General features: G+C 36.7%; 5 protein-coding genes, 2 long non-coding RNA genes and 1 other non-coding gene across 8 annotated transcripts; 7 read left to right on the top strand and 1 right to left on the bottom strand.

Annotated features, from left to right (window-relative positions):
• The first annotated feature begins 53,296 nt into the window (after positions 1-53,296).
• Positions 53,297-56,750, top strand: LOC134656053 (esterase E4-like). The gene is made up of 3 exons (XM_063511570.1): positions 53,297-53,525; positions 53,989-55,265; positions 56,327-56,750. Exons 1-3 carry the CDS (start codon positions 53,349-53,351, stop codon positions 56,748-56,750), a joined length of 1,878 nt encoding a protein of 625 aa, XP_063367640.1. The 5' UTR covers positions 53,297-53,348.
• A 21,813-nt stretch (positions 56,751-78,563) lies between these two features.
• Positions 78,564-84,167, top strand: LOC134655727 (uncharacterized). The gene is made up of 6 exons (XM_063511190.1): positions 78,564-78,686; positions 79,150-79,273; positions 80,212-80,362; positions 81,608-81,727; positions 83,727-83,849; positions 84,027-84,167. The coding sequence occupies exons 1-6, from the start codon at positions 78,614-78,616 to the stop codon at positions 84,150-84,152; spliced, it is 717 nt and encodes a 238-aa protein (XP_063367260.1). The 5' UTR covers positions 78,564-78,613; the 3' UTR covers positions 84,153-84,167.
• Positions 84,168-86,177: 2,010 nt separating this feature from the next.
• LOC134656052 (uncharacterized) lies at positions 86,178-93,194 on the top strand. Its single transcript, XM_063511569.1, has 6 exons — positions 86,178-86,308; positions 86,726-86,849; positions 87,732-87,909; positions 90,204-90,296; positions 91,126-91,248; positions 93,065-93,194. Exons 1-6 carry the CDS (start codon positions 86,248-86,250, stop codon positions 93,185-93,187), a joined length of 702 nt encoding a protein of 233 aa, XP_063367639.1. The 5' UTR covers positions 86,178-86,247; the 3' UTR covers positions 93,188-93,194.
• A 1,282-nt stretch (positions 93,195-94,476) lies between these two features.
• On the bottom strand, positions 94,477-94,595 carry LOC134656180 (5S ribosomal RNA). Its single transcript, XR_010097495.1, has one exon. It is a non-coding gene; the product is annotated as a 5S ribosomal RNA (ribosomal RNA).
• A 2,202-nt stretch (positions 94,596-96,797) lies between these two features.
• On the top strand, positions 96,798-97,667 carry LOC134655789 (uncharacterized). The gene is made up of 2 exons (XR_010097465.1): positions 96,798-97,375; positions 97,459-97,667. It is a non-coding gene; the product is annotated as an uncharacterized LOC134655789 (long non-coding RNA).
• A 2,274-nt stretch (positions 97,668-99,941) lies between these two features.
• LOC134655895 (uncharacterized) lies at positions 99,942-102,525 on the top strand. Its single transcript, XR_010097472.1, has 2 exons — positions 99,942-102,233; positions 102,317-102,525. It is a non-coding gene; the product is annotated as an uncharacterized LOC134655895 (long non-coding RNA).
• An 8,943-nt stretch (positions 102,526-111,468) lies between these two features.
• On the top strand, positions 111,469-218,055 carry LOC134655750 (hypoxia-inducible factor 1-alpha-like). The gene is made up of 12 exons (XM_063511215.1): positions 111,469-111,902; positions 138,461-138,648; positions 141,064-141,236; positions 143,731-143,907; positions 148,061-148,272; positions 149,465-149,571; positions 186,451-186,595; positions 207,993-208,201; positions 208,310-208,524; positions 208,607-208,922; positions 209,002-209,159; positions 217,229-218,055. The coding sequence occupies exons 1-12, from the start codon at positions 111,523-111,525 to the stop codon at positions 217,874-217,876; spliced, it is 2,928 nt and encodes a 975-aa protein (XP_063367285.1). The 5' UTR covers positions 111,469-111,522; the 3' UTR covers positions 217,877-218,055.
• A 3,831-nt stretch (positions 218,056-221,886) lies between these two features.
• On the top strand, positions 221,887-255,222 carry LOC134655710 (uncharacterized). Its single transcript, XM_063511170.1, has 7 exons — positions 221,887-222,816; positions 224,455-224,529; positions 238,076-238,200; positions 245,194-245,250; positions 252,102-252,196; positions 252,875-253,000; positions 254,737-255,222. Exons 1-7 carry the CDS (start codon positions 222,063-222,065, stop codon positions 254,903-254,905), a joined length of 1,401 nt encoding a protein of 466 aa, XP_063367240.1. The 5' UTR covers positions 221,887-222,062; the 3' UTR covers positions 254,906-255,222.
• Positions 255,223-288,358: the final 33,136 nt, after the last annotated feature.

Below are 288,358 nucleotides of genomic sequence, written 5' to 3'. Positions count from 1 at the left end.
CTCTCATTTCGTGCAAATCGGTGAGATTCTCTCGATTTGTAATTTTTTTTTTAAATGGTAAACTTTTGAGTTTCGTCAATTTGTGGATTCATTTATTAACATTTTTCTGCTAAAGGCACCTTTGTAACGTTATTACTTTTCATTTAATAAGGCTACTGGTAATGAACTACGCGCTGGTAATGAATTCGGCCGAGATGGTAATTTTATCAGTGGACGGTAATGAAACAAACTTATGAAAACGAACATAAAAAAACTGTATTTCAAGAAAATTAACACCAATTAAAATCAACAATATTAAAAACATGTGTCTTAAGCACTGCGGAGATGATCAAACCGACTTGACATACACTTGGGGTTGACAATCTCAACTTATAATGTTCAAGCTAGATGGTACATTTACCATTTACTTATCATCATTATAAGTCGAGATTGTCAACCCCAAGTGTTTGTTAAGTCGGTTTGATCATCTGCGCACCATATCACATAAAACATAGTTTTCAAATTTTTAAAAATTAGCATAGACAAAATATATTTAAATCATTCGCGTTTTGTACCTATGTAAATTTTTTTTTTATCGTTTTAACCCTATAGTGTGGGGTGTCGTTGGATAGGTCTTTAAAAATAAATAGGAGTTTGCAAACAACATTTTTTGATAAAGTGAACCATTTCGGAAATAATAATTTAGAAAGAACAAAAAACGGTTATTCCTTCTAACTTTTGAAAAATCGATCCAAAAAATATGAAAAAAATCATAAAAATAGTGCTTAATAAACTAATTCAAACAAAATTAAAGCAAACTTGATAAGTTAAGCCGTTTATGAGTTATCGCTAAAAGTCTTCCCTTTTTATTTTATTTAAAAGCCTGGCAACCCTTATTTGTGACCGGATTTTCGCAAGCAACCCTATAACCACATAATAGTGACCGGAAAAAGGTAGGCAACCTAGTTGATTTATATTGTACAAGTTGTATACTTTCCATTGGAACTTATTTCGTTTGTCAGACAAATCGGTAAAATTTGAAGAAAAAAATGTTTTTTTTTCAAAAAATAATTAAAAATAGTCTTGACAATATTTCTTTAAGCAACCCTATTTATTTATGTTCAGGAACATATTTTCTTTCATAATATGTAAGTTTCATCCGTCAGACATATCGGTGAAGGTCGACCATCTTAGACTACAAAGGCTCCCCGGTTGGGCTCCCCTATTATCATATACAGTTTTAAATGTTTATAACAACGTAATATTTATAATAACTAAGCCTCTTTCCATTAAATGCACTGCCTCGAATATATTATCATTACCTTCTTAAGTCATTCATTACCTTCCCCAGTAAAATTGGAAGGAAAAGAAGTGAATGAAACCGATATGAATGAAGTTTTGGAAGTTTTTGTCGCCTACATCAGTTGGCATCAGACCTTAATTTTGCAGAATAAACCATCTGAAAGGCGACACTAAAACACTTCATTACGTATAATTATAATAATGTACACTTGCTACTTACTGTATAAATCACGCGATGGCGATGAAGACTAACGAGAACCACACTCCTTCCCGACCCGAGAGATCGTATATATTTTCGCTAACAGCGGCACACGGGCGTCCGCTACGAGATCACGCGGCCAACTGACTGACGAACAATGTGTTGCATCGGCGGTAGGCGCTATATACCCTCGCTATATAGCAAAATATAGCTAATCTATTTCTCGCGTCGGTAATGAAGAAATTACTTGAACCATACACTTATAAGGCTGTATAATTTTTATTATTTATTTCTAGCTTCTAATATTATACGATTTAAAACATAACTAAATAAGTCATTCATTAAACAAACAACGAATTTTCTATTTGTAGTATCTTAAGGTTAAAATGTAGGTCAAAGTTATATCTTCACGCGTTACATGTAGAGATGAATGAAAAAATTGGGTGTTAATTGTACATATAAAGAAAATACATACCTTTTTAGAATTGTTCATTGGAGAGACATATACTTTAGGCCCTATGTTACAACCTTGCATTAACAGATATTTGAAAACGCCACCACATTTTTGGTAAATTTCCGAAAACACCGATTTGCACGAAATGCGAGAACGACCCAAGATCAAGTAAGGGTGAGAAAAATGGAGCTACTACTAAACTGGAGCAATAAAAACACTTATAATTATGGGCTTGTCATACTGTTTTTCTTACCCTGGCTACAATAAAGTTGTGATGATAGATGTTTTTTTTTAAACAATAAACAACACTTAAATAATAAAGCTATAAATAAAAAAGCGGCCAAGTGCGAGTCGGACTCGCCCATGAAGGGTTCCGTATTTAGGCGATTTATGACGTATTAAAAAAAAACTACTTACTAGATCTCGTTCAAACCAATTTTCGGTGGAAGTTTACACGGTAATGTACATCATATATTTTTTTTAGTTTTATCATTCTGTTATTTTAGAAGTTACAGGGGGGGGGGGCACACATTTTACCACTTTGGAAGTGTCTCTCGCGCAAACTATTCAGTTTAGAAAAAAATGATATTAGAAACCTCAATATCATTTTTGAAGACCTATCCATAGATACCCCACACGTATAGGTTTTATGAAAAAAAAAATTTTTGAGTTTCAGTTCTAAGTATAGGGAACCCGAAAAATTTATTGTTTTATTTTCTAATTTTGTGTGAAAATCTTAATGCGGTTCACAGAATACATCTACTTACCACGTTTCAACAGTATAGTTCTTATAGTTTCGGAGAAAAGTGACTGTGACATACACGGACAGACGGACAGACAGACAGACAGACAGACATGACGAATCTATAAGGGTTCCGTTTTTTGCCATTTGGCTACGGAACCCTAAAAAAATGGCCTAAGTCGTAGTCGCTCGGTAGGGTGCCCAGAAGGCTGGCCGCATTGCTCCGCTGGATGGCAATGCTGATCCACTGGGCAACATATTGGCCAGCCCTTTGGTCTCTATAGCAGCCTCTATAAGGCGCTTTGACAACTCCTTTTAGAGGCTACGCGCGCTAAGTCCCCACAGCCTCAGGGTTTCCACCCCAAACGCCGCAAATATGTAGCTACTACCTAGTGTCGCATATTTGCGACGTTTGAGAGTGAACTGATGATAATTCATGGTTCTCATTGACAGACCAAAATATCACTGTCCTGTTTTGAAGAAGCGTTCATATTCCTTAAACTTATAAAAATTGTCGCCCACTATTATGGTTTTAGAAGAATTTCCTCCAGTGATCACTGTCGAAGTTTGAGTGACAACATTATTGACTCTGAAGGTGCTCATTAGGGTTTGGCATAACGCATACCGGAAGTAGCAAGTGTGAAAATCATGAGTAATCTTTTTTACTAAACAATCATTTTCATCAGTAACGTCCATAGCAAAATGCAGCGACAGGCGAAAATAGTTGATATGAAATCCAATACAATTTTCCGATGAATTAAACAGGAGGCTTAGCGGATTTGTGTTATGAGAAAAACACAAATAACACAACAGATAGTGATTCTATCGGAAAAAGCGGCGTCCGTAAATCCGGATCCGATTTATTTATCAATTTATGGACTAGCGATTTAGTTTTTTTTTAGGTCTTTATGGCTTTATAAGTTACGTAAGATCCTATTAAATTTGTATCGATATCGGAGCATTCGATACGATGCCACAGACAAACAGACAGACATACATTCAACGTCTTAGAATTCCTTTGTCTATGATGGCAACGATGCGTACCTAATCGGAAAGGCCTTATATTATTTCAGCCGCTTTCAGTACGTGATTGGAGTGAAATCTCTGGCTTTATATGTCATATTCTGTCCAAATCATACCTATTTTTGAGAATTGTAACAATACCTACTTTATTATACCAGCTGACGCATGAAATTACCCAAACGCGAGAAGGATAAAACTTGTAAAAAAAGAATCCTAATTTGCGTTAGTTGGGACCATATTATGTATTTATTTATTATAAGTATTAGTTATAATCTAAGCCTATCCAAATATAGCTGGTCAAGCAAATCTTGTCAGTAAAAAAAGGCGCGAAATTCAAATTTGCTATGGGACGATATCCCTTCGTGCCTACATTTTTCAAATTTGCCGCCTTTTTCTACTTTATCATGTGTTAAGTACATAGGTACTTAAACAATATTTTAATAAAGCATTGTAAAATTTAAATAATCCCGTCTTCCCTCTGCGTGAACTTCCTTTTATCATCTGAAGTATCTGAACTAATCTTCTTCTATTCACATCGTGAAACGTCCTAATACATTGGCGCATCCTACTCATACCTAGCACTAAATCAGTATGAAACGTCCAATCCTCACGACAGTTCCCAATGAGCAGGGAAATTGTGCTCCACGTTTGGATTATTGTCTCCGACCGGGCAGGCTAATGGAAATTACAAATTGATGTCAACTTGACCCATTTTATTAATTGTGTAATTACAAAATACAATTTTTTTACAGCGCATTTTTTACTGATTATGGCAATACATAAATACCTTACCCAATTTTGATACAATCTTAGTTGTGCCCTTCTTTTTACTGACGGCCAAATATGGAATGTGCCCTTCTTTTTTTCGTAGGTGCGAAACCCAATAGTCCCAAATCTCTCAATCTCGTCTTAGGCCAGAGATACACTTGGAAGTTTTACTTACGTAAGTAGGGACAAAGCTATTTGTTAGAATGAGATAACGATATTCATCTCTCATTCTGTAGTATAGCTGTGTCCCTACTTACGTAAGTAAAAACTTACAAGTGTATCTTGGGCCTATAAATAACTCTATAATCTTCGTTAAGATTCAAATGAATGACGCAGTTCCGAAGCAAAATATTTTCATGAATGGGAGAAAAAATCCAAATGAAACCAAAAAAAATATTTGGCACCTACCATTCCTATTTAATTACGTATTGAACTTGTGTACCATATTGTAGTACTGGTTTCCCGTTTCTCAAAAGCTTGTAACTTGTAATACAAGCGGATGTCACTTTTCGACAGCTTTTGTTAGTAAGTTACAAGCTTTTGAGAAACGGGCCCCTGGACTGACTATATTAAGTTGGGTGGTTTTACGGTAGTCCTAATATGGGAAAGTTTCCAAATCAGAATTTACAAAGGATGATTCCAAAAAGCAGTCGTAACGTAAGCCCCCGGCGCCGTTTCTCGCAGCAGCAAATTTCATAGGTGCACTTTAATGCTGCCGGCCGGCACAAAGCAGTTACTTGAATATTTACGGACGCAATAATCTTGAGTGGTTTTGCGCTGTTATTATTGGGCTTTTGCGGTGTCGTTGTTCTGAAAATGTTAAATTTATATCTAAACAAGAAAAACATTGCAGTGCAATTTATTTTCATATAGAACCTCGTCTTTTTGGAACTCTATAAGAATTCTAGCCAATGGCATCATAAAAACACACATAAGACTGTGCCGTAATTGAATTAAAATTTAGTAAGCAGAATTTATATCTATCTAATCAGATTTGACACCGCACAATAGCCAGCATATTCGAACTTTAAGATATGTCAAATATTAGATATTGAAACGATATGGATTGGATATGTCAGTGTCAAACAAGTGTCAAAAGTGACGTTTTTGTTTGAAGAAACGTTGAAGAAATATTGGCTGCAAGGGTACCTATTTTTGATATTTGGATACTTTGGCACTCTATATTCAGTAGGTACTAAATAGATTAAACTATCTTAGGATTAACCTAAAAGTTACACGTTTTCCAATACTTACTAAATCAAAGCTATCCGCATGTCCTTCCTCTAGAACGGGTATAACTCACGGGCAGACGGCATGCAGATAGCGCGATAAATTCTCGCGATTGTCCCGCCCGTGTCGGTACGTCGCCTATTCTGTGCACGCACGGGACCTTTTTGCTATTGTGAATGTGAGAATTAATTAGGTTTAGAATAAATTGAAAAGTGGAAAAATTACTGTCTTGGGTGAGACTTGAACTCACGGCCTCTGGATCGATACTCCAGCGCTCTGCCATCTGAGCCACCAAGACCTCATCCATAGCCAGCAAAATCTTTCCACCATATGGGTCAAGGGGACCCAAGTGACATGTACCGTAAGAGCGTTACACTTCTTGAACGGCTACCGAAGTTCCGAAATAGGTTTTTCATGAACTGCAAAACACATAGTTAAATCGTCTCGAGTTTTATTTCGGTTTGTTGTTTTAAGTTTAATATCTGGTCTATTGATAGCTTATTACTCGTATGTTATGGTGATAGTATTAAAATGCGTTTAACTTTTCTTTATATAGTCAACACCCGGCAATCCATCGTGGTTTTTTTTATTTAAAGCCTTTACTTACTAAAATCAACTACCGAACAACGTCATGCTCTACGAATACACTTTTGATATTGATGGAAGCCATTTTGTAAAAGACATTTTGAAGCGGCTCCTTTCTATATAATTCTGAACATCACTGTTATATCTCTCCAAATGAACACGTCAAAACAAGCGAATCCCAATCGGCGTCACGGAACCGGCAGCGGCCTGTGGGAATACCCATCACAAGTTGAGACACGAAGCGAACAAAATGGTCGCCGGCGGGAGACCAACTTAGATTAGACTGCGCATGCAATTGCGACGGACGATTGTCTTGTAAACATGGATTACAAGCAACAGACTTCGCTTGAAGCGTTTACAAATTATCATGCTAAATTTGTAGGAAAGCGTAATCTGTGGTGACCTCCATTTCTCTCTTTGAGTGCCTCTCAAACTAATAAAGGTTGACAGTCTGGTCCGCATATTTCTCCCGATCTTTGGCAAGGTTAAAAGCTCATTGGTATTTCCGATCCATTCCCTAATATTATATAGCCACCGATGTCTTTCTATGACCAAAACGTTTTTTTCCAGCCACGTTGCCCGTGGGGTGGATAACTATCTGCTGCAGTTGTTCGTATTTAGAGTACCTAAGAACGTGGGCCAGATAGGTCCATATGTTCCATCTAGTGGCAAGAGATCTGTGCTTGTAAAGCAAGCTACCGCGTTGTACTGTGGTGTTCTACATCCCTGAACGGGTATTCACGACGTTTACTACGCTACAATCAGACCAGTAAGGCATGTTTATATAGGATTTACTGCCGCATTCGATCTAAGGAGGTCTTCACATTGGATCCGAACCCCTAATTTATTTATATAAATTAATAAACCCCTTTACACGCCTAGATTATATACAGGCTCAAAGTTGTAGTGCCGATGACGATGACGTGAAACCACGTATACCTACCTAGAATGATTTCAAATACTATTTTCGTAAACAATTACCACTTATAAACAGCCTTAACTTAACAATAAATAACGCCACTTGATGAGCAGTACATAAGGATGCACAATTGCACTTACCTACATACACTGATGTTCGGTTTCAGGTTGTAATTTAGATTAAGTTCACACGAGGCTTTTGGCGTTTCCTTTGAGATTCGTGTTATCGAATTTACATTGTAAAATACATATATCACTGACATATACATACCTAAGTATATCAATATCAACTCGGCGGTTGCCCGTCAATAACTTTCTATGAGATTTTTGGCATAAAACTTCACATTCGGTAAAAAAACTGTAAATATGAGGTTTCCCTGTGGTCGGCTAAAAATAACTTCCGCCCAACTGGAATACGAATAAACACAATCTCCCTGAAATAGTGAATGCAAAATTCACAGATGATTTACCTAATAGATCGTGCATGTAAGGCGACTAGCGCTTTCCACGCAAGCGAACAAATTAGGTAAGGCATATAAATAAATATTATATTCCACTAGTGTTAAAATATCAATATCGATTGTATTTAATACCTTTAAACAAGCAATTCTTGTTTATTTATTTATATATTTCGGGGATCTCGGAAACGGCCCTAACGATTTCGATGAAATTTTCTATATTGGGGGTTTTCGGGGGCGAAAAATCGATCTAGCTAGGTCTTATCTCTAGGAAAACGCGCATTTTTGAGTTTTTATATGTTTTCCGAGCAAAGCTCGATCTCCCAGATATTTTATAACTAAAATAAAGAAACATCATAGGCCATGAAGGCAGGCGCACAAGAGAGAACATTGCTACCTACGCAATGGTTTGACAGCTGAAGCTTACAAGGCTCTCGACCACGTCATTAGAGAGATCGGACCCTATCATTGGTCACAACCCACAGCCATGAAGACACAACGAAGAAGAAAAAATATACCTAAATTAAATTAGTATGGGATAAAACACGAGTGGTACTGCTCGCGATGTATATATATTTTTTTAATTATAAGAGTGCCTATGTGTGGTGCCTGGTGCCCGTGTGTTCTAGTGGTTTTTATTTCAAACTATCATTTTATAAGAAAGGCCTACGTATGTTTCTGTTGCATGATTCGCAATGTGAAGTGGAGTCTATGACATCCAGTCTATGGTAAATTTTGATCCGTTTAGAACTCCGTGCATGTCCGGAATATTCAGACTGTTCCAGACATTTCCCGACTAACCTCCTCAAATAGTTTAAAATTTTTACAATGCTATAAAACTTCGTAGTTTTACGAGAGATCTCTGGACTCTTGGGGCCGATTCGAATTTAGAAACTGATGTTGATTTGATCTCATTTTGTTTATTTCGCCTGCATGTGCATCTCGCTCATACTTTGTATATCGGTGATGGCTGGATCAAGGGTTAAATATTGTACCTAAAGTATTCCTGGTCACGGCGCGCAAAGACCGGCTCCTCTCTGCGGCCCTGACTACCGGCAGCTTGGGCCTTGCCTTGTTTACTGGCGTCACTTAGATTATATTTTTATAATATTCATCATCATCATCACCGGCCTTTGTGTCTATTGCAGACGATTTATGCATTGCTGTTTAGACAAAGGGTTTGGTGACTGTGGAGGGCGAGTTTATACCTATTATAAATGCGAAAGTACCTAACTCTGCCTGTCTGTTACCTCTTCACGCTTCATCACTGAATCGATTTAGATGAAATTTGGTATGCAGATTTAAGGCCCGAGGAAGGACATAGGATAGTTTTTATAAATCATCATCATCTTAGCAGACGAAGTTGCGGGCAGAAGTTAGTATGTTTATATGTAATAATGTTTGTCTTTTTGTATTATAGCATAACTTAAGAGCGAAAATGAATAAAGATACTAACAAATTAATAACAAATGTTTTTAGTTCGAATTCCGCTTCTGGATTCTGGATTGAAGTGTTCTCTGAAATTTATCTGCAGTGTTATTGAATTTAAAGAGGTTCGCAATAAAACGCTGTATCGGTATGATTGAAGAATATTTGATTTATGACAATGATGAATACGTGGGGCGCTGTTTTGAGACGATATTTACAGACTTTTACAAGGATTTCATGCATTATTTTCTAGTATGTATAACTTCAGTATTTGATCTACTTGTTTGCTTGTCAGAAACATGAAGACTTATAATTTTCTCGAGATAATTTAAAATTGAAAACATGCTTAACATTGTTTTTATATCCTTATTTTAGAAGTACTACGAAGAAAATGAATGTGAAACTTACTTCATTCGATAGCTTTTAAGTAAATCTACATTTTTCCTTCACCTTTTATCGATACGTTAACTTTTTCATTCATAATTTTATGAATTCCTAGTAAACATTGCAACACATTTTGCCTAGTAAATAACACCCTACGCAACGATTGAAACTCTTTAATTTAACGCTAGATAGATTTCTTTTTTAGGGTTCCGCACCCAAAGGGTAAAAAACGGGACCCTATTACTAAGACTTCGCTGTCCGTCCGTCCGTCCGTCCGTCCGTCCGTCCGTCCGTCCGTCCGTCTGTCACCAGGCTGTATCTCATGAACCGCGATAGCTAGACAGTTGAAATTTTCACAAATGATGTATCTCTGTTGCCGCTATAACAAAAAATACTAAAAATAAAATAAAATAAATATTTAAGGGGGGCTCCCATACAACAAACGCGATTTTTCTTGCTCTATTTTTTATTGATGGTGCGGAACCCTCCGTGAGCGAGTCCGACTCGCACTTGGCCGGTTTTTTTTTTCCTTAGCACGAGTCAATTTGTTATATAGGTACTACTATTTGTTTCAAACGAACTTTATATTTTATAATAAACTATATATATGTACAGTCAGTTGCGCAGAAAGTTAATGACCCGCCCCTACAAACAAATTTCTATGCAGGAGGTCAGTCAACTTAATTAATCTGGTTGAATTTTCAAACGTCAGATTTTCGAATTATTAGTATCTAAGATATTTTCAATACATATGGAACACCTTAAAAATCCAACTATAGATATGTAGCAACATTAATATGATTAAAGGTAGATATTATATAAACATACCTACCTACTCTTACCTACAATCGATAGATGTCAAAGATCTTTCTTTAGGCATATTATATGATTGTCAAAAAAGGTATCTACTACCAGTTAGTAAAGATAAACCTTAATTTCGAGAGCGAGAAGAGAGAGAGAAGTTTTTCAAGCAGTATAATTAAGAACACCAATTACAATCTAAACGAATTAAATTATTATGTATATCATAAATCTAAAACGGATTTAATTTAATACCTTCATCGTTTCCTGATCCCTTATTTTTCTTCAATATTTAAATAAAGACCTGTTAACTACAGAACTCAATTACCGAGAGGAACCGATTGACTTAAACGACTTAGCTAGTAAAATAATGAATTTTACCTAAGTAATTAAATGACGACTTTGACGGAATGAATTAATTAAGAATGCAGGCTCTAGCATGATGAACCAATAGGTAGGCTGTAGTACCTAAGTACATGCATTTTAGACTAACACGAAATAACTACGACAAAACCACGAAAAAAAATTTTTTTTTTTAAAGTTTATGCTATTTTGGTTCTACCTACATACCTACAAAGCAACAGAAATACATATCTTTTGAAAATATTAATTATTATCTGCCTATTGAAGTTTATGAAATAGGTACAGTCGACGTCAAAGACATGTTTACTCCTTTGTAATAAGGCGAAAAATGTAAACATATCTTTGACGCCGACACGATCAATATCATAATCATAATCATAATTCTTTATTGCAACCATGGTATTCCAAGGTGTTCTTATGTTAGTTAGTACATTCATGGACCCTACTAGAGCGTGGTAACATTTATAACTATTTAATCTAAGTATAACTAATATATAACATAATATTTCCAACAATACGCATACAAATTAAAACAATTAAATATCGTGACATTCTTACATGAAACCTACTAATACTACCAATTTTTGACCAAGCGGGCTTGAAGCATATATCCGTTCATATGTATCCGTTTCAGCTTTAGCAAAAATGAATTCGTATGTCGCCGTTTTTCGCTATAAGTAGCAAATTTCTCAACCAATTCTCGTGAGATACTTGTCTGTGAACAGGTTCCATAGTTACCTACTTATTCTTTTTTATTTATTTTTTATTTACTTTAAGGCGACGGTAGAGGTGGGTAAATTTTCAAATTCTGTCAATTTACCCCATTTCACACACAAGCGCACTTCACGCACACTACCTCACTTTACTGGGACAGGTCATTGACCCATCAAGTTTTTTTTAAGATAGCGTTTTGAGTTTAGTGGCCTCCTTTTAGGAAAAGCGTTCCATTGAAAGAAGAAAGAGAAACAATACATTTAATCTTGCTTTCCTTGTCTGTTCATGTCACACGTGACGTATTTAAATTCTAATAATTCATTTGGTTGTTGACAATTTTCTACATTATGGCTTTGTCGAGATACGCGTTTTCTAAAGTTAAACCGAATAAAACGATGTCATTAAGTCAGATGTAAAATTGTATTTACTACTCTATACGACTTTTCATAAGGCGCAAAATCAATTCAACGAGAATTTAAATAAATAAAGTTCCGGCAGGGTGCAAAATTTCAATAAGGCGGACAAAATATAATTTGAAAATATATGGAAGCAGTGTTGGCTAATGTACCCCTAATATATTTACCGATTTATTTTTATGTGGTATGCCTTTTGTTTCGCTATTAAATTAATAAAATGAAAATAAAAATATAATGTAGGTGTTGATAGTTACTTACGGCGGTAGGAGCGGCAATGAACCCCGTGCAGAGTAGAACGTGAGGTGCGTTGGGATAAGTGCATATATCTACTTATAATTCTTTGGCTGGTTGGTAACCCTATATCTTTTATTTTTTGTTTTACTGTTATTAGGTTAAGAGAGTTTTAGGGAGTAAAAAAAAGATTTTTCGATTTATGCGCTCGCGTGATTGCCGATCGATTATAATTAGACAAAAGAACTTGTTTTTCACGCATCGAATGTAGATCCCTATGACACTTCCTCCAAGTCTCCTCCAACCTACCTTACCTTATTTACCTTACCTTACCTTTTTTATACCTTATTTTAAATACAATGTACCTACCTTAAATGTTACATTTTTAAATCATTTTTTGTGCTATACATACTTCAAAAAAAAAATCGCTGGAGGCCTAGGAACCACTGGTAGCCTAGCGGTAAGAGCGTGCGAATTGCAATTCGGAGTTTTTCGGATTAAATATCATTTGATATTTATCAGTCGCTTTTCGGTGAAGGAAAACATCGTGAGAAAACCGGACTAATCCTAATAAGAGCCTAGTTTACCCTCTGTGGGTTAGAAGGTCAGATGGCAGTCACTTTCATAAAAACTAGTGCCTGATGATAATGTGACACATACTTCCAAAAAATTCTGCAAATATTTTACGTGACAACAACGTAAATATTATGTCGGTACACTTATAAAGTATAAAGTAGAAAATATCTTATAGGTACATAATATAAAAACCGATCATGTACCTACGAGTAGGATTCACTATGGGTTCCACAGTTACACATTTTTATTGCATATGTTTTGTTTAAGACCAACTCACCTATAGGACATAGGTCTTCCATTAATCTTTTCGCGTTGAACTATTTTTTGTATATGTAATACAAGTCTGAGATAGGTTATGGTACATTTTTGCTTACCTACTTCTAATTTTGTATTATATCTGATATGTCACATGATACCAAAATCGCCGCAAAGTTAAAAAAAGTTCATTTATTTACGTTAGTAGTCCATCTTCGGATCACCGACTTAATTACTACTTCCTTACTTGACATATGTGTACCAATTCAATTGAACGGTAGTTACGGTGAAAATTGGCTTTAACAAAATGGCAGACACAAGAGTGATCTTATAAGGGATATTTTTTTCCTTGAGTGAACGGTATGCACTTATCCCAATGCACTTCACGTTTCACGCGGCGCGGCGTAATCTGGCCCCTATTTCACCACGGTGACAGGTACGACAATTATAAAACATCACTGTTATTGACGCTATAGGCATCCATGGACTACAGTTACCGCTTACCATTTCATTTCATTTCATTTCATTTATTGAATGCCAACCATGGTATTACAAGGTGCTTACATATTATAATAATAACATTATAAAGTACAGCATGGACCCTGCTAGGGCGTGACAAATCTTAAAATATAACTTAACATAGGGAAAAAAAAATTGTTAAATTTACACTTAAAACTAATACATATTTTCCGATCCGTCGTTCATATATTCTTCGAGAGTGTAAAAAGCTTTAGATATTAAATATTTTTTTAGTTTTGTAACAAAAGTATTGTATTTCTCTTCAGCTACTATATGACTAGGTAAGTTGTTGTAGACTTTCATTGACATGGAATGTGGTCCGTTCGAGATCATTTTGAGTTTGGCTATTCCAATTGGCACCAGTTTGTTCCTTGGCCTCAAGTTATGGTTTCCTTTACAAAGGTCTTTAGCTTGGGTATAGAGATAAAAATATTTCCGCACGAATTTACATGACTCGAGAATGTACAAGGATGTCAGTGTTAGTATTTTGAGTTTAATAAAATGGGGTCTACATGATTCTTCCACATATATATTGCTCAAAATTCTAATGCATCTTTTTTGAATTAAGAATAAGTCAGGGGCATTAGTACTATCGCCCCATAAAACCATCGGGCGGGTCGTATTCGTGTTTGCCACCGTCATTGTATTATTTAAAAAACTTTATTTTATCGGATAAAACAGACATTTCTCTTGAGTTTTCAGTAAGTCTTGACAGGAAATGAGTTCTGTGTCGCAATTTCGTGACAATTGTCGTGTTTCTAGTGACAATTGCCACAAAATAAGATTTTTTTAGTGGCAATATAATGGAGTTTATTTATTTATTAAAATGTTGGTGGCAAACAAGCACATCGCCCGTCCGATGGTAAGCGGTTACCGTAGCCTTTGGAGGCCTGTGACGTCAGCAACAGTGATGTCGACAATTGTCGCATCTGTCACCGTGGTCGTGGTGAAATAGGGGCCAGTAAGTACCTAATAATCACAATGGTCTTAAGTGTCACAGACCCTACTGGCGCTTAAGTCCTTTATGACAATTTCTGCCTATTTTAATATGATAGTTATTTAAGTTTTATTTTAAGTTAACCTTAGCTATAAGTTTTAAATTGTTAAGATGTACTAACAAAATATGGACCATGTTTGTCTGAAATAAATGTTTTTTTTTTAATTATTCAAAAAAAAGAAACCGAATAATTATATCGAATTACCCAGTACCGAACCTCCTTACAAATGTTAATCGGAATCAGTTGAGAAATGTGATATGCAAAGGAGAAGAATTCGGATATACGAAAGCATTTTTGCCCAAGTTGAAACGGAGACCTTCGCTAACGCTCGGTCAATGATGGTTTAGGTACAGTCAGCTGCAGAGGAAAGGTATATACCACCCCTGCATACAATCATCTTTGCAAGGGTGGTACCTTTTCTCTGCAGCTGACTGTACACCTATAAAAATGGTTGTCCCTGCTGTAATTTTATATCGGTACCGTACTTTATATTTCAACCGGTATAGTTTTAACTTCAAAACGAACCGGTATTGATAAATAATAACGGTACCATACCGCTTATACCGTAAAGAAAGCATGTCTCTGCTTTGCACAATTATTGTGTGGACAAAATTCTTATAATCACCGAAACATACCTACATACCTACGCACATAATGTCATTGAAATAAAACATTGTTTTTTTATAGTAAATTTATATAATACTCGATATATGCACATAACAATAACCAGGCCGCTGCGATATTGGCCTGCAAGCTTCATCTCGGTCTCCAAATCCGCAAAAACTAGTTAGTACTAAATGCTGGTCTCGCCGTTATTCTTCATTCTTGAAGATTATCAGAACAGCACGTAATCGCATACATATAGACGGAACGAACGGCAACAAAGTAGGTGTAGACACTGTAAGACTTTCAGGTATTAAACGAATTACGCTTCGTATTAATAGGTAAGTAATATTTAAATGAATATATAATTCTCTAACGTAAATACAAGATTACAATTGACATCAAAAGTCATTGACGTACAGAAGTCATATACATTTTTTTAATGACGCAAAATTGATACCAGTGTAATGAAAATCAATCCCAATCAGTAAAACGAGTCTTTAAACTTTTTTCATTTTAAGCGGGTTTAGAAGGAACAAGTTACTTAAATTCGATTTTAATCGTATTTTTTCAGGATAGTTTACTGCTGTTTTCGATCGTTACGACCTGTAAATAACAACATATCAAATTTTAATTATATTTATTTACCCTATTTTTTGAAATACAATTTATCTACTGGTATACATTTTCGTATGCATATATGATGAAATGTCCAGAAATGTCTATAATAATGTCAAAAACGAGCTACGACGACGTACACGTCTGCTTCCATGCAAGCCCAGCGGGCATCTGACTCGAAGAAGAATTTTGAGTGATGTCGTCAATGTATGGAAATTGTACGAAAGTTTACATTTGGGATTGAATTTCTGTGTTGTATTTGTGAGTAAAAATATAAGTAGATAATAATTTGCTAGTTTAGTTATCTAGCTTTCAAAATCACACAACAACTCAATTACTGTCAAAGACAAAACTGTAATGCGTGTTGCTCAAACGGAACTCCATATTTTGATTTTTGGATACATTTAGTGTCGATTTGTAGAGAATTACAGCAAATAAAAAATATTATGGCCTGAAGAGCCGGTACACGGCTTCTTCGTGAACAAATTTACGTATAATTTAATGCAGTTATTAAACATTTCTTGAACAAATTGATTGCACAAAGTGAGCTCTAAATCGAAAACGTCATATACCGTCCCCTTAATGGATTTTTTTCAAAATGGGGGTTTGCGTTGTCTACAGTTTCACAGAGCCACTATAGAATAATCTAGTAATATATTGAATGTCAGTCTAGTTCTGGTGTGTTTAATTAATAAAATCATGCTAGTTATGCGGAAATCTGCTCGTGACAACTTCAGTTTCTCCGTAGCCAATTAGCCACTTCTTACCTTTTCTTTTTGATACTAAGATGCAATCACTGATTTTATACAGACGAAACCCCGCGATTCCGTTCACGTAGGAGTTGTTAAAATTTATCAACACCATTTTTAACTCCTTATTATAAACTTAAAAAAAACATTCATAATACGTGTAGTACTATTTTTTTTTATAAATGAGTATCAGTACAACATAAAAATAAGTTTACTGTAAGAGATAAATAACCATCAGACATTCCATAAAAATATGGTGATTTGCAGAGTAGCTGAACAATACTTAGTTGCCATATGGCCAATCCCAAATTCGCAAAAAATATATATTTGTCCCATAGAATATAAGCAAATAACAAAACAACAGCTGGAATGTATTAAGCAGCTGATGTGTTTAACATATTCACCTCTCAAAAATTGGCAGTATTTAAAGAAAACCCTAAAAACGACCCTGTACCTACCAGGCGCGGCTAGCCTTAAGGAGCGCTTGTGCGGTGCACTCCCATAAATAATCAAAATGTAATTATACCACCTATTTAATATATTACTATTTAAGATCTATCGTAAAAAACTCAATACCAATTAAATAATAACCTTTATTCATTATAAGTCTGTAGACAGCTCACCACTACCTACTTGGCGTAATTTCATAGAAATCAAAGGTAACGCGCGAAGCGGAGCGCTTTGGATTGCGCTCCTATGGAAAAAGATTTAGTACATTCGATCAATAGGAAATTCAATAAGAGCGAAAGAGAAGTTTCGACACAGGTCCGCGCGTGAGACAGAACATTTTCTATGAGGGAACAGGCAAAATCGGTGCGGCGCTCCGAGCCCGGTTGACCTTGCGCGCGCATCCCGCGCGCCATGTTGATGTTGTTGTCACTTGTTTCTAAACACTCTAAACAGACCTTAGTCAATTTTAAAGGCGGGAATGCAATTTTGGCTTTTTTTCATTATAAATAATGAAACAAGAGTTTAAACAGCGAAAGCACATAATTTGTTTGTTGTGAGGTGTTTAAAAATTAATGAATTTAACGTGAGAATGTGAAAAAGTTTACAAAATCGACTCGAGTTCAATTATGGACGACCTTGAACTTTCGTAACAATGTTAGTCAAAAACAAAAACTTATACTTATTTACTATTCAGATCAATATGCAAAAACACCGTGGTTGTGTTGTGTGAATGTGATAAAAGTAACTAGCTTATTATGTTTTTCGTGTTACTTAAAGGTAAGTATATGTTTTGTGTTTGGCTCGGGCGCGGGCGACGTGCGGTGAGTTTGTTTGGAGCGAAATAAGTAAGTAGGTGTGTTAACAATTTAGTACATCTTTCCATAAAATTTAAATAAAAACATTACATCCATTTGTAAAATGAACTGCAGTTGGCGTCTATCGGTCGTCAAGATATTCGTAATACCGAAAATCTATGAGAGAGTTCAATGACCGGGTGGCCGGAAACCGACATCTAGGTACTTTGTACGGTTATTTGAATGTGTAGGTTTAGTTTTTGTTTTTTATTGTGAGTGAACACCCATAATACATAACTACCAGCCGCCGCTGGTACCTACCTATTAACTATTGACCCGCAATCGTCAATTAAGTAACTCAAATCTAAATCTGAATTTACTCTATCACATGTGCAAAATGCACTTGATTTTTTTTAACCTATAGTTCGTTTTTTTAGCATTAAAAAAAGACTACGCGATTATGACATGTATTTTAATTGAAAAACGCTTTTTAAAAATCAGTAATAGTAATTATGAAAGCAAAAGAATGTAAATAATCGTAGGTATATGATTCATAATTGTTAGGTATATATTTGCCGTGACTTATTTTTCAAAAAAGTGTTTTTCAATAAAAATACACGTCAAGATTGTTTACCTTTTTTCTGTTGCTAAAAAACCGAACTATATCCCACTAAAATAAAGATTTTCACCCCCACATGCAATTTCGAAGATTAAGTATGTTAAGGTTAAGGTGAGTTCGACTAAGATCGGACACCGGGTAAGATCGTATGATTTTAATTTCTGCCTGTTGCGGGGCTTTTTTTTAATGCTGGCAAGGTGATGCAATGACCGGGACAAAACAGCGCATTGCATCACCTTGCCAGCATTAAAAAAAAGCCCCGCAACAGGCAGAAATTTGAATCATACGATCTTACCCGGTGTCCGATCTTAGTCGAACTCGCCTTAACGTCGGAGAGCCCAATGCTTATAAATCACTCTCTGACACTCGCGTGACAGTTTCATATTGTCGAACATCGTACCTTGGGATGCGTAGAAATTCTATGAAGATGGAGATAAGTCTTATGCTGCTTGATATCTGATTGGAATATCAGGTTCTGGCTATTCGTATTGGTTGCCTGTATGCGAGCGAGTCGAGTTTTCGAGCCATATCCGTATCTAAAGTGTCATTCTATTCTATGGGCACTATGTAAACAAAAGTCACTGTAAATTCATAATTTCTGACCATTTCAATATGGCGGTTTGTTTACATAGCAAGTTCCATAAAATGACAATTTATGCTTAATACTTTCTTAAATTTTTGAACTCGTACCTATAGTCCGCTTCTCTCATTACTCCTTTTCTATTAACTTATATGCTTAAAAACGTATATGTTAACAATAATTGTCACAAACAACTTTACCAAGTGACAAATTTTGTTTTAAAATATGAGTCGGACGTGTAGGTAGTACGTTTTTAGCACAATATTTGTCCATTGCCCAGCCTAGTGTTAATTTCATTCGATAGCGTGACAAAGAGTTCGCGTTTGCGTTAGATATGTCTATTTTTGTATGAGATTTCGAACAGCGCGCCAAGCGAGATGTTTTGGAAACTTTTGGAAACTCAAAATCTCATACAAACTTACACTTAACGCAAACGCATACGTCACGTCACGCTATCGACTGAAATTAACACTAGGGGTACAGAATATAAAATTTCTAGCCGCTCAATACTGGTCTCTCCAAACTATGAACTCGCGCGCTTGTAGAATGGCACACCCCTGTTCACCACCAATACCCGATTCCATCATTTTGCGTGACAGATGGCTTCCTAGCCACAATCGTTTCCGTTACATAACTATTCACACTTAATCCTTAAGATATATGGTTGAGTTTCCACTGAACTGATGGTAAATGTAAGTTTGTTCTAGTTAGGGTTAGTAACAATGATTGATTCGGTGTAAAACGTTATTGATTGAGTTTTTAGATTCTGGAAACTATTGTATAATTGACAACGCTTACTGAAAGCTTGTAAAATGTATGTTTTATCATTTTCATAACTTAAAATATACGACAGTTGCTTCATGTTAAGGTGTGTGTCCTTTGAACGTCACGCCTATCGTGTGCGGCGAGTCATCTTGAACCTTGTCGGAATGCGCCCTTATTCATAAAACTTTACGGGCTTGATTAAGTTAAATTATGTTTTATCCTTTTCTTACAAATACAGAAATCAAAATGACAGATAAGGACAAACGATTATTAACAAATAGACGTTTGTAGCGCGTTTATAAATAAGGAAATTAGTCGCGCGCGTGACGCGCGTCATATAACGTCTTTGGCGATCAAAAGGTTAGGTACAATTTAGCTTCATAAATAAATTGTATTAGGTACAATTGTATTCATTACATGCGAGGGTTAAAATAAAATGCTTTGTTAACATCCCAATTTCCTTTTATATTGTAATTTTACATCCCGAAGTAAAGTATGTAAATGAGCCCCATAAGAGCAGCGAGGCGTAGGTACTGACTTATCTTCTGTTTTCATTTTGTAGGCATTTCCTTGTGGAGGCTACTGTAGAAATAATGTATCAAGTGAAGCATATAAAAGCGGATGTGGCATAAATACACTCAAGTTATTATCAAGAATTGGCAAGAGTGATAGAGAGAGAGGCAGATAACGAAAGTTCGATTTTTGATTGTCGCGGTAGACCGTCTGCCTACTATGAAAACGATAACTTACGACGACCCTTCCAACCACTAGAGTCTTCTTGTCATATATACTTGGTCAACCAGATCTTGACAGTAGAAAAAGGCGGCAAATTTGAAAAATGTAGGCGCGAAGGGATATCGTCCCATAGAAAATTTGAATTTCGCGCCTTTTTTTACTGACAAGATTTGGTTGACCAGCTATAATTACGTACGCACCAGTTTTTACAGACTAACTGAGCTTCCAGCTTGACTTATCGTAAATAACACACAACACACAGGTTCACAGATAACACAGAGGTTCTACCGCTGTTTTCCTTTAGGTACCTACCTTACCTAAAAAGGAAAGGAAACACTCGGCGACAAATGAGTCAAATTAATAATTTAATTTTGTATACTTAGTAGTTACGTAGTTAATAGATTTTGCTGCCTCCATTTTTCATACCTCCACCTTTTAAGGAACCTTAAAATTCCATGCCTCTTTCTCTCGTATGACGTGCATGTGTAGAACAGGCGTTTCTTCTTTTTTTTTCTTTCTTGTGCAACGTTTAAAGAAACCCGCGAGAATAATTTAGCGTATTTTCTTGCAAAGAAATGCAGTTTTGCTGTTTCCGAGACACTCTGAAAATTGTCATCACTGAGGCGTTTTTACTTTTAAAAAACGACAAAAGCAGGATAAAAGTAGAGTAAACCGCGTATTCATAATACTTAGCAAATCTTACTTAAATTTTGATATTTTCTATCAAACACAATAGAAATAAAGAAATATATAATTCTGGTATTGAGATATCGTAACCATGAGCTCTCATAGTCCTAAACGGTCAGCTTAAAAAATCTCATATATAATAATATGGTACTTTACTGCACAATACCTAGGTCACAGCATTGCGCAACATTGTGCGTTTCCATCATCTGTCAGAAGCTAAGCTATAGACTATCTTCTGTAATACTTGAGCCAGGTGCAGCTAATGGCCTATTATTGTAAGTAGGATGCACCTCCGTTGTCGTTAAAGAAGCGAATTCCCAATACTGTATCAATTTGTGTCGTTTGTTGCTTCCTGTAGGGGTGTGACGCGGTACACGAATTATATAACATTTTGCTCACCTAATAACCTACTCTATTCAAATCATTGATATTGATTCAAATGTATACTTTCTATTTTGGTACTAGTTAAGTTTTTATAAGTGATACTAATCTCAACAGTTTTAATACAGGTTATACAGGTCGGAAATTATAACCATAAATTAGGCTTTGCAAAAGAAAAAACTGCCATCAAAGGGTAATTCTAGGCATTCTAGGTTTCCTCGATAGGCATTCGATATTTCCCTTCGTCTAAAAACAACTGGTAAATATCAACTAAAAAACTGAATGCAATGAGCCACAAGCCAGGGTTTGAATCGACGTTCCGTACTCCAGTTTATAGAAGATAATGTATTAAGATAAGAAATGCTTGTCTTTATTCATAAAAAAACACAGAAGAGAAAATTATTAAAAACATAGTAAAAAAAAGTACCTACGGGTAAGGAGAAAGTGTCACGAAATGCCTCATCTCGGAATGATGCTGGTGATTTCCAGCGCTGATCTTCCAATGAGAACAGATGAAAATGATGATGAAAGAAAGGGTGAATCAATCACCGCATGTAACACAAAAGTAGATACACATATACGCAAGCAGAAGCAACACGCCTTACCACCTAGGCTAAACACTGTACGAAGCTGACTACGCTCAATAAATTACTTTAAGACTGTACGTGCTGAAATGTTGTTACCGGACTTGGTTCCGGGTTGCAGAGGATTATACGCGCGACAGGGGACGCGGTGCAGATATTAAATGCACCTGGCTGGCTGCATACAGCGTAAAGATTTACAGTAGGCTAGCTAGACTTATTACAACATTCATCATCAACTGGTTGGGGTATAGTAGTGAACAAGGATGAACAGAAACGTAGTGTGGGCGTTTTTGTTACCAACTGTTCTTTGCTATTGAATTAGAATACATAATAAAAAGGGTAAATACGGCTTTCTCTGAACCAAAGATTTCCTTTGGCACAATTAATCTTTGACTTCCTAAAATGTCCTTAATAACTGGAGCCACCCAGATTTTTGATGCTGATTTTCAGCTTTGGTGACGACTGACAATAATTGTTTAAGTTTAGGTATTTAGTCAAGTTTGATATCTATTTTTAAAGTCCATCCGCCATACATACTTCGACTCTAAATATCAGTCAATATGTACCTTACATTAGGTCATTGAGGTAAATCTTATTGCACAAAGTAGTTCGACTGTATAGGTAGGTCCATTGCAACAGGGCAGCATCCACCGTCATAATGAGATGAAAAATAATTTGATTCAGCAAGTTTGTAAGGCGGATAAGATTTTACTTTTCATTCATCTTATCTTTTAATTTATTACGCGAGATGATGTCTCTCGACTTTATAGTTTTTAATCTATTCTAACTAGCTATGTAACTTTTAGAAGATTAAGAGAAAATCTGAACTTGATTTGATACGGCCAAGCATGTTTATTCTGTGTTAAAAATAATTTCATATTTTTCGTACCATCCCAACCTATACATTCTCCAAGTCAATGCATTATATCACTTCATACTATCGTTCTCCGTGGAATTCATTATTTTTTAAAATCTAATCTAAACCAGAATGAAATAAAATAATAAAATAATTTGATTTGTTGCATAGGCCAAACAGTCACATAAACCGACGCCGGTAGAATTTCACAAAGAGAAGGTCCAAAACGAATTAACCAACAAAAGACTGTCACAATGTTTCAACCCTTTTATTCAGTCGCTACTAAGGGCAGTATTCTCAACCCCGCGAAACTCTTATCATTCAAATCGACACTTTTTCTCAAGATCCCCCCTCTTTAAAGGACAAAGGTATTAGCTTTATGCTTCTCGTAAACAAGGCGAGATAAAACCCCCTTCTTTCGTGGAACTTTTTGTTTCAAAGCAGTTTAATTATGAGAATAAATTAAATTTCTTGCCTTTTGAGTCTGAACTTAGGTTTGTTTTGGTGTTTTTGTGAGGATTGTTTCATAGTGTACCATATATTATACCTATTATTACCATCATATATAAGATGTTTTTGAATGGTTAGTCATAGTTTGGCTAGCTAATGAATATGAAAGTCATAGTGAGCAACTTTTACTATGGGACCAACGACGAATTAGAAAAAAATAATGTCAGCTTCATACATTTTAGCCGATATTTGAGAGAAGATTTTTTTAAGACGAGTTATTGATCTAAGTATTAAAAAAATCTTCACACGTAAATTAATCATCCTGCAACTAGTAACAAAAATTACATCATTATCAAAATGAAAACTATTCAATCGTAATTAGTAGTTATCTGCTTCCTAAAACGTTTAGTTATTCAAACTCAGAAGTGTCCATTAAGAAATCAACGTAACATTCAGTAACAATTCAGAAGCAATTCCGAGCGTACCCGGCTAGTCCCCTATTAATGAAGTATGGTATTTTATTACAATTTAGTTCGGGTCACGACCGTGGCGGTCACACCTGCGCTAACTTCGTAACGTCCCTACACGCCTGTACTTGCAGTATTGGTGAATCATTTGATACTTTACCGTGTCAAGATATAATTTCTGTTGTTATTTTCACATCTGGAAACCACTCTTTCCTCGACGATTATAAAAGCAAAACAACTGACATTACTGTTAAAGAGGTATTTGAAATCTTTATTCCCCGTAGGTGGATAGGTATAAAAGTTTTCATGGATATGTTAAAAGCTTTTGACAGAATATCACAAGACATGAGTTACATTTCGACAAATCTTATTTACTCAATCTGAATATACCTACCACTGAAACAATTAGCTTGGTTATTGTTCCATCTCTCATTAAAAACAAATAGTTGTAACTCATTTAATATCCACAATTTCCAATATGGGTACCGTAGGGTAGCATCCTGGGTCCTCTTCACTTCCTCGTCTGGATATTGCTGGCTTACTTATAGGGACCATGCGCGTTGGAGGGTCTGCCACCTAGTGGCCTGAATCGGTGTGGCCTGTGCACATGTACATTGCTAAAGCAAGTGCTACCATCTACCGTTCTCGTCGGTATGTTTCCTTTTGCATATTAGATTCTGCCATCTTGTGGGCTACATCGGAAGCATAAACGTCACATTTACGCCTCGCGCCAAAAATCTGACAGCTCCTGTGCTGCTGCCTATACTTAGTTCATGCACGGGGCCTATTATCAAAAAAGCGGCCAAGTGCGAGTCGGACTCGCCCATGAAGGGTTCCGTATTTAGGCGATTTAAGACGTATTAAAAAAAACTACTTACTAGATCTCGTTCAAACCAATTTTCGGTGGAAGTTTACATGGTAATGTACATCATATATTTTTTTTAGTTTTATCATTCTCTTATTTTAGAAGTTACAGGGGGGGGGGGGGGGGGGACACACATTTTACCACTTTGGAAGTGTCTCTCGCGCAAACTATTCAGTTTAGAAAAAAATGATATTAGAAACCTCAATATCATTTTTGAAGACCTATCCATAGATACCCCACACGTATGGGTTTGATGAAAAAAAAATTTTTGAGTTTCAGTTCGAAGTATGGGGAACCCCAAAAATTTATTGGTTTTTTTTCTATTTTTGTGTGAAAATCTTAATGCGGTTCACAGAATACATCTACTTACCAAGTTTCAACAGTATAGTTCTTATAGTTTCGGAGAAAAGTGGCTGTAACATACGGACGGACAGACAGACGGACAGACGGACAGACAGACAGACATGACGAATCTATAAGGGTTCCGTTTTTTGCCATTTGGCTACGGAACCCTAAAAATGTAACATTTTTTTATTTGCCGATTCTTGTTCTGATCGAAACAGGCGAAACCCCTTAAATGAGTTGGAAGAATTAAACGTGGCGTGTAACTACCATTACATAGCTGTAACAATAAAATGTATAAATCGTTCTAAATCTACGCCTACGCCAAGGTCCAGCGTAGCGTCCAAAGAGCTATCCTCACCGAGAGTACCTAATTACAGTAAGCGCGTTGTTTGGAACTAGGCAAACTTTCGTAATTGAAATCCGGTCCACCGGGGCACTTATTGAATAATAACACAACTTCGCCTAATAATGTTACGGTTATAACTTCAATCAAACCTACACTGAGAGACGAAATGCATTTTACCTTTTACATAGAATGTTTGCACTGAGTACGCTGAAATTATTATACACAGCCTATTATTTTTTTAAACTTAGAAATAAATAACAAAATGTATATCCCTTATAAACAGTATTTATTAATTTTGAATAATGACCAAAGCCCAAAGACACCACTATGCCCGCCTACAATGACAGCGGAAGACCTCCCGCAACCGGTTTTCTCGGCGCGCGCGCAGCGTGCGACGCGGCGTGCCGCAGTACGCGATACACGGCCGTCGTGAACGCTGCTCGCACTGTTAGTGCTTGAGAAAGGAGACCTAGGCTCTCCGAAACATGTCGCGCGAGTGACTTAAAACAAGTGAGTCTAAACCGTAAAATTATTCAATGTTAGCATGTCTCACAACAGTTTAAATTCGAGTATTTATTAATATTTGCTGCAGGTATTATTGAAGGACAAAAGAGACGAGAAGGTATAGATTATAATTTCCCAATATATAATTTATAATACCAACTGTATTGTGTTAAGACGCCTCTGCCGAGTTATATAAAATGTTGTTTACCTATATCAATGTTTCATATTTAAAAAATGTGAAATTATTTCGTATACCTATTCAGAACATGAACACTTAACTTTATTATTGGATTCTTATATCCAACAGTGTTAGTAAATTGGCCTTAGGTCCTCGGTCTATGTCCCAGCGGAGCAGGTCTCCTTTTGCCTGTCAGTGTTTGCTAAGTTACCTATTGAACCATGGGCTGAGAACTCTCTATGGAAACTTTCTATCTCTGAATTCAGCCCCACTTGCAAATCTAAAGTTTACATATATGTACTTATATAATATACTAGCGACCCGCCCCGGCTTCGCACGGGTTAACAAATTATTATACATAAACCTTCCTCTAGAACCACTCTATCTATTAAAAAAACCGCATCATAATCCGTTGCGTAAGTTTTAAAGATCTAAGCATATATACAGACAGACAGTGGGAAGCGACTTTGTTTTATACTATGTAGTGATATAGACAGTGTTACAGCTCGGCACAAAGGCACAATATTCCTATTTATTTCCTTTGAGATTTCCCTTGTCCTGAGAGCAAACAGCTCTCTATAAATAATTTGCCGATTTACTCATCTCAAACGGAACATTTCCATAGATTTGTGTTTGCTATCTGTCTGGGGATACCTGCTTATTATTTACTAGTTATTTACTGTAAAGAAATCTGAAAGTCCGAACTTTTTAAGCTTTGGTACCTACTAAAAAGTTGATTAGATGATAGATGTATGTTAGATACAGATATAGAGAAAATGTACACTGTAATTTTACCATAAAACTTGCCAATCTTTTACGTTTGATGGCAAGATGCGCTAATTTTTTTAAACAAATAGGTATAAAAAGCATCATAACCTAACTTAACCTATCCCACCTTAATATTCTAATTTTAATCATGATAGTATTTTAGCTGGCATAGCTGAGTAGTAAGATGCGCAGCATGCAATCCCTAGGTCGTGTACTCGAATCCCGGCTCATACCAAGTATTTGCTATATAGTTCGATGTTGAAGAACATAAACTAAATATAAATTATTTACATAAACACACATTATGTTACCGTTGCATAATAAGTTCGGGTATACTTGCTTAGGTATGTTGTAATTCAAAGTTGCCTATATATGATACTTATCTTATCCCGATAGTCCGTCTCCTCAATATCAAGTAAACAGTTCTTCAAATTCAATTAAACAACTATAGGAAACTATAAGTATTTCGTTTGAAGGAAAGAAATCGTTTAACGCCCGTCTCGACAAATAGTGGGGTTATCGGCAGTTCGACCGACAAAGGATGCAATTTGTCAAATCAAACAACCCCACAGCTTTGTCGACGGAAAAGGCGTAAAGGAGTTGTTAAAAATGTTAAACAAGATGGCGGTGCTAATCTAAAAACCGTACCTATTCAATCTGGTTTAGTCAGTTGTGGCTTAAGATGCGAGTTATATACTCATATTTGTTCCATACAACTGTGAAACATACGAGTATGATAATTATTTATTTTCCAACTGTTCCATGGAATAGTTATTTACGATACAAGTGCGGGAAAGAGGAAATTCGAAACGAGTAGCGAAAAATTAAAACCCGACCGAAGGGAGTGTTTTATATCGACAGGAGTTGCGAATGACCTATTCGCACGTTTGTCGTACAACGTTTTACAGTACTTATGCCCCTTACATTTTTTGACATAGCCACGGAAAGTGCTTATTTCCGCACTAGTGTACTGTAAACAATGATTTATAACTCAAGATAGGTTATAGGCGTTCCAAAATTGATGCGCTTACCTTGTGACAAATTGGACAAGTTGCCTTTAGTCGCGGCTGGACAAGCGAGAAATGTGCACCTGCTAACGAGCTCCCGCACACCGAAAGAGAAAGTGACGACCTTATGTTTAACAACGAGTGTGACAAAGATGGATGGAATGAGAAAATTAATCAAAAATAACAGATTTCTTCGTAGGCACAAAAATAAATATGGAAGTATTTTTTGTGCTCCTCAAGTATGAGTATAACCTATCTATCGATTTTGCTCACTCAGTGATCAAAACGCGATTTAGCTCACTGTTTTTAAGTAGCGAAGTACCCTTGTTCGAGCTGCTGAGGTGAAAACTTAAGTGTTGGTATATCTTAAGAAAACATGAGTGAATGAAGTAAGTGATGAAGAAAGAATACATTTTTCGGGTTCTCTAATATGTTCTCACTGCTGAGGTGAAAAGTTTTGTGAACTACACGAGATCAAAGTTATTTACATCTCGTGCGCTTTTGAGTCCCTTACTACGCTCAAGATTCTAAATTAGATTCACTCGCTACGCTCGTGAATCTAGTATAGAATCTTTCGCTTGCACGGGACTCAAAATAAGCACTCGAAGAAATATCAAACTTTGATCTCTTGTTGTACAAATAACTATTTTTTTTGTTATGTTATGTTCATTTGTTGGATTGCACGTTGCCCTATGGCATTAGATATACAGGCTGGATTTTCTTTTTGGGTCAGTGAGGGCAGCTACCAGATCCCGTGCTGCTACGAGAAAACGGTCTTAGAAGACCTTCCCTCGATTTAAAATTAATGAAGATTGGCTTTTACAGATTTTGAAAAAAACATACAGAGTGCGAGAAAAAGGTCATTTTTGACAAACTTTTTTTTTGATGCCAATCGATCCCATTCCTATTGAGGATCAAAAGCTTGTATGGAACCAAACAAAAATTTCCTGCTAGAAAAGCCACAAATCGAGGAAAACTTTTCCCATACGATTTGTATGAAAATGAAAACTTTTATTTTTCACATGCTATTTTTGTATGCCAATCGATTCCATCCCTATCCAGTATCAATAGTTTCCTAGGAGTCAACTTTCGATAATGTACTAAAAAGCCACAAATTATTAAAAACTTTTTCCATACATTTACTATGGAGAAAACGTGAAATTTTATTCACGATTTTCTATCTCGCCCATCAGTCTTACAGCAATGTCTTCATACAGTATTATGATTCTTAAATGTAACAGGACTGATTGGGCAGATAGAAAAATGTGAATTAAATCTGGGGGCACGGTAGTGCCCCCGCCAAGACGAGCAAAGCGAAGCGCAAGGGCACTACCTACCTTTTCTCGAAGCGCTTCGTCGTTTTTTTGAACCCTCATAACTTGGGTTTGGATTATACCAGATAAACAAAATTCTCGGGATATGATGTCAATAGTGGACTCATTAAACATAAAAAATTTCAATTGCATAGCTCTTATACTTAAGATTTTATTCATATCTAAAAAACCCCAATTTCGTCACTGACTCACTCACTCACTGTTGATCATCAAAACCTCTAGGGTACTTCCTGAAGTCCTAGGAAGCTGAAATTTGGTATGTAAGATAGTATTAGTACACAAACAACAAAATAATTCAAAAACTTGAAATTTTTTGCCCCTAAGGGGGGAAAAAGGGGGGTGGAATTTTGTATGGGAAATCAATAACCGCTGAACCGATTTAGTTGAAATTTGGTATGTAGATAGTTTTTGTAATGGGGAATGGCATTGAATAGTTTTCAACCCCAAAATCACCCCGTAAGGGTGAAAAGGGGGTGGAAAAGGGCGTTAGGGGAAAAGGAGGGTTGAAGTTTGTATGGGGAATCAGTAAAAAGCAGATTGTATAAAAGATGCCCCGAGGTACGTATTTCAGGATTTTTAATAGTACCTTAAATCACACGCGCAACCCTTTAAATTAGGGGATGGAAGCAACTTACAAAAAGAAGTGAAATCCCACCAAAAACATTTTCATGTAAAATGTTGCCAAGACGAAACCATAAGGCTCGCACTGACAAAAAGTTATCAGATCTCTTGTAGAGCCAAGCTTCTAACTTTACAAGCCCTAACTTCACAAACTCTACACCTTAGTCAAAATATCTGGCTTGGCCGTTTCGTTACTCCAAGAACTATTGTATTATAAAAAATAATGAATAGTGAATACATTTTTCACCTTACGTCTATGTGACAGTAGCGAAACGGTCAAGCCACATATTTTGACTAAGGTGTAGAGTTTGTGAAGTTAGGGCTTGTAGAGTTAGAAGCTTGGCTCTACAAGAGATCTGATAACTTTTTGTCAGTGCGAGCCTTATGGTTTCGTCTTGGCAACATTTTACATGAAAATGTTTTTGGTGGGATTTCACGTTTTCTCCATAGTAAATATGTGGAAAAAGTTTTTTTTAATTTGTGGCTTTTTAGTACATTACCGTAAGTTGACCCCAAGGAAACTATTGATACTGGATAGGAATGGAATCGATTGGCATACAAAAATAGCATGTGAAAAATAAAAGTTTTCATTTTCATACAAATTGTATGGGAAAAGTTTTCCTCGATTTGTGGCTTTTCTAGCCGGAATTTTTTTTTTGGTTTCATACAAGCTTTTGATCCTTAACCTGTCGAATCCCACGATATGACGTCACCATAAGCGTTCTGGCTCATATATGAGCCGTGGGAGCTGACAGATTAATAGGAATGGAATCGTTTGGCATCAAAAAAAAATTGTCAAAAATGATCTTTTTCTCGCATCCTGTATGTTTTTTTTTTTAATCTTTAAAAGCCAATCTTCATTAATTTGAAATCGAGGGAAGGTCTTCTAAGACCGTTTTCTCGTAGCAGCACGGGATCTGGTAGCTGCCCTTACTGACCCAAAAAGAAAATCCACCCTGTAGAGGAACAGCAAAGGTGTTCACAAATATGTGAACAAAGCCTTTTCTGATTATGTTGGGCACCTTGGCCACTCCGATATAACTGATGGCGACTGTACTTATATCGCCTTTACTTAGTACTCATGTTATCTTATCAAACTTAAAAAACTAAAAGGATGGCTTTAATTAAAGGATTTTAATTTAACTCAACCCAACGTAGTAGGGTTTCTCTTTAATTTCGTCTATATTTTATCTGATAATAGCTTTAAATGGAAGCGAATAGTTGTTGAATTTAATTACGCGGGATCGTAAATATGTCCGTGTCAACATTCGCAGTCTTAAGTCTAAGGAGTTTCTTCTAGTCTTAAATTTAATAATAAAAAACCTATTTTACACAAGCCGTGCCAAAGTAGATAATTATTTACACAGTACTTTTAATACTGGCATTACTATACCAACATTAAAAATATAAATTCTGTTTCGTATATTAAAAATTCCAGAATAATACCTGTAGGAAATACAAAATTCATTCTCTATAAAACAACCTAATGAATCCCTAATGCCCAAATCAGAATGTTCAACAAGACGTTTCATTCTCGCTATTCAAATTTAGAACGAATGCTTTCGAAATTCAAAATCAGCCAATCACAGCTCACCCTGCAAATACGTCATCAATCATGACCAAGAGGAATCGAAATTTGAAAAATCTTTTATGGCAGGGGGCAATCTGGTAGTGTTTTATCTTTTGAGCCTTTACTTTATTTAAAACAGGAAAGGTCTTTAGTCTATTTTATTTGTGCAATACTGCAAATAATATATTATTATGGATGCATCTTTTTGTTAGCTGTAATGTAACTAATAAAGGGATACAATATCTATTTAGGCAAATACGGCAGCCGGTCCTATGGTATGTATATACATATGTCAAGTAACTTGGAATTTAATGAAAACAAGTTTACCTGTGGCAATGTTCAAAGCTCGTGGAATAAGCACAGGTTATTTACTTATAGGTACATATACTTATATATTTTTCATTTCTTTCTTTTGGGTCACATTAATTAAACAGGTGTAAAAAGAACATGAATAGAATTACGGCTTCGACTTCTGCCTTTTTCTACTGCCTCAGTCAGCTGTTTCTGACTTCAGTTTGAGTTAAATCTACCCAAAAGACCAGCATCTGGCCGTTTCTCACGGCAGCGTTCACTTTTACGGTAGAAAAGGTCAACCATCCATCGGATTACTTGCATTAAGGACTGATGTTTTTGAACGCACCTTTTTAGGCTTTTTATCGTCATCGTTTGTTTTTTACAACTGCCGATTATTTTGACGACAGCCCGTAGAGTGCCAACAAGCGGCTTTTGTCGTAAAAGAAAGGATTTTGGGTGGAAATTTTAGTGGTGTTTGTAAATAAATGGTGAATTTTGTGTTAAGTACCTATATACTTTTATTACACTACCGATATTACCTGTTGTTTTATTTGCCTTCCAACTTTGGCAAAGGAGTATACGAAATTTTAACGTGTTTTTACCGCAGCTTGCAGCAAGTAAGTTAATAGGTACCTAACTATACTTCGTTTAATTAGCATTAGAAATAAGGTAAACAATCTGAAAAACACACATTTTAAAAATAAGTTACGGTAAATATGAAACTATTATGAATCTAATACGATCTATTATAGTCTTCTGCTTTCATAAGTAACAGTTATTGATTTTTAAAAAGTGTTTTCACCTCAGCAGCTCGAACAAGGGTACTTTGATTCTTAAAAACAGTGAGCAAAATGCGATTTTGCTCACTGAGTGAGATAAAATGACATTCAAGTGACCTTTATAGTCAAATGTCATTTCAACATGCGAAGTTCGAAATACTTGGGTTCTGTTATATCTGTCCCTTTCACACAGTTAGCAAAAAGAAACAGACAAAAAAAGTTAAAACGACATTCAACGGTATATTCACGGTTTATAATAGACCCCCGAAAAACTTCAGACCACGTCGTTCCAAACCACGTACGAGTATGAATTCTTAATAATTAATTAATAAAAATAAAGTCTAAGATTCGATAAAAACTGATAAAATACTATATTTTAGGTATTTTATTGTACAATTAAAATAATGAACTCAAAAAATACACAGATCATCACGCAAAATTAATTATTTTACTTTTAAGAATTCTACCACAGTTGACAAATAGTACGTATCCGAAATTCGGACCGTATCTTACAAAGATTTTTTTTACAAAAAAAAGTTGTCGATTGAAGTGTCAGTAAATGTTTGTTATTTCTATATTATTTTACTGGAATTTATTATTACGTTTTGTTTTTGTGTTCCATTGCGGTAATTAAACTTAATTGTTTGTATATCGTAAAACATGAGTGCAGTATTAAGTGATAAAGAAGGATTAAATTTTTCAAGTTGTCTAATAGGTATGTTCTCACTGCTCAGGTGAAAAATGTTGTGTACTACACGAGATCAAAGTTATTTACATCTCGTGCGCTTTTGAGTCCCTTACTACGCTCAAGATTCTAAATTAGATCTATTATAGAATCTTTCGCTTGCTCGCTTGGACTCAAAATAAGCACTCGAAGAAATATCAAACTTTGATCACTTGTTGTACAAATAACTATTTTCAATTAAAAGACATGTCAAAATCGCTTACCTTCTTTCAAGTTCTTTCTAATGCTAAAAAACGAACTATAAGATACGACCATGCATGTTCCTATGCAATTTAATGTAAGTATTTGCCAATACCTACCTAATTTAATAAATCTCTCTGAAAACAATTGTCATTTACAGAGGCAGCTTTCGAACTCTGAAAGTCTGTTATTGTTTTTAGGGTTCCATACCCAAAGGGTAAAAAACGGGACCCTATTACTAAGACTTCGCTGTCCGTACGTCCGTCCGTCTGTCACCAGACTGTATCTCATGAACCGCGATAGCTAGACAGTTGAAATTTTCACAAATTATGTATCTCTGTTGCCGCTCTGATAACAACAAATACTAAAAATAAAATAAAATAAATATTTAAGGGGGGCTCCCATACAACAAACACAATTTTTTTGCTCTATTTTTTGTTGATGGTGCGGAACCCTCCGTGCGCGAGTCCGACTCGCACTTGGCCGATTTTTTTTACTCGCAGTGCATCAATGCACAGACAGTCATGTCAAAATCATATCAAAATGATATCAAAATGACATGATAAATTCTTCGTCCATCCTAGAGTAGGTATTTACATTATTGCAGGCTAATAAGACAAATACCTAACACATAAATAGGTAAGTTGTTTACTGCACCTCTATATTAGTATTTACCTCCGTTACGCTGTGGTTTCCTATTTAGAACACTCGAGTCACGAGCCTGACTGCTACGCGGTACAGATATTATACAATAATGTTTCTCCAATAATTTAACAAAAAGAGATATAATATATCTCTATATGCAAAGGTAGAACAATCAAACTTTGACATAATATACTTTTGAAAGCGGACATTTTCGGAAAAGTATTCCAGGGTGGCATATACCTACTTTTGGCACGTCGTCGTTTCATCCGCTACCCTTAGGGCCACTTGCCCGCCGACCAACTCGGGGTTAACCCGTTAAACCGTTAACCCAGTGTCAAATTGTACTGGTAACTATAGTAACTCCAGGTTTAACCGCTTATCCTCGGTTTAGTGGGATGGTGCAAGTGGCGCTTACTCTACGTACTCTAACTTAATTATATTTTTCATAGAAAAACTAAACACCTCCCTGCTAAACAGCCTCGTGTTAGAACCGTGTCGCACTCGTGTGAGGTCAGAGCAGTGCAAATAGATAGGACGTCGCACCTCTTATTTCCCCCGGGGCGACCACTCATAAGTCGCGTTTTGTTTGCTCCGTCTTTATGCTGTAAGACGGCGAGAAAATGCAACCTCAATCCAAGAAAAATTTGAATGGAAGCATACCTTTATGTGAGAATGTTCTGCGGTGTGGGCTACAAAAATGATTGAAGAAGTGTTTTCTTTAATGGGAAAAATGTTACTTAAATTCAGCAATGAATAATGTAGCAAAACATAGAAGCCTAGACATTCATGCGTCAATGACACACTACTCATTATATTTATTCGAAATTATTATGTATGTGTGAAATAACTTATCTATTCAAACGTGTTGAGGTATCGGGTATAAACATTAGAACTACAGGTAGATTATGAACAGTTCCACGTCGCATGCTCGCATGGCACTTGCAGCAAAAAACCCGCGTGTCATCGGTCCGACTTATTATGAGCGATTACCTGCAGAAATAAGGACGGAAACATCCGATACAACATTCAAGCGACGATTGAGAAACTTTTTACTGGACAATCCATTATATTCAATAAGTGAATTTTTTGACATAACTGTATAATTTATAATCGCGTTCCTATTTTTGACATTGTTTTCGTTTAATTATTGTTATTATTTGACGATCCTTCTCAGGTGAATTTTTTTCATATTATGAATTTATTTGGATTAAGCATCTTGCTATTATTTAAATGTATTTCTGACGATCACAATATAGATTCTTATAAATTGACATTAATGTAATTTGTACTGTAATCATATTATATTGTGAAATAAATAAATCTAAATCTAAATCATAAACACACGTACTTAGTAGTACTAAGTAGGTAGGTAGGTACTTATATCAGTTTAAAAGTGAGATTATAATTATAGTAGTATGTATTATAATTGTAGTTACCTACATTTACGTAATTGTGTCTGTCGGATTTGTCTGGCGGAAAAACCTGTGAACCTGCGAACTTTTGTGTTTTATGGTAGATAAGATAAGATAAAGATAAAAGATAGTTTATTCAAGTAGGCATAATTACAATGCGCTTATGAACGTCAAATAAAGCTAGGTAGACCGGCTCCAACCCTACACCTCTGCCCCGAGAAGATTTAAATCCGTAGACTTACGAAGTCATTCTGCTACCAAAAACTTAGCGTTTTAAAAAGTGTCCGTTTATTTTACCGTTAGGTTGGGAAATCATACGAATAATTTTAATGAGATGCAAAGTGATCATTTGCAAAATGAAATTACGCGAAAAATTGTGATATGACTTTCAGCAATGATTTAAAATTTTAGAGAACCATTCTAACTTATGCCTACCGGACAGAATAAACGTTGACAAGCCAAAACTAAATACCTCAAAAATAAACCAAATTCCGGCTTCGCGCATCAACCATAATAAGGGTAACAACATTTCCAGGTGGAACTCGGGAAGTAGCCGAATTTAATTTGTGTCCGGCCGCGGCCGTCGTGTGGTCACCGCCGCAGAGAGTTGGAGAATACTCTGAAGTTACCACACTTTCACACGCTTGGAATTAATGTCAGGAAAACTCAAAATATCCCGGGAGGTCGGTTTGATATCCGAAAAATTAATTTAAACAACCAAACAGTAAGCAGGTACCTACTTAGTTATCATTAGACTTGTAACCTCCCACTACCTACTTACTTACTTACCATAATATAAACACCCCCTTTAGATTTACCCCTGAAATTTGGCCATGTCATTTAGTCGTGATCGTCTAGTCTAGCGTTAGGACCCCTCGAAATGAACCGCGGTACCCTAGGTTCTTTAATGAGTATCAGCTAAATTTTGGACTCTGATTTTATTTACAATTACCTGGACTTTGGGAAAAATATATTATGAAATTGGAAGCACATTTATTATGATGTTAACGAGTAACTTACTAGAATAATTTATTAAAATACAGAAATAGTACTGAAAGTTACCAGAATTTATTATTGTAATGTAAATGTTATATTTTACTTCAAATAATGTTATTTAGGTAAATGCAGCATATATGATAATATGAATATAAAAGAAATATGTTTGGTAAAATGAGTTTAAAAATGGGGTTGGTAAAAGCCTGCCACAATCTATTAAGCCTCCGGGATAACATATGAGTAGCACTCCTGGGGTAAGCCCATTTACACCCTAACATTTCAAGTTAATATTATTAACTACCAGCTTCTATACGAAATATGCTACCCATACGCTCGATGCAGGATTGGGGGCTCCTAGTCCAATCAGCAAGGTCAATTGGAACTCCTACCCTACTCTTTAGCCAGACGGGCTATGACCAACACTTCGGAACCTATGCGTGCCTAGATGACTATGAAGAGAAGTGTCAAAGTATCCATCAGTCATCAAAATTACTATTCTTTTTTATTTCAAAAACTAGGGATGCGAATCCCATTTCCATTCCCCAGAACTAAAATATAAACTGTATTTCTAGTTTTTTAGAAGTATGAACGAAGTACTAAGTTTATTTGTTAAAAATATACTATATTTTATGAGACTGAAATATCAAGATGAGCATTATTTCACTCAAATCATCCTTTGGATTACTCTTGCCTGCCAAAGGTTCCCTAAAACAGCTAGACGTCGATTTTCTATCTCCGAATAGACTGTGTTCCTAATCCCAACTTGATATTTAAGATTTAATTGTGTAAATACCTTAGAAATATGATTGTAATACTCAGTACCTCGTCTTTACACCAGAAAACCAGAATTTCATAAATAAAAATAGAGATAAGATTTTACATTAATTATTTTCCCCAAATAAATTGAAATATTGGAAGATTTAAGCAATTGAAACCCTATACCTATTTACGCACAATTTTAGTATAGCAAGACCGTAGTTGAAGTCCCTTAAAAAGAGAAATACATCAATTTACAGACCAAGACTAGAACGAACCCTAAATTCCGAATAATTAGTGTGTGAATTTACCCTAAACCTACCCTTGTCCCTACTCTAGTATAACCAAAGTACAGTTCGTACTTACCATCGACCTGGTACTTTGGAATATACGCAAGTGTATCCCTACTAAGAAGCTGTAAGAGTTCGGCGAGCGATTCCGAGAATGCAACCTAACAGCTCGTGGACTTGTCTCCCCCCATGGCGGGTTGCTCAGAGGCAGGGTGGCAACATGGGTAAGACAGGGCCCTATTATGTATATAAGTGGTATAAATAAATATATTTAATATACGAAGCCTCCAAATACTGTAGATTTCAAATGGGCCCAGATTACTCCGGATGATGCGCACGTGACATCCCCATTATTCATCTAACAGCTGGACATTGGAGAGCTAAGGAGGGAGACGTTTTTCACCTTCTATGTTGGTAAAGAGAAGGTGCCAAGATAACCCTCATCTTGGAGCAAAAAGACTCCTAGACAGCTCACATTTAACACCGCAAGGGGTGAGCTGCCCAGCCGGACAAACAGTCAGTCCAAACAATGATCTGGTTTTAAAATATATAGCAAAAGACCCCATAGTAAAACACTAAAATAACTAGGTTCAATTTTACGAACCAAACTACTCACAAACCAAACTAACTAAACACAGAAGTGAAATTCCCTTAAACACCATTATCTAAGTTCAGTTTTATGACGATATTGTCCCCATAAAACCAAACACAGACACGCTTTCTAAGTCCCTGCTATGCAACGATATTGTCCCTGCATAACGTGACGGCACTTAGAAAACACAGTGTAGAAAACTTCACGGATCCGGTCACCTACGGCCACTTCCCTGAACGTCCACCTTCCAAATTCCTTTATGGTCCATTTCCTAGTTCGTCCGTTTCCTTATCCGGCCATTTCCCCGATTGACCACTGTTGGAATTCCTTCTATGTCCAGTTCCCCGAACGGCCGCTGTAAAAATTCCTTTTTTGTCCAATTCCCCGAACGGCCACTACAAAATTTACTTGTTTGTCCAATTCCCCGATTGGCCACTACTACTACACTACTAAATCCTAGTACTTTCGATATCAGTTTACAAGTTTTCTGATATCTGTTATATTTATAGAGTGATCGCCTGGGCTACAATTAACGATTACACCCTGTATAGTTGGGTCCGTAGCATAATTTCGAAAATGAATTTTCCTAAGTGTAGGTACTGTACAATCACGGACTTAATTGAAGAGCCATTTTGGGTTCACTTTATATTGGACATTCATAGAGTACCAATTAAACAGAAGAAAATAAGAGTTTGAATTGAAACGTAAATGGCTGAACAATTTAATGAAATTAAGCGAAAGCCGCGTAAAAATCCTTTCAGTCGTTTTTGAGTTTATCGCGAACATACAGACAGATGAGGTGGGGGACTATGTTTTATACTAGCGATTGTTCAGAACAATTTTACTTCTTTTCGCTTATATTATAAAAAAGGTAAAAAAATCCAAAAGGTTACCTTTAGTTAAACCAGGGCTGACTAAAATTCCCAGGAATCATACAGGTTACCGGTCTTAACCCGTGAACGTCCGATCTTCTCCCGCTAAATAACGACTAAACTCGAAATTTGATCACTTGTAGCGCAAAAATGGATTATTGCTGGACGTTTTAAAAAATATGCGTCGACACTAGTAAATTTCATACTTGTTTAATCTGTCAGCTCCCACGGCTCATTAACATTCATCATATAATCATTAACATTTTAAGAAAACCTTACTAGATTTAAGCAAAAAAATAAACCGTGAAGGCTTTCCAATCAATAGAGAAATAGTCCGATCTTCGCCCACTGCACCTTAATGTTGAAATTGTAAAGGTAACTATTGGAAGATGGGCCTAGCTCCAATATTTTCAATAAAGACGATTTTACCCTCTGGGTTGGAAGTTCCGATGTCAGTTGCTTTCTTAAACTCGCACTCGCCAATTATTGTGATAAGGTTGCCAAGCGGACTCCAGGGTTAAAATGGTGCAGTAGCAATAAGCCGGGACAAACTCTAGAAGAATGTGAATGACCATCATCATTGATATTGTGCTCATTCAAAAGGATGCCTTTACGAGGAAGGTTGTCATATAGAGAAGTTCCCGTTTGAGGAAGTAGCCATAAGAGGAAAAGGCCGTTTGAGGAAGTGGCCATAAGAGGAAAAGGCCGTTTGAGGAAGTGGCCCTAAGGGGAAGAGGCCGTTAGAGGATTGTGGCCTTTCGGGGAATGTTGTTTGTAAGAGGCCCTTAAAGGAAGTAGCCCATCGGGGAAGTGGCCGTTCATAATACTTGGCCTTAGAATTAATGTGGCCGTAAGTGACCGGATCCAACTTCACTATAACAACACACAGTAGCAAAGAATCCCCGCAATAGCCTGAGTTCAGTTTTACGACGATATTGTCCCCGTAAAACCAAACACAAACACGCTCTCCAAGTCCCTGTTATGCAACGATATTGTCCCTGCATAACGTGGCGGCACTTAGAAAAACACTGCGTAGGAAACTTCACTATATTGAAATCCCGTACTCGGTAACAAAGAATCTCCACAAGGATCCGGTCACCTACGGCCACTTTTTGTGACCGGCCACTTCCCGTGACCGGCCATTTCATCTATCGGCCATTTCCTTGAACGGCCACTTGTCTATCGGCTTCCTTGTACGGCCACTTCCCCATATGACCATCCATCGGCCATTTCCTTAAACGGCCACTTGTCTATCGGCTTCCTTGTACACCCACTTCTCCATATGACCACTTTGGATTCGTCAACTACGGCCACTCTACCCCTCTCCCCCTACTCCCACCTTCTCATCCCTCCTTCATTCCTTCTTTGCTTTCCTTTCCTTGAATGCCCACTTTTCTATAGCCTGCACCCACATTCCTTGAAAAGCCTGTCTTCTTCTCATTACCCCTTACCCTCCTACCGTTGCCATCAAGGATGACAAAATTAGGGTGAAGAGTTAAAATATGTATGTATGTACCTTTATTGTTTCTGCCTTAAGGTTTCACTGGAAAATAATACCTTCAGGCATTAGATCTGCCTTTTATGCTTTATGATTTTTCAGAATAAAGATTAAATAAATAAATATTATCAAGCATTATTCACGGTACAGTCAGCAGCAGAAGTAGCTAAGCGGTTCAGGTGCCCGTTTCTCGAAAGCTTGTAACTTGTATTACAAGCGGTAGTCTCTTTCTAACGAATAAAGTTAAAAAGAGACTTCCGCTTGTAATAAAAGTTATAAGCTTTTGAGAAACGGGCCCCAGGTGTGCAAATTGATCTACACGCGTTCTTTTTCTCTAGACAATAAAGGCGTGTTGACTTCATTCTGAACACCTCACCCACTTTTGCTGCTGACTGTACAACTATTAATTACTACCTAATCTACCTATTCGTTGTCGCCTACTTGAATGATGTGATAACTGGCCACTTAGACTTTCTACTTTGGAATTATATGGAAAATTGTCGTTATTTATTTGTTTATTCATTATGTCAAGCAGTAGTAATAAGTAGTGTGAATATTATGATTTAATATGAATAGTGTTTAAATCCGTGAAAGGGACCCGAAAGTACTGAATTAAAATGGACGAACTCCAATTCACTACAAGCCGTAGAGGTAAACCTATAGCGTTTTACAAAGGGTACCGTTATAATTTACGCACGGGTAAGAAAAATAAAAATCATACAACTTTGTGGCGTTGTTCAGACAAAGACAATTGTTATGCTTCTATTTCTATCGATTCTAAAGGAAAAAATGTATTGCGAGAAAATAATAAAAAGCATCAGTGCAGGCCTAATTATGTAAAAAAGGAAATCGAAATGTTATTAGATGACTGTAAGAAGGAGGTATGTACCAACTTCACATCTGTACAACAGATCTATGAAACTCACGTTGAAAGATTGATAAACAAGAAGGGACGAAAGTTCGCAAAACACATTCCCCACTTTTCCTCAATAAAAAACGGATTGTACGCCGCCCGGAAAAGATTTTTACATACGGATCGACTGAGCTTCAGAAAGTTAGAAGACGTTCACATTACAGGTACACTTGCTGACGATTTCTTAGTGTGCGAAGATGGCATTGACGACAAAATATTAATTTTTGCCACTGTCATGTGCAGAGACCTAATAAAAAACCTCGACGGTTCTTATTACGCAGACGGCACATTCCACGCAGCTCCACATCCTTTCTTTCAGTTATTTGCTCTCCACCTAGACAGTAACTCGAGTGAAAATACAGTTAATATAGTTCCTGTGGTCTACGGATTACTACCGAATAAAGAAAAAAAAACATACACCCGATTTTTTCGTTTAGTGCAAGAAAAGCTTTTTGTGAATATAGTCCAATTCAAATGTGACTACGAGTTAGGCATACTGAATAGCGTTCGTGAAGTTTTCCCACACGCATTAATAACAGGCTGTCAATTCCACTACAGCACTGCAGTATGGAAAAAATCCAGGGAACTTAAGCTCAAGAGAACGCCGCATGGACGCACGTTGACCAGAAAAGCTGCTCATTTGGCATATCTGCCGGCAAACAAAATAAAAAAGACGTTGTTGGCCATTATACAAGACCACCCTCAAACGCCGATAGTAAAAAAATTCAAAAAGTACTTTGAAAGTTTCTGGTTCAAAAAAGTTACGATTGACACGTTTTGCTGTTCGACAGATAAGTTTTTTCGCACAAATAATGCCATCGAGGGATGGCATCATCGTCTGAACTCAATGCTACCAAAAACACCCAATATATTTCTGTTTTTGAAATGTTTAAAAAATGAAGCTAGACGAAGCGAAAACAAAATATTGCAACATATATTCCAAAATAAAAAGAATAGAAGGCAAGATATCATTGATTTCGATCGTAAATATAAGAGGCTTCTACAAAAACTGGACAATTCAGAAATTTCTGAAAACTCATTTTTAAATAAAGTCATTTATTGGAGACTGCTTTTAAAGCAAAAGAAAGAATAGACGACCTAGATATAAGCAATTATTCAATTTAAGTGGAACGTGTATTGTAACGAAGTGGAAACTAAAAAGTTAAGTTAATAAGTAGTAACGAGTGTTTTATGTTTTCTGTTCCTTATTTTAATTTTATTTCAATAATAATATATACATTTACTATACCATTTGTATAATTTACTTATACATATTGTAACCCTGATTCATTAGAATACAATAATCACAGTCCACTATGTCAGGGTTTTTGTTGAAACTAGCATTTGCCCGCGGGTTCGTATGGCCTTATTACTAAAAATAAAAATAAATAAATATTGGATGCTTCCATAAAATAAACCTTTTTTTACTGCTTTTTCTTAACCGTGGCTAATGTTGTTGTATAGTCTATGGTGCGGAACCATCCGTGCCCATTTATTTAAGTCTTTATGTAACCAAAAAATTAAGCAAAATCGTTAAAGTGATCGGTTTGTGTTGCAGCCTTTAATATTTTGCATTTTATGGTAAATACTGTCAAATGAAAACTGTTTATGTCATTTGAACCATCTTTCGGGGGCATTCCTAAGGTGTTTTGAATCGAACCACTAAAGTAGGCTGAATTTAGAATACTCCAGGTTTATATTTATATTTTTTTATGTACCGGAAGATTAGTACTTTCATTTTGGTATAACTCTCACCTTGCTACCGGAGATGAGGTAAATCAGACGACCCCTATTTTGGTACCCTTTGATCAGGCCGGATTCCGAAAGCTCCAGGTTTGGCTTATTAGGTTACAAAAAAATAATAACTTATATAGGAGCCGAATCTTGCTACCCGATGAGGTAGTGACTGGTATGCCGGCTCTCCGTCTTATGGTCTTTCGGGGAAACGGCTGAACTAGGAATTTGCACAGTGGTCTTTCGGGGAAATGGCCTTAGTAGGAATCTGCATTGTGGTCCTTTGGGGAAATGGCCTTAGTAGGAATCTGCATTGTGGTCCTTTGGGGAAATGGCCGTAGTAGGAATCTGCATTGTGGTCCTTTGGGGAAATGGCCGTAGTAGGAATCTGCATTGTGGTCCTTTGGGGAAATGACCGTAGTAGGAAAAGACCGAACAGGGATATGGCCGATGTAGAAATTTCCACGATGGCCGTAGAAGGAAGTGGCCGTAGGTGACCGGATCCCTCCACAAAAGTCTAAGATCAGCTTTACGACGATATTGTCCCCGTAAAACCAAACACAGACACCATTTCCACGCTTAAATTCACCAGGATAATTCCAAGCGAAAACAAACATAGTAACAGTAGTAGAGGAACTTTGCTTACCGAATATTAAACGCCCGAGAACCAGAGTCACTGCTAGCCGATGGTTGAAGAATGAATCAATACCGGCGGTCCGCACCTGCCTTTAATACTCTTTTACTGGCGACATAACGGCGACATACTGGCGACATAACGGCGACACAATGGCGACATACTGGCGACATAATGGCGACATAACGGCGACATACTGGCGACTGGCGACATACTGGCGACATACTGGCGACTGGCGACATAATGGCGACACAATGGCGACATAATGGCGACATAATGGCGACATACTGGCGACATACTGGCGACATACTGGCGACACAATGGCGACATAATGGCGACATACTGGCGACATAACGGCGACATAACGGCGACACAATGGCGACATACTGGCGACATACTGGCGACATAATGGCGACATACTGGCGACTGGCGACATACTGGCGACTGGCGACATACTGGCGACATACTGGCGACTGGCGACATAATGGCGACACAATGGCGACATACTGGCGACATACTGGCGACATAACGGCGACATACTGGCGACATAACGGCGACATAATGGCGACATAATGGCGACATACCGGCGACATACTGGCGACATAACGGCGACATACTGACGACATAACGGCGACATAACGGCGACACAATGGCGACATAATGGCGACATAATGGCGACATAATGGCGACACAATGGCGACATAATGGCGACACAATGGCGACATAATGGCGACACAATGGCGACATACCGGCGACATAATGGCGACATACCGGCGACATACTGGCGACACAATGGCGACACACTGGCGACACAACGGCGACATAACGGCGACATAATGGCGACATACTGGCGACATACTGGCGACATAATGGCGACATAACGGCGACATACTGGCGACATAATGGCGACATAACGGCGACATAATGGCGACATAATGGCGACACAATGGCGACATACTGGCGACATACTGGCGACATAACGGCGACATAATGGCGATATAACGGCGACATAATGGCGACATAACGGCGACATAATGGCGACATACTGGCGACATAATGGCGACACAATGGCGACATACTGGCGACACAATGGCGACATACTGGCGACACAATGGCGACATAACGGCGACATAACGGCGACATACTGGGACAAACATTAATCAGAAAGTACCAGGATACCATGACTGAGGAAGAGGTTATTTGCCCCGTACCTATTAGCGATATGCAACCGACGACCAGTGATTTATTAAGACAAATGTTTACCAAAAGTACCAGGCTACCATAACCGAGGAAGAGGTCAAAAGTCGTAAAGTTCGATGCTACCAAGATCTATCCCTTTCACGCTTGCGTCTTAGATAAAGACGGAGATATTCTCAATGACGTCTACGCACACATTCACAGGCAATAGTCGGGTAGTCAGTTTGAGTAGACTAAATTGTAATAAAAGGGAACGCTTTATGGCCCCTCTACACGCACGAACCTGCAAGTGTTATTTTACTTTGAGATACTTTCAGCCTCTTTCCGAAAAACACTCCTGTGTGGAAGTATTTTACGTTCACCAGTAGCAAACATACTCAAAACATAGCGGGAAGTTTAAAATCTTAGGCGTTTTGGACTGTTTGTATTAACTCTGTACTAGGAGTTCAGACTTCAATACGACCGAACGTCACGCTGTCATTTCATTGTCATTCTAATGCCAAAATTCACATATTTAGTTTAGTTTCAACTTGAGATGATTACTTTACGCAATTTATTGATTTAAATAGCGAAAATTTTATAGTGTGTTATATATTTAACGAGACCACAAGTGGCAAAATATGAAAACGTGTGCTTCAAATTGTAATTGTTACACTATTCATTGGAATCATGTATGAAATACGCGACTATAGGGGATTTTAGTATTCAAGGTATTTCTCTCTAGTTTGTGTGTTTTGTAATGAACAAATTAGGTTAATACTAGGTATGTAATAGGCATACGACCAGTCACAGACTAATTAAAAAAATAATTGGTAGTGTGTGTGTTGGTACCTATTGGTGAGCCATATTGATAAGATAATTTATTGACCATGTAATATACATTACATTTAGCACGTCATACATTACAGTTTATTCAAAAATTATATTAATAATATGTCAGACACTTCTTTTTCAACATTAATTCACTAAACTCTTTTATAGAGTAGCTACACAAGGTTTTTTTCTAATAATCTCTTGATTTCTTTCTTAAAGTCCTTCTCTGGTAAAATAGTTATATCTGTAGGTAGTATGTTCAAGTATGTTGTATAGATAAATTTTGATAGAATTTCCTTGCTTGTATAATTTCTTTTTGTTCTCGATTTAGGCACAAGTCTATTGAGTCTATTGAGTTAGTATGAGAAATGTAACAGGTATAACATCCTGATTCATTTTTTAAATCATGATAATTGAAAATGTTGTTTGACCTTGATTATTTAGTACCTAAATTTTAAAATAAAAAAGTAATGAAAAAAAAAATATTTCGTAAATTTGATCTGACGACTACAGTGTAACAACTTAGGGCCAATTGAACCATTCGCACTTGACTGATCAACGTCAGCCGGCGCCCCGCGGCGGTTTACTATGAAACTTTCCATACAATAAAATTTAGCGAACTCTTTAACGATGGCCATAGTTTGGTGCAGCCGACCCTTAATCTTTCTATAGGAAAAGAATTAATAATCTTCTGTATACGCGGTGCGCCAACGCCATATCATTTGTTTCCTTCTAATTTTGGCTTTACGCCCCCTCTTAAAACCGATCATAAAGCAGCTAAGATTGTTATTTGGAATTACATTTATCATGAACAAAAATCCTGGGCAATAATAGCAGTTTACCAGCCAAGCTGCAAACTAAAATAAGTTTTTTTGCAAAAAATTAATTTTTGCTACAAGTTTTTATCGCTGACTGTACTTTTCTTTCCACAGACAACGAATACTCATCGAGAAAATTCTAAAAACCGCAAATAATTAGATTGCGTTGTTTTATGGGGAAATAGCTGCGATATTGATAAAATATTTATTCTGCAAAAAAAATGCATCAGAATTCTAGTAAACATAGATCAAATGGAGTCGTGTAAACCCTACTTTATCAAACATGAAATACTGACCGTTGCATCTATGTACATATTCGAATCTTGTAAATTTGTTAGGAAACACTTAAACTTATATTCACTCAAAGATACAACCCAAATCAAAAGAAATAATCGTAATGTAAATCAACTAAAACTGCCTTTTTCGAAATTAAAACTTGTCACATGTAGCCCCCATTATATGACTATAAAAATCTATAATCACCTTCCAAACTCTATCAAGGATCTGGAAAATCTAAGTCAATTTACAAAACAGCTGAAACTGTTTTTAATTAGTGGATGTTTTTATAATATTAAAGAATTTTTTGATCAAGCCAGTAAATGAAAATATTACCGTGCTTTGTTTATGTAAGAAAATAATGTAATAATGCTATTAAATGATCATGTGTGAATGTATGTATAATATAAATTTAATGAAATGTGTACAAATTGTAATCAAATCACCTACTTGTAGCCCTCTTATATTGCCGTGCCCTTGCAGGGTGTCACATGTATACCTTTATGTTCGATTCCATCCATGTTTGTAATGTGATATGCAATAAAGTATTCTATTCTATTCTTATCACAGAGTCAGATCACTTAGGTACATATTGATGCAAAATTTCAGCTTCATTGGAAGTCGGAAAGTGAGTCAAATTTAGCTTGCAAGATTTGACCCGTAACGTAGTTAACTACATACATACTTATTTACGTAGGTAGGTACATTGCAAGTTAAATAAAAGCTTGTAAAAACTAAATACACATACAACCGTAACAGTTGTGTTTAACCCCCCACAAATTCTCTTTTATTATACTCGGCCTTAGTCGCTAAAACCCAGTAATACCTAGGCAGGTGTAAACACAGAAATGGTTTATGCCTCAGCGCAGAGCGTTCGTGTGTACGAAGTTTATGGTTGGAAAATTGGCTTAAGTCGGCAAACAGGCTTTGTTGTAACTTCGCGAGTGTGTTCATTGCCTTGTTCTATTTATTTACCTGGTAGTTTTTTGGTGACAATGTGCTTTTGCGGAGGTACCTTACTGAAAACAAATAATATCATTAATTATTTAGACATACCAGTGGCGGCGCGTCCATAAAAGCAGACTCCCACTGGCTTGCCTGTTTTTGGACGTTGGAGCAGAGTTGTAAAGGAAATATGTAAGCCAAATTAGCCCCGGCTTGCTTATGGATATGTTTGACGCGCCGCCACTAATACATACATACATATAACCACGCCTATTTTCCGGAGGGGTACACGGATTTCCACTTGCTACGACCCTTTTTCGCTTCCTTCACTTTCATAACATTCCTCATACACGCTCGCCGGTTTAGGGTGCTCTTGACCTGGCCTTTCTTCAGGATTTCCCCGATCTGATCAGAGAAAGTCCACTGTAGTCTACCCCTTTCAACTCCCTCTTCTACTTCTCCATACACTCTCTTTGTTAGCCTTCTTTCACTCATTCTTTCCACGTGTCCAAACCTTCTCAACATATTATTTATGTCCTGTCCATATAACGGCATATATGTATGTAAGCTTAGAATAAATTTAAAAGTGGAAAAATTACTGTCTTTGGTGAGACTTGAACTCACGGCCTCTGGATCGATACTCCAGCGCTCTGCCATCTGAGCCACCAAGACCTCATCCATAGCCAGCAAATCTTTCCACCATAATATGTAGGTCAAGGGGACCCCTTATATATGTATGTAATCAAAATAAAACCCAATAAAATCTTACACAATAATCACGATAAATAATGCATAAGAATTTGTATCTATCGCTGCCCCAATCAAAATGCGGATGAAACCTCAAATTTTAATCCAACAAAACGAATCGGCGAAACAAATCACCGAATAGGTCCAGAGTTACGGCATATAATTAAAAAATATCTGAGTGTTAGCTCACAATTTATTCGAGGTGCCTCTAATTGGTTGAAGCGGTAATTTCCCGTAGGACCGCGGGCGCAAGTTGGGAGATGCAAGTGGAATACATTTTTAAGGAGTGTTTTTAAATGGCAGGGCTGTTCCACAGTTTTTTTATACAGCTCTAGCTCCTGTATTTGCCTAATAAGTGACCTTTTCGTTTTGGAAGAACGTTTTGTAATATTTCTGCGTACGGACGTGCAGAATGTGGAATGAGTTACGGAAAGAGGTATTTTCTTTGCGCTACGAAAAATATAAGCAAAATAAAGTTCTGATTTATATTAATGGTTACAACTTTATGTTCTGGTGAATACATAACGTTTGATTGACGAGATTTCGCCATTACTTACTGGCATTTCAGAGATTCTTCGTTTACAGGTGAAATATTAAATATGGTAACTAACACATTGCGCGTGGGTTTTCGTTGAAATCTTGTTAAAATTTGCACTTGGGTCTCGAATGGGAAGCAACAAACAAACACCGAATTTAAATCCAATCTTGACTTCATAGTTGGGGTAGCTTGTAGGCAACCTTGCCTTACTCTATTTCACGGGAAGTTGTCACCACTGAAGGATTTTAAACAACCACACTGAGTAGCTCATAGGAGTAGGTAATCCAGAATAAGTACCTACCGTTTGTGTCCAATGTAACCTACCCACTGTCTTAATATAAAATGTTTCAAATGTTACCTCCTTAAAGACTAGTGGCGTTATTCATAAACGTCTGCTAACTTAATCAGTTGATGATCGTCGCTTGTTCCTATCTGTCGTTATGCCATAGAGTGGGACGAACGACGATCATCAGCTGATTAATTTAGCAGACGTTTATGAATAACGCCGATATCGTTCTACAATGATTAGAAAAAAAACTCCTAACTTAACCCAACCCCCGTCACCCGATAGTATAATTCTCAAACCGCTTGAATTATTTGCTAATGAGGCTCTCTAATGGGGTTACTTCTGATTACGATTAACCGTTTCTTACGTAATTGGGACTTCTGTTTCTTTGTGAAGATTGGTATAATTTAATAATTGCGTGAGACAGCGGGATTAAATGGGACCGCAATTAAGATATTACTTCGTAATACTTCCCTATAAAGACATAATTAAATGTATTTACTGATTCTTTTGATGCAGCAACGTAGCCTAACTAAATAGTTAACTCTAAAAAATATAGATGGCAGTGTACGCTAGGTTTTTGTAGAAAGTTGTGAATGCGGCGCAGCGCGGGGCGTGCGTCGTCGCTAAAAAAACCCGGACGGTTGAGAGGAAAACAGTCTCGCGGCCCGGACAGTCAAGTGGTTAAAATACGTTACAGCGAAATAGGTAGCAAGTATCTAGAAATTTCTAGAGCCAGATTTTAAATCCGGTTCAACTAGACGATTCTAGAAAAATAATGTGACACCCTAACACCTCGCGGAATTGAATTCCAACTGCCACAATACGTTAGCACGCGAAATATAAATAATATTTGTAACAAGTCGACGGTGAGAAGTAGCGGCGCCATATTTCACGCTGTCCTGACCTGTGTCTACATGGAAACCTACTAAACTGAATATATTCCGCATAAAGAGGCAAGCGGATGCTTTTACATGGTACGATTCGTGGACCTGCAAGTCCTGCAATATGGTTCAGGAGTCGCGTGAACAATTGAACACAGTTGGGTCATATACATTTCATAAAAAGGTCACCTCTGTAGACAAAACAATGGAAAAAAATATTTTATTTTTTTATTTGACATTTAGATTTTATTCTAGAAACATTCTAGGCTAGTATTTTTTATAGATACAATTTTTTTTTCATGTTTGACGATCCTTTTGTGAAATTCTTAGTGTTAAATTTGATTTGTATAATAATCAAATATTATTATGGAATTATAACATCAATAAATTGCTCTGAGAAGCGCCACTTGCACCATTCCACTAACCCGGGGTTAACCGGTTAAACCTGGAGTTACCATGGTTACCAGTACAATTTGACATTGGGTTAACGGTTTAACCGCTTAACCCCGGGTTAGTGGTATGGTGCAAGTGGCCCTTAAGATAATTGACCGAAGCGAAGCGAAGGTCTACGTTTTGACTCGGGCATTTTGCTTTTGTATGTCCGGATGTTCTCCTCTACAGGTCACAATTCTCAACCGATTCTTGTGAAATTTTGTGACCAGATTCTATGAGTAAATTTTTTTTTGTCGATCTCGTTTTTGGAAATTTTCAAAAATGGAGGAGTTGTGATACCTCGCGCTTAAACAAATAGTCGTATCGATATCATAAGAGTATTTTCTTTTTCAGACATATTTACATAGTAAATGGCAAAAAATGCAGAAAAATTGTATTGCTGGTTTAGGCGGTATTTAGATATTTAGTTTGTACTCGAGAATGAGTAGCCGAATTTCGTCATCTTAGCTAATAACTATTATGGCGCGTTTTGTAAACAATCGCTTTTTTTGTTTGCACACAGAAAGTCTGGGTTCGATCCCCAGTAAGACATAACTTTTTGTATTTTTTTTTACTTAAACTTCGTATTTTTTTTAATAAATCAAAATCTTTGTATTGTTGATTGATCAAACCGCTGTGTGGCGCTGTCATCGTGCACGGTCCCAATAAGCTATGCTCGCGAGGTCTACAGCTCACAGAGCCACTAGTATATAATGTTACGATTCATAAGTGCTTGTTGCTAGGCCTACATGAATAAAGTATGTTTTGACTTTGACTTTGACTTTGAAGTTAGTGACCCAAGTATATATAGGTCAGGAGTAGTATGATATCAGGTTTTTCATAGTCTCAAGTACTGAAAAAATGTATCATGCCTTGTGACTTATGTCATGTCAAAATCAGCTAAAGATTCTGTTAAATTTGCGATGTCTACTGGAAAAACGCGAACGAGGTAACCATACAATAAAATATGTATTACCCAGTTAGTCACTGCTGTACAATCGAATTTATGCTCTAATTTTATAACTACATACTGATATAACATAAACCTTGGAATGAACATGTCTCCTCCAAAGAAACGGCATCAAAAACTACCTCTTTTTATGCTATTGCATCTCAGATTAGGTATAGGTCAAACCAATTAGTAAATAAGAACAAAAAAAAACTATACTCATCCTTTTCTTTTGGGTGCTAGTACAATCACCTACAATAATATGTTACTCTTCGGAGGCCGCAAAAATATGTGACGTCTAAAAATAAGCTCGTGTCAGATATTTTCGCGGCCTTCGTTGTGTAACATATTGCAGGTGACTGTACCAGTGTAAGACAAAGTTAGTATGATTCTCTCTGTCTATGTTTGAAATGAGATAGTCCTTTGACAAACTATATATTATATCTTTGATACGGGATTGGGTAACAATGTGTTTAAATATCCACTAATGCGGTCGGAAGCTCTAAAAGCACCCTCGGTCGCCGGACACCAGAAATGTGTCCGCAACGGATTTCTTATGGTAATATATATTTTGCACTCCCTATCTGTGTTATTTCCTCTCCGAGTCCTGTATAATAAAATACGTTTCATATCCATGGTTTTGGGCTCCGCTTTTACCTCCATTATTAATGAATTTCGGATGATTTGCCTTTGAAGCCACGCTGAGAGGCTTTTTAAAACGTGACGAACATTTTGCGATGATACGCGGAAATATGAACGGATTTTCCAACATAATAGGTAGGTATATCTGTATTATTAAGTAGGTAGGTACTTTAATAAAAGTAGAGCGTGATAGTAACAGATAATTACAAGAGAATTCATTAAGGCCTTTTCATCATACTATAAATAATTGATTTAGATTAATGATATCGGGAAATTATGATAAGGTCAAATGTGGCTAATTCGGTCATAGGGCTATTCCTTACACTAGCGTTTTTCTCGAAAAACGAACAAAATTGATAATTTCATCGACAATGCAGCGATTGCTTTTAGTTTCAGCAATCAAAAGCAGATGGGTTTTTCCTGCGATTGAAAATCAAAGAAATGTACGCTCGTAGACGGAATAGTCCCTAGACGGAATTAGCCACATTGACCTTACAGAAATACAGTGATGGTTAACATGTAATAACATGTATTATGGTCTCTTATTATTTGAATTATTTCGCTAGATAATAATAAAGGGCCACTTCCAATTTTCCAAATAGCCTCATAAAACGTGTTACAAGGTTTGTGTATTATTCTAATCGCACTTTATTAAATAATATCAGTAAAACTTCGCTTCGCACCCAATTTCTTCTAAATAGTACCGCTATTATGATACATTCTGATGTTTCCTTTCCAACGAACTAAAATAACTATTTAACTGGAGCTCAAAAATTCGCCCACAGGAATTGTGCCGCGATTGACTCAACTGTACTGCGCGCAAGAGGATTGACATACCTACAGATTTTTATTTTAGCCAATCAAAACTTTTATTGACCAATCGCAACTTTTTTTAATAGTGCGAAATTGTGTACTGGGTAATATTCAAAGCTGTAGGCGGGGTATATTTATGGAGAACGGATAACTTTCAGTTATATGTGTCGGATAAGTATCATTCATATGGACTGTTTTTAAATGTTAAAAACTCTAGAAGACGGAATAGTCCCTATGACGGAATTAGCCACATTGACCTTACCTATAAATTGTGCTTTTGCATCAAAATTTGTGAAGATGACGCAACTAATGGACATTCCATGATTTGGATTAACTTTATCTATGCGGGAGTTCCAAGTGATAAAAAACCTAACACATAATATAATCTCACTATCAGTTAGCAACTGTAATTAGTGATAATAACACTCTAGAATCAGATTTTTAAAAACATGTTACGTTTTATAATAACTAGTTTTTTAGTAACTACTGTATTAGGGAAGACAGAAAAGAAAGTGGTGATTTTAGACGAAGGAGGTGTGGAGGGAGAGAAGTATTGGAACGGTGATTTTTATGAGTTCTATGGAGTACCGTATGCAAGTGTACCGAACGGAAAAAATCGATTCCAGGTTAGTTTGTACTATGTACTAATGTCAAGCTATACGAGTCTATATTACCTTCTGTTGAATCCCTGAATTCGTTCAAAGAACCGTGTTAAACTTCATTGTTGTAAGAGTTAATTATGTATTTAAACGAATACTTACATCAAGGTGCGTAAACAATGCGCAATACTAGAAATATTGCAAAATTGTTAAGGAGAATCAAGTTGAAACCCGAATTCCAATATTAATCAGTAATTTAATCATAACTTTAATCATTTAAGCTAGTTTTTAATTTCTTTTAGTAATACCACTGTATATATCTTGTTTGTAAATAAATGGTTTTATATTTGTACATACTTATCATAACTCATATAAAATATATTTTCATATAAATCATGACTCCAATCGTGGGAACGTATTGGTTTTGCCCTTAATGTCTGCAGACATACCTATCCACATTACTAACTATAAATTTATGTAATTCTTCCAGGCTCCTTTACCACCTGAACCATGGGGGGGAGTAATGACCGCAAAAGTCAGAAGCACAAGATGCTTCCAAACATACCTTACTGGCGGCGATGAAGAACCTATCATCGACGGTGAAGAACAATGTCTTGTTATGAATCTTCTAGTCCCGAAAATTGCCACGGATGATAACTTGGTACCAGTAGTAGTTTATATACACAGCGGAGCATTTTCTGGCGGAAATGGAAACATGGCTCAATTTCATTACCTAGCAAGGCAGGATGTTCTCGTCATCAGTTTCAACTTCAGATTAGGTGTACTAGGATTCGCTTGCCTTGGCAACAAAGAAATACCTGGTAATGCTGGTTTAAAAGATACAGTAGCTGCATTACGGTGGATCAATAAGAACATAGCCAAGTTTGGCGGAGATCCCAAGAAAGTGACTATTGCAGGATTTAGTGTTGGAGCGGCAATGGCAGAACTCGTAGCTCTATCTGATACTACTGATGGTTTAATAGATAAACTTATTCTTGAAAGTGGATCAGCGCTATCTCCTTTTGCTATCAACAGAGATCCAGTTAGCACAGCGAGAAACATGGCGATTGCAGTTGGTTTTAAAGATACAGGAAGTCTAAGAGATTTAACTGAGTTTTATTTAGAAACACCGATCAAGAATTTAACCGCGACTGGTCATAATTTTTTCTTACCCAATAGCACGTTTGGGTTTTCACCTTGCATTGAAAATGTTCACGATGGTATTGAAGCATTCTTAACTGAATCACCATTAGACATTATGAAAAAGGGTAAAAATAAACAGCTGGCCGTTTTGACTGGTTTCGCTAATATGGAAGGACTAAGCAGATCTATTAAATTTGACGAATGGAGCGAGAAAATGAACGAGAAATTCGATGAATTTTTACCCGCCGACTTAGTAATTAACGATAGTAAGCTAAAAGAGAGTTTTATCAAGGAAATAAAAGATAGATATTTCAAAGGCGAAGAAGTATCCCATGATACATTACAAAGTTATGTTGATTACTTTTCTGATTCGATGTTTAAGTATTCAATCTTGAAATCAGCTAAATTACACGCAAAAAGGACAGAGAGGCCTCTGTTTTTATATGAATTTTCATACGTTGGCGATTTGAATGCCAAGCATTTTTTCTGGGACAAAATAACAGGAGCTACTCACAGAGATCAGACGGCATACATTTTGGATTTCTACGGTTTTACGAATAAGGATAGTGACCTCACCACGAGAGACCGGATGACTATGATGTGGGCTGATTTCATTAAATATGAGTAAGTATCCCGTTAAAATTACACTTACTTATTATAAAAATAATCAATTCAGACATCGCGGTTTGTGATAGGTACTTCAAGGAGTTCTTCATGTGGGTGAATGCTAGACTGCTAGTACAGTAAAGTTGGTTAACAGCGACTATGACTGCTAGAGATGATGTTTTCTTACGAATTATAACTGCTGATATATTGCATTTACATCTAGGAAGAGTTCGAGAGACATATGCAGAAACTTGAATAATTTTATTTAAAAAAATTACATAGTTTATATTTTTAATCAGCATTCCAATATTAGGTACCTAACAATTCAGGAATTCCAAAAATGGAATAGGTATTTTTTTTTGTATTTGGCACTATTTTCATAAATTCGTTAAAGTCTTCCACCATGCATCACATTCCGTCCAAGCTTGATTCTTTGCTGTTATTTGATTGACTCAGAAATTTGAATCTACCTACATAAATATTCTACGTCAGTCGGATTCCGGGAAGTCGAATTGAAATTCAAAATTTTCTGGAACACTGCACAGACCAGGAGTACTTTTGTTCACTCACATGGATGCTTCCAGAAAGAGACCATTCAATTGGAAACCTCTGTTTGACCCAAACTGCATAAACGAATTGTCCTGCCCTGTATAGGTTCAGAATTATTGAGATAAGAGGCAAACTCTATTTGTACACATAAATTTATTAGAAAAAAAATACAGCTAAAATATCTAACCGTTAACAATGCCAAAAACGCGTATGACGTACTCGGCCATGTAGCTTCATGTTTTCAAGTGAGGTCTATACTTATTTTTTTATCTATTTTGAATGTTTGATAGAGTTATAATAGTACAGAAGTCATAGGAAAAATATCGGAAAAAACTATCCGTAAATTTAAAATACAAGTTGTGATTTCACTAGGAAATGAAGCTGGTAAACATTTTGTTTGAGAAATACCGGCTGTTTACTAAGATCATTACCGGTGTGCATTCCTTAGTTAACTTTAATTTACCTACTCATAAGTACCTACATGCTAGAGTTTATTGCACCCCTCTCCATACCTTGTTTTATTTTTCCAGGAACCCGACAGCTTATGAAAGTCAATTGATTGAAACCAAATGGAAACCTTACACAAATGACGATCGTAACTATTTAAAAATTGATAACGAACTAGTTATGGAAAAAAACCTTTTTGAAGATGCATTCAATTTCTGGAGCAAGGTTTATGATAAACATTATTGGAACCCTAAAGCACCAAAAATAGTAATCGAAGAACCGAAGCTTGTAAAGAAAACCGAAGATGAAATAAAAGATGATACGACTAAACCGAATAGTGACAAAGTTGCAGAAGTAAAGACATACAAAACTCTTTTACGGGAACCTGTCAAATATGAACCGAAAGTTTCAGATAACGAACAAGAATCAAGTCCACCAGAAGCCGAGTCTGTGTCAAACACTGAAGAACCCGTGCTAGAAAACAAGAATTCTAAAACAGAACTTTAAATAAATACAAACATGTGAAACATGCTCAGTCATTTTTATTGCAATTACACCAAAGGACCAATTGCAATATGTAAGTAGATAACCTCAAAAACCAGCAAACAACTCCGTTATTTATTTAAATCCGTCACAGCTTTTTTTTAAGTATATTACATACTTAACAAGAATAAGTGCATATATGTAAATTGTTATCCATCGTAGATATTTGAAGGGAGCCCCTTGTTTGGAGGTGTCAGTCACACTGCTATACCGATGCCGATCAAGTAACAACTTGTAGCGTTTTATTACATTTTTTTTTACTATTTTTATTGGGAAAATATTAAGCGAATTACCATTACAAAAAATTAACGAAATTATTAAAAAAAAAGGCGTGAACATCAAACAACTAAGTATAAGGTTATAACAGTAACTAAAGACATAAAATTAACTAATTGTACCAAATTTGCAATGATCACTGATTACATCACAGTTTAGAATTCTAACAAAAAAAAAGTTTAGTGCAACACTTGAGTTTTTTTTATAAACATGCCATGTAAAATTTTACTTTTCGTATTTAGCGATTAAATAGAGTTCCTTGAAAAAAAATCGGCATATTAGTTAGGTAGTAAAAGTATCGTGTATTTTGTGCGCATTAATGATTTTTTTTATATTCTTACGTGTTTGCATTTTATTGAGTATGCGTACATGTACTGAATAAAAACAAGGAATGTATATGACACGGCAATGACAACCGAAAAAATAAACAGCTAAATTCTAAAACTAACTTGAAATTACTGAAAACTGCACAAATTATAGAAAAATACCCCGTCCAACGATACCTACAGGGATTTACTTTAGACCACAAAACAACCTAAAGCAACACAAGGGTTAATACAGTACAGAAAGCGGCGTTTTGAATTTTTCAATAAGGAATATCGATCTTGAGGGGAGAGTCAAAATCGACAAGGGGCGGAAAAAATAAATGTGCGATATTTTGCGCTCCAGCGCGTGCCAGTGACTTGTGTTTGTAACGAGGAAGAAACTCATACGACCATGTTTTTAAGCTTTATTGCAATGGTACAAGGCCCACAACAGGTTAACATGACCACAGTAAAAACCCGTTGAAGCGCAAATTATTTCGTAGTGTTCATTCAATTTCTCCGCAGCTGATTGGATAAACAACTATAGAAATTGGAATATCGGAATATCTACAAAGATGCAAAAAGAGAGGTTTTTAGTTGATAGTAGGACACATACAACATTGAATAGACTCATAAAATCAATTCAGAGTTGCCTTAACTAGGTAGGTACTTACTTCAATACTATTTATTCCTGATTTTTGAGGGCAGTATTCTTGTTTTTGTATTACCGCAAATAGCAAGATGTCCACTTTGGCTTTATTTAATGCATTGACAATAGAATATGTTTGCCAGTAACATTACCGCTACACATTTACAACACACGTTAACCATTTACCATACTGCAACCTGTAACAAAAATATAAGACGAAAACCTCTCCTAGTACTTATATCCTTTGCATTGCACACAGTCATTATTGATTTAAATTGAAGTTATAATCCATTCATCTTAAACAATTCAACATAATACATTATCATTATAACAGTTGAGTTCCTTTAACACAATTTCCTGATCGGTAAATATTATATCCACGTCAATCTAAGTCTAAACTTTCCAATGTTCCACCTGAACCAAATCAAATATTTGCACCCTTAATAATACACTTTCCATTCAATCCCAATGTATACAAAACGTCAAATTTAAATGGTGGAAGTGAACCTCTAGACGACCGCTTGACGGATGATCGTTGCAAAATATTGTCCCTATTGAAGGGTTCGACGCAACTCTAGTCTTTATTAACATTTGTTATAAACTACAATGAAACACGAAATCACCAGCTAAGCAAGACCTCTTGATTGCAGCTTTCCTTATACAATTTCCGACGCTCAAATGCCAGATTAGGCTGGACGTCAGATGGTATAGAAGGTTCAGAATGGAGTGAATTAAAGCGTTCCAGATGACGAGAGATTTTGTATAATGTATCCAAGAGGCACAGGTGACAACGTAGATAAACGAAGCCTATTTATAAGTGTCAAAGTCACAACTTGCGCGAAGAAAAATGAAATGTTGTGACAGTCATTATGAGGCTGTGTATTTTGGGGTTTCTAAAGAGTTTTATCTATTCAGTCAAGTTTATTTGCGGGAGGAAATTAAGTAATGGGATCTTAAAGAAGACTGTCTTTGAAAATGCCTTTGAAGTAAATTTACTTAACCAGTGGCCAGTACCTAATCATACAGAGTAGTTACATTAAGTAGACTAACGCTAACCATCCTTAGTAAATTAAGTAATTATCACTACCTCGAATAACCCGAACAGGAATGTTCGGCACTCCATCCACGTTGTCACTCGATCGACGGCATCCGATACTATACAGGATGACTCGAATAGTTCCCATAGTTCACATTTTCGATATCCTATAATTTTGAAGAAGAATTTAGGGGAGACTGAGGTATGTTATGATGATGTGCGGATATTAAGCGTGTGTTGTGAATGTGAAGGTATTAGGACATTTTCGGTCGTAAAGGGGGTTGATGCAATGATATTTAGTTGGAATTTGGGATGGTTCCATTTCCGTCATTAAAGTTTTGGTATTTGAATGTATGACATTTGACAGAATGACCTTTGTACCTAGACTTAGCCTGAAATAGCGAAATCTGGCCCTGACACTGCCATGAGTATGGTTGTCTATTGTTTGTCCGAAAATTGTATGAAATAATACTCATATGCCATAATTTTATTTGCCCGAATTTGCTTTGCCCGAATTGCTTGTTTACCATAACAATGATGTGACATACTCTTTGTTTACCCGATTATTAGATTCCAGAACGTACGAGTGCCATACGTGTTGTTATCCATATTATTAATTGTAATAATACTATTTAACAGAATATTTAAACGCCATACTAAATAATGGTTTTCCCCGAATCAGAACCAGAAAAAAAACGAAAACAAACATTAAATCGTACAAATAAAATCAATGAGATATTATGTAACAAAAACGAATATACAAAAGAAGAATTTTTGCGTGCTTTTTAGCATCGAATTTGTATCTACACTGAGTGGCTGCGTTGTGGCACACTACAATAAATACATTGATTATTATATATTACAATTGTTTTTATTTATAATACCTACCTACCTGTCACTATAATTCTGGCATTTTTACCCTAAGAGCCGGAGCAAGGCGCGCAAAAAAAAAAGACCTAACATCGAAGTCTAAGGCTTAGACTTCTGTACCTAACCTATCCGAGTCGGAGTGCCCCGGAAAGTCTTGCTCGCTCGCTTCGCTCGCTCGCTTGTTCGCAGTTGTAACCTAACCTAACCTACTTTCTGGTAGCCGTTTTATATTGTAGGAGGTCACAGTTCTAACCTAACCTAACCTAAGTAGGTACCTAAGTAACCAGTAACCAGAAAGTTCTGGGAAGCAATTTGAATGGCAAATGTTATTATAGCTAGTGATAATTATGGCTTACAATGATGATGACAAATGATATTATTGAAATTGATTTTATGGGAAACAAAGTTTCTGGCATGTGACTAATATAGTAAGCAATAAGTATTGCATATGTAATTATGGGAAACAATATAATGGCTGTTGACTATTATGGCAAATAAAATTATGGCAAATGAAATTCTGGCAAGTGGGTGTATACCCATGAGTATAAACCTACTTGTATATTATAGGTAATGAATAAGAAAAAGCTGTATGAAGATAGACGCCTGAAACAGGGAATCAAAGTTCAGGCACATGTAAACCATCACTATTTTTAAGTCTTTGTTTTATATGAATGTAACCACGAATTATGTGTTTTTAAATAAATTATGTTTATGTAATGTTATGTTTATTTACTTTTACGATTTGGTTCTGGAGGAGAATGTAATCTATGAACCCTTTGCACTTGTCAAACACGGCGAGATTTTTTTAGGATCAGCCTATATTTGTACCGTTAGCAAATTCCACAATAGCCTTAGCTGGGTAAACCTAGGCGTTTCGGGAACGTGCTCTTGCTTGCCTATTGGTAGCGTTCGCAAATGCCTAGAAATGACGGAAAATGTATGTATCTAAATACGTAAAGCTAAGAAAATGTCTATTAATGCTTATTTTGCCTCCCGTTTTATTATAAATATAACAGTCAATAGTTTAAGCCAGTTGATTAAGCTTACACGACTTCCCCCACATTCTTGAAGCGTTAAAATTTATTTAAAAAACCGCAAAAAATCTTAAAGAAATCGATCTCCTAAATTCCTTCGCGGATGACTGCGCAATTACAAATATCGCTTTAAGCGGTTGTTTCCTTACCGCGCATTTTTTGAGTCTTGGAAGACAATTCAAACATCAATCTTAACATACAAATGATATCTGAATCATGTCACTTCGTTCTCATTCACTTGTGCGTCTCGCTCGTGCCAATACATGTACGAGCGAAGTGTATGCGCAAATGATAACTGAATGACATTATTTAGATATAATTTTTATGTAAAGTGTACATTCGTATTGGCATGAGCGTGCACGCTCTACCATGACGTCAACCGTCATACATTTTACATGGGGTAAAAAATGTATGGCGGCTGGGTTCAGGGGCACGCTCGAAGCGTTCCGTGGCGCTTGGGATTGTCTTTGAGTTAGTGTTGTAAAAAAATGTACGTAATTCTTGTAGCCTGATGATGATAATAAGCAAGACATCAAAATCCAATAAAACAGGCACGTAATGATTCTTTCACGTTTACCATACGAAATAAACCGCACAGATTATCTGAAATGCGACTAACGCAGCGTTAGTCGCACAAACCAACCAGCACCCTTACCATCGCTTTCACCGCGCCGGAAAATTCCTATTCGAGAGCTATAAATCAGTTTTCCGTTTATTAAAACACCCCTGCGGCACCACGACCCCTAAGTCATTGGGGTTGTTACCAGTAAGGACTCCTAATATAACATATAACGGCCTTCCGACTCCGCATTGTCCACCATCGACAGTGGTTTAACTTCAACATTGAACCTAGAGTAGTCGCAATCATGATACGGTTTTAGTCTTTTATTTATGACAAAGGGTGTGGCCGCTACTAACAATGCTTATTTGAGCTCGCTACAATAGGCTACATGACTAATTTTCATTTATGGTATCAATCGATCGGGTTTGTTTTTAGGATCAAATGTCTATATGGGACCCATTGCATTAAAGTAACACAAAAGTCAGAAATTGTACTCAAAGGCCGACAGTCGCACTTCACTCGCGAAACGCCTTGTAAATACAAAATGATTAGGGAACGTGACGTCAAGGTCTCTGGGAGCCCATCTTGTAGTATGGACAAAACAAGAAAATTGCGTTTTTGTCGGTGAAATATTGCGTTTATGTACATAGTTGCTATACAATATTTTTTTGGATGAAATGTAAGGAATCGAATGGTACCCTTACTTTTATCGTTTTTGGAAGTAAAAAAAAAACTTAAATTTTGAAACTTTCAGGTCCTGTATTTTTGTAATTTTTCAATATTTTATTTTAATATTCACATTATTGTGATAAATTGCTCGTTTGCTATCTATTTTAATCGATTTTCCCCCGATCGATCCCTATATCAAGATTTCCTTAAAAGGGGTTCTTAAAACAAATCTTTAATACACAGATGTATAATGGAGTCAAAACTAGCCTCTGCCCGCGTAAGTAGAAGTCGTTATATAAGTACCTACTTATTGTGTGATTGAAAGTTTATACGTACCGAGATATAAACTTTCAATCACATTTTCATCCCTGTATTTGATAGAATCTAAGTAGGTATCGAAAGGTTTATCATATATTTCAAAGTAATCTCCTTATAAGTATTTAAAAATGTAATTTAATTTTTTATTTGCACTTAGATATATTATTTTTGTACTCAGTTTAAACTCTAGCGTTTGCCGAGACTAGTCATAAGGCGTAAATACATGGGGTTTTAAAAAAGCTTTAATTTAATTACCTTTTTTCAATAAACTTCCATTTCACCATCCCTATCCGGAACGCGCCCCCGTCATCCCTGCAGCTGGGGGCGTGTAGTGCTCTTTTTAATCTGTGGCCTTAATCTTCGCCGGAACTGTTCCCGGATAAACGCTGCATTGTCGACCGCAAGGGGACTCAATGTTTGGACGATATATTTTGTGTCTGAAAATAAACAGAAAAATATGTGGCAATAGATTATTTTTTAAGATTTACTGTGTTTGAATAACGCTTTTAAGAAGTTTCCTGGGGGTATATAACATCTGCCTGTAATTTTCAGTAGGTAGTAGGTATTTGGCAATCTTAAAAATATAGTTTTTTGTTATAGGTAGGTACTTAAAAGACAGTTTATTTAGATTTATTTAATGCCTTTTCATATTATTTTTACTGTTCGCGGATAAACGCTGCATTGTCGACCGCAAGGCGACAACAACATTTTGACTAAAATTCCAATATCTGTCTGTCCCCAAGGTTGTCTGGAAGAGATCGCTTTTTAGCGATAAGATATGTTATTACCTATTTCTAATATTCTTCTAAATTGTTGTTGTTGTAGAATAGAATAGAATACCTATGCTTTATTCAAAAAGGCTTAATTTAAACTTAACTAATAACACTGACATAGATTGGTTATAAAGCGTTCCTGAAATGGTCTCCACTCAGCTTCATGTCAAGGAACCTTTGAAGTCCCCAACGGTCTTCCGTAGAAACCTTTTCGAGAGAGCGCAACTATAAGCTATAGAATTTAAATTAAATATAATACTACAGCTATACAAATTAAATTAAATATAATTTTAGTTTATATCATAGTTTGAGCTCATGGACATGTGTATTCTTCCCATCCTAACCTACGGAGCACAGACTTGGTCCTTGACAAAAGTTCAAAAATCCACCCTCAGGGTTTGTCAACGCGCCACGTAGTATTCTCGGCGTGAAGTTAACCCATCGCATCAGAAACACAATACTACGCTCCAAAACCCAAATAGCTGACGTGGCTGAAACAGCCGCCAAGCTGAAGTGGGACTGGGCAGGACACGTTTGCCGTATGCCAGATGACTTGTGGGCTAAATCAACCACCAATTGGGCCCCACAAAATCGAACTCGAGGTCGCGGAAAACCTCGACGGCATTGGCGGGATGACCTCGACGCCTTTGACAGGAACTGGTGGGAGACGGGTCAAGACCGGGATACGTGGAAAGGGAGGAGGGAGGCCTTTGCCCAGCAGTGGGACACTCTAGGCTCATATAAATAAATAATAACAAATAATAATAATAATTTCAGTCGGCTCACAAAAGTCCTTAACAGTCTTTTGTCAGGAGGCAACAAAGTGCGCGCCTTCAACGCCTGGGTAATGCCCCTACTCACATATTCCTTTGGCATACTAAGGTGGACTCAGACCAAGCTGGACGCCCTGGATCGGAGGGTCCGATCACTGCTCACCACACATCGCATGCTACACCCACGCTCGTCAGTTATGAGATTGTACATCCCACGGAAATGTGGTGGCCGAGGCTTCCTAAACGCCAAGGATCTCCACAACCGCGAGGTGTACAATCTCAGGAATTATTTCCTTAACAACGAGTGTGGGATGCATCGTGATGTGGTGGCAGTAGACAGGAACCTCACGCCGCTCTCCTTGGCAAACGAGAACTGGCGCAAACCTGTGGTACTAAGTACTGCGGATCGCAAGGCGGCATGGGAGAGTAAGGTGCTACACGGGCGGTTCTACAAGGCCCTCACGGGACCCGATGTGGACCTGCTCGCGTCGGTGAACTGGTTACGATTCGGGGACCTCTTCGGAGAAACCGAGGGTTTTGCCTGTGCAATTGCGGACGAAGTAATGATGACGAACAACTATCGGAAATATATCCTGAAGGACGGTACGGTCGACATTTGTCGGGCATGCCGCCGTCCCGGAGAGTCACTCAGGCATATCATTTCCGGTTGTTCTCATCTTGCTAACGGCGAGTACTTGCACAGACATAATCTCGTAGCCAGGATTATTCACCAGCAGCTTGCTCTTCTATACGGTCTTGTGGACCGCGAAGTACCGTACTACAAGTATTCACCTGTGCCAGTTCTCGAGAATGGTCGTGCCACGCTCTATTGGGATCGATCTATTATCACTTACAGGACTATTGTAGCCAATAAGCCTGACATTGTGATAATAGATCGAGCGCAACGCCGGGCCGTGCTCGTTGACATCACCATCCCCCATGATCTCGTGAAAGCCGAGAAGGACAAGTCCAGTAAGTACCTAGACTTGGCTCACGAGATAACCGCCGTGTGGGATGTTGATTCGACGATCATTGTCCCGATAGTTGTTTCAGCGAACGGTCTAATAGCGAAGAGTCTCGACCAACATCTTGAGAGACTCTCGCTAGGTGGTTGGATCAAGGGCCAGATGCAGAAGGCGGTGATCTTGGACACGGCGCGGATAGTCCGCCGGTTCCTCTCTCTGCGGCCCTGACCACCGGTAGCTTGGGCCCTGCCTCGCTGCCGGCGGCATCCTAGGTTAGGTTTTTTATAATGTGTTTATATGTATTTTTTATGGTTTTGTAAGTGTTTTTATATTTTACTTTTATACTCATATTATAAATAACCTAACGTAAGAGGAAAAATAAATAAAGGAATAATAATTTTAGTTAAATTTTTTATCTGTTTATATGGTGCCAATTAAAACAATAGCTAATCATCGTGCGCCACAGCAATTTGTCTTATAAATATTTTAAATATCCCTTAGTAATTTACACAGCACCCTAATGGCTCTCAAAAACCGTTCAATTACGACCCTGTCACACACAATGCCTATAAAATGATTGCTTGAGCCTATGCCTCAGTGGCGAGCGGCCAACAAAGAATAAATGATTTGATTGGAAAATTCAACTTATACCGTCCTGTTGTATAAATGTGGTTTGTTCATCAATTTTGCCGTCATCAGAAGTTGGCAGACGCTTTTTTGATGAAAAAACGGACGAATGTTTTGATAGAACACGATATTGTGTTCGGCCAATTTTAGGAAAAAGGTACCTATATGTCTGCGGTTTTGAAATGAAATGAAATCTTTTATTTCAGGCAACTAGTGGCCCATACATAAATACCTTAAAACTAGCATACATAATTACCTATATTATTATAAAAAATTAAAAAAATAAACATTAAAAAATCACATTATGATTGCGATGCATTACGCAACCCCGCAGTGTCAGGGAGGGAGGGAGGGGTTTTATCGATGCTACTCTAAATTAAATGTACGAGTATGTCAAAGAATTGATAAGAGTACTTAGGCGTAGGTTAGACCTAGCTAGATCATTTTTTCGCCCCTCAAAAGCCAATAGCTAATTTCATCGAAATTAATTTAATTTAATTTCGTGAAAGTTTAAATCAGTGTTATTGTTAGAGCCGTTTCCGAGATCCCCGAAATATATATATATATATATATATATATATAAACTAGCGACCCGCCCCGGCTTCGCACGGGTTAACAAAATATACATAAACCTTCCTCTTGAATCACTCTATCTATTAAAAAAAACCGCATCAAAATCCGTTGCGTAGTTTTAAAGATCTAAGCGTACAGACAGACAGGAAAGCGACTTTGTTTTATACTATGTAGTGATAAATAAATATACAAGAATTGCTCGTTTAAAGGTATAAGATAAGTCAATTGTCTTCCTAATTCGGGTCGAGGTTTAGCATTAGCACGTGTATCCTCAACTCGAGGGAAATCAACTGCCAATGCCAGTTGACTCGGCCTGGTTTAACAGGTTAATTAATTGAGATCTAAGGGCCTTAGGGCTCATTAAGTGTTCCTGGAAGTCTTCAAAGAGTCAGACAAGCGTAGGCGTAGCACTAGTAATAGGTACAGATTGCTTCCTAACTAGATTACACATTACACACATATACCCAATTTGTCATACCGTATTCTCGCTGTAGGTCAAACGTCAAACACATTTCATAAAAAGGTGTCCTCTGTGGACAATTCTCAAAAACCTGGGTACACAAGTCCGATATTCTTCATTTTTTGACGATAAGCAATTAAAGTTTGGTTTTAAATGGATTTGTCGTACAATTTCCATTCTGATAGTTAACTCCCCATTCCATAAACGATATTTTTACCTAAATGGTTAATTGAGAGTATTCTCTAGAAATGCTATAAAAATTATACATAGTCATGTTAAAAAAAAACACATGTAAGTATGTTACTTTCCTCGGATTCGAAACGAAAAGTAGAGTGTTTCGGGTGAAAGGCATCATTTCAGCCACGGACTATTGGCGCTCTCACTGCGTTTGAGCGCCCAACTACCTCGGCTGAAATTAGTGCCTTTGATTTGATCCCTTGGTTATCAATCTACCTACTATTTCTTCTTCTTTCCTTTTAGGCCTGCGGCGTCGTGTGCGTATATGCGGAGTCCATCTGGATTAGTCTATGACCAGTAAGATACAAATTAATTAGGAGAATTAAGGGTCTATAAATGAAAAGGGTCTCTTCCCGAGACTATGCTGCTTTTTATTTACTTACCTACTTAATAAGTTATTTATTTAGTTACAAAATATATCAGAAAGTCTAATTGACAAAGGTCGTTTTCTTTGTCAATTAGACTTTCTCTTATTTCAAACTAAATAATTATCTACACTAAAAAACTTCGTACGCTTAAACCGCTCACAATGGTATGTAATACCCAGCTGCAAAAGTGCACTTCATGAATGTCCATGCAATTTTGCAGCTCGTTGTATATAATTAATTTAATATCTGGGATGCCGAGCTTTGCTCGGTAAACATATAGAAACTCAAGAATTAGCGTTTTCCCAGAGATAAGACCTAGCTAGATCGATTTTTTGCCCCCGAAACCCCCCATATACCAAATTTCATCGAAATCGTTAGAGCCGTTTCCGAGATCGCCGAAATATATATACATATAAATATATATATATATATATATATATATATATAAATAAATAAATATACAAGAATTGCTCGTTTAAAGGTATTAGATAGATAGATTATCAATGTACTGTCCTGTTATACCTGTTATCTGTGATGGTGAAACAAACTTGAACCTTTAAACAGGGATCGGATACCGGTATTTTTTGTATGGGAACGGAAACGGTATTTTTTCGTTCTTTGCTAATTACTTCATTTCTAATTGGGCAATCGAATAATACGAAGTCGTTACCTAAACACACAACTGAGTCCTACATTTCGAGTATAAAATAATTCTAAAAATATGGTTATTTTTAAGTCTTTGCAAAAAACCGGTTCCGATCCCTGCCTTTAAATACTTATTAACTTAAATAATTATTCGGTCGAAAAATTTCCAATTAATTTGAATGGCATGCATTTCCTCTCTGTGAAAAAATAATAATTGTTATTTATTATTAGGTAAGTACTTAGGTACCTATATGGGAAAATTAGGACTATTTAAGAAAAAAACAACTCATTAAATTACAACAGCGCCAAGGTGTGGCTGAGTATAAGTTTTAGCTAAGACTAGCTGATACCTATGAAACTTTATTAAATTGAATCCTCACCCTTTAACTTTTTGTTAAAAGGGAAATCCTTTGACACAACATCTTCTTTTATCAAAAAAAAGCGGCCAAGTGCGAGTCGGACTCGCCCATGAAGGGTTCCGTATTTAGGCGATTTATGACGTATTAAAAAAAAACTACTTGCTAGATCTCGTTCAAACCAATTTTCGGTGGAAGTTTACATGGTAATGTACATCATATATTTTTTTTAGTTTTATCATTCTCTTATTTTAGAAGTTACAGGGGGGGACACACACATTTTACCACTTTGGAAGTGTCTCTCGCGCAAACTATTCAGTGTAGAAAAAAATGATATTAGAAACCTCAATATCATTTTTGAAGACCTATCCATAGATACCCCACACGTATGGGTTTGATGAAAAAAAAAATTTTGAGTTTCAGTTCGAAGTATGGGGAACCCCAAAAATTTATTGTTTTTTTTTCTATTTTTGTGTGAAAATCTTAATGCGGTTCACAGAATACATCTACTTACCAAGTTTCAACAGTATAGTTCTTATAGTTTCGGAGAAAAGTGGCTGTGACATACGGACGGACAGACAGACGGACAGACGGACAGACGGACAGACAGACAGACAGACAGACATGACGAATCTATAAGGGTTCCGTTTTTTGCCATTTGGCTACGGAACCCTAAAAACATCTTGGTTAAGTAAATATGGGGAACACCTCTCAAGCTTTTCCAACCATGCCTCGTTAGCCCTCAAAGGAGAGTGCGAATTGCCAACTTAGTTGTGCGGGCGGACAAAAGTTTAACTACCCGCGTTGCGCACTAAAACTGCGACCACTCATAGATGACAGCACCTCTTCTGACCGAATAAATAAGTTTGTATTTTAGCGCCTGGAAACAAAAGAGTTAAGTCGCTATTATGTTTGTCACATTTAGGACTTTAACTGTTTGTGATAAGGTTGTTTTTTGAATGTTTTTGACTTAGAGTTAGTTTAATTTGATAGTGGCGGTTGTAAGTTAAGTGCACGCATGTCACTCAGCTTTCCATGGAAAATGTTTAAATGGATAAAACGGTAATGAAAAGGGGTCTCAGTGGGCATTTTATACGGTTCGTTACTTTCCTTTGCCGCTTTTAGTATTTAAATGGTATTTTAATTCATTATATTCAAGTTGCGCCTTTCCGTTGGTGTTCAGTCTTGTCGCTTAGACTAATGAGTAAAATTATACCTACAGGAACTTTAAAAATAACTATGGAACTACAAACAGTAAAAAAAACCTGCAACATGTCTTTATATAGAATATCGGCCTGATTCGAACTGTAATATACTTACGTCAAATATATGTATGGTCTAGATACGATATGGATCGGATATGTCAGTGTCAGAAGTGACGTTTTTGTTTGATGAAACGTTACTTTTGACTCTTGATATATCCAATCCATATCGTATCTAGGCCTAATATTTGACGTATATTATAGATCGAATCAGGCCGTGAATCTAAGAACTCAAGTTCTCCTGAGCATCGTTTAGAATTCAGAATAAACTATTGCGCAAAGTTGCAGAGCCTTAACGAATGTCAATACTTTAAATATTTATTGTAGAAAAAAATCTAACTAGGTAAGTATAGGTATGCCAAATGGAAGGTTCTGTTCATAGTAATACTTAAAACAACATTGTATTTTCTTATTGTCGTTATCGCACCAATAAAACAAATTCTGTACACCAAATAAATTACAGCTTAGTTTAGTAGGTATAAATAAAACATAGTCCGTTAAAAGCCAGGATCAATAGCCCATCGTCAAAAACGTTTATACGGCTCTAACATTGTAAGCCATGTTTACTGCTTTATTTAACGGCCGTTTCTAAACTCTAAACTCCGTTAAGTCGATCGAAAACCGATTAAGTTGGGAAAATTTTATTTCCCCCCCACTTGTTAAGTGAATTTACGAGTTAAAGAAAATTGCTGTTCTGCCTGTGCAGGTGAGCTATTTTAATGTGTTTAAATTTCTCCCCTTTACAAATGGTGGATTTTTAATGATAAAGTTAAGCTAAAAAAAGCTAAGCTTAAACTTTCTACTTGTCAAATTTTATGGAAATCTGTTCAGCCGTGAAAAAGTTAAGGATAGCCAGAATAAGTAAAAATCTGTCTCGATTTGTCGTAAAAATGCTGCAAGAAATAAACAACTTTCTACACTAAAACTTGTGGAAAGGGACGCTGAAAAGGGATTCAGAACGATAAAGAAGAAAAACTAGAAAGAAACCCCTTTTCGATCTGTTGTAATTGATGTATAAATACCAATATTTCCTCAGTCACCAAATCCAACACAAGGTGCACTCAAAATCATCGTCACGAGAACGGCCGCAAACCTGATTACCGGCGGACAGCCGTACATACATATTCATACGCGATGGTAATGGAACATTTCCGTACGCCTGCTCTTTAATGCTGCATTCTGTTTTGGGGGGATTTTCGCCTTAGTGGTAATACAAGAATCTAGAAATTAGAGCAGGGTGTATAGGGAATTAACATTCGCAACGATGTTTATTATGTAACACTATTCAGTATTCACACTTCCTCATAGCGCACATTCTAGCCTCCTCGGCATTTTTAACGCACAACTCCAGATTATTGAAGACTTAAACAAAACAGAACACTTATTTTAAGACTAAGATTTTTTATAATCAAAAAATAATAAGCGACGTCGACGCATAACTCCAATTTATTGAAGACTTAAACAAAACAGACCACTTATTTTAAGACTAAGATTTCTTATAAGCAATCAAAAACAAAATTTGAATAAGGAACATGAATAGTACTTTGATATAAAATAATAATAATAAAAGAAAAACGTTCTAGGTTTTTTATAATATGTTTATAAGTATTTTGTATTGTTTTTGTAAATGTATTTGTATTTTATTTTTATATCCATATTATAAAAAACCTAACTTAGAGAAGATAAATAAATAAAGAGAATAAAAGAAAAACGTTTATTTACGAATCGTGCTTTACCTACCTTCTAAAAACCTAACTTTGAGTACCTATCACCGGCACTGGTAGAGAACAGAAGCCCGATTCAGATTTAACGACACTTTACGGTTTAGATCTTGTTTCGATACGACCTTGAAGATCGCTCACGTGAAAGTGCGTGAGTGAGATGCACCCCAATGCGGCCCACACCCTACATAGTTGCCACGCACCGCTAATACGGAACGGACGCCACCTCACGCTTGCGCCACCTTGCGGTCATATTTGTCGTAATAGATGCGTTTTGCTAGAGAGTGAACCTTCTGTACCTAGTACTATTATTTATTCTGTGCCTAAAGTCACAAGTGATGTGTCTCATTTGGTACTATGTAGTCCGTAACATAACGCTGACACAGAGGGCTACATGCATTATGCTAAGCACCTTAAAACGACACGTAAAGTGCCAGTTTTGCATCCTGTAGCTCTTAAAAAGGACGTGCGTTTGACGTTTTTCCCCTTTTTGCGCTCGTGATGTGCCACTGTTGGCACTTTAACTTTAAGTGGGGTTGCCTTTGATTTTAGGTCACTAGTACATGCTTTAGGGAAATTTATGGTAAACTAGGCATGATCTTACTGGGTAACTGAACAGTAACTATTAGTACTCGTAAGTTAAACGTATAGTTTAAATATAAATGGTAGGTACCGCATTTGAAAGTAATTAACTGATAGAATTACAATGTTTATTTTATTACAAAATGCAATCAGCAAAAGCATCTAATTGGTTAGCAAAAATTTTAAAACGTTGTAGTTATGTAAAGGTCATTGGGCGTTTTTAACCCGCTTTATGAACTTTCCCGTGCAGAGACCAAGCTAGTTTTAAAATAGAGAATTTAATCTCACTTTTCTATTAAAAGTATTTTTTTTTATGTATCAACCGGCAGAAAAAAGTTATTCAACAGTATGTGTACGAGATAGTGTTATTAATGTTTTTACTTTCAGCATTGTGCAAAAGTGTGGTTCATGCAGCATGATAAAAGTTTTATAGCACAATGGAAGAAGACAAGTTTGACTTACGATTTTTTTTATGAGAATGTTGCCTGATAGGTTTTTTCAATAAATCACACCTATAAATTTCAGTACTTAGTTCTAATCTCACTTACCACCACTGCGCTTTTAATAAGCGTCAGCAAAAAAACTGAATTGATTATAGGAGAAACATGCCAACATGCGAATTACCGTTAACTAATGGAAATTACCACAAGCAGATTCAATCATCGTCAAATCTCAAGAACAAATAAAACCAACGTTCCCGTATTCAAATGTATGCGACAGTTGGTGGGATAATCGGTGGTGCAATTAAAACTCGTGCGATTGGATGTCGCCCGCTGTGAATATTTATCAGTGATACCTACCACAGCGGTTATGAAATTCAATAGTCCGGTTAAGGTAGGTGGACTCAACCTGCAGGCCGCGGAACGTATTGGCTCAGTGTGAAAAGCGTGGTGAAAGAAATACGCACGGGGTGAGAAAAATGTTAACTTTCATGAGTAATAATAGCTCAATCCTTTCATGGGACGATGGGATCAACTGTCAAATAGGTAACTAATGTGTCATAGCGAAATTCCGAGAGAGCGAATGCGCCTGTATGAGAATTTATATGAAACAGATAGATGAGCGGAAAGATATAGTTTGTCAAAGGACTGTCTCATTTCAAACATAAAGAGTCATTTCCTAGTTTGTGCAGAACTTATCCTAAAAAAATATACTTGAGTAGGTATATTAAATTGAACATTTTAGTACAGATTTGGTACAGATACGGACACAGGATACGGAGCTTCGGACGAATGCCATGACAGTAAGGCGAGTACAAAAAACCCGCAGCAGATGTCGCTGCCGTCTAGACGATTTCGTAGGTTATTTTGTGGGGGAGGTTTTTTACTATTTACCATTAATATCTCGCTAGGCGTCAAAAGTTTGGATTGTTTAAAGATAGTTTGGTTGTTAACGGTGCAGTCTGGGAATTCGCGAAAATAGACCTTCACTTGTTTTCTTTATTTAGGTACCCACCTAAAAATATTACGAGTATTACAAATGAACTTCGTACCTACTCAGTCTCATAAAGCCTAAAAAGTGAGTCTTGATAACATGTATTGTAGTGATTTTTTACCATTTCTTTATGGATACCTATGGGTATACTTCGGTATCATTATTTCACTCGATTATTGTAAACCTAAAGAGGTAAAGATTAATAGGTATTTATTAATATTACAAGGCCTTTGCCCAGCAGTGGGACACAGTGGGCTCTGTATAATAATATAATAATAATATTACAAGAACGGTTTACATCAATTACACTTGCAAAACACACTTATACACAAGTAACAGTGTAGAAATTATTCTAATCGTACTTTGGCTTTAATTTTAAACAGGTCGGATATAGGGACTATATTTCTAGGGTTTAATACTCTTAAAGAGATGTATTATTTTGCGTTGGTTACTTACTAAAGATAAAGATAGTTTATTTTTCAAGTAGGCATATATTACAATGCGCTTATGAACATCAAATAAGGCTACACCGGCTCTAATCCTACACCTCTGCCTCGAGAAGATTTAAAGTCCCTCTTCATTTGGAGGGGGTAATATGGGACCGGCAAAAAACTCCGCGGGACACATCTTTTCAAAACATTATATCTTAAAATTAACAGCCATTGTTGCGAACGCAACCTTTATATTTGTATAAAATCTCAATACCTATATTCCTAATGCAGTAGCTAAACGCGGCCGTCGGGCTCGGCTAGTATTCGGAAGAGTTTTCTTAAGCACCAATAGGAGCGCTCCACATACTTTGTATCGCGGCCAATTAGAGGCACCTAAATTTAAACCACCTTTTGTACTGATCAAATATTGCAAATCACTCTCTCATCAGCCTTCATACAATAACTACACCACTTCTACATTTAACCGTTTTGGCAAGAACCCTTGTAAACCAGTACCTTGGAAAATTATATCAGTTCACTAAGAGTTGAAGCTTTTTATTTGAGTCGTCGAGCTCCTGACCTGCACGGCGGCTACAGGCATTAATTAAAAAAATATATAATTTAGGCACGTTATTTACCTACCTGCCAGCCTATTATGGATAGCTTTATCCATCTTTATCCACGTGATAAAATAACTGTCACTGTTTAACACCGTGGGAAAGAAAGTGACGGACACCGTTTTATCACGCTGTCACGTAGACAAGAACGACCATCATATCCGTACTGAACTATGTCGTGTACTATTTTATCAGCAAGCTTAATCTAAGGGCTAATAATTTGCAAATGATCTGCATAATTTCATATTTAAATCCACGAAAGGATTAGTATATTTCAAATGTCTAATCTGACAAGTTAACCCTCAAATTCGGGGGTTAATACAAAAAGTTCATTAGTATTCCGTGGCTCAGGTGTTCATTCTGACAGCCTAAGTCATAAGAGGATACCCTGAAAGTAATGTTTGCATGAATGTAACACAAAATTTGGTTACTACTTACTCAGTGAACGCATATAAACCATGGAAGTATTCTGTCCGCTCAATTATGACCCAACGTAAAGTATTCGATTGTAGGCGGTGCTTACAGACTGTTCGGTTGGCAACTTCAGTGCGGCCGAGATGACAGTCAGTGACCGATGGCTAAATTGGTTTATAAAAACTACGTTTTTTTGTAATTAAAAATGTCTTCATGTGTCGTGAAGTGGTGCAGAAGTTGTTTTAGTTCATATCAAGGACAGTGGAATCACTTTTCACTTGTAGTAAACAGATAACTTCAGTAAAATTTGGAATAAACATGACGACATTTTTTCAATACTACCGTGCTAAGCTAAAACGTAACAACTGCATACGACTTTCATAACAACATACGACTTTTTAAATTGCGAGGATAATAGGGATGGTTTTATGCCAAATGAAGTAGACTATTTTATTAACTTATGGTTTAGGTATTTTCTATATACAGTAGAATCCGCTTATAATGACATTGAAGGGAAGTAACAAACATGTCATGCTAAGCGGATGTCATATAAAGCATAGTTGATAAACTTTTTATTTTATGTTTTCCAAATTAATCTCAAACTATTTTGTGAGAGATGAGTTTTATTAACCACCAATTATCAACTTTCACCGAGAGTAAAAACTAAAAAACGCCACAGACGTCCTCGCAGGGAAAGATGTGGGGCCGGCCACGAAAACCAGCTAATTTGTCAGTATAACCGGACATAATTCTATAAAAATAGTATTTATAGGTCGAAGTCATCTTATCCGACTTTGTCACAAAGAATTTCATATGAAAACCAAACTTCGCACAGTAATTGCGTCATAGTAAGCGGTTGGTCAGTATAAGCGGAGTCATAATAAATAAATAAATAAAAAAAAAACGGATAAACGGATAATAAACGGATTCCACTGTAATTATAAATGTAGTAATAAATTCCTTCTTACAGATTTGTATTTTCCTTTTTTATTTCATGAGATGGAGCTATAAAAAAACTACCTAGTTATTTCAAATTAATAATCAAATTTGGTTTTGTCATTTTACATTACTTTCCATTCAGATTCCCACAAGATGCTATTCGCAGAGAACTATGGAAAAAAGCTGTCCAATTAGAGAGACATGAAATTGAGTGGATGCCTGGCAAGATATCTAATGTTCTATTCATGAGATAACCCGTGAGATAATCATACCCGGTCTCCTATATGTAGATACATTTTTTTCTATCACGCTTTCACTGAATTAATTTAACAAATACACACATTATCTCAAAATGTTGATCATTTTAATCCACCCTCTACTGTCACATATATGTAGGTTCTCTCTCAAGCCATTTCCGTCAGTAGAAAAGAGCGGCGAATTTAGAAAATGTAATACAATTGTGTAATACCTACTATAACCTAGTACCTAAGCAAATCCGTAATATTTTCAATTGTATCTGTTAGGGAGACCTGTTATTGGCTTCGTGATTGTATCCTAGTTATAAGTCTATATAGTTTGTTAAAGCTGTTGGTCTTCTAATAAAATAAAATAAAATAAATAAATAAAATAAAGTAAGCTCGCGAACGGTTATGGTGCCATACAAAATTGTAATTATGCGCCTTTTTCTACTGACAAACTTGCTTGACCGGCTATATACATATAAAATATTTCCATTGGAACTGAAAGTGGGGATTTATTGTGACTCCGCCTGTTCAAATGTTTTTGACCCGATTCGTGTACGCATGTAAATTTTGCAGGCTGTATAGCCTGTCCGATTTCTAAGATCAAGTTCGCCATACATTTACTATGGCGTACTTGATCTTAGAAAAACGGACAGACTATACCAGTACGGCTACCATCAGTTTGGCACTGACAAACGCCGTCGAGAACGTAATTTACTTTCTATACATCTCGCTCGTACTCGCTTATTAGTGCAAACGAAATGTATAGAAAGTAAATTACGTTCTCGATAGCGTAAATGTCAGTTTTGACACTGTCAGTGACTCATGGTACGGGCTCTGAACGTGACTTCGCACTGCCATACAGATTGATAATAAAATATACAAAATACTTATTATAGCGGAATACATTTATACCTACAACAATGAATATTTAATTATGTTGAGTTAGTCTGTCATTTAATTTCATAACAACATTTTAACTAGATATCTTTTAATCTGCATTAAATTATTATACGTGAATTATTTGACTGGTTCTTCAATGTATGGCATAAACCTATCCCTGTCCAAGTCATATTCTAATCAAATATGAACCGCGAACTCTCAGCGGCCAGTACGTACAGTAAGAAGGTTATTAGCGGATTAATGTCGCTGATTGGTAGTTATTGACATTATATGCATTTCATCTACACTTAGCTGTGTACGTTAGTGTAATAGAGACAGGCTCTGTAAACGTATCGTCTTATTTAAATGTAGGCGTAATTGTATATGTGTGCTAATTTGGCCCGAGAATTTGAACGGTAATGTTCCCAAAGGCGGTTTCCAGTTATATGCTTTCACTGTACTTACTTCACTACATAGTATATAAAACTAAGTCGTTTCCTGCTGTCTGTCTGTCCCTATGTACGCTTAGATCTTTAAAACTATGCAACGGATTTTGATGCGGTTTTTTTTAAATAGATAGGTAGAGTGATTCAAGAGGAAGGTTTATGTTTAATTTGTTAACCCGTGCGAAGCCGGGGCGGGTCGCTAGTATACAATAAAACCTTGATTAATTAGTCTTGAACGCGTTTCTATTATATAGTCAACACCCGGCAACCCATCGTGCCTATTTATAAAGTCCAGCTATCACTTTACTTCATTCACATTCGCAACTACCGAACAACGTCATGCAACTAATAACATTGGCGGAATCATGATAAATTGGATGGAAGCTACATATTTTTTAACTCGACACATTAAAGAGAGGTGTCACATATTTGACGCCAATGTCTATCTGTCTGTCTGTCCGTTTGAGGCATAATAGCTCTCCAACGGATGTTCCAATTTCGAAAGCGAGATTTCTTGCGGTGGTTCTTAGCTATGTTTAATAAAAATCGATCCAGCAGTCTGAAGAGTGAAGAGTATCAGCTCTTTTCCAAAATTATGCAAGGCATTTTGGGAATAATATGGATTTTGTTGGCATACAACATAGTGTTTTTTTATTTAAATTTAATAATTATTCAAAGATGTTCCATGTCATAGTCTTGTTATATGTGATGGGCACTAACCCGCTCTGCGCTTGCACCTTAAACCCTTTCTTTAAATCTTCGTGACATGGATCCCGACTTGACAGAGGTCCGCAAATTGACACAGCTTTGACAGCCCTCCTGTCACTTCGATTTAGGCAAACTTGACGGGATAATCTGCTTGGATGAAATGGACCTAATGCGATTTTATGGTAACATCCAAATTTAATGACGATTCAATGTAATTCATATTTGATGATGAATGAAAGTTATAAGATTTCGGACCACCGCCTCACTAAATTAATCACGTGACAAATTGGCATGCTGAAAACAGTTTGAAACTAGTAAAGTAGCGGTAACAATAATAATATATTCCTAAACGTTAATGATAAAATTTTAGTGTTTTCGGACTCAGTGGAATATCACAATGATGATACATCACCAACAGAAGGCATCACTAAGGCAACTAGCTAGAGTTATATATCTACTGTCTCTAGACTCACCTTCATTAATAATGTAAGTAGATAAATAACTAATGAATGATTGCAATTATTATCATAATCTCCCTTCTTGATAACGTCAATTAATAATTCACAAAACCTCTTATTGTCGGAGGCAATCGCAAACAGATACTGACGTCCAATACCCAATACTATCGCGACTTGGGACTGAGTTAGGGCAGTATGGAGAAAGTGCTTATGTGTTGTATTTTATTATTGAACGGGGGGCTGGTTTACTCACAATTGTTGAGTACAGGTAAACTAGTGCATAAGTAATGATTATATTTATTAGGTAGGTAATAAGAAAAAAAAAATCCTAGGTAACTTCTTTCATGCTGATGATGATGGCTGAATATGATGCTTTAGTTACCCGGTCTTAGAACAAGTTTTCACATACGCACTACAGACGTAAGAATATTATTACGTCTGTTTCTCCTCTAATTGAATTAATTTGATACTCTAGTCTTTTTTCGTCATGTCTGTCTGTCTGTCTGTCCGTCCGTATGTCACAGCCATAAATTACGGAACCCTTCATGGGCGAGTCCGACTCGCACTTGGCCGCTTTTTTTATTTTATTTGTCGGAGATGTCCGCAATGGTACGGTTTATCTCTATTACTTATGTATTTTTTACATCTTCTTGCAAATATTGTATTGTAGTGTATTGTATTGTATTGTATTAACTACTATTAATATTTTATTATACGCTTTTTATTTTCAGTTAGTAATGTCCATTTAGTGAACCACATTCCATATATTCTGGAGTTCATGGGAACTGCTATGAAGGATGTCGAGGCTTACGGCTGGTGGAACTTGAAAATACCGGACTATGTGGTTGAAATCGAGTAAGTTGTTTTTATTTTATTTTATATTGGTAGATTCGCCAGTAACTGGCCACTTTTAGTAACTGGCCGCCCTAAACTAAAAGTGAATTCTATTCACCTATAAACAGAATTCATTTTAATAAGGCGGCTATTATAGTTATTGAAGGCTGGCCAGTTATTGAAACCTTATACTAAAATGAATTATGTTTATAGGTGAATAGAATTCATTTGGTGGCCAATTACTAACAGTGGCCAGTTACTGGTAAATTATCCTATGTATATTTAAAATATTTATAAATCTTATTGTCCCAGTGGATATGCGTCGTTTAAGGTGCCGTAGGTTCTGATAGCGGAGTTTAAAAATAAGTAAAGGCTTTACTGGCAATTTGCCCTTCTTTTTCGCTTGATATATGCCTAACAAAGGTACTAGTCCCAAAAGGCAAATTATTTAAGATTTTCAACTGTCTAAATACCTAGATATTTTTTTCGTTTAGGTGCACATTATGCGAGATGCCAGACGAAGATAGGCTATCTCCAATTTTATCTCAAAGTCAATAACTTTCTTTTTATCTTATCAACATTTTGTAATTTAATTTTCGCTAGAAACTGTCAATTAGCCGGAATCAGCGAAATCTGAAAGGGAATTATGAAAAACAAGCCAAGTCTGTATATAGGTACCCGGCAATCCCGGCATCTTGTTATTTTTGCAAAATCTTAAGACATTAAAACAATGGAAAACGTGGGAGGATAAGATAATTTTTCTTCTATTACGTACATTTATTTATTTATAAAAAACCTTGACACCTTATTTGGATATCACCATATTAAAAAGAAGAACATTTTATAGAATCGTCATCGTGTCATACTCACCCATCTCACCTAAACTTTTTACCTGTAATTCTTAGTATAAGTTAGCAATAAATTCTTCATAAGTATATATTGTATTTTTCTCCCAACAGTGAAGATGTATTCGATTGGAAAGTCAAAGGCCACGTTGCCTTCAAAAATGGCTTTGTCACGTCGATCCAGAAACTTGACCTCATTCAGAATACCCTCCAACAGATTTGGCGGTTTGACAACACAGACAATACTACCAGCGTGTTTGCCCAGGTAAACTCCAGTCCAGAACTTTAACTGGACGTCCAGGCTCCCATACCACCACTACCAATTGTCACCCTGACCCTATTGTGACACTGACAATTTCCAATAGATTTTTCGGTCGGTAATAGTAATAATAATGACAGTACAGAATTTACTTGTTGGAACAGTAATGTAAGTTGAATTTGCCAATCTCAGGTGATAATTATCAGTGTGGTGAAGCAGGGGCGGCCAGGACTCCATTTTATAAAAGTCTAAGTAAATATTTTTAGTCTTATATAAAAATCTAATATTTATTTACAAATTGACGACATTTATAAAACTTAAAGTATAAAATCAATTAAAATCCTAACAAACGACCACAAAAATAAATAATTCAAATATTAATAAAAACTATAATATATTATTTAATCTTAATACCATTCCAATTAGCTGACCAAAGGCGGGTTTAAATTCAGCAAGCTGTACCCGCACCTTTTTCATTACTTACACAATTTGTTGCACAATGTTTAGATAAATACTTACCTACTTACTCCGTATACCTAAGATGGACTAATTACCTACCTAACCCTTATATTATACCTAAGAACTGATGTAAAAAGTAATGAAATAAATGCATTTGTATTTGTAATAACTGAATTTTTTGTCGCTATTGGCGAGTTTAAAATATGTCTCACGAAAGTTTAATATCGACCATAATAACTGATTTAACAGGTGTAAATAAAATTGGCAACATTTTTGCAATAATTGACACTTGCTTAACCAATAATGAGTGGGCTTTCGACTGGTGTAGCCGGTTTTTTAGACCTATCATCTTGGGCTTTATCGTAATTTGCACGGAAACACTAAGACCAAAATTTTCTCAGTCGGTACTTAAAAATGTGATTTTGAAGTGAAAACTTCTTTAGCGGCGCTGTGCACTTTTTGTGATGAGGAAAAAATGTTAAACTCGTAACAGCTAGGTGTCACGTGACCGTAAGACGTAAGACGGACACGTGACCTGATCGAAAAACTGTCATTGAGTTTTTCTTTATTGATTTAAATGCCATCTAGTGAGTTTCCCTCTAACTAGTATTAATATAACTCGAGTACTAACAGTGATGTGCTTAGGGGTTTCAAGTAATGCGACGAAATAACGCTAGATGCCGTTAATTCGTCATTTCGTCATTGCCATAGTGCTGCAGACATTTTGCAATGGTGATTGAGTTTTCACTTCTGCCGGCACTTCCTGAGTGCAACCCGTTGTTTTTTTTTCAGGCTACGCTGAGGATGACAGATGTGAGGTTGGGCTACGACGTCGAAGTGACGTTGGAGGATGGCAGCCTCCACCATTTCACAGGGATCTTTAGACACAACCTCGTTCAGTTTCCCTTTGCGGTAATAAGAACGACGAAACGTGCCGAGAAAAGATATGCACTGCCTTTAGCCCTTTGTCTCGTCTAGGCGGAGGCACGGCCGTGCCCCCAGATATTTAATTTCTACGCCCATAAACTAAATAAACAATATCCAAATATTTTATCCGATAGCCTAGTAATAGACTCCAAATAAATTAGTATTTACAGTTTTAAATGATTCACGGTTAGTTTCACTAGACTTAAACAATACTAAAGGTAATCATAATCACGGTTCATATCCCAGTCTGTATAAGGGCCAGTTGCACCAACCACATCAACGACGACTGATCAACGTCAGCCTGCGCGACCCAGCGCTTTACTATGAAACTTTCCATACATATCTGGGGGCACGGCAGTGCCCCTGCCAAGTCGAGCAAAACAAAGAGGCACGGCCGTACCATCCTTTTCTCGAAGCGATTCAGGCCATTTTTGACGTCCTGTAATTTTGTGCTGGCTGAAGCTAGAACCCTGAATTTTCAGTAATATATAGGGCTAAACGTGCTTAAAATATATTCTCAAAAACATTCAATTTGAACTAGTAGTTTAAGAATTATTGTACGTCAAAGTTCCTTATTTTCGCCACTGACACACTCACTCACTCACTCACTCACTCACCTACGATCATCATAATTCTAAGGTACTTCTAGTATACCCACAAGTTTCAAATTTTAAACATAAGTAGTTTTCAGCTAATCAAGCCATAGAAAACCTAAAAATATTGCAATATCAGTCACGTTTTAAAGATCTAAGAACTGCATAAGTAAGTTTGTAATCCCATATAAATATATGCTATTACAAAGTTACTGTTGCAGTTCCTACAAACAGTAGGTAAAGTAAAGGTACTTACACTACGATGTACGATGTGAGTATGAATGAAGATGTGTTTCTTTATGATATGAGCGTTTTCCAAATAAAGTGTACATTTCATTCATGTCTTCAAAATATTGACTTCTTGGGCTCATTTTACTCAAAATCATTTGTACATTGACGCCTCATACATGAAAAAATGTGTCCCAAATGTTTGCATGAAAATTTTTTTTTCCAGTGCGTCACGTTCATACAAATAAAAAAAAAATTCATACAAGAATGTGACGATCTGGAAAGGAATTTTTTGGACACATTTTTTTATGTGTGAGGCGTGAATGTACAAATGATTCTGAGTAAAATGAGCCCAAGAAGTCAATATTTTGAAGACATGAATGAAATGTACACTTTTTTTGGAAAACGCTCATATGTGTATACATAGTATGGGTATGAGTACCCGAAAAGAAGGACTGCCTACAAAAAGAGATAAGATCCCATCAAAAACCTTACATGTAGGGCTTGCAATCCGGATCCGAAATGTATGAAATTATCCGGATCTGGATCCGGATCCGCGGATATTCCCATACATTTCGGATCCGTCGTGCAAACCCTACTTACATGTAAAAAGGTGCAAGTCTCGCAACGCTTCTACTACAAAAAAGTTTTGAGATGTACTTAATGTGAAACCAAGTCGGTTATTTTAATCAGTGCCAGGGGGTGTTAAAACTGTATCAAATATATATCTTTAATTTGTAATAGGTACATATAATGACTTGGCAATCACACATAATGCTTTACTCGTACCGTACTCGTAAATATGTGTAATGCTCGAACTGCAATTAGCGCTAGCGTTATGTTCAATTAGTTTAGTAATATTTTTAATAGGTGACGATGATCCTTATGTCATTTTGCAGCCGTGCGATGGCCAAGTCATTATACGTATTACAAATTAAAGATATATATTTGATACAGTTTTAACACCCCCTGGCACTGTTTAAAATAATCGACTTAGTTTCACATTAAGTACATCTCAAAACTTTTTTGTAGTAGAAGCGTTGCGAGACTTGCACCTTTTTACACGTAATGTTTTTGATGGGTAAATTTAGCGAACTCTTTAACGATACGAACAGTTTGGTGCCATCGACCCTAAGACTAGTGAAATTAGTATAATTTTTCAGGTAATATATAATATGTTTACTGAAGATTATTCCGCGACGGTGACAATGGATACTCTGGCAAGGAGCACGAACAAGATGATTTTCGCTCCTGCTACGGCTCTTACGCAAGTGCTGTCACACTCGGTATGAAGTATAAAATCATAAATAGTTCATTTAAAACTTTTAATTTTATCGTCTTGTAATAAGATAAGTTTCCTGCGTCTTGCGCTCGCCAGCAAAGTTATATTGCGTCTCTTTGCAAGGCCCACGATGCAGTGGATGCATCGTGGGCCTATTTTTTTAATTTCTTTTTTTTTACAGTATGATGTGGCAAGCGCCGCCGATGGCATGGCATCCTGGGCTGCACAAGTTTTTCAACCCATCCTCCTCAACGTGGCTCTCAACAAGGTGGAATTCCCTCAAATCTGTTACAACTGCCCCGCTTAAATATTCGCTTCTCGTAACATAGTTTTGATGAGAGATTAAGTGTTTTTTGTACTACGTAGTCAAGCAAAACTAAGGTTTCTTGATCTGTGGCCGTAGTAAAGATAACAATCGTATCGAGAAACGAAAATTAACCCTTCATAGGGCGCAATCTGTTGTAAGACAAAAATTACTCTATAACATCATCTTGGAAGCGTCTACTTGACAATTTACTTCCCCTTTTTTGGTCTTACCTACACAAGCTATTATATATAATTATGTAAGTATCCCTATTTGTATGTTTTTTCCCGGTTGGCTTACGTCGAACTATAAATATAAATAGGTCCTTATTAAGTAGATAACTTATATATGTATGTTTATTTATATATTGAATTTGTATATATGTAGGTATATTTAAAATGTATATTTGTGTAAGTATAGTATCATAGTAATCTCGTGTCTGTTTTCATATCCACTATTTACAATCCTGCACCAAACAAACTATCTCTGTTTAGCCCAATGGTTGACTGGTAGAATGCCTCAAGGCGTTAAGTCCGCCTTGTACTGTTTTTGTGTAAATTCGTGCAATAAAGTTTAAATAAATAAAATAACTTATTATTTAGGTACCTATAGCATTTGACTAAATCTATTTATTCAAGTAATTTTAATAGGTAGGATATGTTTCCGTAATGACATGAAATTGAAATTTTATGACTTGAATTTAATATAAATTCTTCGACAGCATTTATGAACCAAGCTTACCTACCTCTATAAACATTGTACAAGTATTAAATATACAACACAATAAAGAAATATATTATAATAAAAGGTCTGAAATCCGGCTTTAAACGAAATACACATAATTAAACGCAATGAAGCGGGAAGGGGTATTAATGTGTTATTTATTATAATTTTATATTTTTCTTGTTTTATAAATAAATAAAATATTATAAAATATTTTGATTTTAATTTACACTTACCCCCCTTTATTGTAACATGCCTTCTTCTTTATGTTGTTTTACTAGGTAATAAGCGTAGAGCGGATATCAAAAATCGTAGGTATATTTATTTGAAATCGATCTGGCATTGGCATGATAACCTACTGAGATGAAATCAAGATCAGATTTTTTCATTAAGGCATACGGCATACCTACTTTTTGAAATTCTGCCATCATCTACCGCCATACATAATGTTAGTCAGAATACTCAGAATTAATCACCAATTCGGCATACTAAACTATAGTGATGCAAACAGCTAGTTGGGCTGGCAACGCTCGCTGGTACGTGACTTGGCAGTAATGTTGCCAATTTGTTGGCTGGCGAGCATGTTAAGAAACCTTCTGTTCTTAGCGGTATTTCGATTATTATGTCAAATAAACTAAAAGCTGTGAAATGTAAGTTTTATTATAAGTTTCATTAACTTAAACAAGGCTCACGCTAAAACCAAATTCTTTAATACATTTAATGACTTGGTCATCTCACGGCTGCATAAATCATATACGGATCATCGTAAACTATTAAAAATAATCCTAATTGAACATACGGTAGTAGCCCTAATCACATGCAGGTTGAGCAATACACATACGAGTACCAGTAAAATTACCTGAATGGCTTCGAGAAAAGAGTGGAAAGGCCGTGCGTTTATGTTTTGCTCGACTTGGCGAGGGCACAGCCGTGCCCCAGATCTACGTCGCACAACAGCCGCAACAGCCATCAGAAATGCCATTCAATTGTCAGCCGTATTATTACGCAGTAGATAAATATCAAATTCAAAATTTTCCAGTGGCTGTTACGATTTTTCGGTTGGGCAATAACGTCATTTGATTGATTGAACTGCAAATCCTGCCTAATCAAAATACCTATAATCAAACATTAATAATGAATGATTATCATTATACCTACATTTTTAAGTAGGTAATATATGGATTTTTCCTTACAAAGTAACAAAACTTAATAGAAGATCAAGATAATAAGCATGCATTAATGAAGTGAACAATCTACTTAATACATCCTTTGTATAAAGAGTCACATTGATATTTGACATATCAACAAGTATTAATGCTATTGATTGGCTTTTGTTCAATTAAATTAATTGAATAGTGAGCATTAGTCAGTAAGAATGAAGCTTTGTGCACTTTTTTGTTTTATTTTTGTAACTAATGTGGTTTATGGACAATGGGGTGAGTGTGAGTTGAGTATTAGGTACCTACTGATTAATATACTTCATATAATTACTATTATTTATTTTAAACTGAATTGAACAAAAATAAGTAAAAAGTACAAAAGGCGGGCTTAATGCGGATATAATGTCAGTCCTATACAGTGTATAAATCTGTCTGTCTCTGCATTGCTTTACGACATGTACAGTAATTAAATATAATCTAATTTAAGTATAAGTATGTAGAATATCTAGTTATAATATATTTTTATGCCTGACATGTAAAATTCTGTTATACTTTTACCAATAAAATTCTGATTCTGATTCTGAATATTACAAATTCATCATGCTTAGTCCCAAACTAAACAAACCGATGACTAATGATGATATATCCGCAGAAAGCTTCGTATTCCACAATGTTTATTTAGCTTGTTTTTAGCCAGCCGTGTTTATTTGGAGAAAGCTCAAGATTACTTCCATAATGTGGTGCAGGAAACCGTACTGCGATGGGAGCAGCGGGGTTTTAGCTCTCTTCGACTTGAAGATATAACGCAAACTATAAGGTTTGTGTAGTTCAGATTCTGACAGTTTAGGGGGCATTGCGAGACGACGAGATCCATAATTATTAATCCTATTGATATATCAGTGTTTAAATTTTTTTCGTTCACACCACCAGCTTAGTAACGGCCACCACCACCTTAGTAAGTTTTTTGCAACCACATTCCTCAGTTTCGGTGGGTTTTTTTCCGTTATTAATTATCATCGTGGCTCAATGACGCCCCCGACCCCCAGGCCCCAGGTCGACAACTACAAGTTGAAAAATAAAAACTATTTAGAAATATATTTTTCACCTCAGCAGCTCGAACAAGGGTACTTTGCTACTTAAAAACAGTGAGCAAAATAGCATTTTGCTCACTGAGTGAGACAAAATGAGCAAAATGCGATTTTGCTCACTCATTGAGCAAAATACGATTTTGCTCACTGTTTTTAAGTAGCAAAGTACCCTTGTTCGAGCTGCTGAGGTGAAAACTTAATTGTTGGTATATCTTAAGAAAACATGAGTGAATAGGTAAGTGATGAAGAAGGAATACATTTTTCGGGTTCTCTAATATGTTCTCACTGCTGAGGTGAAAAGTTTTGTGAACAACACGAGATCAAAGTTATTTACATCTCGTGCGCTTTTGAGTCCCTTACTACGCTCAAGATTCTAAATTATTATAGAATCTTTCGCTTGCACGGGACTCAAAATATCAAACTTTGATCTCTTGTTGTACAAATAACTATAGAAGAAGCGCCATAATATTAATTTTGGTCGCTCGCAAATCTTTGTAATGTTTGCTCAAAAATAGGAATAACTTATATAGGCAAGTACTTATGTATAAGTACGTACACTGCTGATCAAATCTTAATTTCAAAATATAGCTAAAACATTCATCCTATTACAGTCAAGAAATGTACAAATGGCTCGTCACGGGTAACGTCACGTACACAAATGGTTTCCTAGTGTCCATACAACAGATGGATGTGACGAACGTCCAACAGCTAACGTCAACAAGCACGGTAGATGGCGTCGTTATAAACTTCGCCTCAGTCCAGGGGCAGTTAAACATCAGGGATATGAAGGTATTTGTATAAACGTTTTCATTTCTCATGCTCTGGAAGAGTGTCATTGTTGTTCTAATAGGTGCGCAGAAAGTGATACGTTTCTGCACTAGGGCATTTAACTTTCCAAGTACGATTTTTTTTTAAAGATAAACTATTGAAATTTGGGTTTAAATGGATTTGTTAATTCCCATTCAGATTTTTAACTCTCCATTCCATAACTACGATTTTTTAACCTAAATTGTTAATTGAAAGTAGGTAGGTACAGGTACCCAGAAACAGTATAAAAATGTATACTCAGTCATGTTTTTAAAAATCACATGCATTTTCTTTTCTTCGTATTCGAAATGAAAAGTAGTGTTTAACTCGGGTGAAAGGCATCATTTCAGCCTCAAACTACCTCGGCAGAAATGAGTGCCTTTCACCCCTTGGTTAACAATCTAGATGTACATAACTCTCTCTGAGTTCTTGTCTAATAACTTATAACAGTGATAACCTACCTATGTCCTGTCGGATAGTTTATTTAATTTCCGGTGAAACTTTCCTGAAATTTTTGAGTAATTTTCCAACTTTTCTTGTAACTTTCCGCAACTTGCACATCAGGTAACAGAACCCTTTTTGGAAGACATTTAAATAGTGGTCCCTATAAAAAAATCAGGCGTGGGACTCTTACAACTCGAGCGTTTCAATCGTATACTTCAACTTCAACTTCAACTTCAACATTTATTCAGCAAATAGGCCACAAGGGCACTTTTACACGTCAACATTGAATTTACATACAAGCAAAATAATTTTTACATCAACAATTATTAAATACAACTACAACTACCAAATCAAACTAACGTAATACAATTACTTAGAGATGTATAAGGTCTCTTAATGTCGAATTACATAAAAAAACTATAATAATAATATTAAAATAAAAACAAAACAGATACATGGAAAAAAATCTAAACGTATTTAGAGGTGTAAATGTCTCTAAGTGTCAGAACTAAAAAATAACATAGTTTATCAAATTATCCTTAGAGATGTATAGGGTCTCCAAGAGTCACAATCCTGTATGATTAACACATTACGAGAAAAAAAAAACAATACGAGAACCGAATGAGGCGTCTCACTGCAATTAAATTAAAAAATAGAGTTACTAAATATATTCGTGTTAGCTTAAACAGACCCGTCTCCACAAACAGCACCCGTTCACGAGTACGACGCGTATCTCAGCCATCGCCTCCATCAACCTTCATTCGGGAAAGTGGCGACCCGATCAACGACGCCACCGTAAGCAAAGACTTTTAAGCGAGCATGACATGTTCAAGCTACCGGCCTATATTAATATTAAAATAGTGATAACACTTAGCTGTGAGACAGCATTTTGTGCTCGTATGTTACATAAAAGACGGTATAGCTTCACATAATTACTAGCCTAAATTGACTTAGAGATGTAAAGGTCTCTAAGTGTCCGAATCATTAAAAATAGAAGTATGTACAATAAAATAAAAATAATAAAATGAATAAATACTTAGGGATGTAAAGGTCTCCAAGTGTCAGAATCATTAAAAATAAAATAAATAATTACTTAGAGATGTATATGGTCTCCAAGTGTCCAAAACTAAAATTAAATTAAACAATATAATCAAGCGAGAACATGATTGTCTCATGTGTCAATTCTACTGGACACTAGCATATTTAATTTACAATGAAAAAACAATATTTATTGAACTCTTATCATACTATCGAAATCAAGCTACAGGCTTAAAGGCATCTCTATCGTGTATAAAATCATTTACAGTGTAGTACGCCTTACTTAACAAGGAGCGCTTAATGTGTGACTTAAATTTGGTAATTGGTAAATTCGCTATGTCAGTAGGGACTTTGTTATAGGTGTAGGTTTTAATTTTTTTTAAGTTCATCTACTTCTATCAGATGACCGGATATCACATCAAAATCTATTGCTTTATGTACTTTCTATATAATATATAGACCTAGGTTGAAATAACATTTTTCCCTCCTAAATATTACTAGACTATATGGTGTCCCATTGCTGGGCAAATGCCTCCTCTTTAGATCTTCATCTGTCTCGGTTTTGAGCAATCCCGCCATCTTCGCCTGGACCTGCCAGGTCCTCGCACATCTTGTGTTACATACCCACACCGTGGCTATTGCCCACCTCTGTGGGTAGAGTATGCGGCAGACATGGCCTAATACCACCAGGAATACTTACTTACTTACTTGATTAGTCTTTCAGCTCCAGCATGTATTATCATGTAGGGACTTATACTTTTTGAGGAATATTTGAACACACACATATGTTTCAGATTGGTTATAATGTGATTGCTGAACTGGAAGAAGATGGCAACCATAGATACACCGGGACTTTCGTTCACACTCTGCTGTGGTATACCTTTCGTGTAAGTTTTAATATGGATATGGATATATGTATTATGAAAAACAAGACCGATAAGTGTTCCTTGAACAAAGTTTTGTACGGAACACTAAAAACGATCGTCGCTATAGGCCGAACACTCCGAACAGTGATGATTTAACTGCATTCTTAACATTAACGAACTATAGTTAATCATTGCTAACTGTTAACACCATGACACGTGACAGAAATGATCATAACGAAAAATATTAAAGTTTTTAGGGTTCCGTAGCCAAATGGCAAAATACGGAACCCTTATAGATTCGTCATGTCTGTCTGTCTGTCTGTCTGTCTGTCCGTCTGTCCGTCCGTATGTCACAGTCACTTTTCTCCGAAACTATAAGAACTATACTGTTGAAACTTGGTAAGTAGATGTATTCTGTGAACCGCATTAAGATTTTCACACAAAAAAAAAATTTTTGGGGTTCCCCATACTTAGAACTGAAACTCAAATTTTTTTTTTCATCAAACCCATACGTGTGGGGTATCTATCTATCTATAGATAGGTCTTCAAAAATGATATTGAGGTTTCTAATATCATTTTTTTTTAAACTGAATAGTTTGCGCGAGAGACACTTCCAAAGTGGTAAAATGTGTGTCCCCCCCCCCCCCCCTCTGTAACTTCTAAAATAACAGAATGATAAAACTAAAAAAAATATATGATGTACATTACCATGTAAACTTCCACCGAATATTGGTTTGAACGAGATCTAGTAAGTAGTTTTTTTTTAATACGTCATAAATCGCCTAAATACGGAACCCTTCATGGGCGAGTCCGACTCGCACTTGGCCGCTTTTTATTCATAACTTTTCAGATATCCAAGAACTTGCACACACAAGAGATATCAGCCACAGTGTCGCTAGCCAGTTTAAGCGGAGGACTACACAGAATGCAATATATGCCCGCAAACAACATAACTGAAGTGATTTCTAGAACTGTAAGTACAAAACAAACTTTATAAACTAGTAGGATATTACCTACTTATAGCAACTCCAGTTAGCAGTTTCGCAGCCAGGACTAGGGCGTGAAGACTAAGGATCGGTTGCACCAAACTGTTAGTCATCGTTAAAGAGCTCGCTAAATTCTATGGTGACGTTGATCAGCCTGTCAAGTGCGGATGGTGCAACTGGCACTAAAGGGGCCCACTGATTAACAGTCCGCCGGACGGTATCGGTCTGTCAGTTGTTCGGAACTGTCAAATTTTAGAACTGACAGGCCGATACCGTCCAGCGGACTGTTAATCAGTGGGCCCCTTAAGAGAGGTGTTGCGGCAAAACGCGTGCACGAGGAGGCACGCCGGGCTCGCTTGTACTCACCGGTTCAGCAAGTAGGCGGAGTTTAACCGCTTTAAGGCTGCCTTTCCACTGAGACGGAGATGAGAGGAGAGGTGCGGGAATCAACCAATTGCATTGGTTGTAATCCAGCGGAGCGAAGAACAGATGTGAATTATATGACATAGCGTCAGAGATGTGAAAAATACTTTATAAAAAGTATTTAAATACAAAATACAAATACTTCCTTGATATACTATTTCAAATGCAAAATACAAAATAGTTTTTGAATTTGTATTTAAAATACAAAATACGAAATAGGTATTTTCAAAATACTTTTTAAAAATACAAATACTTTGCGATAAAAGGTACTCTGAATAGTGAATACCTCGTCTGAATTAAAAAGTATTACTCAAAATATCCGAATTGAAAAGACTCTCTTCATTCTTTGAAAACAGTGTGTCAATCAGTCCTCTAAGTGCAAATTTCTAGTTGTTTGCTCATATTAACCGGAAGGATGGATGGATGATGGTTTATAACGGACAATTTTTAAAAGCATTAATTTAGATTTAGAAGCGGTGGTGGCCGAGTGGATATGACGTCCGACTTTCAATCTGGAGGTCGCGGGTTCAAATCCTGGCTCGTACCAATGAGTTTTTCGGAACTTATGTACGAAATATCATCTGATATTTACCACTAGCTTTTCGGTGAAGGAAAACATCGTGAGGAAACCTGCATACATCTGCGAAGAAATTCAAAGGTGTATGTGAAGTCCCCAATCCGCATTGGGCTAGCGTGGGGACTATAGCCCAAGCCCTCTCGCGCATGAGAGGAGGCCTGTGCCCAGCAGTGGGACGCATATAGGCTCACATTATTATTATTATTAATTTAGATTTGTAATGTTTTACAGCTAGTATAATGCCTCTCGTTAGTGTGATGAAAACGTCTCGTTTGTGCAAAAAAGTTTCATCAGGGCAGAATAGTTTGTTCTCCTCTCGTACCTTGAAACCCTCGCAACACTCAAGATTCCACTTTTTTAACCACTCGCTACGCTTGTGGTCATGTGCGACGTTACTAAACAGATTCAACAGTATGAGAGAGTTGCCAGGATTGTAACATCAGAAGAGATTGTAACTCCTACCTACATTACCTACTATAAAGTATTTTGTATTTTGAAAATAGAAAATAGGTCCCAAAAACTATTTCAAATAAAATACAAAATAGTTTTCTTCAAAAGGTATTTAAATACAAAATAGGTATTTTGCATTTAGTATTTGCATTTTAAATACAAGTATTTCAAATAAGTCACATCTCTGCATAGCGTATATACTTATGTAGTTCTCGGGCCCTATTTCTCGTGCTCTCTAAATCTGGGACACGGCAGTGCCCCCGCCAAGTCAAAACTATGGCAAATAAGAAGTACTGTCAGCAATAAAAGTATCTTGCTTAAATTACATTAACTTGTGTCTATTTTTGTTTCAGTATGTTCCAAGCAACATTTGGAACAGCGTCGGCAGTTGGGGTCGCGACGTCATCCAGCCTATTCTTTTGGACGTCGTTCACAACAACATCACTTTTCCACCAGTGTGCCTCGACTGCAGATAAATCTTATCATATAAATAATAAATCCAATGAAACGCCATTACCTACTCAAACATTATTTTGTATATCAACCTTAATAATAATAACCCTCGTTCATTCCTCGTTTTCAAATCCTATAAGTAACTAATTTATGAGACAAAGTTATAAGATTAAGTTACTGGTAGTTTATCTTATTAACTTTATTAGATATCATTTATTTACAAACAAGATATACAGAGTATTACTAAAAGAAATTAAAAACTAGCTTAAATCTAAAATAGGCCCTTGAGGCATTGTACCAAGGATGCTGGCGACATTTCCTCGCTGTATCGCAATGCTGATACGTTGTGCGAGGTAGCCGCCAGCTCTTCGGTCCCCAGTTACGTCAACCAGACGCTTCGCGATTTCTGCGAACAACTTATGCGCGCTGGGACCCCATGGACCTAGAGTTTCAACTCCAAATGGTACAAAATGGTACTCTCTACCGAGGCTTTTATATTTGTTACGTTTTAAAATTTCGGCGCTTTCCATCGCCCCGCCCGCTTTTACATTAGTCCGTTGGAGGTAGGGTTGCCAACCGTACTATATTATATAGTATTGTACTATATTTTGGCTCTCTGTACTATATACTTTTGGAAAAATATATAGTACGCTATAATACTATATTTCCGATTAAACGTATGTTACACTTATGTTTAGTATTTTATCTAAAAGTACCATATTTTTTTGAAATGTACTATATTTTTGATGCCCTATTCTGGAAAATACTATATTCTACCAAAAAATAGTTGGCAACCCTAGTTGGAGGTGGGACGGTGCCAGTGTGTCTATTAAGTTACTTACTTATATACCTAAATTAAACTGCTGAAAAAACCAGAAAGAATCTCGTCAACGACAGGTTTTTCATTACAACATTTTCATTTTCATTTTCATTTATTATCTAGGTCACTTAGTAAAAACTACAAACTTACTAAGTACCTAATAGAAATGCATTAGGTGGTATGTACCTATTATGATGGCCTGTATTATTAGCGGATCTTCATAATGAAACGTTGTATTGTGTTTTAGCCATATTTTATTTAATACATGATTTTCATTATCCTAAGATGTATAAACTTATAGGTTTAGGTTGCCTTATTAAAAAGTTGGTCCAGTCCACGGTTGGCTAAATTAAATTTTACATCTTGCAATGTGTCAATGTGTATGAATATGTATTATCTATTCCTTATCACTAATAAATAACAGACGAGGGGATATATCTCTCTCTTAAAAAAAATTGTCCTAATAACGCAGGTGCCGTAAAAAAAGCAAAAAGCCAACGACACGAGGTGTTCCCAGGCGGTCACCCATCCAAGTACTGACCTCGCCCGACGTCGCTTAACTTCGGTGATCGGACGAGAACCGGTGTATTCAACGTGGTATGGACGTTGCCGATTAGGGAAGTCAATTTTTACAGAGGTTGGTTACACAGACAACTTGGTTATAATTTTCATACAATTTATAACTATATAATGAAAATTCTAATATGTATTATGATGATAGCTGTCACCGTACCCAAGCTACGTGAAAAATACTATAATTGCTATGAGCAACTATAAGTAATGGTAGAAATTGATTCGGTATTATTAATTTTTTACTCATTAGTATACTTATGTTAATCGTTGGTATGTGTTATTATTGCAATTAGATTAGTTAACGAAAAAATGATAAATAAAATATGAATAAGAAAATATGGAACGATAAATAGATATGAAGGGAAGGACTATTAATTTTATCTTTGAAACATAGACCTATTAAATGAATGAAAGTAAATTCTACTCTCACGAAATCACGACATCTAGCGATAAAAGCTCAAACTTGTAACAAGTAACATAAACTAAGTTTTAGAACATGACTGTGTGGATAGTTGGATACTGTGGATTGGATTCAGTGTAAGCTAAATAATGTCCAAACTAACATGTCCAAATGTAACATGTCGCAGTTGGTCAAATATATTTTTTTGGTAATAAAAATATCATATTACGAACACAATGTTAGTAACATAATATGAGAATTGTGCCTGCAATTGCTTTCCATCATGAATAAAACATTTCACAAGTTTCACAACATTTTCCACACTTTTTTTGAACAAAGTTACAGCGACATCTGTTAAAATAAAACAGAGTCGCATTAAAGTCAGTTTGTTCTCGTTGCCGTTTTTTTCTCTAAATCCGTATTGGCCCTAACAGACGTCATTGCACTAACTCTTTTCTGTATTGGCCAATCAGAAGTTTCCATTTCTTTAGACTGCTAATTGACTTGACAACCTGCTTTGTCAAATTCATGTGAAGCGATCGTGGTGCGTGTCTACATGGTGTCTACTGTGCAAGTTCACAACAACAAAGTGTATTTTTCGTGAAGTGTATTGTAAAATGACATATTTTGTGATAAGTATTATAAAACTATAGTGATAAAGTAAAGAAATAGGACAAAATAATCGTGCATAGCGATGTGATACTATCCTTGGCAGTGTTCAAGATTGTGGTCATATCGCCAAGTTTCATAATAGTGTCACTCAGATAATATTCGAGATGTCTTCAAAGCAGAGTAATCAAAAACGGAGGTAAGGAAAAAACCAGTTCATAGTATGAGCATTTCCTGTTTGGGCCAGCGTCGTGGAGGTGCTCTAACCTCATAATTCCTTGAGCATAACAACTAGGTATCAGCGTTCAGGACTGTGAATAAAAACTTTCTCTCTCAAATAGCTCTTTAAAAACTGTGTATACTCGCTGTCTATAGGGTAAATTATACCAACCATAAATAGTTAAGATCCTTGTCTCACTGTAAAATTAAATACCATGTTGTAAAAATAAAGTACTTAATGTACACTTTGCCAGAAGGTTACTGCCATTCATTTACCGTGGGCAACTTTTTGCGTACTTTGTACCTTGAGGTTAAATCTCGCCAAATTTTTCATAATAACAACAAGACATCTACAGGTATGAATCATGTTTGCAGTTACTGCAGCTCCATAATGTTTTTTATCCTGTTTTTTAATCAAGTAGAAACTATCTTCAGTTTGGTTTAGTTAGAGATAACAGATGGAAGATAAGCTGAATGTTGCTTACTACTTTTAAAAGGTTTCAAATATCACTAGTTTATTTTACTTGGATTTTAGAAGAATGTATGTATATTAGATTAGCGACCCGCCCTGGCTTCGCACGGGTTAACAAATTATACATAACCGCAATCAAACAAAACCGCATTTTAAAGATCTAAGCATACATAGGGACAGGCAGCGGGAAGCGACTTTGTTTTATACTATGTAGTGATATACCATGTGACTTGACTGTTTGATCAATGGTATCATTTCATAGATACGTATGTATAAAATTATGCACGCTAAGCTTCCACAGCCCGATGGTTTCAATCCCAAACGCTGCAAATATTTTAGCTACTACTAAGGGGGACGTACTTGCAAAACTTGAGTCTTCCAGCCGTGGATGTGGCCATACCAGCGCCAAGTTTGACAAGAGCGCCTTACTTTTTTTTAACTTATGCTTTCAAAAAAGTTGAAAAATCGCAGATATTTCAGGGAAATCATTAAGAAATAAAGAAAGGAAAGAAGTTTCTACTTTGGTAACTGGTTGTAACGTGTCAATAAGTCACGTCACATACTAAACACATATTTAATAAAGTTCTCCATGAGTTAGCCTACATTTGTTTAGATTTATTTCCAAATTAGAAAATATTCCCAATTCCTGTTTTATTTACAACCATTCGCTTGTCACTTTGACGTTTGACAGCGAACTATTTGAGTTTCGTTGTCTTTGACAGATTCGGTAACTTTCATTCCAATGCCTTTAAAATTGTCTCAAACGTTTTCATATTTGATAAATTCTTCTTTTCGTTTAAATTTCGCAAGTGGTAGTTTTGTTTTAGGAAAAATAGATCCGACAATATTTGATAATATATTTAATAATATATTCGTCAAAAATTGTTCAAAATTTATTACAATTTTAGCATTTTGGTTAGCAAAAATCATTCTTATTTCGGATCTGGTAACATTTCTTCTTATCGATGGTTCGATGTGAATTCCGTCTTGTCATTTTACTGTCAGCTTTCTCATTGGAAAACAGATAAAATTTTGATCCGAGAAAATCATTGTAAATTTCCATTATTTTGGTGAAATACCGGCAGTGCTTTGTTCCGGAGGTTTGCTCCGTCCCTCAGGTATGTAGATTTCTATTAGTATTTCCATTTTATATGAAAATTCGGTCTCGCCAGATTTCACATGGAATTCCTCTTTGTTATAGGAATGGATTAGGGGCGAAAATAATGCCGCCACGGCAAACCCCGGCAACCTAATGAAGGGCTAACGTAAGTTTTTCCTCAATTTCCACAATCGTCTTTCGGAAAATGCGATTCCTTTTAAATTTTCCGGTTCGACTTTAGCTGACTCGCGCCATTTTTCTTTTCCAGATAAGGGGCGTGTTAGCCCTTATAACCCTTATAATCCTTTTAATTTAAAAAAAAGAACCTTCGTCTCCTCCATTTTCCCGCCGCTATGCGCCGGTTATGAGATCGCGGCGAGTGAGCTCATGATGCTTTTCTAACCTCCGTACCCCACGTGCTCGCCCGGGTCGGCGATGACGGAACAGCTCTAACCGCCTACACCTGCGGGAACGCTGATGACATCCTTTCCGGGCTCTACGATCTTTGACTCCGCGCAGTGGAGCTCGTGCCGCGTGAGGACCTCTGCCCAAGGCATCCCGCGGGTATTATGTAGTGCCCACCCACAGGTCGGTGACCCTTCTTTATTCAATGTGTCTCAAAAACCTTATTAGATTTATTTAGCTCAAATTTAGATACCACCTTCTGTGGGGCTGCAAAACCAATAACTTGTCAACCTAATTGTAACCCGCCTCCTCGATACAATATAATTTATAAGGCAATAAGTTTGTTTCCTTTCTCTCCTAGCCCTCCCTAGTATTAAAAGACTATTTTGCTCATACGAGGTATCTGGTCATTTAATCTGTTTCTGTGCTTTCTGCCAGGCGCCCGAACCTTTAGTTAAGACTTAATTTCTTTCTTTTTGTACTCTGGTAGGGTCTTTACCCCCTCCATAATTTAGTTGTTCAAAGAACTTCTTTAGGCAGAAGGTACAGACAGAATGATTTGTTGGAAAAAGTGGCTTGGCGGCCGCTCACTGAGCCTCAATCAGAGTTACATAGGGTAAGCCAATAAGGGTCGTTACATATTTGGCGCCCGAACAGGGACTTGACTTTTTCTTGCTTTTTCAAACTTATTGCCTTAGCGGGAATTTAATTTTCATTAGAATATTGTACCTTTGAATTTAAGTTTGAGACACCTGTGGTATATTGTTTATTGTATTGTTTAATACTGTGTTTATCTTTCTTGAATTCCTGTGTGTGTTCCACAGCTTGTTTTGTAAAAATCTTCCACTTAAAAACTAAAGTTTTACATACAGTGATATAAAAAATAGTTAATCATTTGCAATTAAAATAAACTTAGTGACTAGGTATAATACCTACTTCAGGTCAACAACTTTTTTATATACAGGGTGGTACTCGTTTAAGAATATACAGGGTGAGATTGAAATTGAGATTGATAGTAATTAAATTAAATTAAATTTTGAACTTAGAATATTTTGGCAACTGTGACCTTTGGTTATACAGGGTGGTTTAAATTTTTGTGAAGGTTTTAAAAAAAATTTTTCGACTTAGAAACTTTAATTGAATTTTAAATTCGGATTTATTTTGGAGGAACTTTTAGATTTTGAACTTTGTCTTGTTGTACATCCACGTAGTCGGTTTGATTTAATTTCAAGATGTCGGTCAATGGGGATCGAGAACCTGAGACTGCCCCAGGGGTTTCTCATCCTTCAATGGAGTCGATGACTACCGGTGAACGACACATTAGTGGTGCGGGTGACCAATTTCAATTTTTACCATCTCAGGGAGATTTAATAATACTCTCCGGATACCCTGGTGCTGGTCACAACAGCACGGACACCGGTGCGCAGCGACTTCCAACTGCACTCAACTTACCTCCTGTTAACTGAAACTGTATTGTTAGGTATATTTAGACATAACATGTTACCGTCTTTAATGGTACACTTTGTTGGTAAAACCACTTATGATATGGATGTTATTGTGCGGCTTAGTAAGGAAATTGATGCGTATACTATGACTGTACCTTCACAGCATCAAAGTACGTCTAACTCTAATTTGGACAAGCCTACTAGAAAATACAATCCCATAGACGTTGTTAAACCCTTAACCTGTTTGAAATGTGAAAAGAATGGTCACCACTATAGGGATTGTAAAACAATAAGAGGCACTATTTGCTTTAAGTGTAAAAAAAGGGACGTCACCACCCTAACCTGTGATATATGTAAGTCGGGCACAACTGAACCGACGAAAGTAGCGTCTCCAAAAAACGAGTAGACGGCGGTCGAACACCATTTCGTTCCGAAGTGAGGCGTGTTTCGGCCGGCCGTGATAACAATTCCATTCCCAGTTTAAAACCCTCCTCGGATGTTATTAAGTCAGAACTTCAAAAGTGTTTAGATTTCATTAGAGTTTATTCCGGCCTACATAGGATAGCGCCTATGTTGTTTGTAAAGGATGATGATATTAGACCCTTCTTGACTTTCCATGTGAACGGGGTAGAACATTCCGGCTTGTTGGATAGTGGTGCGTCTACTTGTGTTCTCGGTTGCAATATACATCGACGTTTTCTGGAAGCCGGTTATACTATAGAACCTAACGTACAGTATTACTTCATTCGTAAAGATTCTCCTTAGTAAATTCTTTGGTTATGTTGTGGACTTTCTTTTTCTCGTACTTTTTTAGGATTTCTCCCCATGTAGGGATGGGTAGTAGAATACGTTTCCCTACCGCAGCCAGAAGCGTGACGTAAGAGGCGTCTAACTGTGCAAACCAGTTCCTAAGTTCAGAAAAGGGACTATTCTAGTTTAGAAGTCCTTTTCCATTTCTCTCTTAACTTTTGTTGTAATTTAGCTTATCTCGCCGCATGATAACTCTAAAAATTCCTAATTTATTCGTTCAAGTAAAATGTAGTTATTAAAATTATAAAATTAGATGGCCGATCGGTTTAGTATAAATTTAGCATAAGTATATTTCCCGGATTTGACTTTTACCTCCCCTCATTGGATCCCTGAGGAAGGACTCGGACTTTACTCTCACCACTTCCTCAGCGAAGTTGGTCATTTAAAAGGCTACACTATTTAGTGCTAGTTCCTTTCCTTCCATTGTGTAAGGAAAGCTGGTGGTGGTGTGCCAGTCACAATTGGTTTATTTGAGTTGTCTCAGTACACTCATCACATTTTATTTCATTTCCTTCCATTGTGTAAGGAAAGCTGGTGGTGGTGTGCCAGTCACAATTGGTTTATTTGAGTTGTCTCAGTACACTCATTACATTTTATTTCATTTCCTTCCATTGTGTAAGGAAAGCTGGTGGTGGTGTGCCAGTCACAATTGGTTTATTTGAGTTGTCTCAGTACACTCATCACATTTTATTTCATTTCCTTCCATTGTGTAAGGAAAGCTGGTGGTGGTGTGCCAGTCACAATTGGTTTATTTGAGTTGTCTCAGTACACTCATTCCATTTCCTTTCTTTTTCGATAGTCAGTGGTGACAGTACCTAACTGCACTCTAAATTCCCTTTTATTTCCAAATTAGTCAGCGGCGATGGTGCCTAGCTGCACTACCCCCTTTGTTAGTTAATAACAAATTCTTCTTTAACTGTAGGTTAATTTGGCATGTAAAGTGAAACTAGTCAGCGGCGTGGGTGCCTAACTGTACTAATCATCTCCTCGTTTTGTATTACCTTAAGTCTCTAATTAAATTAAAATAGTTCAGCACGTCAGCTTAGCATAAGACAGTGGCAGAGGTGCCTAACTGTATTATAATTCCCTTAACTTAGTATACTATAAATTTTGTTTCTTCATAAATAATAAAATTTAGTGGTAACCTCGTTTTCGCATGTTAGTAATTCCAGACAGTGGCTTTGGGGCTCAACTGTCTCTAATTGTTAGTTAACTTAATGCATTGCATCTGCACGAGTAGAGTATAATTGATTGGTTAGTTTTCATTTTACATCCCTTAAATTTAAGTTTGTTTAATTTCAATTCTCCTAAAATCAATGTAGAAGCGGAATTGAACTGTTGATAGGTGGTGCTGAGGCCCGTCGTTTCTCACTCTTTCCCTCTTGTACCGTAGAACCATTAATAATAGCAAGTTTTAAAGTTAGTCACAGGATTTTCAACTTTAGTTTTTCTATGTCCTATAATTACAATAATTACTCTTATAAGTTTACTCTAGTATTCCGCCCAAAGTATTCCTTGATAAACTCTAAGCTCTGCAGTTCAGTTCTAGTCTAGCGGTTATTTTTGAGTTAGCTTTTGTTTTCTTCCATAAAAAATAGTTCCTATTTTTTATTTTTCACAGAAAGGGGGTAATGTAACGTGTCAATAAGTCACGTCACATACTAAACACATATTTAATAAAGTTCTCCATGAGTTAGCCTACATTTGTTTAGATTTATTTCCAAATTAGAAAATATTCCCAATTCCTGTTTTATTTACAACCATTCGCTTGTCACTTTGACGTTTGACAGCGAACTATTTGAGTTTCGTTGTCTTTGACAGATTCGGTAACTTTCATTCCAATGCCTTTAAAATTGTCTCAAACGTTTTCATATTTGATAAATTCTTCTTTTCGTTTAAATTTCGCAAGTGGTAGTTTTGTTTTAGGAAAAATAGATCCGACAATATTTGATAATATATTTAATAATATATTCGTCAAAAATTGTTCAAAATTTATTACAATTTTAGCATTTTGGTTAGCAAAAATCATTCTTATTTCGGATCTGGTAACATTTCTTCTTATCGATGGTTCGATGTGAATTCCGTCTTGTCATTTTACTGTCAGCTTTCTCATTGGAAAACAGATAAAATTTTGATCCGAGAAAATCATTGTAAATTTCCATTATTTTGGTGAAATACCGGCAGTGCTTTGTTCCGGAGGTTTGCTCCGTCCCTCAGGTATGTAGATTTCTATTAGTATTTCCATTTTATATGAAAATTCGGTCTCGCCAGATTTCACATGGAATTCCTCTTTGTTATAGGAATGGATTAGGGGCGAAAATAATGCCGCCACGGCAAACCCCGGCAACCTAATGAAGGGCTAACGTAAGTTTTTCCTCAATTTCCACAATCGTCTTTCGGAAAATGCGATTCCTTTTAAATTTTCCGGTTCGACTTTAGCTGACTCGCGCCATTTTTCTTTTCCAGATAAGGGGCGTGTTAGCCCTTATAACCCTTATAATCCTTTTAATTTAAAAAAAAGAACCTTCGTCTCCTCCATTTTCCCGCCGCTATGCGCCGGTTATGAGATCGCGGCGAGTGAGCTCATGATGCTTTTCTAACCTCCGTACCCCACGTGCTCGCCCGGGTCGGCGATGACGGAACAGCTCTAACCGCCTACACCTGCGGGAACGCTGATGACATCCTTTCCGGGCTCTACGATCTTTGACTCCGCGCAGTGGAGCTCGTGCCGCGTGAGGACCTCTGCCCAAGGCATCCCGCGGGTATTATGTAGTGCCCACCCACAGGTCGGTGACCCTTCTTTATTCAATGTGTCTCAAAAACCTTATTAGATTTATTTAGCTCAAATTTAGATACCACCTTCTGTGGGGCTGCAAAACCAATAACTTGTCAACCTAATTGTAACCCGCCTCCTCGATACAATATAATTTATAAGGCAATAAGTTTGTTTCCTTTCTCTCCTAGCCCTCCCTAGTATTAAAAGACTATTTTGCTCATACGAGGTATCTGGTCATTTAATCTGTTTCTGTGCTTTCTGCCAGGCGCCCGAACCTTTAGTTAAGACTTAATTTCTTTCTTTTTGTACTCTGGTAGGGTCTTTACCCCCTCCATAATTTAGTTGTTCAAAGAACTTCTTTAGGCAGAAGGTACAGACAGAATGATTTGTTGGAAAAAGTGGCTTGGCGGCCGCTCACTGAGCCTCAATCAGAGTTACATAGGGTAAGCCAATAAGGGTCGTTACATGGTAAGAGAAACTATTATTATTATCCTCCTATACAAAGAAAGAAGTACAAATTTACTTAGTACAAACTTACACTAGGTATTTGAAACTTTCCGTTGGCACAGTCAGTTTTGTGCTTAATGAATTTAAATTTGCCAAGCTCAACGCAGATTATGCTGCGGTAAGATTTAATCACAGAAGATTTCATGAGCTACAAAACAAGCAATGATTTAAAAGAAGGACATTTCTTATCTACAAATGGTATTATTCATAAATACATGCTAAGTCTAAAAGCTGTAACACACTACTGCACCGCATCACAACCTTGGTGCGGTGCGGTAGTATGTTACGGCTATAAAAAGCCTTCCAAATATCCATGTATCCTTAACTAAATATCCATAGTTTTGACATTTGTGTTTGTTAGAAAGGAACAAAATTTAACAAAGGTTGCCTGAGTTAAATGAATAAAGACTTATGAAGATACTTCAGTATAAATGCTTTTCAAATGAACCCACATAAACCTGTCAATATATCCTGGATCCTTTTCCCTAAACCACACCAAAAAAAAATGTAGATATTAGAAAAAATTAAATATTTTACATCTGTAAGACGCTTGAAATCACAAACATCTTACAGATCCATTAACCACTAATGCTTCCTACTATTAATCTGTATTGAGGTTAAGGGCAACCTTATTTAATAATTTGATATACTTTAGTTATACTAGAACAATTAATAATTCTATTTATTTCTTTATTCTATTTGGTTATTTTATCTCAAAGCAAGTCTTGGCTTGTTTTGATTGTGTTCTGCGGACATTCTTCCTTTATCTAAGGTACCAATACATCATTGGATAGGATGTCAGCATCAATTTTTAAGACAATATGGATATATTGATATGAAGTAGGAACTTTCAGTAGAAATAGCTATGCCGACGAGCTTGTCAAAATAATCTGAAAACGACTTTACTGCTTAGAAAATAAGAGTGTGCCTGGATCATTTTGAACACATCGCGTTCATTTTTCTTCTTTTTAGGGTTCCGTAGCCAAATGGCAAAAAACGGAACCCTTATAGATTCGTCATGTCTGTCTGTCTGTCCGTCTGTCCGTCTGTCCGTCTGTCCGTCCGTATGTCACAGCCACTTTTCTCCGAAACTATAAGAACTATACTGTTGAAACTTGGTAAGTAGATGTATTCTGTGAACCGCATTAAGATTTTCACACAAAAATAGAAAAAAAACAATAAATTTTTGGGGTTCCCCATACTTCGAACTGAAACTCAAAAATTTTTTTTTCATTAAACCCATACGTGTGGGGTATCTATGGATAGGTCTTCAAAAATGATATTGAGGTTTCTAATATCATTTTTTTCTAAACTGAATAGTTTGCGCGAGAGACACTTCCAAAGTGGTAAAATGTGTGTCCCCCCCCCTGTAACTTCTAAAATAAGAGAATGATAAAACTAAAAAAAATATATGATGTACATTACCATGTAAACTTCCACCGAAAATTGGTTTGAACGAGATCTAGTAAGTAGTTTTTTTTTTATACGTCATAAATCGCCTAAATACGGAACCCTTCATGGGCGAGTCCGACTCGCACTTGGCCGCTTTTTATTGTACATTGACAGCTGTAACAAAATAAGTTAGAGGTGACTAAATAAAATACAAAACTTGTTCATATTGTGTAACTTATTTAAAAAAAACCCTTTAGACGCATAATGCCAAAAACGCAAAACGCCATTCATACGCGAAACGCCAATGACGTGTATTGCCAAATTCTGTTAATGCCAAACACGTGGAATGCCAAAGCTGTATAAAAACCAAATACGCATAATGCCAAAAATTTTTAAAAACCAAATACGTATAATGCCAAAAGCTAATGACACCCAACAAATTATTTGATATCATCCAAAATCTTCCATACATAAATGTAATCTGTTATATAATTACCTATAGTTGGTCAAACAAAATTGTCAGTAATTAAGAACAATAAAAACTATACTCATCCTTTTCTTTTGGGTGCTAGTATGTACTAGTCTAAGTCAAAGATAGTATGATTACTTAAAAACAGTGAGCAAAATCGCATTTTGCTCATTTTGTCTCACACAGTGAGCAAAATGCGATTTTGCTCACTGTTTTTAAGTAGCAAAGTACCCTTGTTCGAGCTGCTGAGGTGAAAATATTATTTTCGCCGTATTCCTTTAACCTACCCAAGAGCTTAATAAGAGCTCATGGTAACTAAATTGCAGGGAGATATTATAAGCAGCAGAATCTTTTATAGAATACTATCAAGCAATCACCTGCTCAGAGGATTACGTAATATTTAAAATAAATTCAACAAACAAGTTATACATTGACGTATCGTGCCGATAACGGGATTGATAGTATCTATCAAACCTGTATTGAACAAAAGAAATCTGAATGCATTTCATTTTGATAAGAAATACTTACCTACCTCTACATTTTGTCATATCATAACAAACGCAAGTGAAAATACCGGAGAAGTTCGAATCGTTGTGCAAAACATATTTTTTCCTTATTATTTTCCATAATGCGAGTTAAAGTTAATGACGAAAAACAACGTGGCTGGGCTGCATAGCGTGTTTTTGTTTTTTTTCTTATATACCTACACATTTTAACATAAAAAGTTTGCATTAGATATCGCTCTAATGAAAATTTCATGAAGTATACAAGGATAATTCATTTGATTACATAGGTTAACTTAAGGAACATGTTGTTCAAAAGTTCTACTGTACAACATTTTAGCTCTAATCATTTCTCAAACATGCAAAATGAAAAGTATAAGAAAAAGAGACATAGGTATTCATTTGACAGATAACTTCTTACAACCTTATTATGTGTTTAATTAAAACTTACTACTGCGTAAAATTCACAAAATAAAACAACGCATATATCAAAAAAATACGCATACGCATACTTAGATACGCGATTAAGTCCCGTTGTACAATTTAATAATGTGTAAAAATTGTGAAAGTTTAAATCAGTGTTATCAAAAAAATACTCGAGCTAATACTACACTTACTTCTACTCTAAACGTCTTAAAAGTTAAAAAAGGTCTTACGTTAAGATGAAACTCTTATGGATATACATAGGTACAGTCACCTGCAATAATAATGTTACTGTTCGAAAACCGCAAACATATATATGTGACGCCCTCTTATTGCACTACAAAAAAAATCGTGTTAGATATTTTTGCGGCCATCGTTGTGTAAAATATTATTGGAAGTGACTGTACCAATAATGTTGTCTACTAATGCCTCTCGCGCCGAATGATGGTCCCTATGACAATTTTTCAGTCTCTTTTGGTTGGGTTGGGCTTTGGCCTTAATTAAAAAAATAAATGATGAAATATGGGGCATTATCTATGAAAAGGGACCTTATTGTCGATGGCGCTTACGCCGCAGTGTCGCACGGCATTGTATTTACATCGGAACATCGTTAATAATGGCGTAAGCGCCATCGACAATAAGGTCCCTTTTCATAGATAACGTCACATATGTTTTTACCGTATTTGTATTACTTAAATGTTACATTTCAAAATTAATTAATGTGCTAAACTTCAAAACAATGTTTACAAACATTTGCCGTGCCAGGACTCCATATATAACTGAACTGTCTTAGGGACCACAATTCGACGCGATATGTATAACAAACACTCAACTGACCATTGGTGTACCTTATCTACACCGGAACATGCGACACAGCAGAAAACCTCAGTGTCGCTGAAATAATTTTTAGCTTGTAAGATTATTATTATTGTATGTATGTTAGTTTGTAAGGTATGTATCTATGGGCCTTAGTTGCCTGACAATAAATGATATTATTATTATTCACTCTATTTATTTTTCATCACAAGTTAGGTTATTTATAATATGGATATAAAAGTAAAATATAAAAACACTTACAAAACAATAAAAAAAATACATATAAACACATTATAAAAAACCTAACCTAGGGTGCCGCCATTATTATTTCTTTATTTATCTTTTCTCTTAAGTTAGGGTTTTTATAATATGAATATAAAAGTAAAATATAAAAACACTTACAAAACAATAAAAAAAAAAAAAAAACATATAAACACATTATAAAAAACCTAACCTAGAATGCCGCCGGCAGCGGGGCAGGGCCCAAGCTACCGGTGGTCAGGGCCACAGAGAGAGGAACCGGCGGACTATCCGCGCCGTGTCCAAGATCACCATTATTATTATTATTATACCATTTATTTATTTATCTTCTCAGATTAGGTTTTTTTACAATATTTATGAATATAAAAGTAAAATAAAAAACAATAAAAAATACATATACACACATTACAAAAAAACCTAACCTAGGGTGCAATAAGGTTTACGTAGTGTTAGTTAAAACTTAAAACAATGTGAGCAATAGAATCGCGCACGCATGTATTTCACGCTGTGTACCGCTGCAAACGTGCATTTGCTTCCTAAGATAAGATGTGAAAATAAACAAGTATGTGGACTATGTAGAGCAAGTCAAGCGGGTAATCTCTGTAATTATCTCCCACTAATCGTAGCATAACATACTTAAGGTTCATTAGACGGTGCGAGAACTCGTAGTAATGCGAGAGATTGGGGTACTTGATCGATTAATTAAATTGGTTGTACACAGTTAGTCGGTTATTTAAAGAAACTTGTATGCGAGTTCTTGCACCGTCTGTCTTATTCGAGACAAGACAAGGCAATTGTCTGTCTATGATACTCGTCAAATTCTCGGTCAGAGATAATCATAGACTAGGAATCCTCTAGACGGAGTTTAGCGCAATTATTTCATGAAACCGATGCTGCCAAAAATACGGGGGTGCGGGGGGACGAGGTGAGCGAATCCCGTGCCGTGATTGGTCCGTTCAAAGACACGGACCAATCACGGCACGGGATTGACTCGAAGATGGAGTAAAACTACCGTATAAGTGGCAGAGGGGTAGCGTTACTATGCTCAGTCTAGAGGATGTCATGTCTATGGAGAGAATATGTTACTATGCTCAATCTAGAGGATGTCTTGTCTATGGAGAGAATATACAGTGTGTAAATCCAATACGGGCGAATATTTAAACGGTGGTTAGCATAGGACCTAAAAAGTATATTGAGATAGATTTTACTTAGAAATGCATTGAAAATTATAACCATACAAAATAATTCGGCCCGCAATGTAATACACCACACACGTTACGGGATACGAGCTTTTTAAAGTAACTGTCAACGCTTGTTGGCAGTTACTATGAAAAGCTCGTATCTCGTAATGTCATTATCATCTTGTTTCTTAATGTTTACAGTACATTGCTGCTCGGTACATGTGGAAAAAATTAATCACGGGGTCATAATTAAGTGTAACTTAAAAAAACATCTTAATTAATGATAAGACGGGTAAATTCTATATCTGGTTTAATTTATTGCCCGTATTTGACTTACACACTGTATATTTAGAGGGATTTTCTTCATTCTTGTTTGTTAATTATCCAACCTGTCACTACGTCAAACTGACGGATCGCACCCTTTCAGATTATGAATATGAATAGCAATATCTGACATTGGTATACAGATAATACAATCTTATTGGACGGATTTGGCGGCCGATACCCGGATTTGTAATAAATAACATGGTTGATAATATTGCAGACTGACCGACGCCTGAATGATCGTTATTTCTTACTTATTTTGTTTGTGTTCACCATTCTTTAGCATCGAATCTCAGGAATTTACTGTTCTCTGTTCGGAAAGACCATGTACCTACAATATATCTTATTCGAAGATCAGCAGTATCAAAATTAATATGGTTTACTTTTTGTCCGAAACTATTTGAGCGTTTTTGTACTGAATATACTTAATTGTGCCGCACACTGGTGTAATCCCGCCTTAAATTAGTATGAAAAGACCACAGACATGTCATTGTCATCGCTGACGCTTGACAGACAGCTGAAGTGTGCGAAAGGGAAGCCATCGCGTATATGAATGTCCCATGAAAGAGTCAGACTACAAATGAGAAAACGTGACCATTTTTGAGTTTGACGACGGCCGCGGAGGGCCAAGAGCGTATCACCGTAATTTTTAATTTGAAAAATATGCACAAATCTAAAAGAAAACTATAAAATAAAGTAATACAGTGAAGATGGTGTCTTGTAGTGTACCGGATTGCAGTGTCACGGGACCAAATAATCCAAGCAAATATTAATTTCACAGCTAATTATGATATTCCTAGCGAAATTTACTTAACGATATTTTGTTAAATTAACAGCATATAAAGTGTAAGAAGCCAGTTTAATACGGTTCAGTATTAGTTTTTCTTTCATTATGTGCTAATATTTTATCGTATTAGTCAATAATTTAGAATATTTTGTGTAAAAACATAAACCGTTACCGCTAGGGCTTGACAAAATGTTCATATGAAAGTATCGGTAACTCGACGGTATATTAATAGCTATGTAATTATTTCTTCACAACACATCATTAAGATATTAAACTTTATAACCGGCTTAAAATAATAACGATGCGATTGTTGTACCTTATTGAAGATGCACATGTTTAGCGGTAAATTTAAACTGTGGAGGGGGCTTTTGAGTTAGACTAGACCAAGATAAGTCTGTAATGACTTTGAATATTTGGATAGCACACGCGGGGTGGGTGTTATTTATCTGTTTCAGTTTATAATATTAAAAAACCCTTTGGAAAGTAGTCGATAAAGCAATCAAACACCGATAGATTTTAGTATGTTGTAACATCACATCACTATTTTTGATCTCACATAGACAATTTACGCACACACTTGCATTTCATTTTTGGTCGCACTTTTTAAGATTGACAGTTGTTCTTGTACATACTATTTCTATGGAAAAGACATGAAATGATGTGCGCCTATTCCTTGATCGAAATCCAAACGTCAAAACACTTACAATTGGAGTTGTCCTTTTTTACTTTCATAATAAAAAAAAAAGATCTGATGGCTATCCACGTTGTATCCTTAACGATATGGAATTGAATCTAAATAACTTTTAGTGCTCGATTATAATTTCAGTTTTTACGCTCTGATCCGCCAGTATTTTGACAGCTGAAAGGTGCCAGGGTCAATCGGTCAATAAAGTTTTTTTTTCATTCGTACAAAAAAAAAAAAAGTTTATCTGTTGGTAGCAGGAATATGGAGTAAACAGTTTCTGTTATTTTCTCGATACAAATAGGGAGCAAAAATGCAAACGAATGTTGGTAAATTATATACCTAAGATATTTTATCTTTATCGCAAAATTGGCTTCACCAATTGTACTTTGGTCAGGCTGCAGCATTTAATCATTTTATAATGTTCATCAGTTTCATCACACTTCACAAATAAATAAAAAAACATATTCGAATTAGCAGTCTTAGTAGGTAAAACGTGGGGCAGTGCCTTTTCTTTGTCTGTATATATTATTTAGTAAACGTTTTTATGCTTTTCAATGATATGAATATCATATGTTAAGTTTTTATTTATTGATTTAAGATTTTGTTTTGCTGCGTTACAATTCAGAACAGGGATGTTGCGGATGCAGATTTTTTGACATCCGCGGATGCGGATGTGGATGCGGATGTCAAGATTAGGTACTTAGAAAACGTCAAATATTACATTTTTAGTATTTTTTTATTTAAAAAAAAACGAAACGTTTAGTATTTGAGCAAGAATATAGGTGCGTTATATTTAATAAACAGTAACTTGGCCGACTTTTCTGGATCTAGACGATTTCGTTATAGGTAATGACGAAATTACCTAGCACTTACGACGCCGCTAAGACGTTCCTGTACCGACTTGTTCGACATCCGCATCCGCATAAGCTCCGCATCGATTTTATGCGGATGCGGATGCAGATGCGGATGTTGAAAATAATGCGGAAGTTCCGCGGTTGCGGATGCGGATGCGGATGTTCGCAACATCCCTGATACAGAATAGCGGATCGTTGTGCGCCCGATTTCATCAACTCTTAATACTTATATTTCTGAACCGTTAGCTGCGTATTTGCGTCGACACGGGCGTTTAATTAAATGTCTCGAACAGCAAATCCCTTTTAAAATAACATATCTTGATAAATGTTGCCTCATATCAGTGCTGGCAAGACTTGCCAGGGTCGAAATTGATAATGTCTCGTTATCTATTAAGTTTTATATCGACTTTTTGCTACCATGCTAGTTAAGTTGGTTTGAGATAAGCGCATCTGCCACTATCAGTAGCTCGCGGATTACGTCCGTTGATGGACTTCTTGATGGTGTCCTGAAGCGAAACAGGCTTCAAAATGGTAATACACGGTTGCGGGAACAACGTCCCTCTCCAATGCCCAGTCGTGGGCCGCATGGAGGACATTGGATGGTCTCTTCAGTGTCCAATGACAGGCCAGTGGTCTAGACAGCCAGTGAACAATGTGGCTCTTAGTGCTCCGAGTGTTTACCGTGAAATCCCTCCAGTTGAGTGCTATCCTGGAAACTATTACGCCCCCAAAGCGCAGTATTTTCCTCCCCAAGTGGTATATCCTCGGCCGATTCCTCAATTCCAGGCGCCTGTTATGCCTAACTTGCCGTGTAACCAGGCGCAAGAGTGGGATTACGGGAGTATGTGCTACAACGTGAATGGCCAGCCTTGCCAGTACACCAACGTAGTTGACTTGGAAGATTTTATGTGAGTGCTTTACCATGCATTACAATATACTTGGTCAACCAGATCTTGACAGTAGAAAAAGGCGTCAAATTTGAAAAATGTAGGCGCGAAGGGATATCGTCCCATAGAAAATTTGAATTTCGCGCCTTTTTTACTGACAAGATTTGGTTGACCAGCTATATTTGTCTTCTCCATTTTCAGCGGCTTCTTGACTACTATTGACTTACGTAAGTTGTGATTTTATTATCTTGATCAATGACTACTGATATTTTCATGCATTTACCAAAGGCCAAGGTCGTTTATTTGGAATAATGCACCACGCTTCTTCGACGTGCTATTCAATGTTATGATAACGCCGATATGTCCCAAATAATAGGGTTTATGAGATACAACTTCATTACTTATTAATAATTTTTCCCTTAATTTTAAGATGTTGCAATACCATCTCAAATGCCTATTAGTGGACTTACTTTGTGTAGCGACACATTAATTAGGATTATTAATTTCTTATCACTCGCAACGTCGCAACGAATCGTTTGCAATTGACGTTACAGCTAATTATGATATTTATTTATTCAATTATATTATCACGATGCTGTTTCTAAACTTGTTTTGTATTTCAAAATGTAGGTAACTAAATAAAATAATCTTAAGTATGTGAAACTGAAAGAGAATCTGGTTAATTCTTTTAATAGGTTTTCTTGGTATGAAGACTGCTGGGAAGCCCGATTTAAACACTCAGAGAATGCAGATATTACCTCTTACCTTACCTGTTCGCATCGCAATACACTTGGTATTTCATGAGGCGAACCAGCTAGTATATAGGTAAACTTCACACACAGACAATTTTAATTAGTTAGTTTTTCTGAGCATTGTTACATACAATTTTTATCTTGGCTATCTTGCGTTATAGGGTAGCACTAACTCTGATCACCTTAGCTCCTCCACGAACTTTTGAAATGTTTAGAGCTTCGTGTAGGGTTCTCGGAGACCCTAATTTCTTCGTCCATTATTATTAATTCTTCGTATATTCTAAATGCATGTATATTTTTTAGAATGTGTCTAGCTAGTTTAGTAGTTTCTTCTGCTTTCATGCAGGTTCTGTATATAAAGCTTTCCGTAAGAGGTCTTAGTAGAGTTTATGTCCACTTATTTATAGCAATAAACACACTGATTACTGATTACCTATTTGGTATATTAGATTGTCCGTGTGTAGTGAGGCGGGTTTTAGCGAGTTTGTAGTTGAGTTTCGACTGCTTTGGTCCCCAAGATCCTTAAAAAGAATGTGTAAAAGGAGATCCATTTAAACTGGTTTGTATGAAGCAATGCTTTTCAAATGATTGGGAAGGGACGCATTATCAACCATGCGCTTAATAGTCAAGAAATGGTTTCATTTTCAATGTGTTTATCCGATTACAAATGGGCCGCTTTGGACGGCCGCCAGCTTGTCTCGTGTTTTCGTCAGCTGACCAAAACCTCGTGAAGGATTATGCAAAACGCGGCTTTTATTTGTTCTACGTGATATGCATATAATTGTATAATGAGCATTACATTCCTATACTCCTTTTTAACCATCTTCACCAGGGCATATTTCCTTGACTGAGATAAGTTTAGAAGAGTTCATTCCTCTTGAGTCAATGTGAGAATTTGCGATATTTGGAACGTATCCAAAATCTATTTTAAGTAATCCGTTAATACTCCTTAAATTGCACTATTTAAGGATAACTTTTGAAAGAACATAGCTCTCAATGAAATAGATCACACGAAAATAGTAACATTGTTAATTTAGTACACTTTTTATTGGCAAATAGTCTTCTCAAGATTGTAAGCCACGTTTTGTTTACTGTTGCATATCAGTCCCATTTATCTCACACGCGCTATCTCATATCCTCTCTTCGCTTGACCCTCCTCTATCTATCTATTATTTATTTATTTCATTTCACCGGTCATATTAAAGCTCAATGATCTCTTGAAATACACCGTGTTTATACATTATTATTAAATCGTCTTCCTTTACATTTTTCCTTCCTTGCCACATGTGTAGGTAAAAACACATTTAACTGTCTATCCACGAATAAGTTTTCGCAAATAACTCTAATTGAGTGCAAATCAGCTCCACTCTTGTACCTACAGAAATAAACAAAAGATGTGTTCTTGCATAGAGTCTGTAAAGAAAGAGAAGAGATGGAATGTATTGGGCCCAGCAATTCTTCCGTACTGACTAGTGACTTTCCCGAGTGATTTTCCTTCGACCATAGGTATTCGAAACATTCTATAAAATATTTAAGTACTTATTTGTATCGTGCGTCGTTAATCGTGTTTCTAACGTCTAATACCGGTTTGTCTACCCTACCCTCAGTCCAAATACAAAGTTCAACTGTATTCTGTACACACGACGATAATTATATCCAGCGATAACCTTAATTCTAAAATGACCTGCTCATTAACGACAACATACGTTCGCGATATGCTATCGAATGTATATTACACTTCACATGTTTGGAACTTGGGTCATTTATTCAGAAACTCGTTTATTAAAATTGCAAAACCTATCGTATAGAATTTCGTTTTTGCCGTGTTACCTAATCATTTTTTTTCTATTGTTTTTTCGAGCGGTACTGGTTATTCAACTACATCACACAAAGCTTCAGCGGATCAATGTCAATGCTCTTGCATGCCGGAACGTGGATGCAAGCAGTAGGCGTTTGTTGAGCCGCCTAACCCTTTAAGCTACTATGAATGTATTATTACCTATAGCTTCCGCGCAGTTAGAATTAGAACCTTGATCGTTTTTAGGGTTCCGTGCCCAAAGGGTAAAAACGGGACCCTATTACTAAGACTCCGCTGTCCGTCCGTCCGTCCATCCGTCCGTCTGTCACCAGGCTGTATCTCACGAACCCTGATAGCTAGACAGTTGAAATTTTCACAGATGATGTATTTCTGTTGCCGCTATAACAACAAATACTAAAAACAGAATAAAATAAAGATTTAAGTGGAGCTCCCATACAACAAACGTGATTTTTGACCGAAGTTAAGCAACGTCGGGCGGGGTCAGTACTTGGATGGGTGACCGTTTTTTTGCTTGTTTTGCTCTATTTTTTGTTGATGGTGCGGAACCCTCCGTGCGCGAGTCCGACTCGCACTTGGCCGGTTTTTTATCCAGTAGTGACAAACCATTATAATTGGATATTTTACTCTGACGCTTGACTCAGAAACCTATGTACCTATAATAAATTCTTTCTTTGTCGTTTCCAGACGGCCTACCGCTATAATCTATAAAAACAATTCGTTATCTGTCTTACTGTCGCTCGAATATGCAAGAGCGATAAAGTGGCAGATAACGAAATTTCGATTTTCGCGGTAGGCTCTCTGATGACAGGATTCACAGGATCGTCGTTGACTGTTCATAATATCTAATCATAATGGTCCTCTTTATGAAGTGGTCATGTGTTGGGGCACTAATCTGCATAGAACTAATAGCTATCTTGATCTTAGACACTTAATTGTCCTATAAATTTTGTATGTACCTATTTATATCCTTTATCTTTTTGGTACCTTATTGTTGTACATTTTGCTGCATTCGTCACCCTCTTTTCACTTTCTCCTCTCATCTACTCAAAGGTTAACTGGAAGAAATCCCTCATAGGGATAAGTTCGCCTTTGTACTTCTCACTACTTGTATGTTTATTTTTAATATGTCTTTTTGTACAATAAAGAGTTTACTACTACATACTACTACTTAATTGTCAATAAGGCCCTAAGAGTCCTTTACGAATCCCTTTTTGGATTACGAAATAGGAGATGCTAGCATGTACCTACTGCTCGCCCTTAGAGTCGGTCAAAGACGTCTAGTCTTTCAAAGATTGCGTTATAGGTACTCGAGAAATTGGGATCGGTTGGGTACCGCCGTGGCCGGGTAGGGTAGCCTAGATTTCCAGGACGTAACAGCTAATTAAAGCTAACGAAGGTCGCTTGTGCGTCTAAGACACCACTGGAGGGCTTGCCCACTTTATCTTTAGGTTTGGATCTACCTTAAATAACTTAAAGAAATATCACGCAGACAAACCAAGCGCATCACTCTCGTTAGTATAAGTATACTTGTAGTACCGTATGAGAAGAATGCGTTCCATTTATCATAATGAGTTATTAATTGACACGCTAACGCGTTGTTAATATCCGTGATGGCAGTTTAGTTTATCTGTGTGTGCTCTAAATGCGGACATATTGAGACTTGGCTTCGAGAAGTGGTCATATAATGATAATGCATTGTAGGGTAACAGGTAGTACAAGAGGTCATAGTGCAATGAATACAATCTAATAAGATATATGTACGTGATTATATAACATAATTATCGCGTCTAGCTAGACGAAAGTTGAAAAGTAATATATCTCTAAGGGCTCATTGAGACGGCGCGCGAACTCGTATGCGATTTTAGTTACATTGAGGTGACATCAATTCAGCCGACCGATCAAATGACGCAATGTAATGAAACTCGCATGCGAGTTCTCGCACCGTCTAAATGAGCCCTAAGGTTAGGCTCTGAAAAAGTATAACATTTGTTGCTATGACATTAAACATTTGCTGGTTTGTCCCTCTTTAGCACCACCCAGGGGACACGTGCAGGGTTGTGATAGGTAGCTCGTGTGGACACTGGACGTGAGTAACATATAAACTACACTACTGATATGTGCCGTTGAACTTGTAAGATTTATCTGGCTCATCTAATGGCAGTTAATGTTAACACGGGCTACGTTTACTTCAAGTTGGTCACGTTTCTTATTGGCGTCGAAATAAACATAATCATGTTTTAATTGGTCCTATATATTGGTGGATATAAGGAAAATCTTAGTTGTTTTATTTACTTTGAATTTTCATGTGCTGGTTTTCCATTACCGTATTGTACCATCAGCTGCAAAAGTGGATGGCGACTTTATCAATGAATTCATTCATAATTTCTCCATGAAATTTCGCAACTCACTGTACAATCCCCTCACAGAAACCTGCAATAATATATTACTGTTCAAAGGCCGCAAAAATTAATGTGACACGCTCTTATGGCTCTACAAATAAGATAGGGCCCGGCCACATGTCAGCGGTGCGGCGCCGCCGCCACCGCGCGGCGCGGCACCGCAGAAATCTGCGGCACCGCAAACCGCTCTGCGGCGACGCCCGCCGCAACGCAAAATTTTGCGGTGCCGCGCTGCGGCGCCGCAAAGCGGTGCGCGGCGCCGCAAAGCGGTGCGCGGCGCCGCGCGCGGTGCCGCAAAACGGTGAGTTTCGCCGCGCGCGGTGCCGCCGAGCGGCGCCGCAGATTTCTGCGGTGCCGCGCCGGTATTTTCTTTTGAAATGATTTGCATCTTCATTCATTATACGAAGATATGGGTTCACCCAAAATTTTCTTTTCAATTGTTTTTTTATTTCTGCGCCTTCTTAATAGCGCTGGAAGTACACCGAGACATTCAGTAAAATGCTGCAAATTATGTTAAAGGTATGAAAGTCGGTACGATTGATCTTTCATTTCATTCATTCATTTCATTTCATTTATTTCAGATACGTGATCCATAATTACATAATAATCAAATTAATTAACAATATAAAGTACATTAAAATTAAAATCAATAACAATAAATAAAAAATATAATATTAAAAATTAAAACTAATAATACATAAAAACAGTCTGTTAGACGCCCTATGCAGCTTATCCCAGTGAAGCTGGAAAGGGCCGTCTAGGCGCTCTGCCACCGTCTGAAGGAGGCTATTTAGGACATTTGAAACAATTTGACCCGAAGCACCATTAAATTAAAAAAAAACGAGATTAGTTATCTTTTTTTGTATGGAATTTAAAAAAACTGTTTTGAAACCTATCGTGTGTGGTAGTAAACGAAAGGGCTTTCTGTGCCGATTCCAAAAATAACATATCATTACATTTCAGTCATTTTTTTTAATTATAATAAAAATTATTTTCAAAACATACCAAGTTTGGGCTTCTCCAGATACAATACCGTTCAATATTTTTTTGTAAAATATACCTCAAATTATACCTAATATCCTCATATCTAACCCTAAGAAAACAATTTTGAAAATAATTACATGTAATATGTTTTTTTTTTAATTTTCAATTTTACAGTGTGATCTATGAATCTCTCAATTAAATATTTAAATAGTTAACGGTTTTTCCAGAAAGTCGCTTATATCTCGGAATCTATAAGTCGTAGTAAAAATTATCTATGTAAGAATTAACTGAAAAACTCACCTTTAACTAAGTGCATTGCTGCCAATTTTGTAAATTGGCAGCAATGAACTTAGTACTCATCTGTCAGAGATGACAATTAAAATTAGGTTGGCAACAGTGTATTTCATACAATATTTTTTAAGTGGTGATTACACGAAGTATCGTAAAAGTACCAAAAAGATACTGCGTGTATGCACAAATACTTTTTTGGGGAATAGACAAAAGACTTGTCTTGACAAATATAACATAGGGGTTTAAAGGTGTGAGCCCCACGTGGCCCTTGTAAAGTCCAGCTATCGCCTTACAAGAGCTCATAATACAACCGAACAACGTCGTGCTCTACGAGCATTTGGTATTTCTACCTCTAACCGTGGCTGGCTAGAGCCCTAGAGGCCATAATTTTATAGTTTTATATACCGTACACTGGCTGAAGTTTATTTATTACAAATAATATTAATTCGATCCCACGAGGGATCCACTTCGACGTTGGCGAAATCATCGACAGTATCGATGGAGCCATATTACCCAAAGATTGATTGATTGACCTTTTAAATGACAAATAAAGGTACGGGAGTAGAAAAAATTAAAACAAATATACTAAATGTAAATATTTTCAAAATCGCTTTATTAGAATTAGATATGAGGATATTAGGTATAATTTGAGGTATATTTAACAAAAATAGTAGTTTATGTGACTGCTACATAATGAGAGGCATCAAAATACGAGTGTGGGTTTAAGAAACGAACGTTAGTAAGTTTCTTAATAGGATCACACGAGTTTTAATGCCTAATTATGTACAGTTACATACACTACTTTATCTAAACACATACTTAAAACTAATTAAAAGATAAACTGTACGCCAAATGACGGTGAATGAAAACTTTTTTCACGCATGTCACGCATCCATAGTTTTTTTAAATTCCTAGACAAAAGAATAAAGTTCCTATTCTCATGTCACTCGAGATCAAATATCGTGCGGTTAATATTAAAAAACATACTAAACTGACGTTTCATATCGATAACTGTTTTAATATCTATGGATACTAGAATAGAGACCCACTTGAGTTTTGACTGCTATTCCAAATTTAAACTCATAACGATACTAAAAATTTGTAACGTTATAACTACTTATAACATTACAGTACAAATTTTCCTACTACCACAGATAAGAAAGTTCTCATAGTAAAATTGGTTGTAATAAAGCTGGTCATTTCCTACGGTTTCTGAACGCATTATAGAGCACTAATGACATGTGTGTAGATAAAAATTTTAACGGTATTGTATCTGGAGAAACCCAAACTTGGTATGTTTTGAAAAATATTTTTATTATAATTAAAAAAAGCGGCCAAGTGCGAGTCGGACTCGCCCATGAAGGGTTCCGTATTTAGGCGATTTATGACGTATAAAAAAAAACTACTTACTAGATCTCGTTCAAACCAATTTTCGGTGGAAGTTTACATGGTAATGTACATCATATATTTTTTTTAGTTTTATCATTCTCTTATTTTAGAAGTTACAGGGGGGGGGGACACACATTTTACCACTTTGGAAGTGTCTCTCGCGCAAACTATTCAGTTTAGAAAAAAATGATATTAGAAACCTCAATATCATTTTTGAAGACCTATCCATAGATACCCCACACGTATGGGTTTGATGAAAAAAATTTTTTTGAGTTTCAGTTCGAAGTATGGGGAACCCCAAAAATTTATTGTCTTTTTTCTATTTTTGTGTGAAAATCTTAATGCGGTTCACAGAATACATCTACTTACCAAGTTTGAAGAGTATAGTTCTTATAGTTTCGGAGAAAAGTGGCTGTGACATACGGACGGACAGACAGACGGACAGACGGACAGACGGACAGACAGACAGACATGACGAATCTATAAGGGTTCCGTTTTTTGCCATTTGGCTACGGAACCCTAAAAAAGACTGAAATGTAATGATGTGATATATTTTTGGAATCGGCTCAGAAAGCCCTTTCGTTTAATACTACACACGATAGGTTTCTAAACAATTTTTTTTTAAATTTCATACAAAAAAAAGATGACGTCATAACTCCTCTCGTTTTTTTTTATTTGTTGGTGCTTCGGGTCAAATTGTTTCAAATGTCCTAAAGATTAATCGTACCGATTTTCATACCTTTAACACCATTTGCAGCGTTTTTTGGCGAACCGCTATCGCTATAACAACAGCAAGAGCAGAACACGTGTGAAGGGATCCATGTCTGATTAAACAACTGGTAGTCGAATTTTATTCTTTACTATGCAGCGTGGCATCGCACGCGGCGCCGCACGCCGCTTTGCGGCACCGCGCGCGGCGAAACTCACCGCTTTGCGGCACCGCGCGCGGCGAAACGCACCGCTTTGCGGCACCGCGCGCGGCGCCGCGCACCGCTTTGCGACGCCGCAGCGCGGCACCGCAAAATTTTGCGTTGCGGCGGGCGTCGCCGCAGATTTCTGCGGTGCCGCGCCGCGCGGCGGCGGCGGCGCCGCACCGCTGACATGTGGCCGGGCCCATAGTGTCAGATATTTTTGCGGCCATGTTGTGTAGGTAACATATTATTCCATGTGACTGTACAGTCTTTAAAAACCTACGTTCCAAAAAAATCCACGCCTCTAAGACAAATAACTGTCGATAATATTCTGTAAATATAATTTTGGAACGTTGATTTGTAAAAATGTTTGTGAACTTGAGCAGGTTATCCTTCAAAACGAGCTTGTTGGGAATGTTCGGCGTGGTATTGGTACTTATGCCAAAACTGCCGGGAGACAGTGGCAGGCCATCTACTAGCGTAATGACGTCATCAGAATGGCTTCGTTGCCAATACTGCACATTGCAACCAAACTTTGCTTTGCACACTACACGTAATGTTTGACATAAAACGTCAATGAACTTGTAACTGCAGGACCTAGCAGAGAAATATGTCACTATACACTCGAGGGCAATGAAAATGGGTGCCTGTCATCATTTTGTATTAGATATGAGCGCCGATAGGCATATAGCCGGCGGCGGCGCGCCGGTCAAAATTGGTCGGCGGCGGCGGCGAATCGGCGGCGTGGCCTTGAAACACCTTCGATTAATGAAAAAAGAATCAAACCAAAATTTTACCGAAAAAACATGTTTTTGCTGTAAGAAAGTTATGAAATAAATGCATTTTTTATTTTCAAGGGTAATTTATTGAATAATGGTACGAAAAAAATTGATATCGTATAAACAGTGGATAAGCGGTATCGCGCGGCATCAGAGGCGGACTTAATCTTGGAGAGGTTCTGGCCGGAAGATGTTAGCGAGGCACTATTTTGTGCTAATGCTAAGTTAAAAATTGCGGATTGACTGTATCAGGGAAACGTCTTGTCGACAGACTCGACAGTCCAAAGAAAATCGAGCTCCGTCTCCGTATCGATAACCAATATCGATAACCATAGTGAGGCCCAAAGTGAGGCCCAACACCGAGCTCCATGTAACACCGAAGACTTGATTTCGACGCCTCCCAATGCGAGGCCAGAGGATGAGCTGCAGGTAAGTATACAGCTAAGAATCGAACGCCAAGTGTTAGATTGGCTGACGGCCGAACGCCTGGAGCGCCAATTGCGGCGCGCTTCTGTGCGAGGCCGAGCTGCATGAGAGCAGAGCGAGGGCGCAGGCCAATAAAGACTGAAGCCATAGTGTTAAAGATCTGGAGCTTTCCTGCGGGCGCATTCGTGCGACGCCAAAGGCCGAGCTGCAATGGAGCTAAGATCGGATAAGGACCAAGGCTCAAGCGTTTTAAAACAGGCCGAAAGTTGAGCTCCAAACAGGGCCAAAAACTTGCAGGTTCAGATAGCGGCTTAATTCCATGGGAGCGATGCAAGGCCATATATTGAGCTGCGAGAGGGCAAAGCTTGAAATTTGAACAGTGGCCAAGTTTAATTGAGACCCGATTCCGACGCCCTTCCGTGCGAAGCCAACGGCCGGACATTTGGACTTGGACGTGGAAACGCTTAATATCTTAAAATTAACCCCATTTTATACCTTTTAAAGACGTTTAACCATGCTTGCAATGGCTAAATTCGCGGTAAATGATGGTTAGCTGGCAAAATTAAGATCGGTACGGTAATGCAAAGATGTGGGTTCGAGTTCGAGCTCACGTTAGTCAGAATTGATCACAGTTAATTTTTTCATTGTGATTGACATATGTCTAGTGTATATATACACTCTATAAATTGTAATGTGGAACGTTCCACAATAAAAATGGAAGGGAATCAGTATGTTTATTACAAGCATATTGATGTTAAAATTGATATTAAATAATTTCGTTTCCCCAAGACTAGTAGCGCGGTTACTAGACAGATAAGTTTGCATTTGCCTTCGATATTTTTGAATTATATGGGCCTAAAAGGAGATCGACCACGGCCTATTTCTGTCACGTTTAGCACGTTAGGGAAAAAAATTAAGATTCTGCAAAACAAAAAAGAACTAAAGGGAAGTAATATATATATAAAAGAGGAATTCCCAGCAAAAATATTAAAGGTGAGGGAAGAGTTAGAAAAAAAGCGACAAGAGGAAATTAACAAAGGTAACACGGCATTTATAAAATATGACAAGCTTGTCGTCAAAGAGAAAAAAGCTGGACTTAACACAAATAAAAGGCAGCTCTCGGTCTCCCCACCACAATCAATTCAATCTTCCTCTGCTGCTGCTGCTTCACTAACATCAACACAAGCAAATAAGGAACCATTAATTATACATTCAAATAAAAAATACAAGGCGAGAAACTCTATGCTGTCGTATGTAATAAGAGACGAAGAAGCATGACGATCAAAGGCCCCCTCCATTCCTACCATAAATTCACGTAATCAACATACTACATCGCTTCAACTAAACAAACCTCTCCCAGTACGGGTGGTCGCCGCGGGAGTGTTAGACCAAAACCCTCCATCGCAACAAAAAAATAACTGCTGTTTAGCAATACTTACTTATAACGTCAGATCTCTCGTAGAAGGAACGAGAATAATTCAACTCGAACACAGCCTAAAAGCTATAAAATGGGACATTATAGGACTCTCGGAAATAAAAAAAATTGGTCAGCAAATAGAAGAAAATGATGACTACATACTATTTTATAATGGTCAACACAAAGGCCGTAACGGCGTCGGTTTCATGATTAAAAAACACTTAAGGAAAAATATACAATGTTTCACAGCATTTTCAGACAGAATCGTGCGTCTTGATATGAAATTCGAACATAGCGACCTAGTAATAATACAAACCTACGCACCTACAGAGAGCTCACCAGATAACGAATTGGACCTCTTCTACAACGACCTTAGCAGCGCATTAAGAAATACCCATAAAAATACATTAATTATTGGTGACTTTAATGCCAAAATTGGTATACCAAACCTGGATGAAAACCTTGTTCTGGGAAAATTCGGATATGGCCAAAGAAACGAAAGAGGGCAAAAATTAATTGATTTCTGTTTAGAGAACAGGTTTGTTATTACTAATACTCTGTTTAAAAAACCCGAAAAAAATAAATGGACGTGGCAATCACCTAACGGCAAAGTCAGAAATGAAATTGATTATATACTTACAAAAAACGTAAAAATATTAAAGAACGTACAAGTCATCAACATCCCCTTTTCATCCGACCACCGCCCAGTTAGGTGCGAGATATTTCTAAATGGAATAGTTAAGATATCCAGAAAGCACATGAATAAACCGAAGACCAAATCATTCACTCCGATAGAGCAAGAATCACTCAAAAATATTTTAACAGACCAGGAAATAAAATACAATACCAATCCGGAAGTAACCTACAGCAACATAGTAAATACAATCCACGAGTGCGTCAGAAAGCTACCAACAAACAATAAAAATAACAGTAAAACTTGGGATATCATTATAACCCAAGATATAGCAAAACTCGTAGAGGAAAGAGAAAAGTTAAAAAAAATACAAAATAGAACATTTTACGACAGGAAACGTTTGAGACAACTACATAAAAAAATAAAGGAAAAAATTAAAGATAGACAGAAAGAACATAAATATAATGTTATCTTGGAAGAATTACTAACATCCGGATCAAGTAAAAGAGCCATGAAAAAATTAAATAATACCAAAAAGTGGGTCATGGAACTAAAGAACAAAAATAATAACCTAGCAACCACAAGGAAGGACCTATTAAAAGTGGCTACAGATTTTTTTCAGGACCTATACAGAGATAAGGGCAAAGAGACATACGTACAAGATGACCATGCAATAAGGGAGAGCCAGAAAGCTCTGCCATTTTTACAATCAGAAATTCGTACGGCCGTCCTTAAATCAAAAACAAATAAGTGCCCAGGAGAAGATGGAATTACCACTGACATAATAAAAGCTTTCGGTGACTCTATATACCCAATTCTAACTAATCTATTTAATCAAGTCCTGTCACAAGAGAAAATTCCTGACCCATGGAAAAGATGTACTATTTCTTTGCTATATAAAAAAGGAGACCCGAAAAATATCGGCAACTATAGGCCTATAAGTTTATTACCAACTATCTACAAACTCTTTACGACGACTCTACTAAACCGCATTACAAAAGATATAGACGAAAACCAAACACGAGACCAAGCCGGTTTCAGGAAAAACTACTCTACTATAGATCACCTCTTCACTGTTACGCAAGTTATGGAAAAATGCATAGAGTATAAAAAAACGCTCTACATAGTATTTATTGATTATAGTAAAGCATTTGATACTATAAAACATAACAAACTTTGGGAAGCTTTAGAAAAACAAGGAATACATAATAAATACATAACATTATTGAAAAACATCTATTCGGAATGCAACGCAAAAGTAAAACTAGAAAAACCAGGAGAGTCGTTCAATATTGAGAAAGGAGTAAGGCAGGGAGACACGATATCGCCGAAGCTTTTTATAGCTCTACTTGAATTTATTTTTCGAAATTTCCAATGGAATAAAAAAGGCATAAATATTAATGGGGAATACTTATGTAATTTACGGTTCGCAGATGACATTATTTTACTATCGGAAAATCACGTAGAGCTTCAAGAAATGTTAAACAGCCTTAATACAGAGAGCAAAAAATGTGGGTTACATATGAACCCAGACAAAACAAAAGCAATGACAAATGCAATAAAAAAATCACTCAGCGTCGATAACCAAAACATAGAATATGTAGACGACTATATTTACTTAGGTCAGAACATAAGCTTTACAGACAGGACCGAAAAAGAAGTAAAAAGACGAATCACCCTAAGTTGGAAGAAATACTGGTCACTAAAAAGTATATTTAAAGGCAAATTTCCGCTCTGTATAAAAAAGAAAATAATGGACTCGAACGTACTACCAACTCTCACATACGGTTGTCAGACATGGGCTCCAACAGCATCCTGTAGAAAAAAGGTAAGGACTTTCCAAAGAGCAATGGAGCGCAGTATGCTAGGTTACAAGCTGAAGGACCGCATCAGGAGCAGCGACATAAGGTCTAAAACAAAAATCATCGACGCACTAGAAATGACTGCGAAACTTAAATGGAAATGGGCCGGACACGTCGCAAGACTAAACGACAACCGATGGAGTCAACGTGTTGTGCACTGGTTCACCAGACGAGCAGAGGGCAAACGGAAACACGGACATCCTTTTTGCCGCTGGAAAGATGACATCGTGTCAGTGGCCGGAAACCACTGGACCCGCTTGGCCCAAAACAGGAACGACTGGCATGAGATGGAGGAGGCCTTCGTCCAAAAATGGATGATTCCCGCGTAATACCTAAACCAATTGTTACCACCTAATTTTTTTTAGTATTTTAATTTTGTTTTATTTAGTTTTTAAAAATACGTTAATAAGTAAAAAAACTATGTACCTACCTACTTTCCAGGGAAATAAAGGCTATTTTTATTTTTATTTTATTTTATAAAATACCTTTTGAATGCCTATAAACTATTCGAAGTGGCGCTGTTAATGATCTAAACTCGATTAAAAATATATTATCTGATTCCGAAAGTAGTAGTAACTACCAAGGTCACGCCGATGCCACGCCGATAGCGCAGCGTCGGCGGCGGCGGCGCGAAAATTTTGTCGGCGGCGGCGGCGCGCCGGCGCGGCGCTCATAGCTATTTTGTATAGATCGGTCTGGACGGAATTTTGCGTCGGCCAGTATTTGCTTGCAAGTGCAACGAAGCAGAAGTTGATTACTTATATTATTATCAATACGTCAGTGTTTATGCAAATTATCTTATCTCACCAGCCACCGGCCATGCAGCCAGATATGCATTAGGATGTTGTGTATTTATGTACTACCTATCTTGACGTTCGTTTGATAAATTATTGACTTTCTCAATTTCTTTGTACCACAGTCACTTTAGTATTCGTATTAGGTATTTTGTTTGCTTATAAAAATCTGATGAGTGATGATTACTGATGATGGTTATTGGCGGTTGTTTTTATTTTAAAATTCTAATCGCTTTGAACATATTTTGATTCTATAAGTTTTCATCGATAAATGTCTTTTACCTATCGAGAAATGGCCTCAGCTGCGCTCGTGCGTCGGTAGCTACTGTGCAACCTTTCTTCATTGTTCCTCAGAGTTCATCAATTATTTGAACGATTTCGTCTCCGCTTGTCAATTTCAAATCGGGAACGCAATTTACGTCACCGAATTTTCAATTAATCTTTTCTCATATCAGTTAACTGCAGACGCACTGCATGCTGCAGTTATTTATTCGCATTGCTCATTTAGCGTAGACGATTCAAAATCTCATACGTACCAATGTAACTTTGCCCAGCAGATCCATAAGACCTCTGCATAATTGAAGACGCTTTTATATTGGTTTTGTTGAGCGTTTGTCTTTATAAGTGAGGTAAATAACACCCCAGACGAACGGAACATATAAATTTGCCCACGTCACGTGATCTCAATTGGCTTGGATGTCGAGGCACGCTATTATTTTTGCAATCATCGCCAATTGCTTGCCACTTACCCGCTACTTGTAGTTGCCGGTTTGATAGAAAAATGACGCGGCCATTATTCCGCCATTAGCCTAGTGTTTATTTATCATTAAAATAAAAAAAATCCTTTACCTAAAACAATAAATGATATATTCGCCCGAAAAATGAATTTACAAAGTACCTAAAACCTAATAGACCCATCTGATTGAAAGTTATAACTGTTATAAGGTCAAACATATAGCGCGGATGTACCTCTAGCAATCTCATTGATTGAACTCAATAGTAGTGATGCGTAGGACATCAATTTAAAATGAGTTTGTATGAGTACCTCATTTTCTAAAATGAGGTGTTACAATGTCTTACTTCAAATGAGGTGAGGTACTAGAGGTACAGCGTCGACTATTCCATTAATTCCAACAGCGACATTTTTTAAAAATGTATATACATATTTATGTATTCATCACTTCCTTTATAAATCAATAAATAGTAATATTTAATTGGAGTGCAATTCTGGAGGTTAAGAGGATTTTTGAGGGGTTCATGGTGGGTTCATGTCACAGAGACGCCTCTCTGCCGAGAAATGCGTTGAGTTTGTACCACTCACCGCGTGGTACAAACTCAACGCATTTCTCGGTGGACCTTTTGTCGTTGCAATAAGGTTTGTAGTTCGGCAGTTGACAGTGTGGACCATTACTCGTTTCTTCATTTGAGACATTTGAGTTTTGAGTGCCGGCGAGCAGGCGAGCACCTAGCGCCTCGCGCGATCCAGTGACTTTCTTGCGAGTTGTGAGGAGTGTATGAGTTTTGAGGGTCGCGAGACTCGCGAGTGAATTTGAACGGATAAGAGTTTAGAAATTGGAAGTGTGTGAATGATTTGTGTGGCAAGAGGTGTTTGTGATGCGCGCGAGTAAATGAGTATAATGAATAGAGGAGTGAAGTAAGACATTTATGCGGTACGAAGTACTGCGACAAATTAACAAAATGAGTGGTACAAATGAGGTGCCTCACGAGTGAGCGACTCGACACTACTCAATAGAAACCTAGATCGCATTGCCAGAGAATAAAAGACTCCTCACTGAAGTCCTTAGCAGTCCGAATACAAAATATTCAAAAATAGACAAGCCAATGATTCGAATCAAAGGATTTAAAGGGTTGCAAATCGTTACGCCCTGAGCAAAGTGGTTGTAGTAGTCAACTAGTAATTACTTCGACAATTTGTGTAACAACTCCACTTCTTAATGAAAAGTGTGGTCTTGATTTGGTGGAAATTCGTTTTGAAAACATTATTTCTTCGTGGTTAATCTTTTCTACGAAAGGGTTTGGTAGTTAGTAGTTAGTTATCCTAAGGGTCGATTCTAGTAGGTATACCATATAGAGATTTAATCCCCGATTTTCAATGTTTTTGCGAAAACACGATAGTGCATTAGAACTTGATGGCCGTGACTCCACGTGACTACACGCTGAGGAAGAGTGGAAACATACATAAATGGAAAATAAATTGCTGATGCGACTTCTATAACTGTCGACGTCTCCTTTTATGCCTGATAGTGCTACGGACATCGTACGCCTTATGTATTGTTTTCATAACTGTTATTAATTTATTATAAATGAAGACCTTGTGACTTCATAAACTATTTACTTATCAACATATAGAAGATTAATTTGTTAGGTTCGAATGCAGCACCCTGAGTTCCCTGATATACTTATCATCTCACTATATCGATTTATTAAGTTAGGTTTAACTTGATTTAACGAAATTATTTAGATCTACTCTATCTATCTTTAGTAACTACTGCTTAAGATTTAGACATAGGTACATATAATAACATACTTATCCATGTCCAGCAGGACCGTGCTATGAGTATGATCGTGATATTTGATATCATATTAATAATTTGGGAAAAAAAAAGATGAAATTGTCCAATAACCAACTGATCCTAATTCATTTACGACAAAGAAACAAGTATTCATTTACATTTTCGTTTTCCTTATTTTTTGGTCTTTACAAAAAAAAAAAACATAACGGGCAAAATGTATCCGGTTTTTTCTGTACCTATACAAATGCAGAAATGTTATTGTTTTACGAGTATTGGTAGGTGGACTGGTTATATCAGTTTCTTAAAACTGGAAATCGTGTTGCCTTAGGTATACTTAACTCGCAAAAACTGCGCAAAGTTCGAAAATTATTGTGTGACCAAGAACAAAAATCATTGGATGAAAAAATATAGTTTTGTTAGTATAGGTATTATTGAATATATATAGTTATAACTATACCCGGCAGTCCGGCACCTATAAGACCAATATGTATGTAGTTATGTTATGAAAATATTATTTTTATAGTTTGTCAAAGGACTGTCTCATTTCAAACATAGACAGAGACTACTATCTTTGTCTTACGCTAGTACTAGCACCCAAAAGAAAAGGATGAGTACCTAGTTTTTTTTTGTTCTTATTTACTGACAAATTGGTTTGACCAACTATATATCCGGCAGTCCGGCACGTACACGACCAATATGTATGTTAAACTGTTTATACGACAACGGTTTTACTCACTTGAATTTTTAGTCGCTATTGGCGACATGTTTTCTCACGAAAGTTTAATATGATGAGGATGAATATGTATGTTATTACAATATTATTTTCTTTAGTATAGACAGCTTGACGCCATAATATAACCTTTACTAAATGATTACATGTCAACTCTAAAATTTTATAAATGCAGAAAGATCTGTATTCATGGCAACACTTAATAATACTGGAAGCGTCGGAACTAATTACATATATCGATATTCCTCCCCCATTCGGATTTTACACGGCGGTCGATTTTTCCTCAATGCGTTTCGTTTGCAGCGCTATGTCCGTCCTTATCGCTATTTAGCTCCGAAACTCGTTTTTCTTTTCAGACACGATCTGCGTTTATTAGTTTGCGTTCTACTTTTGACATGTCGGTCTACAAAAGTTCTATTGTTGTAGTGCTCTAATTATTAGCTAGCGCAAGCGCTAGCTAACCGATATTAACGAACTGGGAGACTTGCAATGTTCTGTGTTATTTTATTGATTTTTTTCAACGCGATCTCTACTACTGGATTCAATTTTGTTTACGTATCTATTTATATTTTTTATAACACGTCTTCTACAAGTACTTTTACACATAAAAACACTAAAGTATTTTAAACATTGTGTTGACGTCAATCTATCTCAACAACCAATCAGAGCGTTTCTTTGTGAATTAATTGTCTCACCTGATCTTAACTATATCGTTATTTAATGTTAGTCATACTTAACTACTTTGGTTCGCCAAACAAAATGTAGGAAATAACATATTTTTTGAAATCAGATTACGATTTCCGTCATTCCGCCTCATATCATTAAAAATATTTTTTAATGAACTGTATTAATTTAATTTGCGTATGCCTATTGCCTATTAAATATTTTCAGGCCAAACTGATATGTTCATTTATAGCCTACTAGCTGTTGCCCGCGACTTCGTACGCGTGGATTTGTATATTGGTGGTTATATATTCTACATTAGCTTAGAACATTATGCAGCAAAAGATCGCAGTAAGACGGTTAATCATTTGTTAATTATTAATATTACAACGCATGATACTTGTCTTTCACAACCTACGAAGCTTCAAGCCCCTAACTGAATAAAATTGTTCTCGATATAATCCCTCTCAATCAGAAGATTTTCATGTCCTCTATTTAATAAAACCTACTACTTAACTACCTATTTACGAAGTTTGAAGTTCCTAGCTTTAAATAAAATTTGAACTCTATACAAACTTTCAACCCCTTTTTAACCATTTTAGGGGATGAATTTTTACAAACGCTGAAATTACTTTTCTTGTATTTTAATACTATGCCTATATACAAAGTTTACAACGATTAAAGTCCCGCACTCAAATGAATGTTTGACCTCTATACAAATCTTCAACCCCTTTTTCACCACCATGGGGATGAATTATCAAAAACTCTGAAATTAGTTTTCTTCTCTTTTGATGAAATACCTTTTTACGAAGTTTCAAGTTTGTTTGCAACTTTACAAACTTTCAACCCCCTTTCGACCCTTTAAGAGATGAATTTTAAAAACGCTGAATTTACTTTTCTCGTATTTTAATAAAATGCCATTTTAAAAAGATTCACAAAAATGTTTGATCTCCATACAAACTTTTTACCCTTTTTCACCACTTTGAGAGATGAATTTTCAAAAACGCTGAAATAAGTTTTCTTCTCTTTTAATAAAATACCCTTTTAAGAAGTCTCGAGTTCCTAGCTTAAAATAAAATTTGAACCCCATAAAAACTTTCAACCCCTTTTTAACCCTTTTAAGGGATGTACTTTTAAAAACGCTGAAATTACTTTTCTTGTATTCTAATAAATGCCTCTGTACAAAAATTCAAGCCCCGCACTCACAAAAATATCTGATCTCCATACAAACTTTCAACCCCTTTTTCACCACCTTGAGATATGAATTTTCAAAAACGCTGAAATAAATTTTTTTGAGTTTTAATTTAATACCTTTTTACGAAGTTTCAAGTTCCTAGCTTAAAATAAAATTTGAAACCCGTACAAACTTTCAACCCCTTTTTAACCCTGTTAGGGGAAAAATTTTACAAAACGCTAAAATTACTTTTCCTGTCTTCTAATAATATCCCCAAATCCAAAGATTCAAGTCCCGCGCTCGAAAAAATGTTTGATATCAATACAAACTTTCAACCCCTTTTTCACCACCTTACAGGATGAATTTTCAAAAACGCTGAAATTAGTTTTCTTGTATTTTAATTTAATAACTTTTAACAAAGTTTCAAGTTCCTAGCTTAAAATAAAATTTGAACGCTATACGAACTTCAACCCCTTTTAAACCCTATTAGGGGATGAATTTTACAAAACGCTGAAATTACTTTTCCTGTCTTCTAATAATATCCCCAAATCCAAAGATTCAAGTCCCGCGCTCGAAAAAATGTTTGATATCAATACAAACTTTCAACCCCTTTTTAACCCTGTTAGGGGATGAATTTTACAAAACACTAAAATTACTTTTCATGTCTTCTAATAATATCCCCAAATCCAAAGATTCAAGTCCCGCGCTCGAAAAAATGTTTGATATCAATACAAACTTTCAACCCCTTTTTCACCACCTTACAGGATGAATTTTCAAAAACGCTGAAATTAGTTTTCTTGTCTTTTAATTTAATAACTTTTAACAAAGTTTCAAGTTCCTAGCTTAAAATAAAATTTGAACGCTATACGAACTTCAACCCCTTTTAAACCCTATTAGGGGATGAATTTTACAAAACGCTGAAATTACTTTTCCTGTCTTCTAATAATATCCCCAAATCCAAAGATTCAAGTCCCGCGCTCGAAAAAATGTTTGATATCAATACAAATTTTCAACCCCTTTTTCACCACCTTACAGGATGAATTTTCAAAAACGCTGAAATTAGTTTTGTTGTATTTTAATTTAATACCTTTTCACGAAGTTTCAAGTTCCTAGCTTAAAATAAAATTTGAACCCTATACGAAATTTCAACCCCTTTTTAACCCTATTAGGGGATGAATTTTACAAAACGCTGAAATTACTTTTCTTGTCTTCTAATAATATCCCCAAATGCAAAGATTCAAGTCCCGCGCTCGAAAAAATATTTGATATCCATACAAATTTCAACCCCTTTTTCACCACCTTAGGGGATGAATTTTCAAAAACGCTGAAATTAGTTTTCTTGCATATTAAAAATATATCTTTTTACGAAGTTTCAAGTTCTTAGCTTAAAATAAAATTTGAACCCTATACGAATTTTCAACCCTTTTTTAACCCTGTTAGGGGATGAATTTTACAAAACACTGAAATTACTTTTCCTGTCTTCTAATAATATCCCCAAATACAAAGACTCAAGTCCCGCGCTCGAAAAAATATTTGATATCCATACAAACTTTCAACCCCTTTTTCACCACCTTAGGGGATGAATTTTCAAAAACGCTGAAATTAATTTTCTTGTATTTTAATTTAATAACTTTTTACAAAGTTTCAAGTTCGTAGCTTAAAATAAAATTTGAACCCTATACGAACTTTCAACCCCTTTTTAACCCTATTAGGGGATGAATTTACAAAACGCTGAAATTACTTTTCTTGTCTTCTAATAATATCCCCAAATGCAAAGATTCAAGTCCCGCGCTCGAAAAAATATTTGATATCCATACACACTTTCAACCCCTTTTTCACCACCTTAGGGGATGAATTTTCAAAAACGCTGAAATTAGTTTTCTTGTATTTTAATTTAACACCTTTTTGCAAAGTTTCAAGTTCCTAGATCAAAATAAAATTTGCACCCCAAGGCGAACTTTCATCCCCTTTTTAACCCCCTTAGGGGTTCAGTTCCAAAAACGTTGCAATTACTTTTTTTGTAATCGGCTATTATGCCTTTCTAAGAGGTTTCAAAGCATTTGTAATGGATTCAAACTTTCAACCCCTTTTTAACCCTGTTAGGGGATGAATTTTCAAAAACGCTGAAATTACTTTTCCTGTCTTATAATAATATCCCCATATACAAAGTTTCAAGTCCCACACTCACAAAAATATTTGATCTCTATACAAACTTTCAACCCCTTTTTCACCACCTTGGGGGATGAATTTTCAAAAACGATGAAATTAGTTTTCTTGTATTTTAATTTAATACCTTTTTGCAAAGTTTCAAGTTCCTAGATCAAAATAAAATTTGCACCCCAAGACGAATTTTCATCCCCTTTTTAACCCCCTTAGGGGTTGAATTTCCAAAAACGTTGCAATTACTTTTTTTTTGTAATCGGCTATTATGCCTTTCTAAGAAGTTTCAAAGCATTTGTAATGGATTCAAACTTTCAACCCCTTTTTAACCCTGTTAGGGGATGAATTTTCAAAAACGCTGAAATTACTTTTCCTGTCTTATAATAATATCCCCATATGCAAAGTTTCAAGTCCCACACTCACAAAAATATTTGATCATCATACAAACTTTTAACCCCTTTTTTACCACCTTGGGGGATGAATTTTCAAAAACGCTGAAATTAGTTTTCTTGTTTTTTAATATAATACATTTTTACAAAGTTTCAAATTCTTAGCTTAAAATAAAACTTGTTCCCCATACAACCTTTCATCCCCTTTTTAACCCCCTTAGGGGTTGAATTTTTCAAAATCGCTTCTTATCTCTTGTACACTTTATAAATGCAACCTAGTGTGCAAATTTCAACTTTCTATCTTTTGTAGTTTCGGCTCTGCGTTGATGAATCAGTCAGTCAGTCAGTCAGTCAGTCAGTCAGTCAGGACACTTGCATTTATATATATAGATTAGGCAACCGACCCGTACAGTCACTTTCCCTTTTCGCATGTAGGTACAAAAGTACATAGGGTGACTGATATAGTAATTGGCCTTTCCTAACAAATCAGAAAGAAACAAGCCAAAATAAGTCTTATTGTTAAGAGCAGAGTTATTTAGTTTTGTCCATCAACCTGATGAAATGCACTTCGGCTGGACTAGATGTATTGATCGTGATGTTACCAAGTGTACGATAGTTGTGGTTTAAAGAAGTTAAAAAACTTCTTATAGCTACGCTCATGGACATTGTTCTTACTTCGTTCGTCTTTTAAGGCCAGAAAAGACATCAACTCGAAATAGTGCTAATGATATTAAGCATTAAAGCCTCGTTAATTGCTATTCTTTGTCATTGCGCTATATTTGACAAATTAACTCAGCTGAAACGTCGGAATTAAAGGTAAAAACAATGAAATTATATCGTGGTAGACCCGTTTGTGTAATTAAATATTTGACAAATTTCTAACATTAGGTTTCAAAACATTGTTTATTCACTTAATAGCGAGTTAGCGGTAGATTTATAGCACTATTAGGTAGATCTATTTCAGTTGACTTGCTTTTTCTCTAATGACTAATTTAAAATTCAATTAACTCATTACGTAAACTTGCCTCAGCTTGGGTCAGCGAAATACAAGACCTTACGAGGCTTGACTTCATATCAAACAAACCAGTACTTATTACTAATAATTAGTTGATATTAACATTTGAAGGGGCGTTCATTCCTAAAGTTGCAACCTTAAATGTACTTATGTTATGAATTTATCTTAGAACTGACACATTTTTTTAGGTACAGTTTATAGCACTAAATACTGAAGAATACAAACGGCGGACTTAATGCCAAATAGCATTCTCTATTGATCCACCATTGGACAAAATTTTGGTTATGTTTATTGAGTTTTTTTTTCTTTATTCCTTTAAATGAAAGTGGAACCTTAATCTACCATCGTCGTACGTATATGTTACTTCGACCGTACCGTCCTTCCTTGTCTTGACATCAAATTAATTTGATATGACTGTCACGTCAGGCTCGTCGTGCGTCAATACATTTAATGCGATGGCCCATTTGAATCATGTTTCATTTGTATTTTTGTTATCATTGTTGCGGTAAACCACAAAAGTCACAATTTTTTTACGGCCTCTTTACTTTTGTCTTAAGCTTATTTGTGTTAGGCTTAGGACTTAACACGATTTTACTACTTAGCTTTTCTACCTGTCAGCAAATACTACTAAGTATATTGTACTTGAAATAAACGCCACTTGATTTATTATCAGGGACGTTTGAAATCTGTCAACAGCATTTATTGTGTCAATACTTTATCTTGTAAAACAAAAATGGGCGCCAGTGGTAGACATCGTTGTTCAAACCTGATAGTTGACTATAGGAATGTATTTATTAAATGATTCGATCCTTAGTACGGTTTGGAACTAGCGATAAATAGCTGCGCTTGCACTTAATGACATATTAATGGTATAGTTTGTAATTACTAATTCCATCATTCTTATTAGTGATTCGGAGTAGAAGTGTCCCGTGTCAATTAAGTTACACTTGAAGATATTGAAGAACAAATGTTAAAATTGTTGTAAAAATGTGTATACCCGGAGGTCCTGCGTTTTTGGAGAAAGAAACTAAACTTCAGTCTATATCGAAAAGGTTAGTTGTAAACACATACATTTATTCCTGTAGCACTCAGTTACAAACCAAGTAAACCTAGTTACTAATCTTTGTTTGAAATATGTCTTTACGGCTTTCTCCTGGAAATTGCGAGTATGAGTCGAAGTATGGCCCTATACTGCTATAGAGTAGACCTTTCTATCAACCTGCCATTAATAGTGACCCATATCATGCCGTATTGACCAACTAGACAGGCATAACTGCTTAAAGGACATAGTAATAAATCTACGAGGGGCGTTCAAAATATTCTCGGTATTGATATCTTACGACCTCTTCTAAAATTTCTTTCGTTACTGGCCGCTAAGGTTTATTCATTGACATTAAAAAAAAGTATAATTCGAACCGAGATAGTCTTTTGTTTTTCTGCAATTGCTGAACAAACATGAACATCCTGTGCGAATTGACAATGTTAACTAAATTAGAACATCGATGCGTGATAAAATTCTTGACAAAACAGGGTAAAAATCAAAAAACCATAAAAGAGGAAATGGATTGTGTTTACCGTGAGTCTGCTCCTTCTTTATCTACCATTCAAAAGTGGTCAAGCGAGTTTAAACGCGGAAGGGAGAGTATTGAAGATGACCCTAGACCTGGCCGGCCTGTAGTAGCTACTTCACAAGAAAATATTGATAAAGTGGAAAAACTTATATTGGAAGATGGTCGAGTGAAGGTAAAATCTATAGCACAAGTAACCAATCTCTCTATTGGTACCGTACATGATATTATACATGACCATCTTAATATGTCAAAAGTAAGTGCAAGATGGGTTCCGCGAATGCTGACTCGGCTTCAAAAAGACATGCGTGTAGCTTGTTGTTCCGATTTTATTGACCTGTGCGGTGAAAATCCTGATGAGGTGCTGCAAAGAATAGTTACTGGAGATGAAACCTGGGTTCATCATTATGACCCAGAGAGTAAACAAGAGTCCATGCAGTGGCACATTAAGGGTTCAGCTCATCCCAAGAAGTTGAAGGTCATCCCTTCAGCTGGCAAGGTCATGGCCACGATATTTTGGGATTGTGAAGGAGTATTACTAATCGATTATAAAGAAAAAGGTGTAAATATCACAGGACAGTACTACGCTAACATTCTACGTCAATTAAAGGATGTAATTAAAGAAAAGAGGCGAGGAAAGTTAACCAAAGGTATTCTGCTTCTGCATGACAACGCCCCCGTCCATACTGCTCATATTGCCAAGGCAGCTATTGTTGAACGTGGGTTTAAAACTGTTACTCACCCACCGTATAGTCCGGACTTAGCCCCCAGCGACTTCTTTTTGCTCCCCAATCTTAAAAAGGATCTGCGTGGAAATAAATTTTCTGACGATGAAGCATTGAAGGCGGCAGTGGAGGAGCATTTTTACACGAAAGATAAAAAATATTTTTACGAGGGATTAAAAAAAATAATTGATCGATCTTTTAAGTGTATGAACATAGGGGGGGAGTATATTGAAAAATAAAAATATCAAACTTTTCGTACTTGTTTGTTTTCATTCTCATACCGAGAATATTTTGAATACCCCTCGTATACCCTTCCTGGGTAAGTAGATTTCTTAAATGTTTGTTGAACATGGAACATGTTTGGTGAGAGTACCTATATAGCTTGAAGACAAACTAACTCTCCTAAGGACATTCGTGTATATTTAGAGAAATGTTAACGTTCATAACAAAGAACTTGTTGATGAGCTCGTTTTTGAAGTGTTATGACAATCTGAATCTCGCCCTATTTAGTCAACTTTTGTTATTTTTATTAAGATTTTTGGCTGCTTGTTCAAACTAACGTAAAGCTAACATTAAGTATGGCGTAGTTAATTTAAATTTACAGCTATTACACGGTTTAATTAAACAGCATAGTTATCATTTAGTATGGTGATCATGATTTCATATCAAAAAGGGTAAACAATAGCTTCGTCTAGTGCGTGAATCTGGGTTTCCATGTTAATGCTCAAATGTATTTTTATAATAATGAGTCGACCAGTTATCTCATATTAAAGTGTGAAGATTTTACTGTGATACAAGATTTTGTAAATCTGTGTGATAAAGATAATTATTTATTCTATGTACTTAAGGGAAGTAATTTAATGATACGGCTGATCATTGTATCTTAAATCCTAATTATTGTTCTTAAAATAAAACGTGTTATCGTTCATCTTGGACTTGGCTCTTCCTTATTACCTTATTTTCTTATTTTTTTGGCTTTCGTGTTATTTTTTTGTTGCCAGATTTTACACATTCATTGTTTACATTATTCAGCCTTAATTTTGATTAAGTAGTACCTACATTTACTTACATACCTTTAAATTTTAAGACGTGCACAGAAAGATATACCTGAAAATCTTCCAAAATTGTATGAAGTAGGCATGACCAATCGCCATTTCTTTCCAGGAACAATGAGAAACGCAAGGAGAAATCCCGCGTCGCGGCGAGATGTCGCCGCACGAAGGAGATGCAGATATTTTCGGAGCTGATGGAACAGTTGCCCGCCAAGAAGGAAGAGGTGGAACAGCTCGACAAGGCCTCCGTGATGCGTCTCGCTATATCCTACCTCAGGGCCCGCGACGTGGTGTCACTGCGTAAGTTTCATTATAACTCTAATTTGTTAATAGGTTGGTCCTGGAGCTGATGGAATAAGTATCTATCTGCAAATAAGGAGGAAGTGGAACAAATTGACAAGGCATCTTTGATGCGTCTCGCAGGTCTCGCTCCTATGCCGTATACCTCAGGGCCCGCGACGTGGTTTCTGCGTAAGTTCCATTATATACCTGAATTTGAAAGGACTACACGTAATAGGTTATATTTAATAATGTTGATATTTATTACATTATCCTATAAGCAATTTTAAATAATAATAGGCAATTATACATTAACATTTTAAACATATAATTGATTTTTTTCGCAAGAGAATCTCTCGCAGAAATGCATGGTTTCCATGTTGCTGTGTTTGATGATCGAAGTCCAATTGGACTAATTAATTTATCCCTTACTAATCTGTTCGGTAGAACATCACTGTTTTTTATTGTTATTGTCAATTTTAAACAAGTTTGCGGTAGGTACTACAAAGTACAAAGCAATTGTATCGAGGATCTTCGTTAGCGCGATATAAGATTCCATGTAAATTCCTTAGGCCCACTTGCACCATCCCACTAACCCAGGGTTAAGCGGTTAAACCGTTAACCTAATATCAAATTGTACTGGTAACCATGGTAACTCCAGGTTTAACCGGTTAACCCCGGGTTAGTGAAATGGTGCAATTGGCGCTTACAAAAACAGCCTGTAGGTAATAAATACCAATGTGTAATTGTAATAATGAATGTCATGCCATGAATGATTCTTTATATTCTTTTATGGTTTTGCTTGTTAAACCTTTTGTTTCAAACGTCGGAAAACGATCAATTTATTTGATTTCTGTGCCACTTCGTTCGAACAAATTAAACATCACAGAAATCAGAAATCAAATCAAAATCACTAAATGAAAAAAAAAAAACAACGGGTTGCACTCAGGGAGTGCCGGCAGAAGTGAAAACTCAATGACTATTGCAAAATGCACTATGTATAATTGAGGTTAACGCCATCTAGCGTTAGCGTTAATTACTTGAAACTCACTAGATATCATTTTTAAATCAATAAAGAAAAACTCAATGACATTACATGTAACAGTTTTTCGATCAGGTCACGTGTCCGTCTTACGGTCACATGACCGTCTTACGGTCACGTGATCGTCTTACGCTGTCTCGAGTTTAACATTTTATTGCCATTAAGTTTTCACTTAAAAAAAAAAACATGTATGTTGCAAACTCTACAGCCCTTGAACGGAGGCCCTTTGAATGTTGGTACTGAATTCGCACGGGACCGCAAATTTCCGTCTTATTTGTAACATTGGCACGCGCCTCATCGCGCGACTAACCACAATGACGTCGGTGTATGAACTCGCAGTACCAAACAATAACGTAACATGTGAATAAATGGCTAATAGACGATTACGACGTTATGGTTTTAAAGAAATGGCTTGTAGCTCGATTGACATATGGTAGGGCTCAAGCAGGGCGAGACATCCATGTAACGCGAATACCTACTAGAGTTTGCCTATTTTGTTTAAGAAGCCAATCTTACACGTCTCAAAGAATAGCCTGAAATATGTGGTGTACCTAATTCTAATTACTTAGGCATCAACGTATTTCCTGGATTGTTTATTATTAACATTTTACCCTTGTATGTACCCTATTATGTTATTAATGATTTTCCATGAATTGCAATTATTCAATAGTTGAATACAATGACAACAAGTCACGCGGTACTATACCAATTAAGATTATACCTTGCGCCTCCTTACCACGCTCTTCTAAGAAACGCATTTTCCGCGTATTAGAGAATGCAAAGGTCGCAAAGGCAATACTAGTAGTTTAGGAATGGGTTTTCTGGCAGAACCACAAATGTTAGATCTCTAAGTAATTGTATTACGTTAGTTTGATTTGGTAGTTGTAGTTGTATTTAATAATTGTTGATGTAAAAATTATTTTGCTTGTATGTAAATTCAATGTTGACGTGTAAAAGTGCCCTTGTGGCCTATTTGCTGAATAAATGTTGAAGTTGAAGTTGAAGTAGAGCGTTGGAAATTGGAAGTGTATGGCTTCTTCGAAATAAAACTAAAAGTATGTATGTGTGGGCTCTTATTTGCCCTTTGCGGGACGAGAACTTTCCAAATATTAGCGGTCTGGACTGCTCCGAGGAGCTGCAGTGGAGCCTTGTTTGCTCCTAAACCTCCGAGCTCGGGTACAGTACAGCGCAGCGGCAGCGCATAACCTTCTCTCATCCTCTGCTCGAAAATGCGCGAATCTCGTGCTCGAACTGCATGCATGTTTAATAGTTACGTATAGTTTACATACATACAGACAGTGTAATATAAGGTATGGACATTCGTGAACCTCCAATGGTGAGTTAGGTACTGTTGAACCGAAGCTAAGTTAACCTTCTAATCAATTTCTTTCCAGTACCCAACGCTACGAAGGACCAGCCGAAGATGGAAAACCCCAAAGGCGTGGAAGAACTATCATCCGAGCTGTCCTACATGAAGGCTTTGGACGGGTTCGTCCTCGTGCTTTCCCAGCAAGGGGACATCGTTTACTGCAGTGAAAATATCGCCGATCACCTTGGAGTCTCACAGGTAAGATCTTGGTTACCTATATGTATCATACTGTGTTATGTGGGGCAAACTGCCGAATCCAACACAAGACTACAGACGATTCAACGGACGCCGTATTGTCGCCTAAATAGTGTTTAGTTTTTTTTAAGTTTATAAAATGCATATGTGTATATGTTAGTCTGTAAGGTATTTGTAATATGGGCCTTGTTGCCTGATTTAAATCATAAATAAATAAATAAATGGCAGTTCGTAAATCTGTACCCTTACCATTTTTACGCGGCTTTAAACGCTAGCGACTGTGTCAACTCAAACACAGTGCATCTCGCTTGCACAAGTCAGTGAGTTTTCTCTACAAGGTCTACAATATCATGATTATATTATTAGATAACAGATGACATAACATTTTCTTAACCAACACCAGTAATATCGGTATCGGTACCATTGTCGCATCGCATACAATTAAATCATAGTCGGTTAGAGGCAAATGTTTATATCCACTTTGAATAGAGCACGTTTACTGATAACAGCTATCGATAGCATTAAGTACCTACCTACAATGTTTTCAAAAATCGTTCTTAATCCCAATATTATATGGTAATAATATGTATTATTATCTCGCAAGGTTATCGGCATTTGATGCGTTAGATAGTGGCCGTTGCCGTTATCCGAATGTTTCGTTTTAGACGGAAAAAAAATTAGAGAATGACATACAATTGCAATATTTATCATCTCGCCTATTCGGAAAGTTCTCTGATAGCCGGGTGGAAAATTGCATTTCCCGCCCTAGTGTGGAATGTTAATTAATAATTATTGTCGGTAGCTTAAGTTCAGTGTATCCGCACTGTATCCACCTATTCCACGTCCCTATGAGTTTAAAAGATATCCGCCATAAAACAATCCGTGTATGTATGCCCGCCAAAACAAAGTAAATAAATATCCAAATAGCAGTAATAAAAATACCGCGAGCAAACCACGTGTTCACGCACGCAGCGCCGGCGCAAATGGGTCGGCCTCGTGACGTCACCGCGCACGGGCCGATTAACGAATGGAATAATTCTTAATACGAATGGCTTGGAGGGCTTAGGGCCTACCGCGAGCCATTGCGTCCGTCTGTTTGCCCCTTTATCGCTGGAATATGCAGCGTAAGAGAGGTAGAAAACGAAATCGAGTATCGATGTTCGTGGTAGACCCTCTTGTTAGTTGAGCGGAATATATCCGTCTTGGTTGGTCTCTTATGTCATGTTACTTGTTGTAAAAGAAAGTGGTAGTTACTACTAGATTCTAGGATTGACAAATAAAAGGATGTATCTTGATATGTCAGAATCAATTGAATATCTTAGTAATAATTTTATCAGTCCATAGAAACTAATACGTAGGATTGTTTGAGTTACATTAATACTAATTAGTAATTAACACTATAATGTGGCAGTCGCTGTTTGTCTCCTTTTCTCGGACAAGGAAAATTATCGTCTGAACTTAAATAATTTTCTAAAATATTTGGCAAGTAAACAAAATGAATCGGACAACTGAATAAAACAACACGTAGGTATATGCTTTTTATTGTATTTACGTAGGTATTCGCTGAATATGTAACGAACCACTTAATTTAGGTTTAGGTATTTAATTTAATACCTAGCTTACGAATAAACAGGATATTAAAACTGTTTTCCTATAAAGCACAAATCCAGAACATTGCTAACTGGTTAGTACTTTAGTAGTCATCAATTAAATACCTGCATCACACAAAATTTTGATTTTTAGACTACACACAAATTAACTAGTTTTAAGTTATTGGAAAACAATAACAATTAGTACCTATGGAATACTTTGAGTAGCAGACAAGCACTTATGGCTTAGAGTTGTGCAACAATACACACGCTGAGAGAAAGCGGCATCGAAGGCATGCAATCGGAACATTCGAGAAAATTTACAAAAACATTGTTAAAAAATCAGCAATCCAAGCTGCTTTAGCAATATAATTGAACGCGGGAAATTGTCTTACTTTAGAAACACAAGTCCCTGGTAAGTGTTGGTAAACGCGGTTGTACTAATGAACTAAGAGAAAATTGTTACTGTACAACTACATCTTCTGCATAATTATGCATAAATGTCATTCGACCGTTTTCGCTACCATACAAAGGTACCTTTGACACAAATAGAATATGGTTATTGGTATAATAGTCTTGTGGTAAATGACGTGGGATGCTAATGCTAACCCTTTCCACCCTAGTCCGTAAAATGAGTCCGCGGTGGAATTACGTTTACATTTAAATAACCATCAAAGGTAAACTTCTTCCTGGTACTTTTTACCTAACCTAGTTAAAAAACGTAACCCAAATGCAGAAATTAGTTTTTATATTTCGGTTACTGATAAATAAATGTACTTACCTACTTAGTTAAATTCTAGAATGACTGAAAACTTTCTTCTTAGTTTTGCAAAGTCTAGATGTAAAATTGTAAAACAGGCTTGTATGTATTTATATTTATTATTCAGCAAATTCTTTTTTTTTTTCAGATGGAAATCATGGGCCAGAGCGTGTTCGAGTTCAGCCACCCCTGTGACCATGACGAGATTCGCGAAGCGCTGCGCTCAAACGGTCAGCAAGATGGTCGGCGCGATCTGCTGCTCCGTCTGAAGTGTACGCTCACCAGCAAGGGGCGGAATGTGCATCTCAAATCCGCTTCTTTCAAGGTTCGTTTTCACCTATGTTAAGATAAAAGATAGAGAGGATGAAAAAAGAAAGTCTAGTCACTCCTGTGACCATGACGAGATTCGCGAAGCGCTGCGCTCAAACGGTCAGCAAGACCCAACAAATTAGGCGACACTTAGCACCTATTTTATAACCTTAAGACATAGAACGGCGGTACAATAGCTGCATAGTCTTAACCTACAGGCTGAGGTGATATAAAAGTGTTTAAGAGGTTTAGCTATAGCTTTAAGAGCCACAATAACTATTTTAACAGCTATAATGCATGCTAAGCAGCTAGTGTTATAGCTCAAAGTGAATTTTATAACCTTAGAATCTATATGAGTTATAAGCAGCTGCAATTTGCACTTAAGGTTCTAAACAGGCGATAAAAAGTCTCTTATAGCTCCTTGTATCGCTAACGTTACTTAACTTCCTTGTATTACTTACAGTAGAATAGAGAAGTTATTAGTCGCTATTATAGATCATGTAGTCGCAGACGAGCGTTATCCAGTACCATAATATATCTTATACTGTTATTAGAGACCAACTTACAAGCTAAGCCTATAGCGCCATGTTAAGATGGCTGATGAATCAATGAGCAAATCAAAAACTATAAATTAGAACGTAAATACTGAATAAAAATGCATAGCTTTACTCAATATTGACCTAATGTTAGTATTACTATACTTAATACCGGAGTTCACGGATAATGTAAAAAATTTCGAAATCGAATCGGTGGACCACAATTAACCTGTCAAATCCCACGATATGACGTCACCATAAGCGTTCTGGCTCATATATGAGCCATGGGAGCTGACAGATTAAAGAACTATTACATTTTGATAAATATGCCAAGGATCAGAGGCCCTTTAAAATTTTGTTAATAATACATATAGTAATTGACAGTGTAATTAATTTCGCCATCATAAATCTGCAGAACGCGCTGGTACCAATGCACTATAATAATATTTCCTCTTATTTATCCGCCATTCGATTTCACTTCAAGCTGTCACAAGGTAAGCTTACGAACAATAATACAAAAATGTAAACATCTACAACCAAAGAAGATAGTGACAAAGGAAAATAATGCGCATTTACCTTCTTGAGTGTTACAAATGTTGACCAGAAATGCCAATATACCATCTAAAGCTGAAAGTATCATCTATATAGACACATACTACTACTCAAATAGGTAATAGTCACTTATCTGGCACCCCTTAACTCCTAAGTACTTAATCAATGCTATTATAGCACTACTATAGCGCTCTTCTACCTCTTATTTCAAACTGTAACCCCGTTGTAGCGCCATTTTGCAACCTCAGGTGTTAAAATTTGTGCCCAATCCGGGGATATTACGGGGTTATAGCCGGCTATAACTCCTATTTTTAGAACATCAATAGAACTAAAGGAGCGATCGAACGGTTATATAGATCTCTTTTACCTCTTATATTTAGCGCCTAATGTTAGTTGGGGATGGTCGGCGCGATCTGCTGCACCGTCTGAAGTGTACGCTCACCAGCAAGGGGCGGAATGTGCATCTCAAGTCCGCTTCTTTCAAGGTTCGTTTTCACCTATGATAAGATAAAAGATAGATAGGATGAAAATAGAAAGTCTAGTAACTCCGTGATCATGACGAGATTCGCGAAGCGCTGCGCTCAAACGGTCAGCAAGATGGTCGGCGCGATCTGCTGCTCCGTCTGAAGTGTACGCTCACCAGCAAGGGGCGGAATGTGCATCTCAAGTCCGCTTCTTTCAAGGTTCGTTTTTACCTATGATAAGATAAAAGATAGAGAGGATAAAAATAGAAAGTCTAGTGACTCCGTGACCATGACGAGATTCGCGAAGCGCTGCGCTCAAACGGTCAGCAAGACGGTCGGCGCGATCTGCTGCTCCGTCTGAAGTGTACGCTCATCAGCAAGGGGCGGAATGTGCATCTCAAGTCCGCTTCTTTCAAGGTTCGTTTTCACCTATGATAAGATAAAAGATAGAGAGGATGAAAATAGAAAGTCTAGTCACTCCGTGACCATAACGAGATTCGCGAAGCGCTGCGTTCAAACGGTCAGCAAGATGGTCGGCGCGATCTACTGCTCCGTCTGAAGTGTACGCTCACCAGCAAGGGGCGGAATATGCATCTCAAGTCCGCTTCTTTCAAGGTTCGTTTTCACTTATGTTAACTGCGAAAGAGCGGTTCCGAAAAAAAGCGGTGACATACAATATGAATAAGAATGTGTAGAACCTTAAAACAGTACCTAAATTTAAATTTTGAGTAACATAAGTATTACGCTGTAATCAAAATAAGCCATGCAAACTTTAGTTAAATCACTTTAATCTTTACCTATATACATACAAACAACACCAAGCCCTTAGAAACTAACTTGAAACAATTGTTCCAAATTAATCACCGCGAAGTGACAATAAGTCGTTACTTCAATATGCGCCCTACTTGTGCCCTACTTGTGCCCTAAATTGATAACTCGTTAGTAATTTAAATATTTCCGTGTTGCGCTTTCCGCTTCTAGAAAATTCTGTCAAAGTTGTGTGATTATTGTTTTCGCTAATTGTACCAAAATATTTAATAGTAATATGTATTATGTAAACTTGTTTTGCAACATTGTATAAAGTAGGTTAGGTAGGTAGTTAATTAATTGATTCCAATAAATTTGCACAGCTGTTTTAAATACATTTTTTCTACTCCCGTACTTTTATTTGTCATTTAAAGGGTCGTGCACACATCTTTAAAACCCTATCTTAGTCTATTCCCTAAAAAAGCATTTGTGCATACACGCAGTATCTTTTTGGCTCTTTTAAGACACTTCGTGTAATGGCCACTTTAAAAAAAACATTGTTGCCAACCTTATAGCCGTAACACACTGTCGCACCGCAACGCGACCTTGGTTCGTCGCACCCATAAGTGAGAGCGAGAAAGAACTATATCTTTCTCGCTCTCGCTTATGGGTGTGAATGTCATATCTGACAAATAAGTGAACCATAGACATGTTTTTTTTTTTAATTTCATTCATTCTTTTCCCGCTCGTACCCTCCATTCTTTGCTACTTCTTGAATATTGTGAATCTTGAATATGAATACTATTGTGCCTGTCGAATGAAAGTGTGTCTTTCAAGTTAAAATGGATGAAGACAAAAACGTAGTATCTACGCCTGAAGAAATAACGGTAATAGCACAAGAATCACTAAAAACAGGTAGATACCGTAGGTAGAAGTTCACTAGATGACATGAAAAATATTTGTTAAATTTACAATTTTATTTCAAAGTAAGTGTTTGGTCGTAGAAAAAGTATTGTATGCAACGTTGTTTAACTGAGTCAAAAAATACTCGTGGCGTCTTTATTAACAATTTTCGGCTTCGCCTCAAATTGTTACTTACGCCACTCGCCTTTTTTGACCCCTCTTAAACAACGGTTGCATAAAATACTATAAACTGAAACAAAAGAAGTTTTTATAAGTGACATCTGTTCTTTATTAGTTTTGAATAATACACCTCATAACTTTTACTTTCAAGCAAAAACCAACAATAAGGATAATTATTTATACAAGGCAACAAGTCTTACAAAAAACTATGTAGTACCTAGGTATTCTTTTTAAGTGTCCTAAATGTTTACTTCACAGTTTACTTTTTTCAATAAAACTTAACTGCTGCCTGTACTGTAATACATACTGTATTGATATAATAGTTAATTTAAATTACAAATGTGAATATTTAAGCAGGCACTTACGCGTAGAATCCATGCATTCTAGACATGCAACTTCTAATTGCTGTGAGATCTTATGTTTTAATTTAATATTTTCAAGTTATTTAGTCTAGTACATGCAGCTACACAACATTTGCACCATAAGAGAAATATCATATTTTGTACCAATAAAATGTGTATTTTATGTTACCTATTATATTATAGGCCAAGAAATTATGTTACCTACTTATATCAGACCCTTAATGGCCTTTGTATTTTATTATTGTTTTTACTAGGACTGTCTTATGTGACACATATCGCTAACAGACAGAGAAAAATAGGTGCTAAGTGGCCTAAGTGCAGTCTGCGCTGGGCCTTATTTTATCTATAAAATAGGGAACCTTATTCTCCACAATTCTATCGTTATTATTACCATTCATAGCAGTAAAAGTTCAATCTCATTCCAGGTTATCCACGTGACGGGTCACATGCTGGTCCCCCCCGAGACCAAAAAATCCGAGAAGTCGGAAGGAGAAGACGAGAAATCTGCCAAGCTGCCTTCGCTGGTCGCGGTGGGCCGTCCAATACCCCACCCGTCTAACATAGAGATACCGCTGGACAGCAAGACTTTCCTGACCAAACATAGCCTGGATATGAAGTTCACATATATTGATGAAACGTAAGTTTATATTGAATTGCATTGAATTGTCCTTAAGCTAGTCTTTGGAGTTACTAACCTACAAGAAATTCACCATACCGCACCCGCTACCTCTTGACAGCAAGTGTTTGACAACTGCCTTAGACGACATGTGAGTTTGCTTATCTTTTGTTTTCATTTGATTTATTTATTATGTTTGCATTATGTATGAAAAATATTAAAAACACAGGTAGTTATGCATTCAACCATTTTTAAAATTCTTCTAAATGTTCCGCCATCTTTGTGTAAATGTTGAAACTACGTCGGCATTCAGTTCCTTAGACCGCTACAATACCTACCATTGCCTTATCACTACAAAAGGTGGCGCTGTAAAAAATATCCGAAAGCCGCTTTACCTGGCCGAGTTAAAGAGGCCACTGAACTCCCATGCGCGCGTTTAACACCGCGCTTCCATACACGGCCGGGCAATATCAACAAAAATATCACCTTCAAATGTATTTTGTAGGTTAAACACGAGCGATTTCGCGGTTTTGTACATAGTCCGAGATAAACTTACGGGTGTCGGTATTGTTGTATGTTTTAAATAGTGATGTGGTGTGTATAGTTTCTGTGTTGTCATAAAAGTGTTTTGTGTAAATTAATCCTTGAAGGATAGTGTTTTTGTTCCTGGATTTGGCAGAAATGGCGGGATATTTGAACAACTTTGTAAGTTTAGTACAATAGCGAGTCGAGATACTCAAGGTCCTCGACTTATTATCTGATTTGTATTTTTTTTAATCAAAATATCGTTTGAATAACTTAGATATCTGATGTGAAGGGAGTGGCATTAGCTAGGTCATACAAGGTCATCTACCGGTAAACCTATCATAACATTCATAACCTAAACATAGGAAGTCTGGCCTCATTTGCGAGTGACCTTCACGAAGGATGTAGGACTTTCATTGTGTTCCAAACAAAATATTCATTTAATTTTAGAACGTTTGCTTTAATTCTTTTAACTTTGATAATTCTGGGTTGAATTTCTCAGTTTTGTTGTACTTTAACCCTTTTATCAGAAATGACCGCCCCATATTATCTTTTTTTTTTCTTGATAAAAAATATTTAGGGCTACGAAGTGACAATGAGGCGTTAATTGTTTTTGTACTTTTTATGAAATAAAATGAGATCTTTTTATTTCTTTTTTTATGTATATTTTTTCCGTTATCTTTTACAGTGTGACAAAGACGCTGGGTTTCGGCAAGGACGAGTTGGTGGGTCATTCCCTTTACGACTACCACCACTCGGCTGATTGCGCGTCGTTGGTTCATCAATTCAAATCGCGTAAGTGTTTTTAATTAGAGTTTTCTATTGCATACCACGCCTTACCTATATTTCCATATGCAATACAACACCATTTTAGAATTGAATGTTAATAATAAACCGGTTTTTAAAACTTACAAAAAATAGAACATTTGACCTTGCACTAAGTCGTTTGCTAATCGATTTTCGTTCGATCCGAACATTCCAGTAAAGTATCATTCTGTCTGACCTACTTTTGAAGTCATAGCTGTGATACGTGGGACGCCTTTGTTTTGTAGCTCTTTCGGTGACCTACTTTTTTTTAATATTAGAGTAAATCTTGAAAATTCTATTATAATTTGTAATCGTTCATCTACACAAATACTAAAAAATATCTACTCGACTTGCGTTATCGATTTACAATTTTCAAACGATTTCGTCAGCGGAAATTTCGTATAAATAGGTCAATGGTTACAACGCCCTCTGTACTTCAGCGTTTCCACTGTCACAACGCTGAGCGAACCGTGTTATCTCTCGTTCTCCGGAAACTTAGTCGCTTGTCGCAGTGTTCGACAGATGGCAGCACTTGTATGAAAACATGAAAATAGTTGCGCTAATCTAGATATACATGCATGAGAGCTGCCAAACTGGCTGCCAATGACAAAAAAAAATCGTACCAAAAATACTTTAAAATTTTGAAATTGTACCGGGATGACAGCTGCCAATCTTGTGACTTGTAATACAAGCGGATCTCACTTATTGACACTGTTGTTTGACAGCTTTTGTTAGAAAGGGACTTCCACTTGAATTATAAGTTACAAGGTTTTGAGAAACTGGCCCCAGGTGTACACTCAGCATCCATAGAATAGAAGCGGATGAGACGAGAGATAAGTCTCTTTGTGTAAAACAATTAGAGAGTGGAAGACACTATTGAACGCGAACAGGGATAGTCTTTTTATGTTAAATAAGTACGTGGTGGCAGAGACTTTTTGCATTGTTTGATCTGCTACAATTGACGCTGCATGTACAGTTACTTCATAGACAGGATTAGTAAGACGTAGACAGTAGAGTAATTTGTTATCAGCAGGCCTTGTTATGACAGCTGAACGCGTAGAAGCCTTTATTAGCGATTGTGATGAAAAATCTAGTTACTGCGTACATAATGCGGAGCGTTATAATCTTTAATATAGATTATGATAAAAGAAGCTTGTTGTTTATCAATTGATTACGTTTACACGTGCGTTATTTCTTCTTTATAACCAGAGGTCGGATAGGGTGAGCTATTTTCCTTATAATATGACGTAAGACTTGTCAAATTATAAGGTAAATAGCTCACCCTATCCGACCTCTGTTTATAACTTCTTTCTTATAAATAGTACCAGAGTCATAGCGGTTCTCTGTTGGTTTGATCTCCGCTTGTATAAAAAATGTCTTTCTTTTGCGACGCACTAACTAATTAGATTGCATTATTTATATCGAAAGTAAAAACCGGTCAAGTGCGAGACGAATTGTCATCCATTATTTTTTTCAATATTTTAAGTTATACAACAAAGTACATATATTTAATGTACCTATGAGATTATAAATTTGCTAATGTAACGCCGCCGCACACATCCTTTTTCGTTTCTTTATACTTAGAAAAGAAAGTTAACTCCGTGGTGAACGTTTCTATCCAATATTCTAAAGAATTTATACGTATCTCACGATGTAATCCTCGATTTCGATGACGGCGACCCCAGCAATTACGGATTACGCATATTACGCCTAAAGTGTCTGGGGCGAACTTGGTCTTAAAGACCCTTTTGCAGGTGTTACAATAGATTTGTAACACGTTAGAAGCACGTTATATAACATGAGGACGATACGCGTAATTGTTTTTTATCCGAAGTTATTTTAGCACACTTGGCCGACGGCCACACCTTCCATTGACGACGCTATTATTTATCTTATTTTATTTGTTACATTGTAACCGCTGAAAAATAAAAGAAAAAGTAATAGTACATTATTGTCGAGGTTCGGAAGTAGCTACTTGCAGGCTGAGGATTCGTTTTAAACGGACGACCTTGGGAGTCCGTTTAATTGAATCCGAAGCCAGCAAGTAGCCTTCCAGCCGAGTCATATATAGTGCTTTTCTCAAAAATGGTGCAAGAAATAGAAATATTTTACAGAACTTACAGAAGCAACGTTCTAATTTTCACAGAAAAAAATACAACCATTAAAAAAATTTGCTTGCCGCCTTTACAAAAAAAAGAAGTATTTTTCTGCTGAAAATACGCCAACCTATTTGAGACACCTAAATAGTCGCGGTACCAACATTAAGCCTGTAACAGACTATCGCACCGCACCGCGACCTTGGAGCGTCGCACCCATAAGTGAGAGCGAGAAAGAGATATCTGTTTCTCGCTCTCACTTATGGGTGCGACGCTCCAAGGTCGCGGTGCGGTGCGATAGTCTGTTATAGGTTTTATAATAATAAGTGCTGATCATCTGTTTGGCTGTTTAAGGGACCTATGACTTCATTTGATATGGCCATTTAAAGTTTTAAAAAGTTTGGAACTCGTTAAATAATGGAATTTGTATGCGACATTGCAGTCCCGAAATCGAGACTGCAATGTTTTTAACTTTTTAATTTTTTGAATGACCATAAACTACGCACTTCGCGACCTATTTTTTAACCGGCAACGTCGACTTTGCCGTCCATTTTTGAGAAAAGTTCTTTACTTATTTATGATTGTACCATGACATTTTTATTCGTATCTTTCTTTTATATCTGCATTCCTAAGTAGTTCAATAGGGGCAACTATAAAGACCAAATTGACCTGAAAGGGACTGTCTGATAGCAATGATAAATGTCACGGAAGCGTTGAGTCAGGAAGTACCCGCCCGGATAGTTCGGTCGGAGGTAAACGTACAGTCAGCATCAATAGTTGCTGATGAATCAACGCTCCAAAAGTACTGCCACCCTGGTACTATTTTCTAAATACATAGAGATATATATCTCTCTGTACACTGTCTACTTGTATTAGTGTAGAACACATACGAATACTTAACTTTTATATAAATTCATAAGAGTTTGCGAGATTTGTACTGAACTGTCAAAACCCTCCTATAAAAACCAGGCCAGCTTTCGTCAATCTATCTAAACTTGTACAATATTTTCAATCAAGCCGATACAAAGAGGTATTATCAAGACGAATAATAACCACCAAAACTAATAACTCCTTTATATCCACTTCCGCGGTCCTATTTTCGTGGGTCCCGCCCATTCACAGGCAATACAGCAAAGCTTATAAGGGCTCTGCCCGATCAATAAGCCTGTTATTTGCCTCAAATACTTGATTTCTAACATAAATATAAGTCAACACCAACATCGTGAAATGTATAACAAGAGTTAACCCACTTTATGAAGGCATCCAACCGAGTATATGGCCATATTCGAACTACGAAAAAAAAACCGGCCAAGTGCGAGTCGGACTCGCGCACGGAGGGTTCCGCACCATCAACAAAAAATAGAGCAAAACAAGCAAAAAAACGGTCACCCATCCAAGTACTGACCCCGCCCGACGTTGCTTAACTTCGGTCAAAAATCACGTTTGTGGTATGGGAGCCCCACTTAAATCTTTATTTTATTCTGTTTTTAGTATTTGTTGTTATAGCGGCAACAGAAATACATCATCTGTGAAAATTTCAACTGTCTAGCTATCACGGTTCGTGAGATACAGCCTGGTGACAGACGGACGGACGGACGGACGGACAGCGGAGTCTTAGTAATAGGGTCCCGTTTTTACCCTTTGGGTACGGAACCCTAAAAATGGGGTGGACTTATGACAGTCGTGGAAAAGCCTGTATACCTACATATGCCTGATGAATGATGAGATACTGATAATACCTAAAATGTTTCCAAAAAATTCCATGTCACAAATTACCCACCAATCAACGCAGGACATATCTTTATGTCCTTCTAATTTCCTGGGTTTGCGCCCCGTTACCAAAATGTTACGCAACTCGTCGCCATTCTTCGCCATTAGCCATCCATTTGTTTTGATATTCGAGCCACGCGCGACACGCGCTGCCTGTATTTGTATCAGTTATGCGTACCCACTCCGGCCATATTTTAATGGACATTCTCTCAAGAAAGTGTCATGGCGGCTTTAAAAAGGTTACATTTGAAATGTCTGTGATAAGGTTGTTGTTAGAAAATGTCCCTTTTAGTTTATACGAGGGCTGTTTGATAAGTACCCTTTTTCCAAATGTATTAATATCACGGGCCGAAAATATGTATACAATCGTTTTAAGCCATTTTTCAGAGGTGGGAAAATTTAAAAAAAAACAGCATTCTTTTGTTTTTTTCTCATTTGACAGCGATTCAGTGAAAGCGTGAACTTAAAATTGTGAAAATGGAGAAAGAGCAGTATCGGTCTGTAATTAGATTCTTGTTTTTGGAAGGAAAAACATGTGATGAAATAAAAGTAAGAATGCAAGCGGTTTACCATGAATGTGCTCCTTCTATGACAACCGTCAGATACTGGTTTAACGAGTTTAAGCGGGGGAGAACAACCGTCTTTGATGAGGATCGCCCAGGCCGCCCAATTGAGGTGACTACAGACGATATGGTTAAGAAAATTGAAAATATCGTTTTAGCCGACGAATTGAACTTCGAGAAATCGTTGATGCTGTAAATGTTCCAATCAAGCGGGTACAAAACATATTAGAAGAAAAATTGGGTATGAAGACAGTATCGGCGAGGTGGGTGCCGCGTTTACTCACGGAGGAGCAAAAACGGAACCGATTGACTACTTCGGAGCAGTGTTTGGCCGTGTTCAAACGTAACCCGAAGGAGTTTCTGCGTCGTTTCGTGACCGTGGACGAAACGTGGGTCACCACTACACCCCGGAAATAAAAGGGCAGTCGAAGCAGTGGATTTTACCGGGTGAACCTGCGCGAAAGATAGCAAAAATCGTTCCATCGGCTGGAAAGGTCATGGCGATCGTTTTTTGGGATTCGCAGGGTATTATACATATTGAGTTCTTAGAAAAGGGGAAAACGATGACAGGGCACTACTATGCCAATTTATTGGATGAATTTGACGCTGTGTTGAAGGACAAACGACCCCATTTAAAAAATAAAAAAGTACTGTTTCATCACGACAACGCACCAGCTCATTCGTCTAGAGTTGTGATGGCTAAATTAACACAATTACGCTACGCCCTATTGCCTCACCCCCCGTATTCTCCAGATTTGACCCCATGCGATTTATTTTTGTTTCCCAACCTGAAAAAATGGCTCGGTGGTAAGCGATTTGGATCAAATGACGAAGTCATTGCCGCCACAGAGGCCTATTTTAATGACTTTCCGAAATCATACTTTTTGGATGGTTTATTGAAGCTTCAATATAGGTGGAACAAGTGTATAGAGTTAAAAGGAGACTATGAAGAAAAATAAATGCATATAAACAAAAACAACTGATTATTTTTTTCATAAACGGGTACTTATCAAACAGCCCTCGTACCTACATTGAATGTTTGTACAAATCCAAAGTGCAACCGATAGTAGTTTGGTTTTTATCACCACAAAATATAAAAAAGAGCACAATTCCTTGGTAGCTTGGGACTCCTATACACAAACTAAGTACCTAGCACCTATAGAATAAACAAGGAACAGTTTTCACTAGTTAACATAAAATAAAGATAAAACCAACTCTATCCAAAAACATGGTGTCCCTAAAATACAAATATTGTCACAAAATGGATTTTTGTGGACATATGGTTTCGGTACAATTTGATGTCCTTTTTAACCCAAAAGCTTTTATTGCGCGCACAGCCCCCTTGAGTGCCCTTTTCATGGTACGAGGATCGCGTACAATAAAGCTGGTAAAATGCTTTACTTATTTAAAACATTTATAACCTCTTGAGCCCAGCTACGCCTCATTACGCCCCTTGTTAAGTAACTTTATCATAATCTAGGTTTTGGGCCCGCCGTTTGCAAAACCGCATGAATTTAAAGTCGTTTAGAAGTCTGGAGAGGTATTTTATAATGATATCTCAGAATGTCTCCCAAGAAAGTGCTTAGCTAATTCGGTATAATCCGCTTTTCTTCGTATCAATTATTTTGGTAGCCAGGTTCAACAATATACCTGAACTTGCTAATAATAATGTAGGTATATCCTCGAAACAAGTGTATATTATGTTGCATTTATCCCCGTACATGACAACAATAACGTGGCCAACTCAATTGAAATTTATTACAGCAGTTTAAATTGTTCTTTGATAATATAATGGCCGTTTTAGGCATGACTTTAAACTTGAGGAAACTCCCAAGATAATCTTATAAGACATTTATTGTGGTCTAAAGATAAGATAAGATAGAGCATATGACCGTTCCCGGCAACTACTATTAGATGAAAACGAAATTACCGATCCTGGTAGGACGAGGATGTCAACCTAAACTAATACAATAAGTACAATAACACGTGTTTCGGTAACTACGAACACCAAATAAATAACGATAAGTAAACCAATTTTCATAGATTCCATCCAAACACTATTTGTACGAGATCAATAAGATTCTTTATTTTGTCATTTGAGAGATCACAATATTGTCGGTGAAGCACATTTTCTATACTTTTATAAGGCACTTCTTTTCTGCTGCCTGTGCCTCTGTTTTTTCTTTGTCTTGTTTAACGTAACCCTTTATTACAGCCTATTAAATACTTGTGTCCCGACACTTCATATTATTATCATGTATATTACAGGCACGAAATAGTTCAGCCGAATTGAGAATCTCGTAAAACTTTTTTATAAATGTTCAACAGCTTTTCCTCCGAGATTCGTTGCCAAGCCGGAAATATACGGTTTTAGTGAATAAGTAAATGGACTCGCTAAATACTTAAACAAGTGGGCAAGTTAGAAACAAAGTTAAGGCAAGTAAGCTATTAGATAAAGTACCCTTTTCTTTGTTCATCAAATTAAGCGTGGAAGGGTATAGTCGGGACGGGATAAAAAGAGTTATGAAGAATTTTCGTGCGTTGGGCGAGTATGTGGTATACAAGATGCTAAAACTTAGTAGTTACAAATAAAAAAAATCTATGCTTTAAATCATCACCAAATTGCCGATTCACCGCGTCAAAGGAATCGTACCTAAAATGTCTTCCCCGAAACTCTGTAGAAAGTTACGCGAAGTCGTTAAATAGGAATACCTTTCCTTGCTGACAATATTTAACGTACGAATATATGTTAGTGTTACGACGGTCCCGTGTGGCTCCGCCATAACCCTTCCGATGATCGTAAAGATTATAGCTGACGATTCAACCGTTCTGATGCCATCTAACTGTTATGCGTCACCTCCAATTTATATTATCGAATTCGTGGATCTTATGCGAATGTGAATTTTCAGTGTTGCCTATCCACTTTCCAGAAAATCAGGAAGGTCTGGGTCAGTGTTCCCATATGTTCAAGAAATATTATTAATGCACCTTTTTAGTCGCGTGAAAAGCTCTGCTCGTGCCTATTTCTAGAGTTGGAACATTTTCTAACTCCAACTCAAAATTATTTTATAGAAATGTATATACTGATTGAGGTTGCCTTTTCAAGCACTACAGGGGAAATTCTTTATTTTCGACAGTTATTTCCGGGGATAGGCATTTCTCGCTAACAGAAATGGCTCATAAACATAGTTTATGGCTTGATACAGCGAGCGAAATACATAAAAATGTTACTCAGTAAATCCACATAAGACCCTTGGAGAGGGGAACAGCAGGAAAGTGTCTTTCCTCTGGGCAAAAATCTTATTTGCTGGGCTGTCGTGCAAGCCGTCTGATTACTTATGAAGTTTAAGACAAGTTGGCACTTTGAAGTTTTACGGAAAGTGAGTAAAGCTAGAAGAATTTTCCGAACGACTCTTCATCTCCCGGCAAATTACCCTGTTTGGGGGATGGAAAGTAAAGACAAGTAATGGCACGTCACACATAAAACCGCAGAAGCGGTCTGTTTTACCAACAGAGCAACTAATTCTGCAATTGTTCAGTTGTGTATATTGTTATTCCTCTTTTCGTTTTTGTTGATTCAACAAAAAGTAAGGATCGTAATAACCCGGTAGGTTTCTCTCCTCCATCTTTTTTCAAACTATATTAAAATAGTTTCCCGGATATTAAAAATATCATGACTCTGTGTATGCATGGCATGTGTCCATCGCGTAGGTGCCCTGCCTATGCCTTCGCTGTAATGTCTCCCGTGTTCGCTAGACTTATTTTCGTAGACTTTACATTGTTCATCTGGCTCAGGTGTGTTGGTAAGCTAAATTTAGACTAATATTCATGAATCTGTTGGTCTTGTCTGTTGTTTCAAGATACTCGACCTGTTCAAATGTTTGTCCAGCTAACCGTTAACTTTGTAAACAATTTCCAAGTACAAGCAAATGAATTCAGAAAACTTTCAAGGACATGTTTTTTGTTTTTGCAAGTTAGCTTTGGTGAACAGGTAACTGCTATAAGCTAAATGTAAGCAGATTTTTATTGAGGCTGTCGCCCTTATCTATTGTTGTTTCAAGATAGATACTCTCGTTCTCAAATGTTTATCCAAATAGCGATAAGTAAACAACTTTTCAATTATAGGCGGGCTAGGCGGCTCTTTGCTCTCGTCAATTCGGTAAAACTTTCTTGCCTTTACAGTTTTGACCCCTCCAATTGTTTATGTCTGATCTTACAAACAAGGTAAATTATTAACAGGTAAGCTGAATTCAGATTCATAGTTAATGTTCTTGTTAGTATATTGTGTTTTTAAGTCTCGGTACTCTTCCTCTTCAAATATTTGCTCTGATGCTAGCGACAATGTAAACACTTTCCACAAGCGAGTTTACTCTCTTCAGATCGGGAAAAGTTTGAAGGGCATATTCTTATACAACCCGCGGTAACGCAATCAAACGGGAGACGAAGTTCACGCGGTCTGCATATTTATAAGGTCTGCCTTGCGATGACACGAATATGACGCCTTTGTCGGGGATATTTTTTTTCGTTTACTACAATCCTGCATATCAACTTTATTGAATTGTGCGGCATTTTAATAAGTGCGCAAGCTGTCTAATATACCGGTAGGTTAGTACGTTAGTAGAGGTTTCTTATAGCGGTATTGAATAGGATGAAGGCACTGGATTAACATTGTATTGGCGCTGAAAGCACCAGTTGAAATATCCATTTTCTTGTTATTGATAGTGGATCAATAATCTTCATTTGTTTTTATTATTAATATCCGTTATGTTTATAAGTATTTCGTATTGTTTTTGTACATGTTGTTGTATTTTATTTTTATACCCATATTATAAAATAACCTAAATTAAGTTTGAAGAGAAATAAAGTAAATTATTCATTGCTAAATGTGTATTGTAAATGTACCGTATTATCTATTATCTATGAAAATAAAATTCGTAATTGAAACGAATTTATCGCGTAATACGTTGCTTTATTTTGTTCGAGTTGTTCGAGTTAGATATGTAGTAAGTAACATAATTATCACAAAAACCTAGATTTTCAGTTTAAAAAAATAGGAGTAAGTATAGTTTGTAGCTTTCTAATAGACCCCGACGGGGCTAATCCTATTGTCTATTGTTAGTAAAACCGCTCGTGCCACGTGCCACAACCACGTGCATAAAAAATCGCTTGTTAACTTTACCCAGGTAATTGAATTACAACTCCTAAGGAAATTGCAATAAGATTCAAAATGAACTAATGAATAAATATTTTGTACCGATGTGTGTGGTCAGTACTTCGGTTACTGAGTGCCGGCGAGTCGAACGCTACAGAACCAGTCTAAAATGTGTCATTAAGATGCGTAACAAAGGCGCGTTATCGGAGAGCGCACCTACACTGGTTTTTTGAGCGTTAGACTAGCCTGAACTCAGGTGCCAATTAGAATAAATAAGACCCTTTTTTGCAGGTAAGTAGCAAGTGCGGTTTTACTGAACAATAGACAATAGGATAAGCCTTCGGGCTCTACTAGAAAGCTACAAACTATACCTACATTTTTACATGAACACTTTTTATGAAACAAAACAACTAAAAAGAGGACATGGACTACACAGCTGCTGCTCGCTACTAAAACAACCTAAAATTTCGTTATCCCACGCCGTTTTAGGTACTCGCAGGCTTGAGTATTAAATTCTAGCCTTTAAAAGGTTCACAAAGTCAACTGCGTAAAAGGGAACATTGCGAGATACATTCCGCATTAACATTTGTTTATGTACACATGTTATTTAGCATTTCTGTCGTCAACTATTAAGAATGGTTCTTTACCTTGCCGAGTTACTTATAAAATAGAACCTCACCAACGCAGAACCTAGATGGTTTAATTAATTTAATTCGATCTAGCTGTAGTGAACACACTGTGTTATGATAGACTTGAGTCATCGTGAAAAAAAAAACAGTAAAATGTCTCTTATTATCGCATCGCTCGCCCCAGTCGCCCCCCCCCCCCCCCCCTCCCCGCCAAATACATAATTAGCTACTTCCAATACATGCCAGTGCCAAGTATACCCAAATTGTTATTTCACCATAAAGCAATCTGACATGGGACGGTGTAAAAAATGAGATTGTGCAAGAATTCTCCTCCCGCGTCATCTCGGTGAACATCAAATGTAAATCGCTCGCTGTTTCCTCTCAGTTGGCTTTGTTATTGCGAACGGGCTGCCGAAGATAGGGAATGTAGCTTTTTCTCCCAACATTGATCCGGGGATATTCAATTGGGAATACGTATCAATTCAACTGTATTTTCTCCTTTTGATAGTTAACAATAGCCACTTTCTGTTCTATAGTACTTACGTACCTAGGTAGTAATTTTCTCAGGAAACGTTTATTACTTATTGCTTATATTTTCTCTAGTTTTATTGGTTTTTGACCCGGGAACCACGGCCAAGACTAATTTCGTTGGAGATCCCTCGGTTAGAAGAAGAAGTCCTCACGCTAGAAACAAGTGACTTGTTTGATAGTGTGTAAGAAATTTGGAAGTAATAACTGGATATTTCCATAACTTGATGGCAGTATGTATATTCCATATATCGCAAATTGAGGATTCTCGTAGCTGCTGACGCTGACAGACTATGTGTCACAAGATAATAAATGCAAATTCCTGCATCTCATACGTCTACATTACATGACTATCAAGATCCTCATTCATTTTAATAAGGCGGTCTACGAAGGTCTCATACAGGGTGAGCAATTCAAATAGTTCAGAAAGCGGAAATCAGAAACGGTAAATGATGGGTAAAACGGATCCGGCCACCGTTCTTGGGCGTCGACTAAAATGATAGTACGGCATTTCCTTTGGTCATAGATTACAGTGTTTTATAATAACATCTATTCCTGATAGTCAGTTGAGTACTGCTTGTTTCCGTAATACCTAAATGAAACTAAGTCATTTTGTCTTGACTATAATTTGTGGTTTCTAAGAGTTTATTTTTAGTGTTCCGTACAAAACTTTGTTCACGGAACACTTATGGGATCACTTCGGTCTTGCAAATCGGTTAAATGTGACGTTATCTATGACAAGGGACCTTATTGTCGATGGCGCTTACGCCATTATTAAGCGGCAATTACACTGCGTCGTTCACCTAATGCGGTCGCCGAATTCATTTTAAACTACTTAGGCCAACAAACGTCGTCTTCACATTAGTCTGTCCGCCTACTACGGCGACCGCATGACTCTTGAATGGATTCGTTCAACGAACGTCGTCTTTACACTAGTCTGTCCGCCTAATGCGGTGGCCGAATGTTATTTGTGACAACTTCAAATATAAGTGGCCAATGCCAATGATATAATGTGTACATTTGCATAGAGGTTTTACTTTATCAAATGATCTGCGGTCGCCGCTGTCGGTGACCTAATAAGGCGGACAGATGTCGTATTTACACTGCTTCGGTCACCTTATAAGCGTTGGCAGCTGTCGATCGCCGAATGCGACCGTAAACGTGTTCTTTACAATTTTGCGGAAACGACGACACCGACGAAGTGTAATTGCCGCTTTAAAGATGCTTCGATATAAATACAATGCCGCGCGACGATGTGCGGCGTAAGCGCCATCGACAATAAGGTCCCTTTTCATAGATATGCCCCAAATGTGTTTTCTATCCAGTATGTTTATGTCTATAGCTGAACTACATGTCTATAACTAATTTTAAAATTCCTTCTACTCATTCATTTGGGATATCCATCCTGTATACTCTGAAACAGGGTCTGGCTTAAAAATTAAATTGGATGTCAGGACCAACGCACATTTAACGTTGACTAGACAAATTTGTCCACAGAATGCGAAACAAAGGGATATTAATTAGAACCGTAACCATACAATACAAATTATATATACGCAAGTAAGTTTCGTTTTTATTCCATTTATTTGCCTAATGTTTTTGTAACGGGATCTATTGAGTCTATATTTATCATTCCGTTTCTGATGGATATTAATAACTGGTTGAAATATTTTGGCATCGATAGCCTTTATTTACTCGGGGCGGTATTACAAGCATTTAAGATATGAAGATTCGTCGACCCTTAGTTGAGTAAACATTTTATTTTTTCGACTAAATGTAACTTTTACTTAGGTATAAACACAAGCATAACTTATTTGATACTTATATGCGTTGGCGTAGAAAAGAAACCGAGGTTTGCTATGGGTTGATAATTAATCGAAAAAAAGTAAAAATAGTTCTCAGAGTTCTCAGATTTCCAGAATTCTCAGAATACCTATAATATTTTTAGGTCTATGCAAGATTGAGCTGTTAAAATTTATATTTTACTTGTAAATGAAAAAAAAAAGTCTGACGTAACTAAATGAATAGGTAATAACAAACGAAGTATTCGAACACGTACAAATTACGAGTGTCTAAATCACTTTACGCCCTCATGCCGCCGTCTGCGACCTGGGATTACTAGCTTAGTTAGTATCTTGATCGCCTAAGTTCTCAACAATGACATTAAAGTCCGTCGTCGACTTACTCCATTTTTGTTTTATTTGTTGTAAATTTGTACAGAACACGTAGTAGAAGCAAAAACTGTTCAGTCTAAAAACAGTTCTTCTTCATTTTCAGGAATTGTGGGTGGGCGATATAAGATACCCTTTCTTAGATATCGGTCGTCACCTTATTTTCCACGTTGCTTAACTCTTTAGTAGTTGATTGATATAACAAGGGGCTACTGAAGGGTTCACCATCATGTACCTAATACGAATTATTATGAATAAATATGATATGATATGATATTACATGATACGGCTGTGACGTACATAGGTATCATGTTTTTTAATCGGAATATTTATAAACAAACTTCTTGCCAACAGGAAAGAAAAATCACGTGCGTGAGCACGCACTTTTTCTTTTTCCTATTAATACAAACATGACGTCGAGGATTATTTAAGAATGGTCGCGATCCGGAATAGTGCAATAAACATGTATGGCGTTATTCATAATTTCATAAATAAACGTCTGTCAAATCTAACAAGCTTCGATCATCTAGATCATCGTTTGTCTCTATGTTATTTTGACATTTGTGCTTATAAAAAGAGACAAAGTTTATCTGAGGTTTACTTGAAGTTTTATACTTTTTAACGGATTGCCCATAACCATGCCAAAAGTTTGAGTTGTAAAGTGTCATTCTATGGAACTTGCTAACTATGTACTTAAACAAACCGCCATGAATGTCAATTTACTAGTAACTTTTGTTTACATAGTTCGCAAGTTCAATAGAATGACATTTTAGCTTTCTGTTGAGCGTCTCTTATCTTGCGTATGGTTATTTGGTTATGATATTATACTATAGAGATTTAAAAATGGAATATGGAATGCTTATTTTTCCTAGAATTATTAGATCGATCACTTATAGAAAAACTAGCTGTTGCCCGCGACTTCGTACGCGTGGATTTGTATATTGGTGGTTATATATTCTACATTAGCTTAGAACATTATGCAGCAAAATATTGCAGTAGGACGGTTAATCATTTGTTAATTATTAATATTATACAACGCATGAGACTTGTCTTTCACAACCTACGAAGTTTCTAGCCCCTAACTGAATAAAATTGTTCTCGACATAATCCCTCTCAAACCCCTTAGAAGATTTTCATGTCCTCTATTTACCTAACTACCTAGTTACGAAGTTTGAAGTAAATAAAATTTGAACCCTATATATTTTTTTTTTTTCATACTTACAACTATCTTTACAGGTAAACCTAAGACAATAGTGTAACTACTAACCATACATATCTAAAGTAAGCCATTACGTCTATAACATAATATATTTAATGTTGATATTGTGAACTGAATATAAACTTTCAACCCCTTTTAAACCATTTTAGGGGATGAATTTTAAAAAACGCTGAAATTACTTTTCTTGTATTCTAATAATATGCCTCTGTACAAAGATTCAAGCCCGTTCTCACAAAAATGTTTGAACTCCATACAAACTTTCAACCCCTTTTTCACCACCTTGAGATATAAATTTTCAAAAACGCTGAAATTATTTTTTTTCCGTTTTAAAATAATACCTTTTTATGAAGTTTCAAGTTCCTAGCTTAAAATAAAATTTGTACCCTGTACAAATTTTCAACCCCTTTTTAAACCTGTTAGGGGATGAATTTTACAAAACGCTGAAATTAATTGTATTGTCTTCTAATAATATCCCCAAATACAAAGATTCAAGTCCCGCGCTCAAAAAAATTTTTGATATCCATACAAACTTTCAACCCCTTTCTCGTCACCTTAGGGGATGAATTTTCAAAAACGCTGAAATTAGTTTTCTTGTGTTTAAATTTAATATCTTTTTGCAAATTTTCAAGTTCCTACCTTAAAATAAAATTTGCACCCCAAGACGAACTTTCATCCCCTTTTTAAATCCCTTAGGGGTTGAATTTCCAAAAACGTTGCAATTACTTTATTTTGTAATCGCCTATTATGCCTTTCTAAAAAGTTTCAAAGCATTTGTTATGGATTCAAACTTTCAACCCCTTTTTAACCCTGTTAGGGGATGAATTTTACAAAACGCTGAAATTACTTTTCCTGTCTTTTAATAATATCCCCAAATACAAAGATTCAAGTCCCGCGTTCGAAAAAATGTTTGATATCCCTACAAACTTTCAACCCCTTTTTTACCACCTTAGGGGATGAATTTTCAAAAACGCTGAAATTAGTTTTCTTGTATTTAAATTTAATATCTATTTGCAAAGTTTCAAGTTCCTAGCTTAAAATGAAATTTGCACCCCAAGACGAACTTTCATCCCCTTTTTAACCCCCTTAGGGGTTGAATTTCCAAAAACGTCGTAATTACTTTATTTTGTAATCGGCTATTATGCCTTTCTAAGAAGTTTCAAAGCATTTGTAATGGATTCAATCTTTCAACCCCTTTTTAACCCTGTTAGGGGATGAATTTTCAAAAACGCTGAAATTACTTTTGTTGTCTTATAATAATATCCCCATATACAAAGTTTCAAGTCCCACACTCACAAAAATATTTGATCTCCATACAAACTTTCAACCCCTTTTTCACCACCTTGGGGGATGAATTTTCAAAAACGCAGAAATTAGTTTTCTTGTATTTTAATATTATATCTTTTTACGAATTTTCAATTACCTAGCTTAAAATAAAATTTGAACCATATACAAACTTTCAACCTGTTTTTAACCCTGTTAGGGGATGAATTTTACAAAACGCTGAAATTACTTTTCCTGTCTTTTAATAATATCCCCAAATACAAAGATTCAAGTCCCGCACTCGAAAAAATGTTTGATATCCATACAAACTTTCAACCCTTTTTTCACCACCTTAGGGGATGAATTTTCAAAAACGCTGAAATTAGTTTTCTTGTATTTAAATTTAATATCTATTTGCAAAGTTTCAAGTTCCTAGCTTAAAATGAAATTTGCACCCCAAGACGAACTTACATCCCCTTTTTAACCCCCTTAGGGGTTGAATTTCCAAAAACGTCGTAATTACTTTATTTTGTAATCGGCTATTATGCCTTTCTAAGAAGTTTCAAAGCATTTGTAATGGATTCAATCTTTCAACCCCTTTTTAACCCTGTTAGGGGATGAATTTTCAAAAACGCTGAAATTACTTTTCTTGTCTTATAATAATATCCCCATATACAAAGTTTCAAGTCCCACACTCACAAAAATATTTGATCTCCATATAAACTTTCAACCCCTTTTTCACCACCTTGGGGGATGAATTTTCAAAAACGCTGAAATTAGTTTTCTTGTTTTTTAATATAATACATTTTTACAAAGTTTAAAATTCCTAGCTTAAAATAAATCTTGTACCCCATACAACCTTTCATCCCCTTTTTAACCCCCTTAGGGGTTGAATTTTTCAAAATCGCTTCTTATCTCTTGTACACTTTATAAATGCAACCTAGTGTGCAAATTTCAACTTTCTATCTTTCGTAGTTTCGGCTCTGCGTTGATGAATCAGTCAGTCAGTCAGTCAGTCAGTCAGTCAGGACACTTGCATTTATATATATGTCGGGGACGGATGGTCCCGATGGCGGTGGGCGCGTGGGGGTAGTACCTAGATGTATTACTTCACAGCCAAAATAGTAGGTATGCTACCAACGCATGAAATAAATATTCGGACTCATTAACCATACTAGTGCCTACTAATATTTCAGTACTAAATGATGAAAAGAACTAATTGCTATTAGAATGTTGACTGGTTAAATTCAAAATAAAAAGATCACATGAAACCGTTCAAATCTTTATTTTACAAAAGTAAGCTTCTAATGGCACATAAGAAATCAAAATAACACTTGGAATAAAACACTTAGATAAACGGTTAAAGAAAGTGAGAATCTATAAACTTTCAGAATAATCCTTCAGGTATAAGCCTTCAGGAACGTAGCGAATTAGGCACGAGCTTGGCTAACGTCCGATCTCTAGCGCGGTCCGATCAAGAAGAAAGAAGCCAGTTCCAGCGGCGGAGCCAACCGCTCCCGCCTCCAATTCAAGTTGGTAAACCTGCCTGACCAGTCTACCAACATAACGACAAAAATGCCTGCTCGTGCCTACGTTCACTCAAGATACCCCTCTTGACGTTCCAAAGCCTTCTACCTGTCATCTTAGTTCATCAATACGCCAATAGATGGTGGCGTTACTCTCTACGCAACTTTATGATTCCGTTACAAGCAAATAATATGTAGCCAAACATTGCTAATCGATTTTATACAGGCGTTTAAAGCTATGAACTGTAATACTGCAATACGTCCTTCTGGTGTCTCGCTCCGACACGGCCGTCCTGCGTTACACACGTCCTCGTGTGTGGGTGTATGCATTTGATACTGAAACAAAACATACAGCACAGTATCTCATCGCTCGGTCATTCCTGACCAACAAATTGGGTCTCACTCAAATTACTATTAAAATCAAACTTTGTCATCAATCAAACCAGAAAAAATAATTGTTCAAAATTACTTTAACAATCCTCAATTCTCTAGTCAAAAATAGTCCATCGAGCAACGACTAAATAAAAATACTCGTCGGTAATCATCGCCGCTATCTAACGGATACACTCCAATAATCATCGCCTCCATCTGGCGGATACTCGAAAACAGAACAATCCCAAACATCAAAAACACAAATCACAACAGCTCTAATTCATTGCTCGACAGTATCACTACTATTGTCATCAATATCAATTTACGGGGAAGTAATCTGGCATTAAAAAAAAATTGGTCATATGTGATCAAAATTTTTGTAAGACATCTTAAAATAAATAACATTCTGAATTGATAGTTCCAATTTTACTCATATGAACACAGTACATAAACGGGAATTCATTTTTAACAAAACAACACCAGTTCTTCGGTGCATTGCCAGTCCTTCGGCAGATACCAGATAACCAGACCCTTGTCAGAAGTAACCATCTCAGCTGCGTAAGTGCTACTCCTCGCAAAGAGCATTCTGCACATAAAAAGCAGACCACGTGCACCTCTTACATGCTCCGGCACTTCTGATGCGGTCACTAAAAAAAATACCCAGTCCATCGGGCATACTTTCAGTCCATCGAAAGCAAACCAGTATTGCCCAGTCCATCGGGCGTGCCTTCAGTCCATCGAAAGCATGACAGTATTGCCCAGTCCATCGGGCGTGCCTTCAGTCTATCAAAAGCAAAACAGTAGTGCCCAGTCCATCGGGCGTAATTTCAGTCCTACGAAAGTACAAGCTTTCAGTCCATCGAAAGCACAAAAAAAAAATGTTAAGAGTGAATCACGAAAAGAAAATAAACACAGGCGTTACAATCATGTAACTTAGAATTACTGACACTATCAGCGTCAACTGATCGACTGAAACTGAACTTTACTGATCAAAATAACTGAAAATCGCTTTTTACTTTAGCTTTTACAACAGAAACTCGCTCAAGAGTTCTAAACAGATGTAAGACATCTCAAAATAATCCCAACGAAATGGGAACTGCTCACCAGCTTAATAAAGTATGATGCACGCGACCAAGTCAAAGGTGGTGGTGGTGAGGTCCAACCCAAGCACGGAGGCTGATTCTTTCCGCTTGCCGTTGCCGTTGCTGCGGCAGATTGCGAGAGACACGATGTGGTTCAACATAGCTGGCTGTTACTGAAATCATCATTTGCACGGTATCAGGTTTATCATGAATGCAGGCTAAACTCAAAAGGTTTATGAAATGCAAGGTAGCAGACACAAAAAAACATGTTTCCAATGTATACGGGACTTCAAAAATCTCAGAATAAAATTTAAACTTCAATGAGTGCGTTTTATTTAATTCCATGAACAAACAAACACGTGTTCCAAAAATAAGTAACACGGTAAATGGGCCAATACGAAAAGTGACAGCTTATTAGTTACGTTCGACTGTTATGCTTCGCCATTACACTCAAAATAAAATTCACTAATAAACAATTAGAACGAAACCTGTCCTTTTATTTCCAAATTTCCAGCACAGAAGATACTGCACAGCTGCTTCTGTGTCACGGGCGTAATGGTGTCTGCAAGTTCGCTCGGCTCTGGCTGCAGGACACTGTAACATTAATTTTCATATGCGTAGCTCATGTTTCCATAGTATACACGATTTGCGATCTATCACGGCATTACGAGCAATAATTTGTCGCAATTTTATTAATTACTAAACATTACAGGGTAAAGATTACATAATGCTTGCATTGGCAAATCAGCAGGATCAATTTCTAACGGTGCATTGTATTTTTATGAAAAAAAATATTTTTTGAGGGTAGATGCACAAGTGAGCGATGAAATAATATCACGTCGCGACAGCCAATATTTGATTTTAATTAACAATATGGATTTCACATCAAAATAACTTAAGATCACTTAGATTTCAACGGATTTTAAAAATTAATTGTATTTTCAAATCAATTATTGAGGGTAGATTCACAAGTGAGCGATGAAATAATATCACGTCGTGATAGCTAATACTTGGTTTTAATTAACAGTATGGATTTCAAATCAAAATAACTCGAGATCGCCTCGATCTAAATGGATTACAAAAATTAATTGTAAAGAAACGCGGCGATACCAGAGATGACGTCACGTAACGACCGCTATGCTCGACTGCCTCAATCATAATTCACAATTTCACAATAATTCTCACCAAATAACAATGAATTACACTCACCATTCAATCAAGGTTAGACACGTGAGCTTACCATTACAAAGTGTCCAGACTATGGAATGTAGGTCACCAGAAATACACCACGTTCCCAGGTGGCTGTGTAAGCAATACATGAAACTCCGCATCTATCCCACTTGCTGATGTCGGGGACGGATGGTCCCGATGGCGGTGGGCGCGTGGGGGTAGTACCTAGATGTATTACTTCACAGCCAAAATAGTAGGTATGCTACCAACGCATGAAATAAATATTCGGACTCATTAACCATACTAGTGCCTACTAATATTTCAGTACTAAATGATGAAAAGAACTAATTGCTATTAGAATGTTGACTGGTTAAATTCAAAATAAAAAGATCACATGAAACCGTTCAAATCTTTATTTTACAAAAGTAAGCTTCTAATGGCACATAAGAAATCAAAATAACACTTGGAATAAAACACTTAGATAAACGGTTAAAGAAAGTGAGAATCTATAAACTTTCAGAATAATCCTTCAGGTATAAGCCTTCAGGAACGTAGCGAATTAGGCACGAGCTTGGCTAACGTCCGATCTCTAGCGCGGTCCGATCAAGAAGAAAGAAGCCAGTTCCAGCGGCGGAGCCAACCGCTCCCGCCTCCAATTCAAGTTGGTAAACCTGCCTGACCAGTCTACCAACATAACGACAAAAATGCCTGCTCGTGCCTACGTTCACTCAAGATACCCCTCTTGACGTTCCAAAGCCTTACTTACGTACCTGTCATCTTAGTTCATCAATACGCCAATAGATGGTGGCGTTACTCTCTACGCAACTTTATGATTCCGTTACAAGCAAATAATATGTAGCCAAACATTGCTAATCGATTTTATACAGGCGTTTAAAGCTATGAACTGTAATACTGCAATACGTCCTTCTGGTGTCTCGCTCCGACATATATATGTCGGCGGCAGATCGTAAAATCGGGCATATCGAGATATTCCTAGGCATATCATGAAACGCCGCCATTTCATGATCTGACTAAGTTTAACCCAGGCGTATCACGATCTGCCTTATAAAAGAGGCGGCAGATCGGTCAGACCAATGTATTCGTTGATATTCCTAGCTTCATACCGGGCGCATCGTAAAATAATTGATGAGATATTCCTAGGCATATCATGAAACGCCGCCATTTCATGATCTGACTAAAATTAACTCAGGCATATCACGATCTGTCTTATAAAAGACTCGGCAGATCGATGGGAGCAATGTATTCGTCGAATTCCTATCTTCATTCATACCGATCGCATCGTAAAATAATTGCATTTTTTGCCACTGGTGGCGCTGCATTCTATATGGCGCTGCGTCCGAGTCCAGTGTTGCCAGATCGTACCTTTTATTACAAGTTTACGTTCCTTTTGAGCCTTGAGGTTTGCTCGATATGGCTGGTGGTCGCTAGGCAGATCATGAAATGCCGGCGTTTCATAATCTGCCTAGGAATATCACCCATTGAGGTTTGCACGATATGGCTGGTGGTCGCGCTAGGCAGATCATGAAATGCCGGCGTTTCATGATCTGCCTAGGAATATCACCCCTTGAGGTTTGCACGATATGGCTGGTCGTCGCTAGGCAGATCATGAAATGCCGGCGTTTCATGATCTGCCTAGGAATATCACCCCTTGAGGTTTGCACGATATGGCTGGTCGTCGCTAGGCAGATCATGAAATGCCGGCGTTTCATGATCTGCCTAGGAATATCACCCATTGAAGTTTGCACGATATGGCTGATGGTCGCGCTAGGCAGATCATGAAATGCCGGCGTTTCATGATCTGCCTAGGAATATCACCCCTTGAAGTTTGCACGATATGGCTGGTGGTCGCTAGGCAGATCATGAAATGCCGGCGTTTCATGATCTGCCTAGGAATATCACCCCTTGAGGTTTTCACGATATGGCTGGTCGTCGTTAGGCAGATCACGAAATGCCGGCGTTTCATGATCTGCCTAGGAATATCACCCCTTGAGGTTTGCACGATATGGCTAGTCGTCGCTAGGCAGATCATGAAATGCCGGCGTTTCATGATCTGCCTAGGAATATCACCCCTTGAGTTTCCACGATATGGCTGATGGTCGCGCTAGGCAGATCATGAAATGCCGGCGTTTCATGATATGCCTAGGAATATCACACCCTACTATTTGATATGCCTAAACGTCGCTAGGCAAATCGTCAAACGTTGATGTTTGAACGATATGGCTGGTAGTCGCTAGTCAGATCATGAAATGGCGGCGTTTCATGGTATGCCTAGGAATATCTCGATATGGCCGATTTTACGATCTGCCTCCGACATATAGATCACTTTCGCCTGTTCCTTATTACAGTTATTACATTACATAATCTCATATGACCACGGCGGAATTATTCCGAACCGGTCACAGTGGTCACGAATTCAAGATCAAGGATGACCCGGTCAGGGCCGAGGCCGAGTGCGGTTATACACGTGAAGCAATCCGTCTACTCTTGTAATATGGTGGCGCTACAGCGTGATCGCGGCGTGACGTTTTTGTAGCAGTTTTCTTGAAGTATTTAGATTTCATATTTTTACATTGCGGTTCCGAACATTATTATTCACGAAATTAGAGCAGAACAGCTACAAATACCTATTGTATTCCCTAGTTTTAAAACAAAAGTGGGTAAGATGTTAATAAATAATTATTGTTTTATACTTAGGTATTAGTGTAAAACGGTGTAATTTTCAAATAGATTTACATAGTATATTTCTTGAGAAAGAAGCACCTTTATTAATCCCTCGAGGCTAAATCTTGTTATGTAGTCCTGCATAGATATTGACTTCCAATTACAGAGTAAAATGAAATTTTTATTATATATTATGTCGCGGGCGAAATATTCTTTGAATTGAGGTATAAATTGCCCATCATTATAATTGCTCCCGAAAAATAGGCTTGACAATGGCAATTAATCTCAATTTCCTGGGAGTTTTTTTATGACTTACCAATTTCAGTAATTTGTTCGATGGCGTCGTAACAAAATTCGGCACCGTATCATGTCAATCACGTGCGTGCCAAATGATAACAGTTTAATAAAAGGTGACCTAAACAATTTGAAACGAATAACATCACATCTGCCGTACATAATAAATATAGGCATATCCGACTTTATTCTTCTATAAGATAAATTAAGAACTGATGAAGGAGTGAACCCGCGAAGGGAGTTCGAGTAAGCTCGTTATGTACTTTCTAACTTCATTAAAATGTTTCACTTTGTGGGTGATAATTTACAGAAAATTGTTATTTATAAAGAAAAATAATTTCCTGGTTCGTAATTATGAGTATTAAACAGTTTTGCATTTCATCGACCACCGACCGCTTTTAAGGGGCCCACTGATTACCAGTCCGCCGGACGATATCGGCCTGTCAGTTAAAAGCAAAATTTGACAGCTCCGAACAACTGACAACTGACAGGAATTTAGGTAGGTACTGTTACTAATCACTTTCGATGGATCAAGCCTTACTTTTTGTTAATTTAGTCCATAAAAACGTCAATGTAATCAAATAGGTAATATTTCAAAAGATTGATTTCTCTCAAAAATCATATCATGGCAATTGAACCGTAATAGTTATTTGTACAACAAGTGATCAAAGTTTGATATTTCTTCGAGTGCTTATTTTGAGTCCCGTGCAAGCGAAAGATTCTATAATAGATTCACGAGCGTAGCGAGTGAATCTAATTTAGAATCTTGAGCGTAGTAAGGGACTCAAAAGCGCACGAGATGTAAATAACTTTGATCTCGTGTAGTACACAACATTTTTCACCTCAGCGCAGTGAGAACATACCTATTAGACAACTTGAAAAATGTAATCCTTCTTCATCACTTAATACCTGCACTCATGTTTTCTTAAGATATACAAACAATTAAGTTTAATTACCGCAATGGAACACAAAAACAAAACGTAATAATAAATTCCAGTAAAATAATATAGAAATAAGAAACATTAACTGACACTTCAATCGCCAACTTTGACAACAAAAAAAATCTTTGTAAGATACGGTCCGAATTGCGGATACGTACTATTTGTCAACTATGGTAGAAATTCATGGTAGAAATTCTTAATTTTGCGTGATGATCTGTGTATTTTTTGAGTTCGTTATTTTATTTGTACAATAAAATACCTAAAATATAGTATTTTATCAGGTTTTATGAAATCTTAAACTTTATTTTTATTTATTAATTATTAAGAATTCATACTCGTACGTGGTTTGGAACGATGCGGTCTGAAGTTTTTCGGGGGTCTATTATAAACCGTGAATATACCGTTGAATGTCGTTTTAACTTTTTTTTGTCTGTTTCTTTGCTAACAGTGTGAAAGGGACAGAGATAATAGAACCCAAGTATTTCGAACTTTTATTAGACCCCGCATGTTGAAATGACATTTGACAATAAAGGTCACTTGAATGTCATTTTGTCTCACTCAGTGAGCAAAATCGCATTTTGCTCACTGTTTTTAAGAATCAAAGTACCCTTGTTCGAGCTGCTGAGGTGAAAAATAAATTGATAATTCGCTAGTAATATTACTGATATTGTTTGTAACTTTGTATTACACCTTGAACTCGCTGTTACTAGGCGTGTATTGAAATTATCACACAATTTACACTCAGGTCATTTGCATTGGCGCTTAAGCAATTAAACTCTATCAAATAAATGAAAGTTTTCGCGTAAACATGTTTAATTGTTTTATTTCGTTTTCATGTGGCATGATGAATACATCCTTTAATTATTGTCTAAATTTAGAATCTGGGCATTCGGACTGCGGGTTAATTAAATATCCTTTTTTACCCAAAGAAAATTTAATATACCTTGCTCATATTTACGCTTCGTAGGTAATATAAATTTTTTGGTAATCATCTGGTTGAAAAATATATTAAAAATTATTTTTAAAACGGGTATTTATTACTGTAATATACAATTTCGCCACCGGCTCAAGCACTTAGTTTGAAATGTAGATAGTATTTACTTCAAATTGGACATAGTATAGATAGATCGTTGTAGATAGTACCTATTTGTTCGTTGACGATAATTGGCTATTGTCGTCAATGAACTCAAACAAATACGCAAATTAATGACGAATTAACTTCCTACGCAACTAATGTCAAACATTCAGCAGATTCGCGAGCGTCTACCGTCATGTCAGACCTTCGTGCTCACGCGCAGTGTAAGGTCGACGTAGACCGAAATATCACTACACGTAACACTGTCACAAACAAAACTAAATGTGTCGTTCTCTAGGAAAAGATATCACTCAATAAGACGCTTAAGACATAAAGGCACAATCCATTAAGAAGATTTACACTTAAAAATAATACTATTCGCTAGCTTCATCTCATTCATAAATACGTAAATAGTACCTGATTGTGCCAAATTGATATAGCTTATTCATAATACGAGTAATTAATGAATTAATATCACTTTCCGTAGCCAAATTAATAAAGCTATTCAGTAGTCTATGAATGAACTGAAAGGCCTTCAATATAGTCATTAACATCTTTGCACATTCTTTTTATATTCAATAATTTTATTACAACATCGAGCTGAAAACGATTGTAGGTACTAATAATGCATTAATCTCGGTGTAATTTTAACACAATACTTCGACTTATTTGAATTAGAAAATTCGCGACGCAAGCAATATGAACTTGAATTATTATTATTTATTAATTTGGTTGATCTTAAATGCAGATCTGTAGTTAAATATTTGAATGCGAAAATTTCGCAGCGAAACAAAGATTACAATCGTCAAAGACATCAAGTTTTATTGTTATATCTGAACTTGTTAACATTGTTTCTTCACCTCCCTTGGGTTTTGAAGTATTGTTTACGCTTAACTTTCCCGTCTCTTTAAACTTTTTACTGTTGTTGAATTTTGCTACTTATTGTTTTAGTAAAGTTAACTTATTTGTCAGATTGCTTAATTTCTGTCAATTTAACTATATTATGTTAAAATTACAAACTCCGTTTAATAAAATCTAATTTTTTAGGGTTCTGTACCTAAAGGGTAAAAACGGGACCCTATTACTAAGACTCCGCTGTCCGTCCGTCCGTCCGTCTGTCACCAGGCTGTATCTCACGAACCGTGATAGCTAGACAGTTGAAATTTTCACAGATGATGTATTTCTGTTGCCGCTATAACAACAAATACTAAAAACAGAATAAAATAAAGATTTAAGTCGGGCTCCCATACAACAAACGTGATTTTTGACTTGGATGGGTGACCGTTTTTTTGCTTGTTTTGCTCTATTTTTTGTTGATGGTGCGGAACCCTCCGTGCGCGAGTCCGACTCGCACTTGGCCGGTTTTTTCGTATTATGTATTATTATGTAATATTTTGAGTCAACATTTTTGACTAATGCGCTTTAGATGTGGATAAATGTAAGTCTAGTGGTCTGTTAAACAATACTCGAAATGTGTTTTTACTATCCATTTAAGGTCTAATAGTGTACGTGTTTAACCTTGCGAATATCGCATTATCCACATTCTTGGCCGACCGGGATTATGCAAATAAAGTGAATCCTTTGGATTCCACCGACCTTACTTACTTACACACATATATCTCCCACGATACCGTAATACTCATAAAAGGAACAGGACCATATTGGTGCCAGGAATCAGGTAAACAACCCACGGCTAATTACTATGTAATTGGTCCGTTTTTAAATATACCATTATTGAGGCTGGTAGAAAAATCCGTAATCGATTGCCCTGTTGATGCATGTTGCGCCTTAACTCTAATCTAATAATTGCATGATTTGACTGTAGGTATTTTAATACATTTGCAGACATGCAGACAACGTTAGCATTATTATTATATTCTGATCGATAAATTACTTGTTTCAAACGCCGCAACAGACTCCTAACTGTTATCCCAAAATTATCGAACAACTTCCAGCCTTTCATTACGATGATGCGCCTCGCATTTCAATTTGTCCTTCGCAAATTTGGTCTCGCTCGGGCCTCGGCTCGTGATAAAGTCCTCGGTTATTCGGCGCACTCTGTAAAATTCATTTTGTATACTGCTGGCGTTCCGAATATCATTTATCTTTTGTCTCGTCATGAAACATGAACCTTGTTTTATACAGATCAAAGTCGCTTTAGTATCTTTCAGTTGACTTCATACGAGATATATACAGTATTCGGTTTACACTTGGGACTATAAACGAAAGCTCTTTACTCAACCTCATTCCTTATGCGCTGATTGCCTGACCCAAAAGCAGTTAATGGCCTGTATTCATAAATATAATAGCAAACATTGTGAGCAAAAAGCTATTTGTCGAAATACCTTGAGATTTATTACAACTAGCGAATTCCTCAGGCGACTCTGGTATTTTGATACATATGCCTTTTTACTGGACACTTTTCAATTATTCAGTTGAAGTCGCAGCGATTTGTGTATATACTTACTCGCAGTTGCGTAGACAAAAATTTAATACTGGTAAAATTGTGACTTGCCACCGTTATATCTTTGTATACACATGTCAATGTGTATGTGTGACTTAAGGTACACATAAAGCTAAGCTACTAAATTTTAACGCGTCTTAACACAATACCTTTTTCCTTTCTCTTATTACAACCGAAATACAAACCCATCCCGTAATTATGCCGAAATTGTTTTCTGTTTTAGGAATTTTGCTGGAACATCTCTTGTCTTGTTAACAATAGTTACATGATAATTAATCAAAGATTCAACTAGCTAACAATTTTAATTAACAAGCGAAACAAAACAGCCTTAATTAATCCAGCGACTCTCTTGCTGTCACTTATTAATTTATTTACAGTCTTTGTAACTAAGGAGTTTAGAATGTTCTGTTTGGATTGACTTGTATTATTATTCAGTGTTCATGATAGGTGCTAATTAGTTGGAACTCCAACTAAAACTAAACGCCAACTTTCCTCAGTTTTCTCGGATTTTCCCACTTGGATTACTTTGTAATATCATATCATATTCTTGACATTCTTTTGTGTATTTTTAGACGCCATTTATGTGGTGTTCTTCAATGTACATATTATTTGTGCGACTCTAATTGAGTGATTTGAAGAGTGATTTTCTATTTTCGGATTTCAAATCTTGAAGCTTTCAAGCATCTTCAATAATAAACTCATAATTTTAATAGTACTGTTAAACTAAAACACCAATCATCATCAAATAAAGGATTTAATACAATAAAACAGACATAACTCGGGAAACTCTACTACTACGCCGCCATTGCGGCGATGCTCATCTTGTCAGTCCTCGCCGCGCTATAGTGATGTGACCTTTTCCAATACCGATTGTTGGGCTGCACTCGCGAAAGCTCATTATCGGTTATCAGTACTTTAAGTTTCCCATGTTCTTAAGCGCATCTTGTGATGTGCTTGACTTGTAAAAATTATTACATATTGTGACTTGTGACTTCAGTGCCTTGTGTAATGAATTTCCGACGTTTCTCTGTAGCGTCCCACGTCCTTTAAATAAAGCGCACGTGACCCTTATTCGTTTATCTCATTCTTGTGACGCGCTTGATACATATAGGTACAACGTGTAAAATACCTACACATGGAGACTAGCTATTGCGCATATACGTGTGTTATGTTCTAGGTTTTGGGCCTATATTTCACACGAAAGACCAAAGGACTCATTGTATTCTAAGAGCCAGGCAGCATTCTGATAGCATTCTACAAAAAGTTATTATATTTTGCTAGGTAACGAACGTACGAGGGTGAATCAAAAAGTCCTTAGAAATAGGGTCAAAAACAAACGAATATCTTTTTTATTTTTTTTTCTTTTCAACATAATTTCCTTCTTGATCTATACATTTATTATACCGTTTTTCAAGTTCTTTTAATCCATCATAAAAAAACGATTTTTTTTGAGCCTCATAAAACTCCTCTACGGCACCCATGACCGCGTTGTTGTCGTCAAATTTAGTTCCGCGAATGTGCTCCTTTAGTTTCGGAAACAAGTGGAAATCACTAGGAGCTAAGTCTGGCGAGTAGGGCGGATGATCAAAGATCTCAAAACCAGCTTGGCGGATTGCAGTGAGAGCCATTTGTGATCGATGAGCCGGAGCATTATCATGGTGAAAAAGCACTCCCGCACTCAATATTCCTCGACGATTTTCTTTGACTGCTTGACGCACTTTTGGTATCAAATCGGTGTAATAGGCACCTGTAATGGTTTTTCCTTTAGGCAGATAATCAATAAAAAGGATTCCTTCTGTATCCCAGAAAACTGAGGCCATAACTTCACCTGCTGTCGGAAATACTCTAAATTTCTTTATTGGAGGGGAGGATGGCCGTTTCCAGGACATGCTTTGCTTTTTTGTTTCAGGGTCAAAATGGTGAACCCATGTTTCGTCCATTGTTACGAAACGACGATAAAAAGTGTCCGGATCATGCAAGATTTTCTTTAGATTCCGCTTCGAAACTTCTAAACGCAAGTCTTTGTTAGCCTGCGTTAACATTCGCGGAACCCATCTTGCTGACACTTTTTTAAAACCCAAAACATCGGTTAGTATTGAATGTACGGTACCAAACGAAATCTTTAGAGTCTCTGCTATGTATTTAATTGTTAGTCGCCGGTCGTCCAAAACCATTTTCTCAATTTTTTCAACGGTTTTTGCGTTAACTGAGGTAGATGGCCGGCCGGAGCGGGGGTCGTCTTCGCTGCTAGATCTGCCTCTTTTAAACTCGGCAACCCCGAAAGCGACGGTGGAATAGGGTACAGCACTAGTGCCTACGGTTTGCTGAATATCCAAAAAAATTTCCTTGGTAGTAATTTTTTTCATACACAAGTACTTTATCACGGCACGTAACTCATTTTTTTCCATAATGGGACGTTTTAGTCGACTTATTTCGCAAAATATTGATTTACCATGTAACGACGGGAACAATTCGAATGAAACCAACTGTCAAATATTACGTTATAATGACAGTTCAAAATAAAATAAAAACTTCATTTAAAAACTTTTTATAAACAGCCAGCTCTAAGGACTTTTTGATTCACCCTCGTAGTTTTTTGAAATTGATGATTTCCATATCCTCGAGCAATCGATATAATATTTCAAGGTGGCATTTATAATGAGCTCCGAGGGTACTGGCGTATTTGTCCCTAGTGAAATCATCAAATCAGAAACTCCGATTAATTACAGTTGCGGAATACAATAAAATACAAATACTCTTTTTTGAACACCTCAATAAAATAAAACAATACAAAAAGAAAACAGAAATACAAGCAGAGGTAAACGGAATGAAAAGCTAGTCTGAAGTCTGAAATAGAGCCCAAACCTGAAGTACATATGTACGTACAAACAGCAACACTTTACTGACAATTGGTATGCCTAGATAATATCTTGGCAATAAAATGTAGGAATGTATGTCTGGACTATAGTCCCCCTAATTGCAACCCATTTCAGGCATCTCTTAAAATATTAACACTTTCTTTTCCTCCACATGTTTCTAACAGATTTCCCATATATCAGTCAATAAAAATCTGTCCATTCGCAATTTTAGCGTTCCCCGCAGTAGCCAGATAACTACGCGATTTTACGACCGCCTTTCTCCGCCGGAATTTTATGTTCAGATGATCTGGATTTTTTAGAACATCCAACATTATTGGCATGCGCCTATGGATTATCTGTGGCCTACTCCAGCTTTCTGCAAATAGTCCGTTGTTCAACTGGCTTTTTTTCTCTAAATCTAAAAAAAACGAAAGAAACAAGAAAGTTAAATGGGGCATTTGATGGTGTTGGTGTCCTGACTTTAAGAGAGCCTTAAAAGGGGGAATCAACAAAATTAACGAGCCGAATTACTTTAGAATGCCGATCCCAGCTGTCAGCCAAACCAGTAGGTACAGCTGGATTTTAACGGGGTTTAAAATCTCTGCTTTTTCTTTGGGTACGTCGGTAACTTAGATATCTTAAATAGGACCGGTAGTGTGTAACCCTTTCTTACTATGTTTTTGTGCTATGCCATGTTGAACGCCGTGACGCCGCCTCTAAGTCGCTTATTTATTTATTTTTTATTAGAAATAGGTAAGCATTTGACCATAATCTCACCTGATGGTAAGTGCCGATCTGCCGATGCAGTCTAGGATGGAACATGCTTACCTAAAAGATGTCTATTCACTCTCGATTTAAAAAGATCCAAGTTATAGTGGATTGAGTTTATTGCCCCGATAAGCTGTTTCTAGAGCGCCAGGTCCATACATTTTATTTGTTTATTCGGTGATTCGTACATTGAACCGCCTTTTTGCAGCTTTCAGCTTGTTAGACGGTCTATACTCTTGTTGTGATTGTAACAAACATGCATTCTGTAAACAACAATATGGTAATCTTCGAAGTTTTTCTTTCATTTGTTTCATTAAACGGCCTGCTATCGAAATTATCGAATGAATGTATTAACTTGCGAATGAGAAAAGTTACGGTTCTTTACGTGAATCCATAATTCCCTTTTTTTATCGAAAATTGAGTGGAATGATTTGATCTGCCACAATTTGACTGATCAACACATTTACTTTGGTGAAGAATACTGATAAAGGTGAAAAGATGTAAATTGGGTTAATTTGAAATATTTAGGTACATATACTAGTAGAGTGAAAAAACAATACTGTTTTAATCTTAATTTGATTGGGTATATTAATATTGATTTCCTGTCAGTCAAGAATAACAACCTTATCATCTCGTTGTTGAAAAACAAAGCAGTCTATCACATCCCAAACATTTTGATGCCACGTGTATTACAAAATAATGTTACAATTATCGTTCAACCCATCTCATACTTTATTTATCATGTATTTCATTAATAGTTGCTATGTTGCCTATAGAGTCTGTGCGGAGAGAGAAGAGTCGTGGAATGTATGGGGTCCAATACATTCCACGACTCTTCTCTTTCCGAACAAGCTCTATCTTTGTTTTGAGATGATAAAGAAAAGTAGGTATAGGTGCAACACGCTCACGCAGCTCGGTTCATGAAATCTCATACCTATGCGCAAAGTGCGTATCAATAAAGATGCCAACAAGAGGTTAAAACAATTTACTGGGGCCAAAATGCCAATCTGATTGTCCTAATTAGCGAACAGGAAGACTGTCTTAATTAAAGTTTATGCAATCGCCGATAAGGCTTTTAGGCTTTGAGTATTTTTCCAAATCAAAATATAATATTATCAATTGTATACTGCGTATGCAGCTTTTAGCAGATAATTATAATAGGTATTAAAAAAAACCAGAAAACTTGCGTACGACCGCGACGACGATGCGTCGGTGAAATATTAAAGTTACTGAACCGTGAAGGGAACTTTCCTCAAGGTAGAAAGTTTTTTTCTCCAGAAATCTTAAATTTATTAAGAATTGGGGCGCTCCTGCAGATACTCGTAAAAACTCCTTAAATGACATTACACATTTTGGAATTTTGTTAAATTTCGTGAGAATATATCTAGTTTTTCAAGATGTATTCGAGCTTTCTAAGCCTGGCTTGAAACAGGCTTCTTAGTAAGTAAGAAGTCATAACTGGGAAAGTGCTTACGCTCGTAAACCGAACATTTTACGTCTCCTTTATTGAACCTAGTTATTTGTTACCCCTTACGGTATAACTGCCACTTCCCGACTGTAGATAAGAATTGATGGTTATCACAAACTGGTTGCACGGTAAATCACTTGAAAATTGCTGTCTTATGCTAATTGTGCGTTCCACAGTTTTTGTGCGGCGTTACATTGGAATCTATTGAAATGTTCTTGTGGAGTATCCGTGCGTACTACAATGTAGGTCACCGCAGTTTCGGCATTAGATTTTTTAAATCCTAAATTCCTTGATTTCTGAATTGTGTTCTGTAGACACAATTCAGAAATCAAGGAAATTGCAACGTTTTCCTATTAAGTTTAGTTTTCTTGTATTCGAACATTCCCTAAGCTGTATAATACATATAGGTATGCAATTGCAAAGCTTCTTATTAGGATTTAATGTTTAAATATTATATGTACTGCGTAACATTGTTCATTATATATGTTCATAATATAATATAAATTGTAATAAAATTATTTGTTTTGTAACTAAATAACGATCGCTATACGATAAGTAATTGTTTTTGTATTCTTTACATTAATGATGAACATTGTATTGAGAGATAAATAAACTAAACTAAACATTTAACTTACAATCAATTTCGAGATAGTATTTTCAATTCTGTGTTTCTTCTCTTTTCAATGCTTTTCGTTTTCATTTACTTATCTTATCCCACAAGTCCTGGACTGTTGCATAGTGTATAAGCTATTTGGAAAACCTTTCAGTGTCTTATTTTCGTTCGAACTTCCGTTTTACAGTCATAAAATGCAAATACCACACCTTTATTTTTAAACATTTGCTGAGACACAATTCTTCGCTTCCTTACTTTTACCAAAGAGTATAGATTTTATAGAGAGTTACTGTCATGGTCAATTATGTAGCCAAAGTAAATTCACCATCTTTCGAAAAGATTAGACCGTACCTTTGGCTATTCTCGCCTAGATGGCGTTCATTTAAATATAATTACAAATTAACACTCATCAGTGAAAGAATAAGGATCAAAGTCAAATGGCGTTCGAACAGTTTTAATCTTCTGTCAAAAGATGGCGGTTAATTTACTGTGGCTACATAATTGACCATGACAGTAACTCTATAAAATCTATACTCTTTGCTTTTACTGATTACATACGTACTATTTGCCTAGAATCTAAGAACACAGATTATTGTTGTTGTGAAAGACATGAAAGAAAACCGCACGGAAAACGACAGTGAAACTCAAACTTTTCAGAGCACTGGAAACGCTTCTAAATTAATAAAGCTTGAAAGAACCAGGCGAAGTAATTCAGACTCTAGCTCTAACTAAAGTTCGCAAAGCTGCATTCAGTCTCGGTTTTAGACATCACAGAGCGGCGAGGGCAATGCCACCGAACTGGAACTCTGCGGCTCCCCGTTACCTGTTACGTATGCATGTACTGGGTATTTAGTTTAGTCGCTGTGAATGTACCATTCGTCGAGGATAATACTGCTTATATACTTAAAACATAAGTAGAATGAGCGGGCGTTGGCTCGAACCTCGAAATCAGAATACATGAATCTTTACATTTTTTAATAGCTACTTGACTTGTAAAAATGTCGACGCTTATTAAAACTTCAACAAAGAAACGAAACTGGACGGCTCATTTAGAGTAAATCTCACCTGCGTTCCAAATTAGATGCTGGCAAAGAACCCGCTAAGAAAAACGAGTTTTCTGTCGACACTTTTATTTTCAGCGAAAACGGCAGTTTCCTTCCGTGTCCCCAATACCCGATAGTACTGTAGACTTGCGTGATCACCTTGTTGTGATACCATCAGTGGATTCAAATTTCATTGCGCCAATCAAATTAGGCTAAGTGGGAGCGCTTTCCTTCGACTCGGGAGCGAATGGCATCTTTATTACAACAACTAATACTATTGTCGAGTTGCTACCTCTTCAGACCAGTGAAGACATTGTTAATTGATCGTTATGAAAACAAAGTTGTTAAACGTAATTGTTGGCCTAATACTCTGATATGTAACGAGGTTGAGTTTCACATGTCTCACTAATATTTATGCTGGATTCTTTCAGTGTTTGTTGCTAGCCACTCGATTGGCAAGGATCCAAATGTTTTAGATTTAATTGAAAGTTTCGGAGTTGTTATTTTCTTTCGGCTACGAATAATATCAGAGGTCAGTAAAGTGCACTGTAGGTATTTACGTCTCCGGATTGTTTTTCTTGATACGTTTCCTGCTATGGAGCGGCATTCAGATAAAAAAAACTGATGTGATGTTTGTCTTATTGCATCTCTCTCACATTTACCTATTTATTGGTGCAAGTGTGATGTTTAGAGTTATCATAATCATATCAAATCAATAGTATCAACGGACAGTTCCAATCAAAATACCATATTAAAATAGGTTTTAATGTCGGATTAATAGCAGCCTTTATATATGTCACCGTAAAATTGTAAACACTCGTCAGTTTATAATCTCGCTAGTTAAATTATAAACTGACGGTAGAGAGATTATAAACTAACCTAACGTAACCTACGTTAGATTGTAAACTAACGGGTTCACAATCTTACGGTGTCATATATATATATATATATATATATATATATATATATATATATATATATACCTTATCAGATCTACTTAAATTTAATTAGTCTCTCCTTGATGGGCTTGATGTGAGGCAAGCTTTCGGCTTAACAGTTGGCGGTGGGGTTGCAACCAGAGTGTCAAAATTTGAGTCTGCGGTCCTTCGAAAACTTGTATGTCTATATAACATATTCGTAGGTACCTACTTAATTATACCTACTCCATTCATGGAGTTCTCCATATTACCCCCATTTGTTCCGGGAGTCAAAATGCCTGATTCTTAGTAAACGTAATATACTGATGTCAAGGGCGGTTAAAATATTTTCACGGCAGTGTAAGCTATATTAATTGCCGGCTGAACGCACTCGTGTCTCGTTTAATTCAGGCTTTTCTGCGCGTGTCACGCTCACACGTAATTGTTTTCATGGCGCTATTATTTTCAGGCTTAGTTATTTCATTTTCCCTTTACGCAAAACTTCAAGACAAGACCGTACGCCCATCTCAAAGGCCGGCAACGCACTTACAACCCTTCTGGTGTGTCCATGAGCGACGACAATCGTTTATTATTACGATTCGTTTGCTTGTTTGCCTCCTACCTATATAAAAAAAAAATATGGATAACCAGGTCATCTCAAATGTCAACCAATATAACGCTACATCAAATATCATAAATTATTAGCTAGGTACTTATTCGTTGCAGTTATCCAAGATTGATATATGCGGCATAAAAAGGTTTTTTAATACCACGTCGGTGGAACACAAGTATAGAGCCTGCTTGATGGTAAGCGGTCACCATAGCCTATGGAAACTTGAAACTCTAGGGATGTTACATGAGCGTTGGTCGACCCTTTAAATACCCCATACAGTCCCTCGGGAAAACCTCGGCAGGAACGAGCGCCCGTTCCACTGCCGGATCTTGCTATAATATTTATGATTAAATTTAAAATTACAGAGATACTTGTAAAAACATAATTCGTAGGTATATATATGTACTGCCAATGGGTGAATCGATACGAATAGATGGCACAAAGGAAAAGCAATAAAGCCTCAATTCGTGTCAATTTAAAGATGGGCTCTTCGTATTCGCCTAGTTAATGAAAAAATGGCCTACTCCGTTAATTCCCTTGGGCAATTTGCTCGAAAAGAGTAATATTTCCACCCGTATCAGGACTGTCTTAACTGATCCCACAGGACTACTGACCCTTACAACATCGCCTTTACACATGGCTCTATGTCAGATTATCTTCATCAAACTACTTACACAAACATTTACCGGGATTACGAAATATGGCGTCAGTACATTGTGAGAAATGTGCAAGAATTTGAACCTGAGTAGATTTGTATTTATAACCCAATTTCCTGTAGCCACGAACGATGGTAGAAATTACTCGTAACAAATTATATTATGCAGATTATTTTAATACATTGGTTTTACTGAGTAGGTAAGTACGTTGAATTGAATTCCGGTTTCACTGGAACGTGTACCAAATTTAATAACTTAGTTTTACTGAGCTTTGCGACTGCTTTTGTTGCTGTTCTATTAAGGTACATAATGTACCTATGTACTTCGATATACATGAGTTTGCCTTTTTACCCCTGTCATGGTTTTATTAATTAAGTTTCAGCTTAATTTTATTATAATAATTATACCGTTGTTCAAAATACGATATTTTGTTCAGACACGTAACAAAACAATACATTTATAAAATGTTCTGTAATCTCGAGTTACATGTGACCGCTGAAATCTTTTACTTAATGTTTTAGGGTCGTACCCTTTTACTCATCCTCTCTGATCCAAACTTATAAACTCATTTATTTATCACTTTTGCAATGTGACTTTCTTCTGCTTACCAGTATTTGTAAATTAACAACAAGTTTATATAACATTGTGTTCGCTGTATGGGAAGCTGTTGTAAAATGGGAAACATAATTCCAATCAGACAAAATCACTAGGTAATAATTTACGCGTAGGCACCTGCAATATCTTCCACTGTTATGTCATCAATAAACTCTAAAAGGATGGCTCGGTGACATAAGCTACAGGTGTGCGAACGAAAACTGTCGATTTGTCTTACTAACCTACAATGTTTCCAAATTTACTGCTATCCCTTTTGAATAAATTTTACCGATGCGATGCCGTAAAACCATTGGCAAAAGTTTTATGTTAACTTTTTTTGCAGTGTTCTCCAAAGGACAATGCGAGACAGGCCAGTACCGCTTCCTCGCCAAGACTGGTGGCTACGCCTGGGTTCAAACCCAGGCCACCGTCATCACAGACAAGCAGCAGAAGCCTGTCAGCGTCGTCTGCGTCAACTACATCATAAGGTAAGACTAGAATAGTAAACCTTATTAGATACGACTAATTTCTTGTACATCTTTGTGTTCCACATTCATTCCAGGTTTAAATATTTTGATACATTAATCAATAAACATGTTATATTATAAAGACATGTTTTAGGTAAGTTACCGATTTGTTTTATTTTTATATTATTCATTATTACATTAATGTTCTTTATTATTTTTACGACATACGTGGTTATAAAGTTGTAGCACCGTTCTTTACTATTGGAATTCCATTTCTATTTCGTTTTACATACCTACATCGTTATTCGTTTTACAAATTCGCTGTGAACATTGTGAATTACTTTTATAATCTCTTAATAAAACGTTATTACTATGGAAATTCCCTGATTTATAATAGAGGGTAGTCTTCAATAAAACAGAGGCGCTATCGAAGTGTCCTTCAATTCTTGCAAAAAATGTTACAGCTTCAAAGTGGTACTAAGGTATGGTCCGATTACATTTGACTACCTGTCCACGCTTACTCAAATTCAATACTTCTTTCTCTGCTATAAAGGAAAATCTAAAAGCCCTTCATGTTATGTAGAAGTAATTTTTCTCGAAAATGAATATCCTTGTCAGCTCGATTTCCGAGAATGCTAAGTCGAAGGCGATAAATGGAGGAGCTCCGATAACAAACAGATAGGAAGTCCTTTGATCGGGTACAAGCGTCTTGTGTAACAAATTTTCTTGACTGTCACATAGGACGGTAGCGTCGGAGGTACTAGGTATGCCAAAGAATAAGAGTCGGCCTCTGCCGACCTATTACAATTGGTATGATTTATTCTGAAATTATAATAGGCCGTAAATTACTCATTCGAGACCAATTTAATTCAACATTGCTCGCAAGGACTTCTCAATTCGCTGCAAGTTCATTCACATTCATAACTGATTTTATGTATATCTTGCTGGGACGCTATTTATTTATACATAGTCTGATGTATCCGCTCAGTTACAGGGAGTACCTAGTTTGCGTCATATACCCAGTCTATTTATTATGACGATGACGGTAGGAATGGTAGGCAAGGCCGAGGTTGTTTGGATTTGCCTACAGCTGAGCATTGACTGATTTGGACTGTATGTCAGGGGCGCCACTTTGGCGTATCCAACTAAATGCTTGGCACTGGCAACAACACTTACGAACGAGACATTGTATGTTCTGCTACCCGAAGTCCCTCTTAAATCGTTATTCGACGACATTTAAGATACATACAATATTGTTGTCGAAACATAATTGACAAACATGTCATGAAGTACCTAATTAAGAACAAAATCGACTGGTTTAGTCGCCCTCCTTATCTAAAAGATAAACTATGTTTTGTTAAAACAACACGAGCTCTTAAAGTTTATAATTTATACACGCCCAACATAACCTTACTCTAGTTACCTACATGAATATCGTAATGAGTTTGCAAATTAAATTCCAACTTCCTATTTGTGGGCTCCACAACTGACCCGTTGGAAATTTTCAAAGTAGGTAGAATTGAATCTGAACTTGTGCCGAATGCGTAGAGCGATAATTTTTTCGTGAGAAGTAAAACAATTTCTTATTTTAAGTAACTTTTGTTTGTAATTCGCCTTTTCATCGCAAGTCTAAAACTTGGATAATACGTAAACTAGAAAATCTGTAGGTATTTGTGTTTTTACTAACATATTAATGTTTAAACACAATATAAATGGTTTGGTGGTTTAAATGTCAAAGGTCACTAACACACATGGCTATGTTGAAAGTGATTGTCGGACTTATGAACGTTTTCCAAACAATAGAGACCGTCTGTGTATTCCAATGAAAAACAAACATGTACGCGAATGGCAAAATAACATTAATTCTAACGAATTCATATTTTTGGCGTGTGTAATGCACGAAACCCTCGATTCAATTTTAACTTTCGTCATTGTTTCTGACTTTAATAGTTCGTTTGTTCAAGTCGGCTTGTGAACTGAAGTATTGAAACTCGATCATCCGTGATTAAGAATTTTCCAATGCCCCACTCGTGCTTTTGATGACTATTTGGGTTGCAGGATTAATTTTCTGACGAGATTAATCTCTGGACATTTTTGCAATCTAAAATAAGATCATTGACTTGATAAATTTATCATTGAATTCCTCCGATGTTTTTTTTTTGAAAAACATTCTATGATAATTTTAAAACTGTCATGTTTTGCGTGTGTATTTTGGAACAATGTCGAGTTGTCGACAAGACGTCGGCATTTCATTAAATTTTGACGATCCTATTTCACTGGGCTATAACTTTCTCTCCCGTTCCGCTCTCATCGCTAACAAGAAATATTGGCGCGGAGTGGTTGTTGCCGCTTTTAATGGATTTTCTTTGTTTCAATGTCCATGTATGTATTGTTATTTTTATGACTGTTTTTCCTTCTTTTTCTACATCTCCTTTATTTTAAAAACATGAGTCATTCTTAAGTTTAATTAAACATCCTTAATATTTCACGTAAATGATTTTGGCTTCCGGCCTTCCGGCTTAAGTCATAGAGTTTTCTCCAAGTTAAGGTGTAGTCACGAATTTTCTTATCCGCGCCGCCGTTTCCCCTCGTAAATTGTGTCGCGTTTATGTCCCGCACTTCAAGGTCAAGAGTCCCATTTAAGAGCCTGGTATTATACTCACCTATTATATCTATATTATAAGCTATTATTACTGCTCTTAGCACGTTCAAGGCTTACTTTGTGTCACGAGACCTTCATAACTATAACTACAGGTTTAAAAACTCGCAGAAATCTTTATTTTTGGCGTGTTTCCCAAGCTTTAGAATTGTAGTTATAGGCATCTAAAACTATTTCACGTTCACGAACGAGTCGCGTGATAAGTGTGTGGCGAAGAGGTGTTTTTGCCGTGACGTCAAATATCTGTTATGTCGGCTCCGTCCTATAAAACTTACCTACCTACCTGTTTATCGACGTCTATCGCGTAAAATTACGATATGTCGGCGGCAGATCGTAAAATCGGGCATATCGAGATATTCCTAGGCATATCATGAAACGCCGCCATTTCTTGATCTGACTAAGATTAACCCAGGCGTATCACGATCTGCCTTATAAAAGAGGCGGCAGATCGGTCAGACCAATGTATTCGTTGATATTTCTAGCTTCATACCGGGCGCATCGTAAAATGATTGATGAGATATACCTAGGCATATCATGAAACGCCGCCATTTCATAATCTGACTAAAATTAACTCAGGCATATCACGATCTGTCTTATAAAAGATTCGGCAGATCGATGGGAGCAATTTATTCGTCGAATTCCTAGCTTCATTCATACCGATCGCATCGTAAAATATTTGCATTTTTTGTCACGGGTGACGCTGCATTCTATATGGCGCTGCGTCCGAGTCCAGTGTTGCCAGATCGTACCTTTTAATACAAGTTTACGTTCCTTTTGAGCCTTGAGGTTTGCACGATATGGCTGGTGGTCGCTAGGCAGATCATGAAATGCCGGCATTTCATGGCCGATTTTACGATCTGCCTCCGACAGATACACCCCAATGTTGTAGTAAATGTCTATACCGGTAGCAAGGTCAAGTGCCACAGACAGGTTTTAATACCTACATAGCAAGATAGCAACACAATAGCATTTTTAAAACGCGTTTCGCTTGTTAGTCGCAAACGTAGCATATGTTTAAACTTTAATCACCTATGTATGAATCATAAAGTTTTCACATTGTTGCGGGTCCTGACCGTGGATATTATTAAAGGTAGCATATTTCGAGTGTTAGTTGTTGTAAAGTTTTATATTTTGTTGTTATACAAATCAAATGTAAAGGGATTATTTATTACTTAATATTCAGCCTAAAAATATGTAAAATGTTGTCCAGCTTTGTTGGATTATGTTTACTCATTCTGACGTGTTTTTGTTATCTCTTCAACACAGCGTCTGCGCCTGTATACATTGGTCGGTATTTTCAGTGCATATATTAATTTCAAGTACCTCGCCGCCTCGCCTCAACGGCTGGACTGGTTGCATTTCATATTTATGGAATAATATTATATGAATCTCAGATCTGGATGCTTACCTACGTTATCTAGACAACAGTATTATATCGCCTTAGGTATTTCGATCGAAATGAAATTGAACCTGAACTAGGTAGTAAAATAAGTTTATCGTCTTTCTCCTTCGTTTGAAGTCTTTGAACTACATACATAGTTTTTTCATAAATTATGTAGGTAAGCATATTTTTGTAAGAAAATCAATTGATTCTAATTAAATGTCGCCTTTCTTTTCTATCGCTTTCTTTGTTGTCAGATTCCTCGTAGTTTTATGTTATTTCTTTTGCTTTTACGTACATTAAGTAATTTTATTGTTTTTACAAACTTGCTTTTGCATTCCGGCAATATATCATGATGTCAGATTTGTTAATCCCGTATTTTTATCTCCTTGCGTGTCCATGTTGTCAAAGTTTGGCACATGCGTAATAAGCTTGTTGACTTTTTCTGTGTTCACTCCACTCGTATTTTCTGCTTTACACGGATCCCGACAAACATCGAACGATTCTTCCAATCACGTTTTCATGTTTATCTTGCCTTTGCCATTAGTTTGTTTATCTTGGTCAACATTATCTTCAAGTATTTATAGTTGCGAAACGAATCATAAAGTCTTTAATAGCAAAGCAAGTCATTACCTAACTTAATATCAGCTGTAAACGATGAGTGTGTACGGTTCATCGCAAAGTTTATCTTATCAATGTGTACTATAGATAATGAGACCAAGCGCAGTCTGAACGAGAATGTCACCAACGGAGGCAAAGGTTATCAAGAGGAAACGGTTGCTATGCTTCTTTCTTAGAGCATATCCAATTTTTTAGTTTCACAGTCCCATGTCTTTTGTAATTTGTTAACTAATTAACAGGATTGTCCCCTTCAAACAATTTTCTGAATTAACATTATTGCAGCTCTTAATGTCTTTGGCGGATATTACGTTCTTTCTGAAAGATTAATGTAAGTTAGCTGAGTTAGTAAACTGTATTGAAATAATTTATAGCCCTTTGCCAGTAACAACATTAACTGACTTATGGACCTTTGGAGCTTTTGTTTAGGTGGAATGCTAAAAAAGTTTTTCAATGTAATTTATGTAACTTTCCTTCGGTATTTAAATGAGGTCGTGCAATTACGAGGATTGTTGGGCTGTTCTTGAATAAATTAACAAAACTGCTTTAGATTGCATTATTTGCATTGTTCCACAGTTTTAGCAGCTGGTGACTGAATCGTACGAATGTAAAAAAATGTTTCAATTATGTCTCAATACCTTAATTTTATTTCAGTGTATTCAACACTTTGCATTTAATGTACTAGTATGTTTTTAACTCATTTCTTCCATTTAGAATTCGTTGAAACGTTGGAGAACCGGGACTCTTATACTATTAATAATCCTTGACATCATTTCTAGCTACACACTACCTATAAAGGATTTCAATTACCTATGCGTTCACTTGGATTAATATTACCCCATATGTAAATTACTTACACGTCTTACAAGGCACGTTACTCGCATAAATTCTGTTATCAGTATTCAGATTATATCACGACGCCGAGCCCTTGCGTTGTAACGCACGCACCTAAGGGCGAATTCAATATTTACACCATTTTGAATCTTAACCCTCTGACACAAGTTATAAAACGTACATATAATATCGAACGTACCTAGTGAAGGGTTAAGCTTGATCAAGTCATGAACTAATATGTTAGTGTGACATTTCCATGCATGTGCAATAGTAGACTGAGGTCATACGTAGATACACAGAAGCGTATTTCTCAATTTTATAACAGGGCTGTCAATTCAGTCATATCGGCATATACATAGTATGTACACTAATATATCCACCGCGGAAAGGCTAATAAAAAGAAAATAACAATACATGATGTGGAATGAACTGACCCGCGAATTTCCGGACCGATACTACCTTCAAATCTTCAAGGAAAGAGTGTACTCCTATATTAAAGGACAGCAACGCATATGCAACTGCAACCCCTCTGGTTTTGTATGTGTCCATGGGCGACGGTAATTGCTTACCATCAGGCGTTTCTTTCCTAATTGTCTTACACTATTGCCATAGGTACTTAATAAATTGTCAGAAGTCATGAAAGTGTAAAAACTCTTGTAAACTCCCTTTTTTGCAGAAATTTAATTAATTATTGTTGTTACTTTCATGACCATTAAGTTATTATTAACAGGGAACTGATTATCTACTCTTTATATTTCCTATTTAACTGTAAAGAGGCAAACAGACGTTTTTCTAGTCATGCAATGGGTTATTAATATCCGCAATGTTTTACTTCTCGGCAATGATGAGTTATCTTGATTCGCTTCTTTCTTCGACAATATTAGCTTATCAATTTCTTAACTAAATATAAGCGTCTAACTTGATTAGATTCCCTTTGCCTTGCACCGCCTCACATTTTGATAAGCGTGAAGCTTATTAACTTCTTGATAAACATTATCATTAGCTATAAACATCCTTAATACAAAATCTACAATACTATTTGTTTCTAGTATACTTGTATTAATCCAATAGAATTTCGAGATGTGATACCACACTATCCGTTTATGTTTTTCTCCGACCCTGGGTACCGAAGTTGTAACTGTGGATGCAAGCAAGATAAACTCTAATGCGTAATAAGAGTGAATTTCGTATTTTAATACTTTAGAACGCTATAAAAAACTTCTTTACATTTTTCAGTAAAATTTGTATGTATTTTGAAACGATCAACACAATATTGACTATTATTATTAACAATCCAACGACACCCCTGTCTAGTAAAACCTGACCTCATACAATGCATGAGATCAGGACTAACACCTGGCGTCGTCTCACGTGCACTGCCGTTTATTTTCACACATTACCATCTGGGTCAATGTAACAACAACACGTACCTAATTAACGTTATGTTGGGGCCACACCTTCTGCGCGGTCTAATATTAGACTGAGAGACTAAAGCTGGATCGATTTTAAGCCCTAGGTGATAACCCTGTGCGGGAGAGAACTTTGGTCAAAACTTCTAGTTGATATTTCACGAAGTACTGTAATTTATAGAATTCTTTTCTTTGAAGTTTTAATCATACGATACCTACCTGTGGTCACGGATCTAAATAAACCTCCTTTTTATGTCTAGGTGTTTCTTTTTTATTAACTACAGTCGAGTTTTTTTACTTTTTTTCGCCGGCTTCTACAAATCAGGAAAATTTATAAGTATAAAAAGGCGGCCAAGTGCGAGTCGGACTCGCCCATGAAGGGTTCCGTATTTAGGGGATTTATGACGTATAAAAAAAACTACTTACTAGATCTCGTTCAAACCAATTTTCGGTGGAAGTTTACATGGTAATGTACATCATATATTTTTTTTAGTTTTATCATTCTCTTATTTTAGAAGTTACAGGGGGGGGGGGACACATTTTACCACTTTGGAAGTGTCTCTCGCGCAAACTATTCAGTTTAGAAAAAAATGATATTAGAAACCTCAATATCATTTTTGAAGACCTATCCATATATCTATCATATCTTGGGGTATCCCCCAAGTTTCAACAGTATAGTTCTTATAGTTTCGGAAAAAAGTGGCTGTGACATACGGACGGACAGACGGACAGACAGACATGACGAATCCATAAGGGTTCCGTTTTTTGCCATTTGGCTACGGAACCCTAAAAAGTGTTGTTTCCACAACAAATTTCATTTGTAAATTGCTTACAAGTATAAATAAATGGAGGTAATGGTATATTCCTTTCAGTATATTACAATGTCTAGAATAATAACCTCGGTCGGTTAAGGTAATACAGTCGTCACTCGTCTGGACTCTCTATTCAAATCCGTTTCATAATTGATTCAGCGGGTTTATTCTCGGATGTGCTTTCAACTGTAACTGTAGCACATTGTCGACGTACGTCATCCGAAAAAAAAAAGATCTCCTCAAGGATCTCTATCACGACCAATATTCTTTTCTCATCTAAAGGCCTTTGAGATCTTGGCCAGATCTAAGTATATTTCGAGCTTTGCACGCCGATTTTTCCGCATGACCAGCTAATCCAAACTTCACAGTTCGTGCAGCCATCAGTTCTACGAGCAACGACTTCGAGGCACGACAATAAACTTTAATTTAAATGTTGTTATTGAATAGAAGCATTGAATATTACGTTGCTCGGTGAACCATAACGGTCCACAATCCGCAATGCATCTAAACCGCATGTCAACGATCCTTCACTGGCACATCTTTTATCGCTACTCAAATTGAATTGCACAAAGTAAATTTTATACCTCTTGATTACTTGTCTCATGCAACCTTTTTAAAAGCACGTGCACCTGAATAAAATAGAGCTCGGTCGTCGGTCGGGTTATGCAACTGCAGGCGAATGCACCTTAGCCTCCCCCTCGGTCGACGACCCCCTCCCCTAGCGGTACCAGGATGCAGTTTTCGTTTCAGCTTGAATGGGAGCAACACCCACGCTGGATTGTAATTCTCATTGCTTTACGACTTAAGTTAAGTTAACCAGTGGTGTTCTCTATAATTCAACAATTCACTAAGTATGCTCTTTCATAATGTATTGTCAGATGAGAAAAGAAGCGGTGTAAGGAAAACTGTTACGTTACGTGATGCAGTAGGAATACCTACAAGCCCTGTTTCGTAGGTCCCTGCCCCGCTCTCTAGATGATGTTCGCTGAAAACTATGCAGGCAGGTAACTGACGTGGTACTTCATTCCTTTGTTTTACAATTTTAACGTAACATTATCTTTTGTGAAGCTTCAGCGCTTCTGTTGTTTGTTTTGCATATTCTCCAAGCTCGTTCCGCCGCAGGGCACGTATTTGTATTTAAAAATCTTTACAAAACTGCTTTTTTAATCACGTTACACGAGCTTGTAGCTTAAAACCACTTAATAAGCAGACTGTTTTGCTCTGTAGGGAACTCTAAAGGGTTATTAGGTAGTAGAACTATGTACCTATTTGTTACAATGGCGAAGAACGAAGAACCGTTATAACCCTTACTGCTGCTCGCTGCTGGTCACTCCTCTTAGTGGATATGAAGAATGGAAATAATTATACGCTCCTAATAATAGTAATAATGCCTTAATTAAATGCAATTAAATTTATATATTCGAAAAATTTAAAAAAATTACCGGTCACATTCCAACCAATCGCCTTTATCTAACTAAATCTGAAATATTTCGGAAAATTAAATCATTAAATGCGGTATCAAGGTACTTATATGTTTTTACTACAGAGACAATTATGTACCTACTTGTTTTTTAATAAGAATCCTTGAAATAGTTGATCTAATAAAACACTAAACGCGCTGTCTTATTGTTTGTTCATATCTTGTGTTATGAGACGCGGTGATAGGCACACAAATGGTCCGGGAAGAGGGTCAATGGCTGTGACGTCAATGCTGCTGGGGACCTCTCAATTGTGGCCATTGTAGATGTACTCGTCGCCAGGGACCTTGGTGGCTTATTAAGGATATTTCGGCTTGTTTATTAAGACGTGTGTATGTGTGCGTTCATACGAGTGAAACTACGGCGGTTGATAGTAATGTTATCTTATATTTGATACGTAGATTGAGAAACAATGTCGTGTCCAACTATGATTTTCAAATTAACATTTGAAGTTGCATATCAAAATATCCCTTGGCAAAACCGGAATTAATTTATCGTGTTATTTTATTATTTTTCAGTTTCGTAGCCAGGGTATACATATTTAACTTCCATTGATGCATCGCCAGTATTAAGAACTTGGTACACAAATTTGACGTTTATTTCGTTTTGACATAACTCAAATTCCGTTAGCATTTTGCGTAGATTAGGTAATTTTGTCGGCATGAATATTAATTACGACATCGAGGCAGTAATTCATCAGGTTGCTCATTTAATAAAATTCACCGTTGTAAGAGTTCCCTACGGGAAAACCGAATTGTTAAACCGTCAGGCGGCAAAACAATTAAATACTACTCTGATTCTGAAACAGGTAAAGTTAAAGTGATGTTTCACATGTGGGCGAATATGAATCAATAATGATTCACATACAACACAGTACGCCTTTATTTTCATACAAATGTTCTTAGTCTGTGTATTCGGCCAGACCGTGCAGATTTGCGCCAGACGACTGCCGTTATCGTAAGATTGCCTGTTGTTAAACGATCAACTTACACAATGCTGGTACCCTTTGTAGACGAGCCTTAGCGTTAAAAAAGCTTGCGATATCGCCGGCAGCTTTACGATATTAGTTTCTGAAGAAGCAAAAATATTGAGATAGTATTGTTCATGTAAAAAGAGTAAAATGTAGGAGTTAAAATTTGCTTTTAGTTAAACAGTAGGTATAGTTATAACTTGATTTAATTTAATGAGCGACTGTTAACATTATTTAGAAAAATGTATTAAATAGTTATAATAATATAATATCACATCACAAAGCGCATAAGTACGACCTACAAGATGAGTTTTAAATAAAACCGTGAACAATCGGTATTTATTTTGTGACCGTCTCCCTCCATTCCCAGTTTCAGTTTTAAGTCGTTTTTTACCGTCTTTTAAATACAGAACCGACTGAAATAAAGATTAGAAGCAGCCATGATTTAATTCTTGGCACGAACTAGCCTTTCCACTTGATTTCATTTCGATTTCCTACATTAATATCTGCTAATGCTACTGTACAATATGGGGTCGTCGACGTCTTTCCTATCGATTGTCCGACACCTTTAAGTAGGCAGCCTAAATCAACAATTCAGGCCACGTTTTAAGCAGCCAAAATAAATTTCAGGGCTAGTTTAATTGATACTCTTTTCGTGACAGCGTTTTGTAATGTGTTTTTTTTGTTATCAAATAATTTAAAATACAGTACAGCCTTTTATCGTCTCACATTTACTTTATCACATTATTACCACAATTTTCCGTGCATTATATCCATAAATTGCATCGGCACGTTAGATGCCGTTAGCAATTCTAGTATCAATGAAATCTTTTTCATTTTCATTTGCTCTTCTACAGTGTAACAATGTTAAACTTGAAAAATTATATAGTCATTCATAGCATTTTTAAAATCACTTATTTCTGTTCATTTACTTTTGAACCAATAATAACGGATGGATTTGATGTTGCTTTTCTTCAACTACTGAATTCATTGCATGTCTCTAAAGTATGTTTCGAAAGTGCTCTCATTGTCCAACTACCTACTACAGTACCGGTTTCTTGTTCTTGTCTTATAACTGGCTTGGCGACGATGACAAGTTCGATTTAGAATTATTTAGATTTTACATCCATTGTATTTACATGCTCTATTCTAAGAATACATTTCGAAAAGGTAATGGGGTTTATCAAATAACCGTCTTCGTAAAACAAATTATAATGCCATTATTTTATGATTTCCATCAGGTCCACTTCGCAAAATTTTTGCTTTCAAGAGCAAATGCATGAGTTACTATAACCAATATCCCAATGATATGTACGGTGTACATATAAATACTTATTTGAAGGATTCCCGTGCTTTCTCCAGCATCTCACCAAAAAATTCTGACCTGATAACATTATGAATAGTCAACTCTTTCTAGCAAAAAAGTATCTATGTAATTGTCTTCCAGAAGACCGAGAACATTACAAAAAAATAACAATCCCGACGAATTGAGAAAGGTTCTTTGAAAGTCTGTTAATAATGTATAATACATTCTTAATAATATATGTCTGTTGGCATGGCATTACCTTATTTCCTCATGCAATATTGTAGTTTGTTTTTTCCTTGAAGCGATAAAACAAAAATACGTCTAAATAGGTACCTAAACGTCTATTGAATTTATACTGCACTTAAGCACTTAGGTTTTTTACACACTTCCTCATGGAGATGACTTGTAAATATTGTGTCACTCTGACATCATTATCTTGGTAATACAACTTCGACGTTAGCAAGCCCCTGCAAGCATGACGGAGAAAGAATACCTGTTGTAAAACGCCCGTGGAGTCACGTAGCCACAAACGTTGAAATTGGGGGTGGGGCTACCAGGTCAACGACCGCGGACCGTCTGCATCCGGCCATAATAGCATAACCATTTGCAGCGCGAATTGCATCTTGCACCGACACCGCGAGCCCGCCAATTACAACTCGTGACTCCGAATTCAACAATAGGAGGAATTGGCATATATTCAATTTGTATAATTAGTATGTCGGTAAACAACCTCATTTTTGTAAGTTTTAGCATTTTTATTTTAGTAATCTAAGTATAGGCGCGGTTGTTATTAAAAAAAAAACTACGTAGTTACTGATTAGTTTTATTGTCTTTTCTTTAATTATCATTATCATAATGTTTAATTCAATACGATAAGCGAGAATAATATATAGTCGATAGTCGGAGCATGGTCGGAGTTAATTTAGATCCATTTTAGATGCGATATTATGAGATTTTCTACATTATATTATATATTTACAATGTGTAGACATTTCTGCTCACACAATATGTAAATGTATTAAATTACACACAAACATAGGTATATAAATTTACATATACTTACAAGATATACTAACATTACTATTAACCAGTGTTGGCATCAATCTGAACTAAATCAATCCGGATTGATCAATCGAATTGACGCGTCAATCCAAATTGATCAATCCGAATTGATCCATTCGAATTGATTCAATTCTGATTGACGCGTCAATCCGATTGAATCAATTGGAATTAACGCATCAATCCTCAATTCGGATTAAATCAATTCTCAATCTAGATTAACCATTGATCGTTGGTACTTCCGTAACATGTTTCCGACGGCAATACAGACGGAGTTTCCTTTTTTTTGGATATTTATGGGACATTTCTTAAAATTAACCGATTGCGTTCAAAATCGATATCTGAGGTGCCCAAAGGTTTCGAAATATGTTTTTGACGGCAATACCGAGAAATGACCTTTTTTGGGACATTTTAGGACGTTTCTAGAAATTAACCGATTGACAAGGGTTGAAGACCGAATGTCTTATCTCTACTGGACTCAAACTGGACACCACTAGAACAATAAAAGGATTAGAATCATGCTATCTCTTTCGCACTCGTACGTTCTTAGAACGCATCTTGTTATCAGCAGGGTGGCGTAATGCAGGTAGTAAAGTAAGTACGCGGCTAAAGTGTAGAATCTAAATATTGCCGTTGAAACCATGTTTTGCACCTCAGATATCGATTTTGAATGCAAGCAGTCACTTTCAAAGAATGTCACTAAAATGTCCCAAAACACCACCACCTTTCAATATTGCAGTTGAAAAGATGTTTAGAAACCTCTCAGGTAACCACCTCAGATATCGATTTTAAACGCAATCGGGTAATTTCTAGAAATGTCCCAAAAAAGGACATCTCTCAATATTTCCCTCGGAAACAAGTTTCGAAACCTTAGGGCACCTAAGATATCGATTTTGAACAATATCGGTTAATTTCAAGGAAAGTCCCGAAAATGTTCCAAAAAGGACATCCTTCATATTGCCGTCGGAAACATGTTTCGGAACCTTTGGTAAACTCAGACACCGCTTTTGAACGCATTTGTTCAGTTTCGAAAAATGGCCTAAATAAAAAGGACATTAGGTAGGTAGGTAGGTACCAATAAAAATCTATCTATCTACATACAAAGTAATCGTCAATCCGAATTGATGATTGAGGATTGAGGATTGACCGATCAATTCGAATTAACGATTAGTAATCGTCAATCTTCATTCAGTAGATTTAGAATTAGTTTCGTCAATCGTCAATTCGAATTGATCGGTCAATCCTCAATCGTCAATCGTCCATTCGAATAGATTTTTTGCCAACACTGCTATTAACATCGTCCTATCTACATATCTCAGTGTTATTAGGTATATAATATAGGTATTAATGATTAAGCTAAAGCAAGGATAGGTAAATACCAGTGGAAAGGTTTACTTAGGATTGCAATCTGTGAACCAGCTAATATCATCTCAAAGGACTTCCGCCATTGTATCGAAATTACACTTTTACCCTACTTCACCCGACCCCATTCCCTCATGACATTTCTAGTGTCTTCGAATGTATTACACCCAAAATAGTAATACTATTAGTAAGGGACTGATTCAATATCGGGCAAGACGTTTCACATGTCACGTATGCCCGAAACTTACAAGCGGGCAGTTCCGACAATAATCATACACACTCACGTAGACTAGCTACGTGTCCGACCAAAAGCTTAGTAATGTTAGGCAATACTTTTGAAATTCTTACTCGACTATGCTTTTGTGTATGATCGTTAGCAGAGTCGGGAAGGGTTAAAATGTAAAACTAATGTTGGAGAATGTTTGTAAGTAAATCAATTTAACTGCCTTTAAGTTCTACCTATGTTAAATTTGCTACATGTACAGTCTCATATATCCGCTAAAACCCTTTTGAAAACTTGAAAACTCAAACTTCATATTTAAATCATGGAACTAAAAATGTAGGTACCTAACTCCTAACAATGCATCCTAAAATCCTGGTTCAGTTTGTTTATCCTTCCATTTGCCAGACAGGCCATATATGTTCGCTAGTTAAACCAAATCCGACGTAGGTAGGTACTGACGCATATCAATCTTTGCATTGAGACAGAAAATTATGCTAATAGAAACGGGTGTGATTCGATTTGAAACATACTCCGTCATATGTAGCGCGAGGATAACTCCACACTCGAGCAGTATCCTATTATCTTTATAATTATAGACGTTACCCGCATAAACTGATATATTGATACATACTCTGATTAGCACATTGTGTCTGATCTATTAGTTGAGCTTCTCTGGATTTCAATGTACTTGTTTACTTTTTCTTTTGAAATCGTGTAATAATTTCATATTAAATCTCCGATTTCATCATTATGGTATGTCCGGAATCATTGCAAAGTTGTGAAATAACTCGCGCATGCTCTGACCCGGTCCGACAGATCCTGTATGGTCCCAATGCTTTTCCTCAGTTACATCATACCTTCCTTCTGTTCAAGAGGATAGCTAACAGTATTCCTGGTGTTTTCAACAATCACAAAGATTATCTATTAAATCAAGGTACTCAGTTCCATTATCAAGTGTGATTATGCTGTAATTACTCTTTTCTCTTTCATTTATTACGTTCGTAACGTGAATCAGCATTGATCATTTTATATATCGCTAATCTTGAAGTACTATTTCACCATATTTAAAAGTTCGATCAATTGATGTGGGTAATTTCAAATGAAGATCTCAAAATTTTGTGATACACTTTTATAGAGTCCATTATAAAATCATGTCACGTTAGCTGTGGATTGTCTAGCGGTCCATTAGAGCGGGGTTTTAGTTACGCGGCTAAATTGTGGAACAACGCGGCTCCATCGCGCGTATCGAGTGTCACCACCGGCTACTGACGGCGATGGATTGCTAAACTGAATCGCTAACATTCATATAATAACAGCAAATATTATATCAATGTAGTGTCTGACGATTTATGTAAAATTTTCAAAATAATTTTATATGTATATACGACCGTATTTTGTTCGTTAATGTGTCTACTATGGTGCCGACTGCGTTCGCACCATACAAGGGTTCGGTGTGCTGAATTAAATGTAAATTACATAAAGTATATGAATTTCTAAATTAATATTAGTGCCCCTAGACTCAAGGAATTGTAGAAAGCTTTTAGATCAAGGTTCAGTGTGCAGAATTAAATTGTAAATTACATAAAGTATATGAATTTCTAAATTAATATTAATGCCCCAACGGCTGCAGTAGATAAAGAGTGTCTCAGTTACACATTCAAAAAGAACAAAAAATTACACTACTTATATTCCAAAAACACATTCAATTTGAATTTAGATGCGTCTCTTTGCGGAGTTGATTCTGATCTTTTTTTCATCACTAAATTAAGTTCGTTACACCAGTTTTAGTAGACCGAAAGGACCTAATCTTAGCAATTACTGGTTAAACTCTGTGTAAGTAATCCCATTAAAAGGATTATTTATTAGGCAACTTAGATACTATGTATTATAGCAGCAGAAGGCGCTAATGTATCATTATTATGAACAATCTTGTTAGCAAATAACGCAATACTAATGAATAATGAATTTCACGAAAACCTAGTTGAGAATTCGATAGCTGCGCTAGCTACCATGTTTACATAAATGCTCTAATAACGAAAGTAAACAAGACCGTGTACTGGAAGCATTTTAGGATATTGATTCGATATTTTAGGAACGATATTGATCTTTAATAATTCCCACGGTTATGATGTTTCATTTCCCTAAATAGGTAGAAAAAACCTACTGAGCAAATGTTGAATATTTACAAATATTGTTTTATTACGTATTACAATTGCGTTGTTTTTAAAGTCGCTCAGAATTATTATGAACACAGATCTCTAAATTTTATCATTTTTAGGGTTCCGTAGCCAAATGGCAAAAAACGGAACCCTTATAGATTCGTCATGTCTGTCTGTCTGTCCGTCTGTCCGTCTGTCCGTCCGTATGTCACAGCCACTTTTCTCCGAAACTATAAGAACTATACTGTTGAAACTTGGTAAGTAGATGTATTCTGTGAACCGCATTAAGATTTTCACACAAAAATAGAAAAAAAACAATAAATTTTTGGGGTTCCCCATACTTCGAACTGAAACTCAAAAATTTTTTTTTCATCAAACCCATACGTGTGGGGTATCTATGGATAGGTCTTCAAAAATGATATTGAGGTTTCTAATATCATTTTTTTCTAAACTGAATAGTTTGCGCGAGAGACACTTCCAAAGTGGTAAAATGTGTGTCCCCCCCCCTGTAACTTCTAAAATAAGAGAATGATAAAACTAAAAAAAATATATGATGTACATTACCATGTAAACTTCCACCGAAAATTGGTTTGAACGAGATCTAGTAAGTAGTTTTTTTTTATACGTCATAAATCGCCTAAATACGGAACCCTTCATGGGCGAGTCCGACTCGCACTTGGCCGCTTTTTATTGTACTTACCGGAAATCGTCGGCCCTTGCCAAATGGGCGGACATTTTTTCTTTGTGAAATATCCCTATTTAATTTATTAATTTAATGAAGGCATACCTAGTTATGCTATGCGTGATTTACATTCAGTTCAATGGCCTTGAGACCGTAATTATACGTAAATAGGCATCTTAATTATGACAATATATGTGTTTGTTCACTTCAGCTGTTTACTTCGCGAATGATAGATAGAATTATGTTGAAACTTGAAAGTTAGATTACAGAACCGTGATACCAATTTAGACTAAAGTTAGCTGCATATTTGTTCCATTTCTGAGCTCAGTTCAACGACTCCTCGAGGAGATGCTGTCACTAAAATAACTCCTTTCGTCGCGATCCTTATTTAAATTTAGGTATCCAGTATCCTACGAGTATAAGACAGCTGAAACAATTCTTATTTTGCTGGTGCACGGATCGCTCTAAGAATAACATGCAAGGAAATGCTCCGGTTTCCTTAAGTAACAATTTCTATGTAGGTACATATATATTTGTCTATTATATTGCGGAATATTACAATAGTTATTAGAACAATGCGCCACTTGTAGTTTTATTAGAGAAGATAGTAACCTGGGTAGGTATGTGACGGCGTTTCAAAAGTTTCAATCTCAACATTTTTATGAGTCAATTAGCAATTGACAGATCGTAGTAAAAGAGATAAACAGTAAACCCCTGGTGTGAGTATCACTCGATAGCAAATGATACCGCTTGGTTCCGACCACGATCACACCACCAGTGCGCGGACCGGTTATCTCCTCGCGTGGCCGTCGAATGTACGGCAATCTTCAAAATTTATCGTCAGTCAGTAATCGCGACGTAATGATAGTAGGATCACACGAGCGGCCACCACAATGCAGCACTCCAAACAGTTGATTATCAGCCTTATGTCATCGCAATAGGTACGCACACCGTTTCAATGGATAACGAACACGGCAAACAAGAGCGGCAGTGCGCCGTCGCCTGCCCATTCGCGCCACAGACCTCGCCTGAACCGTACACGTTAGTTTACTGCCGACCAAACTCTCGCGATCAGCTGTTCCGACACTAAACACGTGAAAATCGCTACTGATAATATTGTTTAACAACAAGGTCAGCGTCTAACCAACATGGTAAGCAGTGACAGTGAAGTGGATACAGTGCGTGTTTCGTTTCAAGTGCAGAATAATTGCAATAACATACCAACCCATGCGGAAACGTGATTAAAACTTAAAATTTGCTACTTTGTTAACGTAATAAACACCGGAGAGATAAGAGAATAGATCGTGGTCATTGAAAACACGGATTATGTAACTTTTCAGTGTGTTGTGTGTTGTTTATGTTTAAACTAAAATCATGCTTAAACTATTTTATCCGACACAAATATATCGCGGTTGTCCACTTGTCGCAAAAATTCTTCGTCGTTGCAATGCTCCGCGTGAATCCGACTCAGTGGCAAAATTTTAATTCGATTCAAAAATATTGTGGGGAGTCCTTTAGAGCGGTCAGGGCATCTTCGAAGAACATTAGCGTATGCGCCGCTGACGCGTGTTGTTTGCAAGAAGCCGCTAAAATTAGCGCCCCTCGTCCCCCAGCCCGCCGGTTACATAACCGCACCGCGGCCTTGACTCCCGCGCAACCGGCTCGCTATTGACAGACTGATGCGCTTCGTTCTATAAATCGTGATCATACTCATCAATAAATCAAATCCTCCCATTGATCTCTTCACCAGAAAACCATAGAACCAATTTCAATTCGTTCCGCTGGAAACTTTTTAAGAAGCCTTATCATGTATCAATCTATTATCGATAGGTTTGTTGTTTATACAATGAGCTGTTTGTTATTCGTTCTCTTTTATAACGAATGTGCATAATGCCAATACCACAACCGGTGACGCACGTTTTCAGTTTAGCTTAAATATTTATCCGCCTACGGTTTCATTTCAATCTTTAATGAAATTCATCCGGCTATACGTTATATCATTCTATTTGCATTGTTGCAGATTGCGTTATTTTTATCAACACGATTTTTTTTATCGCGGCATTATCTAATCTGCATCGACCTTCAAATACTTTCCAAAATCGCTTTATCATGTTAGTTAGACAACAATATGTCTGGGCCGGCAATATAACGAACACGAGTGCCGCCATAAAGGAAATTATTACAACCCATGTTCTAATCGTATCCCATATTGTCAAATTAAATATCCGCCTTAAAACTATTTTTTGCTTAGTATTTCTTATAGTGTTCCTAAATAAACTGGAAAAAAAAAATAACTTGGGTATTCCTTAGCTCAATATAAGTATATGTAATCAAATACCTTTGTTTTAATTTATAGCATCTAGCATAAACAACTATTAAAATTCTCACTAGTAGTAGGTATATGTTTTACAGTAAATAAATAAACGGAGCTATAAAAGTGGTCTCGTTAATCTCGGTATATGAAAATAACGTAATCTTATTCTACTTAATAAATTGTCTACGAATCTCGCCGGACTAGTTAGTTTAAATCTTCTGATGTCACGTCCTCGTTTTGGCAGATGTAAATGTTGAATTGCGTTGCCCCCCGAATTGAACACAGCGTATCACGGCCAAGGTCAGCGGAACGGCAACCCTAGTGCTTACATACCCGTATTTTTGCGCTAACACTTTCAACAACCTATTATATTTACCCTCGGACATTATTATTCTTACGTTCTTCTCTACTTTTGTTTAACTCCGCGTCTGCCAAATTCCATTCTGCGTTCTATTTTTATTATGCATTTCGGGTAGGCCTGTCTAGATAGCTGGATAGGAATTTCTTAAACTGGCAATCGATACGGGCCTACACGCGTATAGCGTTGCGCGCGCATACACTTTCACTACACTCCTGGTGAATGGCCCGAGTGGAGGAGAGAGCCTGCCCGAGGGTGGCTGCTACAAGGTCGCTACCAAGGCCGAACTTACAACCATACCCTCGTCTCTCTCCACCCCGATTCACACATATACTGTTATCCTTCTCAAATCTCTTCAAAAGTAGCACATAAATGCACTAACCAAAATAAATAAAACACTCCCCCGAATGGCTTTACGTCTAGCCTACGATGAGTCGATGGTTTGGAACGGTATTATGCTATTACAAATTAAGTCGGTTGTGTTTGCGATTCAGCTGATGTGAACATTCGTAATGATTATAATATGTTTTTGTTATAGCTAGCTAAGGTTCATATCAGTTTGTGTATCATTATCAGATAAATTAATATTATTTTTCAATCTGATTCTAAATGAAGCTCTCTTGTTTTCAGTTAAAAATTAAAACTGAAATGTATTAGATATTTAAAGTAGCTTTCCACGGAAGATCACACTGCATCTAAGGTCAATGAAAACAGCAGATTATAGTCAACAACATACAATTTATCATATTAATGGTCTCGATTATTAACGCTTTGCGTATTGGTACAGATTACAGTGCTAGCAGAGTATCTATTGACGCAAATATCAAAAGGCCATTCGCGGGTCATCAGCGTTACTGGTCGAAAAGTAATTAATTAATCCTTACTGCAGTATTATCTGTTATCACATTATCGGGCTGGTTGGTCTCAGTTCAAATTAGCGCAGGCTCTCACACTGTGCGCACGCGTTCAAACAATTCTAAAAGTTAAATTGTTTGGAATACTTGAGTAAATTCACGTCTTAATAACTTTAATCCCCGCGAGTTAATCGACTTCTACGGAATTCTTTTTGAGTTTATTAATTCGAAACTAAACTCATTTATCTAAAGTAAAATTAGTGTATTTTGTAAGTATATTTTGAATTTTATATATTTTACAACCATCTAAATACGTTTCTAAAGTATGGACTTTTACTTGAGTTGAGATATAATCCATGTGTATCCTTTTATATATAGAGCAAGCTGTTTATTATACTCTTATTAGCATCATTATCACCTGGTTCCACTCGTGATGAAGATAACAGTGTTACGTGTAATACTGTTAATATGTTTTACTACAACTTCCTTGTTTATAACTAAACGTATGCACTTAGTGCACTTTATATTCAATAAAAATACAGCGCGGTACAATAAATTATTTATTAAATGCATTGAAGCCATCTGATGACTAATTTAATTGTTATTCTATTGCTACCTAGACTCATCTAACTTTTGTTTTTGTTGAGGTACTAGTTAGCTCATTTCTCTCGTAACCTTGACTATTGTAAAGTTTCCATACTATTATGACTTGTCATCCTTAGTGTGTGGACTTAGTTCTTATTGATAAACATATTCTCTTCGCACCTCCAAGACATCGCGCTGCGTGTATAGACAACTAATTATCACAGAAAATGATTGCGTTTCTCTAAAGTCCGTGATTTTAAAATTATCATCGGTGCTGCACTTGAACACGAAGCCACGTATGTTTTAGGTAGGATCTGCCTCTAGGGCGGTAATTTGCATTTTGTATTGTCCACAGCGCTATCGAGTGCAAAGATGAGGTGTTCTCCGCACACCAACTCCAACATGCGGACTTGAAGCCTCTGTCCGTACCGCCTGCCGCATTTGAGCCTCCAGCGAACGGAGCCATAGTAGCTGTGGTGCCTGCTACAGAAGAAATCTTTGCACCAAGAGAGAAAGACATGAACAAGGGTTATCTCTCGCTAGCACAATCCAAGGGACAGACAAGTGAGTTACTGATTCTAAAGCTTCAAAGTTTTGCTCTAGATTCACTAATTGTACATATTTTTCAAGTAGCTGGTTGGTGATTTTTGACCATTTATATTTGCTTTGCAGTGCTTAAAGACGAGCCTGATGAGGAGGATCTTACTTATCTGGCGCCTACGGCCGGTGACACTTGCATCCCACTGGAGAACAGTCCGTTTGACATGTTCGATGACTTCATTCTTGGCGACAATTACTGCAGCCTCTTAGGCGACGACCTTGCTAATGGTTCCCCTGTGGATTCCTTAACTGCCGATTCTTTATTACTGTCCTCACCTGAGCCTCAGGTAATATATCACTAGTAAATTTTTCCTCATAATTACAGCGGAAATTTCAGCGGAATTGTGTCTAATGTGCTACTTGTTTCAGGAGAGTGACTCGTCATGTGAACAGTCGTCAATTCTGACAGAACTTTCCCTGGATGCGTTAGATAGCGTAAGGTCGGACAACGACATAGACGATGGACACTCGCCGTTCATCCCCCTCACCGATGAGTTGCCTGTATTGGAGCCGGCGGTCATGTGGGCGGCGTTCCCAGATAACGTCAGCATGGCTAGACCACAGCCGACAACCACACAGACGCAACAGAGCGCTTCGCCGGCCCCGGCGCTACAGCGCCTATTGGCCGCACCGCCCACAGGCCCTCCGCCACAGGATCTCATTACAAGCATATACTCAGATCAAGGTACTTTACTTTGCAGTTAAAAATATATTTGGTTTACAAATTTGAAAGAACTTCTTTTGAATGGTTTTTTTTTTCAAAGGTCTAATACCAAGCAGAAGCGTGTCGTCATGGGAGACAGGCGCTAAACGCGTGTTGAATCAGGAAGAGGAGCCCCGGGCCAAACGTGTCAAGCGTAGCCCGTCCCCGGCTTTAGAAGTACGGAGCACGCCGTCCTCGAGCGTCCTCATGAACCTCCTGGTGAGCGGCTGCGATGTGGACGCCGGGTACATCTGCATGGTGCAGTGCCGGCCCCGCCAAAAACTTAAGGCTTGAGGCCCGTTCCCAAAAAACTATAAACTGTGATAATGCGCGTCCAGTGTTCACTTGATAGTTGCCTCCAAAGTCCAAGTCTACCCGGGTCTATTGCCACGAGACTTATCTGGCCGAATTTTCTAACGAATTTCGTAGACGTAGTTAATAACCCTGCACACGATTAATTGAAGGTCACGTGAACTTTCCATATCTATTAATTATCCGTATGAAGCTATAAAATGTGCTCCCTCGGCCAGATTAAAGTCTGCGATGGCAATTGAGATGTTTTAAGCACCGGGCCGACGGCAATGTAGCTGGGTGTAGTAATCTTCCACAGACTTGCAATAATGTGCTTTCGCCCGCGGGCGTTAAACAGACTCAGTTTTAGGTGATATGTATATAATGGTGTAAGTTTGAAAGCAATTTCGTTTTAGTCGTTTAGTGCTTAAGTTAACGTGCGCATATCTTGGTGGTTATGTGATTAACTGTTTGTTGGTTCCTAGTGTAGTTACCGGAGGGCGAGCGCGCCAACCGGCTATCTGCCGCGCACTCAGTCTTATGTTTGTAGTACGAGCCGAGTCAATACTAATTCTAGATTTACTATCAAAAGTAACGCTATTTATTTTTTATTGTAAGTTAAACTAAGTTATCGTTACCTTATTGTAGGTATTTTTTACATCGAGGTATTTCGACAGAGTCGAATCGTAGACTTTTTTCGATTATTTCGTTTCGCGTTTTTTATATTTAAAGTCTTCGTTAGATTGATTAGTTTTAGGCAGTTTTGAACACTAGTTGGTTGTATGATATGAAGACTATTTCCACTGCCAAATGATACAAAGTACAATTTAGAACAGTTTTCAATATTACTAATATTACATAGTATGGAATTTTGGTTAATATACAAAGGTTACAAAAGTAGTATAGATTTTGGACGTATAGTATTCTCGAGAATATGTATTTAGTTTTTTTGGATCTAAAGCGTTGTTAGTTCTTTTTTATTCACTACTAGAATATATGGGGTCATACATTGGTATTTTATATGGGGCGATTTGTGTGACACTAGCACATAGCTAGAATATAGAACATACTCGGAATGTAGCGCTTCGCATTGTCATTAACTTATCAAATTTTTAAGACGTATTTGTGTAGATATAGAACAAATCATCGTTGTTATATAATAACTGTATGGTCTAACTGGACGATGTTTTAGAAGAATAATATATTTTTCTCGATTAATAAAATATTTGCCTAGAGCAACTGAAAGAATTGCCATATATATATATTGAAAAATAAATCAAGAGTAATACTTGTAAAAGGTGCATGTTGATTTTTATTACCTCCACTGTCCTATCCTGACTTCCCACTGTATTGGATTTTATACCAAGGTATTGAGAGTATTCACTGAAAAGAGTAGAGTAAATTAAATAAATACGTTTTATTGACTAACTAAGAGTATGTATGAATTTGAAACCGTTTTAGAACAAAAAACTTATATAGAATCTTATCATAAAACATTATAACAACTAGTGCTTATTAACTAGTATGTAGTTATGTTTTTAATATTACTAGTTAATATTTGATTGAAAACCGTGGTTACAACCGTGTCGTAAATGTGCTTTACAAATGTTACATAATTACGGGTAGGCACACATCAAAATACGCGCAAGCGACAAATGTCTATGAAAATATTGACATCTCGTGACAAGCCATCTTTAATTGGTGGCATTATGCATTGTTTAAAATAATAGGTATAGTATAAGAGTGGTATAAGAGTATAAATTAAGTTATAAACACTTATATTTCTAAAATAAAATATTTTTGCACAAACTGCTTTTAAATGGCTTGGCTTTCATGCTATAAGTAACTAGATAAATTTTATCGCAGTCATACGTACGTAAGAATAATGAAATAATTGTTAATTATTATGGCGTGTTAGTAATCATGTAAATCATAAATATAAACGTTACTAAGAACGTTTACTCGGTAGTCTCATCTCACGCTATATTCTGTTAACCCAGAAATAACGAATTCATGAAGTTAAATTTTTCTTAGCAACACAATAGACGTTTTCACAGAACTGTTGAATTATGAATCAGGAAATCACCAACAACGAGAGGCCCTCAACGGATCTGAGGGCCTACCGCGAACCACTTTCGACGTGTAGCCACCCTGTCACACTTACGTACGAATTTACAAGTGTGACAGAAAGGTAACACGTCGAACGTAGTTCGCGGTGGGTCCTCTGCTTTCGTGATGGGAACACCATTATATTTATAGCAATTATGGAAATACATATAGCCACTGTTTTAGTTGCAAAAGAGTCATCGTAGAAAATTAACAACCTATGCGTGAATCTATTTTTCCTGGGAAATTTCGGTATATTTGTATTTTTGGGTGACGTATCCGCGAAAATTATAAACTTATTTGACTGACTTGCATTACTTTAGCAAAGATGATAATTTCTAAAGTAAAAAAAAATATATCGAGTCAATCGCTAGTCATCCCTGTTCGAGAAAAAAAGTAAATTAGTCTATACATATAGTCTTTTATATCAGGGATCGGATACCGGTATTTTTTGTATGGGAACGGAAACGGTATTTTTTCGTTCTTTGCTAATTACTTCATTTCTAATTGGGCAATCTAATAATACGAAGTCGTTACCTAAACACACAACTGAGTCCTACATTTCGAGTATAAAACAATTCGAAAAATATGGTTATTTCGATGTTTTTGCAAAAAACCGGTTCCGATCCCTGTTTTATATAAATAGGTACCGAAACATTACATTGTGATTTGTGGTGTATCGAAACATTTTTCATATCAAGTTACGCGAAGTCACAGTAACAGAACACAAGTTGTTTTTACCTAGTTAACGCTGGCACGTCCATTCTCTCCAGGGTAATCTGTACGAAAAGTTTTTTCATCACTAGAAGACCAGCTGTCAGACCAAGTATACTAAGTTACGAAATCCTCCGCTAATAAGTTTATTATCTCATCTTTTGCACATAATAAACGTTACATAATCTCTAGACTGTAAATTAAAACCCCCGAAAATCTGCGAAGGCTTATTGCGTAATAAACTTTTTGATTTCTTGGTTTGTAATTTTGCGGGAAGTCTTAGAAGAAACAATCCTTTCATCCGACCCTCGGAGGGTTATGGGCTTGGTAGATAGCAATTGTAGTAAAAAGGGCATTGACGCTTGAAATTCTGGCTGCCCTTCTGTCCTTCTCATAACGACTCTTTATACACGACGCAAAATGTTACCATTGAGTGTCTTTTGTGCAGATAGCGCTAACATAAAAGTTATCTCACAAGTTATTGATAGATAGCTAATATTACTATTTTCTTTTATACATATATAGTGACAAACTAATACCACTGTCAAAAGTTAAGCCAACTTCGCAACTGACGTCTAAATCCCTAATCCAAGACATCGATTGAAATCAGAAATGTGTCGAAAACTGACCGGTCTCAAAGTAAAGTGGCTACCGAATTTAGTTAGCCCGATTTTGTCAATGGCTTCGCCTGAAATATTTTTCTAACGAAAACATAGATGTGTTTTAATTAAAGATGGTCCTGCGGTTAATATTATCTTTTAAATTAGGATAAAGCATTCCCCGATAAGGGCCGCAATCTGAGTACGATCCCTGGGGAGTGATCGTAAAGCCTAAAACGAAAGCCCCGCTTAACTATGCTGGCGTACTTAAATCTATTACTATACTTGGTCAACCAGATCTTGACAGTAGAAAAAGGCGGCAAATTTGAAAAATGTAGGCGCGAAGGGATATCGTCCCATAAAAAATTTGAATTTCGCGCCTTTTTTAGGGTTTCGTAGCCAAATGGCAAAAAACGGAACCCTTATAGATTCGTCATGTCTGTCTGTCTGTCTGTCCGTCTGTCTGTCCGTCCGTATGTCACAGCCACTTTTTTCCGAAACTATAAGAACTATACTGTTGAAACTTGGTAAGTAGATGTATTCTGTGAACCGCATTAAGATTTTCAGACAAAAATAGAAAAAAAACAATAAATTTTTGGGGTTCCCCATACTTCGAACTAAAACTCAAAAATTTTTTTTTCATCAAACCCATACGTGTGGGGTATCTATCTATGGATAGGTCTTCAAAAATGATATTGAGGTTTCTAATATCATTTTTTTCTAAACTGAATAGTTTGCGCGAGAGACACTTCCAAAGTGGTAAAATGTGTGTCCCCCCCCCCGTAACTTCTAAAATAAGAGAATGATAAAACTAAAAAAAATATACGATGTACATTACCATATTGTAAACTTCCACCGAAAATTGGTTTGAACGAGATCTAGTAAGTGGTTTTTTTTAATACGTCATAAATCGCCTAAATACGGAACCCTTCATGGGCGAGTCCGACTCGCACTTGGCCGCTTTTTACTGACAAGATTTGGTTGACCAGCTATACTTTAGGTATATATAAACCTTAAGGCTCTGTGTTCCTTTGATACCTAACATTTGAAAATATATTTTACTTATTGTTTTTTTAATTACAGCGACTGGAGGGTATACCTATGCTTTTGTTTGAAGCATTTTATAAGTATTTGCTCGTAAAATATTAGGACAGAATGAACGACCCTTGGGGTTTTACTACAGTTTACAAGATTAGGTTTTTTTATCTTTTCTTATCTTTTCACCCTTTTGTTTCTTGATTTGGGGGTTGGTCACAACTTCACAAGGTAAAACTCGTGAAGACACGCGGTGTAGTGGAGTTAGTATATGCCAAGGGTTGAAAAATATTCCTTATACCATTCAGATACCTACCCGCAATTATCCCAAATACCGCACAACAATACGCACTAGTTTTATTTTGATACCAACAAACAAAAACAACATCGATCGTAGTAAAAGCAGAGCTACCAAAATGGAGCCTTAAGTATGTGCTGCTTCTGTTTTGATATTACGTTGGCAAGGCGCTGCGTGTGGGTATTCAGTAGATCTGATTAATTAAAGACTTACTTATAGGTTTTACCACAGAATAAATAATAGTACTAAGTACAGAAGACTCACTCTCTAACAAAACGCGTCTGTTACGATCAGCACAGATATGGCCGCTAGGTGGCGACAGCGCCACGCGCGGCTTATGGCTTTCCCCAAAATTGGGGCCGAACGGATGTACCTGTAGCAAAGCGACGAAATCGCGGAGTGAGACACGCCTGGTTTTACGAGACTTGTTCACTTAGTAACCTTCATAGACATCATATATTTTACCCAGTTTTTTACGTCCTTGCATGTTACAATTTTGTTAGATTTCATTCTAATTCTAATAAAAATCTTACCTAGTCATAAACTATTTATAGACGTTAGGTTAGATTTTAATCGTTTTTAACAAATGCCCTCGAATCGTATATAAAAAACGGGAATTCTAAATGACTTCCTTAATCCGACACGTCTCAATAAAAAAAGCAGTTACACGGAGGTTTTCACGACAAACAATTAAAAACTTCCGTTTTCTTGCATTTGGGGTAGTAGTATCCTATATATTTTAGTAGATTTTGGATTTAGTGATTGATTAAGGAATAATATCGATTTGGATACAGACATGGAGCTTTATGAAAATCAGGATACTTACAAAAAACGTTTATTAAAAGAAAGAAGATAAAATTACATAAGTAGCTCAGTAAGCTCAGTGTGCCTAGGCTAAGCCTGTATCGTGGTGACCACTCTACAAAATTACTATGTACATACATTTCTGGGGTGTCATCTAAAGTACCTACATCGTAAAATACAGGAAAAGCGCGTATTTCTGGCTCATGTAGGTTATTAATAATTCAATTTCAAGTGTCGTAAACTTTACTGGCGCTAACACCTGTCCAGCAAATTTTATAACGAAAATACCAGCCCAGTCGTGATGGCCTACAACAATTCTAGAGTTATCTGTTATCTATTACCGGCCTAGACGTAATTTTATTACGGTGACGCGAACTCGCGAAGCTACACTCATTGTATTAGTTAAATAGTTACAAAATACTGGCTTAAACACAAAGTCGTGCGGTAGGTAATTGAAATTATTAAGTTTAATTACTTTTTGAATTGGATTACATAATATGATTTCAAGGTTACATAATATGTAATGTTTTGTTTGACATACAGGGTTGGAAAGTTTCTTTTTGAAGTGAAAACTTCTTTAGCGGGCAGCGGCGCTGTGCACTTTTTGAGGTGGGGAAAAAATGTTAAACTCGCGTGAGATCACGTGACCGTAAGATACGGACCTGTTACATGTATTGTCATTGAGTTTTTCTTTATTGATTTAAATGCCATCTAGTGAGTTTCGCTCTAACTCGTATTAATATAACTCGAGTACTAACAGTGGTGTGCTTAGGAGTTGCGACGAAATAACGCTAGAGGGCGTTAACCTCAATTATACATAGTGCATTTTGCACTAGTCATTGAGTTTTCACTTCTGCCGGCACTCCCTGAGTGCAACCCGTTGTTTTTATCAGGGATCGGAACCGGTTTTTTGCAAAAACTTAGAAGTAACCATATTTTTCGTATTATTTTATACTCGAAATGTAGGACTCAGTTGTGTTTTTAGGTTACGACTTCGTATTATTAGATTGCCCAATTAGAAATGAAGTAATTAGCAAAGAACGAAAAAATACCGTTTCCGTCCGATACAAAAAATACCGGTATCCGATCCCTGGTTTTTATTTTTTTATTAGTCTCCTATGTTAATAAAGCTTTACTAAGGCTAAATTAATAAAATTATTAAGGAGTATTTTTCGGCATCACTTTTCTACAAATAATTAGGTACCTACGAAATTTCAACAACATCAAACATCCAAGCAAGGAAGCATACAGCTCATTACATTCTAGAACAATCAGTAATATTCTCTAAGTACACTCTATTAGACCGCGTCAGTTTAATAGAAACAAACACATATGTAACCAATGGAATCTGTGTCAATGGACAAATACCAGCACATACCTATATTAGACTTGTACAGTGTTGGAGCCATACTACTTTTAATGCAAGGATCTGTTCTTGTGTTCTTGTGTTCTTTAATATGAAAAAAGTTAGCTGCGTAACGTTTGCGTTTGAAAAACTATTGATGTTTTTTTCTAATACAAATCAATTAGGGGTATTTTCATTATAAAATGTCGAAATTACGCTACGAACAATATAACAATTCCTGGATCAAAATTAGTGCTCGGAGAGTAAAACTGTCCTTTCCATTTAGAACCGCATAGTCATTCGCACCCGGTATTAACACTATTAACAGATATCTCGAAGAATACTCGTGTAAATATTTCTATGTTACTCGTATATCGCGGTAAACGGTACGAACTGGTCGCAATATGTAAATAGGTAGTACCTACAGTGAATATTTTCAATACCAAGGTTAAAAGCTGATACCGCCTCAATACCCGATACCTACTTGTTACCTAGCAACATGCACCTATTTACTGTACGCAAGATTAGTCACACGTCACACAGGTTCATTAGGTATGGTTTGCATAAAGGCTTGCTAAAGTCAGCAACAGAATCAGCTACACGAACGTAATGCTCCAAACGATCTACGCACTGTGAATTTGTTCACTTCGTTTGTCTAGTTATTTCTGTTGCTGCGCCTTCTGTTACAATACGACAATTAATCATTTGGATAACATAAAAAAACTTTAGTCACTTTTTTTATTAATTAATTATTGACCCTTTCTTAAAAACATGACAGGGCCACATGTAACAACGTGGTAATAAAAATTAAGATTATTGCTTCTTTAATATGAAGGCGGCGAATGTTTCATTGTAAATAGCTTCTCGATCCCAAATATTTAGGTACTACGTAGGTACCTACGTCTCTCTGAGTCGTGTCCGGGAGCTGTCAAAAAATGATCAGGGTTTTAGAATTCGATTACCGGCTTTCTCCATGTTAGAAAGACGACGGAACCATATCACCCGACCTTAACTAACGTTTTAGCATCTCGCGGACACAGACTAAATGTCTTACTCGAGTATCCAAAACTAATATATATTATTGTGTGTATTCCAGGATGTACCGCAGCCAATGCAGGTGAAGCCGGGCCAGTACAGGTTGGTGGTCAACCAGGAGATGCCGATCAACAACATCGTCCCCGTGCCGGTCATGAACCTCATGCAGAAACAACCCCCGAAACCCATACACAACTCAAACCTCATACCGAGTTCTAATCTTATACCGAAGTCTAACATGATACCCTCAAACCTGATACCAACTTCAAACTTGATACCAAAGTCAAACATGATACCGACTCCAAATCTGATACGTAACGTCACTAACCCTATGTCTCCACTTACACTTAATATAGGGAGCCCTATGTATTCGCTCCCGTCGAGCCCTAATACTCCTAATTATAGTCCAGCCATGAGTCCCGCGCAAAGGGAGCGCGTTCTCAGCCCGTATCGACCTCAATCGGTCTCCCCTGTCGGTAAATTCAAGCAGATGTACAGCCCCGGCAGACTTTTGTCGCCCATTGGCGTCATACACGGCAACGATCCGTATCTGACCAATAAAATGACACCGAGTCCTAACTACCCGCAACAAGTCGACATGATCATAGACAACAATATAGGTCTTACATCGAACGACTTCTGGACCGATACAGAAATGCTGACAGAAACCAATCTTCTTGAAGCATTAGACGATGTTAAACTTGTCTAGAACTTGAGTGCGATTTCTCGATAGCAGAATTTATTGACATAACACCTAAAATATGATGCTATCAAATCACGAGAACCCCTCGAACCCAGATCCACGTTACGTACGCGAAATGTTTGACATTTTATTAGAGGTCTCATTTTTGTAGAAATCACTGGCGGATGCAGGGTCGGAAAGGGTAGGGACTAGGGACAATAAAACACCAAACGGATTCCGTGTAATTGTAAAACCAACAGCATTATATTTTCACAGAGCGGGTAGGGGGAGGTACATACTGTACATAGCTGGTTGGAACCGACCTCCACGAGGTTTTCAATATAATTTTTCGACTTCACATCTGTAATTTATTAACCTATTTGGAAGCTGAAACCAACGTAATAAGAGCACCGATTTAAGTTGGTTATCAAAATCCTTAAATTTGAAGGTCACTCATAATGAAAACTACGGAAAAGCATTGTAGTATATCGGAATCCGAAATGACGTAACAATAATATACCTACATGTGACTTACCAGGAAAATTTTGTAGTCTTAAGGACATTATTATAAAAAGTATAATGTGTAATAAATAAATAACACTGTCAAATAGATTTTAACGTTAGCATAATGATGAAAATTGAGCGTCATTTTACATGTTTAAGAGAAGATCTTTAATAGGTATCCTTTATAGTGCAAGTAACGGCCATAAATGGTGCATCTAATGGCTGGCTTGAAGCCTTGAAACGCAATCAAGAGAATCTTATTTGCAGCATTATTCAATTAAAACTAGTTCTGCCATCGATAAGTAGCTTTTATCCTCCAATAGAAATGATTCAAACTATTGGAAGAAAATTGGCGTATGATTTTACTTAGTGTCATAAATTCTCATTTAGAGAGTCTAATATTTTCATATTTTTATATCATATTTGATTAAATTATTAGATACATACGTAATTTAAAAGAACACACGGTTTTATAGCGTGAACGTCGTTTTAATGAACTGGAAAATGTATTTTAAAATTGACATTAAAATTGTTAAAATTTTTAAGTCGTACATATAAAAATATCTGTTAAATGCACATAAAATAATTTTTCTACTCCAGCACTTAAATGTGTCAATTAAATGACTGACAGTGATATCTAAAGCAATGTCATTTGAATGATTTGTCTATAGGCTCATAAGATGACTGCTAGCAGTCATCTTATGAGTATAAAGCCCTTGCTACACGGTCGCCGACAAGCCCTTCAGACCGCGTGGCCTTGGTCTGGACGGACCGTGTAGACAGTTGTTTCCAACAAAATTTGACCAAAACTGACCAAGGTCAGACCAAGGACAGACGGTTAGAAGGCTTGTCGGCGACCGTGTAGCAAGGGCTTAATACAACTGCTTTATTTTTTTTAAAGATACAAGTTCCGATCATCTTGATTGAAAGAGGTATGTTTTCATTTACAATAATAACTCTTTTTTTTTTAAATAATAACTCAATTTTTTTAAATAATAACTCTTTTTTTTAATAATAACTCTTTTTTTTTTTTTTTTTTTTTTTTTTTGCTGCAGCTGTCATAGAAAAAGTAATGTATGCAACAGCTCATAATTGGTTCTTAAAATTCTCGGGTCTTTTTTTACAAAACTCGACTACGTCTCGTTTTGTAACTTCGACCCTTGAATTTTAAGAACCCTTATTATATCACTGTTGCATAAACTACTATTGTTTGATCAAAAAGCGTATACTCACTTAGCATTTAAGGATTATATATTTTGTTACGACGGTGTCGTACCGAGTCTATCTGTAATATTTGTTATACATATAAGCAAAGATAATTAATTCGGCCTGATAGTTTTATATCTTGGGTATTTATACGATCTATTATAACAATAATGTTACAAAAAATTAAAATAAGTTGCTGTGGCATTATTGGCTGTCCTGACTATAAGTTACCGACTTAAAAAGAAGTATATCGATGTTTAAGAAATTGTACTTGTTTCTTTTAATTGTTTTTTCTTGTTCTAAAAATATCTAGAGCTAATTATTTTCTATACAACTTTGAATCGATACTTCTGTCTAGGCTCGAATATCAACTGTGGTTATTTATCTTCTGTTACCTACGTAGTATTACATAATATTGTAAGTATATACCTGTGCACAGAACGTACATTTCAACGCAAGTACAATGTATTGAAACCTACAGAGAAATATTTATCGCAAATAAATGCAATTAGTTTTCATTTACTTACATTATAATCTCGTTGATTATATTATATTAATCAAGTTATGATTTAAGATAGTTGTAAGATTGGATTGTTTATAATATTTTATAAAGTGGATATAGATAAGCATTTTCTGTCGTTGGTGTTATGAATGCCCGCGTGATTGGCAAAGATATCGATTTTGGACTATGGAAATAATTCTATAAAATAACAGTAAACATAATTGAAGTTAACCCACAATAGGTATATTCTCAGTAAGGAATAGAGAAAGCAAAATCGATTCAAGTGAGTTTAACTTAACTTTTTTTTAACTTCTAGCGGTTTTGCAATCTCCATTGAAAAATAAAACATACTGCCAATTTTCATGTCTAACAAATAACTAAAATAAGTTGTTAATAAGTATACGGTTTACGTTAAGAATTATATATTATTGCACATTATGAAGCTAATTCTTTGTGAATTATTTCAAATTACGTCTGCCTTGTGCCATAAAGCATTTTGTTTACTACCTTCTGATCCTGACTTACATGTGATGAAATGGCGAATTATATGATAAAATTTTGGAATTATATTGGAACGAAATTGTACATAAAATTAATATTATTTTATAAAATACACGAGTATTTAGATATTAAATATATTGTCTTTAATTGTTGTTTTAATTATAACTTTACAGGTTAATTCACAATATAAGGCACTAAATAGTACATATACCTAATTATGGTCTGTTAAAGTATTTTCAGAATAAAGAGCCCATCTTGAAGGTCGGCAACGCACTTACAAACCCTCTGGTGTTGTATTTTTCCATGGGCGACGGTAATCGCTTACCATCATGCGATTCGTTGTCTCGTTAGCCTCCAATATCATAAAGAAATGAATATTTTTTGTTACCAAATGTGTAAGGAAATCTGGTAACAAAAAGGAATGTTTCTTAGAAACTTCTGGGACATTTTGGGAAATGTGGTGGAAGTTGTTCAGCTTCATGTACTTTACCAGCATACCAATTTTTATAGAAATCTAAGATGTGATCGAAATGTACAAACTTTCCGAGAATTGCTCAAATGCTCAGGAACAACAAGGGAACCTTTACTGAATCACAAAATGACTTCAAACTGCTGTCAGTTTACTATCACAGTATTCTTCCATCGTTACTCATAAACGCCTGTCAAGGCTGTTAAGTCTAACAAGCCCTTGATAACTGCTTGATAATCGTTGGTCCGTTGTTAAGAATAATTTTGATAAATGATAAGAATAGTATTCGTATGGTATTCGTAATTCGTCTAACAGCGCCATCTAATGATAATTTTCAAAACCTACGATGCGTAGTGTAAAAACATGATAGTAGATGGCAGTACTATTACCGAATTATATAAATACACGCAGTTATTGCAAGTTGGAGTTTATTGGCGGTCTTTGTTAAAATGCTAAACAGCTACAGATCATTAAAATGATTGAAGATTCAAACTACGCATAATCTGATATTTAATTTGTACGAATATATTTTTTTGGTCAGGCAACATTCATTGTGGTGTTTTTTCAAAATGTATTACTATTAGCGTGCTTTTGATTGACTGATTATTATTTTATACAAACCCGTGTTAAGTTTCCTATATAATTATACTACTCTTTGGTGTTAATACTGAAATTTTGCTGAAATTGTTCAAAAATTGACGTATCAGATTTAGCAAGATTATTTTTTATTTGTAGTTTAATAGCCTGTTTGGGAACACGCTTTTAGTTTAGCATTTAATGAAGAACGTCTAAAAATCTGACATTTTGAGATTTTGACAGCAGCCGATAATAACTTCATGTCATTGGTCAATCGAAATTGAATCGAGGATTAGTCGTTCCTCTGCTCGGTCGATGAATATTTATTATTTGTTTTTTTCTCGGTCGTGAATACTAAACAAGGTTCGATGTGTGGGCAACGATGAGATAATAATTATACAGTTACAAGTGCTTCTTTGTTAAGAAACTTTTTGTGCTTATTTGTGTGCGATCAAATGGCTTCAACGCCAGTGCAAGTGAACGGTAATGCGAATAAAAACAGTCCCCTGGGAAAGCGGAAAAAATCTCGAGGAAGCAAAGGTTCATATTTATCTAAATGGTTGGACAAAACTATGTGCCATATACAGGAGTCTACTCCCAGTATGGATACTTATGATTCTTTTATGACACCGAATATGAATTGGGGTTCGCAGTTCGCGCCGGGTTACGACCCGTGCAGGTTTAACATGTTCGGTTACGCGGAGCCAATGTCGCTGCCTACGCCGCCTACCTATTGCAGTCCTGCGATGCCGCTGTATCCTCCCGAGTACCGTTACGTACAGAGTGTCAACAAGAGCGTGCAGGTGCAGCGGCCGCGGCCGCGCCGTCGCAGCGAGAAGCCCGAGGACTGCAGCACGCCGAACAGCACCCCATTAAACACTAATTACTTCCAACCAAAGAATTGCTCAGACAGCCAAGACTTCGCGAGCTTACCGCCTATAGTTACATCAGTTGGCGACACGAATTCCAATAGTGATATGAATACCAATGAGAAGGACGAGTGCGCGCGGAGATACAGCGATCCTTGCGTGCAAGGACTGCCTGATATAGCCCGGCCGGCTAATGGAGAGGTTGACTCTGGGTCGGAAGACAGCTCGGGGTTGTCCGGGAGTCAGGTTGGCAGTAGACTGCTGACATACCTCTTGGACCAGATAACGAGTTTGAAGATGACCAATGAAAGACTGAATAAAGACTTACAAGAAACTCGAGGTAACGAATTAAATTTGTTTTTGTAGAAACCTGTCGTCAATGTATCATTGACTATGGAAACCAACACTAACAACAATATTAACTGTATTGTAGTAACTGTAACAACAAAAGTTCAATTGTTTCTGCAATTAGAGCATGAGTGAATACAGTTGGTCAGCTGCTATAGAACACTCATAATGAAGTGGGCCATGAGTTTCCATTGCTTTACATTGTTGGATGAAACCAGGAACTACATTTGTGACAAAACTATTTAATTTTGATAGTTGGTATATGAATAGAAGATTTTAGATTGTCACCTACATTAGATTATACCATGCTAGGTATACTCTCACTAGATATTTTTATTTTGGCTCTAGAAAATGTGACATTAAGTCTCTTGGCAAGACAGAATAACGACAAGAAATAGTTGGTTTACCCAAAAATGCACCATCTTATGAATTTAGTGTTTAACCCTTGTGTGACAAGATGTCAGGAAACGGTCAATTTAATTTGAAATCTAATGAATGGAAAGAAATCATTCCAACAACTCAAAAATGATGTAGGTATACTACCAAAAGTTAAACAAGCATAACATGAAGTAGCAAAGTCCCAATTTGTTTTGAACATCTGTCTTTTAGTTAACACAGTAGCTGCCCACACAATACACTTTCAAATGCATACATCCCACACCATAGTAAGCGAGTCAAGGAGAATGGTCAAATGTTTTGTTCAGCCCACATGTCGAGACAAGGTGTTAATAAGAACTGGTAGCCTCCATGCAATGTGTTCCTCAACTTCCTCACTATTATTGTAGATATAAGTTTTGTTAGTAAGGCCTCTGTTAAATGTTTTGTATCATGCCGCTTTAACCTCTGTTTAATGTGCTTAACACCATAAAAACTATGGGTATGAGCACACAACAGTTACGAGACGATGCAAGTGACGCTACACTATTAAGACTAAGATTGGCAGTCTATATTTACCTGTCTCTGCCACATGCAAGGACAATAATCTACTTAACTGGAATCTCCTTAAAAGGCAGTTAAGTAGAACCTCTGGTTAAACTGGACAGCATATTGTTAACTTGATAGCACTGATTGTTGTTAATGTAGCTTGTTTAACCCTAAAACGGTAAAATGTTGACATACTTTTTATTACTTTTGACCACCTTTTGACTATGATGTATGTGACTAGAATATAGAGCTTGCAAATTTGTGTAGGTACCTACAAAAGAAACCAATTTGTATAGTTTAAAAGTTTCTGTTGTTGACCCATCGGTCATTTTCTTACGATTTCAAATGGTAATACTGTTGAAGTATTTCGATTGTTATTGAAATGAGATCACAATAAGACCAATTAGGCCTGCAAATCCCTATTAGGATTTACATATTTTAACTGATTCTAATTGAAATAAAACTAATTTAACGGATTATTTTTGATTGGTAGTGTCATAAAACAAACTGTAGTTATGTTATGAATAAAATTACGGTCAGTACTCAGTGAATTAATTAGATAAAGTGAATAAAAACTTTATACTAAAAAAGTAGGTATCTAGGTGTTCCTTAACCACTGAGTACTGATTTAACGGATTATATATAATGAATTTTAAATATATTCTGACATTTCAAATTTCTATTTTGTTGGTTCTGATTGTTTCAGCGGAACTAAACAGCCTGCGAACACAACACAGTATCTGGCAGAAAGGATCGAGTTCCAGTATTGGTGGCAATAATGGTAAGAATCTGAATTTGTTTGCTATTAGGGCCTGTACTCACTTCATTTACGATAGGAACTCAATAAGATTCTACTTGTATTATGAACTGAAACATATATGTCACACATTCAAAGTACCCATTCAAATGTCAGCGATATGATAACCCAGGGGACCTTTATTGCTCCTACTCCGTACGTTGGGGTCAGATTTGTATCATACTAGTCTTGCTATTGCAGTTAGGCAGCTGTTTCACCAATGGCAATAGAGCGAGTAGCGATTTACTATTTATTTGCGCAAGAAACGAAACGTACGAAACGAACGTTTTTACTGAAAGGCTGTTCTTATAATATTGATGACATATTTTTAAACCATATTTCTATATATTAGTTTGACATTAATTTGATATTTTATTTTATTATCATTTCCTAATCTCTTAATAGTAAACATGTTTTTATTTTCGGTTTAATGTTTCTCTATGACTATTTTATTTTTTGTTTTTAACTGATATAATTATTGACACATCATGACTTCTTGTAAATATTTATTTTATTTTATCTTTTGCCACACCCCAGGGGGTTTCATGTACTGTATATAATGTATAGTATATTGAATGCAAATAAAGAAATGAATGAATGAATCAGTCTACGACTCTACGATAACTATGGACGGACTTGTCAGTCATCCAAGTACCTGCCGAGGTACCGGCAATGACACGGTGACGAGTGTGACTAGCCCGTATTTTCGTTCAATGCCAATTGGCGTCACTTAACTGAATTACACCTTTGTTTGTCACTAATAATAGATAGCAGATTAGTTAGAGTCACAGGAAACCGCTGCCAAAAAACCACTCCCAACCTTCGATGTCAAAAAAAACCTTAAATGTCTAGTATGTACTAGTTTTTGGGGGTTGTAAAATTGTAATACAACGAGAATAGAGAGAGTAGAGTAGATAACTTCTACTCGTTCGTATGTGTCTCTTAAGTACTCTAGTATAATTATAGCATCTTATGTTTCATTACTTATAAACTTTATAACCTATAGAATCTACAATGGAGTCCTCATATCGGAACACTAGCTAACAAAGTAAGTTCGGCCGCTTACGCCGTGAGGAGAATTAGACAACTGACTAATGTTGAAACAGCTCGCCTTGTTTATTATAGTTATTTTCATAGTGTAATGTCATATGGTATTCTGGTTTGGGGCAAAGCAGCTGACATACAGACTATATTTGTCTTACAAAAGAGAGCCATTCGTTCTATATATAACTTAAGAGCGCGTGAATCATTAAGAGAACTTTTCAAAGAAATTAATATTTTAACTGTAGCTTCCCAATACATATATGATAGTATTATTTATGTTATTAAGAATCTAGACTCCTTCACTAAGAATTCTGATGTCCATAACTTTAACACTAGAAATAGAAATAAGCTTGCTATCAGAAAGTTTCGTGTCCGTAAAGTACAAAAGTCATTCGTTGGGCAATGCATTCATTTTTATAACAAGTTACCTGAGAATGCTTTAAGATTACCCTTTCCAGCTCTTAAGAATTACTTAAAAAAGTCATTGATGTTAAAAGCTTATTACAGAGTCGAGGACTACTTGACAGACAAACATGCATGGTCCAAACCAGAAACTAACTAATAAAAAGTAGTAGCAATTAAAAACATTGTATTATGTATAGAGTTATAGGACTTATAGGTGACACAGCTCAGGTAAGCAGGAAAGCACATCAAATATTATATGTTGGTAATTAATAATAATCAATCAGATTTATATAATATGTTTTCCCATTTCTTTTAATAACTTTATTTTCTTTTCCTTTTGTAAGAATTTGATATGTTTTCTGAAAGAGCTACGATTTTGTATGATTCCATGTACATATGTATATTTTCTAAATCAAATTTCTATTACACCTTATGTGTATAATTGCATGAATTCTATAGTAATTTAAATTGTATTTTTTCCCTTATTTTCTCGTAATGCATGTTAATTATAAGATGTAATTATTTTTGAAAAGATGTGTCCCGCCGAGTTTGTTGCCGGTCCCATATTGGGATACCCTCCTCCAATTGAGGGGGGATTTAAATCTTCTCGGGGCAGAGGTGTAGGGTTGGAGCCGGTCTACCTAGCTTTATTTGACGTTCATAAGCGCATTGTAATTATGCCTACTTGAATAAACTATCTTTTTTTTTTTATTTTTATTTTTTTTTAATCACAACTCTTAAACAGGACATAATCTTTAAGCCTCTACTCACCTCACCGATAATTGCTTGCGATAGTTGCGATTTGCGTGACATTGCGGCATTTGATAGATAGACTGAATTCGGTGCACCTACTTATCGGCATCGGAAATTAAAGATTCAAAGAATTTATTTGCATAGAACACAGTTATGAGAAGGTTACAAAATAAAATAAATCCGTTAACGATTAACGACGTAAGCGAATTATCTTAAATCGCATGCGATTTATTGCAAGGTCTGTAGAGATTTTATGTCTTATTTAACTTCTACCGTATGTTAACATTTTACGTAACGTACCTATACACTGGATCCACTGACTTAATATAAAAGAAATAGACACACAAAGCAGAACAAAAACGTCAAGAAATGTGGATCCCAATGACGTTTCGCATCATTTGCATTGATGATAAAAACGCTTACGTAAATTTTGAGTCAAGATAAATGTTTCGTACAGAAAAGAGCTTAATGTCGTAAGCATTAAGTGTCAAATTTGCAAACATAAGTACCAACACTGTTAAAATACCGTGATGGCACTAAACGTAACGTATTTACGTCAAACAACGTCAAACGAGAATAATGAACGAATGGAGTCACTTTGGTACACTTTAATATGTATTACTGTACAGGAAAATATTAAAATTGAAGTAATAAATAAAACAAATTTAATTTAATCGGGAGCTCAAATAAAATTAATTCGTGGTTCAAATTCAAACAAATTAAATTTTTAATTCGTAAGTATACGTCTTTAAATACTAATTTCCTTGAAATAAATTCTACTTATTAAATAACTGTGTATTTAAGATCTACATTTACTCATAGCACGGGTGCACGGGGACATTTAGATACTGATTGGATTTTTTTTATAAAGTCTACCTATACTTTATAAAAAAAAAATCCTGTGGTTGTCATTGTGTTCCGACAGGTTTAGCATTTACAGTTAGTCGATATAAGCCCTTATTGGTGGTGTATATGTCGGAAACAGGGAAATGGGCCAAACACACAAGTGCCGTTTTGCCTTGTTTAAAACTGCATCACCCCTATCTCTTGCTATAATTAAATAGCAGTCCACTTTGCACGTCGCATAGGTTTTCTTGGAAATCTTCAATTTAAACATAATATTATTTCTTATGAATTCCATAAAAAAATATTGACCTCACATCGACTCAATAGAATTTTGTTCCTTGACATCCCTTCTTTGGTACTAACAAATTAATTTATTCAAAACCATAAAATTACCACCAGATTACATAAATTATGTAATGCTATCCAAAGAACTAACCGAAAGAAATACATTCCATCCTTTTTCCTTTTTTATCATTGTTATTTTTACATATTTTAACGGCACATTTCGTAATTGTTGACAACTTCACATTTGAGCGTTTCAAACAAGACTAAACGAAAAAGTAATGCATGATCTGTTTTGACATCACTTTTGTGGGGCCATTTTTGGCGGCTGATTGGGTATCCAGTTCTTTATACTATATCAATGACTGGATCCAACTTAAATTTGTATTTGCTAAAATGCTTGATGTAACGTAACTGCTATTTCAGTTGTGTGTATTATTTCAGTTATGTCTTAAACGAAACAAGCACGCACAATTTGATCGGTAGACATTGAAGTAAGTATCCTGTATAGCTGCCATAGCTGGTTTCATTTTACTAAAAATTCATTGACTGTATAAGATGTGTAAAGTAAAAGACAAATTCGTGCTTCGAATTTGACAGTTGATCTAGATGGCGCTGTAGGGATCCGTACATTATGTCGTAACTCGTAACTGTATGCAAAAGTTGAGTACCTATACAATATAAATACCTACCTATAATAGTTTTGAACTTGTAGGTATTTCATTTACAGTGTATTTTTACACGACTGTCCAAAAACAAGTGTATTGTTGTCAGCTTTCATGTTTGTTTTACATACCTATGCGTGTTTCTGTATTAAATTTATGGTGCACAATAATTAATATTTACTTAAACTACTTACTTAAATACTTAAAACGGCGTTAATTACGGGGACACGATTTCATTAATAGACAACTTTTTTTTACAATCAGTAAGTCTTTGTTGGTACTGCTTAGAAGTACTTACATATGAGGAAGGTTGCGTTTGACACGGACGTGCAAACAGCAACACTCTTAACTAATCATCGATGGACCTTATATCTTTGAAATAAGGTCTACCAATTGTCAATTAACATTGTGGATGAGTGTATGTAACGTTTGAACTGGCTTCGACAAAAAGGGTGTCATTAAGTTCCTACATTACGGCAGGAAACACGTATGAAGCTACCGTTAACCTTTTAACCCCTTCGTCTAATGGTTATTAAATGAAATGTAAAGTGTACCTTGATGTTAATGTGATAAAGTCTAAAATAGTGGCACATAGTCATTTTGACAAACATCTGCAAGGTTTTAAATAAATGTAGGTACAGACAGAGGAAAAAAATACAGGATGTTTAATACCTAACTATCAAATTCTGGCAATATAAAAAAAATCGAGACATGCTAAATATCTTCAAAAATACCTCGGCTATCATAAGATTTGTACCTAGGTACTATCCATGTATAACGGGCTCAAAAATAAGTTAAATTAAGTTTTAATAGTATTAGTGCAGACACTTTTGAGTTAATACAATACCGGTAGGTGCATTATAGAGCTTTTTTGTTTTAAATGAATTAAATAATATAATTGAATAAAAAAAAATTAAGTCAATGAAAAATCTACAAAATGGGCGACAAATTCCATTTTATTTACTTGTACTAATCTCCGAATGATGTAATTTTGATTTGACGAAATAAAATATATCTTGAAACCCTTTAAAAACTCTATTTGAATGCACTAATGTATCTATCAATAAGCAGATGTGTATATTAACACAACATAAAAATAAAAAAATAATGGAAAGTGTGCATTGCGTGCTTATAACGACTGACGGTAGCTGTGAATAAATCTCAGCACAAAAAGCAGAGGCATTAATCGACGACGAGGTTACTGTGCCTAGCCTTTTCATACGTCGGTTCATAACTTCATTAGTTCATTACATACCAGTTGAGGCGCCTCGAAAAATTCTCAGGGAAATCGGAGCTCGTACGGCTCCCCTTTATTCTGAGACGTTTTAAAACTACCTTAAAACTAGGCAATCGGTTTCTATTGCTTTGCCACTCCCATGTGTGTATGTAGTACAGAATATACTATAATAAATAATAATATACGACGTACAGAAGTCATCTGTTGCCGGTCCCATATTGGGAAACCCTCCTCCAATTGAGGGGGGATTTAAATCTTCTCGGGGCAGAGGTGTAGGGTTGGAGCCGGTGCATGTAGCTTTATTTGACGTTCATAAGCGCATTGTAATTATGCCTCCTTGAATAAACTATCTTTTATCTTATCTTATCTCATAGTCTGACAAAATTCATGTTTGACAGCTAAAGCCAGGTCAGAGTGGCTTCCAAACTGTATTAACAATATTCGGGAAGAATATGAAAAGATTGAAAAGTAGTAGGTATAAGTAGCTTTATAAACTGTGTATGTGTGTGTGTTTATATGTAAATAGTTAATATGTGTACCTTTATCATATTCTAATTTCATTATTATTTTCTTATTATTGAGATAAACCTACCTAATTAATATACAATTAAGGTTCCGTCACACAGGCGTGTTTTCCAGGCGGGGCGTGAGCGTTTTATATGTAAAAGCGGTGTGCCCGCTACGCCCCGCCCGGAAAACGCGCCTGTGTGACGGAACCTTATATAGTGTGGAGCATACTTTCATTCTAAAATTATTATTTGTTCTTGGGTACAGGGACCTCAACATAGACTAGGAATCCTCTAGACTGAGTTTAGAGCAATTATTTAATGAAACCGATGCTGCCAAAAATACGGGGGTGCGGGGGGACGAGGTGAGCGGGATTGACTCGAAGATGGAGTAAAACTACCGTATAAGTAGCAGAGGGGGTAGCGTTACTATGCTCAGTCTAGAGGATTCCTAGTCTATGGACCTCGATATACTTTAAATAGGTAATTATTTTTGAGATTATCTAACTCTCTCTCAACTATTATTACTTATTTGAAATTTGCTGAGCACATATAACACTCATTTATCGCTGTAAAGTAAAAACAAGCTCAATATTTTATAAATTTCCGCATTTCTATCTCTAAGCAGTAACCATCAGCAACCAATCAATTCCATGAAATCGATTCTTAGAAACTCGATAGGTACTCGCAACAAAAAGACAAATAAAGATTATGATTATCTTTTTACTCTAGCAATTAACAACACTAATCTCGAAGCGTGGCCTGAATTACTAAAAGCAATATCATTTATGGCCGACCTAGCTTAGCTCTTTTGAAATAGAAAGCACTCTATTGTTCCAACTTTCCAAAGCTTTACGATTAAACAAAGTTTGAGAACGCGTGGACTCTTGAAATTGAAAGCAAGTATAATCGCAGCAATTTCAATGAAACCAAACAAAATAAGCGTTACTAATCGGTTATGTATGGTTACAATTTACAGTTTAAATCTTTTTGACCAGTTAATAGAGTCGATATTTGAACAGATGTTGTAACAATACAAATGTTCATCTTAAATCATTTCTACTATACACCATCGTCCACACTAATAACTTAAAATTTGGCACTATTAACTGAAAATTAGGGACAAGATGTTATTTCGTATTTATTCCGCCCAGAATCAGGAGCTCTTCAAACCAACCAAATTTCATCTAAATGTAATGAAAAAAAAAATCAAATCGGCGCTTATATACGTTATGTCAAAGTCAAAAAGTTGCCAATAGATAAAGGCTGTGTTTTTATATGTAGATTGTTTATAATAAAGGTCAATCTATCAAAATAATACTTTAAAATATAGATTTGAAACTCTCACTATTTAATATTCATATCGTATTTGCAATCAATAATCATCCTATCAAAAGTTGCCAGTGCATCATTATTTCCATCGTATTTTCACGGAAACGTACGAACGTGTCTTGCTATTTCAGTCAGTCTCGGTACAAAAAGTACTGAGGTTGACTGAAGTAGCATGACTAATACTAACGTTTCCGAGAAAATACGATGGAAAACAATAATGCACTATATCTGTAATGTAATTTTGATTTTCAGCTTCACACACTTCTCTTGGAATAATCAAGTAGAACGATGATGCTAAATCAATTATAGCTGGTCAACCAAATCTTGTCAGTAAAAAAAGGCGCGAAATTCTAATTTTCTATGGGACGATATCCCTTCGCGCCTACATTTTTCAAATTTTCCGCCTTTTTCTACTGTCAAGATCTGGTTGACCAAGTATATTAATAGCTATTAAGTAAGTACTTACTTACTTACTTATTTTAATAGCTATTTTGCATATGGGCGGTGTACGTAAACATCTCAGGTTTGATAACGAGCTGAATTCTAGACCCGCCCAGTTGCCTAGACTTCTAGAGATAAACTTGAACTATTTGTCAATAATCCATGGTCTAATAAAACATGGTCTTCTCTTCCCAGAGTGTCACTTGCCTACGTCACAATAATATTGCCACTTTATTTCAACATAACATGTTACATGGGTACATTATATCTATGGTTAATAAGTTAATTTATTTCTTCATAATTTAATAATTTTCATTTATATGTATTTTATCTTAAATTTTACAATAACACGTCATTTTTAATTATTCGTTAGCAATATCTTCCGATTCTCGAAAGAAATTTCAGACGTTCGGGTAATTCTGTTTACACTACTGGCAGCACAGGATAGCGCTGTCACATTTGACAATCCGCCATTTTGTCCCTGACCGACCGTCCTTGTCGAACGCGTGTTAATTGTTATTTCCTTCTCGCTCAGTGTCAGCAGTCGCAGTGTTTTCCAAACTTTTCACGTCGTAAGCTTGGTAATTTTAATGTTTTGTTACGAAAATGGTTGGCTGCTCTATTCGGAACTGTAAGAGTAGGAGTGAAAAGTGCAGTATAGATTTGTTTTATTTTACTATGTTTCTACATGAATAACTTAAAATTAATGCCGTTAAAATAATTTTCACCGTTGGTTAAAATTCTCCCACATTTTAAAGTTTGAGAACCTATAAACAGCATGATGACGTAGGCAAGTGACAGTTAGGTCATTCGCGAATCTCGGAAGAGAGTACCAGGCGGAGTATATTATTATACCATGTCAATAATCAGAACATTGTTGTGGCTGTCACGGTCTCAAATAAACAACCTTAATTTTACACTTTGCGTCTGTATTTTCGCAGTTCGGTTGCTTTTAGAATATACCTACTTATGGTTAAAATTATTGTTATGAAATGAAAATAAGTTCCATGGATGCGAATTACAAATTATAAAACTTTTATTAGGTACGTCGTTACCCATTAATTTTCCTTGTAGGCATTGATATAGTATAAAGAACTGGATACCCAATCAGCCGCCAAAAATGGCCCCACAAAAGTGATGTCAAAACAGATCATGCATTACTTTTTCGTTTAGTCTTGTTTGAAACGCTCAAATGTGAAGTTGTCAACAATTACGAAATGTGCCGTTAAAATATGTAAAAATAACAATGATAAAGCAAGGAAAAAGAATGGAATGTATTTCTTTCGGTTAGTTCTTTGAATAGCATTACATAATTTATGTAATCTGGTGGTAATTTTATGGTTTTGAATAAATTAATTTGTTAGTACCAAAGAAGGGATGTCAAGGAACAAAATTCTAATGAGTCGATGTGAGGTCAATATTTTTTTTTTTTTATATGGAATTCATAAGAAATAATATTATGTTTAAATTGAAGATTTCCAAGAAAACCTATGCGACGTGCAAAGTGGACTGCTATTTAATTATAGCAAGAGATAGGGGTGATGCAGTTTTAAACAAGGCAAAACGGCACTTGTGTGTTCGGCCCATTTCCCTGTTTCCGACATATACACCACCAATAAGGGCTTATATCGACTAACTGTAAATGCTAAACCTGTCGGAACACAGTGACAACCACAGGATTTTTTTTATAAAGTATAGGTAGACTTTATAAAAAAAATCCAATCAGTATCTAAATTTCCCCGTGCACCCGTGCTATGAGTAAATGTAGATCTTAAATACACAGTTATTTAATAAGTAGAATTTATTTCAAGGAAATTAGTATTTAAAGACGTATACTTACGAATTAAAAATTTAATTTGTTTGAATTTGAACCACGAATTAATTTTATTTGAGCTCCCGATTAAATTAAATTTGTTTTATTTATTACTTCAATTGGTTTTCCTGTACAGTAATACATATTAAAGTGTACCAAATTGACTCCATTCGTTCATTATTCTCGTTTGACGTTGTTTGACGTAAATACGTTACGTTTAGTGCCATCGGACTAAATTTTTTAACAGTGTTGGTACTTATGTTTGCAAATTTGACACTTAATGCTTACGACATTAAGCTCTTTTCTGTACGAAACATTTATCTTGACTCAAAATTTACGTAAGCGTTTTTATCATCAATGCAAATGGTGCGAAACGTCATTGGGATCCACATTTCTTGACGTTTTTGTTCTGCTTTGTGTGTCTATTTCTTTTATATTAAGTCAGTGCTTGTAGGACTGAATTTCCCGCTGGGCTCATAAATCATGGACATAAACCACTTGGATTAGGTATTTTATCTACTTAATGCTATATCTCCTTCTATTCAACAAGCATTAGGTATTCAATCCAGTAATCATTTATAAAAATAATATCAGATGGTTAGTTACCTAATAATACTCGTAGCCTCGTAAGGCCCAAGGTCCTACCTATAGTACTTCCTCAGATCGATGAAATTTAAATCATATTCAATTGGAACAGAGTCGCTATTGCATTGTTTCATTCAGTTTTCAAACAACTCTATTTCCTAGACCAGGGCTCTCCAAACCCCGGCCCGCGGGCGAAATCCGGCCCGCGAAGCGTTCCAATCCGGCCCGCCAACAGCGTTCCAATCCGGCCCGCGGGAGCCAGGCTCCAGGGGTTCAGCCCTAAAACAGCAGCAACCAGATACCCCCCCTCGGCGCCGACGGTGGCCCGCGCGAAGTTTCTGAGGCGCAATATAGCCCTCAGGTAAAAAAGTTTGGAGACCCCTGTCCTAGACTATGGGTTCAAATTTCAGTGGCAAATTTTGGATTTTTTATTTGTTTGGCTGGGCCTTTGGAGGATAGCACATTATGTACTATCATCAATTCATCTGGGGGCAAAGTTGCCCCCAAAGTTGCATCCCCCGCCAAGTTGAGCAATAATCTTATTCATATCCATCATGTTCACGATAGTGACATTTGACAGTTAACAGTTGTTAACTACATACTATGAAAATTTCTCACTCCAACGGTTTTTGCCATATTGAGCTTGAGCGCGACCATCGCCTCCGTAATTGGGCCAGCACCAGTGGTTCTCAAACCTTTTTATCGACGGACCGGATTTTTTCGAAACACCTATATTTTAATACTTATTTGTAACCTCTTTTTTGTCTATCCGATAACATTGTCGTGTAAAAGGTTCGTTAGGATTTGTCTTCAACACAGATAGATAGGTATATATTTAGACGTCGCATGTCGAAAAAATAAAATTGGACTACCACAAATCGGATGTATTTTGCAGAGCACGCGATACGGTCCGTATGCGTGTTTAACTTAAATTTATGTTTGTATTTGAATATTATTTGTTCATGCTCAATGAATTTTGCTTAATTGCGTGGCTTCCACAGACATGTGGATATTTTCATTGTGATGAATGGCTTAATGTACTTACGAAAACTTGGTTGTAATAAAAATTATGGGCTGACATTTTCAATGTAGCGGTTTTAGGTATTGGCATATGATCTATACCGATATACATATCGAATTCGAACGTGATTTTTTTATTGACCCGGACTGTTTACAAAAGACAAGCGGGTGTAATGTAAGTAGACGGTTCAAGAACTTGCTTGAATATAAAACACATTTTAGAAGTGACCATCCATGATAGGAATTACAATTTTCAGTTTTAAAAGCAAATTTTACTTTTGTGACAGCTATCGCAGGCATCCAGGCGGACGCCTTACTATTTCTGAAAATATTATAAAAATCCTCTTTATTGTACAACATAAAGGCAGAGGTAAACAAAAGGCGGCCTTATCTCTATAGAGCGATCTCTAAAGAGCCATCTAGATTTTCAAAGCTTTAAATTTTTATCTATTCAAACGAGCAACTTTGTAGACGTCATAAAAACCGAACGATTTTCTACGCATTGGTTTACCAAGCCAAGACTATATTTTATGGGTTTTCGTTTCACTGCCAGACAATTATTTTTATTTCTGCACTGAGCACTGTCGTAGATTTTATTACAGTAACTGGGAATAATTGGATTAGTTTTTTTACTAGTAAGATTGAACGACAAACAGTCTATCTCTATTCGTCAATCTTTTTATAGGCATTTGGCGCCATTTGTAATAAATCTATATATGCTGGTATGAATAAAAAAAATTATATTGAAAAATACATAGTACCTATTCAAAGAAGCTGGTATTAACAAAGATTTTAAGATGCATGTCACGCGTATAATGGCGTGTTGGTGTTTAAATTATCCAATTGTTGAACGTAGAATGTTAAAGGATTAGGGCGCGTGTACACGGTGCCGCCTCCGCGCCGATACCGCACCGCCGCCGCACGGGCTCGTGTACACGGTACCGCCGCAGCGCCGCCGCGGCGGGTTTTACGCGTCTCCTGTACATAGCGCGAAGGTGCGGCGGCGGCGCGGCGGCGGGCTTTACGCGTCTCGTGTACCTAGCGCGAAGGTGCGGCGGCAGCGCAGCGGCGGGCTTTACGCGTCTCGTGTACATAGCGCGAAGGTGCGGCGGCGGCACCGTGTACAGGCTTCCTTACGTGCCTAGAAGCCCTAGAGTTAGATCAAGCTAAGTTGGCAGCGATTTTGATAGCCCAGACTGTGCAAGTGTTATTAAACATCATAATTTCATATAAGTTCCAAGAGGATTCGACGGAATCCTCAAAAATAAGAACTGACATTACGGACATTCGGGCGCTGCCTTATTTTCATTTATGTATCACTTGAATCACTTCCCTGGAGGTTTTTATGACTTCAGCTTCCTAAGCCATATCAAAAACAGTTCAAATAAGTAGTGGAATTTTAATGGATGTTTGTTACTTTTCTGTAATGATTAATGAAAGTAAGAAACACTTTAAAAGTTACTACTTTTATCTGGGGTAATGCGGGGTCTTTTATCTTTCTCAATTATGTGCAAATTATATCTCCTGTTGATAATACATCCGTGAGAAAGTTAGGTACTGTGTTAAATGCGGTTTCTATCGCAATTTTTTCCACTTAGGAAGTCTCGTGCATGAGTTTTTTATATCTGTTCCTAATTTAAATCTGTTCGGCCGATCCTGTTTCAACAATTGTTTAGGTTTTGATCTTTTTTGATCCGACCTTGAGTCATATCGGCCCGTCGACCTATGTGGCCACCACCAGTTCGGCATTGACATAAACGCCATCGAGAACGTAATTTACTTTCTATGCATCTCGCTCGTACTCGCATATTAGTGCGAGCGAGATGTATAGAAAGTAAATTACGTTCTCGATAGCGTATATGTCAGTTTTGACGCTGTCAGTGACTCATGGTGCGGGCTCTAGGCTGATAGCTTCTTTATTACGTAGGTATCCATCAGCTTTGTATCGCGTGCGGTTCGTTCGTGACCTAGGCTGATAGCTTCTGTTTTAAACTGCAGTTGCGTAAGAAAAGTAAGAATGTACGGATACTTGGCTGGGATTTGACTGGAATCTATTTATATAAGAGTGAATGCAAAAAATATGATCATTTTGTTAAATAATTGTACAGACGTCGAAAATGTTAGAGCAGCTTCAGTGGACCGTAGTTGAAAGAAATTGATAATTAAGTATAAAAACACATTTTAAAAAGGTGATCATTGGGGGTCATGTTACTATTTAATTAATTATTGTGCTGACCTTTGAGGATATAACCAAACGGGCCATTAACAGGCGCTCCCCTCTGTCGAACCTCTATGACCAATGGTCATACACATTGTATGGACTGACGATCTGACATGGCTTTTACGTTACGCATACATTTGACGTGCCCCACCCCTGCAAAAATCGGCAGACTGTTTTGTACAGAGAATTACAAACAAGGCATCTCCATTTGGTTATATCCTCCAAGGTGCTGGCACATCCCTTTAACGCAACAATGCAGCCATTTATACAAAATAAACCATGTATTGTATTCTTTTCTAAAATACGTACATACATGCTACTTCTACAAGAGTTACAGCATACTGTTGAGACTTGTAATAATGTTTGTTCACAATTTTCCAGGTTTGGTAGGCGGTCAATACTCGCCGGGCTACGTGACCGACCTAGTCCGCGAGATCCGAGACTCCGCGCGGATACGGGAAGAGGCCCTGTACGCACGAGTGCGTGCCATGCTGCTGGAGAGAGATGTATGTATATGAACATGCTGTAATAGTAGGTACATTACGATACAAGTGCGAAAAGTAGGAAATTCGCAACGTCTGGCGATAAATTGAAACACGACTCACTCTAAAAAATGAACACCAACTAAGAGCAGTTTTCTCTTAGTTGACGTTAAGTTAATTATAACAATAACTATCTTATATAAATCAAAGAAACCTGATTACTTAAAACAATAAGTGTATCTGTGATTGAACTAATAAAGTAGGTATGTTATTAATCCTAACAATTGTATACTTTGCATCTATCATTAACTTGTTGGCATAATTATGTAACGTAGGTTGATTCAATCCTTAACAAATTAATTAAAACAGATAAATATGTTAATAGTTATGAACATTTTAATAGTTTATGTGATTATTTTCTCTTTGTTGATTTACATAACACTTGGTATTTTAATCAACTAAACATATAATATTTAGAACAACGAAGATAAAACATTCAATCCCATTATGATCAAGTTATTGTATTAATTACGAAACTAATATTCCATTCTATTAAGAATTATTTGTTAAATCGATTTTCTTCATAATTAAATTAAATAATCAGTTAATCCGTTCAATCAAGAGATAAGTAGGGGGGCGCCGGTGCACCCGCGGTCCTCCCCGCCCGCGCCCCTGCTGCGCCTGTGACCGTGCGAGTGGGGAGTCAGTCTCAGCCTCGACGTTCAACATTCAACTACTTAGTCATTCAAGTACGCGTCAACGAAATAAACTTTACTTGTGCCTTTATTTCACGGCAAGCCTGGAACAGTGAACGTGTTACCTTTGCTTTGTGTACCTAATGTATAATAGTGTATGTGCAACATGGAGCAAGTGCTAATCGCGGCGACGGGAATAAAAGGCGCGGGGACGGGCCGGGATGGTTATGTGGGAATCCCTGTTGTGGACTAATGAGACCCCAGGTCTACCCAGTAAAACCCCTGTTGGCCGCCTCAAGGCTTTAGGCGAGGCACGGGAAACGATCGGGACCATGCTTCCGAAACCCCACCAGCGGCTGTCCGAACTGCGGACTCGACTGCGGAGGAACTGTTTCCCTTTACTTCTCTAAGAGTGCGCCATTTTTTGCGCATTGGCCATCCCAGGGACCCTCGTGTAGGCGACAGACGTCCCCGAGCCTGCCGCCAACGGGTACCCATAAGGGGGAAATCGACGGTTGTACGCCAAACGGTCATTATATTTGTAGCCCGTTTTAAATGTTAATTATAATATATATGTAAGGTATGTAAAAGAAAGTTCGATTTTTAAATGTAAAACGTTTAGTTTTCTAAATGTTTAGATGAATATATAACATCTTATTATATATATTTTTTGTTTTATTCATTTACCCCCTTTTCATAAAACTTTACTTTGTTAAATTTGAATCTCAATTGTTTAATCAGTTCAACTATGAAGCTTGTTGTTTGTTGTTGTGTTTTATTGTACTAGTACAATTGATGAAGAATGGTATATTGTACTAGACAAGCTTCATAGTTGAACTGATTAAACAATTGAGATTCAAATTTAACAATTTCTTAGTTCTGGCTAATAAGATGCATAAGTTGATGCAATCATGTTCTTAGTTGAACTTATTAGGGTCAAATAGTTGATACAGTAATTCTTCATGTTAACATTGATTTACATCTTAGTTGAAATGATTAAACAATTGAGATTCAAATTTAACAATATCTTAGTTCAGGCTAATAAGGTGCATTAGTCGATGTAATCATGTTCTTAGTTGAACTTATTTGGGTCAAATAGTTAATACAGTAATTCTTCATGTTAATATTGACCTACATCTTAGTTAAACTGACTTGTTTGTATTAGTTGGTACAGTAACTTATCATGATAATAATTATCAAGCCCTTAGTTGATCTTGCTAGGATCAATTAGTTAGCATAATAATTTTTCGTGTAAATATTGAACAAGATCTTAATTGGTTCAGTTACATAGATATAGTAATAGCAATCAGAATTACCTTATTTGATGTGTCTAAGTTCTTGTTAGGCTCGTATGGAATCAAGATGCTTGATTACGACTATCAAGATATTGATAGGGCCAACCAAATTTTTTTTAGAGTGCTGAAGGGAGTGTTTTAAATCGCCACTCGTTGCGAATTACCTTTTAATTAGCACGACTCTTCCCGAATTGTCCGGTGGTCGACCGTCTGGTCTGGATAATCCGGCGAATTTTGGCGCCGGTCCAAAACGGCAGTATCATGTAACGGTCGTTGGCCTGTCCAGTGAAGGTGAACCGATCGAATTATTTGTAAACGGGACTTAGCGTCAGATCTATATAGCTCAGGCCCCGTAGACAACATGCCAATCGCTAACGCTCCGTAGCGAACGAAGCGCAACTGTCACTGTCACACTAATATGCAAGAGTGATAGAGAGACACAAAGCGATTCGATGGCGAAGCGCAAGCGATTGTCACCTTGGCTGGGCCGCCAGATATGATTTGTTTACCTTCGCGGTCAGGCTTTCAAAGTTTAGGTAAAAAAATTGCAAGAAATTGATTTATGAGACGTCTGGCCAATACACAAAAATACAAATGTCAGTCCTGTAATTTAGGGATAACTTTTTAAACCATAAATGTATGCCAAAAAATTGCCAAAAAAAACAAGCTAAATTAATAATCTCACGACAATTTCATTATTTCTAGGTTGTCGCAGTAGGTATGTTTTTCTATCTAAGTATTTCAACATTATTTTGATCCAATTCATATCAAAGGCAAACAAGGCTATTTTTTTATCCTAAAAAATTTGAGACTACACGCTTCAATGAGTGATTCAGAGGTTCCGTAAAAATATATGGCTAAAACTGTTTGGGAACCAGTATATATAAAATAAAGATTTAACTCTTACCAACTTCCGTATGGATCAGCTAAAGTCTGTAAAAAGTAATGAATTAGATAATACTGTAATTAAACCAGTTGTGTGCTATTAAATAAAATAAAAACGTACATTTCTTCGTAGAGAAAACCGGCAAACCAGGTAGTAGGTACTTGGCCAGTCTCTAGCTATGGGGAAAGCGGGTTATGTGGTATTTCTAGACTAATCGTCACTTTTTGTGACAGATTATATACTTGTTTTCACTAAGACTATTCTGAGGAGAAGAAACGATTTTGCTGTTGCTTTAGATATAAAATTAAAAAATCCTAGCAAAATTATAATAGCGCCATCTAGTGAGTTAAAACATATACAAGAACAATTGCTGCTGTATCACGGATAGTCAATAAAGAAGCATTCAATGTGTGTACAGTACACAAATACGCAAACAAACACCCTCTCGTCCTAAATGCATATAAGGTCACCCAGGACAATTGCAATTATGGGGCAAATGCAACTACATATTCTAAAAATACAAGAAGTGAGTCAGAGCTAGAGCCACTTATACCGTGGGTGAATTTCTGCTGCTGTTGACCGTACAATAATCATATCCTTATTTATCGTATGGCATATGTACATGTGACTGGATTACATATAAAAAGTGAACTTATAGCTAGAATTTTGCCCTTCCCGGGTACGCGATTACTTCTTCTGACAGGATCTTAAAATCGTCTACATATCCTGAGATCCTGATAGACAAATGAATACTTTTTCACATAAGTATTTTAATATCTTTGACGGCTGCACCAAGGGAATTTTAGGCTCTATATCTTGTCATCTATCAGATAACAGTAATACTGATAAGCATAATGTTTGGCTGATAGCGGACCTTGCCTTGTAATACACCGTGATAACTTAATCTAGATTAGCTGATTTATGATATACGCAATTGACTTATGCAAATTAGCGAATATTTTGTATACTTTTGTTCAAATTTTTCATAGACTTTTCGTCGATAGTTACACAATTCTGTTTTGATTTTGCTATTTTGACATTTGGCTGAGACATTAGTTATCAACGACCACGACCAGTGAAATTTTTTTTGTATGTGGTTTAAAGGGTGCCCTATTGATATTCCGAGAAAAATTACGCCGATTTTTGTTTCGCCGACAACGATTCGCCGACGGGTTGTTTGGCAGAGTAACGATTGGCCGAATCTCATTACGCATAATAGTCGTTTGCGAGTGTAGTCAATAAGCAGAACATTGATACGCATATTTACTATTCGTAGAATAATCATTTAGTAACTGTCATAATTACCCGAGAAACCATTGGTCGAAACACAATAGGTCGAATGTTCATTTGGCATTAATATTGACTAGCTGAACTTCTCTCTTATTTATGACTATAATAGGACATGACTAACCTTTACAACAACTTTTAGTTTGAGTCTGATAAACATGGTTTTAGATACATTTAATTATCTAGTTCCGTTCCGATTTGAGTAATTCTTTTTTTGTTTGAAAGAAGTTACCTTCGAGGTAATACCATAATAATTTTGGTTCTGATCTGATGTTGGAATCCATGAGGAATTGACGGAACTCCTCAATTTTTAAAGGCATGTGTATTATGATTTCGGTATTTTCTAAACTCTAATAATGATTTGTTTTATTAATATGTACATTAACGACCTTTAAACTTTAAATTGAAAAGGATTGGATATTTTTAAGTTTAAAAAATGAAATTACTTTCCATAAGTTTCTCTCAAAGCTGAACTTCGCGACCCCCTTGGACAAGTGCCGCGACCCCCGGGGGGTCGCGACCCACACTTTGAAAAACACTGTTCTAAAGTAACTCAAGCATTTCCTTCCAAATCCACCAATTTCATGTAGTGCAATTGTAGCCTTACCACGAGTCTGACACTACATATTCGCTAACTGCTTTGTAACTCAGGTATTTTATAAACATATACTTAACGCATTTATTTAAAAAATGATAATATTTTATATCATCCTTTTGTTTTGAAAATAACGACTTATATGTAAAATGTGAAACGTTATTCGACTAAACATTGCTTAAACGAAACGATTACTCTGCGAAATGGAAATCGTCCAATAATAGTTCTGCTAATTTACACAGAAGCGAACTGAACTGTATGTGAACCAAGAGTCTACGTAACGTTGGTCGACCAAAAGTTACATTTACAAATAAATGACTCTGCGAAACGATGTTCGGCGAATCGTTGTCGGCGAATCGATAATCTGCTAAAAGTTTCTCGGAGAATCATCAATCAATCAATCAGGTACCCATAAAATCAACTTCGGTTGGTTTATAGATCTTTGCCTAGTAGGGGTCGGTAAGCCGCGGCTCGCGAGCCACATGCGGCTCTTTGAAGGTACATTTGAGCCTCTTTAAGCCGCGGCTTACCGACCCCTACTAGGCAAAGATCTACAAACCAACCGAAGTTGATTTTATTTATCATTTTAGGTGTTTGCTGCTGTCTTAGAAAAATGATTGTGTGCAACGGTACATAACTAGGTCTTGACATTCTCGGGCCTGTCTTTACAAAATTCGACTACGTCTCTTTTATTATCTTTAGCCCTTGAATTTTAACACATCGGAGCGGCCAAGGTGTTCACAATATTTAACTCCGCACTCTAACGCCCTGACAATAGAGGCGTGTTCAGATATTTGTGAGCGCCTTAGCCGCTCCGATATATCTGTTGGCGACTGTACCTGTTGCACAAAATACTATTGTCTTCAATGTAGATGGGCGGCTTGCAATATTCTGCAATATTTATAACCTCTTGTCAATTCTACTAGAACCTAATGAAGTCTTAATTATAGAAAAAACAAATGAACATAAACTATCTGTCAGTAACAAGATTCCTCATACGGTAAAACCACTAAGTAGTCCATTACATACCTCGCTAGGGATAGAACCAATGATCATTTACCCACTAGAGTCTAGACTAATCATTTAGGCAACTCGCTTTTAACATACGTTGACGCTTTCATAGGATGTGAGAGCGCGCGCGACCGCGATCCGATTAATTTCAAGCATGTCGACGATTACGGTCTGTAACATATAAATACCTACAAATAATTACCTATTTAATTTGTTCATCAGTTCCAACTCATTAGTTTCAAGAGTAATTTGAATATTTTAAAAAAAGGTGCCACTTTTTTAATTTTGTATTTTTGGGACATTTTTTTTTGTCCTTTAAAGATAATACAAAAGTCACAAAAAAGGTCATATAAAAATATGACAAAAAAAACGATAATATCATTTAAACTATAGTATTATAGAGCATATCATTTAACATATAGACAACTCTCCTTTTGGTCTACCTAATGACAATTGACATGCTCCCGCTTTGTAATAAAGATGGTTGAGCTTCTTTCAATTTTACACGACCCGGGCATTGGGGAGTCCGTTGGCGGTAGTCTTTGGATACAGTGCACGGCCGAGTATGTAAATACGCACTTATCGCATCGCACGCGCAGCAGAGCCTGAACGGCCGGCATGCGATCTGTAATAATCAATTAGTTTGTTGTATCGGGTACAGTCAGAGAATAAAGCTTGCTGACGCTAGTGTACTATAACGACAGTAACGCATCAAAAAACCTAATGATAAGTAAAATGAAAATTGTTATAGGGACTGTACGCGTATGAGGGACTATACGCAGGGGCCTGCTTAAACTTAAACTTGACATTGACACTTCACGCCAATGGCGCTGCCCCCTATAACTCACGCACGCTCCCTTACGCGTTGTAGAGTCTGCTACTGGTCTAAACGGATACTGAACCATAATGCATGCCATAGAAAAAATTTGTTTAAATTTGGACACATATGTCAATTGAGTTCAATGTTATAACTGCCATATATGGCTTTCTATAAACTATTGGGTAAATTTTGACATCTACACTGTCCGGCAATAAACAGAGAGCTCCTATGCTGCAGTCTTCAGTCCATGCGTGCTTCCTATGTCATGTATAACTTCCACAAACGAGACAAATCTAACGAAACTTATATTTTTGCTATTAACAAACAGTCGCCTATTTTTTTAATGGCTGCTGTACTTATTTAATCTTATTTCAGGTATTTTAGCTGCCAACACGAGAAAAGTCTCATTATATCCACGTTTGTTTCAGAACGGATTGGCATCACCGGAAACGAAGTTCAGTGAGAAAACTCTTGAAGAAATCAAGGTTAGTGTGTCCCGTTGTTTGCAGCGCCATCTCTTGGCATTCCCATATACGACCAAGACAATATGTACGCTACGAAAGTACGGCGCGCTCTGCGGTTTTCCCCGTTGTAGCTATTGTCGTCACCTCTAGTGTCGTTCAAGTTCACTGACAATTCGATAGATGGCGTTTATGTACACTTTTTACTGTTTATATTTTATGTATTAAGATTGGGTCTCTATTGTTTCCCAAATAGTTTTAAGCCATAATGTATTGTTTGCCCGAATTTTCGTTAGTCATAATTCATTTGGTTCAGAAACGCGTCACTTTTCAGGATTGCCATAAAACAAACCTAACCTAACCTAACCTATTCTATAAAATAACCTAACGAAAATCCTGAAATGTTAACGGTTTCTGTTTTATGACTAATGATAATATGACAAACAATACATTATGACTTAAAACTTTATGGGAAACAACGTGCAACGGGACCCCATTAAGATTTTAACCTCTCATCCCAGTGGCTCAAATATGGGTCGGAATTATAAGGATTTGAGAGGTCCTGGGAAACGAGAGGGGTTAATACAATTATTAAAAATGCTTGCTATGTAAAGTTACCTACATAGATTTGACTACGAAGATTGGAGCGAAGTCAAACTTTATTAGGATGACAAAAATCTTAAAAAAATATGTAATTAATATTTTTTTGAGTGGAAAAAATTCTAAGTGGCAATTTTAATGAATATTAGGTTAATAAACTTTTGATGCTCTAGTATACAAACAAAATATATTAGTAAGAATTATTGGCAAAATTTCTTTTTATCCAGACTACAACTAAACGTGCCCAATCTTAATATGAAACCTCAAATCAAACTGCGTGTAAAAAATGGCGTGACAAGTAAAACACAAATACCAACCTCAGGTTTATCACCCGTAGGCGTTTCGCGCCACAAAAACCATATTCACCATGAAAGTGACCAGGGATGTTGCGGATGCAGATTTTTTGACATCCGCGGATGCGGATGCGGATGCGGATATTTAAAGGCTCACATCCGCGGATGCGGATGCGGATGCGGATGTCAAGATTAGGTACTTAGAAAACGTCAAATATTACATTTTTAGTATTCTTTTATTTAAAAAAAACGAAACGTTTAGTATTTGAGCAAGAATATAGGTGCGTTATGTTTAATAAACAGTAACTACGCCGACTTTTCTGGATCTAGACGATTTCGTTATAGGTAATGACGAAATTACCTAGCACTTACGCCGCCGCTAAGACGTTCCTGTACCAACTTGTTCGACATCCGCATCCGCATAAGCTCCGCATCGATTTTATGCGGATGCGGATGCAGATGCGGATGTTGAAAATAATGCGGATGTTCCGCGTTTGCGGATGCGGATGCGGATGTTCGCAACATCCCTGAAAGTGACGTTCCGAAGTGTGAAGGGCCCTCGACCACCCAAGTCGACAAATAGACCTTAATAGTGCCCGATTGAGGTAAAAATAAACGGTGAAAAAAGTGTTTATGCACTGGCTGTTTAGCGTAGGCCTTCGTCGAGTGGGGTTTAAAAATATAGCATTCGCAATTTGAATTTGAAGGAAGACGCGGTGGTTTCGTAAAGGTAGAAAAAGCTTGGAACCATAGTTTGGCAAGTGTTGCACTTGTTAGTGGAACATAGGCAGAGAAAACCATACTGTATTTTTCTTATTATACTGTTTACAACTTTGGTTTGCTAGACTATAATTATAGTTTTGAACTTTCAAAAGTTGTGTTAATGAGCTCATATCATAAACAGACTTTAAAACAAAACTTGTCTCTTCTGCGGACCAGAGTTAACAGTTTGTGTGCATATTATCACACAGGTTAATAGAAAAGGTGTTGTTTCAATCGAAGAATTTAGTCTTTATATGATTATAGGGAGAGTTTACATAACATTAGAGGTGCCTACAGGAACGTGAACTTAGAAAAACAGGAAAGTGAACTTTGTGGTAGAAAAAATATATAAAAAGAGTTTTATTTTTAACACGCAATCAACTCAGCCGTCGTACTTATAGAAACTGATCAACCGAAGATATTTTTTTTACATTTAAGGTTATTTTCATTACAAAAAAACTGCCGAATTTGCACCACGCATAAGATTGGTACCAGTCGAGAATACCAAATGTGCGTAGGTATTCCTTCTGCACGCTTGCACGCGATTATAAAATCAGCGGGCCCAGAACGCATCGATTTAACTAAGCTGGGGCATTCGCACTCACCGGGCCTATGGGCCCACTGTTACACCGTCGCGTAACTTAGCCGGGGCCTAGCCATGTGACAACTCATAGAAAACACTAGTATGATCACGTGACATTTCGTTGCACTTTTCATCCCGATATATTTCTACTTTTCGATTGAAGTTTGACAAATGATTGTCATTTTGGATACGGCCGGGTTTGTAGGGTAGTGTAAAATTGCATAATATTAGGTGAAAGCTAGTGCTCATCCAAATGAATCGCATACAATACATACAACATACAATACCGACTTAATGGTCCTAATGTATTTCTAATTCATTTTATTAATCGTTAACATAGCTTCCCTCCTTCCAAAATAAAATACCTAATACGTACAACATTGTATGCTATTAATAATGGTTAATAAGGTTTTTTGTTTTAAATAAATATTATTCTTGTTGCATCATAATCAGTTTATTGACTTTAATGTATCAACCTACTCAAGTGACCATTAGACCAATATTACCGAATGTAACTTCTAAAATTGTAACTTAAATAATTCAACCCGATGCATGTGTCGGTGTAAATGCGGCCGCTCGCACGTAACTTTGTATTTTGTAGTCTTTAGTCTCCCCACATTTGAAATATGAACGCGAGGGGGCGCTGAGCAAATATTGGCAGATGTAAGTGGATGGCTGCCCCCGCCGCGGCGGCGCGGGCGCCACCGTACCTGGTGACAACACGCTGTTTTATTTTACTGTTAGTCTGGAATCTGTATGTCATTTTACTGTTTTATTAGTCTCAGACTCTCGGTGTATACTTACTTCGTGGTTTTCTCCTAAAACGCAGATAGAAGTCTATAAGTACCTAGGTACAGACCTTCAATTTCTTTTTGAACGCCCGCGCTAGTCCATGGCCTGCTGCAACATACATTTCTATAGTTTAGTAAACAAGTTTTGACAGTAACAGTGAATAGAAAAAAACTATAACCCTATTTTTATAGTTAAGTACATTTACCTTATTCTAGCCTAAGAAAAAGACAGGCATAGCATAGGGAGAAAGTATGATTATTTCTTCCTATGCTCCACTGACAGATGACTCTTGCCAAACTTATAGGTACATAATACTCTTTAAATATTAGAAATAACTTGTCAACTTAGGTGTAGATGGTTATCTCGTGTAACAAATGCTGGTGCGAGATTTGTACTTAATTGTCATAGGTTATTTATTATAGTTATTATTATTATAGTTATAGTATTATTATTAGTATTATAGTTATATTTCTATTATAAACGCGCCGCGACCCGAGTTATAGATGTCATGTAATGATACCATGGACTCATTTTGGACAAACAATACCTAGAAGCCAAATCCTCTGATCAATACACGTTCCCACCGTTAACCCATTTAGCACGGCACACGCTAAGCGAGTTACTGGTCCTATCTCTCTCCAGTCCCAACCAAAACGACTTAACACCCTTCTTATTCTTAAGGCATAAACCATTTTTGGACCAAGACCGAATATTTTTGCACTTCAATTAACTCATTACTATCGTTCGGCGCGCAGGCGCGCTAATGACTTGTACAAGCGGACTCGCCCACGCGCTGGCTTCCAGTAAATGGTATGTGTGTAGTAAGTGCCTGACTTCTCACGAAAGTCTGACGGTATTTTTACTATTTTCTAAGGTGCTTAGTTTTTTCTGCTTGGAGGCAGATGACTGACTCTAGAAAATTCTTAAATAATACCTACTTAGGACACTTTTGTGTCATATACCTACCCGTTATTTTATATTAATGTGTATGTTTGTGTATTCATGTTTAAGGCAACGCAAGACTTCGTTGGGAAGAGTCCTTTGGAAAAAGATTAAAGGGGTGGACCTAATTTCCGTCTAACTAAAGTGACCGTCTTGATCCGACTAAGGACAAGGTGACCATCGGAAGCTTAGTTGGTCACCGTGTGGCCATGCCTTAAAGGGCCCACTGACTACCAGTTCGCCGTACGATATCAGCCTGTCAGTTAAACGCAAAGGGTGACAGTTCCGAACTACTGACAGACGGATATCGTCCGGCGGACAGGTGTCAGTGGGCCCCTTTAAGTTCGCCCTATACGGCTCTCATATTAAACCCAGTGTTACACAATTCATACACATCGCTTATTATTTAACTGGCCTCATACGATCAGCTGATACGCAGGAACAGTATAACGAACTGGGAAAACAAAATTAGCCGATCCTGGCTGTCGGTATGTTTGTCTATGCGCTTGTAATCTTACTCAACGCGTGCCGTGAAAATTATCGGAATAAGCAGAAGCGGCGACATTAGGCTCAAAATGAGAGGGGCTTGAATAATAATTGAATATAAATATGTACGAGTATAGGTACTTATGAATGACAAAAAAAAATGAGGTAAACAATATTTTAATGTTCAACTTCATGCATATATGAGTTGTCTATCGTATACATATGGAACGAAGTATAGAAAGACTTTAGTGCTGCACGCTTACCAATACGTTATTCGATAGCGAGTAGGTAGGTACTATAAAGGATTTGTATGGAGAAATTGTACTCTAGCGGTCATCTAAAGGACTTTTTTTTCTTAGCCTCTTAGTGTGTCCCACTGCTGGGCAAAGGCCTCCTCCCCTCTTTCCCGCCACTTGGCTCTGTCCAATACACACTCCCGCCATTCCACACAGAATGCATCAAGGTTGTCCCGCCATCTCCGTTTGGGTCTTCCTTTGCCCCGAGATCCAAAATATTTAATTTGTACCATTAACCACTAACGTGTTTACTATACTAACCTAACTTAAAGATACATTGTAAGCTCGGACGTTTAATCACGCCACCTGCATACGAAATGAGAAAATTTTTCGTAGTCAGCGCACAGGATGATCTAAAGCCGGCTAGCGTCCGATAGTGGCAGTTTACAGCGAGTGGGAGTACCCGATAGCGCGCGCTCACCTTTTACGAGCGGTGGTGGACCGCTAAAATGTTCAGAGGGGCTAAGATGGGCCCATCTTGTCTGTTTACCCATGGCTGTCATGTTATACCGGGTGTGGCCTATAACACGAGCAAAAATTTAAACCGTTGGCTGTACTGCTCAAACTCCGGTCCTTATGTAGGTACGAGAGTGACGCATGACACGATAGGCGATAAATGTGCGACCATCCTATGCGTGCAGGTTATACGCGTCAGCATTACAAAGGTTAGTTAATTCTTACTGCAGGTGCCATGAGTATATCCTACAACGTCCGTCAAATAACCTCCGACCGTCCTTATGCACTAATGGCGACGGTTTGCCTAAGTCGAGCTATTAAGTGCAGTCGTTCGTTCGTTCTTTTTTCTAATTCAATCAGTTTGCAACTATAGTTCGTTTTTTTTAACATTAAAAAGAAGGTATAAGCGATCTTGACATGTCTTTTTATGAAAAATCTGAATCACCATTGCAAAATAAGTCACAGCAAATATGTTACAATTATAAATCATATAGAGTCTGTGCGGAAAAAGAAGAGTCGTGGAATGTATGGGGCTCAATATACAGTCCATGACTCTTCTCTTTCCGAACAGACTCTACGATCTTTTACATTCTTTTGCTTTCGTAATATAAACTATCGTTATAACGCGTTTATCAATATTTTTTATTAAAAAGACACGTCAAGATTGATTACCTTCTTTCTAATGCAAAAAAAAACAACTATAATAGGATAAATTGTATGATCGTGTGACATCTTAGCGCCCCGCACGCCGCGCGGTCAGCATCCCGTGTCCGCGAATACATTACGCGCCCATTTGCGTGTAACACCGGCTTACCCGTGTTACGACGGAACTATTCACGTCAGCGTTCCGAGGGTTAGTTTAAGGGCTACGTGAGTTACAGCTGGAAAATTGAGTGTCTATAAAATGTCATTGATTGTAATGACGGTTCGTTTGAGTTTACCGTTCTATCCTGAAAATTATAGGAAACTAGACAAATTGTGAGGGGGTAATATGATGGTACGTAATGCTTTGAATTTTGTTATAAGGTCAAGTGAGGTAAATGTAACTATGGGGTTATTGTGTCTCTCCGTTCTTTCTCGAATACGATTGGTCGAAACGCCCTCGACCAATCGTATTCGAGAAAGAACGGAGAGACGCAATAACCCCATAGTTGCATTAACCTCACTTGACCTTACATACCTCTAGGTTGGAGCACTGACTTGATCCTCAGTGGAATTAGTACCTATCGTTTAACAATGTTATGATTTCTTTTTAGCCACATACAAACCAATAGTTTAGAATTTTAGATCCTAGGCAGTTTTACGAAATATTGATTAATGGTCAAATAAGCCAGACACTTTATTTTATGGCTATTTTTGATACAGCACGGTAAAACTATATATAATGGCAAAATAAATACCTACTTAAATATTTTATTAGAGGGCTTTTATATAAAACGACAAATGGAAAAATTCTCTGCCTGCTCTAGAGCGACATTCTTACGAAAAGTCGTGAAGAAAGCTGCAATACCGGTCGACCGGACCAGCTAAGCTACCGAGACATGCGGGCCCCGAATGTATATTTTGCTTTCTTATTTTTAATATACCTAGCTCACAACGACGGGTAATTTGGATACGTCTGCACGTTTGCTTGATACAAAATTGATGTTAAAACGGTTGTTGCAGAGTTCACTTCGCGCTTCGGAGGCGGACAAGAGGCGTATGATGGACCGTGTCGCGAAACTGGAGGACGAGCTGCGACTGCTCAGAGTCTCCACGAGGTACTTCGTTTTTAGAAATTGTATAATTACCTATACAGATAGACAGATTTGTCGTTGGACGGATAGAGTGGAGCAGATCTCCGTGAGCAGGGCGTCGGCGAAAGCTGGCGTGACACCGTTCTGGACCGAGCAAAGTGGCGTGCTCTTGTGTTGGAGGCCAAAACTCATTTTGGGTCATCGCGCCAGCCAAGTAAGTAAGTATAATTATACAGATGTCTATCATTAAGAGACAAATAATTGTGATCAACATTGATCAACTTAGGAATCGAAGCTACATCTTTGGATTGCAGGTCCAACGTGCTACCAATCCCACCAGCTATACGTTCGTCATTTACAGCTCATCTTATCACTGCAATATGTTTATCGAAATGTATTGATTTATTAACAGTAGTAGTTTATGTTTAATATTGTCAACAAAGGTTTTTTTTAATAGCCTGTTTTATTGTCCCACTGCTGGGCAAAAACCTCTCCCGTTGATCTCCACAACAAAGTTACTGGACTTGAATACCAAGGTCAGGTTCATTTGGCTCGTTTATACAATTCCTCAGATCCGAATACCTGTGTCACTTATGCGCCTTTATATTTCGATTTGTCCCTTGATATAGTAATCAAAAGCATTCTGCTTTAATTCATTGACTTTACGTTATTCATTGACTCGAATATGTTTTTCCGACGCAGTCTCGACTCGAGCGAGAACGGCATCACGAACGGCACCGAGGACTCAGAAACGGAGCGACTCCGGCTGCGGAAGGAGCTCGCCAGCATGAAGAAGGCCAAGCAGAACGCGGAGGAGCACGCTTTCAAGTGAGTCCACTCCACAGACTGGTAACATTGCGGTGTTCAAGCTCGGCTCGACTCGAGCGAGATAATCACGAGCGGCACCGAGGACTCGGAGACGGAGCAACTACAGATGCGAAGGAGCTCGCCAGCATGAAGAAGGCCAAGCAGAACGCGGAGGAACACGCTTTCAAGTGAGTCCACTCAACAGACTGGTAACATTGCGGTGTTCAGTCTACTCAAGCGAGACAATCGCGAGCGGCAACGAGGACTCGGAGAGGGAGCGACTACAGGTGCGAAGGAGCTCGCCAGCATGAAGAAGGCCAAGCAGAACGCAGAGGAGCACGCTTTCAAGTGAGTCCACTCAACAGACTGGTAACATTTCGGTGTTCAGTCTACTCAAGCGAGACAAATTACGGGCGGCATCGAGGACTCGGAGAGGGAGCGACTACAGATGCGAAGGAGCTCGCCAGCATGAAGAAGGCCAAGAAGAACGCGGAGGAACACGCTTTCAAGTGAGTCCACTCAACAGACTGGTAACATTGCGGTGTTCAGTCTACTCAAACGAGACAATCACGAGCGGCAATGAGGACTCGGAGACGGAGTGACTTCGGCTGCGGAAGGAGTTCCCCAGCATGAAGAAGGCCAAGCAGAACGCGGAGGAACACGCTTTCAAGTGAGTCCACTCAACAGACTGGTAACATTGCGGTGTTCAGTCTACTCAAGCGAGACAATCGCGAGCAGCAACGAGGACTCGGAGAGGGAGCGACTACAGATGCGAAGGAGCTCGCCAGCATGAAGAAGGCCAAGCAGAACGAGGAGGAACACGCTTTCAAGTGAGTCCACTCAACAGACTGGTAACATTGCGGTGTTCAAGCTCGGCTCGACTCGAGCGAGATAATCACGAGCGGCACCGAGGACTCGGAGACGGAGCGACTACAGATGCGAAGGAGCTCGCTAGCATGAAGAAGGCCAAGCAGAACGCGGAGGAACACGCTTTCAAGTGAGTCCACTCAACAGACTGGTAACATTTCTGTCTAGTGTATCGTTCGAGGCGATCTTGCTATATTACAGCTACTCGGTGAACGCTCGTTTTGAGCGCCCTACAACTCTTGCAAGTATGTTCCATTTCAATAGGCAAGCGATTGCTTGTACCGACTTGTAATGTTATGTAATTGTAATCCTCGGGGAAGGGATCCTCGAGAAAAACCTTCAGCGCACGGCGCCCTAACTTACCATTGTAATAATCGAGCTGTAGGTACTGTAGCATGATCTAATTTGTAACACCGAAATGTTAAGTCATGAAGTCAATCTCTAACTTTAATTTTATTTCTAACCCCGAATCAGATATCGGGTTTTTATAACATTAATAAGCTGTTTGTTTATTATTAAAGGGTACCGACTCAAGGCAATCAATAAAAAGCTTTCTTTTTTATTTGTTTAGAGAAAACAAAAGCGGTAATCCATAAATCGGGAGAATTTTGGTAAGTAGTTTGTAAGGCTTGGCGGCTTGTTTGCCACTGATAGCATAAAATAATCCGACAAACATCAGCACATACCTCCTCCGAAATTAAAATCTTCACCGAACAAATCTAACGACTGTCATTTTTCATACTCCATCTTCAGTCATGTAAAAAATACGATTGCATTTTTAAATCCATGTGTTCCGTTGACAAAATAAGATGATACATTCGTGCTAGTTTATTAAATTGTATTTTTATGTAACTCTGGGTATATAAGTAACACAAATTCTTAACTTCCAGACTGGAGCGGCTAGTGACCCAGCTGCGTTCCAAATTCAACGGTCTCCAAACGTCACCGAACGGGCCCGAGTCCATCCCGAGCGAGACCGAACAGGACCCGAGCCGCGCGCGCCGTACCAGCGTCAATTCGAATACTACCGTCGTGTTCGGGCCCGTGACCGACTTGTAGCGAACACTCGCTAGCGACGTCTGTGTTCTAGCCACGGACGTGCTCTGCTCTGTGTTGGATAAAATATACTAAACTGTACTTCAACTAGTGAAACCAAACAGGACCCGAGCCGCGCGCGCCGGACCAACGTCAATTCTAATACATACTACAGTCGTATTTTGACCTGTGACGGATTTGTAGCGAACACTCGCTAGCGACGTCTGTGTTCTAGCCACGGACGTGCTCTGCTCTGTGTTGGATAAAATATACTAAACTGTACTTCAACTAGTGAAACCAAACAGGACCCGAGCCGCGCGCGCCGGACCAACGTCAATTCTAATACATACTACAGTCGTATTTTGACCTGTGACGGATTTGTAGCGAACACTCGCTAGCGACGTCTGTGTTCTAGCCACGGACGTGCTCTGCTCTGTGTTGGATAAAATATACTAAACTGTACTTCAACTAGTGAAACCAAACAGGACCCGAGCCGCGCGCGCCGCACCAACGTCAATTCTAATACATACTATTTACAGTCGTATATTGATTGACCCGTGACGGATTTGTAGCGAACACTCGCTAGCGACGTCTGTGTTCTAGCCACGGACGTGCTCTGCTCTGTATTCAATAAAACATACTGAACAGAATTTACTAAACTATACTATATTCAACGGTCTCGAAAAGTCGCCAGAGTCCGTCCCGAGCGAAACCGAACTGCTTATAATTCTGAACCAAGTTTGCTGCTTTGAGAAAAAAAAAGTAACCTCAAGAACTGGAAAAGTGTTTAAAATATATTCACACGAATTATAAACTATAATCCTTTAACGTGTAATGGGTATACTACATTTTGAACTTTATTCATGATACAGTTCAAACCCTAACAAAAATCTAAATAATACGTACAATATTTTCCAAATTATGGCAATACACAATTAATTGTGATCTCATGGACATTACCGTTCAAAATAATATCTGTAAGTAATCATTTTAAAATTGATATTAACAATGTTAAAACTCAATAATCGAATTTAAAGTTACAATCATTGCTTGCATATCCATATTGTAATGGACAATAATGTAATTAATAATAGAGTGTGGTGCTTGTCTAACATATCGTCGCTATACTTACTCAACCTCATATCTGCAACAATCATTTGATGGAAATGTCGCTTTTCTTTCATTCGGAATACGGGTGTTTTTGTCATCAAATGAGTGTTGCAGATACGAGGTTGAGTAAGTATAGCGGCGATATTGAATTGTTGTGTTCTTTAATTTGTTTGTTAAATAATACATAATACAATTTGATGTGTGTATAGAATATTATTTACTGACACTTTGTGTGCGATTCCTTATTGACTTTTACAATTTTCACCTATTCACATGTAACACTTTATTATAAAAGCTTTTTATTATATTTATTCAGTCACTAATTGTTTGAATGATAACAAGATCCTCTTTATTGGTGCTTTAAATCATCGAAGTTACTAAAATACCTACATATATAGTTTAATACATATGTAAGGACTTATAAGTAAGTACATATGTGACAGAGGGAAATAATTTATATATTTATTCAGCTAATGTCACCTTTTATTGAAAAAAGAAGTGCTGTATATTTAAGCTTGTCATACATCAAACCTACTTGACTTGGCCTACAATTTATTTAAATAATAAACAGATAACGCTTTAAAAACACAGGTTTCATGTAAAATCATAACCATACCCTAAGGTACCGAAAGTTTTAGTACTTACCTACATTAAAATTAGTAGTATAAACAAATTCACTAAATAGTCAATGGCTACACATTTTTGTAAAAATATATTTAAACAACTTGCTTTATTTTCCTGTTTATAATTTCATCGTATCAAACTGCTAATGGATTGATTACCAGAAAATGATGGCTTTCTTTTACAAAGTTCTAAATATATGCAGCTACTAAGCAACATAGAACCTTGTGCGCTTATGTTTGTCTTATTCAGCCAAATTGATGTGTGTTATAACACAGTGAATTGCAATGTCAGTTGTGCTCAACTATTTGTTGTAATCGTTAAGCTATAATTGAATGTATTATCGAAAAATTATAATCATTAACGAATTTTATTATTTAATTTTGTGGTCTCAAAATGTCAACGTGAACAAATTATACGATTTTATTAATTGTGTTTTAGAACTTACTTTTTTTATGCATGGGTGTATTTAAAAAAAATGTTTGATTTTTAATAATCTAGCTCATGTTTGTGATGGTTGTTCGTTTGTAATAACATTTGCCTAACTATTTTAATTTTAAAGCTTGCTCTCTATTATCTAACATAGATTATTGGTAAAAAGTGTGTGGGTTAAAATAATTCAATCAAAAATATAAATTAACTAAATTGCCATAGTGTAATATAGCAACTGTGAGGTCTACTCAATTTTTATAATAATATGATAATGGAATGACTTTTTAATTTGCCATAAAATACTCTGAAATAACTCGTAGACGTAGCAAAATGTACTCTTAAATTAAAATAGATAAGTATAAATACCTACCTAAAGCACTTACGAGTACACATAGCAAAAAAAGCATAAAGATAACTAATTTTACGGTCGCCAATTTCTTGTAAATTCGGGTTTTCTAAATTATCTGATGAATTTTAACATTTCACTTCAGATATTTTTGAGTGACTCCGATCTGGCAAAGACTGTACTTGCAATAATTATTATTACACATTTATTTGTATGTATACTCCACCACTAACATAGAATAGTTATAAATCAATAGACGCACTTAAATCCCGTACTTAATAAAACATAGTTAAATCATAGTGATTTAAGATGCATTGGGACGATTCTTAAAACCATGAGATTGGCAAATCAGTTGTCCCAATAATTTATTTGCCTCTATTATATCGATAAACATAATATATGTTCTTATAAGTAGTTCTAAATTTACGCAAATGCCTGCGACAATGACGTAGTCTCGTATAATAATTACTATAATTGTATGCTTCATTTAGAATTAACCCAACGCACCTTAACACTTTTTGATTTTAAATAGATCCTCGACTAACCACCGACATCACACGTAGTATAGACTGATATATTAATTTATTCTTACAAATAAGTAACATACCAAATTGGAGATTAGATGTTAATACGATCGTAATAATTTATTAACGCTTCATGTATAGGAACGCTGCCGTAGGTTTAAAAGGACGATATTATTGTAGAAATGAATGTATATGACGTATGTTATTGTATGTTTTATGTCAATTGTGGCTTTCCAACAGATAAGGGTCCTTAGCTCCATAGGCATAAGGAACCATTCTCTGATGAAAAGCCACATTTAGTGTACGAGTATTGTATTGTGTATTTTCAAGTAACTAATCATCAATTATTTGCTGCTAATCAATGCAAATATACTTTAACTAAAAAAAAGTGAATAACTGTTGGAAGTTTTAGAATAGAATACTGGTGCCTTATACGTAATCCGTCCGCCCATTATTATGTCCAGAGGGCCTACCGCAACAAATGAAAATAGAAACTTAAATATCTGCCTCTCTCACTCGAATACGTAAGAGTGATAAAGAGGTATATCACGAAATGTATATTTTTCGATTTTCGCGGTAGGTCCTCAGCTAACAAAACTGCCAACAGTCTGGAGGTCTATCTTGAAACAAGTTAACCCTTTAAATGCCAAGAACCTCTGCGTCGTGATTTCTCGTGCACATATAGTTCGTTTTTTTAGCATTAGAAAGAAGGTAAGCGATCTTGACATGTCTTTTAATTGAAAAACGCTTTTTAAAAATCAGTAACTATTACTTACTAGCTGTTGCCAGCGACTTCGTCCGCGTGGATTTGTATGTTGGTGGTAATATATTCTACATGAGCATAGAGCATTAATGCGGCAAAATATAGTAGTCTTCTTCTTTAATTGCCATGCCCTAACGGATGTCGGCGACCACCTAAAGAAGATAGCAGTAGGGACTGTTAATAATTTGTTAATAATTATACAAAGCATGAGATTTGTCTGTCACAAACTACCTACTCATGAAGTTTCAAGCCCCTAACTGAAAAAAAAATTCTCGATAGAATCCCTCTTGCGTGGCCCTTAGAAGATTTTCAAGTCCACTATTTAAAAAAAAATCGCGCCCGATGCATACTTTCAACCCTTTTTCACCACCTTGAGGGATGCATTTTCAAAAACGCTGAAATGAGTTTTCTTCTATTATAATAAAATACATTTTTACGAAGTTTCAAGTTCCTGGCTAAATTTGAACCACATACAAACTTTCAACCCCTTTTTAACCCTTTTAACGCTGGAATTACTTTACTTGTATTCTAATAATATGCTTTCGTACAAAGACTCATGACCCGCACTCACAAAAATGTTTGATCTCCATACAAACTTTCCACCCCTTTTTACCACCTTGAGAGATGAATTTTTAAAAACGCTGAAATTAGTTTTCTTCCCTTTTAATTAAATACCTTTATACGAAGTTTCAAGTTCCTAGCTTAAAATAAAATTTGAACCCCATACAAATTTTCAACCCCTTTTTAACTCTTTTATAGGATTATTTTTATAAAACGCTGAAATTACTTTTCTTGTATTCTAATAATATGCCTTTGTACAAAGATTCAAGCCCCGCACTCACAAAAATGTTTGTTCTCCATACAAAATCTCAACCTCTTTTTCACCACCTTGAGAGATGAATTTTCAAAAACGCTGAAATTACTTTTCTTGTATTCTAAAAATATGCCTTTATACAAAGATTCAAGACCCGCACTCAAAAAAATTTTTGATCTCCATACAAACGTTCAACCCCTTTTTAACCCTTTTAAGGGATGAATTTTTAAAAACGCTGAAATTACTTTTCTTGTCTTCTTATAATATGCTCTTGTATAAAGATTCAAGTCCCGCACTCAAAAAAATATTCGATGTACATACAAACTTTCAACCCCTTTTTTCACCACCTTAGGGGATGAATTTTCAAAAACGCTGAAAAGTAGTTTTCTTGTATTTAAATTTAATACCTTTTTACAAAGTTTCAAGTTCCTAGCTTAAAATCAAATTTGCACCCCAAGACGAACTTTCATCCCCTTTTTAACTCCCTTAGGGGTGGAATTTCAAAAAACGTTGCAATTACTTTTTTTGTAATCGGCTATTATGCCTTTCTAAGAAGTTTCAAAGCATTTGTAATGGATTCAAACTTTCAACCCCTTTTTAACCCTGTTAGGGGATGAATTTTACAAAACGCTGAAATTACTTTTCCTGTCTTTTAATAATATCCCCAAATACAAAGATTCAAGTCCCGTGTTCGAAAAAATGTTTGATGTCCATACAAACTTTCAACCCCTTTTTCACCACCTTAGGGGATGATTTTTCAAAATCGCTGAAATTAGTTTTCTTGTTTTTTAATGTTATACCTTTTTACAAAGTTTTAAATTTCTAGCTTAAATTAAAACTTGCACCCCATACAACCTTTCATCCCCTTTTTAACCCCCTTAGGGGTTGAATTTCTCAAAACCGCTTCTTATCTCGTGTACACTTTACAAATGAAACTTGGTGTGCAAATTTCAACTTTCTATCTTTTGTAGTTTCGGCTCTGCGTTGATGAATCAGTCAGTCAGTCAGTCAGTCAGTCAGGACACTTGCATTTATATATATAGATGAAAGCAGAAGAATATAAATGATCGTATTAGATTCATAATTGTTACATATTTGCCATTATTTATTTTTAAAACGTGTTTTTCAATAAAAGACACGTCAAGATTAGCCAAGGTCACCTTCAAGGTCAAGGTTTACCTTATTTCTAATACTAAAAAAAACTAACTATAGCGCTAAGAACGCTTAAAAGTGCTTGCTCGTCGTAAAGCTATCATGCTTAAGTTTTAAGTTTGCTAGCTCGTATTGTATCAATGATGTTGGTGTCGTGCGTCACAATCACAATATAACAGAACTATCGTGCGATAATTAACTACGCCGTTAAAATTATTGGGTTTAAAGGGTTAAATTTACGCTCAATGTTCATAATTCATAAATATGACGGCTCTAAATGTAGAAAATTGTCTGGCTCTTTTTTGGATAAATCGTTTTTTTAAATGTTTTATTAATTGATAGGTACATTTTTGTTTTGGTAAAATGATACAAAATCTTCTGTTAAATAAACAATTTGAGCGATATCTTATTTTGTCGTTGCACAATATAAAAACTTCTTTTCAACTAACTATCTACTTGACACCACGCAATTCAAAGAAAATATTCGTACGTACGAGAACATCTTAATGTTCTCGTACGTACGAATATTTTCTCTTTTATTTTCGAAATGGGTACCTAAAGCTGTTTGTAAATTATACCTACTGTCAATTTTGTGATGTTAACATTAATTGTGTAATACTCCTATTTACTTTATTTGTATACGAGCCTTTGTTAAATACGACCGGGATTGGTGGACGGAAAGGGTTTAAATAAATTATTGCCTTTACTGCAGCATGTTTTATTCACGGTTTAAATCTAACCTCTAGCCGCCCAATGGCCTATAAAAAGGCATCCATGCCATTGTATTTTAATTTAAGTAAATCGTTGACAAATCAAAGCTTAATTTTTTAAGTCTTAGCAAGTTTTAATTCGTGGGTGGTTAGACAAAATTGAATAAATGATTTAAAATTAAACCTATACTTTACTGGGACAAAAATAGGAGCGATATATTTCTCATCAAATTCATTAACGTTTTATGTATATAGAACATAAAGCAAATTAAGTTTTCTTTTTCTTGAACGGCTGTAGGGTAGGATAAGGTGTGTAGCCAAATAACCGTGCCGTCTCAATTTTCTTAAAAATAAAGGTAAACCATAGTCTAATAAAACATGGTCTTCTCTTCCCAGAGTGACACAAGCCTACGTCACAATAACATTGCCACTTTATATAGCGCTATTGCGTTCTATTATATAGCGCTGTCGCATGATGACGTAGGCTTGTGTCAGTCACGTGGTCGGAAGAGAGTACCAGGCGGGGTATATTATTATACCATGGGTAAACCGGTGTGAATCGTGTTCTATGACTTCTATGTACACCTCGCTGTCGAGCATTAATAGCAGTTAGGCTCGCTGACGTAGACCGCTCCTGTTTAACACATTAAGATAATATATATTTTTTCTACATCGCTCAAAAGGGTACTATAGTACGAAATAATCAAACCACTTGACCCATTAGGAAAAACATTTCCCCTTGTCACGATTCTCGATTCGACCCGGACACCGTTGAATTCTTTATGTGAGAATAATGATCAGTTCAATTGCATTTTAACCCCAACCTTCCGGAACCAATTTGAGAGTGAAACAACACGCTATTCTCTCTATTATTCTTTAATATTTTCAATGAAAACACGTAAAATAGCATAGGGTGCGCGTACGCACGTGGCTGGCGCGTGCCGGCGCCATCTTTTGGCGGCCATCTTGTTTTAATCTACGGGTGGGAACTTCCGGCGGAAAACGCGTCACGTCGCTTTTGTTTGTGGGAAAACTTATCGGTGTGATATGTGTTGGGTAATTAGTGAGTTATCGGGGGAGTTGTATGTCGGTATTTTGGTTGTCTTGTTGATTTGAGATTGTTATATTGTTATCTATCGGTATCCCGTGTGCCCTGCCTCACTGTGCATAGGTAATATCTGTAGTAACTTTTGGAAAATCTGTTAGAATTGGGGAATATTATACGCGAGAATACGGCGAACTTAACAATTTAATGCTTTTTCCAGAAACCGTTACAATTGTTTTGCATTATGGGTCAGAGCTATATAGATAATGAAGGTAATAAAATACATACAACTTGGAACATCCACCGGCTACTTTTCAGCGCCATCTATTAGGTGGAGTTAGGTTAGGTTAGTAGGTAATAAGAATTAGTTTTGGACAGTTATGAATTGATCCATATCTGTGAAACAAGGCTGTGAGTTAAACAGTAGGTCTTAGTTTATACGAGTCAATATCAATCCTTAAAATGCTTCTCCGACCAAATCTCCGACAAACGGGCAGTGACATACTTAATTACCGTTACATAATTAGGTACCGACTTACATTTGTATTAGGTACCCACCGATTGATCTCAGAGCTTGAGTCAGTAGTAAACTCTCGCCGTAACGCATATCTACTGTTACAGGCCTTCGCGGACTACGAAGTAGGACAATAGTAATTAAAGCTAACCAACATACCTACAATCAATTCCATCGTAATAAACAACCGTATCAATAACAAAACAGAAAAGTTTCCATCTGAAATGTTGATTGGACTAGTGATATTTCAACGATTACATTTAATAACAGCGTCGATCAAATATGCACGACCGCAGCGTGACAAATTGGGCGCAAATCAATCGCGAGCTAAAAACCTACCTCATTACGCGATATGAATTAATCAGAGTCTGCTCGGTTCGATAGTGCTGGGAATGTTTCCAAATATATAGGTATGTCCCGTTAAGTTAAACGTACTAGGGCATTTTTTTTTGTTGTCCCCTACACTTTTTTTCAAATTTGGGATTTTTTATGTTATTTCTACTCAGAATCACGAGCTCTTTCTATCCTAATAGGAGAAAAAAAGTGTCCCTAAATTTCCATACATATTTCGATCTTTCCATTACGCGACCGCCATACAAAGTCTATGAAAAATGGTGAGGGAATGGAAATAAAAACCTTAGGACACTTTTTTTTCTATTAGGATAGAAAGAGCTCGTGATTCTGAGTAGAAATAAAATAAAAAATCCCAAATTTGAAAAAAAAGTGTAGGGGACAACAAAAAAAAACGCCCACTAGTGCTCGACATGCTAATGCCCAATAGATGACACCCTGCTGTCACCTCTATTGACAATGACTTAAGTTTCAAGATGTAGGTACTGGGACCGCGTCGAGCACCAGTACGTTTACCTTATATGTTTTATTGGAAAATCAAAGAAGTGGCGCGTGTTTGACAAACTGAAAGATACTCCCTCGACAAGACAATACTTATTAGGTAGGTACTGTGGAGGGACGGCCTATTGGGGAGGCCGTCATCTATTTAAACCAGACTTAAACACACATGTGATTCTTATTCTTAATATTCTTTTTACTATTTTTTATCATCTAATAAGTTACAGATATGCAAAACTTAATTCTTCAAGAAGCGGGTTCTCTTGGCTCGGCAACGCACAAGGCACGATGTTGCTTATAGAGCTCCCGATACACGTGTTACACGCTGACACGGGTACCCGTGTTCTTAAGCCCGGCGGTATTAAGAACCCGAACTACACGAACCCGCCCGGATTCGGAAACGTTTACCCGTGTACCCGTGTATTTCGTGTACCCGTGTACACGGATCTTATTTACCCGCGGGTTCGACCCTTCACTCTCGTGTTGGGGAGATTCGTGCTTGAAGACATACGATTGAATTGGAAAATTCGATTACTTTGCAGTTTTACCGGATTGATTGGTAATGTCTAATAGGTAGGTAAGTATTTACACTTTGTTTCAATAATTCATATTTCTAGCTTTACTCTAAATAATATTAAAATTAACAATAGGTATCTTAGTATCCGTTGATTTCATTGATAGCTCGTTTTCTTCATTGTAGTTTTTTGATAATGAAAGTAAACCTAAATGATAATCTAATACAAAAGTAGCTAGTTATGCTTACTGAAACTACCACGCACGGATATGTCATTATTTTCCTTTGTAGCGCGACGGTGGGCAATTCTGATGCTTGAACAAACCAGTATAATAATACTATCAAGACCCGAGACATAAGTATAATAATACTAATAATATAGCCATTGATTTCCATGCAAATTTACATTTAGTCGTTTTTTCCTTTACATGGCCCCGCTTTGGGTAAAGGCCTCCTCCATTTGTTTCCTTTTTATTCTGTCTTGTGATTTAAGCTTCCAGTCTCTACCAGCAATTCTTTGGATTTCGTCAACCCAGCGGTCTTTGGGTCTCCCTTTGCCTCTTTTTTTCCCGATAGGGCCCGCCCATTCAGTTACCCGTTTTGTCCCTCTTCTGTCTGTGATGCGAGCTACGTGTCTCGCCCATGTCCATTTCAGCTGTAGAGCGTGTTGTCCTGCGTCTATTAATTTAGTTTTCTCGCGAATGTTTTCGCTATTACATCTGTCACTGAGCTTAATGCCCAGGTTACTTCGTTCAATAGCTCGCTGATATGAACGTATTTTTGTTTTTATTATGTCCTTTGTGAAGAACCATGTTTGTGCACCGTAAGATAGACAAGGCAATAAGCACGCATCTCTGACCTTTTTACAAACATAAGTAGGTACTAGGTAACCTAAAAGCCCTCTTACATCGATTAGCGTGATCGATCAATTTGCCGCCGCTCCAGTGTATTTACAATCGTGCTGATAAATAAACTGTGTTGTTTTATCTAAATGTTGAATAGCGTGAAGAAAATGTACAAGAATTCATACATACAGTTCATCACAAAAAGGGATTAAGTATTTAAAATGGCCATATGATATGCAATAAACAAAGTGCAGGTGTTTCATTCAATTATACCGTGTTGTTTTACCAATATGAATTGGTGCTTTTGGTGTTATCTCTTTGTAACAAGCTTAATACGTCTGCAAAAAATACAACAACTAATCATTCAGAATTATCTCATTGTTTTGTTGCAACGCGGCACTAAAGAGCATTTTGCTAATGACAAAGACAGCAAGAAATGAATAATATCTGTGCCTAAGATTTATAAAGTATCTCATCACGTACGGTATGGTCTTTATTTTATCTATGCATGTTATTCTACGTCTACGACGATAATGAACTAAACCGTAAGTACATGTTTTTTGTGTAGCTACCTAATTATTACTTGAATAACGAGTTATTTTGTATAGGGGCTGTTCATAAATTACGTTATCGATTTTTGACGTTTTTTGACCCCCCTCCCCCTAAAATCATCCAAAAATCATGCTTCGAATGACCCCGTTTCCTTCTACAACATCCGATGTCCAGACCCCCCCCCCCCCCAATTTGAAATGACGTAATTTATAAATATCCCCATATCTTAAATGATGACAAAGGCAATACAAAATTAATTAAATTAGTATAATACATATCAATAACATTGAAAATCCGATAAAACTGATCGGATTCGATTCCAGTCGGAGCTCCTGATCCTGAATCTTTGTTTTATTTAAAGCTCTATACATTACTTCAATCTCCGCTACACGCCAAGACGGGTTAGGCCCGCGTGTATTTATGTTCCGTTCACCGTGTACACGGGTACACGGGTACACGGATACACGGATCTTAATTACACGGGTACCCGACTACACGTGTAGAACGGGTAGAAAACCGTGTACGTGTAGTTCGGAAACGGGTACCGAACACGTGTACACGAAACACGGACACGACCGCGAGCCCTAGTTGCTTATGTCCATGGGCGACGACGACCGCTTCCCATCAGGCGCGCGTTTTCCTATATCAAGTCGCGCCTACATATCCAAATCGCGCAAACCGATGTACTATTAGTTGTCCGGGTAAAAATAGAAGCTAATATTTACATTGAATTGTTTATTCTGTTTTTTTTTTTAATTAAAATGAAAATCTTTATTTCAGGTCTGCCCATATTCTGTTAATTTAATTTACACTGCGCTTAAAAACTATATTAGTAGGTACATAAATTATAAAATAAATAAAATTAAATTAAAATATTAAATAAATTTAACTTCAATTCAGCTAAATTATAATAAAAGTCAATTAAATTCAGTTCAATTACATTACATTAAAAAATATAGGTAAATTAATTGAATTGAATTAATGATCTGTGAATGCCAATATTGCCAATTGTCATAAAAAAATATGGAAGACCATTTTTGCGTAGTAGCACGTGATCTATTATCGTTATTAATTCATAAACAACGGAAATAACATAAGCGTTCAAAAGAAAACTTTAATAATTTAAATAGATTTTAACCTCAACGCACCGCCCTATCCCTATGAATATTGTATGTTGCAATTTGTATAATTTGATCAGACCACCTGTGCTGGGTAGGTACCTATGGTTCGTCATGACGGACAAAAATGTAGCGATAAGTGATTGATTCACTTCCGCACGTTCACTTTGATTTTTGATGTTTTAATAAATAACCGGTTGATTGTTTCTTTGATTTTTTTATATGAGGCCTTTGAACGAATGAACCTATGAGAGTTTTAAGAGTTCATAATATTATTAAACACATTTGGGAAATTTAACTTTCTCTCAATTGGTTAAATTTCAATTCAAACACTTACTTTACTTTAGGTAGTTTGGTGGTTATAGTTATGGTATTCTCACACATTCAGACCTACCTACATACTCGTGTAGGTACAACCGATAAAAATTAGAACACAGCACCCAGCCGCATAGTTGGCCGATGTTTTCTCATTATCAAAGTCATCAATATTAACCCCAATTAACGCATCGCTCTACTATTAATGATCGCCATCACGTATTAATGACACTATAAACCCGCTAGTGACGTCACGGGGCGTGGGGGTGCAGTCGCGTCCGGTGCAATAATAGCTTGTCTAATAATATACGTATTGGGATCGATGTGTTAATGCAATTTGCGATTGACGGGTGGATTTTGGAAATTATAGTAGTAGTCAACGGTTTTTAGACGCGTCAATTATTATTAAAGTCTTCTGAATTCTGATTAGACTCTGTTACTACTATTCCATATGGATCTTAAAACCCTGACATAATTTCTGTATTTGTACGTAGGTACCTACTAGATAAACCAATCACTTAAAAAAACTAGATATATTAATAGAATACTCTGTATTGGCGTCCTGTTGGGCGGACAGAGTGGAGGCAGATCTCCGTGAGCTCGGCGTCGGCGAAAGCTGGCGTGATACCGCTCTGGACCGAGCAAAGTGGCGTGCTCTTGTGTTGGAGGCCAAGACTCATTTTGGGTCATCGCGCCAGCCAAGTAAGTAAGTTATTGGCACACCCCAGTAAAAAGATAGGTACAAAAGAGAAGAACACTTGATTAAATGTAGAGATAGAGAACAGGCGGTCTTATCGCTAAAGAACGATCTCTTCCAAACAACCTTTGGGTTACTAGACTAAACTAGGTTACTTTCTAGGTTATAATTAACCAAGAAAAAGTTTTTTTAAATCGAACATAAATAAATAAGCTAACCCTCAAAATAAAGATAATAATCAAAAACGTGTCCAGTTCTGGTAACACCTACTTATCTCACTCAGCCTTATCGCTCCGATGCACCCACACCATGCACCTATCTGCATCGCAGGCTTCTCAAATCAATCACCTACCTACTATCGGACAAATTACACTTTTATACTGCCTTTATATTCGAAAGAGCATGAAACGTTGCACAATTTGGAGATACTTACGACTTTTTGAAATTAAAATAATAAACTTATCATTAGTGTTCAAAAGAGCGGCACGTAGAAGTAATTCTGACGCAGATAAGTTGTTTTGGTTCTGGGATCGTTGCATACGAGGTTACCCCGCCCTAGCAATAAAATATAAGGGTAACATGTTGGTTGAGGGTTCAATCCGTTCGAACTATCCTTCTAGTTATGGAGCCAGAAACTACATCGTAGCAAATCGCCTTGTGGTAGAAACCTTATGTAATGGCCATAGGCACGTATACTTACAGCCTAGATCTTACTCGTGTTTAATTTTTTTATTGCTTTATTTCATTTTTGAAAGCGCATAGTACAAAAATAACGGCAATATGGGATACTGTATTCTATGGGAACACGTTGAGTCCGTTTGTATATTAGTTAGAAGCGTTTTTTACGCCTGAAGAACAACTACATATATATATACCTACTTACTCGTCAGGGTCAGAATTTTCTGAGCGATACTTCGTATTAAAAATACCCTATTAATTTTAACGGAACCCTAAAATTTGCGCTAGCCAACGGAAGTCATACGCGTGCATATGATTATAACGATGTTTTCACAGCGTGGGAGCGGGGGCCAGGTAGGGATGAGCTTGTAATGGGGTGTAATGAGCGTTCCATGATGCGACATAAGTTAGAAGTTTGACCGTTGGGTCAGCGATTTTAAACTCCGTAATAAAATTTGCATCTCTTCGACTAAAGTCACTGACCTCTTAACTACATGTAAAAGAGACAAAAGAGATTTGCAACGGTAGTCACTCCTTACCTTTTTTTTAAGCTCTGCTTTCCTGCAGCTCGGCCTTCGGCCTCGCACGGAAGCGCCCATGAGCGGACGATCTGCGCCTCCGACGGCTCCGACCTTATGTACGGTAGGTATAGGCCTCGTCGTCACCATCTATGGTAACTAATGATCATGGCTTTCCCTACAATTTATACATACCCAGGTTATACCTACTTATTGCTACCTATGCCAGCAAGTAGCGACTTTTAACAATCAATTACAAATAGGTAATACTGGATGTTCACTTACAAAATCACAAAGTCATCAATCGGCGGTCAAAATGACAGTAAAATCGATTTTAGGATATATCTATGTAGTACCAGATGGACGTAACCACCCTAAGTTCATCACTAAAACGTGCCCTTTTCATGCGTTACCACATGATTCGTACCAGAGGCGTAGGGTTGCGTCACCAGGTGTGCGGTGACTTTAGCAGATTCGCAACCGAATAGGGTTAAGATAAAATGAAATGCTATTAGAGTCGGGGTCGGAAGAGGGATGAATGGAGGTGGGAGATCATTTTCGCTGTTTAATTTCTATTGCACGGGTATCTGTTTGGTATAATGGCAGACACATTGTACCTATAGCGTACGTTGATCGCGAACATTGCGAACTGCCTATAAATACTTGGCAATTAATTTTTTGGAGATACCTAATATTATTATTCACTTTCCTTCTAAATCGTTTATTTTTTTATTGAACAACAACATTATGTATAAAGTAACCTAAATAAAACTATGTACCTACAAAACTAAAACTACTACTTAAAAAAGGAAAACTAACAAAGATACTGGCAGCATTTCCTCGCTGAATTGCAACGCTTATTCGTTGAGCGAGGAAGCTGCCTCAACCAGCCGTTTGGCCAAATCTGTAAACTTTCCTTCTTATTTTAATAACGTTCTAATACTTTATTTTTTCGCTTTTTTTATTAAGACTGCCGGGTATTGAACAAATACTGCATAGAAAAAGCGATGATTCATCCATTTCCAAAGATGTCTATGTTCATGTTAGCACTTGTCCACAAACACTTGAGACAGTTTTCCCACGGCTACATAATTACAATACGACTTAATCCCACTCCACTCAACAACGCATTGATCATTATCTTCGAGTATAAACAAATCGCGATTCAATTGCACTGTGTGACCCTTTTGAGGTTATTTTTTAAACGCATCGGATAATTGTTACTCGATTACCACATTACATTTGCGTCTAATTAAAAAAAAAGCATCTATAAATGATCCTTATGTCGAGAGCAATAAGAGATTGATTTAATTTCAAGGGGTGTATTGCGCCACTCGCTATAATTTGTAGGTTATTTTTTTACGCGGGAAAACTAGCTAGCGTTTCGTTTCGTTCAGGAGTCGGTCGGCCGTGACCATGGAGTGGGCGCACGGTGCGGCACGCGCACTTTTTATTAATATTTATTTTTAATTTAATTAATTGCTTTAGTGATGAATCACTTTCTAATGTGATGGGCGAATCTAATTGTAATTTTGTACTGGTATAACTGACTATCATTGTGTTGTAATATGATTTTATTGGAACGTAAGCTGCTTATGATTGTGACCGTTTGTGAAATGTATCTTTTTTTCTATTTGTGTTAATAGTGTCTTAAGTAGAAAGAAATTTCTCTAGACAGATATAGTGTGTAACATAAAAATAACACCTTTTTCCAGCATTTTTAACCCCCAACCCAAATAGAATAAAACTGTCATCACAAAATCACATCTCCATCCAAAAAACGCGTGGTCACGTGAAATCGGACGTTCCGTTTGCGGCCAGGACCACCCACGGAGCCTTTAATTGCCTAGGCAAACATTTATTAGGAGCCGAGTCCTGTTGGGGCAGGTCGTTAGCACCTGCGCCTGGCATAAAAACTAGCTGAAACGTTAAGGGAGCCATCTAGAAGGGTACCTCCCATTTGTTCTACGAGTTTTTATAACAATTTTATCTATCTTGTCAGTGTTAGCACTAAACCACATTAAACGGACGTTCGAGGAAAAGATAGATCCGTTTTATTGGAGGGTTGTAGTTTTGATCTTTCTCTAACCTCTTCTCTTCTCTATTTAAACTTCTATCGCAATAAAAATAAATCAATAATCGTTGCAAAACTACATTAAACTTATTTTATTGAAATTCAAAGAATAGTAAACATAAGTCAGTTTTGACAGAAAAATATAAATAAAGTTAGGTACACGTAACTAAGCTACCGCGGTGTTCGCAGGCCGTAGAAAGCCCAGTCAGCAGTCAAGAAGTAGATAAGATGATATTAGTGAAAGCAAGTCATGTTTAAATCATAATAAACCGTAATAAGTCTATCTCACAACTATTACACCCACTTAAAATTTATCCAACATAACAAACCCTACACACCTAACAAAAATCCCTAGCCGAGTACAATACAAATGTTTCCTTGTTACGTACAATAACACGTGAGCTGCGGGGGTGGTGCATCTAATTAATGTAAGATGTGGGGGGAGGGGGGGGAGTGGTACCCGGTAGCGGGCGTTAAGTGCCTCTCGCGGTAAAACCATCATAAACTTGAAGCTCGCCCGGCGAGGTACTGTCGCGTCGAGAAGTCACTCAAATACATAATTATTACAGATACTGATGTGCCGTCTTAAAGATTCTACAATAGCGAATTTTTCACATAGAGACATTTCGTAAACTTCTGACAGTACAAGATTAACTAATTATGTATACTAATATTAAAAGTATATTAAGTTTGTAAATTTCTGTACCTAATAAATGAATATATAATATTAAAAAAATAAGAATATCGACTTATAAGAACAACTAATAGAGTCCCACTTGGGTCAATAATTGTAAAATGTGACTTTCCAGTGGACAATTCAATTAAATTTTGGGACTTTATCCTTATCATGTACAATTTAACCTTGTACTTCTTTAAAAAAATGTGTATGATTAAAGTCTCAGAAACGTAAGTTTTACGCGATTCTTAATTCCCGTGTGGTTATAAATTTATTTAACTGTATTTGACTTTAAATTTTTTGTTATAATTATTTGATTATTATTTTTTACATAATTAGGTATTATTATCTTGTATAATCTGATGATCTTTTTGTGAGTTCATGTCATATTAGAAACATTGTGACATTGTTTAAATTCAATAAGAAATAAATTGATCTATCTATCTAAAAGTCTTATTGTTAGAAACAGGTATCCTTTGTAATATTTACAGAAAAGCCGCCGGTTTTCCCGAAAGTTTTTGGCCCACTTTTGTCAGCGTCTGTACCGCGCCTAGACCACCCGTGTTCGCCTCGGACGTTCTCCAATGCGTCTCAGGAGTCTCAGTCTCAGGACCCACGAGAGCTCACATCCTACTGCTGTAGCTAATAATGACTGATTATAAACTTAGCCAGAACTTGCTTTCATAAGGTTGCCCTTGAGAGCCATCGGAGAATATAACTTAGACTTTAATGTCTACGTAATAAGAGTGTCCTTGAAGCATTATATTCTATTTATATTTTTATATGTTCATCACTAATATTTGTTCCGGAGTTATGGATGTTTTCTATGTATTTAAGTATATATCTTATATCGTTGTCTATGTAGTATGCACAACATAAGCCTGAGCTCTCTGTGGGGCAGTTTGTGATGATTGTCCCATAATATAATACCTATATCCCATGATTAATTTGAACAGTGTGTTGTTGTTTAGTTATTGCTTTATAATTTATAAAATTTATAAACAAACAAAATATGTCAATATTAAATATTAACCAAATATTTTATGAATTTCTTCGTTTTGAATTTCTTCATGCTGAAAATCAACTGGTATAACTTTCGTGGCGTAGCATGGACTACGTAACTTACGTATGTCCTGAAAACTCGATGGTACAAGCTCACGGCCTTTGGGGGGAGGAAAGTATTTTTTGTCACTTTTCTTCAGTACCAAAAAGCTCACTTTAAACTTTACCTCAAATAGTTTTAACTACACTTGCCTAATACTTTTTAACAATTTCAAAGACGTACCTACAATCTAAAAAGAAACATGAAAGAAAAGCGCGCTGTGAAATATTTAGTGTTTCTAGTATTAGGCATTTTAATATGTTGGGACTTAAGTGGACCCCAGTGAGAGTTCACCTTTTCACGTTTTGCTTTCTTAATCCTGACTCCTGACCCAGTATAAAAGACGCATCAATTATCTATAGTTAGTCAAACCAAATTGTCAGTAAATATAAGAACAAAAAACTATATTAACTCACATTTATAGACGGGTCTAACGCGAAATTTATTCAATTACCGCGACTTAGCCGCGACTACGACCCGTGAAACCTGTGTCGAAACGTCGGTAAATAAAGGTAATTGAATAAATTTCGCGTTAGACCCGTCTATAAATGTGAGTTAATATGTGTTCAAAACGCGAAAGTTTTAAATATTATATTAAAAAAACTATACTCATCCTTTTCTTTTGGGTGCTAGTACTAGTGTAAGACAAAGACAGTATGATACTCTCTGTCTATGTTTGAAATAAGACTGTCCTTTGACAAACTATAGCTGTGTATAGCGACTACTTGTTTATGATATCTAAGCAATGTCTAAGCAGTTAATCAAACAAATCAATGTAGGTAAACAATTGCGTAACTTTTGGCGAAGCTATAGCGAGTGTCTAATTAGGCACACACAATTTGTTTGAGAACATAATCGATATCGGCAATCGATTTCAATTTGCTCATCGATTTACACAGGGTATTATCGATGGTGTACGAATTTATCTGTTACGACGAAACGTCAATTTATTGATAGAATCGCTTCGTAAATTTTACTCTCGCTTCAGTGTAGAAAGTGTAGTCTGTGCGGAAAGAGAAGAGTCGTGGAATTGATTGGGCCCAAATGGCCTAATACATTCCACGACTCCTCTCTTTCCGCACTGACTGTAGACTGACGTCTAGTTTTCTATACATTGCAATAAGTATAGGTATGTGTGGATATGATCCGTCAGCTGTCAACAGTTCATCAACCAAAAAATCCATCTAGGTCATATCTTAATAAGTAGGGCTCCTACATTACGCAAAAACACTGGCTTGAAAATGTAAAGACAAAATCACTGATAAGGTATCGTAAATGTATAAAACTTTGCCCACCGCGTCACAGTTTATATTAGTTACCTATCTATTCTTGCATCGGTTCCGTCCTTAACTATCTTGGTTGACCACATTCATTCTTCAGTAAATTAAACTTGACATGTTCTACACTATGCGCATGCTTGTTTAGAAGTATTCTTCAAAACAACGACACTATAAACTACAACAATAGATCTCAACAGCTCCGTCCAGTATCGCTATTTAAAAGTTCCCACTCCAGGTTTAGCGGTAAGGGCCGCTGTTCCCCTTACCGGGCACGCTAACGTTCACTGCTAGCGTAGCTAACCAGTGTAAACATGACCTAAGATCCGTACCTAAGAACTTGAAAAGCATTTTTTTAAGGTCTGGGACTTATTTCTCAAACTTTATAATGGTACTAGTGTGTATTTGTGTACATATGATTAAATACTATTATAACTTTCGAGATATGGTCTAAAAAATAACACCGAAATCGTGAAAGCATATTCCATTAAAATCTTAGATATTAGCGAATAAGTAGGTATATGAAACATTTCAGTATTTCACCATTTCAGTTGGGCACAAGCAATTAAAAACAAGTCTCCAAGTTAAGTCAGTGATTAGGCGTCCGTAGACCTCGATTTTTACCCGCCTGCCTAAGGGCTGATGACGGCGCGCGAACTCGCATGCGATTTTAATTACATTGCGGACTGTTGGTTACGTCCAATTCAACCGACCGATCAAAACCCGCAATGTAATGCAACTCACATGCGAGTTCTCGCATCGTCTAAATGAGCCCTAACTTTCAGCCGGTTGAGCACTTTTGCTATGGATCATGAAGAAAAGGAAAGCCATATTTGTTCCGGAAGGTACCTGTATTATAGAAAGTTATTAAAAAAAACCTTGTACATATTAACAAAGATCACACTGTTCTGGTTCGCCCGAGACATACAAGTAGGTTACAGAATGCAAGCCAAGGGTGCTCTCACGGCTCCCACGCTCCCATTGTCCGCGCGCCGCGTGCGCACTTGAAAAACAATCAGCGCAGCGGCAGATTGGAATATTCTAATTGGGAATAGATAAAAAATGCCGGAGATTTGCATTGTCAGTGTTGTCACCCTATAGGTATTTCTAAGATACTATGGATACTTAAGCCTTACTGTAATATAATTTTCCTGTGAAAAGAAATATTGCACTAATGGTTGACTTTGTCGTGATTTCCTGCGCTTTGAACATACACCTTTATTGCTAAATTAAAATTCTTACAAGAAAAAAATACGACTGCAATAAGTCCACTTTTTACGTTCTTGCATTTCCAGTAAATTTATAAAAGAGTCCAGGTAATATATAAAAGAGTATGTTGACAAATTTTTTTAATAAATAAAATAAAATAAAAAGCATTTATTTCAGACATAAAGTCCATCGGGGTTAATGACCCTATTAAGGAAAATATACCTAAAAAAAGTGTGTTTATAAAACTAGTGATTCTATGTTCTTAAAAAACACTAAATTTGTAACAAAAAATTACATTTTTCTGAAGATTTCTATCCCACAATTAATTTCAATGTCTATTTAAACCTACTTACAATCCACATATAGCATTCAAATCCTCACATTAATTAAAAACAAGACTTAACCCGCCGCTGCCCGCGGCCGCAAATTAATTTCGTATTACGCCTGTTAAGCGTTCCCACAATCGGCAATACACGGGCATTAGGGTCCCTCGGGCACTTGGGGGGTTAGCGGGATTACTCCCGCAGTCTTATTGGAGCGAGACACAAGATGTTAGGTAGTAGGTACAGGTTACTTATATAAAATTCATACATTTATATTCTAGTTGGCCTTTTTACTTTTCTTGGGTTGGAATGGTTTCAGCAAGAAAAATAAAACGAAATTTGTTAGCTGCATTTTTATTACACAATGTTTGTAATTTTTTTGAAAATTTGGAAATTTATGCATATTTTTAGCTTGTGTAAGAAAATGTTGAAAAAAAAATCAGTTCGAGGAAAATAGAGTATATATAGGTACTTACCTAATAAATATTTAATAATGTAGGTAAACATATAAGCTGCTATAACAGATCTACCTATACTTAGGATCTGTTCAAGTTTATAGCATCGATATGATTTTAATGTAATTTTTAGGGAATGAAAATTGCTTAAACTCCCTATCTCTATCTAAACTAAATAGAGATAGAATACTTAATTCAAATCTTAACCGAATCACAGAAAACATTGCGTTAACTTGCTTTTTTATTCATAATACCTTCACAAGGACACGTATTCACGTTCAGTTGTATTTTCATTATCTGAAAAAGCAAAGGAAACAAGATCTCGAGAGGAGACCGAGAGGGAAGAGGGGAGGGGAACGTACCTGTGCGCGCGCGCAGTACCTGACCTAGGAAAACAAACATGGCGGCGCGATGGCACTAGCCAGGATATTCCTTTTGCGCAGTATCCTAATATTAACGAGAATCTTTTCTGTAAGTCGAGATTCCATTTTCGCGACAGGTACTCAGGACGATTCTGGACTTTACTCGTACATGCCAATATCTTCAACCTTCATACTGTATTAAATTCTCTAATACGCTCTAATATACTACATACTTCCTTACCTACTTATACCAAGTCCGTAAAGTAGACCTCAGTGCCCAGGGTGCCTAGCCAAGGTGACAATCGCTTGCTCTACGAGTTCTACGACAACGCAATCTCTCATCACTCTTCCTATTAGTGCAGTGGTTCCTAACCTGGAGGTAATTACCCCCGTGGGGGTAAAACTGGTATTTTACGGGGGTAATAAGCTAACCTAATATAACAATACAACAAACGTACACGTTTAATTTTTTATTACCATTGGGAGGAGGGGTAAAATCAGGTTCCATAGTTAGTCATAGGGGTGACCGGACTGAAAAGGTTAGGAACCACTGTATTAGTGCGACTGTGACGCGGTTCGCTACTGAGCTTCAACGATTGGCATGTTGGCTACGCACCCAGGAGTGGGACTGTAAAACTATAAAAAGGTCATCTGGATCATCTTTTATTCCTAGAGATAGACATCTAAAATACATCTTTCGATAAAAGTCGTACTAGAGCTAACGAGCGAACCATGTCCACAATAACCTACCTGTGCATAAGTGTGATATTTTCATATTTTTGGTGATTTTTTGTGTGACACGCTAAGTGGAGTGATAGAGACCACCCGCGTTGGAAAACCTCACCTTTTACGACAAATACTTGTACGGGAATATACCTGCCGTATTATGATATTAAGTAGTCACGTTTATTTTTATAACCGGACTTAGAGGATTCGGATATTTTTCTATTTTTAATCGCCAAAAGTGCTTGCTTGCCATTTAAAAATGCTTTAGATATGGATGAAGAAGGGTATGGCGCCCAATTTTGTTTAAATTTAAAATCAACAAGACTGGCAAAAGTGACGACACAAACAAAAAACGATACTTGCTGGGTTTCCCTGGCTAAAAGTGTACACGAACAAGCAACAATTCAGCTTGGGAACTACAATTGATTCATAGTAACTTAGTGCCAGGTGTAATTTTATTGCACTAGGTAACTTTCCAATATTTTTGTAGACTTAAGGCGGCAGCTCTTGAATGGTTTTGGTCCGGTTGATGATGTAGTACGCTGCTTACTTACATTACATAACTTACATTGTATTAAGCAGAGATTAATTTTATAAAACGTGACGCTGTTCGATGCGTATTTAGCATTCGGAACCAACCGAGACCAATATAGCTTTAATCAATTTGTACAAATTGTTACTAAACTTTTTTTACTCGTAATATGTACCTTCTTTCTTTCTACGTGCCCTTTTCCATTTCGTCTGGGGTCGGCCCTTTGAATATGTTTTTGCCATTTAGCTCTGTCAAAGTAGGCTGCTGGTATTTTTAGCGACTGTTTCTCTAGGCTTCTTCAACAAGTCCACCATTTCTGCGTCCTGATGGTTGTTGTTTTATTTACTCGTTATACTAAAACTATATTTCACAAATGCTTGTTGCTAGCTAAGGTTACTTTAATAGAGAATGTTTAGACTTAGACTGAATAAGTTGGTACAGACCTACGGCACAAAAACTATTTTTAATTATTTTGCCAAGTGAGTAACCGCGCAAAAATCCAAAGAATCGTGATAAGCATGACTGTTTCGAAATTATTATGGTATTATTTGTCTGTGGCGTTAATTTTAAAGGTAAATGATACGTATATAACATATAGCACTTCCAAATAAGGTGCCGTGCCCGCCAGAAGGTGTTTCACATTAGCCGGCACATACTTTTTGTTATGATGACTCTTCAAGTAACTACCTACCATGTCAAAACACATGCAATTTACTTCTCCTTCTTATAATCAATTTTTTATAATAACTACCTCCTTCACTTTTCGGACTGTTCGATTGTGGAATGCTTTGCCATTGGATATAAGATGTGTTCTTTGCCTGTATTCTCATATTCATTATGTGGTGCACAATAAACAATATATTATAAACGATTGTCAGATTGACTACGGCCCCTGGTGGCCTAGCAAAGATGACAAACGTACATCGACAAACGCCAAATGATCCATATTTATTTTAAAACAAGCAACTGTACACAACAAACAATAAAAAGCCTTAAAATAAAAATTAAAAACTAAGTAAGCTGGCGGCTACCTCGCACAACCTATCAGCATTGCGATACAGCGAGGAAATGTCGCCAGCATCCTTGGTACAATGCCTCAAGAGCCTATTTTAGATTTAAGCTAGTTTTTAATTTCTTTTAGTAATACACTGTATATATCTTGTTTGTAAATTAAAAAGTAAATGTATAATATAGTAAGCTTAGTAACTAAATAAGTTGGCGTTTTCTATCAAAGATTGTCATCTTGGCTAGGCCCCTTGGTGTAGGTATATTAGAATTGAACCTTAAAATTCCACTTGATTGGTGCCTGGTTCGTGGAAGTTCGTGGCAAAGCCGTAGTTTCCCGAAAAGGCCCGACAAACGAGTCGGCCATTAGTGCTATTGACTTAACCATACCGACTGAAAAGTTTGACCCTAGTGCGTTGAACCGGTTGAATATATTTTTTATTTCTTTAAATTAAAGTTTTAGGCTTCCAATGGTTCTGTATAATCCGTTTCGTAGCTATTAAAAGTTAGGTAGGTCTTACATTGTCGCTTCAGTATCTAACTGTAAAACTATCTAATTGAGTTTTGATATTTTTTTAAATCGTTCAATCTTAAAAGACTCGTTTTTTTGCCACACTGTCTATTTGAACATATGAGTCCCATTTTATTTATTTATCGTATGGTAGGTATATCTTTACATATATGTCACGAATCACATGCTCGATTTGAAAAATGGTCTGATTTAAGTACTAGTACCACAGTCGTCACAGACCGAAGCTTATATGAACATTTAGTACCTACCATCGCCCACAACATTCGTAACTCTTATTGCAAAGACATAAGGTTCAACCATGGTTAGTAAAACAATGTCTATTAAACTCTTGTGTCTATTAAAAATATTTCAAAAAACCTGTATTTTATTATTCCGAAGCGATATCAGATGTACAAGGAGCCAGCAGCTGTTGACACAGACGGCAAATAAAGCCAGTGGGGCAGCGACTCTCTCGACTCGAGCGCACTCGTGGTAATGAGAGTAATACCTACTTACCTAATAAAATTCTAACTCGTATGCGCGTGATCGATAGTGCATCGATTATAATGAAAATACGTGATGGAGCTATTTACCAGTACCTACTTACTTGAGTTGGTATTGGTACGACGGGGCTGTTCATAAATTACGTCATTTCAATTTAAGGTGGGGGGGGGGGGGTTGGGGGGTCTGGACAAAAATCGTCAAAAATAGATGACGTAATTTATGAACAGCCCCTTAGATGGTGTTGTTTTTCCTAATATGGCAAAAGTATCAAAATTGTTTAATCCTAGTTTGTTTTGTAGACGACTGACTCTAATAAAATTCCATTTCAATTCTCATTGATGTTCTTCTCCTATATACTTCTTATATATACTCGTACTGCCATAGTTATTGTAGGTACAGTCACCTGCAATAATATGTTACTCTACGAAGGCCGCAAAAATATGTGACACGCTCTTACGCTACGGCTTACGTAGGCAGACAACGCGCGAACGCGGCGCGGCGCGGCGCGGCGCGGCGAGGATGAAACAAACCGTTGATACGTATAGGTATGTCCTACTCGTACATGAGCGATTTAGACGTGAATGCCGCGCGGCGGCCGCGCGGCGTTCGCGCGTTGTTCGCCTACGTAAGACGTAGCGTTATGGCTCTACTAATAAGATCGTGTGAGCTATTTTTGCGACCTTCGTTGTATATATTGTAGGTGACTGTACGTACTTACCATTTCTGCCAGTTACCACAGCGAACCAAGGTCTAATTATACTACATATTCTATATATGTAGACTCTATAGTTATGTAGGTATTATTTTAACATCACTAGTATTCACTACCTCTGTATGTGCTATTTCTTTGCTTCTTTCTTAAACCTCCATCAAAAGAATTTTATTTAAAAATAATTGAAAATTATTGTATGATGCATTCTATATCTACATTATCTACTAATAATGTATTACTTAATGAAGGTACCTACTTGTCATGAATTTGCATACACCTAAAACTATTGCGCTGTCGTAATATTTATATGGCCATTACCAAATGGCGAGGCTTTACCCTAACCGTAACGACAAATACATCAATCTCAGTACCTACAGCGTAAACACGTCTTACCTCTTCGATTACCCACGCCCACGTGTTTCCTATCTCACCTAATTCCAAATATAAAAAAACTCGCAAATTCTCACGTCACTTTCAGTTCCATCTTGTCCACAAAGACATTCGCTGGCACAAATTCAAATGCACTTACGTGACCTTATCCTGTGCTGTCGACTTACCACATCACCAACTTTCTTGGACACAGCGGATGAATCAAGAACTAACGTGTTTACATACTAAATTCTTAAGTTTACGTAGACCGTAGCGCCGCAGTGAGTTGTTTATGGAGGTTGGTGATGGATCTACCTACCTGCGTTATCTTTCCACGTGCTAATGCAATCCTTTAAACTCTTTGTACTCTCGGACATCCTTTTGTCATGTTTTTTGGTATTAACGCCATACAAAACAAACTCGAAAGGTCTTAAGTTGTCAAAGAAGTTTAATCCACTTTCAGTCTTATTGCAGAAAGCTTTGAGTTGACTTTTCAGATGTGGGATTTTAAAGTCATCGTCGCTGGGAGTGATGCGTGTTCCCATGGACGCTAATTTGTGATTTGTTGCCGGAACTAAAGTTAAAATTGTAGTTTTTTTTTGCACAGAGTCATCATGAATGAGTAAGATAAGAATGAAGTAACGGAAGAAACGGTTTTAAATGTGCGTAGGATTAACTTTTACTCCTTTGTCGTCTTAATCTGTCTATATTGTCCAAGTTTCATGGGTCATCCCATTTCTATTAAAAAAACAAAATATTGCATGATTGATGTGAAATATTATACCAATTATTTTACAGTACCTAACAGTTAAGGCACAAATAGTTGGTATTTTTTTTTGTTCTAGTATCAGTAGTTCAGTTTTGTTTTTTGTTGTAGTTGTAGTGTTTTGTAGTAGTAGTTGTTTTTTTTGTTACACTAATTATCTAATCACTCCTAAACAGACATTGTTATTATAGTATAAAGTGTATAAACAGTAAGTATACCTATAATAGAAACATAACACGCCAGTACATTTGTTAAGCATCTAGTCTGGCATGCAGATCCGAGGCAATTAGGCACATCATTAAAGAGTGCGCGTACTTTGTTCCCGAGCTAGAGGGTGGTACAAGTTTTAGGATACTAGCGATTGATATTTGTTTGTAATTTGTATGTATGTACCTAAACCATTTCTGAGCCTGATTTCTTGGAAGTTACATAGTAAAATCAGTAAACGAAGGCTTAATTTTTTCTATTGTGTAGAGATGGTCTAGGATTTGGTGATTGATTCACTTTTCACGTGAGTTAAAGAATCAGTGAAGCCGATTTCAGCTAAAATGATAAGTTTAAATGAACCTTAATTTACACACTCTTGGTATTTCTTAATAGGTGTAGTTTAATTATAAGTACACTAACATCATGAAACGAGATTATCGATCACTATTTTACAGTGATTGTACAAAATATTGATTTGAATTACCTAGTTACGCACTTTTTAATTTTTACCTTGCTAACATATAGACCTAAATTTAAATCAATTAAAGTTTTAGACATCACTTGCATTTTTTAATTGCTTGGTGAGACCTAAATCATTTTGCATACCACAGGCACCTGACGATATTTTGTAATGTGTACCAAGTTTTCAACAAAACCCAAAACGCTATCGCTTCCCGCCTCCGCCCGCGCTCGTGTCTTGAGCCATAATTATTTGTTTATGATTATAGAACTCAAGTAATTAGCGTTGTTGACTGGAGTATTGAAGACGGCTGACGCTTGTTTGCCCAATTAGCTGCTGTTTGTCCTTGATAACTTTTATCGGCTATCACGCTACCGCCAGCCCTTTGTGCATGATTGACAAGAAGTGCAGTCCCAGTCATTCAGATCACCATGTTTGCATTCAAAATTGCCCCGTCTTTGCACGGGTTACACAAAACCAGGATCACTCTATCGATAGGTGAAAACCGCATGAAAATCCGTTCAGTACTTTTTGAGTTTATCGCGAACATACATACACACAGACAAACGCGGCGGGGGACTTTGTTTTATAAGATGTAGTGATCACGCTACCTCCAGCCCTTTGTGCATGATGGACAAAGGTCAGAAGAAATGCTCAATAGGGAAGTTTCCTCTACTTCAAATAAATTATTTCACACCGTGCACGAAAATTAACAGATGCCGCCGCTGCCGTTTTTGGGAAAATCGTAATTTTGTACCAATTTTAGTGGCCAGCCGGGTTAGCACATGATTGGCACGACAGTATCTCGCGGCGAGATAGACTACCCGTCCCTCTTTTATTAACATAGTTAGAAAAAGACGAGTAGTCTATCTCGCCGCGAGATACTGTAGCGTCAATCGTGTGCTAGGGGTGCAGGTAGGAAAGAGACTACTAACAAAATACAAGTGCAATGTTGGAAAACCCAACACATAGCTGATTCTTAATGGTAAAATTGTATCTGACTTTATCTGTCATACTATCTTACTAATTAATTTAATATGATTTGAAATGGTTTTGATATTAATCTCAGTATATCTCGCTGTTAGTTGTAGATTGATGTTTAATACTGATTTATATCAACACAATAGGTATCGGAAGAGTATCATATTAAAACCTGAATACGCCTCTAACTGGTTAATAATTATGTACATCCATGTCAGGGAAAGTTATTCATATGCTGACTTAGGTACTATCGCTTTAGGAGAAAGTTGTAGGTACATAGGTACTATTACCATTATAAACCTGACTAAGAATCAAACCTCCGTCATGTCGCTTACTATAACTCAATCAGCACGTTGATATTGGCCCCGTAATATCACTCGTTCAATAAGTACCGTAAATTGGGGTGAGTAGGCGCAAAACTGAAATTCACACCTCGATAACATTTTATTTTTACATATGCAAACTGAATGGTGTATATAATAAGTGTTCCGGACGTTTGTATTTTAGTTTTTATTTTATTTTGGGTAGTTCCATTAAATTTCATAACTTTGACGATAAACAGGAAATCCCACCTCACCCCGTAGTCCCTCGTAATTGGGGTGAGATGGGTTTTCAACTTTTCATACAAAGGTGATTTTGGAAGATTTTTGGATCGGTTTTTAGGGTTCCGTAGCCAAATGGCAAAAAACGGAACCCTTATAGATTCGTCATGTCTGTCTGTCCGTCTGTCTGTCCGTCTGTCTGTCCGTCTGTCTGTCCGTCCGTATGTCACAGCCACTTTTCTCCGAAACTATAAGAACTATACTGTTGAAACTTGGTAAGTAGATGTATTCTGTGAACCGCATTAAGATTTTCACACAAAAATAGAAAAAAACAATTAATTTTTGAGGTTCCCCATACTTCGAACTGAAACTCAAAATTTTTTTTTTCATCAAACCCATACGTGTGGGGTATCTATGGATAGGTCTTCAAAAATGATATTGAGGTTCCTAATATCATTTTTTTCTAAACTGAATAGTTTGCGCGAGAGACACTTCCAAAGTGGTAAAATGTGTGTCCCCCCCCCTAACTTCTAAAATAAGAGAATGATAAAACTAAAAAAAATATATGATGTACATTACCATGTAAACTTCCACCGAAAATTGGTTTGAACGAGATCTAGCAAGTAGTTTTTTTTGAATACGTCATAAATCGCCTAAATACGGAACCCTTCATGGGCGAGTCCGACTCGCACTTGGCCGCTTTTTTTTAAATTATGAGTATTACTATAGCTCCATTTTAAATTGGAATTATTTTTGTAGCAGTAGCTTTAAAAATCCATTTCACCCCCCTTTCAACCCTTCTCTCCCCATTCATAACCCAACTCTCCCCGCGAACCCTACTCACCCCTTTTTACGGTATCTAAATGATATCAAATGTCGGAGGGTGTAAGCGCCGGCGCGCAGCGGAGCACGCAGCTTTCTCCTGGTGTCTAGTTTCGGGGGCCTGTAACTGGCTTTATATTATATTTATATTGCGTACGTTATGTAGCAATGGATGAGGGAGAAGATATATAAATTAGGAGAATTCAAGATCGAGTGTGCGGTAACTACTAGGTACTACGTTCTACTAATAATAATAATTAAGTAGATGACCCATTATGGAAAGGGCTATTAACTGCCATAAAATGTATGTAGGGTTGTTTTAAATACCATAAAGCCAGGGTTTTAAGAATGACCTAGGCGACCATAACGTAACCATGGCAATAAGGTCGTTTCAATATTAGTTTGATACGAGCTCACGCTGATTGGTGGTAGGTATGTGATAATCTTGAGCTTGAGCTTGAGATTCCGCCAATCACCAAGACGATCGCCACCGTTTTATCAAAACCAGTTCATAACCATTTTTTAAATCTGAATCGGCCTACAGGGAAGTTCATCGTTTAAATTCCGAATGTAATTTTAATAGTCGTTTATTCGTATCATTAGCACAGCTATATATTTGTGTGCCATTACTTAAGTCACAAGTATGTTTTCCGGGGCATTAAGGTGTTTCCACAATACAGCCTCTTACGAGTTTAATGGCGTGTATACAATTAACACGCTATAAAACGGATAGGACAACCACTGGCTCATTATCCTTGACCATGCTTCTTGGGAATCATGGTCAGTGCATTCGCTTTACATTGTATGGTTTTTGGTTACTTCCGACAATTTTCATATGGGTATAAATATAATTTTATTAATCCAACAACCTTACAATAAGAAGAAACCTAAAACTAAAACTATATTGCGATTCAGCGAGGAAATGCTGCCAGTATCTTTTGTTTGGCACTATGCCCCAGGCTCTTTAGATATCGATTTTTAGTTTTTTAGGTATAACCTAAAACGTAACCTATATAAATGTTTTTTAGTGAATGCCTCAATTAGTTTATCGTATACAAACATCCTGTTATTTAATCTAACTGTAGTTTTTCTGAGCACTTTTTACTATTATTTTTCTGTTTAAAAGTCCAATAAAATAATATAATTTTTTTTTTGCTTTTATTAACGTGCTTAATTATTTAAATGCTTAGATCTTTTCTGTTTCAGTAGTAGTTTAACACTTTTTTCCTTTTGATTTGACATTCATTTATTTTCTAACCCCAGTTATATATCAATCTTAAATTTCCATTCGAAAAACCTCTATAGAAAGATTTTACTTAAGTATACCCAAACTCGGTAAATTTTAATAAATTAACACACTCTAACTCTAATACCACTGTATGTAAGAGACCTACTGTATAAAATAAAATAAAAACAAATCTTCGTCAACAATCATCTCCATAAAAAACTTAACACTCTAGTAAGTAGTAAGTAAATATTGATTAGCACAAAAATTACCAAAGTTAGTTTAAATTATTCACGGATTATTTATTATAAATAACATAAAATGAATATGGCAAAAACATTGTCAACAACAAAATTACTAATGAAATAAACAAATGCCCTAACGAGCCGAAAACAATAGAGTCATGTGTAGATCCATTAGGCGTGTCTGTACTATAGTTTACGATAACTGCCGGACTAATGAATGAACACTGCAAAAACAACAAATACATAGATATTTGTTATGGGAAATCAACGGACAACAATATGGGTACAGGTTACATTATTTGGGGTAGCATAGATATACTCTGTAATGTTTGTATAACAGTAACAAAATATTTTATCACTACTTAACACCTACACAAAAATTGGGATTTGCGAGCTATGTGTTACAATATAGGTTGTAGGATATTGAGCAAAATGAATTTATTTATTTCTTAATATCAGTTATTTTTGAAAAGGTCAATGAATACGGCTTTTTTTTTCAGTGTAATTTGTAACAATTTTTTGGACATTCTGGCAGCGAATCAACAACATTATTCCTAATGAAATAAACAAACTTGCTAACGACCTGAAAACAAAAGATTATCAGACATCTTCATACTTTTGTTCATAATAATGGCTAGTCATCTTTAATGCGTTATCTTTTATGCATTGTAAAGCCCTTGCTACACGGTCGCCGACAAGCCTTCTAACCGTCTGTCCTTGGTCTGACCTTGGTCAGTTTTGGTCAAATTTTGTTGGAAACAACTGTCTACACGGTCAGTCCAGACCAAGGCCACGCGGTCTGAGGGGCTTGTCGGCGACCGTGTAGCAAGGGCTTTAACGGGCGAGCATATGGGTACAAATGTTACATTATTTAGGGCTACGTAGAAATATTTTGTACCAATTTTTGTGGTCATGCAGGAAGCGAGTCAACAGCATTTCTAACGAAATCTTAATCGTAAACAAATTCCCTAATGAGCTGAAAACAATAGAGTTATGTAGAGCCATTAGGCGTGTACTTACATGCTCTTGTTTACGACAACGGCTAGTCAGACTTAAGATAAATTATCTATTTGTATTGCTAAATCTAAACGGATGGAAACATTGGTAGGTAAATATTAAGTGAATTTTTGGAATGATTTCCTCGTCGCATGATGTTTTGGGCAAATAAAATACAGGGTAATATAATAATTTTTTTTCTGTAGGTACTATGTAGTTTGCTATTAAAATAGATTAGGTACTTAGGTGAGTACCTATTTATTCTTCTTGGACACTTACACTTTAAATAATTGGTTAGGTTTTTTTTTGTAGGTAAGTATATTTTATAGTTTTTGTTTTTTAATTTATTTCTAGATTTAATTCAAAATAATTATAGCTTTTAATTGTTAGTTGTTAACCAAGTTATGAAATACATTCCCTATATACCTAATAAGTTAAATACCTTAGTGGAAAAAACCAAAAGGAAGAGGCACCTTTTTCAATGTCCAAGCAAATTGTTCACTTCTAGGCCGTTTTTAACGCCAATAAAATAAATTTAAAATTGTCAGATTAGGTTCAAAACTAAAAAAGCTCTATCTAGGCCCAAAAGTTAGAGATACCTACAGGTAAATTTGATATTATAATTTTTACATTTATGTCGTTACAAAAAAAAACACATTTGTTTTATTGAAAGTATTAATAATTTAAGATTAATGTCGTAGTCAACCTACCTAGATAATTATTTTATTTTAACTTGACAATGATAAGTTGCAAGTTTAGTTCAATTTTATATGTTCCGTCGGTAGAGTCCAATTATAGCAAAACGCGCCTAAAGGAATCACTTGCTATATTTTATAGAGGCTTAGGTACTTACATCAATTATTTGCCACATATATATCTGTAATAAAGTACCTACCTACGAATTAAAACGAGAGTGTCTAAACCTCACTCAGGTAAATACCTAATCGAATAATTTGTAATAAAAATAAGGTTAGTGATTTTATTGCAAATCGTAATAAAAGCAAAGAACGCCTTGTGAAATAGGTACGTACCTACGCAATTTTCTAAGAGCTTTTTTATCTAAGTACTCACATACAAATATACCGACGATTTGGTTTATCTACGCTTCTGATTGCATCCGAACCGAACCACTTTCAGGCGACACACACCTACCTATCTACCTATCGCCGCGATAAGCCCGAAGCCACTCTAACAATCTCGTGTGAGAGCAACTGAAATTTTCTACAAGGAAATGTATCAGCTAACGCACTTATGATTCCATGTTTTTATCGTTGCGGTA

The sequence above is a fragment of the Cydia amplana genome, chromosome 17, assembly GCF_948474715.1.
Source record: "Cydia amplana chromosome 17, ilCydAmpl1.1, whole genome shotgun sequence".
NCBI classification, from domain to species: Eukaryota; Metazoa; Arthropoda; class Insecta; order Lepidoptera; family Tortricidae; genus Cydia; species Cydia amplana.
Note: the sequence above shows the minus strand (reverse complement) of the source record. Positions and strands in the feature narration are given on the sequence as shown.

Excerpts from the sequence above, each read along its gene's own strand:
- LOC134656053 (XM_063511570.1), top strand. The coding sequence starts at position 53,349 with ATGTTACGTTTTATAATAACTAGTTTTTTAGTAACTACTGTATTAGGG. Across the intron at positions 53,526-53,988 it reads ACGGAAAAAATCGATTCCAG|GCTCCTTTACCACCTGAACC; the intron begins GTTAGTTTGTAC and ends TAATTCTTCCAG. Across the intron at positions 55,266-56,326 it reads GCTGATTTCATTAAATATGA|GAACCCGACAGCTTATGAAA; the intron begins GTAAGTATCCCG and ends TTATTTTTCCAG.
- LOC134655727 (XM_063511190.1), top strand. The coding sequence starts at position 78,614 with ATGGAGAAAGTGCTTATGTGTTGTATTTTATTATTGAACGGGGGGCTG. Across the intron at positions 78,687-79,149 it reads CTCACAATTGTTGAGTACAG|TTAGTAATGTCCATTTAGTG; the intron begins GTAAACTAGTGC and ends TTTTATTTTCAG. Across the intron at positions 83,850-84,026 it reads CGCAAGTGCTGTCACACTCG|TATGATGTGGCAAGCGCCGC; the intron begins GTATGAAGTATA and ends TTTTTTTTACAG.
- LOC134656052 (XM_063511569.1), top strand. The coding sequence starts at position 86,248 with ATGAAGCTTTGTGCACTTTTTTGTTTTATTTTTGTAACTAATGTGGTT. Across the intron at positions 86,309-86,725 it reads TGTGGTTTATGGACAATGGG|CCAGCCGTGTTTATTTGGAG; the intron begins GTGAGTGTGAGT and ends GCTTGTTTTTAG. Across the intron at positions 91,249-93,064 it reads CTGAAGTGATTTCTAGAACT|TATGTTCCAAGCAACATTTG; the intron begins GTAAGTACAAAA and ends TTTTTGTTTCAG.
- LOC134655750 (XM_063511215.1), top strand. The coding sequence starts at position 111,523 with ATGGTAATACACGGTTGCGGGAACAACGTCCCTCTCCAATGCCCAGTC. Across the intron at positions 141,237-143,730 it reads ATCACCTTGGAGTCTCACAG|ATGGAAATCATGGGCCAGAG; the intron begins GTAAGATCTTGG and ends TTTTTTTTTCAG. Across the intron at positions 143,908-148,060 it reads TCAAATCCGCTTCTTTCAAG|GTTATCCACGTGACGGGTCA; the intron begins GTTCGTTTTCAC and ends ATCTCATTCCAG.
- LOC134655710 (XM_063511170.1), top strand. The coding sequence starts at position 222,063 with ATGGCTTCAACGCCAGTGCAAGTGAACGGTAATGCGAATAAAAACAGT. Across the intron at positions 224,530-238,075 it reads CAGTATTGGTGGCAATAATG|GTTTGGTAGGCGGTCAATAC; the intron begins GTAAGAATCTGA and ends ACAATTTTCCAG. Across the intron at positions 253,001-254,736 it reads GCGGAGGAGCACGCTTTCAA|ACTGGAGCGGCTAGTGACCC; the intron begins GTGAGTCCACTC and ends CTTAACTTCCAG.